The sequence below is a fragment of the Mauremys reevesii genome, linkage group 5 (assembly GCF_016161935.1).
Source record: "Mauremys reevesii isolate NIE-2019 linkage group 5, ASM1616193v1, whole genome shotgun sequence".
Taxonomy (NCBI): domain Eukaryota; kingdom Metazoa; phylum Chordata; order Testudines; family Geoemydidae; genus Mauremys; species Mauremys reevesii.
Window position 1 is genome coordinate 62,590,379 of NC_052627.1, and position 277,014 is coordinate 62,867,392.

General features: G+C 40.8%; 2 long non-coding RNA genes across 6 annotated transcripts; both read right to left on the reverse strand.

Moving 5' to 3' along the window:
* Positions 1-121,413: 121,413 nt before the first annotated feature.
* LOC120405520 lies at positions 121,414-233,966 on the reverse strand. 5 transcript variants are annotated; one of them, XR_005598639.1, is made up of 6 exons: positions 233,414-233,966; positions 222,365-222,507; positions 221,070-221,354; positions 137,651-137,720; positions 137,511-137,553; positions 121,414-122,192 (listed from the first exon to the last, which is right to left on the reverse strand). It is a non-coding gene; the product is annotated as an uncharacterized LOC120405520 (long non-coding RNA). The 5 variants fall into 5 exon arrangements; XR_005598638.1 differs by lacking the exon at positions 222,365-222,507 and adding an exon at positions 224,257-224,476; XR_005598640.1 differs by lacking the exon at positions 222,365-222,507.
* LOC120405521 lies at positions 155,603-157,269 on the reverse strand. Its single transcript, XR_005598643.1, has 3 exons — positions 157,162-157,269; positions 156,068-156,166; positions 155,603-155,712 (listed from the first exon to the last, which is right to left on the reverse strand). It is a non-coding gene; the product is annotated as an uncharacterized LOC120405521 (long non-coding RNA).
* Positions 233,967-277,014: the final 43,048 nt, after the last annotated feature.

Here is a 277,014-nt window from a genome sequence, read left to right on the forward strand (position 1 = left end):
CACCAGGATGTATCCTAGTTGTAACCCACATTTCACAGAAAAAGCTATTCTTGAATGGTTTAGGGCATTAATTTTGGTACAATTTTAAAATGGCTATAACCTGTTTCAACAGTTTCCCCAAATCAATTTATGGGAGAATATAAAGTAATATTACAGTTGGAGCTGGTAATGCTAGTAGTTAAGGTCGCCTGACATGCCCATTATCAAACCCTGTTTTCAGTAGCTTATAATTTTGCCAAATATTAACCCTTTGGACTTCTTTGGGGAAAATGTATTTCATAGTCATATAATTAAATACTATCATAATGCATAAGCACAAGGACGCTGAATTAATGTTGCACAGGCAACCATAATTTTGTCATTTCCTAACTTTTGAGAGCTTGACTTAACAATTTAAACATTATTTTAATGTAACTTTTGTGGGTAATAAATGTATAAAATGTGTGATTATAGTGAGAAATCTATTAAACAGTAGTGGAAACATATCTGTTCCAACCCACACAAGGCCATGAGGGGAGGGATAGCTGAGTGGTTTGAGCACTGGCCTGCTAAACCAGGGCTGTGAGTTCAATCCTTGAGGGGGCCATTTAGGGAACTGGGGTAAAAATCTGTCTGGGGATTGGTCCTGCTTTGAGAAGGTGGTTAGACTAGATGGTCTCCTGAGGTCCCTTCCAATCCTGATAGTCTATGATTCTAAGACCTGGAGAGGTTAAAATGACTAAGTAAGCCAATTAACTAACCAGGCTGCACCTGGAGAATGAGGCAGGTAGCAGGGATTTATTTAGAAGAGGCTCAGCTGGGCAGGAACAGGCAGGGCCTATATAAATAGAGTGCTGCAGGGAAGGAGTCTCAGTCATTTCTTGGGAGGAGACAGGAGGGGTGTCTGGGGCTAAAGACAAGTAGCCTACAGTTATTCCCTTGGAGGGAGGGGTGGGGGAGTTTGGGCTGGCAAACTGAGAGAGGTAGGCAAGGCTCAGGGGAAAAGCAGCAAAGTATGGAGTAGGTCAGATCTTGGCTGCTGATGAGAGGGCCTTCTGAGCCAGGACCTGGAGTAGAGGGTGGGCCCAGGTCCCCCTAGCAGCCATTGAAGGACACAGTTGGGGCAGTAAAGGGAAGAGTGCCATTTTGTATGAAGGGACTCTGATATACCCTCTGCCCTGAAAGGGGAAACACATATGGTGAACTGGCCAGAGGGCCAAGTCACAAAGAGGGAGCCCCTGAGCGGCAGATGGTGAGAGCAGAGGTGACAAGTCAGCCAGTACAAGCTGGCATGGGGTACTGGTCAGCATGTGGCCAAAGCATTCAGTACAAATGGGTAAAATAGGCTAGGTTTAACTGTAGTAATAACAAAAAATCAGATTTATTGCTTGAATTAAATATATTTTACATTCTCTAGAAACAAAATGCTCCCCTTCAGTTCTCAGTTTTTACTTCTTGTCAGGTGGAAGACATTCATGTGATTGCAAATGTTAGCTTTTGAGTGCCATCATGGTAACCACTTGCTTCTTATTGGTCAAGTCTATCTTGTCAGGTGCACAATTTACAGTAGAAAGCACCCAGTGTGACTGTTCCCTCCATTGGAACAATGTAATTAAATGTAGTTGATTGCAGAATCACACACTGCATAATTCAGCCTTCGCTAAGAGGGAGCAACTCACTGGAGCGGAGATGTTGCTGGAAGGAGCCCAGTGTTGGGAAAGGCAGAATGGATTGCTGCAAACATCCCTCTCTGCAAGCAAACTGACCACTCCTAAGCATAGTTGGAAAGGGAATCAGAGTTGACCTCGGAGATTAGGGGAGCTGAAAGGTGGCAGGCAGGAGGGTCTAAGGAGCTCAATGCGAGCAGGAAACAGGAGTGTGATTGTGCAGAAAGCCCCTTCCTCCCCTCCCGGTTCACTCTTGAGCTGGTTCTCCTGTGGACTGCCTGCTCTTCAGTGTGCAGATCCACACACGTGGGCCCGTGGGGGATGAGGCAGCTTGGGGAGCAAGTGTTGTGTGCACGCTGCAGGATGCACTCCATGCCCAGGGCGCTGTGCTCTGCTTCCAGCCCTTGGGTTCATTCATTATTCAGCCACCTGTGGAGGGGAGAGCTCACCTGTCTGCAATCGGGGAGAACCAGAGCCAGGGACCCTCCTTTCTCCTGTGCCTGGGCTCTTTGTGGGAGTCTGTGCAGCAGTCCCTATTGCATGCGGCTGTGGGATGCCAGAGGCAGGAGCCAGCAGCGGGGGTGGGGGGGGAGAAGCAGGGGGCTTGGCAGTGTGGGAGCTGGGTTCTGAAGCAGCTGGTGCTCTGGGTGAAACCTCTCCATCTCATGCCTCTTTCCCACTGTGGGGACTTGCTGATGTTTGCTGGTCTGTGACACCGCCCAGGCCTCTGCCCGTCTTACACACTAACAGGGATGTTTAAATGTTAAAGTGGGGAAATGGGGGATTATCAGTCAAAAAGAACAGCAACAAATGAAGAAGCTGAAAGTCATCCACAAAAGGGTATGTCTACACAGGTGATGTGGCACTTTAACATGGCTGTGTAGTCACAGCTCCAGCATTGGGAAAGCTGTAATAAAAAAACAGAGCTGTAATAAAACCACCTCCATGAGGGGAATAGATACCAGCTGTAGCACTGTCTACACTGCCATTTTACAGTGCTGAAAGTTCCATTGCTTGGGAGTGGAGGGGGGAGAGTGCTACTACCAATACTCCAGAATAAAACTAGTAGACAGCTACTGTATCAAAGTCATGAAACGGGATCCATGAAGTTAAATGGGTAGGAGTGGAGTTGGAAAGGGAGGTTGTGATACAACTATATCGGTAAGAAATTTCAGTTACTTTCACCCCTGGGTGAGAGGATGATGGGGGAGTCACTGCCAGAGAAGGGGGGCAACACCTGACCAGAGCTAATTCCCAGGACGGCCATGAGGAGGCACCACTACCAGTGAGTGCATCCTGTGACAGAGAAAAAAAATACCATTTTTGAATCTCACCAGGGACATTTGTCTATATGGGGGAAAAGCCTACAGTAGCTACTGGCCACTAGGTATTCCACACTCTGTGGACACTCTTACAGTGCACTAAGTGTTTTGTGTGCATTAGGGCACCCTTAGAGCACCATAAGAGTGTCCACACAGGAAGCTAAGATGAAGTAGTTTGTGCACTTTAAATTCACACTAGCTCAATGCGCACTAACTTCCCCACCTATACAAGTTTTGTCCTAGAGAGAAAGAAAGTACATAACAAAGACCAGTCCCAAGGGGAAAACATACAAAATGTGACTCCTAATACATTTTTCAGAGAATAGCCCAAATGACTAAGGCAACAATCAGCCAATAGGTGGTACCTGTGTATTAAAATACTTGTAGTCTAAGTAGATGGATAGTTCTCATTAAAATTTTCAAAGACTGGTTCAGAACATGTGTCACTCTGTCTCTCACTTTACAAACATGGTATGAAAGCAAAAGAGAAAAAACATCTCTTTCAAGGAGTGGGATCATTGCTGCACATTCAAAAGAAACAGCCACCCACACACTGGAGCCCTTCAAGCAGAAAGCACCTGACAGGAATTTCAAAGTGGTTTTTCATTGGGGAAGTCTGCATAAATCTACATAAAAGCCTTTCTCCAAGGAAGGGTATTATGAGATATGAATAGGAGGAACATGTTGCATTCTGATAATTATTTTTATGCTGCTAGCTGCAGAGTCTAACATTTTTATCATGATCAAAAATTGTTCACAAAGCAGTTCATAATTGGATCGGGATATGGGATGATTAAATGGAAAAGAGAACATTGTGCAAATAATAAATATTTTTCAATACAGGAATACCTTCCAGCATTCAAAATGTTGACTTTCAATCATTAATTACCAATATGGTAGTAGCCATTTACTATTCTCTCTTTTTTTTAAAGCATTTATTAAGTGATTAGTAAATATTTTATAAATCTTTATTATTTGTCAGAAGAAACAATCATTAAAAAAGGAATCATTAAAAAGGGGATAGAGAATAAGACTGAGAATATATTATTGCCCTTATATAAATCCATGGTACACCCACATATTGAATACTGTGTACAGATGTGGTCTCCTCACCTCAAAAAAGATATTCTAGCACTACAAAAGGTTCAGAAAAGGGCAACTAAAATGATTAGGGGTTTGGAGAGGGTCCCATACGAGGAAAGTTTAAAGAGGCTAGGACTCTTCAGCTTGGAAAAGAGAAGACTAAGGAGGGATATGATAGAGGTATATAAAATCATGAGTGATGTTGAGAAAGTGGATAAGGAAAAGTTATTTACTTATTCCCATAATACAAGAACTAGGGGTCACCAAATGAAATTAATAGGCAGCAGGTTTAAAACAAATAAAAGGAAGTTCTTCTTCACGCAGCACACAGTCAACTTGTGGAACTCCTTACCTGAGGAGGTTGTGAAGGCTAGGACTATAACAATGTTTAAAAGGGGACTGGATAAATTCATGGTGGCTAAGTCCATAAATGGCTATTAGCTAGGATGGGTAACAATGGTGTCCCTAGCCTCTGTTCGTCAGAGGATGGAGATGGATGGCAGGAGAGAGATCACTTGATCATTGCCTGTTAGGTTCACTCCCTCTGGGGCACCTGGTATTGGCCACTGTCGGTAGACAGATACTGGGCTAGATGGACCTTTGGTCTGACCCGGTACGGCCGTTCTTATGTTCTTATGTAATAAGCAAATATATATATAAGAGATATCTTTAACTTTCTTTTTCAGCTTGCATTCTAAGGAGATGGCACACATTACTATAATAAAAATGTCAAACAAAAAATGTTGTTCTGATAAGAATTTTATTGGTTCTTCCAACAAGTCTTCAGGGTCTTCATATGGAGGTCTGTGGACCAGTGGAATCCTAAATTCCTTGTCCTCCAAACTATATGGACACATTAAAAAGGCTTTAGTTTCTATGATGGTCATCTTCTGAATCTGAGTTTAGAGAGGAACAGGATGTAGACATCTTAAAAATCTTACCATAATTTTGTGTCAGCATTGCATGTCTTATGCAATCTAAATTCAGGGGTGTTATATTTTTTTCCTGCTGTTTGAAAATTGAAGCTGAGCAGTTACCCATGTGTCTATTTTTGTTACCTTTTCATCATAAACAACAAACTACTAAATGCCCTGCTGGCTTGTAATTTATTAGAGACTTAATCTGGTAAGTGATCTCACCCAGGATTGAATCCTGAGCCTGATTCTGATCTCCCATACACCTATTCCACACTAGTGTAATTCCAATGACTGCAGTGCAATCACTCCTGATTTACACTGGTGCAAAAAGAAGAAAAAGAAGGGGCTTCTTAATCACTGTATCAATTACTAAACCTTATTTCAAAGCCTTCAGTTTATTGTAGCATTGTGTGCAATGTCTTAGAACAGCCGAGATTTCTCTTCCTGCCATGTCCAGAATAAATTAGCCCATAAACAACTGGTGTTTATTCTCTGCTCTTTGAAACTCAGATCACTTGTACAGACCTCTTCAGCCCAGCCTCTCCTTTGAATATGTGCAACTGGCTATTCACAAGTGCTGGGCTACACAGGGTATAAATAGCCACTCATTAATAAGGCAAAGATGGATCACTCAACCATGTTAAACCTAGGATTAAATAATAGTCTCTCAAGCTTCAGACATTCATAACAAACTGCAAGTGCCATATTCCATCTTTATTTGCTTATATATATTTCATAGATGTGGAGTACTGTAGAAAGTATCACATATCTCAGTGTATTTTACCTCCAGTGGCTACATATTTCTTGATAGAACAAAATAAAATATGCCTGTCTTAGCTGGGTAAATAACTGGTTTTTTGTTTGTTTGTTTTTTGCTTGATAGCAATTCTGGAAAAAAAAGATCAAGTTTAGGTTGAACCAACTCTGAACTTTTTTTGGAATTTTCTGTTAATTAAAAAAATGTCTGTTGTGAGTCAAATGAAGCAATTTGTTCAATTCAAAACATTTTGTTTCTGGGCATTTGTGAAGCACTACATGCTGATGACCATTCTTTCTCACCGAGATGAATTAGCATTTCTTTTATTTGTCTTCTACATGGTATATTTTAAAGCATGTTGCTTATAGTGACACCATTAGTTTATTCCGCACATTCTTGAACATATTAGCCCAGATCCTTTGCCCTGCCAAACTCAAATTCTGTTTGACTGAGATGAAGGTGAGGTGAAAGTGATGTTAAGGCACAGTTTATAATCTCCAAATTCTTGCATCAACTGAGGGGCTGATCTCAAGGATCATCATAGTACATTACATACTAGGCACTCCCGCTTCTGCCCCCTATGCTGTGGGGGCTTAAACAGAGAAATGTAGATCTTGTCTAGCAACTCTGTGTCACGTAGGGATTGTTTTAAGGCTGCTTTGCATCAGTATGATCAGAGCCCAGAATCTGCCCCATTGTAACAAGTTGCAGACTCAACTCATGTTTTATTTACATCTCATACAGCCCCTTAACATGGTACTTTTATTATTAAGGATTGAAATGGAAATGGGTTGAAAGCTATGAATTTGTAGGACAGAATTTTCATTAAATTCACCTAGATAAATGAACTCGGCCTTTGCTCTTGATTTTCTGTGTTAATACTGTCTTGCTTTCAGTGCTATTGTGCTTCCAGAATAATCATACATTCGTCATTTTGTCAATTTTTATAGATGAAACCTTGGCCAGGCTTTATATTGTAGTCTACTTTCATATGCTCCCAAGGATTTTGTTTATTATCGAGTGGAAGTAGCCACTCCATATTTAACCTACAATCTAACATCCTATTTTAAGCCTTATTTTCAAACCACTCTATGCCTAGCTTCCCAAAAAGAAACCATTCCCTCGTGCCTCATAGAATCATAGAACTGAAAGGGACCTCGAGAGGTCATCTAGTCCAGTCCCCTGCACTCAAGGCAGAACTAAGTATTATCTAGACCATCCCTGACAGGTGTTTGTCCAACCTGCTCTTAAAAATCCCCAATGATGGAGATTCCACAACCTCCCTAGGCAATTTATTCCAGTGCTTAACCACCCTGACAGTTAGGAAGTTTTTCCTAATGTCCAACCTAAACTGCCCTTGCTGCAATTTAAGCCCATTGTGTCTTGTCCTATCCTCAGAGGTTAAGAATAACAATTTTTCTCCCTCCTTGTAACAACCTTTTATATACTTGAAAACCGTTATCATGTCCCCTCTCAGTCTTCTCTTCTCCAGACTAAACAAACCCATTTTTTTCAATCTTCCCTTATAGATCATGTTTTCTAGACCTTTAATAATTTTCTTCTCTGGACTTTCTCCAATTTGTCAACATCTTTCCTGAAATGTGGCACCTGGAACTGGACACAATACTCCAGTACATGCATACAGGACACAATACATACATCCGATGAAGTGGGTATTCACCCATGAAAGCTCATGCTCCAATACGTTTGTTAGTCTATAAGGTGCCACAGAACTCTTTGCCACTTTTACAGATCCAGACTAACACGGCTACCCCTCTGACACAATACTCCAGTTGAGGCCTAATCAGCATGGAGTAGAGCTGAAGAATTACTTCTCATGTCTTCCTTATAATACTCCTGCTAATACATCCCAGAATGATGTTTGCTTTTTTTGCAACAGCGTTACACTGTTGACTCATATTTAGCTTGTGATACACTATGACCCCCAGATCCCTTTCCACAGTACTGAGTCCTTTAGGTTCCCTTTTTAAAAGATAGGCACAATGTTTGCCTTTCTCCAGTCCTTTGGGACTTCACCCATCCTCCTGTGTGTGTGTGTGTGTGTGTGTGTTGGTGTTTTGGTGTTTTTTTATATTTTTTAATGTTTTTTAAAGAACATTCACTAAAAATAGAAGGATTGAGAGACTAGAAATGTAGTGAGGTTGCTAACACTGATTACTTTCTTGAGAAAGGATCTTACCACACTCCTTAAAAGATAGCCAGCATCTTGCCCTTACAGCATCCTGCAATGCTATAGTGACAGTGCCTAGATTCCAGCTGCTTTCCCTTTAACTTAAATCTGTGAACTGCCATTGTTACGGGTGACATCAGGAAGTACTTGGCAATGACAACTGTAGCCCATAGGGTTAGCTTTCCTGCTTGTCTTTGTTATATTCAGTTGTAACGCAAGGAACCTACAGGCTGTATCCTGTAAGATATTTAGCTTAAGTAAGTTACCATAAGTATAGTCAAGTATAGTAGGCCTATAACTTTTTGGCATAGATAAATGGTATGATAATTACCCCATAGATTTTTGGGGAACTTTGGGCTTGCTCATGGCAAGAATTGGAATATAATGGTAAACAGCCACTACAAGGAACAAGATGTGATGGGTATTATAATGAGCTGAAAGTTCATTAACATATATCAATACGTTAGCCCTATAGAATAAGTACATCTCAACATTATGTGGGTGAGGAAGTTATATTTGGGCATGGTGGGTTGGACATTGGCTTCGGCCCTATAATAAAGCAGACCACCATGGAGAGGTAGACTTTTGCTGTGCACTTTCAACTATCTGACCCATCAATTCATGGAGGAACCTGGACCATCGGAATCATTGGCATGCCAGAGAAAGAGAGCTTGTCCTTTATTCTTACCACCAGGTCCTCAAGGAAGTGTGTGAGTATGCAGATCTAAGGCTTATGCAAAGACTGAAACCACAGCTAGTCCCAATGCTATATTACTCTTACATTTTGAGTGGCTTGGATCTTTTCTGTTCATTATTCTAATAAAGATATCTAAGGCTTTCCTTTGCCCTCATTGTGAGTGTCCTTGTCATAGACCCTGATGCTCCCGATAACATATTGAACTAATTGGTTTTAACTCTATGTACTCTGATTCTGGGATAGAACCTTATCACAGTTAGACCAATTGACCATCAATACAAATATTATTAACCTTTAAAAAGGATCAGGCAACACAACACACTTTATCCTCTGTATTATGGTACAGTTATTGCTGCACCATAATTATGATTTTATTACGCAGTTCAATTTTAACAAGCGCTTTAAACTTTTGAATTGTAAAAAATCTCATTGAAATGTGAAATACCAAAACATAGACTATAACTTTGCATGCTATTTGAAATTTTCATGGTGTTTAGATGAAAAATGTATTGAGACAAAAAGACAAAAATCACCCCTTTTGATGATTTTCCCTCTTTTCCCCACTGGTAAGAAATCTAAAGCACTGTGGAACTTTTCTTTTGGGCATTTTATAACTTTTTTGCCATAACAGAAAATATGCGCATGAAGACAAACCTGCTAAATTTTAATTTGAAGATGAATCCACTGCAGTGCAAATGCCACAACTTACTTCTGGTAGAGACTAAAATCCAAGAGAAGGGCTCAGGGCTGTTTCATTTGCCAAGAGTGAACCTGAATGCAAATTGAGTTAAACAAGTGGAATTTTATTAAACCCTGTTCACTGCTGTCCACGTGATTGAGTTGCTTTTAGCCTAACTTGCATTACATCAATATCAGTCCCTTCAGGGAACAGGGGACCTCCAACTTCAGTTCTACTGATCCTTGGTGCAAGGATTTATCTACACACTGAGGTAGAGTACGGCTAGCCAGGGAGTGAATTTATATATAACTCACTAGGCTGCTGGGTACTAACTAGCCATGTGGACCCTGCTGCTGTGCACTAAAAATTCCATCGTGTATTGTGACATGCTTCCATTTGAAATGATATAGAATTGAAACAGCAATATATCAAAGCACACTATGGAACTTTTAGTGCATACCCTGGCTTGCTGCACAATAATTTGCTGTGTAGACAAGCTCTAACACTTCCTATCACCCTCCTTCACCCCACCCGAATAGCTGGAACTTGGTAGTCCAGTCTCTGAGCTGGGGGGAAAAAGATCAGGAGTTCAAATCTCACCTCTTCCAACTGCTGTTTTAAATTCCTATGTGATTCATTACCCTCATGAGTGAGTAAGCTCATGAACCCCCAACCTAGAAGACAGTTAAGGCAGAACCTTCCCCCATTTTTTAGTTAAATTAGCAGAACTTATGCGAAGTCACTGCAGCCCCAAAACCCATAGCATGATGAAACCCAGTCTTAGCCACTGCATTACACTGAACTCAAAACTGTTAAGCCTTTGAGTTGAGTGTAAGTTTGAAGAAGTCGGGTTTGTGTTGCTTTTTGACATCTGTTAGCAATGGAAGTGAAAACATTAAGAGCACTAGAGTGTGTCATCAACAGCACCGTAGGCAATATGAACACGGAAAGTAATGTACAAGTCTGTCCTTTTAATTTTCCTTACTTTTAAGATTTATGGTGGATGAGGTGTGTCATCATACAACTTGAACTGGCACTAAATGCAGTTCTTACTTGCTAATTTATGATGAGATGGCTGGCAGAGATCTGTTGTTTATGCTGTTATTGTAATAAACTGTTATACAAAATTAATTAGTGCTGAGATGAGTTAATAGCAGCTCTTTATTGGCATAGTCATGAATGTGTTTTGCCACTGCAATATGCAAAGTAAGAGATAATTATTGTTGCCCCTTTCCCCAAAAGAACAGGAGTACTTGTGGCACCTTAGAGACTAACAAATTTATTAGAGCATAAGCTTTCATGGGCTACAGCCCACTTCATCGGATGCATAGGATGGAACATATAGTAAGGAGATATATATACTGTGACAAAGCCAAACCAGTGGGGTACAGGAGTCTGATAAATGGCAAATATACTGGTCACTGGATGAGTAGTTTTCTGTTCCCTGAGTGACCAGAGCAGGGGCTGCACTAGAGTAATCAGGAACCTGCTAGAACCAATTAAGACAGACAGGCTGATTAGAACACCTGCAGCCAATCAAGGCAGGCTAATCAGGGCACCTGGGTTTAAAAAGGAGCTCACTCCAGTCAGGTGAGGGGGAGCCAGAGGAAAGGAAGTGCATCTGAGGAGCTGGGAGTAAGAGGCACAAGGAGCTGAGAGTGAGAGGGTGTGCTGCTGGAGGACTAAGGAGTACAAGTGTTATCAGACACCAGGAGGAAGGTCCTGTGGTGAGGATAAAGAAGGTGTTTGGAGGAGGCCATGGGGAAGTAGCCCAGGGAGTTGTAGCTGTCATGCAGCTGTTACAAGAGGCACTATCGACAGCTGCAATCCACAGGGCCCTGGGATGGAACCCGGAGTAGAGGGCAGGCCCGGGTTCCCCCCAAACCTTCCAACTCCTGATCAGACACAGAAGGAGTTGACCCAGACTGTGGGGAAGATCACTGAGGTGAGCAAATCTGCCAGTAAGTGCAGGACCCACCAAGGTAGAGGAGGAACGTTGTCACAATACACATACAGAGGACATGAAAAGGTGGGAGTTGCTTTTGTAGTGATAATCAAGATAGCAAAAAGTATCAGAATTCAGGACTTTCCAGGTCAGTTTCATATCTGCAGCAGAAGTTGGTGACCAAGAGTAAAGTATCTTCTTAATATAAGTTGTTTACAAAATGTTACAAGTCTTGGTCACTGGAACATGGGTGGTCATAGACTGCACACAGTCAACTTCCTGTTGCAGAAACCTTGGGTCAAGCACCACTTTCTTATCCCCATAAATAGCTACAATGTGCCTCAGTCTCAAACTCACTGCTTAACACACAGTGCCATCTTCTGTCCCCAGTCCTTGTATGTTATGTGTGGGAAACCCCTCTGTCAAGGCTGCCCACTTAGACCATCCTGGAAAGATGAACTGGTCATCTAGTCTCCCTTTTTTGCAGCTGCTCTGCAACACAGAGGAACCTCAGAGCTTTAACAGCCAGACAGAAAAGGGTGCATAAACCCAGGCAGTAGCCTTAATGCATTTCTGGGTGCTGTTACTCAATGGCATCTTCAACTCTTTCTAGGAGAAGTTTCATCCTGGGTGCTTATAGATTAGTAGTCCCTAATGTGCGAACCATATTATTATTTCTCCCCCAAATGTTTGCAAACAAACACATAAGTAAAGTGGTTGCAGCATTAGATGAAAGTTGTTCATCAATCCACTGGTGGAATGGGGAGTTAAAAATATATTTTTAAAATTGTCTTTTGTTTTTTTTAATATATGTTTGGGGTATCTTGTAAGAAGCTAAAAGAAAAATAATGGGTTATCCTTCAGAAAATAATCTTTTGTGGTGTTTAATATTTCACAGATTATATGGGAGCAAGAACAAAGATGATTCTAAGTAAGGTCAGCAAAATCAAAGAAGAAAACCACTTCAGGCTGGCAATATTGCTGAGCACTTTATCTTCTGTATAATTAAAGCCTTAATATAACATGCTGCAAGTAGGCCAAGGCTTATAAATAGGCTTGACTATTGTATAACTAATGGATGAATGTGCCTCTGTACTGAGAAAGTTGAAGATTGCATACTACACAACACAAGCAGCAACTCAGTTTCTGTAGGAGTATATAACCTTTTGTAAGCTTCATGTTAATAGTCCCAATTAATATTATATTGTTCAAGATAAGGGTGCAATAAAACCCAACTTAGTTTATAGGTTTGAGCCTCTAGGTTTGTTACAGATAATTTATTTAGTAGAGGGCCACTAGGCAACACTTTGACTGGTACAACCAAACTTTTTGTTAAATGAAAAATATTAGTTAAACAAACAAACATGCAATTACTGTTGACACAAATGTTACTGTTATACTCATCCTCAAAGATGAATGGTGTAGTAATGGGCGATCAGTCCACTGACAACAGTGAAGTACAGCCTTACAATCCTAGGAACTAACGGTGCTCTTTGGATGTTAATTGGAGCTCTTCACCTTTTATAGTCCATTATAATACTAATTAACATTAAACTGGCCTTTACTGTAATGATATTTCTGCCACCTTCTTATTGGCTCTTTACATTATGTATCATTTAAATTAACATCTGCACCAATGTCCGTCCCACACAATCAACATAGATAGTATTTTAATAAAACATTCACAATTTTCAAAAACTTATTAAAAACCTTGCTTAAACCAGTTATAACAAAAACATAACGGTAACATAATGCTGGGTCATGTCCTTGCTAACTCTTACTGTCTCCAACTTATATGTAAGTTTTCGCACACTAGCAACTTCATTTTCCCATACTCCGCTACACTCAGGTTTTGGACCTATGTTGCTTAACATCTACTTATTTCTTAACCTAAACTACCCTATAGGCTACAACTGTGAACTTAGTGTTCCTTTGATACTCAAACTCTAGTAGATTACATAGTAATAAAAGGGAGAGTAATCAACAAAAGTAGACAAGCTGGCTTAGAAGAGCTAATTCAGATGCTGCAGTCCTGAAGCCTTCAAATTGTTCCAGTCCTTCAAGGTGAATTTCATTGAAAAGAACTGAGTTCCAGGCAAAAGGCCAATGCCTGTCTTTTTACAGCTTCCGGATTATAATACCTTGCTGACATACCTAATTCATGTCATCAGCACTGCAGCCAGTAATAAGATTGTTTGCTAGAGTCTGCAACGCTAGCAGATTCATACAGTAGATGAATCTAGGAGAGCCATCTGGATTCCTAAACCATGGGCCTTGTTATGGGCCTTGTTCACTACACACACGCAGAGAGCCTAAGGATCTGGGTTTTACGTGTGCAGAGGCTGGGGAGGTGAAATTCTCCCTTCCATCCAGGACAAGGGTGCTGGGGTACCACACAGTCCTCAGAAGGCCACAATTCCAGCCTACATAATCCCCTGTACTGCACAGCTTGTTGTGTGGTTTGCCAGTGCCACAGGATTGATGTATAATGGACACCACTTAAGGGATGCAGAGTGTCTTATCCAAGCTGTCTACATTGGGATGGATTTTGCTCTATATAAAAACCAAAGCGAGACATGCAACATGGAGACCACAAGGCTTACCCTACCTTGATAAATCCTTTTTTTCTTTATTCAATTTAAGTCAAGGTGTTCAAACACATTAGTCAATATGGCTGATAGAATAATGCCATCAAACATCTATGTAAAACTTGGAATCTTTTGCCTCAAAGTGGTCCATGTGAACTTTTTGTTGTTGTTTTTAAAACCATAAGGACTTGCACCCCTTGATTATCCCTTTGGGTTTCAGGTATGAATAAAACTTCACTGAAACTACTCAGTCTTTGCTCTGAATGTTTACATCACTACACAGAGACAATATAGCTGGAAATAAAGAAGAGGTACACCTTCAAAAAGCAGAAGTTGAGATCCATACATAAAAATAAGGTCTTGATACTTTTCCAATTCTGTTTGTAAATTAGAAGTAACTCCACAGAGGTTCATGGAGCTACACTGGTGTAAAAACAGTGAGGGAGAAAAATCAGGCCCTCTGTTTGCAGAATTGATTTATGTGTTCAAATTCAGGTGTAGCTCTTAGCCTCACTACATTTTTGAGTTTATCCCATAGTACCAATGCCTCCATTCTGCTTCATATAAGTACCTAGAATCACATCCGTATTCATGCAGAATTAAATTATCTTTTTTTAATCTGTGCATTCTATAAAGGAGGCCTGAAGTGTACAGCTTTAGTATTGTGTTTTTAAAAAAAGCAAGGTTTTTTGATAGTCAATCACAATTCTGCTTCAGACATTGGAGACTTTCCCCATTGCTCATTGTAGTTTTATTTACAAAGAAGCCAACAATTTGCAGTCATAGGTGAGCTCCATCTGCTTTTAAATTAGCTCCAGTCAATAATACAATTCCTTAAGGGTCTATTCTATCCTCTTTGTAACATATATTAATGATCTCCTTTTTGTCTGTTACTGATCTTCTGTTTACATGCATACTATGATGACAACCAGCCTTTAGGATTTGGTTAGATTGCTTTTTAATTAACATTGCCAAATAATGAATACTAAGTTAGCAAAATATGCTATCAAACTGGTGATAAAACTGCCTACAGTAATACACATTGATAAAATGTGCAAGACAGTAATAGATCTTATGCATAGATACAGACAGGATAAAACAGACTAATAATAAAGTATCAAATATCTCAGGCTAATCTTAGCCTGTTTATTATTAAACTGCAGATCTATAAAGAGGCTGGTATTCTATTGTGCATGTAGTTATAGCTTTTCCTTCATATTTCATTAACTTAGAAATTGACACAATAGTTAGTCTCATTCTTGCTTATTTTTATTTAATTGTATTGTTTTGCTGTATTCTAACCGTTAAGTTTATCCAGAAAGCCAATGGAATTTTCCCTTGCAGTATCATACCAGGCTTCAAGACTGTCCCAGATTTCCCCTCATACTTCTTTCTATCAACTTGCTAGTTAGCAAAATGTCCCCACTATGGTCTTAACTTCCATCTGGAAGGGAATATTTCAATTTTTTAAATCTGAAAAATCTGCAAATCTGTGGATTAGCCACTAATTGCTGAAGAATGGTGTGGCAGGTATCCTCCCCCAGTTCTATGCACGTAACTTTCAAGATGTTCCTAACCACCCAATAGCCCAAGTTAAGATGCAAAGGTTGCTACTTACCAAGCATCAAGATGGCAGCGTGAGAATGTGTGATGTGATATAAGCATACCACCTTGGGCTAGCCTCTTGTCCGGTCTCAGAAGCCAAATAGTTTAACTTCCAAAGAAAACCAAGGTTACATAGTTGTGTTGGGCTAGTCAATGGCCTCATGATATCTAGACACATTTATCTTGTATCATTTTTAAAACTATATATTGTGGCAGGCATGTTTATACTGGTTACTCAGTACTGAACTAAGCGTGATGCTGAACTACTTTCTTTTGGTTGAGAAATAAAACACAAGCCATTGAGGTGGTTTAAACATTACACAATATATATATTTTTGGAGGTGTAGGGATGGTTTCATTCCATTTACTCCTGTTTTGCCAGCTGGATGGAGTAAGCTTCCTGGACTCCTGAAACACAGTTTACATACTAGAATTAGTGCAGAATGGATACCACGTTTCACCCCAAAGTTGCTGTATTTCTGTGCTGGATGAAGTGATAACTGTGCATACTGTCTGTGGATCCTTGTGAATTAAGATCCTATATATGTGATAGGACACTATACTGCCACGAAGCCATTGGCTTGATCATGCCCACATTTATATTTATTTTAATCATAATCTATGGATTGCTTGCTAAAGGTGAAGTTTAATACTCTTAAAAATGCCAAAACATGTTACCAACAAAGTTATGAATGTCTCAGCATATACAACTCCTAAATATATACATGCACCAGTTATAACTACAGACATACTCCCATCCTCTTAGATAATATTAGGGTCTGATGGCTCTCTCATGGATTGATCATCAGTAAAGGGATGGTTCCTGCTGGAGTTCTCCCATAGGAAGCCCAATTTTTCCATTCTGGGCACCCCCTTTTTATAATGTGATTCTGCCTATATCTACATTCTGTGCATGTACATGAAAGTGTCAACCCTCTTTTCCTTATTGGGCTGATGTCCCCTAGAAACATAAGGGACTCCAATTTCTAAAGGTTGTGTAGGTTCTCTTTATTTTCATTGGTATTGATGCCCAAACTGTAGTATGTAGTTAAAGAAACGTGTTGGAGACAGATGTACCTCTACAGCATTTTTATGATTTAAAATTAATCTTCTAGCTATTTTTTCACAATATTACCACTTGGTACCTCTTTTCCCATAATCTTAGGACATCAGGTTATTCTTTGGCCATTTACTTATGTCAGCATTCCTTATCTCCAATGCCTAAAAAACCTAACCTAAAATCTTGAAGGCCTCAGTCTACAGGTCTTACTCAGATATCCAGTACATGATTCCCTTTAAATGCTGATCAATCTTATACTTTTTTAACCCTACAACTTAACTTTATTTAACATACAGTGCTTATATATGACATATGTTACTTAATCATAACATCACAGAATAAACTGATAATAAACTAAACTCATTGGCTATAAGGTATCTTGTTTGCAATTAAACAAGCCTTTGATATAAATATCAGGCTGTCTGGACTGGCTCATGAGTGAAAATACCAAGCTCAGGGCAGACTTTCTCTTGCTCCCTGGTGCTGTGGGGAGACGTACTCACTGGCTTGGGAAACACTCATTCACCACAAGAGGTGTCATCTCCTGCCCACCAGGAAGAACTATTGAATCCAAATGGGCCCTTCTGGAATAAAGAAGGAGTAATAAATAATAAATAATAAAAAGTAAGCAGCAAAGGAGTAATAAATTTTCCATAACAGGCATTTTTATTCCTTTCCCCCACATTCAAGCTGAGATGGGAGTGAAGGCTTAGGCACATATCTCCTTCAGGGCTGTGGGGGAAGAAATCAACAAAGTCTTTATTCCAGAAGGGCCCATTTGGATTCAATAGTTCTTCCTGGTGGGCAGGAGATGACACCTCTTGTGGTGAATGAGTGTTTGACACTTGATAATGCTCCCCTGACTGTGGGAGATTTACAGACTTAGCAAACATTTTTATAATTACAGAGCAAACATATAATTATTACCTTGTAACATGGGATACAGATATTATAAGTAGGATTAATACATGCAGCATCCTACAAGCATTTCATAAAGTCTAAATGCTAAAACAGTGTTACAAGTCTAATACCTATTTTAACTATACTAACACACAGGTAAGCCAGATCCAGCTATGCATTTATCAGTGTTCAGGGAGACCTGGGGCCTTGGCATGAGCTGGCAACTCATCTGCCAACATCACAATAAGACATTCTGTATATTGGCTTATGTGTTCATATTTATCTGTGAGTATGTGGGAGAAAATGTTACCTGTGATGGATGTTTAATGATTACAAATCTTAACTTTCAGATACAGAAACTGGAGAGAGACAGAGAGGTGCTCAGAAAGATAAATGGATATTTGAGCCTTATTGGTGAAATGCTGTTAGTGGTGGAAGCTGGAAGTAGGAAAAGATAGAGTGAGAATTTATTAAAGTTCCTGTGGAATAAGAAGAAAAGAAAGGTAGTAGTAGGAATATCTTAGATTAAAACTTTCTCGCCCTATTTTGGTACCAGAAATCCTTTCACTTACTGTAAATTCAACTTCAGAAGGAGCAATTTACAAAAATAAGGTTACAGAAAAACCCACTTAAACACAGCAGGATTGTTGGTGAACTTATTTTCCCTTAAATGGTTAATATCCCATAAGTATGTGATATGTCCATAGATATGTGTCCACAAGAAGAGATAATTGAATGTAAAGCAATAGACAGAAGCTGCTTATGTCAAGTAATCTTCCTTTTAAATAGCACTTGAGAAATGGAACTTAGTTTCTGATAGTAATGCTCCAATATTTTCATATGAAATGAAAGAAGTAATGACATAGTTGTAATTTCAAGTTTGTTTCTCAAAGCAAGTATTTCAGCAACGCAGGATTATGGTGAGAGTAAATGAGTTGTAGCATAGCTGATGGAGAGCCAAATACGAAGACAAGTTACATGTGACCTCAAAGAGAATTACAAATTCTATTTGCTAACACTGAATGTTTTATAATCTACATTAGAGACTGAGGGCTAAGGAGGACCATGGAGAATATCTATTCAGAGGTGACATTTCTGACATGCAAGCTAGAGTTATACATAAACATTTTCCCCCGCTTGTGTACAAGCTCCTCTTATATGTACAGATTAGCTGCCATTTGTTTGGTATGTTCCTTGTTTGAGTCCATTGGGCTCATGATGAAGAGTAAGCATGGAAATAAATAGATGCCAGAAAACTAAGCTTTGCAGCCAATATCAACACGATCTTATTGTGAATATGAGTTTTGCTTTGATATTTGTGTGATGAACTTTTGGCTGGACTGATTGACAAATTTGTTCAAACGGATTTCTGTCTCGGGGCTCTGCTAATGTGAGGCAAGGGACACAAAGTCAGGATAAACCAACAGACTGTATTTTTAAACATACCTACTTCTAACATACCCAGTGCAAACAGATTTGATTAATCCCTACTGTGAATGGCAACAGACTGGCCATGTCTACACTTACCTCTGGAGCAATAGATCCAGCAGAGATTGATTTATTGTGTCTAGTGAAGACGCGATAAATCAAACGCTGAGCGCTCTCCTGCAACTCCGGTACTCCAATGGATCGAGAAGCATATGTGGAGTCGATAGGGAAGCATTAGTAGTCAACCTACCACAGTGAAGACACCACAGTAAGTAGATCTAAGTACATCGACTTCAGATACATTATTCATGTAGCTGAAGTTGCATAACTTAAATCGATCCCCTCCTCCCTCCCCCCAGTGTAGACCAGCCCAGAGACTCATAGCAATCAACTGACGGCAGCATTTTTGCACACGGTCTACCAAGATTAATGTCTCTACTCTTCTCAGAGTTTACATCGTGTCTCTGTAGGAAGTGGTCAGGCATACAATTCTGCCATCCTAATTTCCTTTTGTGCAATCAAATTGTGTTTGCTGCTCAATCTTTGGCAGCTATTTAATTTTTATTTATGTTGGACTAAATATTTGAAGTTCTTATTAAGTTATCACAGGCAAAACTGCCATTGATTTTTGATGTAAAGACTTGGGATTTGGTTTGTTCATTTACATTGCACTCAGAAGAAGGAAAATGGGTTTCGGGCCTTGATTATTGTGATCAATAGTCAAACATGCTTCAATTCTTGGACTGTAACATGATTTACATTTTTTGAATAAAAAATAGGAAAGTTTTCCACAACGGTACTGCTGTTCCTGCTATAGCTACGTATAATTATGTATGGATTAATTCTGCCTTAAAATGTGAACATGCTACTGGCTTCATCTGGAAGTTCTGCATGCTTACAGGAGGGAAAAACCTGGGTGACTTCTAATGAGTGGTGTGCAATGTCATTTAAAGATAACATTTAAAAGCTCAAATGGAATCAACTGAACATGAATGGTAACTAGTGTTGGAAAAAACAGCATGCACAATTATCTCAAAGGGACAATAGGTGATGAGGAAATTCTATTAACAAGCACATTTGAAGGCCTACTGGTGAATGAATCTTCATCAATAACATGCCCTGACACATAAAACTACAATACACATTTCAGATTTTATAGGTGTTGTAGCTTATAGAAAGTGTTCTGTCCTGCTGGTAAATTGCCACATCTTGCTGCACAGCTGCAGGCTTGACAATCTAAGAAGGAGAAAATTATTCCAGAGCCCCACCTAATTGTAGCAGGCACCCAAATTATACAACTTAAGCTCATGTAAGTAGGTTTAGTTTAACCACCAACTTAAATAATGACTCTGAAGTAACTAATTTTCAGCATCTGATGTGATGATTGTTCCTTCACAGAGCTGATTTTTTTCTGCTGTCTGGAAATTACAGTACAAGAGTAATGGCTGAAGAGCTCCATTAGGCTTTGCTATTTTTCTTGCCCATTTGGAAAACAGGCTTAATAACTCTATTATTTTCCTCATTTAGTTATGGCTGAATTGTAATAGAAAACAACATTTATGGATGAGTTGGGAGGCGTGGAACGTGTGAGTATCTGTATATGGGTAGGTAAGAAGGGAATGGAGGAGGTGCTGTATTTTCACAGTCCCTTGGGAAAAGACTAAATAAAGCTTACATTACAGTATGTCTATCACTGTGATATTTGTTCTGCTGTTTATAGGACTGATGGGTCCCTGCTTTTCTAAATGTCTAGTTTCACTTCCCACACAACATTCCCAATGCTTAAATATATCTAGGGTGACCAAATAGCAAGTCTGAAAAATTGGGACAGGAGGTATGGGGGGTAATGGGAGCCTATATAAGACAAAGCCCCAAATATTGGGACTGTCCCTTTAATTGGGAACATCTGGTCATCTAAATATATCTCATTCTTCTAATGAGTCCCCATAATTTCTTCTGAAATCATTTTGAACAGGCAATGATGTTTGAGGCCTTTGTGGCTTCTGTTTTATAGACAAATTATTTCTGTATTTTAATTTCTCTGCTTGTTAGGTTGTAATGAACAGGCAACTGAGTGTCTTATTAAACTTGGAAAGGGAGCATTATTAAAGATATTCCCTCTCACTTTCATTATTTTGCCCATGAACTTTCTCCTAGCAATTATCATAATTTATTGTGAGGGAAGATAGAACAGTGTCACAATGTGGTTTCAAAACCAAGCATCAATTTTGTCTGTGTTTGTAACCATGCAGGTGTGTTATGTGTCTCTCCTCCAGTGGCTGGTGAGCATAAGAAGCTAAGAGTTAACTCCATTAGTTGGTAGCAGTGGTAATTTTTTTAGCTCAAGTGACAGAGACCCATGTTTTGGCACTGATGGTTCCAGCTTCAAACCCGGCTGATGATCAGAGGGGGCTGTAACCCATGCACAAACTTTTGTGCTAATATTTTCAAAGTAGAAGTTTTCAATTGCACATGCAGATTTCATTGCATTATACAGGTAAGTACGCATGCACAAAGTTTGAGGTACAAAGCCTTTTATTTGCAAATGAAACCTCCCAACAATCTACATGCTAGTTGGTGTCATTGCATGAAAACAACAGTTAATTGTATACATTAGCACACTGGAACTGAAGATGGGAATATTGCTAAACAAGAGGATCTAAAACCTTTAATTTTGACCCAGCCTTGAATATTTGATCAGTGTGATGTGAGGCAATAGCGAAATGTAAAGATTTGAGCAGAAGGCTGGATGGATCATGTGTTTTTCCCTTTTAGATTTTGGGGAGTGGGAGAGGAGAGGAGAGAGTAAGAAATCAGATTTAGGGATTCAGTTACAAGATCTTGTGCTCATGTTAATGATATTTCCAGATGTAACCCACAACCAAGTATTGTATCAGCTAACTAATCCTTTATTGATAAATTGGAGGGCTCCATGCACTTTGACTAAGATCTTTCATCCGAAGACATTGGGACATGGGGTCTTGTAGTAGGCATTTGTTTGACTTGCTGTGATGCTTTATGATTGAAAATGACCATTTGTATCATTGCTGCTACTGCTATTATATAATCACAACTCCTCTTATACAAAGTATATGATGTCAATGGAAAAGTTACAATCTACCAAATATGATTATCCTAGTTAAATCCATGTATCATCTTTGTACTAAAGTAATGAATATTGGCTTTGTATTTATATCTCAAATGTGCTTGTTCCTGGGTGACACCTTACAAATAGGTTTACAGCAAGGCTGACAGCTATATGTCGATGTATCATTAAGGACTCTTCACTCTAACAACGGGCCATAGAAGAAACTCATCCCACCCATATAGCTCTCCCTGAGAATGTCTCAGATACCTAGGGGCCAATGGCCATGCCCTGTGAGTCAGCAAACCATGTAAGGACATGTGATATGTTAATGAGACCCTGCACTCCATCTTGGGCCAATAACTTTCCACAAATAGGGGCTGTGAGCTTTGTTTGGGACAGTAAAATTCCATGCACATACCAGAGGATATAAAAGACCCCTGAAACATCTCCATTTTGTATTTATTCCTCTGAACAGAATTACTAACAAGTAAGTTCTAAACAAGGACTGATGACCTCCAATCTGCTTGGGTCATTCCAAAGAGACTTTTGCAGACTATCAGTTTATTCCATTACTACTTTGATCCTGATCTATGAAGGCTGAAAATCATGCATATGTATATGATTATTTAACCATTCAATAACTCTATTCTTTTCGTCCTTTTTAAAATATTATTAAACCTTTATATTTTAGTTACAAAAGATTGGCATCAGTGTGATTTGGGGTAAGATCTGAATTATATATTGTCCTGGCTAAGTGGCGGATCCCTTGGGATTGGAAGGACCCTATATCTGATGAAATTGGTTTTCAGTAACCACTCATCATAAAGTCTAGTGGCTGGGTGGTGAACTAAGGGCTGGAATGCCTATGGGGACCGCATTTTTGACCTCTTCTTAACAAGTGTGGTGATACAGAAGTTCACTTTTGTTACTGGATTGGTATAATCTAAAGATAGAATAAGCACCAGTTTGTGGTGAGTCTGTCCCATTTCTCAGCAGTCTGTCCTGAATTTGGCATCTTCATCCGACTCACTGAGGCACAGTGACACTTGCCAAATGTTTTTCCTCCTTTTGCTTCCCTGTTTTCACACAGATTTCTTACTATAACTCTCTCCTATACAGCAAAGTCTATTTTAAGGTTCTATTCTCTCATCAATACACAGGGTGATTAATGGGTGTTCTGCTCAAGAATCCTTTGTGCATTAAAAGGAGAACAGAGAGAAAACTTAGATACTGAACTGCATGAAAGGGAATATTGTAGGTAATTAGGAATAATAGAGAAAACAGAAACTGATGAAAAATGAACATTAGCAGATTGACATTCTTAAGTGTCTGACTGAAAGGCAGTTACATAGAACAAATGCATCATTATAAAAACTTTAGTTTAGGCTTAAGAATGGATTGAAGAAAATTGCTTAGTATGAATTACCATCAAGATGTGTTACAATGGAAAATTTCAAGAGCATTTGAGCAGTCACTTAATAGGGTAGAGTTTTTAAATTAAGATTCCCAATTGCCTAATTATCTTAGAGCACATTTGATGTGATGACAGTTATTGTATGTTACCATTAATGTAATAAAATATAGTTATCTAAGATTAATAACCAAAACTAAACATGTCTAGTAATTGGTTGCAAAACATCTTAACACTGGCTGCTTAAATCCACTAATCAGGCAGGCTACTGTCATGTTTTAGGATTGTTTGGACCTTTATGCACTAAAAGTCATCTCAAGGTTCTTTTCAAGTCCTGGTATTAACTTTTCAGGCCTAGTTCACACTCACATGTTTTCTCTGCATAGATATGTTGGTTAAAGGTGTGGAAAAAAATCACACCTGTAACAGACATAGCTGTGGCAGCAAAAGACCTAATGTAGATGCAGTTATACCATCAAAAAGTCCTTTTGTCAGTATAGTTTATGTTGTTTGGTGAATTGGTACAAGCTATACTGGGAAAAGAATTATCTTGCCAGTATAAGCTGCATACACTAGCAGATTTTACTGGTACAGCTATACTGGTATAGCTATACTGGCAAACCCTGTCTAGTGTAGATTAGGCCTCTGTAATCACACATTAATCATTCTCAAGTCTTCAGCAAAAATAAAAACAAGGTTTGTTTTCCTTTTCCTAACAGCAAAATGTCACAATCAACACACTTAGCTGTGAGTTTTGTCAAGTCAGTTTCCCCAAACATACCAACCAACCAAACAAACAAACACATAGGAAATGGAAGAAAAAGAACAGATGTTCCATTTGTTGTCTGGTGGGAGCTGGAGGATGATAGCTGGCAGGGTGGAATTTTGGGTTTTTCCTTAGGCAAGCAGAGCCTGGTCCATCCAAAGTCAGGTTGGAAATGCTGGTTTGGAGGTGCAGACATGTTGCTCGCTGAAGTGTCTCTCTCTCTCCCAGGAGTAGGAGTCAGTAAAATCCATCAAATGAACAGGTGGAACCAAACCTCAGATGACCCATGGTAGATCGGTAAAATCTGTAAATGCCATGATCTGAGGTGCAGTAGGCTGAGTGCTCACTGGACACATAATTTGGAGTGGAAAATATAGACTTGTTTAGGAGTACATGAAAAAATAATTACAGAAACTGATATTTGCTTTACCAGGAAAAATGCATGTTCCTTTAAAAACTTCTACTGTGTGAAAGGCATTACAATTAAATCCTTTTTACTTTATTCCATTAATACTGATGCAATCAAAATGTGAAATGGCTCTCCCTGTGTAAACAATAATAGCAACAAAATTGTGTGTGTCTATTTTCAGATGGAAAAAGCTGCTGCCTATGTAGCTGGTAAACTCTGCCAATTTCGCCTGTTTGATTTATTTTACACAATAGGCTACAGCTTTCCAAACAATCTATATTAATTCCAATTGATGATAGTGTCAAAAACAGCAATAAAAGTGAACTTGATTTTGCAGCGTTTCACAAATTAAAGATGTCCTGGGTTCAGGGGCAGCTTTTGAGACTGCTGGGGCATCCTGAAAGAAATACTGATAGTGAATGACCCTCCTAGCTGTTTGCACCATTGCAAATAATATAATGAAACACGTTAGGCTGTATTCTGAATAGACATACACCTTGTGCAACCCTGCTAGCTTCAGTGGAATTGTGCAATGTTTGAGTTAACACATAATTTAGCCCACTACTTCCAGTGATGCTGAAAGAATTCATCCCTGCAGACTGACTCATCCACTCACATCAGGGAAATATAATTATTTCTCAGCTTTAGTTTATGCCCGGTGGGGCTAAAGGAGTAAGCTATAGAAACATGAAGAGTGAAGAACAAAGAGAAAATTAAGTGTTGTAACCCCATGCTGATGTCTTTACTTTCCAAAGTGGAATAGTAGCTGTCTCCCAAAAGTAATAATAACAGCCAATGACTTGCCACTAGGTCAGAGTCTAAGTAACAGAAGAATCATAATTCTCTTTAATACTTTTCACTTAATTGGAATTCCAGCAATGATAAAGGATCGGATTTGGCAGGTTTGGGCCCTTGGTCTCTTGTATATTCCTAGTGCCATCTGGAGAAGAGGTGTTCTGCCAAGTGGATGGAGCAGCTGCAGATGTATTTTGGGGAGAGAAATTGATAACGTGGACAAACAGTTTGCAACCAATAGACTTTCCGTAAGTATCAGGAAACTGCTTTCACTCCCTATTGGACAGAGGCTGCTCCATTCCCTACACAGAGAGCTTTTTATTCCAGATGGTGGGGGGGTCACTGAACGTTTTGACTGAATTCATTATTACTGTAGCCAGTATTGCTTGATTCAGGGGTCTCTATAGCTGCCTGGTCATAAGCCCTTAAAACTATTGGAAAGGAAATAGGAAAGAGGACAAAATGAGAGGGGGTGGCAGAATTTAAATGAAGCATTTTCATTTTTTGACAACTAAAATAATGTTATTTGGGGCTTTTTCTGTCAGAAAACTAAATATAACTGTGGACATTTAAAAAAAATAAGTGTTTATGTTGAAGTTCTTTATGAGGAATAACATTTCTCAACCATCTCTGAGTGTTTGCACCAGCAAAACTCAAGTATTCGAAGAGTCATGTAAAGTCACCAGAAAAGGATTAACAAATTTGAATCAAAATTAGTATAGTATTTGAAAAACCCTTGAAGATAAAACTCTACCATTTTCTCATCTCTAATCATAACCTGTGGTTACAGATATTTTTGTTGACATTTCACTTTATTTGAAATTCTTATATTATCTGTTCTTTACAGTTGGGTGACAGATTTGGGAAGCTAAGGTTAGAGGGGCATTGATATGTCCTCCTATTCTGGAATCACCTACAACTACTCTTGATTTTAATCTTTTCATGGTTTATTTAGAGAAAAACAGAAAGGAATAAAGATTCTATGGTCTTCTCTCTTTCATTAGCATTATTCTTTAATATATGCAGCCACAGTGCTGTATGTTACTTAGCATGTACTGCTTACATCTGGTTTCTGAGTTTAGCTGTACCAAGGGGAGTTCCAGGTTTACCACAGCCCACTATTTGAATTGGAGACTTAAAAGAAAACATCCCAAAACCCTCAGGCCTACTTTTCATATAGGCCTATCTCTTATACACTGGAAAGTTTCCATATGCTAAATGATGCCGTTGACATTAGGGGGTATTTGTTGCCATCAGATGCAAGATTATCAAAATTAAAATAGTTTCTGGACATGAAACTGTTTGCAATATATTAATTGATTCTCATATACTTCAAATGGTAAGCAAAGCTAAAAAATAACAAAACCAATGGCTGGAAATTATAGACAGACAAATTCAGATTAGAAATAAGGCACCCAATTTTAACAGTGAGGTGATTAAGAACTGGAACAAACTTCAAAGAGAATTGATGGATTCTCCATGTCTTGTCATCAGATCAAGCCTGGACATTTTTCTGAACGATGTACTTTAGTCAGACAAGTTATAGGGCTCAGTACAGGGGTAACTGGTGAAATTCTATGGGCTGTATTATACAGGAGGTCAGACTATATGATTTAATGGTCCCTTCTGGCCTTAAAAATATAAATATATAAAACTAAGTTATTTATTGATCTGAAAATCCTCCAATTTGTCTAGGTCCCTCTGTATCCTATCCCTACCCTCCAGCATATCTACGACTCCTCCCAGTTTAGTGTCATCTGCAAACTTGCTGAAGGTACAATCCACGCCATCCTCCAGATTATTAATGAAGATATTCCAAAAAACCCGCCCCAGGACCGACACTTGGGGCACTCCACTTGATACCGTCTGCCAACTAGACATGGAGCCATTGATGACTACCCGTTGAGCCTGATGATCTAGCCAGCTTTCTATCCATCTTATAGTCCATTCATCCAGCCCATACTTCTTTAACTTGCTGCAAGAATACTGTGGGAGACCTTATCAAAAGCTTTGCTAAAGTTAAGGAATGACACGTCCACTGCTTTCCCCTCATCTACAGAGCCAGTTATCTCCTCATAGAAGGCAATTAGGTTAGTCAGGCATGACTTGCCCTTGGTGAATCCATGCTAACTGTTCGTGATCACTTTCCTTGCCTCAAAGTGCTTCAAACTTGATTCCTTGAGGACCTGCTCCATGATTTTTCCAGAGACTGAGGTGAGGCTGACTGGCCTGTAGATCCCTGGATCCTTCTTCCCTTTTTTAAAGATGGGCACTACATTAGCTTTTTTCCAGTCATCCAGGACCTCCCCGATCGCCATGAGTTTTATAATGGCCAAGGGCTCAGCAATCACATCCACCAACTTCTTTAGCACCCTCAGATGCAATGCATGGACTTGTGCTTGTCCAGCTTTTCTAAATAGTCCTGAACCTGTTCTTTTTCCAGAGGACTGGTCACCTCCTCCCCATACTGTGCTGCTCAGTGCAGAAGTCTGGGAGCTGACCTTGTTTGTGAAAACAGAGGTAAAAAAAGCATTGAGTACATTAGCTTTTTCCACATCCTCTGTCACTACGTTGCCTCCCTCATTCAGTAAGGGGCCCAACTTCTTCTTGTTGCTAACATACTTGTAGAAACCCTTCTTGTTACCCTTCACATCCCTTGCTAGCTGCAACTCCAAGTGTGATTTGGCCTTCCTGATTTCACTCCTGCACACCAGAGCAATATTTTGAGACTCATTCCTGGTCATTTGTCCAATCTTCCACTTCGTGTAAGCTTTTTTTGTGTGTTTAAGATCAGCAAGGATTTCACTGTTAAGCCAGCCTGGTCCCCTGCCATATTTACTATTCTTTCTATACATCGGGATAGTTTCTTCCTGCAACCTCAATAAGATTATTTAAAATACAGCCTGCTCTCCTGGACTCCTTTCCCCTTCATGTTAATCTCCCAGAGGATCCTGCCCATCAGTTCTGTGAGGGAGTCAAAGTCTGCTTTTCTGAAGTCCAGGGTCTGTATTCTGCCACTCTCGTTTCTTCTTTGTGTCAGGATCCTGAACTCGCAGCAAAGAATCCTGTGGCACCTTATAGACTAACAGATGTTTTGTAGCATGAGCTTTCGTGGGTTCACCATGTCTTGTCATCACCCACGAAAGCTCATGCTACAAAACATCTGTTAGTCTATAAGGTGCCACAGGATTCTTTGCTGCTTCTACAGAACCAGACTAACACGGCTACCCCTCTGATCCTGAACTTGACCATCTCATGGTCACTACCTCCCAGATTCCCATCCACTTTTGCTTCCCCTACTAAATCTTCCCGGTTTGTGAGCAGCAGATCAAGAAGAGTGCTGCCCCTAATTGGTTCCTCCAGCACTTGCACCAGGAAATTGTCCCCTACACTTTCCAAAAACTTCCTGGATTGTCTGTGTACTGCTGTATTGCTCTCTCAGCAGATATTGGGGTGATTGAAGTCCCACATGATAACTAGGGCCTGCGATCTAGTAACTTCTGTTAGTTGCCTGAAAAAAGTCTTGTCCACCTCATTCCCCTGGTCTGGTGGTTGATAGCAGACTCCCACCACGACATCACCCTTGCTCACACTTCTAAACTTAATCCAGGTTTTTCTGCAGTTTCATACTGGAGCTCTGAGAGTCATACTGCTCTCTTACATACAATACAACTCCCCCACCTTTTCTGCCCTGCCTGTCCTTCCTGAACAGCTTCTTCCACAACATCCTTCCTGCAGCACCACTACCAACATAACTAAAACCCTGACTTGGAGGGAGCAACTCGGGTGAGAAGAAAGTTCAGCCTTCATGGACTTTATTTCTTGGTCTTTCCAGTGAGATTGCCAACTAGTGGCACCTGGACAAATATCCACTGATAACACAACTGGGACCAACCCATTTCACGCAAGCTAAACAGCTATCAGATGACAACAGCTTTTGATCACTAACATCTAGAGTTAGATATGAACCAAGAAACTACTTCCTTGACCGCAGCTACTGTATAATGCTGTTTCTGCAACTCCTTGTCTACACTAACACTGTAAATCAATCTAAGTTACACCAGTTAAGTTACATAACTTAAGTCAATATAATTTACATCGACTTAAAGCAATGTTTACATCATGCTGTGTCGACAGGAGAGTGCTTGCCCATCTACTTAACGCGTCTTCACCAGACCCTCTACATCGACACTGCTGCATCAATGGCAGCAGTGCCAATTTAGCATGGTAGTGAAGACAAGCCCAGTTTCTACTCTAAAGTAATGCTGTCTTATTGTTCATTGAGGTACCAGTTCCAGCTCTGTAGTTAAAGTTTGGTTAAGTTTTGCACTTAAATCAGAGATTCAACCTCTGTTATGCATGAAGAATACAGCGTATCTTTCCCAAAATTACACAATTCACTCTGAGAACAGAATGGATTTTATAATTTACACATGAATTGGTTAATTGATTTAGGAGTTAAATTTAAAAATGGGTCCTTTAAGAAATAGAGCACTACCTCAGACATTTTTTCCTCCCAAATGATCAATAGAATATCACAGACTCGTCAAACTTCCATATAGTTAAAATGCACTGAAATCTTGTACAGAGACTACACGTGAAGACTTTTTTAGGTTTAATGGCCATTTTTTGCCATTATTTTTCATAAGTGAAAATTTCTCCTTCAGCAGGGACCAAAGAATTGTTCTGTAGTTCAGAGAAGTCCATGTCGAATTGCCCTCTTTCAAAATGGCTTCCATCTCTTACTGTTCTCATATGGGACTGAGGCCACTGGATACACTTTGCAAAGATAACTGCACAGAGGACTGTCATCTTCCTGGAAGGCAGCTTGGCTTCACTGCCACTGGGAGTGAATTAGGGACCATTTTGAAAGCAGAGTTCCTTTGAAGATTTCAGGTGCTATCCTCTGCTGACAGATATATAGTATCAACCTTAAATCATGTATCTTAGAAATATCACATGGTAACAACATTTTCTGAATTTCTTTACTGTTCATGTATGAACTTTAATTAAACAAACCCAAGGAAAGCCCAGAGAAAAACAACAATAAGATGAAGATGGAGAGAACATATCAGCTATTTAGTGCAAAATACATGACAGGGTTGTTGTAATTATCCCAAAACCAAAAATGGTAAAACCAGAAAACAGAGAGCTACAGTTACATTTAAAAGAAGTCCAAACATGTTAAGGTATGGTATAGAATGGTTACTTATCTTGTAGTAAGTACATTAGTGATTCTTCCAGAGGTGTTGCCCACATTGATTCCACTTATGGTCCCATTTTTGATGCACATGCACCCCATGCAGGCAAGATCAGATTCTTTTGGCCAGCAAGTCTGTTGGAGCTATGACTGTGCCCTAGATATCCTTGCACCCTCAAACCTGAGGGCATAAAGGGCAGAGTGGGCCCAACTGTCCCTCAGTTCTGGCAATACAGAACCTCAAAGGAGTAGGATTCAGTAGTAGCAGGGAAGGAGGACGGGTTGTGGAATCCATGGAGACAACACATCCGAAAGATCCAGAGTTACTGTAGGATAAGAAACCATTCTCTCAGAGATTATCCACACAGATTCCACTCTTGGTGTCTAACAAGCACTGACCAGCTTGGAAGTGGGTGGTAGGAGTCCTACTTAGGACACACCTACCAAAGTGGGTATCGAATCTGGAAGCTTCTACCAAAGAGTATGGGTCTTGTAAAGGTGGATTGAGCTCCATGTAAACCTTCTTCAAGGGATGAGGGAGGTTTGGAGATCTCTGGGAGATGAATAAACTGGTTCACATGGCATTCTGAAACAACTGTGAGCAGGAACTTGGGATGAGGCTTGAGAGAGTGACCCTGTCCTTATGAAACACTGTAAAACAGGGACCACCCACAATAAGGGCCTGAATCTCCTCTACTCTTTGAGCTGCTCATGTAATGATCGTTAAAGAGACGGTCTTCATCAATAGGTGGTAAAGGGAACAGGTTGCTAAGGGCTCAAAGATTGGGCCCCATCAACTTTGCTAGTACTATACTGTGGCTCCAAGAGGGAGGGGTCTCCTGAACTGAGGGCAGGAGGGGGACAGGAATAAGGAACCTTATCACTGCAGGGTGGGAACATACAGCATGGACCTGGATAGGAGAGTGATATCTAATGACAAACAATTAGACATTTCAGTCTGGTCCAGTTTCTATCTCTGACAATGACCCCTTTGCATCACTCCTCACTCTTGTTACCATTAAAAAGTTAACAGATTGCATCAAATTTTTAATTCCCTTCTTAGTTTTGTGATTTAAAACCTTTAGCAAAATACCGTTTTTCTTTTTCAGACCACCAATCTCTTTCAAAGTAAGCTCTAGCCCTAGTGTAAACCTATACCTACTTGCAAAGACTTTAACATTATATTACAGTAGTGTCTAAGAGCCAACCAAGAATGGGACCCCTTTGTGCTAGACACTGTATAGACAGAGTAGTAGATGGCTCCTGCCCTGAAGAATTTACAATCTAAATAGACAAGACAGACACAGGGTGGGTGAAGGGGTATAATACACAAGCAAAGTGAGGATGGGAAACATCATGTTAGTGTCACAATTTGATGTGGGGGGGAGGAGTGTAACTTTAGCCAGGAGGGGATCAATTAAATTGAAAGACAAAGGAAGAGAAGAGGGTGAGGGGCACAGAGCAAGAGAGAAGAGGTTAAGAGGTGCTGGTGTGGAGTGAAGTGAGGTGAAGAGACTGTAAGGGAGAGGGTGAGAGAGGGCTGGCACAACCAGCCAATCTGCACAAGAGAGAAAAAGTCCAGTCAAAACTCTAGATAGTTGTCTGAGATGTCCAAAGATTCCTGCTTTGGTGGCTTGTGCAGCTGCCCCTATCTCTGTCTGACTCCTCTGTGCAGTTTTTTCCCCAACCTCCTTAGAGGTTACTCCTAAGCAACAAGGCATTAATTTTGCTCTTGTCTGGTGCCTTTAGTGCGGTTGTACTTCAGCCATTGCACCTCATTTTATAATGTTTGTGTTGTCATATCCTTAGGATAGCTATTAAAAGTTCCATTAATTTTTTTAAAACTAATAATTTATTGTATTTTCTTTGATTTCAGGTATATCTTATGCTGCTATTTGCCCAAAACTAGAGGTGCTCATCAGTATTTGATGTTTCCTGACTATGTACACAGTGCCCACTCTTTAAGTTATACTGTTTCAAATGCTTAACAGTTGCAGCAAAATTACCTATTTATATAATGGAGAATTCCTCTACAAACAATTTTTTCACCATGATATGAATTTTAATGTTATCTACTACATTTGCATTTTAGGCATGATTTTCACTGCAACCTATATTCATAATTCTGGTATTGTTTCCCTATTCTCATATGAAGTTTGATTAAAAAAGAGTCAGCATAATAGTATTGTGAAGAAAGTCTAAACAGGAGGGTCTTCACTGCTCTGGTGTGCCATTGGGTAGACGTGGACATTCATTGTTGATTTGTTGGTACTGGATATTTCATTATAGCCTGAACAGGAGCATTTAAAGGGAAGGTCATGAGAAGTTAAAACCATTGAACAGTTTTGGGGGATTAATAATGGGATAACACAATTTTTAATTTCTCCTCTAGGTTGCTGGTTTGAATCCAGCCTTTTGTTGGCAGAGACTGAAATGTGTTATCATCTGATGGCTGTTTGGTATCCGCTGTGGAAAAACAGAGTTAGTGGTGTCAGTCCAATTCCTCCTGGAAATGTGTCTACATGACAAAACTCACAGCTGTAATTGGTACTAATTGGCATCCTTCCTAGTTAACCTAAGCAATATTTGTTAGTTTGTTTGAGCAGTGTAAACAAAAAAAGTTTGCAGCACTGAAGATTGGCCAAAAAATTTTGTATCCAGGAAGAAAAAAAATAAAAAGAGTATCACTTAATGAAGCATTATCTATCTGAAATTCTTTATAATAATGACTTAGTGCTTACATAATTTCAGATAGATAATGTTTCATTAAATCATACTCAGTATTTTTTTTTCTTCTTGGGTACAAGAATTTTTGGCTCATCTTCAGTGCAACATGCATATATCATGGCACTGAAAATGTACTTGCATTAATTTGAAAACACCGTAGATCCATTAAAATTAACCTTGCACCCAGAAATTGTTTAGCAATGATGTTTTCCCCCAAGTTAAATAAATTGATATAAAACAAGGAATTCTAAGAACCTCTATGCTCACTTAAATGTGCCTATTATATGAATGGGGCAGCTTTTGTTTAATGTCTTGTTTATATTTGACCTTCTGTTTTAAAGTACATCTTCTTCACAAAGGTAGACATTCTAAATTTTTGCCTTCATTTCTGCACATTTGTTTTGCTTAGAGTGTATAAGCAAATTAACAAATGCTGGTTGGGTTAAAATGGGAGATGTTACTTCTTATAGGACAGTAATGTGGTGGATTTGAGTTTATTCTTGATAGCATGAGTGCAGGGACAAAAGAATTAATCCCAGTAGCTAACTACATAAATTAGTGATAGCAATGGGGGAAGTGTCAAGAGCTTTGATTCTGTTCCAAAAGTGCAGCATTTATCCATATCTTTTTAATGTCCACGCTGAACAGACAGTTCTTTAAAAATCTCATATAAATAACCCCCCCCCACAGTTAATTGCTTGAACCATCACTTCAGTATTATTTAGAGAGTAATCCCTTCAAAAAAGCACTACACTTCCTTATTTGTCGGTAGCATAACTTCAGTACCATATAAATAATTACTGGAAAGTTTTTAGCTAGGGATTTTGGAAATCAGGGTGGGTATCTTATGAAATTAGGTTTTCACTTGCAATTTCAGTACTTTGCTTCCTGGCCATGCCAGAAATATCCAAAGAATCTCTGATTCCTAATAACAGCACACAGCATTCCTCATGATATTTCAGAATTGTCACTTCTAAACCTTGCCTAAGCAAGGAAGTATAGGAGTCCATGTGTTAGAAAGCTAAATAAAAATAGCTAAACTTCAGAAAAAAAATAGTTTGGATCATTTTGAACTCTGGGTGAAACTCTAGACCCATTTTTATTTTATTTTCTGATAAAATGCACCCAATTCTAGCTAATAATATAGTTGTGCTGCTAAGACAATAGGATGAAAAGGAAAAAATGAAAGCAAAGCCATAGTAATGATGTATATCAAAAACACTTTTTATTTACAGTCTACTTCTTGTGACTGATGTTCAAATACCAAAGCAATTAAAAATCATAATTTATATCACATGTAAATGTTATAGCATTATGCATGAAAATTGTTCACTGGATTAGTCTGTAAACCTTTGCCCTCTGCCACCAACCTTATGCACTATTACATTTTTCCTTTGAATGTTAGTCTGAAATTCCCCATCTGCCACAAAGTAGGTAAAGCAAGTTAAGCAGCAGTTCAAGCTTCCTTTGCACTCTTCCACCAATGTGCCTCAATATGGAGGCATCACCGGCAAAGCAAGAAGGTAGGTGAGTCAACATGTCCATTAAATCATAATCTTGTCTCATTAGACTGCCCACAAGATGCCAGGCAATATGTGTTATGTTGACAATAAGAACTGGATTGAAACCATCAGATTTATTTCACCTATGTAGCCAAACCGCAACCGGATGGCAACAACAGATGGCTACTCATCTGAGCTGGGTTCAAGCATAGTGCCTTGGAGGTACAAGAGTCTGTAGGCATCTATGGATGTCCTAAGTCATCCATTGCTGTATATTTTATATACATTTGGAAACTGTTAATACCTGCTAGTAAATATTCATCCTTTATTCCTCTTTTTTGTGTATATTAAATTCATTTGCATATTAACTATTCCCCCAGAATCTTTTACAATATTAGAAAAGAGTGTGTCTGAATTCTAAGGCTCAGAGTGTTGGTTCTTAACCTGTAAGTGCTCAATACTCAGGAACGTCATGTGATCAAGTACTTCATTATTGCTGGTGCTGCCAAGTTTGTGGGAATATAGATGTCTAGGGAAAAGACCCCTCAAACTGATAAGTGTCTACAGAAGTGTATAAACAAGACAGGGAGACTAATAAGGGTTTCTATGATTGATAAGAGATACTTATTATTGCATGTTTTCTGTAATGGATGAAATAAGGATCCACTGAAAGATGTTTATAACTCAATAAAACTGCTGGTTGTCACAGCTATCAGTAATAATGACTGTATGAGAATTACCTTTAGTTTACAGTCATGTAACCTAAAGATATCATAAAAGAAATTCCATAAGTAATTAGGTAAAACAAAAATGTCAAAACCAGAACACATCGTGAAATTAATCACAGGAAAGCAATTTTCCCTCCAAAAATGAATTTCTTTGTCTTACACCCTATAAAAGACAGAAGGCTTGAAAGTTAGGGACTGCAAACTGCCAGCATCCCACCAGAAACAGAGCAGAGAGACACAGAGGCCAGCTCTTTACCTTACACCAAGGGTAGTAATGTCTCTCTTCTTTCTGTATTCGGTATAGTGCTGTACTAATCTCAAATTGTCAAATAACAGGCTCATATGGAATTATTTAATCAAAGATTAACAATCTCATATCGTTATTAACTTCAAGCATGCAATGAAAACAACCTTATATTTTCTTCAGAACCATTTTAGATTCTAGGTAGGATTTTCAAAAGTGCTCAGCATTAGCCTAACTTTAACTCCTTTTGAAGTAAATGAGAATTTTGTAAAATCATCTTTGTGTGGAAATTATGGTGTACATAGTGCACAACATACTGGGCTTTCTTTGGATTCACCATGCATATTAAAGTTACCCATGGTTAAGGATTCAGAAGGATAGTAATGTCCTTGCATTACTCAAGGAAGTAATCTTTTAAATAAGTGATGTCTCAGAGTGATGATTGGCACTAGCCAATCATCATTTGGTTAATGCTGTGAAGTAACTTCTGGATGACAGCAGCCAATTCTTTAGAGGTAATTCAAAAGGGTAAATAGTAAGATACTGTGAGGTACCCACTAGTCTTTGTCAGTACTTGAATCGAACTACAGATCAGAAGCTTTGTTTGGATTCTCATTACTTATAGGATAAAATTATATAAAAATTGAGGTCACTACATAAACAAGTTTTAAGATGGGAAAGTATATCTAAGAAGGCAGTTTTTTTCATTGCTATTTTGCTGTACACTATAGTCACTGTACTGATTGAAAGGAGCTTTTGATACTGGTACAATTTTTTGCAGGCAAAGTAGAGGTTAATATAGTGGGCAAATAAATATCTAGTGTGCTATTGTGAACTAAAGAATTTACAAATAATATTCTCCAACCTACAGAAGTGTCTGAAATGTATCTGTTTTGAATATGTTTGCTCTCTTTTAAAGTGTGCTTTTCATAGTGTTTATAATAGGAAAACAGAAAAATGCTGTCAGCTATAAAAATATTGTTTACTCACTCTATGGAATGCTGCTGGAAGAAGAGGAAATGTAATAAGGCAGGTGATTTAGAGGTTACGTGAAAAAAATAAATGGATTTTAATGTACCCTTTCAATGATCATAACTGTCATACAATAGAGATGGATATACACATTTGTCAATGACAGAACATAGTCAATAACATGGCCATCAGTGACAAGATTTGAGACCACCCAAGGACCAATACTGCTGACTGAAATTTGTGGATGCTACTAGGGTAGGGAATCTTTCTTCAACCTTATGCACAGCCACATCGTAACATTTCAAAGAATTCTTTCTTCTATGATCAATTTGGCACAGAACAAGACTTCCATCACCATTATTCTAGCCATCTTCCCATTTGTGTTGTGAGTATACTATTAGTTAAGGACATTGAGGTCAATGGTAATTGGGACAAAATACAACATGGTTTTACAAAAGGTAGATCGTGCCAAACCAACCTGATCTCCTTCTTTGAGAAGGTAACAGATTTTTTAGACAAAGGAAATGCAGTGGATCTAATTTACCTCGATTTCAGTAAGGCATTTGACATGGTTCCACATGGGGAATTATTAGTTAAATTGGAAAAGATGAGGATCAATATGAAAATTGAAAGGTGGATAAGGAACTGGTTAAAGGGGAGACTACAACAGATCATACTGAAAGGTGAACTGTCAGGCTGGAAGGAGGTTACTAGTGGAGTTCCTTAGGGATCAGTTTTGGGATCAATCTTATTTAACCTTTTTATTACTGACCTTGGCACAAAAAGCGGGAATGTGCTAATAAAGTTTGCAGATGACACAAATCTGGGAGGTATTGCTAACACAGAGAAGGACTGGGATATCATACAGGAAGATCTGGATGACCTTGTAAACTGGAGTAATAGTAATAGGATGAAATTTAATAGTGAAAAGTGCAAGGTCATGCATTTAGGGATTAATAACAAGAATTTTAGTTATAAATTGGGGACACATCAGTTGGAAGTAACAGAGGAGGAGAAGGACCTTGGAGTATTGGTTGATCACAGGATGACTATGAGCCGCCAATGTGATATGGCCATTAAAAAAGCAGTTTTAGGATGCATCAGGAGAGGTATTTCCAGCAAAGATAAGGAGGTGTTAGTACCGTTATATAAGGCACTGGTGAGACCTCATCTGGAATACTGTGTGCAGTTCTGGTTTAAGAAGGATGAATTCAAACTGGAACAGGTTCAGAGATGGGCTACTAGGATGATCTGAGGAATGGAATATCTGTCTTATGAAAGGAGACTGAAAGAGCTTGGCTTGTTTAGCCTAACCAAAAGAAGTTGAGGGGGGATATGATGGCTCTTTATAAATATATCAGAGGGATTAATATTAGGGAGGGAGAGGAATTATTTAAGCTTAGTACCAATGTGGACACAAGAACAAATGGATATAAACTGGACACTAGGAAGTTTAGACTTGAAATTAGACAAAGGTTTCTAACCATTAGAGGAGTGAAGTTCTGGAACAGCCTTCCTCCAGGGCAGATTGGCAGAGGTCCTGGAGGTTTTTCGCCTTCCTCTGCAGCATGGGGCCTGGGTCACTTGCTGGAGGATTCTCTGCAGCTTGAGGTCTTCAAACCACAATTTGAGGACTTCAATAACTCAGACATAGGTTAGGGGTTTGTTATAGAAGTGGATGGGTGAGATTGTATGGCCTGCATTGTGCAGGAGGTCAGACTAGATGATCATAATGGTCCCTTCTGACCTTAAAGTCTATGAGTCTGAGTCTATGAGTCTATGAACTGTGTAGATAAAGCCAAGGAGGGAGAACATTTAGATAGTGGAGAACAACAGATCACTATGATGTCCCTAAACACCATTGGTAGTTCAGTAAGAGAATATTCAGCCACGAAACCCTCTGAAACTCAATAGTATCCATTCACTTCTGAGGATGGATCACCAAATTAGGTCATTTTCCAGACGTACAGGAACTATATCTATAGAGATATTGAGTCAAATTCTGCACTCCGTTATGTGGTGCTACCCCACTAGAATTCAACTAAACTGGAGTAAATAGAAGAGAAATATTCAGTTCATTACTTTTAAATCATCTGTTTCATATAAGGCTGGTACTTTAATGCTGTTACACCTTGCAAAGCAAGATACTGGATATTTATGTATTATTTAAACATTAACACAGACATTTGATCTTCCCAAATGTAATTGACTCTAGTACATCATATTACTTTCTGTTGAATTTGAAAAATATAGGATAGTGGTAGATTTTATAGAATTCATTATTCATGAAATCGCTGAATATCCTTTTTTTCATTCACTGCGGTCTTTTGTACTTCTCATTTTAGACTCTTTTAAGAAGGATGCTAAATAATATTTTTAATATAATTCTTATTCCAAGAAAAAGTGGACTATGTATTCTGAAAAGCATTCTTTTTTAATTATATACAGTACATATTTGTTTCTTATTTTATAACTAAGTAGCTAAAGTGTTACTGGATAATCTGTCTTTTATATAGATACTACTGAAATTAGTCTTCGCAGTAGTTTCATTTGGTTATTCTAAAACACGTACACATATTCACAAAGGTTGGTGCTGCAGTATTAGAATCTATCATCCTTTCTCAAACACATCTAACTGAAGGTTGTAGTATTAGTGTTATGGCAAATCAATAGACATAGAGTGACAGCAGTGGTGCTTGGAAGTGGTAGTAGTAGTATTCTGGTCTGGGCATGTAGAGAGCATAAAAGAAATGTGAAGAGGAAACCAAGAGCAAAAACTAGAACTGAAATAAAGGAAACTGCATAATAAAAGTTTAAATTCTATATTTAACCTATAAAAACTCTTCAGCCAAAGACCGTAAAGTGGTTACATATAATTTTCTCCATAACAGAAAAGGGGAAACTGAAGCACATAGCCATTAAATGACTTCCTCATACGCATATAGTTAGCCGGTCAAGATGTAGAATACAGTCCTGACGTCCAGACGCTTGTGCTAACTACTGAGCCATAATGCTCTTTTACTGTATATATACAGAACAATCTACTTATGCAATGCATCAGTAGATGATCTTTCCTCCCCTACCTTTGTGCAGTTAGGCATCTCAGTGTGCATTGCACTATGTTTTCCTGGTGACATTTCTTAGGCATTTTCTCTCAGTGATCTTTGCCTTGATGAACTATTATGAGACAGCTGCCAGATTTTCCTAGAATACACTGGTTCAAGCATGATTAGGTAGCAGATTGATGTGGATATGAAATTACTGTTCACACCTGGTTGTGATGGTGAAAAAAAGTTACTCTGGGGACCTGACTCAATCATATATTGTTTTATATCCAATCAGTTGAGATTGTCATGACTTGATTTAAAAATTCCACTTCCACTTGCAGTCCAGCCTTGCCTACTCCATGTTAGTTCACATTCTATTCTTCAGATGCAGGAAGAAAGAATATTTTTTATAATCATCAAAATAATATGAGTAAGGAAACTCAATTCAGGAAAGGAGATCTTGGGCCAAGGCACGGGGGAGCGAGGGAGAAAAAACGGGAAAAAGAACCTGGGGTAATAATGTACAGCTTGGGGAGAAATAAGAAGTGAAAAAAACTGATGGAGAGAGAAAGAGACCTCCTAAAAAGGAATTAAGTTGGAATGGAAAAACAGTTGGCAAGGTAAAGAAAAAATGAGAAATGAATGGAGCAGGAGACTATAGGTGTGGCAGAGAATGGAGTAGTATTAACCATCATGAAAAAAATTATTAATGTGTCTAGACTAGCAAAAAACAGTACTTGGTGTTCAGAGGAAATTTTTGGAGGCTGACAGGCCCTTTAAGAGGAGATGGATCCAGCCCCACCTGTGACATATTTAGCTCACCTCCTCAAAGGGAGAAAGTGACCAACAGAAATTTATGGAGAACCAAGGGAGAATCCAGATAAGAAGCCCTAGGAGACTTTGCTCTGAGGAGTGTCAAAGGAGTCTAGGTAGGCCTGAGGAAAGAAGACAGACTTGCAGAAAAGAAGGCCTGGCTCAGTTGAAGACTGGACAATTATATGTTTGTTTTGGATTTTGATATCCCAGCAGAGGTGGACATTTTTTTTAAATGACTTAGCTGGAAGGCCAAGTTACTGCAGTGACCAATCTAGGCTAGAGGGTCAGGAGATCTAACCTGAATGAGGAGAAACTGAGGCAATGGCTAGCCCAAAGCCAGAATGGGTAGGCACCACTGCAAAAGAAGACCAGCATAACTGTTCATTACTGAACAAGTAGCACCTTTATTTTTCACACTTCTACAGCCACCTGTAAAAACTTGTAAGTTTCATACTTTTAATGCAAATAGAAATATTAGCTTACAAAGTAAATTCAAATACATGGTTGCACTGGATATTCATTTTATGATTCAGACACTATAGTGTAGGTGTATTGGTATAACATACCCAGTTTGTTGATGTCACTATGGGGAAAAAAGTTTCTTTCAGGAGGGATTTAAATAAAGAGATGGAAGCAGTTTTGTGGACTAGCTCAGGAACAATGTTTGTGTAGGAAGCAGCCTGGAAGAATGCATGGGAAAGAAGGTAATTAAAACTCTGAGAAATATAACTTCACACTAATTATTTCTTGAAAAAAGAGCCTATTCAAATATTTAAGTTGTTTCAGTGCATAATTACTGCTAACAAAAACTGAAAGTAAGAGGAGAATTTACAAGAATAGGTAATAGACATTACAGAGCATATTCAGGACCACAGGGATTTAAAAAAATATATATATCCAAAAACCAAGGTTTTAGCAGAAACTAATCCATACAACCTAACAAATACGTAGGGAGAGTTTAAAAACAACGAAAAATCTAACAAGGATTTTTATAATACATTTTGAATATTTCTGTAAAATTATAAAACAAAACATTAATTTGTAATACAGACCATCTTATCAGAGATTAGAAGAGAGTCAAAGATGAATACGTGTATGTCAATGAGGATTTGATTGCTCAAAAGTTATTGAGTTTCTCTCACTATATAATGTGCTGGAAGATGCTTTGAGAGTTCTCTCTCTATCTGAAAGAAGTCATGACTATCTGTCATTCTTGGGTTATTACTAAGAAAACACTATTTTCTGTTTTTCTGGGTCCCTGCTCTGTATAAACCAGTGTCAGACCTGCCTGGATCTTGTCACTAGAGAGAAGAGAATAAAATGAAATGGAATAAAACAAAATAAAGTAAGGGAAACTCTTCTGCAGTGTTGTGGGGCGGGGGGGAGAGATTTTTGTTTACTTCAGCCCAAGAATGAACACCTTGCACCTTTAAGCAAAGTGGGGTGGAGCTATTTGGCTGGCTGGCCTAATGGAGGGAACTGTGCTTTATGGCTTGGGTGAGGGGGAGGGAGATGAAAACTGCTGCAAAAGGGTCAGTCTGGTTACTGGTTCATCCCCTGGGAATGAGGGGTTTTAAAGGGGCAGCCTTATGCTTTAACCCTCCATTTTGCACAGAGGAGGCTGAAGCAGCACCATCCTCCCTCCTGGTTAGGTGGTAAAATACCAGTTTGGTCTAGACCTGCTGCGGGCATTATGCTAGCTGCCCCTTTGTGGAGGGGGGCTGGGAAGGAATTTTTCCCTTGCCATCATATGGCTTAGGTGGAGTTGGGATTTTTTGGCTTTCCCCACTGTGGGTTCAAATGGGCTCTGTTCATGCATGCCATGAAGGGTGGTAGGCCATATGTGGCAACTTATTATATAAGTGTGTGGCAGATGTCCAGTGAAGGTACTCCTTAGGAAATATCTATAGTGATGAGATAAATGGCTTGCAAAAGAAGGACTTAAAAAGAGGTGTAGGAGCGAACGGGGGGTGGTTGGGGACTCCTATGATTGGTATGACAGGGAGCCAACCCCCTATTCTTATAGCCCAACTTAACCCTCCTATGGAGGGAGTGGATAGTAAGGTCCCAGCAATGGATTTACTGGAGGGATCTGAATGGAAAAAGAGCAGGATCTGGTAAAAGTCCCCTGGGTAATTATGGAATAAACATGGCACCCGGGGAGGGGGAGGGGAAAGAACCCACCACACCCACCTGGAACTGGTGTACCATTGAGCCCCCCCGACCCACCACCCTGGGCTCCCTGTACATGCTACTGCTGTGACCAGCCTGCCAGGCCCTCTCCCAGGCTCCAGTATAAATACAGGTAAGAACAGACCCAGCTGCAGTTATATACACACAGGTTATTTAACCAACCCCTGCATGGGAAGGTCTAGCTAAGGCACCTCCCAGTTCCTAAGGCATGCACCCCCCCACCTTTGGCCCAAAATTATACCGTTTTGCACTGCACAGAGTTCTGTACAGTGTAAGCTCATGAAATTCACCCCCTCCCTCAATGTGGAGAAGGATCTGCAACAGCTTTCTGCCCCAAGTTATGACTACCACACATTGGTTTTATACAAGGCAAAAATAAGTTTATTAACAACAAAAGGTAGATTTTAAGTGATTATAAGAGACAGCAAACAGCTCAAAGCAGATTGTCTAGCAAACAAACAAAACATGCAAATAAAACATGCAAACTTAGTAGCAAATTCTCACTCTAAAGGATGATTCAAGCAGGCTACAGAGATTCTTAAGGGGCCAGCTGCACTTGCTGAGAGCTTAAAAACCCCAGGTGTTCCTTTCACAAGCTAAAAATCCCTACATCCTGGGTCCACACTTCCCCCTACCCCCCAGTTCAGCCTGTGTTCCTCAGGTGTCACCAGGAGTCTTTTTGGGTGGGGAGTCAGTTGAGAACTAAGATGATGTCACTCCCTTGCCTTAAATAGGCTTTGCATATGGGGGGAAATGTTTGTTTCCAAGCTTAGTTCTCATGCCAGTCAGTGGGCGAATTTGATACCTGGTTTCAACTACCTGAAAGGGGGTTCAAGAGGATGGATCTAGACTGTTCTCAGTGGTGGCAGATGACAGAACAAGGAGTAATAGTCTCAAGTTGAAGTGGGGAGGTTTAGGTTGGATATTAGGAAAAAAATTCACTAAGAGGGTGGTGAAGCACTGGAATGGGTTACCTAGGGAGGTGGTGGAATCTTCTTCCTTCGAGGTTTTTAAGGTCAGGCTTGACAAAAGCCCTGGCTGAGATGATTTATTTGAGGACGGGTCCTGCTTTGAGCAGGGGATTGGACTAGATGACTTCCTGAGGTCCCTTCCAACCCTGCTATTATATGAGTCTAAGATCTGAAAACACCTTTGTAATAGATGTATAACCAATATTCCTAACTTCAGATACAATGATGATACATGCATACAAATAGGATAATCATATTCAGTAAATCGTAACCTTTTCAATGATATCTTACATGTCCTATCTTGCATAAAACATTATAGTTATACCAGTCATATCATAATAATATCTCTATGAAGAATATGGGGTGTGGTGTCACAATGGGGTTACCTGAACTGTACACTTTTATCTGCTAGGTAGTCCCAGATATCCAATAATAAAGTTGTGGTCTGATTAAACCCATGTCAAGTATCTCCTGTCCTTCTTTCGGTATAGCCAGACAACAGAGAGCAGCTAAGATTCTGAAAAGACTGAGGGCAAGCAAGGTTCCAGCCTGGAGAGAGGCAAAGGGAAAATCAGGCAGGGCAGAAAAATACTAAACAAAACAAAACACTCCATTAGGAAAGGGGTCTACAGAGAAACTGAGCTGCAGGCCAAAACCAAAGCACCTGTAGCAAGGTGGCCCAATTTCCACAAAAAAAGAAAGGGAAGGGGCCATCTCCACTGGAGCACGAAGAGAGAAAAATGAATTTTTCTAAAGGCATAGAGGCAGCAGGTGGGTGGGTAAGGAATAAAGCAAGTGCTTGTAAATATTTAACTAAAATATTTCCCATTAGATCTCCAAAAAGAATAGGCAGTTGTGTGTTGCATCAGGGCCTGTCAATAAGTCTTTATTACCAACTGAATTTCTTCCTGAACCTCATAGATTATAAAGACCGAAAGACCTATTGTGTTCATCTAATCTGACCTCCTGCATAATACAGGTCATAGGACTTCCCTGAATTAATTCCTGTTAGAACTAGAGTATCTCTTTTAGAAAAACATCTCATCTTGATTAAAACATTTCCAGTATGGAGAATCCACCACAAAGCTTCGTAAATTGTTCCAGTGGTTAAATCCCTTCACTGTAAAACACTGCCCCTTATTTCTAGTCTGAATTTATCTAGGCCCAATTTCCAGCCATTGAATCTTGTTACATCTTTGTTTGATTTGAATATCCCTCTGCTATCAAATTTCTTTCCCCATGTAGGTATTTATAGGCTATGTATAGACTTCTGGAATAGATGACAGACTGATGACATCAGGCCTCACTCCAGATTTGAAACAAATGTATGAAAAAGTTTGCTCAGATTTGTTACCCTGTCAAATGAAAAGCAATGCCCTCAGAATATCAAAAGGGAACATGAGGATACTAATTTCAATGTTAACTTCAACAGAAAAGCTCAGAAATAAATCCCCCACACAAATCCTGAGCAACTCTGACAGATTGAAACTGAAAGATTGCTTCAGAAAGTATCAGTAGATAAGAGCTCATAATTCTTTCAGTAGAAGGCAATAAAAATTGAGATATCTTGCAATGTACAGTGTACAAACTAAAACAGTGTAAATACCAACATTGGACAGAAATTGTTTAGGGAGCTACATTAAAGAAACTTTAGGTTGACTATCAAAAAAATTAAATAGAATAGGGTCCAAAGTAAAACACCTCTGACTGGGAATTTTAAAACTAGACTGCATAAACCTCTAGAAAATGGAAATGAAGTGAATGATCTAGTAGGTGTATTCCACCACTAATTCAATGATTCCTTATAACACCTGCTGACAGAAAAGCTTTATCCCAAAGCCTCAGATTGTGGCAGAAAACCAATTTTCAGGTACAGAGGATTTATCTTTGCTGTAATACAATCTATGCATAAAACATGCATATCACTCAATTTCAAACTTGTCATCCAAGTTTCACTCAACATACCTGTTATCATGAAATTATAAAAATTCTGAAAATACAGTAGAAACATACTGTACTTGCAAATTATAAACCAAGTGCCCCACTATCATAATATGCACAAAGATGAAAGCAATCTGTGTAAAATATATCTTAGTTTTCAGCCTCCAACAAAGACTGATTATAAAGTCAGGTTGTGAAACTGAATTAATTTTTGGGACAAAGTATACGTTTGTTACCTATTTTATTTTTCAGATTAATCTTTATTTTAAAACAGTTTAAAATGTTAGTAAGAAAAATTAATTGGGTTAATCTATTCATTTATTCTTTAACTGCATTTATTTTGAAAAAAAAGTCACAAAATAATCAAATATTTGAAAAATAACTTTAAAATAATACAAACAGTAACTTTAAAAAAATCATCCATTAAACATAAAAGCTTTTTAAGGATTTATAGGACAAACAAACAGACAATTGTCCTAACCTTATGGGAAAGTGGCACTAAAAATTCAAAGATTTAGTATAGTGTCCTGACTTCACAGGGTAGCTTACATCACAGTAGACTGAATGCCTTCAAACTATGTCCACATCAGCTTCAGGCCGCTTTTTTTCTGAGCATAAACCTTGAAGTGAAATTCTTTTCTCATTCTCCCCTGCCTCCCCCGCCCCCCCCCGGAGCAGTTCCCTACAAATTCCAACTATGAGCACACAGGTTGCCTTGAATAAACTTTTCTTCTATACCATCTCACTTTCATAATTTAATGTGACATGTTATTCAGTCAGAATAAATCAGCTTTTTTATTTGCATATATTCACTAGTCAAACACAGTTCACAAACTCCTCTTAGAAAGTAACTAAGTGCTAGGTGAGAACCAAGAGGATTTTAGAAATACTCATAGAGGAAAAAACCCAGCTAATTAAAGCACGGAATGAGGCTTTTATTTGTGTACTTATGTAAGGATAACATTACATAATTAACATCATTGTAACTAGCTCTTAAAATGTGAAATGTGCACGTCTATGCTATTACTAAAATGAAAGGGGAAAAGAAGTAGTATCAGTATAGATTAATTATCCTTACCCTTACTGCATCTGTGGATCTGGTTCAATGCTTCTTTATATGCCTGAAGAAGAGTTATTGTGAAACAACTTCAGGAAGTATAACATTCATGCATTAGGATTACCTGATGATTTGGAATTAGTTTCTTCTGATAAATCAATTATGTTTTAGCATTAATATTACAAACTGAATGTATTCCTCCTCTTCAGATTGATAAATATTTGCAAATCCCATTAAAGAAAAACACAATTCACGTCATGCCTACTTCTTTTGTTTTAAAGTGTCCCTTTTATATTCATTGCTTGATAGATGCTGTGGAAGTGCAAATATGTTACGCAGTAAAAGTAGATGTGGCCAGGGTTACTCAGTCATGCTGGAAAATATTTTTCAGTCAGAGTTTATTTTACTGAGTATCAATTCTTCAAATATTTTTTCTGGCCAAATTCTATGTTACTGTTGAAATGCAAGGATGTTGTGTATTTTTTTCCAAATGGATTTCAGAAGAAGAAGAAGAATGAGTTTGGGCTCATTTCTCAGCTGTGTGAGAGCACAGCTCATTGCATCTGAATGAGGGTGGTGGTAAAAATGTCAGTAAACACTTTGGGCCTCCCCTGATCCTGGAACTGGGTCATTCAGGCTGCTCTAAATTCTTTCACCTTTTGCCTGCCCCAGTGCTTCCCTCTGTATTGGTAATACATGGCCAGCGGAGAGGGTCACTTCTTAGTGTGAAAGAGGTATATAGGCTCCCCTATGCAGCCACTGCACTGGCTCCTTTTCTTACCAGTCTCACAATGGAGTTTACATGTTTTGGAGGAGAGGGATAAATAATAATATGATAGAAAATATCATAATGCCACTATCTAAATCCATGTTATGTCCTCATCTTGAATACTGTATGCAGTTTTGTTTGCCCCATCTCAATTAAGATGTATTAGAATTGGAAAGGTTACAGAGAAGGGCAACAAAAATGATTATTGGTGTGGAACAGCTTCCATATGAGAGATTAAAAATACTGAAACTGGGTCAGCTTGGAAAAGAGACGACTAAAGGGGAATATGATAGTAGTCTATAAAATCATACTGGTGTGGAGAAAGTGAATAAGGAAGTGTTATTTACTCCTAACACAAGAATCAGGGGTCACCTAATGAAATTAATAGGCAGACAGTTTAAAATAAACAAAAGGAAGTACTACTTCACACAATACCATCAGCCTGTGGAACTCATTACCATGGGGTGCTGTGAAGGCCAAAAATATAACTGGGTTCAAAAAAGAATTAGGTAAGTTTATGGTCCATCAAAGGCTGTTAGATGACCTGGTATGCAACCCCATGCTCCGGGTGTCCTAAGCCTCTAACTGCCAGAAGCTGGGGGTGGATGACTCAATAATTGCCCTGTTTTGTTCATTCCCTCAGAAGCACCTGACATTGGCCACTGTTGGAAGACAGGATACTTCATTGTCATTGGTCTGATCCAGTAGGGCCATTCTTATGTTGTTATGAGGGCCTAGGATATTTTTCATCTTGTCAGAACTAAGAAGTACTCGAATAAAAATGTTCTTGTGCCTATTTTCCTATTGAAGCAGAAGATGTACAGAGGTAACTTCCATTAACAGTAATGGAATTACATACATAAATTTCTAGTACTTCAGTGTGAGAACACATATATCAATATTGTTCAGTGAGTCATGTAATTTTTACACTCAAATATGATATCTGCCAGGATATGAAAGCATTGGTAGAGTATTAAATGGGAGTACAGATATCTTAAATATGTAAATCTTATCTTGTATATATGTGAAAACTTTCAGGTTTGTTTGGTCTGAAGTGTTTTCAGATGATTTCTGTGATGATTTGCCTTGTGCAGAGCTCCTTAATGTGTGATGCCATGTATACTTTTAAGATAATACCACAAATCCTCATGGTTTTCTTATTTGCAATGTACTTGTGAAAGTTACTTGTCCTGTTTCTACATAACCTCCAAATATAATTTTATTTACTATAAAGGATATAATCAGTCTAGAACTCATATAACTAATATCAGTAATATACTAATATGATATTAATTTTAATTCTTTTGTCATTATTATTATCCAGCTCTCCCTTCTTATTTCTGTCTTCTCACTGCTCTCTAAGAAAAGGGTTGCTTAATAGGATAGCCTGGACAGTGCCAGCAATGATTAATCACTTTGTCACCTCTGTCGAGGAATAAAGAGAAGGAATGGGAACAGGAAAGGAATAAATTGTCAAAAGTATTTTGTTTCCAGCATGTCCTTTTACATCATCTCTTTAGTTTAACCTTTTGCATGCACCTGTGGGCCAAATGGCATATGCCCTAAACACTTTCCTTTTTTTACATTTAATCATACTTTAACACCAGGTTAGTATTTGTCTACAGTCTTTTCTAGGAGTGTCTATAGTAGAGAATAGATGCATTGCTCATTGAGTTGGGATGATTGCAGCAATGCAAATAAAAGTACAGTGCATTCAAACTAGTCGTCCTGTTTTGTGTGCAATTCTGCCCTAACTCCACACAAACATTCCGCTAAAGCAGTGCAGTTGCAATGCCTCTTGCGTACCATACCACAATTCCCAGCACATCTCCCTGAAGCAGTGACTTTTCAGAAATCTGGAAAGCCTAAGGGAATTGTGGGAGAAAGCAAGCTTACATAACTTCCTGAGAAGCACAACCATTTGTTGTGTTTTGGCACATCAGAAAAGGGCAGACAAATAAACAGGGACAAGTTTTTAAAGTGCTTGTACACAAATGCTAGAAGTCTAAATAATAAGATGGGTGAACTAGAGTGCCTTGTGATAAAGGAGGATATTGATATAATAGGCATCACAGAAACCTGGTGGACTGAGAGCAATCAATGGGACACAATCATTCCGGGGTACAAAATATATTGGAAGGACAGAACAGGTCGTGCAGGGGGAGAAGTGGCACTATATGTGAAAGAAAATGTAGATTCAAATGAAGTAAAAATCTTAAGCGAATCCACATGTTCCATAGAATCTCTATGGATAGAAATTTCATGCTCTAATAAAAATATAACATTAGGGATCTATTATCGACCACCTGACCAGGACAGTAATAGTGATGATGAAATGCTAAGGGAAATTAGAGAGGCTATCAAAATTAAGAACCCAATAATAGTGGAGGATTTCAATTATCCCCATATTGACTGGGAACATTTCACTTCAGGACGAAATGCAGAGATAAAATTTCTCGACACTGTAAATGACTGCTTCATGGAGCAGCTGGTACGGGAACCCACAAGGGGAGAGGCAACTCTAGATTTATTCCTGAGTGGTGCGCAGGAGCTGGTCCAAGAGGTAAATATAGCAGGACCGCTTGGAAATAGTGACCATAATACAATAGCATTCAACATCCCTGTGGTGGGAAGAACACCTCAACAGCCCAATACTGTAGCATTTAATTTCAAAAGGGGGAACTATACAAAAATGAGGGGGTTAGTTAAACAAAAGTTAAAAGGTACAGTGACTAAAGTGAAATCCCTGCAAGCTGCATGGGCCCTTTTTAAAGACACCATAATAGAGGCCCAACTTCAATGTATACCCCAAATTAAGAAACACAGTAAAAGAACTAAAAAAGAGCCACCGTGGCTTAACAACCATGTAAAAGAAGCAGTGAGAGATAAAAAGACTTCCTTTAAAAAGTGGAAGTCAAATCCTAGTGAGGCAAATAGAAAGGAGCACAAACACTGCCAACTTAAGCAAGAGTGTAATAAGAAAAGCCAAAGAGGAGTTTGAAGAACGGCTAGCCAAAAACTCCAAAGGTAATAACAAAATGTTTTTTAAGTACATCAGAAGCAGGAAGCCTGCTAAATAACCAGTGGGGCCCCTTGACAATCAAAATACAAAAGGAGCGCTTAAAGACGATAAAGTCACTGCGGAGAAACTAAATGGATTCTTTGCTACAGTCTTCACAGCTGAGGATGTTAGGGAGATTCCCAAACCTGAGCTGGCTTTTGTAGGTGACAATTCTGAGGAACTGTCACAGATTGAAGTGTCACTAGAAGAGGTTTTGGAATTAATTGATAAACTCAACATTAACAAGTCACCGGGACCAGATGGCATTCACCCAAGAGTTCTGAAAGAACTCAAATGTGAAGTTGTGGAACTATTAACTAAGGTTTGTAACCTGTCCTTTAAATCGGCTTCGGTACCCAATGACTGGAAGTTAGCTAATGTAACGCCAATATTTAAAAAGGGCTCTAGAGGTGATCCTGGCAATTACAGACCAGTAAGTCTAACGTCGTTACCAGGTAAATTAGTTGAAACAATAGTTAAGAATAAAATTGTCAGACACATAGAAAAACATAAACTGTTGAGCAATAGTCAACATGGTTTCTGTAAAGGGAAATCATGTCTTACTAATCTATTAGAGTTCTTTGAAGGGGTCAACAAACATGTGGACAAGGGGGATCCAGTGGACATAGTGTACTTAGATTTCCAGAAAGCCTTTGACAAGGTCCCTCACCAAAGGCTCTTACGTAAATTAAGCTGTCATGGGATAAAAGGGAAGGCCCTTTCATGGATTGAGAACTGCTTAAAAGACAGGGAACAAAGGGTAGGAATTAATGGTAAATTCTCAGAATGGAGAGGGGTAACTAGTGGTGTTCCTCAAGGGTCAGTCTTAGGACCAATCCTATTCAATTTATTCATAAATGATCTGGAGAAAGGGGTAAACAGTGAGGTGGCAAAGTTTGCAGATGATACTAAACTACTCAAGATAGTTAAGACCAAAACAGATTGTGAAGAACTTCAAAAAGATCTCACAAAACTAAGTGATTGGGCAACAAAATGGCAAATGAAATTTAATGTGGATAAATGTAAAGTTATGCACATTGGAAAAAATAACCCCAACTATACATACAATAAGATGGGGGCTAATTTAGCTACAACGAGTCAGGAAAAAGATCTTGGAGTCATCGTGGATAGTTCTCTGAAGATGTCCACGCAGTGTGCAGAGGCGGTCAAAAAAGCAAACAGGATGTTAGGAATCATTAAAAAGGGGATAGAGAATAAGACTGAGAATATATTATTGCCCTTATATAAATCCATGGTATGCCCACATCTCGAATACTGTGTACAGATGTGGTCTCCTCACCTCAAAAAAGATATTCTAGCACTAGAAAAGGTTCAGAAAAGGACAACTAAAATGATTAGAGGTTTGGAGAGGGTCCCATATGAGGAAAGATTAAAGAGGCTAGGACTCTTCAGCTTGGAAAAGAGAAGACTAAGGGGGGATATGCTAGAGGTATATAAAATCATGAGTGATGTTGAGAAAGTGGATAAGGAAAAGTTATTTACTTATTCCCATAATACAAGAACTAGGGGTCACCAAATGAAATTAATAGGCAGCAGGTTTAAAACAAATAAAAGGAAGTTCTTCTTCACGCAGCGCACAGTCAACTTGTGGAACTCCTTACCTGAGGAGGTTGTGAAGGCTAGGACTATAACAATGTTTAAAAGGGAACTGGATAAATTCATGGTGGCTAAGTCCATAAATGGCTATTAGCCAGGATGGGTAAAAATGGTGTCCCTAGCCTCTGTTCGTCAGAGGATGGAGATGGATGGCAGGAGAGAGATCACTTGATCATTGCCTATTAGGTTCACTCCCTCTGGGGCACCTGGCATTGGCCACTGTCGGTAGACAGATAATGGGCTAGATGGACCCTTGGTCTGACCCGGTACCGCCGTTCTTATGTTCTTATTCTTATGTTCATTTATTTCTGCTTCATTGTCTCAGAAGGGAGATTAAGTCCAATGAGCAGAGATGAATGTTTGCTCAGAGAGCCAGTTCCCTACTGCTGTTTTTGAAAAGCTATCATGAACCATCTTAAGAGTGTCAGGCATGGAAGAGGAAGGTGCTCTGGCAGTATGCAGTGGTTCTCAAACTTTTGTACTGGTGACCCCTTTCACACAGCAAACCTCTGAGTGTGACCCCCCCTCCCATAAATTAAAAACACTTTAAAATATATTTAACACCATTATAAGTGATGGATGAAAAGTGGGGTTTGGAGTGGAGGCTAACAACTCACAACCCCCCATGTAATAACCTTGTGATCCCCTGAGGGGTCCCAACCCTGAGTTTGAGAACCCCTGATATAGAAAGCTAGAGACTGAGACCCTATGAAGTTATTTACAGTATGTGTATTATTCACATTGGGGTCAATTCTGCTCTCAGTTATATGGGTCTGTCACAAGGTAGCTAGTTCCTGTGAGCAGACCAGGCCCAGCACCTCTGTGTCAGAACAGATGGGCCCAGGTAAGCCCATTAAAAGGGGCAGGGCAACACCTGGGGCTATGATGGCTTGCCAAAGGAAAGGAAGAAGAGGCATAATTGGGACTGGCTGTGGAATCACATAGCTAACAATGGGTCCCTAGAACAAGGGGCCAGCTGTTCAGTGAGGCTGGTGTTCTAGAAGGGGAGTAGAGCTGGCTAGGACTGGGAAGCTGTAAGAAGCAGGATTACCTGGGACCACTGAGAGGGGAGGTTGTGAAACCTTAGGACAAATGGTGAGCTGAGGAACTGTATTTTGTTTATGTGCTCATGTTTGGACAAGTAAACCTACTTAAAGAAGACTGACAATAGCAGTGAATGCTTGTTAAGCTGGGGAAAAGGACTGCTGCATTACAATTTCCACTGAAACCCAAGGGATTTGCACCAGTGCAAGTGAGGTCAGGCTTGACTCTAATCACCTGCTGTAGTTAAATACAACACTTAAAATAGCATTGGTCCTGATTGCTCCCTCCCATAGCAACAACATTTCACAGAGTATGGGCTCCCAGAAAGGGAGGGTGTACAGTGTTCTGGAGCTACTGGCCACCTGCAACATGCACAAACTTCTCCCTTCATTTAAGGGTCTGCTTGGAAAGATCTGATCCTCTACTGTATAGATTTGTAGCATGCTTACATGCAAACCAAGTCAAGTTATATGAGGTGTGGGTCATTCCATCACTCTGCTATATAGACTACCAGGAAAATTTAATTGAAGTAAATGCATGATTTGAATTTTGCTCTGCTTTCCTGTGGTGTTAACTGGATTGTCAAGAATTGTCATTATTTTTACATGATAGTACAGTAAACAGGTTAAATGTATCATCTGTATTAAAGAACACTTAATACAGCCACTGAGCAGGAATGACCCAGACTTTAATATTCAGAATGGTAGCTGTGTTAGTCTGTATCAGCAAAAAGAACAAGTAGTACTTGTGGCACCTTAGAGACTAACAAATTTATGTGAGCATAAGCTTTTATGGGCTAATACCCACTTCATCGGATGCATGCAGTGGAAAATAGAGTAGGAAGATACATATGCAAAGAGGACATGGAAAAAATGGGTGTTGCCATACTAACTATAATGAGGGTAATCAGTTACGTTGGGCTATTATCAGCAGGAGGGAAAAAATCTTTGTAGTGATAATCAGGATGGCCCATTTTCAGCAACAGTAGGGGGGGAAATTAGCATGGGGAAACGGTTTTTACTTTATGTAATGACCTATCCACTCCCAGTCTTTATTCAAGCCAGTGGTGTCAAGTTTGCAAATTAATTCCAATTCTGCAGTTTCTCACTGCAGTCTGTTTTTGAAGTTGTTTTTGGTTTTGGGGGTTTTTTTTGGAGTATTGCGACTTTGAGATCTGTAATCAAGTGACTAGAGAGGTTGAAGTGTTCTCTGACTGGTTTTTGAATGTTATAATTCTTGACGTCTGATTTGTGTTCATTTATTCTTTTGCATAGAGACTGTCCAGTTTGGCCAATGTACATGGCAGAGGGGCATTGCTGGCACATGATGGCATATTTCACATTGGTAGATGTGCAGGTGAATGAGCCTTTGATAGTGTGGCTGATGTGATTAGGTCCTATGATGGTGTCCTCTGAATAGATATGTGGACAGAGTTGGCAATGGGCTTTGTTGCAAGGATACGTTGTTGTGTGGTTGCTGGTGAGTCTTTGCTTCAGGTTGGGGGCTGTCTGTAAGCAAGGACTGGCCTGTCTCCCAGACTTTAATGGTAACCACTGTCTGTGTTATGCCCCTGTTTTTTTTTTTTATGTGCTCTCTGGCTTTAGTAATTCTACTTTATAATGCTAGCACTGCAACCATGACACTGTGGAATGAGCCAGGAGCCTAGCTCATTCTCACAAATAAAGACTTAGCTGCCTGACTGGTTCCAGGAGAGTGATTCCCAGCTGTAGATACAAATCAGAAATATGTGCCTCCCTGCAGCCTGGACATATGCACTGAACTCCATGAGGGGGCAGGCCTTAAGACATATCTCTCTTGCCCTTTTGGATGCAGGCAGAAAAGCTTAAAATGTAAAGATTAGATCTTGCACTGAAAAGAGGGAAACAGTCTTGTTGAAAAGCACCTTAATCTGCATGCAGCACTATTGATTTCAATGCATCTTTTTCTGGAGTATTGTACTCACTTATGGAAGTAAGCATTTCAGAATCTAACCCTAAACGACTGTATTTTTTTTCACTTCTACAGTAAGTGGGAACAGAACATGGCCTAGTATTTAACTGTGAAACTCACTAATGTTTCTGAAGAGTCAAGCCCTGGCTACTGTTTCCCTGTAAGCCCATAAGAGATGTGTATTTTGGCTTCATGCCAGCCTGAACAATCCAGAGAACACTTAGGGCGACTGAAGAAGGGAACAGCAGATGGGCTTTGACCCAGATCCACAAAAGTATTTAGGCTCCTAGCTTCCATTATTTCATTGTTTGTTTGTTCTGGTTTCTTTTAATTATGCATTTTGATCTAAGGCTGCGCTCAGGCAGGGTAATATCACACATGTACACCGAGGGATACATTTTATTTAAAAAAAAAAATTCTACTTCTCCACATGGTGTTCCAAAAGGCATCAGTTCTTCTCCTTAGCTGACACTTATAGTCCACTCTAGTCAGCCAGGAAATGTGATTGTTGGGGGCAGAACCCATGTAAGGGTTCCTGGCTGGAAGGCAGCACCTTTTTCCTCCGTTCCCTCACCTATATTCTTGGAGCCTCCCAGCTACAGCTCTTGGTGCCTGAGAGGCAGGCTGACTCCATCCCCTGTGGTCAGAGGTAAGTCTGGGCTGCTGTGTAACTACTGTGTACAGTGGTGCTGGAACAGTCTTAATGGTGGGGGTGCTGAAGGCAGAAATGATGTACTTGGGTTGTTGTCACTACTTCAAGCCAGGGGGTGCAGCAGCTATGCCTGTATAGCTGCCAGTGAGGTAGGGAGCCCTAGCTCACAACTCAGGCAGGCCTTTATGTTAGTACGTGGAAGATTCTCCAAACTTGAATGCTTTTCCAAAAGATCTGCTCTGGCTAATTCAACCACAGCTATTGGACTTGAAGCAGGAATTAATTCAAGGATGGCCTGTGGAGATCTGTGGAGATTATGGAGGAGATCTGTCCCTAAAAATCTATGAATCCATAAAATGTCCTATTTTTCCAAAAGCTACTTACTCAGCAGTGTTTTTCTGTTTTTCTCCCTGCTGTCACTTCCCTATGACTTGATGAAAATCACCATTCGATGGTAGACAACTTACTGTCATTTTAGACACACAGCAATTTCCCTTGTGGTGGAAGGAAACTTCTTTTCCCTCTAAAACATGTCCAGTAAAGGAAAACATTCTCTGGTGTTTATGCTTATCTTCCTGTGATGGCGTGTCCACCCCAAACAAAGCATGAAGGAGTTAAGGTGGGTAGGTGGGCCAATTAACTTCCTGGGCTGCACCAGGAGCAGGGATTAATTAAGCAAGGCTCAGCTGGGTGGGAACACAAAGGGACTGTATAAAGCCCAGGATGTGAGCACAGAAAGGGGTTCAGGGAAATAGTCTGCAGTCGCTTCTTGGGCAAAGGTGGGCATGTTTGGGACTCTAGTGTGTAGTCTACAGTCCCTCCTTGTGAGGAGGGAGATTAGGCTGGCAAACCCAGAGAGGGGGAGCCAGAAAAGGTTCAGGGGAAAAGCAGCCAGTTATGGGATTGTGCAGACCCGGATTAGAGGGTCCCCAAGCTGGAACCTGGAGTAGAGGGTGGGTCTGATTTTCCCCCAACCAGCCACTGGGGAAGTGGCACGGGCCAGGCAGTCGAGAGCAGACTGCCTGAGACAGTTTGCCCTGGAAGGGGAGAACCATAGTGACCAGGCTGGAGGGCTAAGTCCTACAGAGGAAGCTAGAGCTAAAGGGGCTGCAGGCTGAGAGAAGATGATAGATGAAGAGACTGCCAGAGGAGGGTTAACTCCCTTGAAGGAGGGTTAAGTCCCAGAGTGGCCAGGAAGAGGGGTCTGTAGTGGTGAGCGCTCCTGTGTCACTCCTCTTTTTTGTATTGTTAGTGTAAGCTTTGTGAAAGTTATCTTGATGTCACCCATTATGGCTTTCATAGCTTATTAGGCATCTGTGAGCTAAGAGCATGAATTCACTCAGTCACAAACATATCCGATGATAGACTAATTTCTGCTCTTCTCTTACACCAGTGTAAATACAGAGAAAATCCCTCATTGTCTATAGAGTTGCTCTTAGTTTCTTTGGTGGAAAAACCTGAGCCAAATATAGCCCACTGTAGTCTGCAAAACACCACCATTCAGGTGTGCGTTTTCTCTCTCTACTCTTTGGGGATTATTTTCTACAGTTTGATTTCCAATTTATTCTATTTTTCTACAAAAGAGAAAATAAATATACATTTGACAGGAATTTTAGGACTCAGTACACAGTAGCTTTTAGAATGTCAAAGTGAACCCATAATGACACTCTGATTATAGTTCTGATTATAATCCTCCCTTTTTTAATCCTGCTAACATTAACTGCTTTACAAATAACTGTCTGCACCTATGGAAACACTACACCAAGAACGTCTGCAATATGTTCAGAGTAGCTGTGCTGCACGTTTCCCAGAAATGGAAATACTGTTGGGTGTTGCAGATTTTACATAAGCTTCCAAGCCTAGATGGGAACTGTTTGTTTTATTCTATTTTTTTTTTCAAACCACTCAGCTTTATTAGCAAATCTAGTTCTGGATTTGTGATGCATTTTATGTTTTAAAAATATTGGCTTTGAGTGTTCATCTATATTGATTTTCAAAGAAATAGACTGAAACTTTATTATAAGCAGCAAAGAATCCTGTGGCCACTATAGACTAACACAGATTTTTTGCAGCATGGCTTTCATGGGTGAATATCCACTTCACCCACAAAAGCTCATGCTCCAAAACGTCTGTTAGTCTATAAGGTGCCACAGGATTCTTTGCTGCACTTACAGACAGCTACTCACGGCTACCTTGTGATATATGTTGCTTTATATGTGTGAATGTTTTGGATGCTTTGCTTTGCTCATGCTTTGCTGTACTGAAATGGAGTAATGTGGAAGGAGCAAAAAAACAGCTGACCAAGGCCAGACAACAAGACACACCAGACAGAAGCACTGACTTGTTCTTGTTCACCCCAGCCCCAGGGAGCCCCAGGTGCCTGGTCTGCAGAGCACATTTCCATACAGCTAGCTAGCTGCATAGCATGAAGTAGGTGGTAGTAGGCTCAAGGGTACCTCCTGTGGTGTGTGGCTGACTCACACAGACTCAGACTCTTCTGACAGATTTAAATACTTTTTTTTGAGACAACACAGCCATCTACCACACAGCACTACCCCCCAGTTCTTGCTCCACACAACAGATTTATTTAATGTGAAATTTGCTGGCAGAGAGACTAGACTGGTAGTGTGTGTGTGTTTTTTTTAAAGGCAGGATGCTATCTTTTCATCTGACTCTCTCAAATTCCATCTAGCAGTCTCTTGATACTTTTTTTTTTTTTATATACTCAAGACCTTTCTGTTTTCATGTTTTGTTGTTTGTTTCTTTTTAGTGAGAGCATGAGAGGACTTTTTCATTATTCAGTTATTAAGTAACCAACATTTTGTTAAATCTCCATAATAATACAATATCCCTCTCCTCCCCTCTCTCCAAGATATAATTATACTATCTTGACAAAAGCAAGCCCTCTAAAGATGCATTTAGATTTAATCTCATTGTAAATTATAAGGGAAAATAGAAAATTGTTTTCTGAAGAATCTGTTTACAAAGGTATCTTACAGTGATACATAAAACTATCAGCTATCTAGAATAACTGAATAGTAAATATTCAGAATTACTGCTACTAATATCATTACTATGTTGATGGAACAGGTATTGTGACAGTAACCCAGACGTCCTACAACTCGATAGGCTACAGGAATACTTGGTTGTTTTAGTTTGTTTTTTTTGTTTTTTTTACAAAAACTTTATGGCATTGAAACTTAGGCAGTGAGCCATTATTTGACTAATACATAAATTTACTGATGAACTAGTATGGATCAGATACCAAACTTCTGCCAGTTGTGAGGGTGGTGGTGTGGGGGGATGTTTTCCAGACTTTGGGTATTTCAGTTTTCTTTCTTCTCAATTTTTTTAATCTTTCTTGTTAATCCTCTTTAATGTGAGTATAATATGTGTGTGATGCCATTGATGAAATGATTGATTTTTTCTTGTTCAGGTTTTTTTTTTCAGGTTCCTTAGATTCCCCCAAAGGAAGGGACCAATCCTCCTCTAGTTTGACCTATGGCCAGTGTTTTACACAGGAGGACCCCAAAATAATTTTTTAAAAAAAAAAAAAAAAAAAAAAAAAAAAAATTTTTTTTTTATTAGTGATGTAGAATCCATCATGATGCTTGGTAAGTAGTGGTTGAGTTTGTTGGTTGGTGTACTTCTTTAATGTGTCCATATTTTCTGATTTCTTCTGGTCTGGCTTTTGTGTTCTTGAGTGTTTCTTGCCCTTTTTTTTAAATATATATAAAATTTATCTTGAAGATAATCTGATTTCTCTTTTTATGGCTAATTTCATCACTGGCCATATGGTTGGTTTTTCTATCAAAAACCCCAGAAAAAAAAAAAATCCCTAATATATATAAAATAATTTGAATTGACATGACACTTGGTCACCATGATGTATGGACCCAAGGGGGACCAGTGAAGCAGTGGTGACACAATGAATGAATGGACAATTTAGGTTTGAAGTGTTTGAAGTCCTTGTGAATACTCTCTTTCTAAGATCTCTAGAACATAAGCTGCATTCAATTATCCTCCTTTTTCTTCTACAAAGAAATTCCATATGAAAACATAGTGCCTAGACCCAGGGGCGGCTCTAGCAATTTCACCACCCCAAGCATGGCGGCACACCGCGGGGGGTGCTCTGGCGGTCGCCGGTCCCGCGGCTCCAGTGGACCTCCTGCAGACGTGCCTGCGGAGGGTCCGCTGGTCCCGCGGCTCCAGTGGACCTCCCGCAGGCATACCTGCGGATGCTCCACCGGAGCCGCGGGATCAGCGGCCCCTCCACAGGCACGCCTGCGGGAGGTCTGCCGGAGCTGCCTGCCGCCCTCCCGCTGGGACACTGCCCCAAGCTCATGCTCCAAAGATATAAACAATAACTTACAATGTTGATGGAAAAGGTATTGTGACAGCTGGGGTCTGGAGCCAGCCCTGAGACAGAGAAAACACTGGTCACTGGATGAATAGTTTTGTTTCCTGAGTAACCAGGGCAGGGACCAGAACAGTCAGGAAGGTGCTAGAAGCAATTAAGTCAGGCAGATGCCTTAAGACACCTGGAGACAATTAAGAACTGATTAGAAGCAATCAAGGGAAACAGACTAATCAGATCACCTGAAGCCCATTCAGAACTGGCTGGGACTAGTTTAAAAGGAAGCCCCTTGAGAGAGGCTGGCTGGTAGGAGCAGGGAGTAGGAAGGTGTGCAGTAAAAGAGCCAGGAGAACAAGTGTGGTCCAGTACCAAGGAGGCTGTTAGGAGGGGCCATTTGGGGAAGTAGCTCAGAGAAGGGCTATAGCATGGGAAGTATAGGAAAACTACCTGTTGCTGCTGCCAATTAAGGTTCTTGGCCTGGAACCCATAGAAGAGTGGGCCTGGGTTCCCCCCAAACTCCCACATTCGTATTCAAATATGCCCTGAGAAGGAAGACAGGGACTAAAGAGTGTCCTTACACTGAACTCATTGACTGGCCCATGATGAAGGTGGCTCAGTAAGGAGGGGAGAGAGGCAGGGCCGGCACCAGACCCCAGCGTGCCAAGCGTGCGCTTGGGGCGGCATCCCGCGGGAGGGCGGCAGGTGGCTCCGGCAGACCTCCTGCAGGTATGCCTGTGGAGGGTCCGCTGGTCCCGCGGCTCCGGTGGAGTATCCGCAGGCGCAGCCGTGGGACCAGCGGACCCTCCGCAGGCACGTCTGCGGGAGGTCCACGGGAGCCACGGGACTGGCGACCGCCAGAGCGCTCCCCCCGGTGTGCCGCCCTGCTTGGGGCGGCGCAAATCCTAGAGCCGCCCCTGAAGAGAGGCTACACTGAGGGTCACAGAAAACCTCTGAGGCAAACCCTAACCACCTAGAAGCGCAGGATACCTCTTCTCTCCCCCCCTCCCTTTTTGGCAAAGCCAATGCTCTGCCACAATATGAAAAGGTGACAGACTAAATTAATCCAAACTAAAAGGCCTACTAATATGACTTCAAAGACCATGTTAACATCATGCTTGATAAACAAGAAAATGTGGGTCTAGAAACTAATGAACCACAATTGGTGTGAAATATTAAGCCTAATTGGTGGAAAAAATGAGGGAATGGACTACCCCCCCCATCACTGCCGCCTGGGGTCCTTAAAGACACACACACACACACCCTTAAAAATAGGCTACTGGAGCAAGCTTCACCATCATGGCTGCCACCCCCACAGTCTCCTAGACCTTCCTTGCCCTAATCATGAGGGATTGCCGTATTTAGACTGGGCCAGAGAGAGGGTTCTGGATCACCATCCTTAACAGTTCTTGCTGAATCCCAAACACCACCTGAGATTAAACAGGATCAGACTTTAACAACAATGGCTCAAGTCCATCTCAACTAACTACTTCTCTCTTCCCCAGAAGAACAGTTACTACCATCTTTAACATCACTTAAGAGACTGTCAAACAAGGGAGCTTTCTCTTCTACAAGTCTCTCCAGCTAACAGGAACAAAATATGCTGTTAAAATGAAAACTGTACTTAATACTTCCAATACTTTAACTGTTTTTTTCCTTTTTCTGTATCTTTTAATAAAAGTTAAAATAACTTTTAATGTTGTGTCAGCTATAGTACTAAGCAGGCTGAAGTCTTTGTATAGTGAACTCCAGACCTTGTTGAACGCTGTTTTAATGTTGGACAGTGGCTGATCTATGTTAACAGTTTTTGGCCTATTTATTTCATCTAAATTAATATAACAGACTTGGCTACATACTTCAGCCTAAGTACAAGATCTAGGAAGAAGAAATATTTGCAAAATTTACATAATTAGCTGCTTTTTGAGGCTGGGTCAATATATAACATACTTTATGGGAGACCTGAAATTTATAAATCCTTCAGAGAAATGCTATTTCCTTGCCTTATTCTCCCTCCATCTTAAATATGATTTTTATTAGCGTTGTTTTGTCATACACCTCAGCTGCAGCTCTACTGAAGTTAAAAATTCTGCTCTATGTGATATTCCACTTGTTATACTTTAGTGGCTGCACTGAATGGGGGAGAGTCTCTTTATCAAATGGATTAAAAATGATCTTGGTCTCTGAATGCCATAGTCAGTAAAAGGTGATATTTCTGTATCTTCTCCAGTGATTCATTTATCAGAAGTACTGTAGATGGTTTATAATAGAAAATCCTGGTGTCTGTTAAAACTTTTTATAGAAAGCAGATAGATTTGTAATTCCTCGAGGCTGCTTTCCTTCTCTCTCATATGGAAGAGTAATGATTGCATTAATGCAGTACTTCTGAATTCTCTTCCTTCTAAAGCATTCTGGGGAAAAATGTATTCCAACTGTGAGACTGCATTTCAAAAACAGCAATTAAATGCTCACTCCCTCTTGTCCTTGCTAATGGTTTTTAACAAGCAATTCCAGCAGTCACAATAAGAATGCTTCCCTTCTGCGGTTTACTCTTTTTATCCTTGAAATAGATGTTTTCAACAAACAGTATGAGCCTGCATCCTCACTGCTTTACACTTTTCATCTCTGCAAGGTGGTGTAAACCACTGGCCAATCATCACCTTGACCACTCTGCTTTATTTGTACAGGTTTCCTCAACACACACGTTCCATTTTGTTTGACCTGTTCACGCTGGCCTCTTTAAAATTTATTATCATTGCTACAACCAGTATACTCCAGTGGTGGAAGAAACTATGGGAACAGATTGCTAGTGTTGGTACCTTGTGCTCCACTGGAGCTTCACTTTTGTTACAATCATGAGAGGCTTTTTAAGAAAAAAAGGCTAAAATTGACTGTCTTTGTCTGCCATTAGATTGTCAGCTCCTTGAGGATGGAGCTGTGTTCTTCTCTGTTTGGAAAGCTCCAAGCATGTTATTTCCAAGAGCACCCATAATCTTAACAGTATCTCGGCATTCAATTCAGATTATTTTACAGAGGTGATTTCAATTTTTAAATTCACTCTTCTGCATAAATTCACAACTTGTTGTCCCTGTTCCCCAAAATCAAACATGATCTGAACCAGTTTTGTACTGTCCATCTGAAAACAGAATGTGAAATGACAAATCATTAACAATAAATTTTAATCCCTTCAGTTTTCTATGCTGCAGGCTGTTGTTTTTTTTTAATGGACTAAGGTAACCTCAAAACAATCTAGCAATGTTGAATCATGTATGAAATACTTACTTTGGTTTGCATAGTCCTATAATGGAGTTGTTCAAATGATAGTTACGGGTTAGATGTTAGAATATGAAACTTGTGTATTAAGTGCACAAAATCAACAGAGATGCTATAATTTTGATCTTTTAATTTTCCCTGGCCTCTCAATCTTAACCTGACTCCAAGTTGTCACTGATAGCAGTACATGGATAGCTTCTCACACTCCCCATTTCAACCTGCCTGTTTAATGCAAACTTCAGTTTTCATTGTGCCTAGAGTGCAAATATGAAGTGGAGAAGGTTTAAAGTCACTTTTCCAGACACTAAGCACCTCAGCTTTGCATTGCACTTTTCCATTGAATATTCTTCCCCAAATGCTATGATACTGCCACAAGGTACTGTGCTAGTTAGCAGTTTTTCTTGAGTTTGGAACAGTCTGGAGATCACTTGGAATATTTATTTGAAACTGACAAGTCTAAACACTGTTTCCCTTTGCTTTTTTCCCCCCAGATGTTCTTCAAAAGTTTTGTGTTCCTTATGGAGCCACCTTCCCTAAAGATTAAACATTGCCATCAAGCAGACATCCTATCCATATGCTTACTTCTAGTTCCAATGTGCTGCACACTGTTTCTTCTCTTCAAACATGTATAAACCCCAGTGATATTTGTATGATCAGCAACAAATCCCTTAAAATAGCCAAATTTCTTTAGCTTTGCTTTCTCCAGCAGAGTTTTAGCTCACATTTGCACTCTTTATTTTTCAGATCCCAATCATAACAGAGCTTGTCACTTTACCTTTCTGTACCTTGGTACAGTTCCATGTAAAACTGAAATAATAAACAGACATTCACTTTTGTAGAAGTGAGTATTAAAACTTCTCCAAAGAGTTAAATATTGAACAATAAGAAAGTCAGCATTAACTGAAATATTATGATGCTGACCCTGCAGTAGATCCATATAATAAGAAATGTAATGTGGTTCTCTGAACTTCCATTTGAAAGTGATGAAATTAGATGTCTGGAAAAAGTTCAAGTTTCAAAAGCCAATCAGGAAGCAAAGGCTTGTATATGCTATGTGATTTGGGCCATCCCTATTAAATAATAATTTTCGCTTGACTCAATTACTGCCAGTCAGGATGTGATCTAACTGGCTTTTTGTGCTTAGTGTTGCCTGCTGAGGATTTTTTGAGGTAGAAACAGGTTGAAAGCTGTTGACGAGATTTCTGAATGCAGTACAGTCATAGCCATGTCAGTTCCAGGATATTAGAGACACAAGGTGGGTGAGATAATATCTTTTATTGGACCAACTTCTGTTGGTGAGAGAGACAAGCTTTCAAGCCACATAGAACTCTTCAGTTCTGGGAAAGGTTCTCCCAGCATCACAGCAAAATGCAAGTGCGAGGAGATTGATTGTTTAGCATAAGGATTCTGTTCCAGTTTGCATTTTGCTGTTATACTAGGAGAATCTTTCCTGGACCTAAGGAAGAGCTCTGTGTGGCTTGACAGCTTGTCTCTTTCACCAACAGAAGTTGGCCCAATAAAAGATATTGCCTCACCCAATTTCTCTCTGAAAACATTGCTTTTTTTCTCAAATGCCAAAATCAGTATACTACAGTTATTTTTATGTAAATAAAGACTATTTCAGAAAAAGATTTCAAACAAGCCTGTACTGTGATATTTTTGTTTTTGTTAGGATAGTGAAAGAAAAGAATCATGGATATGTGATTAAGAAATCTGACAGCTTGCAACTTCTAAACAATAACAATCTTCTCAAATCTGGAATGTTGCAGTCTAGCAGCTATTTATAATGCTCTTATGAATGACAGGTTGCAAGATCAAGTCAATTATTTTCAGCTGAGAAGCAATATCTGTGGTAAAGAACAGGCTTGGCTATTTTTTTTGTCTCACTTCAATAGCAGTTTCTCAAATACATATAGTAAATATTTGTGAACATCATTTCTCTATTTAGCTGAAATAAACAAAAATGAGCAGCATTATTGCATATCTTTCCCTGATTTGCATATTAATTTATTCCTAGTCACTTATTCCTAGTCACTTATTTTCCTAAGTTTGGGGTTCTCCTCTTTAGTCAGAAGTTGTACTCTCTTCATAGTCTTTCCTCCCAGCTGAAGGAAAACCTAAGTAGCAGTTACTTATGCCCTTGCCATGTCAAGATAATACTACTACTTTTCTGGAGACAATACCTACAAACCACACTGGCAACTTCAGCTAATGAAGTATGTAACTACACATTTACTCAATGAAACATTATCAGAGGCAGCCTATGATAACTAAGCTCCATAGGTTGTGTTGGCTTCTAATTTATTTCCAGGTTCAGCTACTGGGCATGACTCTCTGCTCACAGTTACTCCAACTTTCATTGGTGTAAGAGGAAAATGGAGTCAAAGGTGGCTTCATAAATGAAGCCTTATGTGCCTTCGGTCTTGGCTGATATATCATTCTATACTCTGTACAAGATGATTATAGTAGTGTCTAGGGTGGGAATACAGGTGTACGTTCTGTCATGGGATACGTGAGATGAAGTAAATGGGAGGAAGAACTGTAGACACTCAGCACAAGCTCAGGGAAAGTGTAATACACATGTCGTTTTACAGTAGCCATGTCAAATTAGCCTTTTGGAACCACCAGAGTTACACAGGGAGACACTAATCCTAAACATTAATTTGTGGGATCTGAAAATTGCTTTATTAAGTGTTTGTTTCAAGAGTAATCTAGAAGACAGGTGAAGACCTGCAACCCCTAAAACAAATATAGACTTTTCAGTCAAATCGTCAAAAACAATTTTACAAATAATTCTATGGAAATAGACCAACATATCACATCATAGAGGAAGGGGATGTGATTGAAAGGGTACGGTGGTAAAAATTGATGTGAAGAGTGAAATAATTAATCTTTCTGAATTAAATAGTGAGTGCAGGCTAAGCTTGAATATGAATGAGTGGTAAGCTGGCAGTTTTCCAAAGCTGAAAAATACCAGTAATCTTGTCTTTTAGAAATGATGATCAATCAACTCTTCTGTTAAGAATATACTGATGTGCAAAGAAGGTGTGATATAATTAAAATGTAATTTTGATTTGTGTGATATGACAGTGTCCACTGAGGTCAAAAGCATAAATGTTAGGCTTGTTACTTATCACCAATGAGCTGTTAAATCAGTTAATATTAAAACCACTGCATATCTTTTCCTCAAAGATATGCTAGCACTACAGTGCCTGCAAATGGTTGGCATTGTGCATTTGGGTAAAGGTAGTGTGTCCTTCCCCTTCTCTTTAGAAATTAATAGCTTATTCCTATTAAACATTAATGAAATGCCTTGCACAACACCATAAAGGAGGTAAAGCAAGTCTGGTTATTGTTAATCACAGTGCATGTTCTCTTTTCTGTCGTTTGTTTGTTTGTTTGATGCTCTCAATAAGGAAAAAGCTTTGGCCTGAATAAAGAGTCCTCTAAACCAAATTAGAGAGGTTAAGTAAGGAAAGAATATGAAAGTACCACTTTTACTCATTTCTTGTCTTCAAGATACTTTTAAATGAAAAGAGATCAAACTGATTTTTTTTAATCAACTGTTGGCTTTGTTCTAAGCAGTCACATTAGTTCTCAACATCTCTTCAAAGATTTTAGCTATCTTGGCTGTTTTTCCTAAACATCTTATTCCTTTTGAGAGCCATGTTGTGACAGAAAATTCCCTTTACCTAATTCGCTGTGCAAAGATAGTTTTTAGTAGAAGTGAATTGACAAGGAAACAAATCTTCCCTCTGACTGGACAAATATGCAACATGATAGCAATCAAATCAAGCAGCTATCAGTTTCAATAACAGGGATGGATGAACTCAAATGGTGCTCAAACTGAGTCTAGGGCTTGGATACATAAAGGCGTTAGGTGTTGCATCACTTAGCAATTCGATGCCTAAACTTCTAGGCATCTTGAAAGAAAATTATTGGACTCCGCCCGCAAGGCCTGGACTAGGCACCTAAGCTCCTCCTATAATACTTGGGAAGCAGTAGGTGCCAGACATTTGATGGCATTGTCATGAGCCAAGGGAGAGCTGATAGCCTGCTGTCAAAATAGGTCAGTGGGTACTTGTCAAGGATCTGCAACATAGTCTGAAGTTGACTGCAGCTGCATCATGGGTCATTAGAAAAACCCCATTTACAGAGATTGCTCGCACAGTTGCCCTACCCTGTTTGAAACTGGTTCCGAGATGACTACAAGTGCCTTCCTGAGAAAAGGATCTACAAAAGAGAGCACATTAGGCATGCAACCATCTAATTTAGCCAATGCTGATGTGAAGGGTGTTTCCTAAACCACCACCACCCCCACCTTTACAGGAAGTTAGAGGCCTAACTACAAGGTTGCAGGGAGTTGCTGATCTCTGCTTATGATCCACAGGGGTCATGGCTTAGGCCTTTTCTTGTAAGAGGTGTATGCTGCTGCTGCCATTAACTCCACACTAAATATAAGTGGGGAGAGGTAACCTCCCTTACAAACTTTACCCCAGTGGTTAGGGTACTCATCTGGCCCAATTACCATTACCTAGTTCATACGAAGTGGAACAGCTTCAAAAAGAGACCTCTGACCACCATAGTGCCGTGGTTAGGGCACCTCTCTTGGGAGATCCCTATTCAAATCCTCTCCTCATATCAAGTGGAGGCAGGAATTGTTCCCCACATCCCAGGTGAGTGCTCTAACCACTGGGATAAAGGTTGTAAGAGAGGCCCCTTCCTCTTGCTCTTCTCCACACCCACAACTGTTTTGTGTAGTTAGGTATCATCAGAGTGCTCCTCCTGCATCAGGCCCCATAGGTGAGTGAATGAACATCTGTGTTCACCTGCTTGGAGGATTGTGCTGGGTCTTAAGCATAATGGAGGCAGGCATCCAGGCCTGAGGCACCAGTGTGTGTGCCCAAGGGCAGAAACCTAGGCAGTATGGGGACTTTTAAAGCAGAAATTTAGATGCCAAATGAGTTTTGCTGCTAACAGGGTTAGGCAGCACCTATTGAGTTATGGGAGGCAGGTGGTTGCAAGCCCACTCACATGTGAAGGCACCTGCCCTGGTCTAAGGGGAGGGGGAAACTAAACCCTGGGCTCAAATGATTTTGGGGAGCAATTAAGAAGGAAACAAGGACAGGAGTGAGGCCATAAGTAGGAAACTGTGGACAGCACACACTGCTCCTCAAAAGTGTCTAGGGAGCCAACGGATGTAGCCCAGAGGCACTCTGCCTGGATGCATGATTGAAGAGAGGAGTGGAAATAGGTTCCACATTATCTTCCCATCCAGCATCTACCTCCCCATCCAGCATCCTCCTCCCAGTTTTATAGAGGGCCAGTGCCAGGAGGAGACTGAGGAGGAGGTCTCTCAACTTTCGGGGCCACGGACAGGGTGTGCATAGATCAGGAGGTGCAGGGGGAAAGTGCAGCCAGAACCTAAGGGGAAGGTCCTGGAGGAGCTGGAAAAGGGGCTGCAACCTTACATGTCTATCTGGAATGTGCACTGGGGTCTCCCTGATGTCACAGAAGGGGCAGGTGTCAAGGAAAGAGGTGAACCCTGAGAAGTAGACGCCTCTGTTTGTGGCTCCACAAAGGAGCCGCCAGCTGATATCCCTAGTGGGCCATGGAACCAAGGTGGAATATAGACTTGCCCACCAGGTTTCCTCACCCTAACAGATGGCAGGAGGTCCCAACACTTTCTATCAGGGCAGGACATGAGGGTGAGGAAATGGACTGTATGGAGCATGAGTATGTGCCCTTGCAGCCAGATGTGCCCTTGCAGCCAGTTCATTTCTGAATTGCAGCCAAATTATGCAACTGGCTCAGGTGTGCAGAAAGGTGGCCAGTAGGTGGGGGTTCATTCATGAGGCAGGGCCCTTTGAAAAGGCCCAGAGGGCTGGGGTAAAGGGCAGGTAGGGAGCACCCTCTTGCAGGACCTGTTCAATATAGCCCTGAGAGGTGGGCAATAAGACTTCCCTCACCTCCTGGAATACATGATGGCGGTATAAGGGGTGGAGAGCCCCATGCACTGAACAAGCACCAGGGGATCCACCCAGTCCCCCTGGTCATAGTCCAGGAGGTCTCATATGGACCAACCTCTGGTGCACTGAGGAGGACTCCACCACCTGCACACCAAGCTGGGGGTTGTGTATCAGGGGCCCTGCAAGGAGGTATACCCACTCTGTGGCTGCCACAGACCTAGTCACCGAAACCAGCTTCCAGGTCCAGAGGAGGTCCCAGTAGGAGACTGGCAGCTCAGAGGGGTCTCAAGGAAGACCCCTCGGATGAAGATAAGAGCTGATGGCTCCATCAGAAGCAGCAGAGGAAGGTGTACTCCAACATGCTCCATGGTGGACTACCTGCATCATAAAGGAGTATCTGTAGGGCCTGGAGGTGGAAGATATGGACCTGACTGTGAAGGCAGACCAGGTCCTGTCCTCCCTCCTCCAGGAGAAGACTCAGAACCTCCACAGAGATCCAGTGCAGTCCTGGCCAAAAGAACTCCAAAGCTAACCTCTGGAGCTGGGCCCGGATACCCAGGGCCAGGCTCAGGGTGTTGAGCCAGTGCCAGAGCATGGACAGGGCCAGCTGGTTGAGCACCAGTGCCCTCCCCTGCAGGGAAAGGCACCACAGCAGTTCTGGACCCTATACAGCCACTTAGCTACCCGGCCCTCTAAATCTTGCCAGTTCTCTGGCGGGGAAGGATGGGTGTTGGAAAGGTAAATACCCAGATAAAGTAGTGAACCCACACTCCACTGGATGGCCTGAAGTGTGGGTGGGAGGGAGTTCACCTGCCACCCTTCCCCAGCCATCAGGCAAGAGCTCTTGACCCAGTTGACGTGGGCATAGGAGGCTGCCAAGTAGATAGACTGGCAGGCCTTTACCTGCACCAGGTCACCCAGGTCCTGGACCACAAGGAGTATGTTGTCGGTGTACACAGACATGACCACCTGCAACTCTGGCTCATGGAGCACCAACCCTGTCAACCTCATACGAGGAGCCGGAGGAAGAGCTCAGTGTACAGCTGGCCTGACAGCAGACAGCCTTGATACACCCCTCGACCAAAGCTGACAGGTTCAGGCGGGGTCCATTTGAGCTTGACCAAACACTGTGTGGAGGGATATAGCACTTGGAGAAAACCTGCAAACCTGGGCCTAAAACTGACAGCCCACATCCCACCACCACTTTGATGATGAAAAGGCGCGCCTCTGCCTTCACCAGGCCAGCCAGAACTCCTGGAAGGATGCCATGAAGCCCACGTTCTCCAGCAAGCTGGCCCCGTCCAGCCCCTCCATGCTGAGAGAGGCCATCACCACCACTAAGTGGTGGTCCGAGAATGGGGCTAGCCAATTGTTGGAGTGGGGCTGTGAAAGGTAGAAACAAGATAAACGCAGTCCAACCGTGGGAGTGGCACAACTGATCAACCTCGTCCCAAACATAAGTAACCACCCAAATAATGAATCCACCTTTATAGTTGTGGGGTGTGTGTGTTTTTGTTTGTTTGTTTACTTGTCTTGGTTTTGTTTCCTTGCCAGTACTTCGCACTTGTCTTCTTTGAATTTCATCTTATTTATTTCAGATCAATGCTCCAATTTGTCAAGGTTATTTTGAATTCTAATCCTGTCCTCTAAAATGCTAGTGCAAACATCCCAGCATGGTGTCATCCACAAGCATTATCAGCATACTATCCACTCTACTCTTATCCAAGTCATTAGTGAAAATATTAAATAATGATAGACCCCTGTCAAAGAAGGAAATTAGGTTTCTTTGGAATTACTTGTTCTTGACAAATCCATTTTGGCTGTTTCTTATAACCCTATTATCCTCTAGGTGCTTACAAATTGACTTTTTAATAATTTTGTTCCAGTATCTTTCCAGGTATCAAGGTTAGGCTCCTTGATCTTCCATGCCTAATTATAGACAGAAAAACTGCTAAGGATTTCTATAAATTTCCCTGCTAAAATTTGGTTAATTTTATAAACACATGAATGTTCATCCATTTAACTTTAAAGAAAACTTGTACAGTTGGGCAATGTGCTGGTTATGTCTAATCTCATGTTTCCTTAAATGCTTAAGATGCCTTAAGATTCTTTTGAGATGAACATTTGCAAATATTTTGTATCTAACTGCAAGTCTCATAACATCAGGAAGTTATTATAAATAGTGAAATGTCATCAATATAGCAAGGTCATTTGATGTTATAACTGACTATTAATGTAAGAAGCCATTTGAATATAGAAGTATGGATATTGGGAAATTAGGAAGTTATCTAGCAATGATTAAACGATTAAAAGACAAAAAGAGGCTTTCCAAAGATTGACACAATGCCTTATTTGATTATTTAAATGTAAAAACTTTTTAATTTTTAAGTGTAAAAATTGACACAAAACCAAAGCTGAGCACTCAAAATAGTTCTCCTGCTTCCCAAACCACAGAAGCCCCTCTACTGGATTTGAGATCCATGGATGGGGAGGTTGTCTGTCTGGGCAGCCAACCTCCACAACATAATTCCCCCCCCCCCCAACCATAAAAGTAATTCCTTGTACAAATCAACATTGACTCGCATATTGTTAGCGCAGGCATTTTGGAACCTGAAGTGGGTCAGGAGTCCCAGCTAGTAGGGAACTCCCTGTAGTGTGGCTCCTATATAAAGCATGCCACAAAGGTGCTGGAGGGAGGGATGTGCAAGACCTGATCATTTGGTCTTGGCTTAAGCAGTTCCTTCTAAATTATCAGACTATTTCTGTTAGGTGCTTTCCAAACATGTATATGAAAACACCATTCCTCCTCCAAAGCTCTTACAGCCTAATAGAACCCAAGGGAGATATTTTGGGTTGGGGGCCTAAGTCAGTGGTCATCCTGGATGTTCCAGGCAAAGAATTCTCCATTAAGGAAACAATTAAATGGCAACTCTGTGTTTCTGATGAATCTCAGAGAACTTGCTGTCTTCCTATACCAGTTTTATCCACATAGGAAATGATTACTCCAAAGAATTTAATGGTATCAGGAAATACAGTCCATTCTGAATAGCTACAAGACTGACTGTAATACTCTGGATTTCCTTAACATCAGTCTGTGCTCCAAGGTACTGGTTAGAGCTCCAGGTTTGGGGGAATGGACCTCATTAAATCCAGTTCCAACCATAACTGAATGTAATGCATGATACAGCAGCTTGTCACACACTAATTAAATTACCAAAGTGGTATTTTTTAACCATTTGAACAAATTATTTCACAGATGGTAGAAAGATATTTCATTGTCTCAATATGCTGCACAGTAAATTTCATTTTTCTACTAATCTTCATATATGTAGCTTGCTTACACAGCCAGTCAACTGATGACAAAAGGCATAACAGTATAAACTAAGTGACCTGAATCTGCCAACATAAATTGGAAACATCACTGTAACAACTTGCATGATCCCTCTCCTCTCTATTGCTTTTTAATAGGAAAAAAGTGGGAAGGGGGAAATAGTCTTTCAAAACCTTCTGATGGAGACTATTAATGTACTTTATCTGTTTCATTTTTAATTAATTTATCTTTACTCTGAAGTTTTTAGTTCTTCGCTGTCTGTAAGAGAAGATGGTTCTTTAGCCCTGCCATGCTATTTGCTATGTAACCACAGTGTTCACTTTGAAGCTCCACATCAGTTGGTCACAAGCCATAATTGCTCATTGATGCTATCTCTGGGGTTATATGTAAGACATAAGCAGTTAGTTAAGTTTAACAATAACTGTTTATGAACATAAATTTAGGACCCGAACCTGCACTCTTTGTTCAAACCAAACTCTGTGGTAGTTATGCCTGAGCAGGGGATGACAGGTCAGGTCTTAATATATTTAAGTGCCCATAATGAGCTAAGTACTGTACAAACATAAAGGTCTATATCTGGATGACTGTACAACTTAAGGCAAAGGGTAGGGGAAAGCAGTGTGATGTATAAGTAAAGTTCTCAAGATGGTATAAATGGTCGCATCTTGATAACACAAAGGCTTATTTGACTCTGGCTTCAGATTAGGCAGTGACAGACACAGGAGCTGTGTTAGGCATTAGTGTGGCTTGTGTGGTCACGGCGTAGTGCTGGGAGAGAGCTCTCCCAGCACTCTAAAAAAACCACCTCCACGAGGGGCGTAGCTCCCGGCACTGGTGCACTGTCTACACTGGCACTTTACAGCGCTGAAACTTGCAGCGCTTGGGGGTGTGGTTTGTTGTTGTTTTTTTTTCACATCCCTGAGTGAGAAAGTTGCAGCACTGTGACGTGCCAGTGTAGACAAGCCTTTAATTGGTACAAAGAAATCTGGTAGTGGGTTAGCTAGTGGGAGAGATCTCAGGATTTTTGTCTGCTCTGTGTAAGCAGATATGGCTCAAAGTCAGGAAATCCTGAGTTTTAATCCTATCTCTACCATGGGACAAGTCATGTGCATGTCTCTGTCTCTGTCTCTCTCTCCACTGATAAAATGGGAATAATAATAGTTACCCCATATCCACCACAGAGGAGTGTTATGATAAATAGGTAATAAAAGAAAGCATTTTGAAAATGTCAATGCTACATAAGTTGTAAGCATTACTACTGTAGGATTCTGTAATATACCAATGAATACCTTGCTAACAACCTATAAACCATTTAATCCACTAAACATTTTTCCAGCTGGCCCAGAAGGCAATTAACTTATTCAAAGCTTGCTCTCTGATGCAAAGCAAATCCATTTGTTGTGTACACTCTGTGACTTTCCAGCCCTATTAGCAGCCCTTATAGTTTGCTTTGAACTATAAGAAAAGCAAAATTGCATCAATGTCACTAGCTGGAGAAGAAACGAACCCAAAACATCTAAAAATATACTGTCTGCTTTAATGAAAACTACAGCTTACATTTAAATATTTTATGGTATTTTAAAGTACAATACCACTTGTAACAATTTGTCTCTCAGAGGATCCTTCTACCAAGATCTGAGGCCTTGGTTAAAGGATATAAGAAGAGAGTTGAAGACTGTGCGTTAGAAAGGCTATAAGGAAAAATATTAAGTAGACTATATTAATTGGCAGTGAACGTAATTTGAGTCTTGGAGGTTCTTTCTGAGCGAACCAACATGTTCTCTCCTGCTCTTGATCACAGGATGACTATTAGCCACCAATGTGATGTGGCTGTGGAAAAAGGCAAATGTGATCCTACGATGTATCAGGCGAGGCATTTTCAGTAAAGACAGAGATGTATTAATGCCAAGGTACCGGTCAGACCTCATTTGGAATATTGTGTATGGTTCTGGTCCCCCATTTTTGAAGAAAGATGAGTTCAAACTGGAACAAGTGCAAAGAAGAGCTACTGAGATGATCAGGGGAAACTTTTACATAAGGAGACTAGAAGATCTTGACTTGTTTAATTTATCAAAAAGAAGGCTGAGAGAGGATATGATTGTTCCCTAAATACATTAGGGGAATAAATATCAGGAAGGGTGAAGAGCTATTTAAGCTGAAGGATAATGGTGGCACAACAACAAATGGGTATAAATTGGCCATGAACAAGTTCAGGCTGGAAATTAGGAGAAGGTTTCTAACAGTCAGAGGAGTGAGGTTCTGGAGCAGCCTCCCAATAGGAGTTGTGGGGCAAACAGCTTTATTAGTTTTAAGAGAAAGATGAACAAATTTGAGTGTGATTGTATGATGAGGTTGCTTGGTGATGGTAGGGGGGCAGGGCTCAGCAGTCTTTAGGCTTGCTTCTGGTTGGTCTTGTGTTCCTAAAAGCTCATGCTTCAGGGTTTCAGCCAGCCACTTGAGGGACCAGGATGAGATTTTCCCCTCCCCTCTGTGTTGTGTGTGTTCACATACACTTTGTGCCCATCTTCTTCCCCTGAAGCATCAAAGATGGTCATGGCTGGAGATGGGTCAGTGCTCTGAAGTGGCGCTCAGTTGGTTCTTGTGCGTATGTTCAGGGTCCAACTAATCACCACATGTGGGTTTGGGAAGGAATTTTCCCCTGGGTCACATCGGGAGTTACCTGAGGGGGATTTGCCTTCCTCTGCAACATGCAGGTGACTTGCCAGGGTTATCTGGATATGTTTCACTTAACCATTTCCCTGGGCATTGGTCTCCTTCATTCTCTGCCTGTTGGCACATAAGTCTAGCCTTCTCTGGGCTATAATACTTGGCCTGGGCAGCGGGTATCATAGGCAAGGGTAGGCTCTGCCTTCCCAATAGCCTAGCACGGCCCCACCCATGCTCCACCCCTAGGCCAGGCCCCCTCCTGCAGTTCCCAGAGTGCTCTTCCTTGGCTGGCCCAGGCTGGCTTGCCTGCCTCCCTCCCACAGGGACTCAGGGCGGCTGGTGCTGGGGCCTTGCTGCCTGGTGCATGGGGCTGGCCGGCAGCGCTGGGGGCCACGGTGGAGGTGCTCTGGGATTCTGTGGGGGACGGGGCAAAAGGGGGAAGCAGATGGGCGCAGGGCTTTGGGCACAAGGGGAGGAGCCAGGGGCTAGTCTTCCCCAACAGCCGAGTTACTAGCCACCCATGATACTTGGTCTAATTTTGGTTGTTGGGTTTAGGGTGTATGTGGTGATCTGATGATCGCTTCTGACTAAAATCTCCACTGCTATGCCACCAGCAAGAAGTTCACTTAATACATGGAACAGACCCATCAATATGTACACCTGCTTAAATCTGAATAACAGGTGATACTATTGTAAACCATGTCCTATTTCCCTGCATGTTTTGCTCCCTTCATGTGTTAGGTCATGTGTAAAGGCCAGAAGGCAAGCTTCTTATGGCAAAGATGTGTCATTTGTGTTCTGTAGACAGGCCAGGACACTTGAGTACAGTAAAATAATGTAATTGATGTCATTGTGAATTTTGCCAACGTGAAAACTGAGGAAGAACCTCCATGTTTGTCTCCAGGGCAAATACATGTATAGCTTCTGAAGCCCTTAGGTTGAAAGATGGCATATAAAGTAAAATATTCCTGTTCTTGTTGTTAGCCAGCAGATAAGAGTATAGGAAGGTCCATTAGTGGAAATGAATAGTGAAACCCTGTTGCTAACATCCAGGTTTCACTTCAAATGTAAATCCATCCCCCTTTTCTTTTTAAAGGGAAGAGGGGAACCTTGTCTGTGCAGGCTGGCATGAAATTGCTCTTTTTCATTGCTAACATCATTTGCATCCCATTGCACACTAACCCTCTTTTTTTTTTCCTCTCCAATGCCCTCTAGTGCTAATTGAAGATTTTGTTGTTAGCTGTGAATGTGCAGGAAATGCCTACTAGGAACCCAGACGTTTTGAAATGAATGAAATTTCTGGCTAGCTTATTAACTTAGTGCCAACATTGGGCTTCATTAGTAAGCAGAAGCCCCCTCAAAGTTAGCTTAAATTAACACCAGTTAGACTTGAAGCTACCATGTCTGATTCATCATTAATTCACACTTCTAGACTCAAATGTCCTGTTGAAGCAAAACTGAATGCCTTTGAAATAAAACTGGTGTAAACCAGGAAGAAAGGAGAACAAAAGTTCTACAAAGAGATGAAATGGAGTGTTCAAAGTCTCCTGTTTGCAAGTTCCCTGCTTTTATATATTTTTTGCAAATTAGATTTTCAGCATTTTTTTACACTTAAAAAATAGGTCTCTAATAGCTGGAAAAATCTTGCATCATATTGAAGAAAGAATTAAATAAAATGTCTACATTTTTAGACACACAGTGTAGCTTTTCATGCATTGATAAGCTGATACTCAGACCCATCTTCTATAGCATTAAAAGCAAATATAATGCATTCTTCTATTAGAGTTTGAAAACAAGGGTTTCACTATTATCATGAAAGAACTGTTCAGCAAAAGCACCAGGAAGCTGGGTGTCTAGTCTAGCAAAGAACATAGCTAGGAATAGGCTTATTTTAATTTCAAAAGTTATTTCTCATTCAAGTGTTGCTTAAGGCTCATGGTTTCAAAATGTCTCTGAAATAGGCAATACCTCAGACAGAAATTATGTGAGTAAAATTGGACAAAACAAATCCAAGGCATTGTATACATGCAGCAGAATATACTACTGGGTGAAAGAGATTCTTAGTGGTTTGTTCAATAAATACTATGGTCAACACTGTAGGTTGGAGGTGTGGCAGGAGAACAATAATGGTATCTTGTATTTCCTATAGCACTTGCCATCCAAATGATCTCCAGCTGTGTGGCAATAGACTGATTAAACTAAGCCTCACAACACTCCTAGAACAAGCATTGTTATGCCAATATTTTTGGATGGGGAAACCAAGGAACAGAAAAGCTAAGTGACTTGCCCCATTGAGTCTATGGCTGGGAACAGAATCCATATCTCCCAATCCTCTGATTTAGTTACCAGATCACTATATTCAGAACTGTAACCCCTTTTAAAAAACAAGAACTTTTTATTAAAGCTTTTTAGGTACCTCTGGACCTCCATTACCTTAGTATCTGAGCACCTCCCTGTCTCTAATGTAGCTATTCTCTGCAGAAGGGAGATAAATTTCCCCTATTTTACAGATGGGGAACTGAGGCACAGAAATTGACTTTTTCTAAGTGACCTTGGACATCCGTGGAAGGGCAAGGACTTGAACCCAAATCCCTAAGCACTGAACCATCTTTCCTCCCTATGTCTGTTTCTCAACTCTCATAAGCTTCATGGTAGTTTTTTTCCCGTGTAAAAACATCAGATCTGGGTGTGAGTGTTTGTAATAGAACTTAAATTATGGTGTTTTAAAAATGCAATTTTTTTATAGTGATGTTGATTGCAAGACTATGCTTGCAACATATATGTGTTATATATTTTCTGGCCTTTCCTAATGTAAAAGAGCCAGTTTTACTACTATCACTTGTGCAATTGCAAGTTAAATTAACTTTCATAATTTAGCTTGTATTACATTAGCAGTTAGAGACCCCAATCAGATTTGGAGCACTAGTATACTGAGTACTCTTCAAATAAATAGTAAAAGATAGTCCCTACCCTGAAATGTTTCCAATCTAAAATGATTACATCCAAAAAGCTACATTAAAAGAAGGTAAAAGTTGCAAAGTCAAGCACTCTGAATTTAGGAAATGCCAGAATTCAAGTTGCCTGTGCATTTTATCTTGTCAACTTTGTGCATATAGATTATGATATAGTCTTTTTTTAATTACATCATGTTAATCTTTCTTCAAAACCCCTGCTTCCTTCATAGCACAGGACGAATAGCGCTCGTTGAATCGGTAGCTGTTCTCTCTCTCTCTCTCTCTCTTGCCTTATTTAAATATATTCTCAAATGCATACACCCAACCCTATGCACAAGCATTGAAGCATTTATTTTCATAATACCCCTGTGAGGTATAATATTATCCCCATTTTACAGAGGAGGATATGAGGCACTGAGAGGTCAAGGTCAATACTGCCCACTATTACTAGGGGTCTTAAATTGGATATACAATGACTGGTTATTCTGTGTGTGAGAATATATATAATGTATGTATTTTATAGCATTTGATGTGTTTAGAGTAGACCTCCCATTGAGTTCGCTTGCAATTTCCAGTGCTAAGCACTTCTTCAAATCAGAGACTCCAGTCAGACATCCAGAAAATGAGAAACATGCAATTAGTGGCCATCTGTGTAAAGCTGGAGTGACTTGCACAGCACTACACATTAACTCTGTGTCAAAGGCAGGAATAGAATCCAATTTTCTATTTAGAATAGAATCCAACTGAATACCAGCGTGGCATTCAACTTTCTTAATTCTAAAATCCATCCTTTCTCTTCCTGCTGTCCCCGGCCTCATTTATTACACACCTTCCAACTTCTGCAGCAACTGAGGCAAAGATCCTAATGACAACAGCTTCCTTCACTACATGTTCCTGACTTCCTCTCCAGAACAGCTTCCTCCTCTGCACTGAATGGCAACCTTGCCTATCTCTTCTCTTGCATATCTTGAGTAGGTCCTGCAGGTGATTGCTCCCTACCCACCCCCAGCCCTCTGGAGCTTGTCATTAGGCCCCTACCTCATGAGTCCCTCTTCTTCCCCCATCTAGCCACCTCCAATGTACCACCTAAGCAGGGTGTCTGCCATCCAACTGGTCTGTCTCCAGCCCATGTTCCACACCACCCTCATGAAAAACTTCAGCCCAAATTGTTAGTCTGCCAAATTATAAGGCCATGTTTACAGTTGTTTATACTGGAAAGTATTAGATAATCTTCACCATCAGTGTTGCAATAAGGTACCAAACGTTTCTGTAAAAACAAACTGATGGTGTGAAAGAAGGAGAACAAGGGTAACAGGAACATATAGTCATGGTATCCTAGTCATGGTATCTTGTTTAATGCACAATATCTTGCGTAGTCATAATCGCCACCTGATAAGCATAGCCATCACATCAAAAGATGCTCTTGAGAAGAATTTGAAGGAGGGCAGGATTGCTGCTTTACAGATTAGTTCTGGGATTTTCCATGAAGAGGGAGCAACATGTAAGCATGTACAAAGGTATGTTTGTTCTGATTTGTTCCTGTTGCATCTATCTGGACAGTAAGCACATATTGGCTCTGACTCAAAAGATTAATTTCAAACATCACATTCATTGGTCTTGATTGCAGTTTATGAAGAGATTATGCTCATGACCTATTCTGTGTTAGTAATATGCACAGAAAAAACTGGCTGGAATGCAGTGTAGCACTTCTGGGAGGCACAACACAGAAAAAGACATTCTAGGAGGAGGTAGGGGTAAGGTTGTTTTTTAAAGCCACCCCAGGGATTCTAGACTCATCCAAGGCCTAGTGCACAGTCCAAAGCAGCTCAGACACTATATAGCAGCTTGCCCCACTATAGGGACTCCTTTCCCACACCTTGCCCTGCTTTCAGGCACCTATGCAGTGTATGTGCTGGAGAAATCTCCCTTGGCTAGCTGCAGGGCTCTTGTGGATCTGTAAGCAGATGCAGTGGGGCACAGGGCCTGCAGTGGAGAGAAGAATCCCTCCCGGTGAATTTTTGTTCTCTGACATGAGTGCTATTTGAAAACACCAGATAGGGCTGGTCCTGGTGTGTTGTCACCCAGGGTTGAAAAAGCTTTTGATGTGCCCCACCCCACCCCACCCAAAAGCAAAAATACCCACAGGGATTTGGCACTCCCAAATGAGACAATTTGATGCCCCAAATCTTGGCACCTAGAGTGGCTGTCCTGGTGGCTTTGCGCTAGCTAGAGCATCCACTCTTCCAGTCTTTTGGCATCTGCTGAGCAGAGTCAGCCAATCATGTCTATTCTATATAGTATCATGCTCCTCATTGTAGTATCTGAGTGCCTTGCGGTAGTGCATTAAGCAACGTGTCTAACATCTGTCCTGTACATGTTATCCCCTCCTGACTTCTGTGGGAGAATAATGTGTGGTCGTGTGTGTCGGGGGGGGGGGGGGTCATGGTTGTTTGGATTTATTTATACTACATATATATTGAGATGTGAGACCTTGGAAAGTGTGGAAACTTCAAAGACTATTATATTGAGACATGTCTGATATGAGTGCACTGACTATTAGGTCAATAAGTGGTATATGTATCTTTGTTTCTGACTTCCTGTGTGTTTCCTGTGGAATCTGGAATCATTAGTGGGTAACTAATGCAAACCCCTAGATAGATAAACAAGACTGTAAAAATCCCACCCTCCAGGGAAAACTGCTTATACTGGTTCAAACAGTATTCAAGGGGCTCAGCAGACAAAGAACAAGAAATGGTATAAAGAATGAGCCTGAGCTGAAATGCTGTGGAACAAAGAACTGACAAACTTGTGTACAGATCTACCAGGATCACATGTGAATGATGGGCAACACAGTATGTGTTTTAGATTGCTTATTCTGCTTTCTCTGTAATGCATCCAAGAAAGCTCTGTCTTTCACAGAGACCAGCTTTACGCTATGATAGAGAGCTCTGTTGTGCCAGAGGAACAAAGCTGTTAACCACAGTTGTCATCCTGGAGTTTTAGGTAATCTTTTACATACCTTTGGCCCAGGCCATTGAGCACCTTGAAGGTAAGGACTGAGATATTGAACTTGATTCAATATTCTGTGTGACATGAGTATAGAGAGCAGAGGACAGGTCTGATGTGTTCACAGTATCCTGTGTTGCTTAGGAGATGCACTGCAGCATACGGCACTAGTTGGAATTTCCTAAGAGCTAAAGGCTTCATGCCTAGGCACATTGCATTGCAGTATCGATGGGAGGTGACCCAAAAGTGACCTGGCCACAGTGGTACTATCAACTGGGATGGGACAGAGTCCCCTCATAACCAGAGATATGAGAAAGCATTACACAGAGGTTGCTATGTGAGTGCTTAGCAACAGTGAGGAATCCAGGAGCACTCTTAAGCTACAGACTGAATTGACCAATGGTGGGTGTGTAGCTCCATCCAAAGGAGACTGTATCATGGCTGAAAACTCCCCAGAATGATCTCCTCTTGCCCAGCTGCATCACCTCTGTCAAGCTCGGCATCAGCATTGATTGACTATTCATCAATGAGTAGATTTTGCCCAAGCAATGGACCATCTATGGGTAGTGGAGTGGTTGTATGTGCTGATAGGATAGGATAGGATAGGTAGAGCTTTCTCTCCTCAAAAAAAACAGGGAAAGCTCCTAACTATGCAAATCTATGGGTGACTATTTTTGTGCTACCTGATAATTAGACTAATGCTTTGACTATTTAGGGTTTGTTTTTTTTCAGTGCAAGTTCATTCATGCACTTTGTTCTAGATTTTTGTGACCTGTGTTATCCCACAGGTGTATGACTATTAAGGATTGGCAGTGGACTGGAACACAGGCTTAATGTGTAAGTTTATTGATGCAGTTGTGCCCTTAACATCCATTAAAGTAGGATGTGGTGGAATGTGTAAAATGTATTTTATTTTGCTGTTTGAAAGTTCCTTTTTGAAAAGATATACCTCTGTGCCCTAATTTTTGGAATTAGTCCATTTTACAGTTTAGCAAAAAGCTTTTAGTGTAGCATCCTAGCAATTTAACTCAACAGTTCTTTTGACCAAACTACCTTTCTTCTCATTTTACATGTTTGCACATTTTTGTCTTGAACTGATTCTATATCTTCTATACTTAACATTTGACAGGGTGGTTGATTATTTTTTAAATGTGCTGCTGACATGTAACACAGCTCCATTTTTATCTCAAATTTTGAGAAACATGGGGTTTATTCTTCTAGGTTCTGGGTTAGAGGGTCATACAATTTATCTGCTATTTATGGATGGTGACTCTAGTCTCTTAATGCCCATAAAAACTGCATCTCTGGAAGGACCTCATTGCTAACAATGGACTGATATAACTGAAGAATTCTCTCGTTTTCTCCTCTGAATGACTTAAAAAAACCCTACAACTAACTTCTATAAAGAAATCTGAACATCTGACAGAGGTCAAACTCTTAACCAATTTCTGATCCATGACAGTACAGTTAGGTGGCCTTGTGGCCTCCTTGGTAGTTAGCACAGTAGGCTGGGGCCTGGGAATGATGACACGGGCACGAGCTCAGTAACAAAACATGTATTTATTATTGTACAAGAAGACAAAGGCAGCTCCCCTCTGCTGCTTCCTACTCCACAAACATGAAGGCAGGAAGCACACATCCCGCCCCAACCTTCCTCTCAGGATTATTTCCTTTAGGGTGGGACACTGATGTGACACACACAGACCCAGCCAGCACAGCAACTTGGTTACGGTACTTTACCCGTCACCTTTTAGTGACTTAGGTCCAGATCTTGCATTGTGAGCTGCAATGTACCTGCACACTCCTACCCCAGCACAGACCTACAGAAGTCATTCGGGCTCCACACACACAGCCACCCAGACAGTTCTCCTTGTAGAGTTGGGGCTATAGTTTCCTTTACAAGCCTCTTGTGGGGTTTATGAAAGTCCTCTCCCCTCTGCACCAAAAAACAAATAAACAAACAAAATTGTCAAACCTGCTCTAAACATTTTTAATAATCTTCTAGGAAAGAAGGCAAGACTCTTCAGGTGTGATTTGTGTAGGTGATAAACCTGTCATTGCAGACCAAGAGAGACAATCCTGTGGAGGGGGCGGGGGGAAACCTATAAACTCTGGTTAGTTCAGAGTTAAAAGAGTAGAAGTTAAGCCTCAGCTTACTGAGCTGCTGCTAGGCAACAAAGAACCCTTGCTGCATTCAGAACTTTATGGCAGTGTGACTAATTGATTCTTGACACAAGTCCCTGTTGGTTTGCGGAAATTGAGAACTGTTGCTGGAAGTACAGAGAAGCCTCAACATGAATATCTGCTTCAAGATCATACTTGTTGAGGGATATTTGCTGTGCATCACTTTTTATAGCGAATGGAATTAACTTCTATAGACAATTAAATCTATTAAAAATAATACTTGATAAATTTATACAATTTTTAAATAAATCTCATATCAGACATTGAAATACGGTGATATTTTGGTGCTTGGAACATATATCCATTAAGTAAATCTCTTTTGTGCTCCAACTTATTTTGAGGTAACATATAAAACCGAATAAACCAAGGAAAAAAATCAACCTTCCTTTCAAGAGTAATATATGGCACACTAGCATACACAGCATTAAGTGCGATATTGAAGTGGCCTCCACTGCATGTAAGGTTTAAAAGCACACAAAGGGGAGTGCTTCAGCTATAAACAGAATGGGATTTATTTGGGCTTTGATATCCTGGGAGAGTCAGGCAAGGAAGAAAAAGGAGGATCTCCTGCAGGAGAAAAAGAAAAGCTAGCAAGTGCCTGAGCATCAAAATCCTCTCTTATAAAAGGTTCACTTCTTAGATAAAGAGAGGATGCATTATGGTGTTGAATGTATGCCAAATCCTGATAGGATCTTACTCTCAGTACTAACTACAAGAATTGTCTAGGGACTGGGCACTATAAGAACTGCCTTATGAATTAAGCTATTGTTCCTCATAAATAAACTCTGATTCCTGTTTCCTCATACATAATTTATTTCCTTCCTCTTTCTTGGACTGCCAAGGAATGTAAAGGCAGGGAGGGGAAAAGCTGAATATTTTGAAGATATTATGTGAAACCTATGTAAGCAGTTTGGTGGAAACTGTGGAGACTGCCTATCATGACACTGGCACATGTTGTTACATGTATAGAAATCATGTGCTAAATATTACATGACATTTTTTGCTTCCCTTTCTTTGTCATGTAAGGGAAACCAGTAAAGTGTGCCCACACTCCTGCAGATGTTTTCTTTTCCGCATCACAGTATTCTCCTTCACTTCTATTCTCTTGATTGTTGTAATGCAGCAACTCCAGTATTCTCTTGGATAGGAACTAAGTTTCTGCTCAGGTCAGGTATTGTTTCTGTAAGCAGGTCAGAGATTTAGACTCTTTTATTTATTATTATTATTTTTATTTTTATTTAAAAAAATAATTCAACCATTTCAGAAGCAAGATAAGATCATATGCAGCTGCTCGAGTAAATCCTTTGGAAAATGTCTTCCATTTTATGTTGCTTTATGCATAGCTGCAACTAAATCTTTATTATGCTGGTGTGTCTGTCCACCTGTATTTTGATTTATTAAAAGATACATCTGCCCATCACATAAGTCACAATGGTATACCAGAAGCCAGGTGGAAATATTTTTGGGTCTTTTCTATACCGTAGTCTGTTACATCTGTATGTCTACTACAGCCATATGAGCAGGGGTGAGTGTAAACTAGTATCCTTCTTGTAATGTCCTGGATTTTCACTTTTTTTTTTTTTAATCTACCTCTTGGTACTTTCCCTCCCCTACACACACTAAAACAGGTCTATTAAAAACAGTCCTTAGCAATAGAATATCAGCTTGTATTCATGAGCCACAGGACATACATAATAGAATTAGAGGGTACCCTGGGTACATTATCTCACTTTAAAACAAAAAAAGTGTCCCAGAAATTAAGCAGAATTGGAGTCTGACCTTTTGCTATCTAGAATTCCTAATGGAAAAGCTAAAGTGGGAATGTACTACCTAAGAGAGTACAAAAACAAACTGATATACTTATTCATTTTTTATTTTAAAATTATGCCCAGCTCTCTCTTGATGAGTCTTGCAAAGTGATTATGCTAGTTTCACAAAGATTCCAGAGGATAAATGTCCAAACATCTCCTGGTGAACTGTACTTCCTCCCCCACACCCAAGATTTGACCCCTCTTTCTTTTTACAAATTATCTGCAAACAGATTGTAATGGTTAGTTAATCATAAATGTATCTGAGCTATAGATTCAGGGGCGTCTCCAGACCCCAGCACGCCCTGGGGCGGCATGCCGCGGGGTGCGCTCTGCCGGTCGCCAGGAGGGCAGCAAGTGGCTCCGGTGGACCTTCCGCAGGCGTCCCTGCGGAGGGTCTGGTGGAGCCGCGGGACCAGCGGACCCTCCGCAGGCACGCCTGCGAGAGGTCCACCAGAGCCGCGGGACCAGTGACCGGCAGAGCGCCTCCCGCGGCGTGCCGCCCTGCTTGGGGCGGCGAAATGTCTAGAGCCGCCCCTGTATAGATTACTCAAAGGCTGTGAAAAGTTCATGAACATTCAGAATTCATTTTATGATCCTTGAGATTGCTCACCTAAATTGCATGGTAAGGTTTCCCTTGCCTTACTGCATGGCTTACCTTTTTAAATAAGAGTATCTGGCAAAATCAGTGGGGTGTTGAATGCCTTGGGGAGAAATTGGGGAGCACTTTAGGGGGAGAGACAAAAATGGAGATGAGCAAATTTATCCCTCCTGAAATTACACTGATTTCAGAGGGCTCACATCAAGGATCGATTAGGCCTACTGTGTTTACTTTTTGTTAGATTTTTCTCTCTTGCTCATTCTCTTCCCACCACTTCTCCTCTTCTTTTTTTTTGTTACTTTTTTCCACAATTTCTCCTGAATACATTGTTTCAAAAAGGAAAGTATGGGTCCATGTTGTGGCTTTCAAAGTTCAAAATTTGGCAGAACAGGTTTATCTTTGCCTGCTCTAGAAGCACGAAGACCCACAGTCAAACCCTAAAGTGCAGTAGCACCATTAGACACAATCACTGACTCCAAATTAACAACCAGAAAAAGAATAGACACAGAAATTAACTGAGCAGGAAACAGTCACCCTTTTCAATTAATTTATTCCTGGATTTAACAGGATAATTACCATACACATTTTCTTGAGTCATTCTGTATTAAATGTTGTTTTTAAAAAATGTATCATTTTTACATTCTATTGGTGGTTTTTTTTTTAAATACTGATGCATTGGCAATACAATGTAAAATGCAGACTTAAATGTGTGAAGAAAATTTTGTTTCACATTGTCTTTATTACAGAATCTTAAATAGGAAATAATTGTGGTGATGAATTGAGATAACTTCAGCCTAACGAAGGAATTGTAATTGTCTGTGTTTTGAATTCTAACAAGGCAATAATATCTGCTGCATTTTAACATCAGTGTGTAAGCACTTGTGATGCTTTATTTATGACTGCTTCTGGCAAGGTTGTTATATTATTCTCCAAGGCAACTCTTAATGAAAATTCTGTCAGCAATCAGATGAAAATCTAAAAATATTTAAGTGGGGGAAGGTTTTTCACCTTCTAGACTTTATCAGCAAGAAAAGATGACTGGAGTTTCATACTGTCTTTTTATTAAGCGTTTTACATTATTGTGTGCTCCGTGAATTGTTGCCACTGTGCAAAAATATACAAGCTCTCTATATTTTAGATTCACAAATATTTTCCATTGTCTGTTTTTTCCATATTTGTCTTTTTAGGTGAACATTTTCAAAAAATGATCTCACCTAAACCATTTTAATTAGTTAGTTTAAAAAGCCAAGTTAGGAAAAGAGTTGGTTCAGTCTATAAAAATGTTTAAGCTACAGCATAAAAACAACTATGATCTAGCTGATTATTTTGAATGTCATGCCAAATTTTCAAAAGTGTCCATTAATTTTGGAGGCATTCACTTTTTGTGTGCTCAGTTGTCAAGATCTAGGTGTCACTCAGAAAGGCTGAACAACCACAACATTGAATTAATTTGCAGCTGGGAATGCTCAGCACATTCAGAAAATCTGGCCCCAGATGTCTCAAGCTGGGCCACCAAAAGTAGAGAGAGCCAAAATGAATGGACGTTTTATGACCTTTAATTTCTGTGATGTTCTGGTGCTTTATATATAATGTTTATAAAACACTTTAAGATCCTCAGATTGAAGGCACTATAGAAAGGGAAAAATATTAGTATAATCTACCCAAAGATCACACTTATTGTATATTTTGCTGCTTCAATAAAATATGCAAAAAAGAATTTTCCTTCACGTTTGACAATGAAGCGCTCCTTTAAAACCAAACCAATAAGATCATTTTTTATTGGATGTTACAGTGAATGATCTTACTGTAATAAAACACAAAGAATCTAATTCCAATGCTCGTTACACTGTTGTATATATTATAATCTGATATGTTTTTGGGTCACTCAGTGGTTTCTTTAACCATTTATTTGTCTAGGGAATTACTATGTTAAACTAATGAACTTTCAAGCTTCAGAGATCTCCTCTTCTTCAGGGATGGAGAAGGAAAACTGAGGCCTGGTCTACACTGGGGGGGGGGGTTGAACTAAGGTACGCAAGTTCAGCTACGCAAATAGCTCCCCCGTTGACTCCGCCACTGCCGTTCGCGGTGGTGGAGTTCCGGAGTCGACGGGAGCGCGTTCGGAGTTCGATATATTGCATCTAGATGAGACGCGATATATCGAACTCCGAGAAGTCAATCACTACCCGCTGACCCGGGCGGGTAGTATGGACGTACCCTGAGTGTCCAAGCTAAAAACAAGGTGGGACAGATGGTTAAGCATAAGGGGTTCATATATGTTGTACGAGACCACTTAATCCCCCCCTCATTTTAACACCCCTGCAGTCATAGGACAATGGAGGGGTAATAGGCAGCAGGGTGTGTTACAAATTGTTGTAATGGGACACAAAACCAGTGCCTCTGTTAAGTCCATGGCTTTTAGTGTCCTGCAGAGTTACGAATTTAAGTTCCGGGCTCGTCTTTTGAAAGTGTTGTGCAGGTTTCCTTTGATATCGAGGACTGAGGGATCAGATTATAGAAGGATCACTTTTTGAAAATTGTTCACCCATTGATAAAAGGGTAGTCTTTGTTTTTTATCACTTTTTCTGTGCAAGTTCATTCGAGAATGTAGCAGTTGTCTGGTTTTACCTACATAGTTGTTGGGGCATTTGATGCACTGGATGAGGTACACCACATGTTGTGATAGGCGATCTTGAAATATGTGTGGTGGGGAGGAAAGTAGAGAATACAGGCTGAATTTTAAGGCCTCTGCCTCAACCAAAAAAGTCAATCTTGCACGTGCTAATCCTACGTTTGTGTACACAAAGTTAGAAACCCAGCTGAAAATATGACTTTATGTCCTTAAGGCAGGAAGGAAGTTCCAAACACATGAGGCTGCATAAGTGAAAGTGACCCCTAAATGTAGAGTAATGGGAAAGAGAGAGAAGACCAAAAGCAGGAACAGCAACGTAGACAGAGATATAAGTAGATATTAGGGATGGGTGAATCCATGAATGACATGTATTTGATGTTAGATTTAGAAAACTTTCTAGTCTAAGTATTGTAAATGTGGTGTTCATAAGTGTGTTTATTATACATTTTAAATTGCAGTTTTATTCTAATCTGGGTTAGGATCAGCTAGCTTTAAGTGTGAATATCTGTATCATGAAAATTTATTTTCAACTCCGTAAGAAAGAATGCTGAGTTTTGTACACTAACAATGTACAGGAGGTGAAATATCTTTGCCTGAAATCTACCCATGTAAAGAAAAAATGCTTTCTCCTTACAAATATCTTTCCCATGAATCATCTGCCAAAAATGATTTGCTGTATTGCAAAAATTCAGTTTTCTTGTGGTAGTGCTACTTCTGATATTTTAGCCATTTGGACTGGATTCTACAAATTTGAGCAACCTCCTGAGTGCCCTCAACTCCCATTGAAGTATACTAGAATTTAGGGTGCTTAGCAGTTAGGGTGGGTTGGAAGAATGCAGTAAAGTACTAGTATTAAGTCATCAGAAGCATTAACTTTATAAAATACTTCTATAAAATATAGCCAAAAGTCCTTGTAAATTGTAGAAAGTAAATAGAAAAAATGAAGTTGCAAACAAAATCAGAGATGGTAGAGGCATTTCCATAAAGGTGTAGCATTGTAATTATAGCTGGTCCCAAAAAAGTGTGGGGGGAAATCACATGGGGGGGGGGGGAGAAAATTCTGGCAGTTTTAAAAATATCAAAGTTCAAAATTTTAGATGTTTTGAGACGATCATTCATTGAAAAGCAAGGGGGGAAATGTGAAATTTAATCAAATTTTCCTTTTATTTTTCAATGTCTAGTTTTCAAAATTAGAAATATAATCAATATTGTGTTTTTGTTTTTTGTTTTGTTTTCTTTCCAAATGTCAACCAACCAACTAGTTCTATTGGTAACCATTGACATACCTCTCACCTCTGACATCTTGACACTTGCATCTCTGTAATTATAACTGGTGATTAGGGGTTAGGTTAGAAGGTGCTAAAAGGACTTTTGGAGGTTCTTAAGTGGGAGGGGATTGGGTTGAGGTGATAGGTAAGAATGAAGGGGTATGAAGGAAATGGTGATGTATATGGTTTGTGGGAGAGATGGTGGGGTAAGAGTTTCATTGGAGGGGACAGATTGTAGTTAGGGGAGAACACTGAAAGGATCAGAAATAAAGACTGTCTTTTTACCATTATGAATCTTACCCTAAAGTGTCCCAGTTTTTTCATTCAGAAAGGCAGAGAACTGGATAAAGCATGAGGGCACTTCTTTTTCTTCTCACTTCCCCACCAACATTAATTATCCCTCAACAAAAGCTTCCCAGTGACACTCTTGACCTCTGAATCACAGCTTTTCACTTTGAAAAGTTTGCCACATGCAGCTTCACCACTTATTTGGGACACCAACCACTGCTGTATTTAGTACTTCAAGTAAATGATATCTGACATGGTGAGGAGAGAAATAGATACATTGTTAGTTCTTTAAAGGCTCCAAATCTACTGGTAAATCGCTTTAAGTAGGGAAGTGCACACATTAACTCACTGCCATATCCCATGATAAATTACATTTATACCTTATGGGGCAGAACAAGCAAGTCTACTGGGATTTAGGAAACTTGTAAAAATATCATCAGTGATGTGATGAGAAGAAGAGGGGAAATTCTAGAATGACCTTCTCAAACTGAAGCTGAGGGCCATTGGTTAAAAGAGCTGCTCAGCTACCAGTGTGTTTCAAAAGCTGAACTTTATTTCAGGGGTAATACAATAGAAATCATTAGAATTGTACTAGAGATTTTTTCCTGAATGGTTTCCTGTGAGTCATAAAGTGAGATTAAGCTAACATATACCTCTATTTACCAAATACCAGCTGTGCTTCTTAAAATGCATACAACAGCATTTTAAAAAGCAGGTTACCTTTTAGCAATAGCTGACAACTTAATATAATTCACAGGCTCTCATCCTGGGAGTGAGAACTACCCTCCATTTCTTTATGACTAAATGGGATTGGAGTCCTGCTTTCTTCTGCTTGTAAAATGGGGCCACAGCATAGAAAAGGCTGAGAACCCTTGTTCCATATAACAGCTGTAAATGGTTTTTGTACAAGTAATTATTCCACATATCACAGATATCTGCCTTCCATGCATCTTGATGGATTATAATCTGATATTGTACAAACAGGGCCACGCAAGAGTGCAATGAGTAGCTGTAGGATATGCTGAGTAGAATGCACTTCTGATACCAACATAGCAGATCCCATCTATTGGTCTGCATCCTGCATTTTGGGGTTACACCTGGGTTGCAAAAGTGGAGGGGGGAATAGTTGCCATGCACCTGCAGGTCATGCTTGTGTCACATTTCTTGGATTCACTTACAGCCATGTTCATGCAATGCTGCACATCTTGGCCTATATGTAGAGCCTCTTAGAAACCGGGCCGCGAACCGACCCAGTGGAGCTTCCGCAGGCGTGCCTGCGGGAGGTCTACCCGAGCCGCGGGACGAGCGCTCCCTCCGCAGTCGTGCCTGCGTGAGGTCCGCTGGTCGCGCTGCTCAGCTGGACCTCCCGCAGGCATGACTGCGGAGGGTCCGGCAAATGCCGCCCTGGGGGGCAGGACGAAACCGGTCCCTGGTCCTAAAAAGGTTGGGGATCCCTAGACTCTAGGGAACCCAGCTCCACATTCTGTAGATGGCTCCTCACTAAGTGGAAACCCTGTTTATGAAGGTTCACTGAGATAATTCTACACCATGATCTCAATTACTCTATTGTGTGCTGGATGTGGCTTATGGGCTAGAAGGCAGACTTTTAGATCAAGTCCCCACTCTTCTTCTTTTTGTAAGTTTGAATGTAATTATGTAAATTTGTATAAACTATTTTTTTTAAAAATCTGTTCCTTATGATGTCCCTATAACAAGGTGCTCTATACTGCACAATGCTGTGGACCCTCTGCATGGGCTCCCCAAATCTTGTTCCTCTCTCTGTAACAAAACATTGCTATGGTATCATTTCTATCCTACCCACTCACACTATTTTTCAAACTTTGAAACAAATGTCTGCATTTGGGCAGGCTGCATTAGCCCCCACAAGATGAATGTTTTGGAAAATTGAGTGTGTGGAAGTTGAAATTTTGTTTTGAAATATTTGTAACCATTCACTTTAATATATTGATAGTGAGGTAATTACAATTAGAAATCTAGTTAAAAAGATGCTAAATTGTTCTTTGAATTCTTAAGATCAACAAACCGAAACAAAAGCAGTGAGTTTTTTCCAAACATGCATAATCTTCAGGAACAACCCATTTCGCACCCCCAACCCAAAAAAATAAAAAAAAACCAAAACCACAACAATTCTACATTTCAGTATCAATTATTTATTGTAAATGTTGCTCAATTTCTTGTTTTGTCTTTTATGTTCTACATTTCTTCCTTTTGAACATTTCCTCTAACCATCTTCTGCTGAAATACAGAAAGAACAGGCAAAATGAAAATTTGGCAAAAGGTATCCAGTCTCTTCATATGCTGGAACAGAATTTGAATCTATTGGCAAAAAGAATCAATTTTAATGAGATCATATAAATTAATATTTGGGAGAAATGAGATGATGATATAGCGGTTCCTATTTAAGTTTGTTTAATATTTCTCATCTGAGCTATTCATTTTCAAACATATTAATTATTTTTTAAAGAATCTAATTAACCAGATTAATTATTACTACACTATCTTCAGGGATATTTACTAACCTAGGCGATTCTCAAAAACCCAACATTCATTCTTTTCTCTTGGCAAAGTACCATGTTTAATATGAATTTTAGATTGAAGGACATCCTCCCAGTATGAAAATTAATCTCAAACGATTAAAAAAACATATTGAGAGAATATAACATAGTAATCATGGGTACTTTGGAGACTACAGACCCAGCTTTGAGAGCTTTATTAATACTCAGTTAAGCATAATATGATCTTGGTCCTAGAATAAGAACAAGAAGATTTAGGGGCAATTAGTACTCAGGGAATATGAAGATGTGTTAGTTCTGCACCCATCATAACAACACATCACCTATATGTGTATATATATTTTTATATATATAAAAAATGCGCGCATGCACACTCTCTCTCTCTCTCTCTCTCTCTCACACACACACACACACACACACACACACACACACACACACACACACACACACACACACACACACACACGTTCCACTGTACCTTTCTCTAGAATAATCTTCTTTATTCAAAAATCTACTGCCTCTTTGAATGCATAAATGAAGAGTTCCTACTACATAGTCTTAGGTCTAATGAGCTATACACTGACAGAGTGAAACTGGGGAAGTGATGTTCCTTCCCATTATCCTGACTATTCACAGCATCAGTTGCAGGGAAAGAGGAAACACTGCATGATTTATGTTTAAATAGGCATGAGTTATCAGGGTTCAATGCAGTACTGTATGAAGAATGCTGATGCCTTATGAGGGAGTCAGTAGGACTAGGATCGTTTGGCAAAAGTGATTTCAGATGTTTGTCATGGAGCGTTTGGATTTTGACAGGTCAGGCGCCCAGGGAAATAATTAGCATTATTTCTTTATGACCATACTCAGAATGAGAGATGGAGGATAGGTATATTTATCCCATGTATCTTCCAGGAAACACTCAAATGTGTGTGTATGTAGCACTCTGGGGGGTGACTAGATAAAATACTGAATAGGTGTATGTCTTCTGTAAAACATGGGGGGAGTTGGCCGGGCATGCCCTTATGCACGTACGTGTGTGTATGTGTGTGTGTGTGGGGGGTAAGTAGCTGCTCAAATAGTATGAGCAACAATTGTAGAAAACGTCTTTCTCTTGCAGAGCTGTTGAATAGACAGCTGATCAAAACATGTCAGCTCCATGCAAAAATCTTCACTTCCCACTACATAAAAAATTCAAACCACAGCAAACCATAGGAGGCTGATCTATAGGAGTACATGCTGCATCTGACTAAGTGCTTTGATAAGCTAGCTGTGGGAGGTACATTTGTGAGCCTCTATTGCATGGTTGCTAAGAGCCTAAATGAAGACAGCTGTGATGACTTAGTGCTAGCATCAGCAGGAGCTAAAATTCTGTCTGCTACATCAAAGCTGTTGTTGACATCTGAAACTGAAATATCACCAAGATACCTAAGGTAGATCTGCATTCCTTTTTCATTTTCACCAAGACAAAAAATGTTGTTTTCCAAGACACTGTGTGTGGGGGCAGGAGGTGGGTATATATATATATAATAATAATAATAATTAATAATAATATCTCTCTCTCTCTCTCAGAAAATAACACCTAGAATATAGAAAAAGCAAGTGAGATCAAGACTATAACAGGGTTCATGAACTTATCTAGTTCTTTTTTGGAGGATAGGTCCATCAATGGCTATTAGCCAGGATGGACAGGGATGGTGTCCCTAGCCTCTGTTTGCCAGAAGCTGGGAATGAACGACAGGGAAGGATCACTAGATTACCTGTTCTGTTCATTCGTTCTGGGGCACCTGGCACTGGCCACTGTTGCAAGACACAGGATATTGGGCTAGATGGACCTTTGGTCTGACCCAGTATGGCCGTTCTTATGTTCTTATGAGATAATGAGAATGTACTGGAATCAGAAATACAGTAAAATGGGGGTTGCGGGGAGCATACTATTGAATTGGCATAGCATATGTGCAGTTATCAAAATTCCATGGGATGCAATAATCTGACTTTTTCCTAATATGATATATGGGGCCAAATCTTCAAAAAATCTCTCATTTTGTGTGTGCAATGAGTGAGTGTGCAAATGTATCAATAAGGTACTTCTCTACAAAGTAGTTGGTGTACAGCCTTCTGGGAGTGGATAAGGGCTTATTCAGTCTTTACTGTAGCTTATAGAAGCTCTGACAGATGCTCTGAATTGCCCCCCAGCTGCAACAGACCCCAATAGACCATTCACTAACCAGGGATTGCTAGAGCACAATATGCTCTGTCCAAACTTCTCATATCTGGCATGTTCCCCGTGCCAGGGCCTGAGTAGGAAGCTGAATAGGGGTTGTGACTGGAGTTGCCAGCTAGCTTTTTAGCTAGTCAGTTATATACAGGAGCTATGATGGGGGGCCAAGGATATATATCTAAATAATGGATGACTATCTGAGTGCATGTGAATACCTATTATAAACCATGCATCCTGGGTGTTAGGGGTATGTCTATGCTGCAGTTGGGAGGTGTGATTCCCAAACAGGTAGATAGACTGATCCTAGCTCTGCTCACACTTACATGCTAAAAATATCAGGGTAGCTCTTGCAGCACAGGGTAGCCTCTTGATCTTGGACCAGGAGGGAGGCAGGATCATACTAAGGCAGCAAGCCTGAGCTCTCCTCCCTGCAGCAGTGTCCGCACTACTATTTTTCATGTACAGACTCTCACTAGCTCTGCTCATGTGATCTACCTGCTCTGGGAATGCCACCTCCCAGCTGCAGTGTATTAGGCTCTGTTTACCCTACAAACTAGGGATGAGATTCCCCGTGCTCATATACACATTCGCACTCTAGCTCTCATTGAGTTAGAGCAAATATAAATAGCAGTGTCGCTGCAGTAACACTAGTAGCAGCAGTGGAAACACGGCTCAGCTATGCCTCCACTGGCACTATCTTTGCTACTGCAACTGTGCTGCTATTTATACTCTCAAGTATGTGCACATGAGCTGGGAAATCATTAATCCCTTTATTTATAATGTAGCCCTAGTCTTAGAGGCAAACTGTACTATGACTGGTTATATAACAAAGCCTTCAGAATAGTGGAAAGAGAAAATCCTGGCCTATAACAAATACCCTGAGTCTCTTCGATGCATAGTTCAGTAATTAGGCCCCATACTTCTGATGGGTTTTTTGGGTATTGCATCCAAAGTATAGCAGAGCAATACAGAATACATAAAAAGCATACACTTGAACAATGTAAATGTCCCACCTGTTAAAATGATTAGTTGAAATTATTATATACAAATGTTTTATGGGTTTTTAATCAGTCATAAGCCAAATGAAAGCCCAAATTATTTTAGTTAATGTATCATTCATGAAAGAGTCAGAAATTTAATGAAATCCTTTCTAGCTACATGAGAGAGGCCCATCACAGGCATACGACCACCAATTCATTTAATGAGTTAATAAACCATTTATGTTCACTTCCACTATGAGCAGGATTCAAATCTGCATTCTAAGGATGAAATCCCTTTTATAGTTCCTGAGCCATTTAGGATGCATATAGAGGCAGAATCTTACTAATCACTGATTTGTCAGAATTCTCTGTTATTGCTGTAAAATGCCCTTTTAGGTTAGGAATTCAATAAGTAAAGTTAACATTCCAGTGTCTCTTCCCTTCCCCACTCTCCATCTTTATATGAAACTCAGATTATAATCACAGTCCTGAAGAAGGAATATAAATCTTAATTGTGATACTATGATAGGAATATTGTATTTATACAGTTTTTATTATACTGTTCTTACTCTGGTCTTTGGGCATTAATATAGTACATGTTCAAATTAACAGAACTTTGTCTATAAAGTGGCACAAATCCAATGAAAATATGAGCCCCATTTCTGTCCAAATCCTCTGAAATAACTTTTAAATCCAACTTCATTAATTAATTACTCCCATTTAGGCTTCAAGATGTCCTCAGGAAAGGCACTAGTTTATCACTGTAAAACTATAAGGAAAGATTTTATTGTAGCATTTATGTAATAACGATCAAGGGAATATGCTTTTCACAGTATCTGGTTTCAATGATATTTTGAATGGGATTATCTTGAGGGGGAACAATGTTTTTAGTATTTTCAAGGGGATAAAAGGAATAAACATGGCTTAGTGGCAAAAAGAGAGAGAGATCCCTCCAGTGAATTCTTCGGGTCACAGCCTGCTGGTAATTTCACTTCGTTACATATCACTTTAATCATAGCCTTATCACAGTCACTATATAGTTCCTTATTGTAACAACAAGGAGACCGTGAAAGATTCTCCAGATCCGGAGAAAACATTTTCTTTTTACAAGAAGTGGCATTTTTTGTTTGTTTGTTTTTGAAAATGGCTTCAGGAAAGCACTTTCCAACTGACATTTTATGAAATTACAAATCCTGGTGACAATGGGAAAGGAATGCAGTGCCAAAGATGAGAATATTGCTGGAAACGCAAGCACTGACAGTGGCAATGTCGAAGATAAAGCCAGTAGTAATTTTCTCAAATCAAATATAAACATTTGGAGACACAAGCTCTAAATCAAGACCAGCAGGATGTAGTCTCATTTTCTGTCTGCCTAATCTAATATTAATCTTATATAAAACATGTTCATCACTTTAGTATCTGAGAGCCTCAGAAAAATGATCCCAATAACAAAATTAGTCCCACAAAGGGTATAGTTTAATCTAGTTTCCTCCCTACTTCACTTATCTGCTTCCTCCTTCCCATTGAAGAGACTCGGGGATAATAATGTTATGGGCTAATACAAGCAATTCTAGATTTTTATTCCAAAAAGAGGGTTTTCTGTTCCCATTGTTATCCAGGATAAATATTGAAATATATACCCTTAACTGAAATTGCTCTGTTTCATTTAGCAGTGAAGTAGTGCATACACTTTCATATGCAGAGCTTCGAACCTTCAGATCCATATTTTTCACAGTTCTGCCTGAATTTCCCTTCCTCTTGCAGTCAACGGTAAAAACCCATTTATTTGCCTGGTACAGGATGAGGCTATAAAGCCTAGTATTCTATGTTGTGATATTATACCAGTGGGTGTATAAATGTTGTAAATAGAGCTGTCAATTAATTGTAGCTAACTCATGCAATTAACTGCGATTAAAAAAATTAACCGCGATTAATCACACTGTTAATAAATTTCAATTGGTATTCTATTGTTTAACTATTTTGGATGTTTTTTGTACACTTTCAAATATACTGATTTCTATTGAAACACAAAATATAAAGTGTACAGTGCTCACTTTGTAATAAAAATAATATAAATATTTGCACTGTAAAAATAAAGACAGTATTTTTCAATTGACATCATACAAGAACTGTTGTGCAATCTTTGTCGTGAAAACATAACTTTAGCGCCTACAAGTCCACTCAGTTCAGCCAATTGCAAAGACAAACAAGTTTGTTTACATTTACGGGAGATACTGCTGACTGCTTCTTATTTATGTCACCTGAAAGTGAGATGAGGCATTCATGTGGCACTTTTGTAGCCGGCATTGCAAAGAATTTATGTGCCAGATATGCTAAACATTAATATGCCCCTTCATACTTCAGCCACCATTCCAGAAGACATACTTCCATGCTGATGATGCAAGTTTTTTTTTAAATCCTTAAATTTGTGATTGAACTCCTTGCGAGAGAATTGTATGTCTCCTGTTCTGTTTTACCCACATTCTGCCATATATATTTCATGTTATAGCAGTCTCAGATGATGACCCAGCTCATATTTGTTTTAAGAACACTTTCACAGCAGATTTGACAAAATGCAAAGGAGGTACTAAGGTGAGATGTCTAAGGATAGATTCAGCACTCGACACAAGGTTTAAGACTCTAGAGTGCCTTCCAAAATCTGAGAGGGATGCGGTGTGGAGCATGCTTTCAGATGTCTTAAAAGAGCCACACTCTGATGTGGAAACTACAGAACCCAAACCACCAAAAAAGAAAATCAACCTTCTACTGGTGGCATCTGACTCAGATGATGAAAATGAACATATGTTGGTCAGCTCTGCTTTGGATCGTTATCGAGCAGAACCTGTCATCAGCATGGACGCATATCTTCTGGAATGGTGGCTGAAGCATGAAGGGGTATATGAATCTTTAGTGCATCTGGCACATAAATATCTTATAATGCTAGCTACAATAGTGCCATGTGAATGCCTGTTTTCACTTTGAGTTGACACTGTAAACAAGACGTGGGCAGCATTATCTGCTGCAAATTGTATCCAAACTTGTTTGTCTGAGCAATTGGCTGAAGTAAGACTGAGTGGATTTATAGGTTCTAAAGTTTTTTACATTGTTTTATTTTCAATGCAGTTATTTTTTGTACACGATTCTACATTTATAAGTTCAACTTTCATGATAAAGAGATTGCACTACAGTACTATTTCTTTTGTTTTTTACAGTGCAAATATTTGTAATAAAAATAAATATAAAGTGAGCAGTGTACACTTTGTATTCTGTGTTGTAATTGAAATCAATATATTTGAAAATGTAGAAAACATCCAAAAATATTTAAATAAATGGTATTCTATTATTTAACAGTGCGATTAATTGCAATTAATGTTTTTAATCGCATGACAGCCCTAGCTTTAAATCAACCTAACTGATGCATAGTTTAAGTTTTTAAGATGGTTTGAAAGGATCTCCTCTCAAAATGATTGGTTAAATCCTGGAGACAATTCTGTTGATAATTTAAGATAACTATAATACTGAGTAAAACTTCTTTACTCTATAGTGGGTCAGAGAGTCATAACTGCCTTGCCTTATGTGATTTATAATTTTAATTCATTAATGACCTTGAGAATAATAAAATTAAATAATGTAAACATACAGAAGTTAAACTGAGATGCTCCATATAAGAATATTCAACACTTTTTAACTTTAGAAACTGTAATATAATTCTTCCTAGTATAGTAGTACTATAAAGGTATCAGGCATTTATAGAAAAACATACTTAGGGAATTGTATATAAATGCCATCAGTTTACAAGCAGATGTTTATGGCTCACAGAGCTGATCCTATAAGTTGATGAGTCAGAAGTAGGCAGGCAGTTAAGACTCAGGCTGAGCACCAGGAATTCTTAAACTCTAAACCTGGCTCTAACACCTATTCCCTTTGTAGCCTGCTGCAAGTTGCCTAACATCTCTGCCTACATTTTCCCTTTCTAATATGGAGATAATAATACTTAACAACTCCCAAAAAGTAGGAGAGGTAGCTTATGTAGGTAACTAGTGTGTGTAAGAGCTCTGAAAATGCAAATGTCTATACAAATGCTGACTAGTATCATTATGGCGGCTCCATAGGTAAAGCTTGTAAATATATTTGAATTATCTAAACATGTTGTGTATCTAATATTAAAAACAGAGACCAAATTGCTTTTGGGAATAGTTGCTCTTTTAAGATTCTACAAATATTATTGTGGAAAATAATTTAATTTCAATTTAAAATAATTTAAATCATCTTTGTAGAGATTAAAGAGCAATGTTGGCCATCAGAATTTTTCAATGTTTGATGGCTTATTACAGCACTGAGTGTCTACTTTCCCAGGCAGAGATCATACAGGTACATGCTTGTTAGTTTGTTGGTGAACTAAATAAAATAATTAAGACTGAAAAAGTACTTTTAAAAGTATTAGATACAACTTCTACAGTAATTTAATGTTGTTGCATTCAACCATAACTTCTGTATTTGCCTGTTTGTATGCTTAATTTCTAAATTTAAGAAAGCAGTGATGTGTTTTTGGTTTTTTTCCATCTGACTATACTTAGTGGAAATGCAACATTAGAATATCCAATAGTGCAGCAACATTTAAAAATACATTATAATGTAAATTTGTTAATCCTCAATTTTCTGGGTTAGATTATTAGTGGATTTTAAGATACAAATCACCCAGATGTGGAGGAGTCATGTTGCATAAAGAGCCCCAGGAGAAATTCCAGCTGACTCAGTCCAGTGTGTCCACATAATGAAATAGCCATAATATTGCACACCCACGTAAACTTACTTTTAGCCCATTTCCATGGTTTAAAACAAATAAATACTCAGCATGCAAATGATCATGCAGACTTGTGATGTGCCACGAAGTCTCATGGTGATTCCACTGTGCTCAGTTTACTTAATGGAACAAAATAGTATTCTAATGAGATTTCACAGTTAAACTTGCATGGTAATTATGAAGTCTATTTACTTCATCATGGCATGTTTGAAATTGTATTTATAGGTTCATGAGGCATTTATTGGGTTCCAGCAACAATCCAAAAATCAATCTTCTATAGACAGCAATACTGTCTTATCTTACTGATATTTACCAATACTTACCAGTGATACTGGTAAAGTAATACCCCTTGTGGACCATTCCCAGTCCATCAGCAAAGCATGTGAAAGTTTGGATGGTTACCTGAATCTCTGATTTCTGCTTGTTTCAACAAGCAAACTGGAAAGTGCATTTAATAAAATAACTAAGTTTTTTATTTTATTTCTTGTGCAACGTTTACAATACTACCACTGCATTTTGTTCAGATTGAACGCATTTGTTGGCAACATCAGGTAAGGAATATTGGTAGTGATATAATTCAAGCTGTGGCAGGAATATAGGTATTTGGCTTGTAAGTAATAGGATAGATTTGTACTCTGGGACATGAAACATTGACAAGCATAGGAAGCCCACCAGGTATGTGGATTTGAGCAGGCTGATTTCTGTTGGCTGTGTAGAAGTTTTAGGGAAATGTGCTGTGTGTGGCAGGTCTGATGTAATAGTTGTTTAGGGTTTAGGTTTACACTGGGAAATAAAGCAAGTTTATTTTTCTGTATTAACTTTCCTGCTATACATAAAATGAGGAAATTGCAAGCTTCTGTATCATTATTAGCTATTGATAATGGCTAATCTATAAAATATGGGATGGTGGAAAGTCTCTCTGGTGCATATTAGTTAACTTACATTGGTTGGGGTTAGATTCTACAAGGGATTCATTACGTGTATGCACCACTTACATAGAACACTCTTGTATTCACTATTGAATAAAATGTCAACCATTAAATGCAAATGAACAAGATTTTTAAGCCCCTTTTCCATTCATTTAAACTTAACTCCACTTATTTCTTCTGAAAAATCTTTGCATCATTGGTGACAAAAGAATATACCATGCTGTCAAAAGATGGGTTTTTACTAATGTTTGTGCACTTATACTTTCCTTGCTACTAGTAATAGTATAGAAGGTTTCTTTGGCCATAAGGCTAGAACCATTGTGAGTACATGCCTGAACCAGAGCCCATTGACATGTACTGCACTCTTTCCATTGAAAGCAGCAAAGAGTCCTGTGGCACCTTATAGACTAACAGACGTATTGGAGCATGAGCTTTTGTGGGTGAATACCCACTTCGTCCCATGCATCCGATGAAGTGGGCATTCACCCACGAAAGCACATGCTCCAAAACGTCTGTTAGTCTATAAGGTGCCACAGGACTCTTTCCTGCTTTTACAGATCCAGACTAACATGGCTACCCCTCTGATACTCTTTCCATTGAATATCTCTGAACATAATATCTGCCCTCCCAAAGTTAGAGCAGATAAGTGACTGCAACCCTCATTGCACTGAGTCTGCCAGTCAAGATTTACCACACTGATTCATGGCATCCCTTTTTTATGAGAAGTGATCTCTATAGATAAGAAAGGTTCATCATGGATGTAAGGTGAATGAATACATTATTTCAGCAATATGAGTGGCAGTTATTAAATTCCCTTATATCTCTATCCTGGGCCACTCTGCTATAGTATGGTTACCTTCAGACAGTTTACTCTTATTCAAGAAGAATTTACCTAAATGAAATATTCAGTAATAACTGGTAATTATGTAAACATTTTGCACTTACACTTTTCTTGTATGTAACCTGTAAACATTGCTATGAATTAACCTGTTCTCCTATTTACAATTAAAGTATTTGGTTTACTGAATTACCCCGGATGACATTATCTTCCTTTTGAGGAATGTTAAATTTAGAGTTAACAGAAGAGCAAGAAGTAATAAGACACACAATTGCAGTTGGTGGTTGTTATAATACATTATTTGTATTACAATAATGCCAAAGATACCAATCCAGATTCAGGCCCTGCTTGCTAGGATTCGTATAAACATGTAGTTAAAAATCAGTCCTTGCCTCAAGGAATTTAAATCTTGGTTAATAGCAAGCTATAAGTAGATGAAACAAGCATGTGATGGGAATTGGTGAGAGGGAAGATGAGGTAACAAGAATATGAATGTGTTTTCTCCTTTATACACCAGCTTTGCACATAATATTAGTTTAAAAGAAATAATCCCTCATCATGGGAGCAAGTTGTGGATATCAGATTAGAAGTTGTAGAGAAGAACATAATCGTAGATATTTGTGGTCTAGATATTCATTATATGTGACTTTTACCTCTATCTTCATCTTTAATTTAGCCAGTTGACTGGACTAACTATATTCAGCTTCATATTATCTCAGTGCAAACCCTAATGGTAAATGCTGCTGGCAAGGTGATAACCCAATGACACACACTTTCATACAGGCATTGGCCACTCTCATTAATGACCCAATAATGCATGGCAAGGGTAAATTCTTTTTTAGTATTTACTATTACAGCAGATGAAGACTGGTATGGGGAATCAGAAATAAGAGTGTATCTAATGGCTCAATGCTGCTCCCATTTAAGTTAACAGCAAAACTTCCATTGTCTTCAACTTGAAGGGATCTGGCTCTGAGAGCAGTGATGAGAGGAATATTTCTTAATTTTATTGTAAATGTTCTCTCTCGGTGTTCTGGTCACCATTCCAGCTGATTCTAGGCAAAGCAAATGATGTACTACAGATAGGCCTGTAGTATACTCCTATTCCTACAACACTACTACCTAAAGAAGTTATAGGACTCATGGGTTCTGAGAGACCTCTGATTGCAAGAATTTGGATTCTCCATGGACATGTAGATGCCTTAAAATCTTCTTCATTTCTGTTTTAAAAAAAATATTATTTTAAACACAATCCTGAATTATTTCAGGCCATTCCCAGACCTAGATCCCCTCGTCGTAGTTTGCAATGCTGTTCTTAAGCCACTTGACTTGACCTCTCTGCATTTTTAAGGAAACATTATTCTTGAGATACCTGTGGGTTCTTCAAGTTTAAAAATTAAATAAAAATGTAATCTTTCAAGTTTTAACTCAATAAAACTTTAACAGTGCTCAAGTGAAAAGCAGATTTCAATGTCTAAGGGGAAGATCTAAATTACTGAAATATGGTTATATTGGATTTACATTTTTGTCAGTGGATGTAGGTTGATGTGAAAAATGTTACCAGCATGAGTAAGAGATCAATCACAGCATGTAGAATTTTATCACCTAAAGAGGGAGAAAAAATTGGCATTGTAAATGATTTATACTTCAAATCATGAAGTGGATTTCATGAAGTCACGCCTAAGCTTACCAGTGACTTGGAAATCATCCTATTGTTAAATTCAGGAGATGACATTACAAAATAATATGTTGTAGTAATTTTTTTTCTCTAAATCAATTTACATTCATGTTTTCGATGGCAAGCCTTTTATTTACGAAAACCAAACACTCAGCTCTCTCATGATTAACAAACTCATTATTTGAACTGGGAAATCACTTGTGTGTAACATGTTGTCCATTTCTTTACAAGACTAACAGGGTTGTAAGATGTTGTTCCGCTATGTGGCTTAAGTAGGTCTCCCATCCTGGTAGACACAAGCAATTCTGTTTTGCTGGTCTGAATAAGAATGTTGTGGCAAGTATGGAATTCTAGCACAATGGGTTAGATCCACAAAGGGATTTATGCACCTAACTGACCCTTTTGTGCCTAAATAAAAAATTTAGATTTTTTTTAAACTCCTGCTCAACTGCCACCTAACCCTGTAGGCACCTAAAACCTAGCCACCTATATTTCAGCTGCAAAAGTCTCTTAGGTGCCTAAACATCTACTGCTCGGCATGTGCACAGCCACCTCAGTCCTGATACCTTAGCCCTGGTCTTCTCCCATGTATTGGGCTGCAGGGCCCAATCCAGCAGGGGGTCTCAGGGCCTGCCTAATGAATTGGAAACTGCACAAAGGGAGAGTGATGGTGCTGCCACTCTTATAACCTTTATTCAAGTGGTTAGAGCACTCACCCAGAATATGGGAAACCCACATGCAGTTAGAATCATAGACTTTTAGGTCAGAAGGGACCATTATGATCATCTAGTTTGACCTCCTGCACAATGCAGGCTACAGAATCTCACCCACCCACTCCTGTATCAAACCTGTGTCTGAGCCATTGAAGTCCTCAAATCATGATTTAAAGACTTTAAGGTGCAGAGAGTCTTCCAGTAACTGACCCGTGCCCCGCGCTGCAGAGGAAGGCGAAAACCCCCCAGGGCCTCTGCCAATCTGCCCTGGAGGAGAATTCCTTCCTGACCCCAAATATGGCAATCAGCTAAACCCTGAGCAAGACTCACCAGCCAGACACCCAGGAAAGAATTCTCTCTAGTAATTCAGATCACACCCCATCTAACATCCTGTCACAAGCCATTGAGCATATTTACTGCTAATAGTCAAAGACCAATCTCATTATACCATCCCCTCCATAAGCTTATCAAGCTTAGGCCTGGTCTACACTGGGGGCGAGGAGGGGGGGAAGAAACGATCTAAGATATGCGACTTCAGCTACGAGAATAACGTAGATGAAGTTGACATATCTTAGATCAACTTAGACTGACTGACTTCGCGTCCTCGCAGCGTGGGATCAACGGCCGCCACTCCCAGATTGACTCTGCTTCCGCCTCTCACCCTAGTGTAGGAGTTCTGGAGTCATCGGAGCGCGCGTTTGGGGATCAATGTATCACGTCTTGTCTAGATCGATTACTACCCACTGATCCAGCAGGTAGTGTAGACATACCCTAGTCTTGAAGCCAGATATGTCTTTTGCCCTCACTATTCCCCATGGAAGTCTGTTCCAGAACTTCACTCCTCTAATGGTTAGAAATCTTCGTCTAATTTCAAGTCTAAACTTCCTGATGGCCAGTTTTATATCCATTTGTTCTTGTGTCCACATTGTTACTGAGCTTAAATAATTCCTCTCCTTCACTGGTATTTATTCCTCTGATATATTTGTAGAGAGCAATCATATCTCCCCTCAGCTGCCTTTTGGTTAGTCTAAACAAGCCAAGCTCTTTCAGTCTCCTTTCATAAGACAGGTTTTCCATTCCTCAGATCATCCTAGTAGCCCTTCTCTGCACTTATTCCAGTTTGAATTCATCCTTCTTAAACATGGGAGACTAGAACTGCACACAGTATTCCAGATGAGGTCTCACTAGCGCCTTGTATAATGGTACTAACACCTCCTTATCTCTACTGGAAATACCTCACCTGATGCATCCCAAAACCACATTCGCTTTTTTCATGGCCATATCACATTGGTGGCTCATAGTCATTCTGTGATCAACCAATACTCCAAGGTCCTTCTCCTCCTCTGTTACTTTCAACTGATTCGTCCCTATCTTATAACAATAATTCTTATTAATCCCTAAATGCATGACTTTGCACTTTTCACTATTAAATTTCATCCTATTAGTATTACTCCAGTTTACGAGGTCATCCAGATCTTCCTGTATGATATCCCAGTCCTTCTCTGTATTGGCAATACCTCCTAGTTTTGTGTCATCCATAAACTTTATTAGCACATTCCCACTTTTTGTGCCAATAAAAAGATTGGTCCCAAAACAGATCTCTGAGGAACTCCACTAGTAACCTTACCCCAGCCTGACAGTTCACCTTTCAGTATGATCCGTTGTAGTCTCCCCTTTACCCAGTTCCTTATTCACCTTTCAATTTTCATTTTGATGGCCATCTTTTCCAATTTGGCTAATTCCCCATGGGGAACCGTCTCGAATGCCTTAATGAAATTGAAGTAAACTAGATCCACTGTGTTTCCTTTGTCTAAAAAATCTGTTACCGTCTCAGAAAAGGAGATCAGGTTGGTTTGGCACGATCTACCTTTTGTAAAGCCATGTTGTAATTTGTCCCAATTACCATTGACCTCAATGTCCTTAACTGCTTTCTCCTTCAAAATTTTTTCCAAGACCTTGCATACTATAGATGTCAAACTAACAGGCTTGTAGTTACCCGGATCACTTTTTTCCAGTAATTTGGTACAACCCCTGAGTTTACAGTGTCATTAAATTCTTGCTAATGGGCTTGCAATTTCATGTGACAGTTCCTTTAATATTTTTGGATGAAGATTACCTGGGCCCCCCGATTTAGTCCCATTAAGCTGTTCGAGTTAGAAGCCAATCTCAGATGTGGTAATATCTACCTCCATATCCTCATTCCCATTTGTCATCCTACCATTATCCCTAAGCTCCTCATTAGCCTCATTAAAGACTGAGGCAAAGTATTTGTTTAGTTCCCTGGTCCAATGAATATTTAATTATTCATACAAAATGGGACATCTTCAACAGTAGAAATTGGAAAGCCCCACCCTTATATATACTGCAATAGCCCATAGCCTGGTGGTTAGGGTATGCTCCCAAGAGGTGGTTGACATGGGTCTGAATCCCTGCTCCAAATCAAGCAGAGGGGCTACTGGAAATCTCTCACTCTGCATAAGTGTTCTAACCACTACGCTAAAGGTCATGGCAGGAGGGGCAGTGTTCTCCTTTTTTGAGAGAAAGGGATTAGGCACATAACTGCAGGAGAAGGTGAATCCTGAGCAGAAAGAGACATCTAAGTCCCCTTGAGGGGCTGAGCTTAATGAGGGGCCATCCTTCAGCATTTCCTACTGGCTAGCTCAGGCAGCTGCCTGTTCAGCTTGCTGACTTTTGTGGATCACATTCTTAGGCATCTATCTTTCCCCATGCATTATGTACAGATCCTGTGTTAGGCAGCAGGGCACCTAAAGTTATGCATTGCAACACAGAACTTAAATCCACGTTATGGACCTAGTCCAGTGACTTCTTTCATCTGGGAAGAGAGAACTGTATAAAACTCTTCAAGTGACTGTCTAATGCTTTTTGTGGCATCCAAGTGGAAAAACTTCTAATTTTAATTACAGGTTGATATGCAAAGCACTTGTGGCTTATTCTTTCCCCACTGTGGTCTTTGGCAAGAAGCAGCTCTGACTTAAGGTGAATTGCCCTGACCATGTTGGGATGTTTGCATGGTTCTTGTCTACAAACAGGAGTAATATGAATGATGCCTCACTCTCATGACCACTAAACGTTTCACAAATTCACCTTTTATATTCCAGCACCTTGCCAGTTTTTTAGGCCAGCAAGGAAAAAGGGAAAACAAAAAATAACTCCTGTAGCCCAGTGGGCTAGCTTGCCTTTATTATATTCTGCTTTGCATTATATTCAGCAGCAATGCAAGAAACCTACGGGCCCATATCCTGTAAGACATTAGTTTCAGCAAGTTAGCATAAGGCTTGAGGCCTATGAACTTCGCACAGATAAATGGTCCAAAAGAAAACCCCAGATATTTGGGGAGATGAAAATAGAGTTTAAGGGGAAGTTCTGATCGCAGGTACATGATTCAACTACAGAAGTGCCTGCCAAAAAACTGATGTATATAACAGGTACATGAGATACATCTAAGGCTAACCTGCTTGCTTGCATATATGTATTATTTTCCTTATCGGTTTACTTGTTTTATTATATTAGGTTTATATTAGAGTATATGGCTGTAACGCAAGGGACCTACAGGACACATCCTGTATGTTGAGCTAAGGCAAAGTTAGCATACATATGTTTGACCTTTCACCTGGATAGATGGTGATGAGCTAAAGCATAAGATCCATAATATGGCTTCAACCTTTAACATAGAGGATGTGTTGAAGTAGGTTGGCATAGGGGCCTTCCTAGGTTCATACCCTTCTAAACTTAATAGGTACACCACACTTACACCACAACTGGGAACTTGGAAAGAACCAAAATAACCAGTTAGGACAGAAATAACAAATGTGATACCTCATCACAAAAGGGCTATGGTAATGAATGGACATTATGATAATAAGTTCAGATCATTGATATACTAACGTATAGAAAAAAAGACAGTCCAGCATTAGTAAGGTGAGGAAATACAAATAAGGAAAAGAGGAAAATCCTCTACTGAATATGCATCGAACATAGTGGCATCAGCGTAACATATTATAGAAGTGGCATCCCAGCCTACCGGTGGTAGGAGAGAGAGATGTAGCCCTTGGGAGGTGCCAGAATGATGGCCACTGGTGATGATGGTGATGAGGAAAATGATAGCTAACATTTCAGGTTGTTCTACAAGGGAGGTGAGTGTATACGGATGTGGAGATGTACGTTCTGTAGTATCTCTACCTACCTTACGGAATTGGGGTGTTTGTGATTGTGCTAAATGTATTCATAAACTATATTTGAAAATATAAGAGTTCCTATAGTGTGAGTGTTGCAACTATGCACATTGGGGTCAGGGCTGGCTCCAGGTTTTTTGCAGCCCCAAGCAAAAAAAATAAAATAAAATAAAAAATAAATTAAAAAAGGGGGACTGGAGTGCTGCTGCCAAAGCAAACAAACAAAAAAGCCGGAGTGCCGCCCCTTGAAAAGTGCCGCCCCAAGCACACGCTTGGAACACTGGTGCCTAGAGCTGGCCCTGATTGGGGTTCCCAACTATATGATAATTTAAATGACACTGGGCCTGATCTTGGGACAAGACCCTGTCAACCCTCTAAGTAATAACTGGAGATTCTTAAGTAATCAATCTAAAGATCAGGCAACACTTCTCCAGGGCTGGAAGGAGAAAAAGCATGATTTATGTAAATGTTTCTTTCCTCAGCTGCTTAGAAACATGACTCAGCCTTCCCAGAATAGCAATACATTCTTTCTTGGAACTGAAGAATAACTGGCAGCATATAAAACAGTCAGCAAAAACTGCACACCATGTCAAAAACATCAGAGATGGAACTTTTTGTTATCATCAGAGGAAAAAAAAAGTATTTATCTCATCTGGAAACTATCGTGTTTATTCCCATACCAGTTTTGATACAGCTAAAATGATAATCACAGCTTATTTTATTAGTTTGCAATTATACATTTTAGGTTTTCCTTTGTAAATAGACACTATATTCCAAAAGAACCCTAAAAATAATTTTGAAAAGTTGCAAGATGGCTATGAGGATGTTGCCTACAACTTGTAAATGCTTCTGAAAATAATTTATATTCCAAACTGCTTAAAAATCAGCAACATTTTAGCCTTAAAGTTGAACTTTTGGGGCAGGGAACTACTCTCAACACTAAAAATGCTGTTTTGTATATTAATCAGACAATAATATTTCCCTGTCTAAAGTATTTCCACAGATCATATTTACAGCAATGTATGGCATGGGCCATAATCTTCTAATTACTCAGCCAATACAACTTTTTCACTTTACCCCCTTCTGTATTAAAACTTTCAGGAGCTTATTAAACTGGTAGAAATCTCAGCATGGTTCACCTTGAGGAGTTGCTCCCTGGTCATTCTTGCAGATGCAAGATTTTCCCCCACCCCTACTTTCTTCATGGACTGAGTTGCAGGGCCTTCCCCCAAACATGTTGAATCCCCAGGGATCTACATGGATTCTATGTGATCAACAGTAAACTGAAGCCATCCACATAGAGACCCACGCCAGCCTGTGCCTCTGATGGCTCCTACCCTGCTCTTTGGCTGTGCAACTCCAATGGTACCCAGGATCCCACTGGCAATGGCTATTAGGAAGCCCCCTTAAAAGGGATCTTTGCTGGGATGGGGACTTTGTGAGAAAGACAACACAGACCACTTTGCTTCCTCCCAGTGGGTCTGAGGAAGGGGTGTCTCCTCATGACATGGAGTCAGCTAGTTTCCCATTCTGCATGGGAGGGGTGAGATCCACCTATGCTGAGTCTTCTCCAAGCATGGATAGAAGCAGGCATGCTTTAGCTCTTTTCCTGTAATCTCTTCAGGAAGAAACAGAACAGATTCTTATTTAAATGAAGCACAATGATGCTGGAACAAAAACACAAAATACAGTTATAAGAACAGCCATAGTGGGTCAGACCTATGATCCATCTAGTATCCTGTCTTCTGACAGTGGCCAATGCCAAGTGCTTTGGAGGGAATGAACAGAACAGGACAAGATCCATCCCCTGACATCCACTCCCAGCTTTTGTCAGTCAGAGGCCAGTGACACCCAGAGCATAGATGTTGCATCCCTGACCATTTAGGCTAATAGCCATTGATGGACCTATCCCCCATGAATTATCTAATTCTATTTTGCACCTCATTATAGTTTTACGCATCATAAGATCCCTGAAAATATATTGCACAGGTTGACTCTGCATTGTGTGAGGAAATGCTTTCTTTTGCTTGTGTTAAACCTGCTGCTTATTAATTTCGTTGGGTGATCTCTAGTTCATGTTATGTGAAAGAATAGCCACAGAATTTGCTATTTTATAGACTTCTATCGTATCCCCTCTTAGTTGTCTTTTCCAAGGTGAAAGGCCCCAGTCGTTTTAATCTCTGCTCATATGGAAGCTGTTCCCTACCCTTAATCATCTTTGTTCCCTTCTCTGTACTTTTTTCAATTCTAAAATCTTTTTTGAGATGTGGTGACCAGAACTTCACACAGTATTCAAGTGTGGGTTACTATAGATATCTATAATGGTGGTATGATATTTTCTGTTTTATACATATCCCCTCCCTAATGTTTCCTAACATTGTCCGGGTTTTTGTCTGTCACCAAACATTGAGCACATGTTTTCAGAGAATTATCCATAATGACTCAAGATCTTTGAGTGTTAACAGCTCATTTAGATCCCATTTCTATGTTTAGGCAGGATTATGTTTTCCAGTGTTCATTACTTTATATTTAACATTGAATTTAATCTGCTATTTTGTTGCTCAGTCACCCAGTTTTGTGAAATCCTTCTGTAACTCTTCACAGTCTGCTTTGTTCTTAACTATCTTAAGGAATTTTGTATCACCTGCAAATTTTGCCACCTCACTATTTCCAGATCATTTATGATTTTGTGATTCTCATTAATACACAATTGCTTTTTTTTTTTTCAGATTAGTGTGAGTAAATTCCAGAAGCTGTGGTTCCCTGCAACTGCAGTTCCCAGCTAGACTGCATCCTTACTTGGGACACCACACTTAAATAATAATTATTCATTTATTGAAGAGTAAGGGGGTTAAACAATAGCTATTATAGGTAGAATATGCTTGAAGACAAGGTTGCTTGATAGCATAAATGTTATGCTACCGTTAGTGGGTTATTAATCATTGCATTGTACCAGAGCTATGTTATTACCCAAGAACCACTCAATACCCACTGGTAGGGGGGTTCCAGAAATATGTTGATTCTGGTATGTACATTCTGGTTCACCAAAGAATGTTATGAGGTCTGTGGCAGAGTTCTGACCTTGCTCCTGTGGGTCCTGCGCTTCTAGGCAGTTTATGTTTAGCCTCAGTGGCTCACTGTGACCCTCCACGTAGCCCTTCTCTCTCTAGGGTCAGGGTTACAGTCTACTGAGCCCTTTTCATCATAGGCTGCAAGGAGGTTGGTGAGAGAACTCCCACAGTCTCTGTTCAGCCTCCTGTCCTAACAGGGACCTGACTTCCCCTTCCAGGAGCTGTTCCTGTAGTGGTGGGTTGGGAGGAACCCGGGCCCACCCTCTACTCCGGGTTCCAGCCCAGGGACCCTAATGGTAGCAGTTGTTGAGAGCCGACCTTTCACTGCCAGAGTTGCTACATTTCCCTGGGCCACTTCCCCACAGCTCTCCTGCTTCTCCCTTCTTCACCCTTACCTTAGGGCTTCTTTAACGATGTTTTAGGGTGTCTTCAGTAACCAGCCCTTCAGCCGCACTTCCTCTCCTCTGGCTCCCTGGCTCCCCTGCCTGACTGGAGTGAGCCCTTTTTATAGTAACAGCAGGGCCTTAGAGTCAGGTGGTCACATTAACTGAATGGCTTCACCTGACTCTTTACAGGTTAATTAGAGTCAGGTGTTCTCATTAGCCTGGAGCAGCCCCTGCTCTGGTCAGTCAGGGAACAGAAAACTGTTAATCCAGTGGCCAGTATATCTGCCTTCAGCTATTCTGCTGTACCCAACTGGCCTGAGTCTATCACAGGTCTTAAATGGAAGCTGAAGGGATACTGATCATCAATAGCATTGTGAAATGTAGTCACAGGGTACGTCTACACTACGAGATTATTCCGATTTTACATAAACCGGTTTAGCAAAACAGATTGTATAAAATCGGGTGTGCGCGGCCACACTAAACACATTAAATCGGTGGTGTGCGTCCACGGTCCGAGGCTAGCGTCGATTTCTGGAGCGTTGCACTGTGGGTAGCTATTCCGTAGCTATCCCATAGTTCCCGCAGCCTCCCCCGCTCCTTGGAATTTCCCGTTGAGATCCCAGTGCCTGATGGGGCAAAAATCATTGTCGCGGGTGGTTCTGGGTAAATGTCGTCAGTCACTCCTTCCTCTGGGAAAGCAATGGCAGACAAGCATTTCACGCCTTTTTTCCCTGGATTGCCCTGGCAGATGCCATAGCATGGCAACCATGGAGCCTGTTTTGCCTTTTGTGCCTGTCACCGTATGTGTACTAGATGCCACTGACAGAGGCGATTCAGCAGCGCTACACAGCAGCATGCTTTTGCTTTTGCATGACAGCAGAGATGGTTACCAGCCATACTGTACCATCTACCATACCCATAAATTGGTAATAAGATGATCATGGTTACCAGTCCTTTTGCACTGCACCATTTGCTGCTGTCATAAGTGCCCCAGGCTGAGATCAGCCAGGGGCGCAAAAGCCAAAATTGGGAATAACTCCCTGAGTCAATCCCTCCTTTTTGGTATCTAAAAATAGAATCAGTCCTGCCTAGAATATGGGCAAGTGTACTAGAGAACCACTGTATCAGAGAGCACAGCTGCTCTGTGTCAGATCCAGCAGAAATTATGAGCTGTATGCTATTCACAGGGGGTGCTCCTGCAACAACCCCACCTGTTGATTTCATTTTTCCCCCAGCCTTCCTGGGATACCATAGCATTGTCCCCCCACTTGTGTGATGAAGTAATAAAGAATGCAGGCATAAGACACAGTGACTTGTTAGTGAGAAATGAGTGGAAGGCAGCCTCCAGCTGCTATGATAGTCCAGACAGGACATTAAGCAGTGTGGAGGAGAGGAGCCCAGCATCCCTCTGCTAGTCCAGGGGCAATTGAATCTTTTCTTTACACATGAAGGGTGGGGGCTGATGGAGCTCAGACCCCTGTTGCTATGATGAGGACGGTTACCAGCCATACTGCACCATCTACCAGGAAAAATTAGGGCCAGGCGCCCTTGATCGACCTCACGGATGCTAGTCAGCATGGTTACCAGTCCTTTTGCACTGCCCCATGTGCCAATAGGCTGATGATGACGATGGATATCAGTCTTACTGCACCATCAGCCACCCATGGCGGGGGAGGAGCAAGGATGTTGGTGTTGAGTGCTGCAGCATCGCGTCTATCTGCAGCATTCAGTAAAGATAGGGTGACATGTAAAAGAGTCAAGAGAGGATTGTTTTCCCTTTCACTTCTGGGGGTGGGTGGGGAGGTGCGTAAATTGCCGAGCTATGCCCTGACCCACCGCGGACACTGTGTTTGACCCTAGAAGCATTTGGAGCTCAGCCAAGAATGCAAATACTTTTCGGAGACTGCAGGAACTGTGGGATAGCTTGAGTCCTCCAGTCCATGAGCGTCCGTTTGATTCTTTGGCTTTCCGTTACGCTTGTCACACAGCAGTGCGCTGAGCCCCTGCTATGGCGTCTGTCTGGAGATTTTTTAAAAATGATTTTGAATTTCGTCTTCTGTAACGGAGCGCTGATAGAACAGATTTGCCTGCCCTCACAGCGATCACATCCGCATGGTCCATGCGGGAGCTCTTTCTTTATTTTGATTTTTAACTGCATCGCCACACGTGCTGATCGGAGCTCCACGCTGGGCAAACAGGAAATATTCAAAAGTTTGCGGGGCTTTTCCTGTCTACCTGGCCACTGCATCCGAGTTCAGATTGCTGTCCAGAGCGGTCAGTGGTGCACTGTGGGATACCGCCCGGAGGCCAATACCGTTGATCTGCGGCCACACTAACCCTAATCCGATATGGTAATACCAATATTAGCGCTACTCCTCTCGTTAGGGAGGAGTACAGAAACCGGTTTAAAGAGCCCTTTATACCGATATAAAGGGCCTTTCAGTGTGGACGGGTGTGGCGTTAAATCGGTTTTACGCTCCTAAAACCGGTTTAAACGCCTAGTGTAGACCAGGCCACAGATGCTGTAGAAGGAGCTATTTACTCATACTAAAAATGTTTTTTTAAAGTCTGAATCAAGACAGTCACCAGTAGAGGTGGAAAAACAGGTTTTTCTTCCAGACAGGAGGTCTGAAATGTGTATCTCACTGCTGGAGACTCAAATTAAGCATTGTAAGTAAACATAGTGCATGCTCATTTACATATGAAATCTAAACATTAACAAAGATGTGAAGTCAATACAGAAGCAGCATACAGGAAAAACAAGCCACAGGTGGTAATCCTGTCTCTGAGGACCAACAAACTATGAAGATATATGCAGAAGTCAAAGATAACACCCCCTCATCCTGCACCTGTGTATTTACCTTCATGAAAACCGGATCTCAACCAACCTTGGCTGAAAATGCCATAGAAGACTTTGGTTGAAAAACTTTACATAGGAGGTTAAGATTACATATAAAACAAAATCATAACAGGCTTTTCAGAGACTAAACTTATGTTTCCAGTATTCTTACTCATTATCTCCAAATCTCTAGTCTTTGCTAATAAATTCATTTATAGTGGTGGTGGGTGTGGGGGGTTTGATGTTAAACCAAGTTCTGGTCCTGAGCTAAATCTAACAGTCTGGTGTGCACACTGTTCCTTTGGAGACCAGAGACCTGGTATTTCTGTGAGTAGCTAGTGTCGGATTCACGGGTGAATGTTTCAAAGGACTGGAGTGAATCTATTGTTAATCTACAAGGGAAGGGCTAGTAAAGCCCAGAGGAGAGTGCTTGAGTGGCTAACAAGCTTGTGGCATTAAGGAGCTCACATCCATCTAAACCAGGGGTCGGCAACCTCTGGCACGCAGCTCACCAGGATAAGCACCCTGGCGGGCCGGGCGAGTTTGTTTACCTGCCGCATCGGCAGGTTCGGCCAATCGCGGATCCTACTGGCTGCAGTTCACTGTCCCAGGCCAATGGGGGTGGCGGGATGCTGCGGCCAGCACATCCTTCGCCTGCGCCACTTCTCTGATCTAAACCCAAGCAAGATTCTCATGCTGGAGGCAGGGGTAACAAGGTGGCTCATAGTCCTGGATATCCTGAGAACTATCATATATGTAGCTGGCATTTTTTTTACTAAGAATGTTTATGAACTTGATGATATACTTTCCACCATTTATACTGGCTTTGTTTTTTGCATTTTACTTATGTTGGGTTATGAAACTGGTAATGTTCCTATTCTTTTTATATTTAGTTTCACTCTTTGGTTTCTGTCACACTTTAGGGCAGCTGCATGCCCATCCTACACCTTTCTTGAGTGCTAAATTCAACTAAAATGTATCCAATTAAGGACATCTTAATAATTGGAGCCCATGGAAACACTTTGTTTCCCTAAAGATGCTCTGTTAGAAGCGTCTAGGAATCGCTGATATAAGAACTGTTATGAATTCCCTGGCTGGTGAGGTATCCCAAACACATACTCCTCTCAGAGAGCTTGTGTGTTGAAGAGTTCAACATGAGAGCTCTCCAGGACATTTGCTGTTCATCCTGACCTGAATTCAACTATTTGGCCCGCAGTGAAGCCTAAACTTGAAGGAAGTGCTTATATTCAACTAGCGATGCAAGTAAATCAGAATAAAATTGCTGTGCAATGGTATCCTCCTCAAGGGGACCTTATTTGTGGGTGGGTGGGGATGTGATATTGAATTTTGAGTGGTGACAGCAGCTCTGTGTTTTGCAGCTGCCCATCTTGAACCCATTATTGCTTGGCACTTTATCATAGTGTGATTGATTTGTGCTTATTCAATAGCTAGCCAGATACTCCAAGCAAGCATGGATGTAGGTGTTTCCATGACTCTTGGGGAATGGTAGGCTATGTAGCTAGCAATATCCAAAAGGCTATATGTCTTGACTCTTGCACCTGTTACATGCTGTTTCTATTTAGCTCTGAGTTTAAGTCATTATTTTTAGGGGTTTCTGTGACTGCACCTGGAGCTGTGTGGTCTTATCTGAATCACTTGATGTGCAGGTGCAGATGGAGGCATTCAAAGGGCTGATGGCTCATTTTGCTCCCACACAGGAAAACTCTAATAAGTGCAAATGAGGGTTTAATGGATTGGCAGGATGCGAAAAACTGCTCTGAAGCAGTTACACAGGCAAGTGTGTCATGACAGGAAGAACTATATTCACTCCCACTGACATTGCAGTTTTTGCCACCAGGGCACACAATCCTGGTGTGCCTTCTTCTCCTTCGGTGAATTTAGCCTTATTCTGGAGAGAACTTTAGTCACTGAACTACTTTAGGTGTGTTCAGGGCTCTGTTTTTGGCAGAACAGCCAATTACTGGCCCTGTCTACTTTTTCAGGATTATGAAAATGAAGAGAGAAATAAATAGCTGAAAGTGCATTAAAACACATCCTGCCAGGTGCATTGTTTACATAAGCAAGATATTTTTCTGCTTACTAGTATAATCCTAGCAGTAGCATCTTTAAAACCTACTTCACTTGTTAAATATAGATATGTGGTAGTAACCTAAATAAATAGAGATGCATAGACAGTATAAGAAAGCATTTTAGCAAAGTGTAAGCAGGTCACTATTCCTACTTGTTGATAATATAGTCATGGATTGTAATGTACTTGAGCCAGAGCACTGTAAGTGCCTCATAATTCTGTCTTTACTTTTTGCATGGCTTTATCGCTTACTAAACATGAACATTGTGCAGTGAGTGGGTGAAGAGTAAAGGAAATTAATGTGCTAAATACAAGTTTGGCTTTAAACTTGATATTTTATTAAGGAATAACACTTTGTAGGGCTTCCTTTTGAGGTGATGCATCTTTCTACTACCTTTGGGCCACTAGTTCAGGTTTTATCTTGATGAGAAAAATTGGTCCCTTTCTCTAGTGTTGAGTCAGGATAACATCTCTAGCTTGAGTTCCATATTTTATAGTTTCCATATCCTATCACCAACCCTCTCACCATCTACACTCATGGTTCAGGAAGCTAGGCTAAAATATAACCCTTTTTTTAAAAAAAAAAAAAAAAAAAAAAAAAGCTAAAGGTGTTATCCTGCGTCTATGCCAGGAAAAATCTATTAAAGAAACCCAACTTTTTGTATTCAAAACACATCTTTAAAGACATACCATTAGATACTATACTAATGACTAATCTTAGTTTTTCACTGATGTAAATAAGTCTTCATTGACTTTAGTGGATTTCAGCTAGATTTACATCAGCATATGAGAGCAGAATTTTTCTTCATCAGATATGGAAGCAGATGATGTGCTTCACTTGAAAACAAGCTGGTGTTTAGTATCATGCCAAGTCAGTACAACCACCATGTGCGCTTTATTTCTGAATATACACCACATCCAATGGAGGGAGGAACCCCAAATCCATACTTTAGTCACTATCTGTAGAATTAACTCTTCATAGATGTACCAAGACATTTAAAACACTTTCTACAGGTTCTCTTCTTGCTGTTTAGTTCAAATTAATTCTGGGTAAACTACTCACAACAAATATTTTTACTAGCACATTTAGCTTTTTTTTTTAGGATTTGTTCATATTTACATAGTTGCTTTTAAAAATTAACTAATGGTTTATTGAAATATTTCACTGGATAGATTGCTTCAATATCTGCTATTGTTTTGAGCATTCGCTATTCATATTTTGGTATGTGACTGGTAACCTAATTTGCACAGAATTCTTCTGCTCCCAAGATTGACACACAGATTTCTGGTATAAATACTATTTCACAGGAATATATAGTATGCTGCCATGAACAGGGGCATAAATGCATGCAGAAAGTGAACACTGGTGAAAGAAATTGTTTAATTTAAAAAGTTTCTTTTTTTCAGCAAGCCTTGCCCACTATTGCCCAAGTTTGATGTTAATAGGTGTTGCCCACTCTGCGCATAGCCAGCTTTTCTCATACACACATGCAGGGCTGGGCAACAATAAACCTATCCATTCTCATTTGTGCTCAAGTGATTTACATGCAGTCACAAAAGACAGTTCAGCTGAGGCCCTGTAAAAATTTAATCTGAGAACTCAGCATTTCTGTAATAGGGATTTTCCCCAATTCTCTTGCCCAAAACTTCCCCTCCCACAAAGGATTGTTCAGTGTGCTGTGTGCCAGACTGCTACCCTTCACCCTAGAGATTATTATAAATGAGCTTCTCTTAATAGAAAGTAAATTGCAGTGCTAAAATAGATACTGTGTGCATTTTAATTAAACATGGGACAGGTCTAGAATAAAATTATAAGAGGTTTTGAAAGTGCAGCAGTGTTCAGGAGCAGAAGCAAACTATCTAGATATTTATAGATACAGGTGCAAACTATTTCAGACATGAGAGATCCATGCCCTGCTTCTGATCCTAAATAATACTGACAAATCCTGGTTGCTGGCAGGCAGACTCAAACTAGGGACCTCTGGAGCTTAGGGCATGAGCATCTACAGCATGAGCTAAAATCAACTTGCTGTTTAGCTAAGGCTGTAGAGCAGACTCACTTTATTTTTCTCTCTAAATGGTCTCCGTGCTACTAGGTGGGACAGAACACCACACCCAGAAGGTGGGTGGGTTTCATACACACACATGTAATTTCAGAGTGCTGAGTTCTGCTCTTGCAGAGCTTGATCTTTTGCTTTTAATTCCCGCCCTTATTCTTTTCTGTCCTGTTACTGATACTAAACACTGTAGCTGAAGTCCTACTCCATGGAACAACCTTTGCTTGAACACCTCTACCCCGATATAACATGAATTCAGATATAACACAGTAAAGCAGTGCTCCGGGGGGGGGGGGGGCGGCACACTGGCGTATCAAAGCAAGTTCGATACAATGCGGTTTCACCTATAATGTGGTAAGATTTTTTTGGCTTCTGAGGACAGCATAGAGGTGTATTTTATTATTTTCCCTTTAGTAGCCCTTTGGGCTGGATCACTACCTTTCCATGGTAAAACCAAGCAAGGGAGTTTAAGTGGGAGGTAATTGTCACAAGAGCTCCCTTAGAGGGTTCCTCCCTGATTAATCTGTTGAGAAGCAGTTTTGTGATCCCTATGCCCCAAAAAACACAATATAAAAGGACAGCATCCTCCCTCAAACCTGGAAGATCCTCAGAGAGCCATGTGGCTCTTGAAAGATCTGCAGGAACCCACTATGATCCAGAGAGGACCAAAACCTCTGTGTAGGCTCTGTGACCCACTGGTCGCTCTTATTTTCTGGTAATGGAGCTGCAATACAAGGGATTTCTCTTGGACAGTTACTTTAGAAAGCCCCTTAAGGAGCCCTTTCCATGTATTAGCTTTTCCGGGTAAGCTCTACAGCAGTGCATCTCTGTTCTCTCGCCCAACACAGTCCTTGACATTAGAGCTGTTTGTAGCATCTTAAGAAAAAGCATGGTGTCAGAAATAAGGCTGCACTCCCCTTCCCTGGGGATACTTGTGGGTACAATCTAGCCTTTGGTTCCTTAAGGAAAGCAACTCTGGAAAAATAGGAATATTGCAATGAGAATTCTGTTCAACCATGATTGCTTAAACCCATGCTTTTTTGGCACTTCAGCTACCACTTTTCCAACAGACTTAGGAGTTGAATGTTTTACTATTACTGAGATGTGGCATTTAGAAACATCAGAAAACCATTCTAAAAAGACCATAAACCTTGTTCATAGCTGCATGAAGTACTGTAAATTCAAGCTTTTAAATGGTTTTTTTGCAACATACCTTAAACTCCTTTTGAAATTTCTTTTCATGTTAGAAGTACGTAGCATCCAAAGTTTTTTTATGAAAGCAAACAGTGAGGCTCAAGATATGTTTTCTGTACTATACACTAACCTCTGGAGGAAGTGGACATAAACATTGTGTGATCTATTGATAGGCTTTGTTGTGTATATTTTAACATTCAAATACACAAGTGAAGTTGCAATAGCATACAGCGTCTCACACTTAACAAAAATAGTATTTTTGCCCTAATTAGTCCAATATTTTATTAAACTAATAAAATAATTTGCAAAATCAGCTTTGTTTGAGGTTATTATGAATGGGCCTAACTGCACTCTTGGAATCTGCAATGGGGATTTATCTACCCCCAGTAGCATCCACTGTTTTCAATGGTACTTAGATTAAGTGCCTGAGTCACTTTTGAGAATGGGAATTAGGTGCTTTTTAAAAATTTTATCCTAATTTAAATAAGCAGGGTGCTTGTATCAGGTCATGTCATCAGTTAATTTTGTGCCCACAGGCATACTTGAACAAATAGTAAAGCTGATTGAGAATACAAGAGTTTTTTCATTGAATGGTTTCCACCTTTTTTTTTTTGTACAAACTTTTCAAGGAGCTCTACCAGTTTGGATAAGGTCCATGTCCAACATTGATCAGCATCTACAACTTAGACTTGATCAATCAAATGAAAGTAAGAACAAAACATGAGGAGCATGCATTGCTGCCCACTTATATAAACACAATGATTCAGTTAGTATGCCAGTCTCAGTGAACAATTTATTTTTTTTAATTGTGCTCAAGAGGTATCAAAAAGGATTCAAACACTTGTATAGATAATGAGAATATCTGCTGTTTTATATTAAGTGGATATCAAGGCATAATTCAACCACTAAGGGCCCACTCCAACTCCTAAAGGAGCCAATGAGTTTTTTTCCTATAGGAATTGGATTGGGCCCTAGTTGCCAGGTTTAGGAATAAACTTCCCCCTCTAGGCAACTTATTCTGTAATTGTACACTCTGGGGTTTCATGCACCTTCCTCTGAAGCAGTGGGTACTGATACAAGTGCAGTCAGACAGGATACTGAACTAGACAGAAACAATGGAAGTATCAAACCCATTGTCTTTCTATACAAGACAGTAAAAGTAAATAAATTTGTGGGCCTAAAATGTGCCTCTTTACATAGATCTAAGTCCATTGAATTCAGTAGAATTTTGCCCATTTAAGACTTGATCCAATTTTCATTAAAGTCAATGGAAAATCCAAGCCTTTCAGTACAATTAAAGTTGCCTTCATTGTCTCATAACATATGGAGGCAAACTTGGTTTGTTATGATGTTTTGTTTTATGTATATTATAAACAAATCTCCCCTAAATCATCCCTAAAGAAAACAGACTAGCTTTATTTCCATCTTGGTTAAGAGAGTGCCATCAATTTCCAAAACGATTTTCTTTTTCATCCTGTTCAGCATGGTGCCTGGTATATCCAATTTCAGCAATGTGATCAGATTCAGTAGTGCTGTTACCACTTATTCCAGGGGCAAACCTACAAAAAAGTAATAGCTAGTGAGGATATTGTTGTAATTGGAACCCTGAGGCTATGGGCTCAGAGTCAGAGCCAGACCCATAAGTTTTTGGCCATGAATCTAGAGTGAGTGGATGAGATGCTACTATTACTGCCATTTAATGTTTTGCACTTGCCAATACTGCTTTTACACACAATTTGGTTCTAAACATGTCCTCAGATATGACCACATAGTCCTGCTGACTTAAATTGGAGCAGCACATGTCTGAGGGAAGGACTGTGTCCTTTCTCATTACTGCCTCTCCTTCCAGTGCCCTGTCTGTCCCCTTCATCTGGACTTTGATTTTTTTTTCCCTTATGCTTTGAATAGCAGTTGCTTCTCAGTGCTGCCAAAATCAGCTTTTTACAAATCCTCTTCTGCTCTTACACCTATTGGTTTGCTTTTGATTATTACCTGTTTGACATACGAGTTTAACAGAGACCAGACAGGGCCCTTTCCCACCCTATTGAATTCAAATTTACCTCTATTTACTAGGCATTGTGCTATCTGCACACAAATTACACGGAGCTCACCATCAGCCATGGCTACTGTGCAGTATTGAGGAAAGGTCAGTTTACGATGTAACTAGAATATTTCAAAATCTGCCAAATTTTAAAATTTTGAAGATTTTTGATTGGAAAGGCACCTAAACTGTGTTCAAGCATCTATAAAATTGAGGAGAGTTTAGCTCAGTGGTTTGAGCATTGGCCTGCTAAACCCAGTCAAAGCTGCAGAAACTTTCAGAAGCCTGCATCCCAAGAAAGGGGAAAAAAATCATAGGCAGGAGTTGTAGACCAAGCTGGATGAGCAAGCATCTCAGAGGTAATTAAGAAAAAGCAGAAAGCCTACAAGGAGTGGAAGATGAGCAGGCTTAGCAAGGAAAGCTACCTTATTGAGGTCAGAACATGTAGGGATGAAGTGAGAAAGGCTAAAAGCCATGTAGAGTTGGACCTTGCAAAGGGAATTAAAACCAATAGTAAAAGGTTCTATAGCCATATAAATAAGAAGAAAACAAAGAAAGAAGAAGTGGGACCGCTAAACACTGAGGATGGAATGGAGGTTAAGAATAATCGAGGCATGGCCCAATATCTAAATAAATATTTTGCCTCAGTCTTTAATAAGGCTAATGAGGAGCTTAGGGATAATGGTAGGATGACAAATGGGAATGAGGATATGGAGGTAGATATTACCACATCCGAGGTAGAAGCCAAACTCGAACAGCTTAATGGGACAAAATCGGAGGACCCAGATAATCTTCATCCAAGAATATTAAAGGAACTGTCACATGAAATTGCAAGCCCATTAGCAAGAATTTTTAATGAATCAGTAAACTCAGGGGTTGTACCGTACGACTGGAGAATTGCTAATATAGTTCCTATTTTTAAGAAAGGGAAAAAAAGTGATCCGAGTAACTATAGGCCTGCTAGTTTGACATCTGTAGTATGTAAGGTCTTGGAAAAAATTTTGAAGGAGAAAATAGTTAAGGACATTGAGGTCAATGGTAATTAGGACAAAATACAACATGGTTTTACAAAAGGTAGATAGTGCCAAACCAACCTGATCTCCTTCTTTGAGAAGGTAACAGACTTTTTAGACAAAGGAAACGCAGTGGATCTAATTTACCTCGATTTCAGCAAGGCATTTGACACGGTTCCACATGGGGAATTATTAGTTAAATTGGAAAAGATGAGGATCAATATGAAAATTGAAAGGTGGATAAGGAACTGGTTAAAGGGGAGACTACAACAGATCGTACTGAAAGGTGAACTGTCAGGCTGGAAGGAGGTTACTAGTGGAGTTCCTCAGGGATCAGTTTTGGGACCAATCTTATTTAACCTTTTTATTACTGACCTTGGCACAAAAAGCGGGAATGTGCTAATAAAGTTTGCAGATGACACAAATCTGGGAGGTATTGCTAACACAGAGAAGGACTGGGATATCATACAAGAAGATCTGGATGACCTTGTAAACTGGAGTAATAGTAAATAGGATGAAATTTAATAGTGAAAAGTGCAAGGTCATGCATTTAGGGATTAATAACAAGAATTTTAGTTATAAATTGGGGACACATCAGTTGGAAGTAACAGAGGAGGAGAAGGACCTTGGAGTATTGGTTGATCACAGGATGACTATGAGCCGCCAATGTGATATGGCCGTTAAAAAAGCAGTTTTAGGATGCATCAGGAGAGGTATTTCCAGCAAAGATAAGGAGGTGTTAGTACCGTTATACAAGGCACTGGTGAGGCCTCATCTGGAATACCGTGTGCAGTTCTGGTCTCCCATGTTTAAGAAGGATGAATTCAAACTGGAACTGGTTCAGAGACTGCCTACTAGGATGATCCGAGGAATGGAAAATCTGTCTTATGAAAGGAGACAAAGAGCTTGGCTTGTTTAGCCTACCCAAAAGAAGGTTGAGGGGGGATATGATGGCTCTTTATAAATATATCAGAGGGATTAATATTAGGGAGGGAGAGGAATTATTTAAGCTTAGTACCAATGTGGACACATGAACAAAATTGATATAAACTGGACACTAGGAAGTTTAGACTTGAAATTAGACGAAGGTTTCTAACCATTAGAGGAGTGAAGTTCTGGAAAAGCCTTCCAAGGGGAGTAGTGGGGGCAAAAGACATATTTGGCTTTAAGACTAAGCTTGATAAGTTTATGGAGGGGATGGTATGATGGGATAGCCTAATTTTGGTAATTAATCAAAGATCAGTTGCCAAATTATCAGCAGGTAAGTATGCCCAGTGGTCTGGGATGGGATGTTAGATGGGATGGGATCTGAGTTACTACAGAGAATTCTTTCCTGGGTGCTGGCTGGTGAGTCTTGCCCACCTGCTCAGGGTTTAACTGATCGCCATATTTGGGGTCGGGAAGGAATTTTCCTCCAGGGCAGATTGGCAGAGGCCCTGGAGGTTTTTTGCCTTCCTCTGCAGCATGGGGCATGGGTCACTTGCTGCAGGATTCTCTGTAGCTTGAGGTCTTCAAACCACAATTTGAGGACTTCAATAACTCAGACATAGGTTAGGAGTTTGTTATAGAAGTGGATGGGTGAGATTGTATGGCTTGCATTGTGCAGGAGGTCAGACTAGCTGATCATAATGGTTCCTTTTGACATTAAAGTCTATGAGTCTATGAGTCCAATCCTTGAGGGGGCCACTTAGGAATCTAGGACAAAAATCAGTACTTGGTTCTGCTAGTGAAAGTGGGGGGCAGGACTCCATGACCTTTCAAGGTCCCTTCCAGTTCTAGGAGATAGGTATATCTCCAATTACTATTTATTAGTTTTATTTTTAGTTTTAGTTTTTCAACTTTTAAATATGACTTTTTGCTCAAACTGTTTAACACCCACATGTCCCCCCAACCTCACCCCAAATTTCAGGAAATGCTATTCAATAAATAATGTTGACTGAACAATCTGGCCAGTCACACTGCATTTTTTTTTAAGTGTTTTTACTATAAAGTAGCCACTGGAAATAGAGATTGGAAACTACTATAGAGATACCACTTTGTAAAGCTCACCTGTATCATATGACTGCGCCCAAAATACAAAGAGCAATCACAGAATATCAGGTGTGGAAGGGACCTCAGGAAGTCATCTAGTCCAACTCCCTGCTCAAAGCAGGACCAACCCCGAGACAGATTTTTGACCAATCTTTGACCATCACCCTTATTACCACTACACTTCGATTATTCCAGATTACTATCCTGTGCACTGATTCTGCCAACAAACCAAGGTATGGAGCTACAAGAACTGTGGTAGGGTGACCAGCTAGCAAGTGTGAAAAATCAGGATGGGGTGGGGGGTGATGGGGCTTTCTTATATAAGCGCCTGAATATCAGGACTGTCCTTATAAAACTGGGACATCTGGTCACTCTAAACTGTGGGGACTCTGTGCTTCCTCCATGGATAAGTCCTGGTACATGCCATCTGGCAGCGTTCAAAAGACTTGCAATTGGCAGTACTATCAGCTGGTGTGGGGATAGAGATGAGAGCTGGCTGGAAAAAGGGAATCCTTTTCCATGGGATTTGTTTTTAATTAATCCCAAATCAGGATGAAATGCTGAAGCCACAAACCTCACAGAATGGATTTAAAATCCATTTTTGGAGAACTGAGATCAGCTCCCTGGCTAGCTCCTCCCTGCCTTGCCCCCACAAGGTTCCTATCAGTTTCACTTATGTAATTCACATGAGCCTTCCAGCTTTGCTGCTGGAGAGGCAGAGATTCTGGGCACTCAGTCTGATCTTGCAACTCCAGGAGGTAGGGAGCCAAGACTCTCTGTCCCCAGAGCTAACCCTGCAGGCAAACTTTTGTCAGTTTCACTGAGAACACACTGTATAAGTAAAATAATTTAGGCCAGGGGCAGCACAGCAAACTTATTTTTACAAACAGTTGCATGGGCTCTTTAATGTGCAGTGAAGGCCACTTCAATGGAATCTTGGGCCTCCAGTGAAACCATTAGATTGGATAACGCTAACACTACCCTTCTCCCAAACTCGCCAGCCATGCCAAGGTGGAGGTACAGCAGAAAACAATACATACACAACTGGCATGTACATAGGTGAAAATACATTTACAATAGTGAATGGAGTTTCCCTATTAAACAGGATTGGGGAATCTGTGATATACACCAGCCAGAAAGACAATAAAATGGATGAGCTGATTCTCCAGGGGCTCAAATTTGTCACCATGGAGCTCTCAGCTAGCATGAAATAGCTTATGCTCCTCATCACACGGCACTGGAAAACAGCCAGCAGACATCACTCCATAACCTGGTGAGCCGCTATGGCTTGATACCACTGTCTGACCAGTGCACTATCCATACAGCTCTGACAAAACCTAATAAGTGTAAAGTCTCTGATTTACTGCAGAGCCTATCAGACCCCTTTGCTATGAGAGAGCTCACTCATGCGCGCCTTCATCAATGCCCATTACTAATCATGATCCACTTTGTTAGCTAATCGTTAAAATCAAAAAAAGCATTAGGAAGGTATTACTAGTGAATCCTCATAGTGAAGCAGAAATCTCCTCATTATCCTATTATTTCCACAATTAAGTATTCATTCTGTGACTGGACATTTTACTACCTGCTCTTCTAAAAGTTCAAGATGTTTTAAGTGTCATGAATAGAAAAGCAAAACTATTTTTCTGCATAAAAGGAAGAGCATTCCCACTACAACTACAGACTTCACCTAGTGCTAGGGGACCATTATTATGATGTTGAACCAGTAAATCACAATGGTAAATCAAAATATTTGAATAGCCTGAACATCATGTAAAGATTGCTTCCTTCCTTTGCAAGAAGTACATAAACTCCATAGCATACTTTTAGTTGCCTATGGTCTCTGAACAGTAGCCAATAAAAATAGTTATATTTTTAAAAAAAATCTATTTTCTTTTCATAGGTAATCTTCAATCTTATTTCATAAAAATGATAGTCTTTATGGACTAATGAGGCAGGTTATATATTGCAAGGAATCTGTTAAGATTTCTTAAGTACTAAATGTGACTTTCAATCATGTTCAGGTATTGTAATGTATCCTACCAAGTTAAAAATGAAGCCATCATAAACCATTTATATCAATAATGCACATATAAATTTACCCCAGTGCTTAAAGCATAGCATAGTTGTCCAGAATAACTGTGCATTGAAAAGTTGTGCAAAATTAATTAATACAAGTTTCCACTTGAATTATTTTTATTATGTTCCGTTATCCTTTGGATAAAGCCATCAAAGGGAGCGGATAATGATGGTCCTTCTCCCCTCTCTCCTGCCTCTTCCCAAAGGCCAGATTCTGCCATCCTTATTCACTTTGGCCCTGATCCAACAGAGACAACCCCATGGGCAGACTCGTGCCTCCACATGGGGCAAAATCTGACCCTAAAACATTATTTTGCTTTTTTAATTGAGTGTAGGTTTTCAACAGGTTATGATCATAATACTTTTTATGTTCACTTCAGCAAAACCTTATTTCTCAGAAGTTAGTAATGCAGAGTTTTGCTGAGCTACTGAAAAAAGTCTATTTTTATTTTAAAAAATGCAAACAGCCAGTATTAGAGCTGAAATATGTGGCAATGCTTAAGCAAACAAAGCCAGAATATTTTCCCAGGCTACAACAATTTTATTCTCTTAATTTAGGCTTTTACTCCAGAAAAACAAAACCATTTGTTGATAGCATTGTGATGGTGGACCTTTTCCCCTAGACCCCTATCCCAAAATCTATATTTTATTAATGTGCTCAGAGACACTGTTAGAAAAGCAGGAAACAGTAGTAGAGTGGTAATGGGTGGTAACTCTGTTTCATAATCACAGTTTGGAGCATCATCATCAATACTTTTCAGTGCCTCTATTTTCCGCACTCTGGCACCTTTAGAAAGTGAGGCATAGGTGTTTATAAAACCTTCAATCACATATGATAGCTAATATGTACCAAGCAACACTTACGTGTTGGGAATCCTCATGTCAGTGTTGCCTTCGGCACTTGACAGCAGAAGTAGCGTCATCAGTTTCAGAATGTTGCCTAAAGATCTTAAGTGTGTTTCTCAGGAGACACAGGAGTGAAATATTTGGTCCATACCTGTTTTGTCGCCTGAAATTGCACATCACCTTCCAAAGGTGGCAAAATCTGATGTAAAACACTATTAGCAGAAAGTTGAGAAATTCATTCTCTTGTGTCCATTGTAACAAGTTCCCCTCTGTACTCTATAGGTGAGTGGAAATTTGTATTATCAGCTTTGTTAATATAAAAACAGAGTTTAAGGTGCAGTTTTGATCTAGTTTCCCCACTCATAACTTTTGATCATCTTTAGCTGGTCTTCTTTCATCTCTCCATGTCAGAATCCCCTCTCCTGTCAACCTAACTTTTTTGGCCATAACTGATTTTTTCCTCTTAATCTATTACTCATGCATTCTGTGACTAGCCAGTGAAATCAATAAGCTATACCTGAATAAGGAGTAAAGAGGGCTAGCCAGCAGCCCACACATACACACCATCATTGCTGTATTACCATTTGTTTGCTTTTTTATCTTTGGGATTTAGATGTTCACTTGTTCATTAAGATAAGGGAAAACTTGTGTCACAATGTGGGAAGTGTCTGTACAGTTTATGAATTCTGGTTTATATTATGAGTTCTTGCTAGATCACTGAATGGCCCTATGTAAATGTGGAATCCACCATTGCTGGCAGGACCTACAACAAGGCTGCACCACACTAAGGACAATGGGTAATACTTAACTTCAATGACTGTGCTTTGACTGGACTATAGATATATTTGGAGGGTGAAAAATTGTTCTTAATGTCAGCGGATAGTACAAGAAGCAATGGGCTTAAATTGCACCAAGAGAGGTTTAAGTTGGACATTAGGGAAAAACTTCCTGTCAGGGAAGTAAAGCACTGAAACAAATTGTTAAAGGAAGTTGTGAAATCTCAGTTACTGGAGGTTTAAGAACAGGTTATACAAACACCTGTCAGGCAGGGTCTAGTTTATTGTTTAGTCCTACTGTGAGTAAAGTAGGCTAGATTAGATAACCTCTTGAGGTGCCTTCCAGTCCTACACTTCTGACTGTATGTGCTAAGGGTGTTAGCTTCTCCAAGCTGGAACAACTTCTTTCTCTTGTCTGGAAAGATTAAGTGGACAGAGTGAATATTCCCTGACCAGGACAGAAGGTTATAGAAGGACTCCTGGGAAAGATGGGTGGGGGGATACAGGAAGTTTGGGCAGGAGAGGAGAAGGGGACAGACCAGCCAAGCTGGGGAAGAGGGATCCACATGTTAGCACAGAAGTTGGACACTACTGCACCTGAAGGATGTCGGATAGCTGCAGACAACCATGGCCCCAGCCCAAAGAATGCTCTGGAGTGGTGAGGAAAGAAGCAGGGAAATGCATGTAGGGTTTAAAATTTGTAGTAGGTTTGTATTTCTCCTGTGACTAAGTAATAAGCAATAGTGTGTTTGTGTTACACCTCATCACATGCCCCTTGCAGAGGTAACCCAGAAGGCTCATGCCTTTGGGTGGATTTCTAGAAGTGGGTGGGGTTGAGTCAAAGGAATCAGCAGTGCTACTAGGGACTGGGCAGTTGGACCGCATGGCTGAAAAATCACAGGATGGGGAGATAGAAGGGGCATGTGTGCTTAGAGGCCCTAAAAGTAGGGAACATGTCTGTGCTCTGTTCAGCCTCTGGAGGCTTAAAACATTTGGGATCCAGTAGCTGGTTCCCCTCACATCAGTCAGGTGCGTGGCCCAGAGAGGTGATGGTCATGCCTTTGGCTCACACATCAACACTATGTTTAGGTAAGTGTTATAATTATGGATGGGAAAGAGCACTTCCATTCTCCAGTCCTGATCCTGGAAACATGCCGATGCTTCACTTTATACCTCTGAGTATTCCCATTGGAAGTGTTTCAACCCCATTTTTGAACCCCAATAAGTTTTTCTGACTGAGTGAGCTCATTGTCATTACTCCTGTGATATTGTTCCCTCAGCTTCGATATACTTTTATATTTGGAGCAGCTTGAACTTTCAGTGAAGCTTCATTAGTATGATTTGTAAAAGTTTATCCAATTTCTGACAATCAGCAGTTTACATTAAGGGCTTAATCCTGCTCCCACTAAAGTCAATGATAAATTCCTTTGGGGCTTCATTATAAACTACTGTCCACGTAAAGCAAGATTGGGCTCTAGGGACTAGATTCACAAAAGGACAAAGGTGCCTGAATCCCAGACCCCAACAACCCCCCCTGCTCAGCTGCCGCCATGTCCTGTAGGTGCTCCACACCTAAATTTTTGAAGTAAAAATTCCCTAGGTGCCCACACTTGTCTCTGAGTATGTACACTGCTGCCTCACTCAAAGTATCTGGATACCTCAGCCCCAGCTCATTTGTCCACCCAAATTGCCTATGAGTCCCAATCCATTGAGCATACTCAGACCTTACCATGCAGATTGGGCCAGTGGAAGGCAGGAAGAGGACTTCCCTTATAACTTTTAGCCTGGTAGGGATGGGGGAGGGAAAGAGAGAACAAGACCTTTAGTGTTTAGGGCACTCATCTGGGATATCAGAACCCTGGTCATTGGGTGAGAGAGAGAAAGGGTGTATGCATGTAAGCATGAGGAGCAGTCTGCAGCCTGGTGGTTAGAGCACTCACCTGGGAGGTAGGCAACCCAGGATCATCGACTCCTGTTCTAATGACTTTAAAATTATTTATCCACAGTGGAACGGTGTCAGCAGGACAGATTGAGGGAGTGACATCAGGATAGCCCAGTGGGCAGGGCACTCAGCTGAGAAGTGCCAGATCACTATTCAACTCCCTTCTCCTCAGGTGGAAGAGGAATTGGAACCAGGGGGAGTCTCACATTCCAGGTAAGTACCTAGGTCAGGGCCGGTGCAACCATTTAGGCAACCTAGGTGGTCGCCTAGGGCACTAGGATTTGGGAGGGTGGCATTTTCTTCAGCAGCGACCGCAGTGGCCAGATCTTTGCCCACTCGTTTCGCCGCCGGCATTTAGGCAGAGGAAGCTGGGGCAGGGGAGCGCAGGGATGGCTGCCTGCAGCAAGTAAGGGGGTGGGGCAGCACGCAGGGGAACTCCCCGCCCCTAAGCTGATTGGCGCCATAAGCCTGGGAGGTGGGAGAAGTGAAGCAGCGACGGCGTGTTCGGGGAGGAGGCGGAGCAGGGGTGAGCTGCTTCACTTCTCCCACCTCCCAGGCTTGCGGCACCAATCAGCTTAGGCACCACAAGCCTGGGAGGCAGGAGAAGTGAAGTAGTGACGGCGTGCTCGGGGAGGAGGCGGAGCAGGGGTGACCTGGGGTTGGGGGGGGGCACAGGGCAGAGGGATAGCTCAGAGGAGGGAGGGATAGCTCAGTTGTTTCAGCATTGGCCTGCTAAACCCAGGGTTGTGAGTTCAATCCTTGAGGAAGCCACTTAGGGATCTGGGGCAAAAATTGGTCCTGCTAGTGAAGGCAAGGGGCTGGACTCAATGACCTTTCGAGGTCCCTTCCAGTTCTAGGAGATTGGTATATCTCCAATTATTACCTTTAGGGTGGGGGGTGGGGAGCTGCCACGAGGGGGCACCTCAGGGCAGAGCTGCCATGGGGGGTGCTTCAGGGCAGAGGCTCGGGGACGGGGGAGGGCACAAGGTGGAAGTTTCGCCTAGGGCGCAAAACATCCTTGCACCAGCCCTGACCTGGGTTAAGAGTTTGAGGACAGAGGGTTGTTGGTTTTGTCCTCTTGGCATTATGTGCCTATACCATTTTGCTACAGGCCAAAGGAAAGGTTTGCACAGGGCCGCCCAGAGGATTCAGGGGGCCTGTGGCAAAGTGGGGGAGCTGCGGCGCTTGTACTCAGCTGGCGGTGGTCCGGGTCTTCAGTGGCATTTCAGCAGCGGGGGGCCCTTCAGTCACTCCGCGTCTTCGGCAGCACTGAAGGGCCCCCTGCCGCCAAAGACCCGGAAATTGCTCCACTTGCCCCCACCTCTGGACGGCCCTGGGTTTGCAGCAGAGAATCACAAGCTGAGGATTCACCTAGTTGCAGCATGAACTTAAGTGCTGAATTCTCCGAGAGAAGCGGAGCTTAGGTTATACTTATTACCATGGGATATCCCACTAGTTAGCTTAGGCAGGGAGATGCCAACATACTGGGTTTTCTAAACAACATTCTGAGGTGTCTCTCTCTCCCCACCCCATTCATTGTACTGGGAGCATATGTGACTAACTCAGGCTTCATGAATCCCAGTGATTTTCTAGGACTCTACAAGAAAGGTGTAGTGACACTCAGCATTGCCATGCTTAAGATCCTTTGTGAATCTAACCCTCTATTTCTCACCTTGCTTTTATTTTGCTTAAGATAATGGTATGAGAAATGACAGGATAAGAGATTTACATACACTTGTTCAGTAACTACTATTTATATTCTGGAATACATTTATCTACTGGTGTGGCTAGACAAAGTTGTCAGCAGAATATTTTGAACTGTGAGACTGTCTTAAAAATATTATGGAACACCTTAAAGCAAATGTAATTTATCCAGAATATGGAGACTACATTTTTTTTTTAAAAGTCCTCTTTTAAAAACAAGAGATTTCCTGGATTTGTGGCTATTAATTTTTTTCGCAAAAGTTGGGGATTTTTCACACCCCTAACCCACATCAGTATGTCAATTACTCTAACTTAAGTATTTACTGAGAGTCCAAATTCCTACCGGACGAGGAGGTAGAAGAACATTATAACTAATGTATTAAACTCTAAAATTATTTTTTTCTACATCAACATGTTGTACCTTGAAAAGTTGAATATGCTACCATCTTCTGGGCCTAGACAAGCAAGTTGTGTGTCCCAATATCCAGTAAGATAAATCTTGCATTGCTAGCCCTGAAGGAACATGACTATTTTTTTTATTATTAAACCTGATATTAGAAATGGGATAGCTCCTATTCTAGGCCTCAGACAGTTGCACACCACCTGTGTGTATAACACAGGCCCCGAAAGCCCTGAATATGACTTCCTGTCTGACTTTGCCTACCAGATGATTTTGTCCGGCCCTTAAATGCCCAAAGGATGGCATTTTTTTCCCCAAAATGTATCCTCCACACACTATGTGTGCAAGGCATGATCTTGTATACAAATATAGAATTGCATGACTTACCACAAATGTCGTGGCACACTACTGGCCTCAGACCAGTGTAATTTATTTTATGTATTTTTTTATTTTGAAGGGATGGGATTTCACAATTGGTGGAAAAATATTTTATTGATATACATTTTAATCCATGTAAATTGTGGCTGTTTGAAGTTGCTCCATCAGATTTTGAATGTTAAAACTAATCATGGGGTGATGGATTGGCAGGCAGAAAGCAAGTGAAGCAATCAAAGGTGCAGGAGGAATGCAATCACATGGCTCTAATTTATCACATACAAGCTGACAGATAAATAGATTTTTTTTTAAAAAAAGGTACCTTTTGCTATTTTTGAAGATTCCTCCATTTCTAGCTGCATTCTCCATTAGAGAGAGAAAGAAGAATGCTGGAAATAGTAAACTCTTTCAAAGTCATACTGATTTTTAAGTGTGTCTATCATGACAGTTGTGTTCTTTAAAACTTTCCTTTTACCATGTTACTGGTATTCATGGTAATATCAATTTTCTATAGTTAAAGTGAGGCATTAGCATAGCTATTGGTACATGGCAGTTTTTAAAGGGAGCACAATGCTTAGAGTATGGAATGGGAACTCAGAACTGTGTTCTGTTCCCCACTTTGTCATAAATTTGCTGGGGAACACTGAACTAATTATTTAACCTTTCTGTGTCTCTTTATATCTTTTATACCTCTAAAATAAAGTAAGATAATACTTGCTTACCTTCTAGAGTTACACTGTACTAATGATCTATTTGAGATCCTTGAATGTAAGTGGAAAAAGTAAAGGAAAAATAAGTTGTAGCCATTTTTATACTCATTTACAGTCATAATTAATTTCCTGTGTTTGACACTTTCAAATTTTATGGTTGACTTTATATTATTCAGATATGCAGGTACTAAAGTGATAAACATTTTGAATTTAATCATATTTCACAACTGTCTTTTAATAATCCTCACTTTACAGAGCATACAATTTCTGCACAATCTATCAGGCATAAACTGTGTAATACAGGAGGTCATTAAGGCTTATGTGCTCCATGAGATGCCCTATACCAGTGGTTCCCAAACTGGGGTTCGTGAAATGTTACAGAGGGTTCTCGGGGAAAAAATTCCCTAATGGCGGCCAGAGCTGTCCCTAGGGACTCCAGGCAGCATGGGGCCTGCAGCCCAGCGCCCCTGGACTTCCAAAAGCTAAGCAGATCAAAGCAAGCATATCTATCACACTGAGGAGATTTAAACTTCAAGACTCCTTATAAGAAATGGAAAGGGAGGTGGATATTTTTTGCTGTTTTTAAAATTAAATAAGCAGCTAGAACTGTTTTTAAAATTATTATGAACAACAAGTTTAAGCTTTGTTATAACGTGCGTTGTTTGCTTGGACTGAATGCTTGTGTAGGAGGAATTCTTTGAGTTGGCTTCTTAAATACCTTCATGCTGTTTCACATATGATACTCCTTGGTGAAACATAGGAGCCTTGATACAAGCTATGAAAGTGAGATCTTGGAAGAGTATTGCCATTTTCATAATGTAATAAAAATACTGCAATGACAGTGTATAATAAGCATGTCATAAAAACTTTTCTATTTCCACAATCACTGCTTTTATAATTTATACTCAGGTAAAGGATAAAATCTCTGGAAATATTAACTTTTAGGAGGGGGTTCATGAGACTTGACATTTTAGCGAAAGGGATTCACAGGTTGTTAAAATTTGGGAACCACTGTCCTATACCAACAGTGACTGCTTACTCAAGAATTCACTGCAGTATTCCATACCTTTGTGCAATCCTCCATTTCTTGACAAGAATTACAAAAGGAGGAAAGTAATATTGAAGAGATCAAAGAGAAGCTGCCTTTAATGAGCACACATGGAGGTCTGTCATAACAAATTACCCTGTGATGCTTATGATTAATTGTGCTGCCACTTGTTGCATGGCAGTACAGTAATAAGCCAAGCAAGTATAATACAAGACTTTCTGTAAAATTTAGTAAATTTCTTTAATTTTATATTTATCACTGTTTGCCAGATGTGACAACACTTCATCATATATGCTCTTGTCCTGAATTATAATGGATCCTATATAGCCTTGGTTCAGTTCAGGGCTAATGAACCTATACAAGATGACAAGCCATAAGGTGTACAAATTAGAATGAATTTGTGCCAATCTGCAACATAATGATCTTGCAACCAGCTTTAAAGAGTTTCTCTTTTTTGGATATAAAACTTATCAATGAATTACACCAGTGTGTTTTTCATTATGCCCATGTTGAGGACCTGTACTCTTTTTTGAGGTATTTTGCCCTTGTTGTATAGGAGTATTTCAATTATGTCCCTATTTACCATTAGTGAGGAATGATATCAGACTCCTAAAGATTGGATTATAATTGAGATAGGCCTGACCAGCAAAGTTCAGATCTCACTCCAAACTTTAAGGTTCAGGGAATGTTGAAGATGGACCCAGGATTTTGGGTCAGGTTAATTTAGGAATTATAGTATTTAAACCAGGATTAAAACTCAGGAATCCCTGCTCCCTGCTCTTATCAAATGAAAGAATTATTTATGATAGTATATAGTTTATAATATTTATAATATATAGTATCAAATATTTACTAAAAAATTTAAACAAAAAAGAAAAAAAAAAAAAAAAACATTTTTTTGATTGTGATGTTTTGATGGGATGACTACACTGCTCTGATGGATGACACTGCATCTCTCTTCAAGTGAAATAAATAAAGGTAACCAGTCAAATGATCAAATGATAGAATTAGCAATTCTTAAATGTATCTCCATAATGATTATATTTCTAGGATGGGATTTTCAAAAGCACTCAGAGGTTACCTACCTCCGACTTCAGCGAGAGTTTTACCATTGCTGAAGGGGAGAAGTGCGAGGTCAAGAAAGTGCTTTGGAAAATCCTACACCCAGGGGCTAATGAGCCTGAATACATTGGTTTTGTAAGCTGGCAGTTTCTCTCCCCTCCATGATTTTGCAGTTAATCAGAACAATGAATACTAGAGATCCTAAGGGGCCTATTCTGATCCCTAGAAGAAGAAAGGCAATAATAAAGAGAGAAGAGAGTATCTCTGCACATGCACATAACAACACACAAACACTCTTTCTTTTTTTGCATACCTGCATTTTTTTTTTTTTTTTTTTCTTGTTTTCATTTTTTTATTTTTTTGTTTTTTTTTATTTCATACTGTTATACCTGGGTCTCCACTGATGGGTTTGTGTGAGAGACTTAAATCTACCCTACGCTAATCAGTGTGGAGTGAGATTTGAGATTATTTATATTTATTGGAAAAAAATAATAGAGAGGGGTAAAAAGCAAGCAGCAGCCCTGTGGCACCTTATAGGCTAACAGAAATATTGGAGCATGAGCTTTCATGTGTCTGATGAAGTGGGTATTCACCCATGAAAGCTTATGCTTCAATACTTCTGTTAGTCTACAAGGTGCCACAGGACTCTGTCGCTTTTTAGGGTAATAAAATAATCCCTATTGTGTCTATTACAAAGCTATAGTAAATCAAAGTCTATATTGTATGTTACTTCATCCATATGTAACTTTTTCAGAGTAGTTTGCAGCCTTATGGGATATAGCATGTTTGTTTGGAATGGGGTATATGAACCCCAGTCTATATCTGGCTAAGAGAGGATTAACACACTCACCTTGGACAGGGTGGTGAAAATGGATCTCCCCTCATTGCAGAGACTGTTTAAGAAATAGCCATGAGAGAGGGAGGTTAGTTCCCATCTGAGCCTATTTTTCCCTTCAAGAGTATGGAGAAGGAGAGGGTTATAAGACTTACTCTGGCTTTGGGAGTTTCTCTAAAAAGGGTCAGATGCTCCTTGGGAAAACAGACTGCAGGAATCTTGCTTCTAGAAGAAAATGCACCATTAAGATGCATAAGAGGGTATAACTAAGCACAGTGGTTAAAATTAAGAAAAAAGAAAACTCAGGATGAATATCCTGGAAAAACAGAACATAATCTCCATATGCATTTAAAAAGCAAATTGTAGCAAACACTAGTAAGCATTAGGGGACAATCCTGCATTAGCAGATGGATACACTAGGTTTTTAATAGTCTTTTCATGCTTCCATTACTCTTGGCTTCTTTGATACTTTGCATGGAAAGACTCCACCCCAGGAAGTAGTCATTTTAGTGTTTATTTGATTTCTTGGTTCAAGAAGCTCTTTAAAGTGTGAGCTTAGCCCCAAGAAGTTTGGTTTACATCTAGACAGTGTCACTTAGCTAGAAACTGTAATCTCTGTGCCTCAGTTCCCCATGGGTAATCGGTAGATAATGAGAATAAATCCAGTAATGTTACATGGTTTAGATATTACGGTAATGAGCACCAGAGAAAAGTCCATAAACAAACAATAGCTATCCTAGCATAACTCCAAGTGAATATAGAAGCTGCTGCTAAAAGGGCTGGCTCCAGCTTTTTTGCCGCCCCAAGTGGTGAAAAGAGAAAAAAAAAAGCCGCGATCGGCGGCTGCTTTACCGCGCTGCTTCATTCTTCGGTGGCAGTTCAGTGGCTGGTCCTTCCCTTTGCTGCGCTGGTTCCTGGAGCTGGCCCTGGCTGCTAAGCCCTCAAATGAATATGGTCCTTTTTTGGGTACTATTTGTACATAGATCAGTGTCAATCCTGATTCTGCTGTCATCACCATATTCCACTGAATTGAATGGATTCGCTCCATTTTTATATCAGTGAGAGCAAGAAGTTCTGAGACCAAATTTTTTATGCTTATAGTTAGTAGAAATCCATATTTAGATGCCTAAACTAGGACCTGATTTTCAGTGAGCAATCTTGATTCCCATGAAGTCAAGGGGATCTGTGAGTGCTCTGCACCTCCAGAAGCCAGGCCATTTTTATTTAGATATGGCTTTAGTTGCCTACCAAATTTGACTAAAATATATAAATTCTGCTATAGAAAAGATACAAGTGTTTAGTTTATAATCAAAGAGAAGCTAAATGCCACGTAAAATAAAAATGTAAAGAAAAAAGGTTTGACTACTGTGTTTAACAATATCATGCCTCATACCTGATCTGCTGCAATGAGAAATTAAGGGTGTGTACTTCCTTCCTTCCCTGATTTATTTAACCCCCATTTCTTCTGAGTATATGGATTTCTTACCTGTAGCTGAAGTGTATTTGTTTATGAGGTTTAACTTTACCTGGTTATTTCACTGTGCAGTTGGCATGTTTGGTTACAAGGAAGAAAGAGTAAGTTCTATTACAACAGACAATTATCTAAAGAGATAGGATAAAACTTCTCCTCAGTATGGTCCTGACACCATTGTCTGCTATCTCTCTGCAGGCATGAAATAGAGTTGTATTTTGTGAATGAAGTTTGATTATTTTTCAAGAAAAGCTACAGCTGTGTGTGTGTGTGTGTGTGTACACAAAAATTTATTTTATGGGAAGGTTTGATTTGAATGGAGCAAATGGTTGCCTATAGTATCCTTACCATGATGATTTAATCACATATTAGATGAGTATAGATCAACTAGGGGAAGAGATGGCACAGGGACCCCTTTCCCTATGGAACTGTTATGCAAGAGGCAGCCATGATTTGGCTACTTTCAGCTTGGGAGCACAACAAAGGGAAGTCAGCCTTTGCCTGTAGCCATAGTGACAATGTACCAGGGTTTTTCCATGGCTTTCTGGTAAGCATGAGCTGAACTGAGAAACTGAAGACAATGCACATTTCACAAGTATCCTGGGGCTTCTAGCACAAGAGCTTCTGGAAGAGCCTTTACAGGCATTACACCCGTTCCTGGCCGCCACAGGCCTAATGGCTGCTGAAAGCTCCCTTCATGAACTCCAGTAAAGCTACATTCTGTTTGGCCAGTCAGACCTCACTTTTAAGCCTTAGCCACACCTGTCAAATATTTTGTTCCATTTACTAACATTAAATCCAAATCAAATAAATATAGTAAATTTTAGTAATTCTAGCTCTTTGTTTAGTCCTTTCGGTTGTTGACCTAGATACAATATCTCATGGGTTCACAACCTCTGAGATGGATTATTGCAGATCTCTCTAGCTCAGCCTAAGCAAGAGACTCACAAAAAAGCTGCAACTGATACACAAGCCTGCAGTCCACCTCATTAGTGGAAAAGAACACAACAGACTGCACTGGCTCCTCAAGCACTAGTGCATCCAGTTTAAGGTCCTAGTACTTCTTTACAGAGCCCTCAGTAGGCTAGGTCCAAATTGTTTCTCAGACTACCTCTTCCCCAGAAACTCCACAACAGCCATAATCCAGCATGCTACATTTAACAGAACTCAGTGACAAACTCATGAGAGCAATAAGTTGAGTGTTCTAGGAGGAACCCTACAGAAGCTGTGACCAAAAGGAGTCTCTGGAGACTGCCAGAGTATCAGAGCAATTTAAAAAAACAAAACAAAAAAAGGAACAGGGCCTCCTGCTGATTCCCAGGATTTTTATGGAAGAGTTCCTTGACCTCTAAAATGGAAGGCAAACACTGCCTCCCAATCAATGATCAGGTAATGACTGTGAGGGGGCCTTCATGAAGATTTCATAAACTGTGCCTCCTCCTATGAGTTTTACAAAGGGTGTAATTGGGCTCAGGCGTCCAAGAAAAAGGCCCGTACAATTCTCTCTAAACTTTAAAGCTTAATCCTGGCTATTAATCATTTCCATACCTTCTTCCTCATTTCCTCAGAAATAGAGGAAAAGGAAGGGAACTGAAATAGCTAGAAAAACTATTTGTAAAATTTCAACACCCACTTTAAACCATAAATTGAGATGGGGGGAAAGCTTTGAAACAATGTACATCCTCTTTTCATTGTTATTTCTTGGTCTGCATGTAGGACTTAATAGAAACCAACAGAAGTTACATGCGTGGAACAAGTGCAGAATATGCACTGGAGATATGCATTGAAGTAGAGAACTTCAGTGTTGGTCAGAATGGAGACTAGTGCCTATAGACTGGAAGTGCCATTTGATGGCAAAGATTTATACAGTGGTGAAGTTTCTGCTTAACTCAAAGCCTACTTTTTGCCTTTGAAGCACTTCTTGATTTTATTTTATTTTGTGTCCTGCCTGTAGCTATGTTGTTTTTTCTTTGACTGACACCAGATAAATCACATCTGTGTTATCAAGTCAAATAGTAAACAGAAAAAAGGCAACAAGCACTTTGGAAATGTTAAAAACAGGGTTTTTTTTCAATTCTCCTAAGAAAAACAGGAATACTTGTGGCACCTTAGACTAATAAATTTATTTGAGCATGAGCTTTCGTGTTCTAGAGCCCACTTAATCGGATGCATAGCATGGAACATAAAATAAGGAGATATATATATACACATATACAGAGAACATGAAAAGGGGTGTGTGTGTGTGTATTATTTATATATATAAAAATCAGAGGGGTAGCCATGTTAGTCTGGATCTGTAAAAGCAGCAAAGAGTCCTGTTCTTTGCCTTATTCAGGTTTTAGATACTGAGGTTTTGGGGTTTTTTTTAAATTACATATAAGGAATGTTTACAAAGGAGAGGGAAGGAGGACATACTTTCTATAGACTAGATTCAGACCCCTTTACTTATATTGCATCCTCTTTCCAGAAACAATCTCATCACTTTTCTTCTATTTGTTGTGAGCAGCAGAATACAGATTTTTGTTTGGTTTTTAAACTTTAGTACAATACAAATTGGAATATCAGATTCCTTTCCCACTCCACACCCATTATCCTCCAATCTTGCTGCTGACCTGTCACCCATCTATGTGCTCTGTTTTCCTCTGACATTCTTACAGCTTCCTGACTTAGTACAGGACAAAGTTATGTACAGGTGAGATATGGTTCCATTGTTCATAGTAGAAGTGGTACGGTGTAAAATGAAGTGTTGGAGTCTTATCACTGGTCAGTCATTTCAGGTTCAGCCTTCTCAGATTACATAGGTTACATTTATAACTTTGAAATTAGAACTCCTATTATTAAAGAACTAGAAACTAATTCCCTGTAAAAATACACTAAAATGTACTCTCTACATTCTCTTTTTCAGTTAAACTCATTTTCTACTGGCATATTTGTATTAACTTCAATAGAATTATTCCTGATTTACATCAGTGAAAGAGGTTATATTGTATTAAATCTGGGCTATCAGTATCATTTTGGCCAAAGGGCAGTCAGTGAGAATATTGTACCGAGGCTATTTTTAGATAGGTCTTGTACCTTATTTTTGGGCAAACTTAGTCTTTTACTGAGATTGGTGCCAGAAAAATGTTGTCTGTTTTAATAATGCAAAGTTCCATACATTAAAATAACCTGGATATTGATTTTACTAAGAAGGTAATGTTCTGCTTTGCTCAGGTCAATAGGGCTCAGCATTGAATTTTTGGCAATGTTTGATAATTTTTTATACTTTCATTGGGCCCCCCTTCCACTCTAAGCTGCTGTGCAATGACTGAATTAACATTGGTTTCATTTTAGGATAACATATCAAATGAGTGGTGTATTATCTCCTCAACCACCTGTACCATGCCATTTTAATAGGCTACTGTGATTTATTGTTGCCTTTCTGCACCAAAAAAGGCTCTTGTTCATCAATGGCAGCAAATGTACAGCACTAAACTCATGAGTAAAATGACACACTGCTGCTCCAAGAAAGAAACCAAAGATCATATGAACTATGGCATAACAGAGAGGGTTATAGTCTCTGTAAGTCAGAAGCCTCTTCCAACATCATAGGTATGTTGATAACTGCCATTGTTTTATAGCAAAGATCATTCTCATGGAGATGCAGCACATTTTGTTAGGAAAAACAGAACCCTAAGAAAGATGGCACTCTGTTATGGTAAATATTTAACTTGGCTGCTATAATGGAATTTGTGAAATCAGGCTTTACAAACTTTGGGCCAACTTGAGCTCAATAGGCACTAGTTTAAGTAGGAACTGCACTCAGGTATGCTCCAGCAGGGAATGCGCTCAAGAAGGTCCAGTGTATCTGAGTTCCACAGTGCATGGAGAATAGGGGAAACTGCATTCTTTCATTCTAAGGGATAGTGCACAGGGAGGCAACATTATGTTCTTCTCTATGGCATTTTGCTCCCCAATGGGCAAATATAGGGAATAGCAGAGACTGCAATTGTACCTGACAGTGGTATAGCCTGTACAAGCAGGGAGGGAGGGAGGGAAAGATTTTTGCACCAACTTACAACTTGCCTCCTGTCCACACACCCACCTATGAGCGAGGCATAATCTGGCTCTGTATGCATAACCTGTAACTTTAATCACTACAACTCAGACTTTAGATAAAGCTGCAGATTATTATTTTATAAGTGGAAAGGAGACAAACTAGCTTAAAACTTCAGCCATTCCTTTGAACATACAGCGATTGCCACTAATTACTGACAGTTACCATTTGAAAGTGATGTAGTGATATTGTGGTAGGATTCCCTATACTATTACAATTAAGATGTTAAAATTATTTGAAAGTAATTAGCATAACCTGGATACTTCACGTATTCCCAATATAATTACCATTAAAATATTGACATTTACCTATTAAAAGCAATTGATGTCACTGTAGAGTTAACAAATAGTAACTACTGAAGCTATGTATTTTGGAGCTAAAAAAATTTATTTGTAAGTAAGGCTATATCTTAACCCTAAATATTCCATTTTAGGCCTACATGCCCATATTTCAGATTCTGCTATCTTCATGATAGCTAAAATCAATACATTCAAGCTTAAAGGTTAGTCTACCTTTGTGAGGGAATAAAAGAAGCGCATCACCTTCCTGATATGTAACATTGTGGGATGGACATATATCCCACCCATATCTTCCAACGTAAAAGGTCACAAAGAAAACATTAGCATTCAGAAGGGTGGCTTTGGATGTTCCCTGAGGGATATGTTTGGCAGCTTGTGACTTAAAATCCTTTCTCCATCTGTCTTCCAAAGCACAAGAAAATGTACTGGTATTCCTCATAAGCAGCGAGAGTACTTCCCAGCATGAATAAATGCAGAACCACTGTGGAAAACAAACTGACTTCCTGGAATAATTTTCTGGTTTATTTTTTGTGACCAAAATCTTGCACCTCTAGCATAAATATGGATTAGATTAAGCTAGACATTTTAGAGAATAAACTAAAGAGACTGTTTGGCAGTCTGTACAAGAGGCTTGATCAGCAACATGCACTTAACTCTAGCTCCCCATACCGTCTTGGTTGAAAACTAATCGTTTGCTTTAGTGCTATACACCTTCCAAAGTGTACCTAGGTTGCCTGATGTTCTCAGACAGTGTATCAGGGGCTGAATACTTTTCTGATTGTTGCAAGAGTAACTGGATTCTAGGAAGCCTCTGAATGCCTGAAGGACACTTTTCCCATCTCTGATTGGCCAAGAGACATACAGGGGGAAAAGGCAGTGTAGACAGAGGAGCAGAATAGACACAGATGTTGCTGAGTCACAAAGCTAAGGACACTAATGGAGAGTGGGAACTGGACTTTAAGTCACCTGTACATTTTCAGCATAGGCCTGTGATGGCCAGCTTCTCCCACGTCCTTTGCTTTTGTAGAACCTATCAGCATGTAACTGTAGCCACTGGAATCAACCCCCTACAATGTGATATTTTATAACCCTGACCCAAGTCACCAGTGTAGTACCAGAGTTCTCATGTGCTACAATAATCTTCCCTGTAGTGTGAAGAGACCGCTACCAGGACAGAGACAGCCATGCATAGGGTAAAATGTACCTCTTTCTATTTCAAGGGCTGGAAAGTTTGGCAGATATGGAAAACCCTGCCATAGTCACTTGTGCACAGAAAGGTATATTCTATTCTGAATGAGTTAAGCAAGCAGGAAGAAGGGTTGCACCAAATCCTTTTTTTCAAGCAGACATACTTAACAGTGACTGTAACCATTTTACTCCCTTCTTTTCTGACTGTTCTTCTCTCTATATAACCTCTTGTGCCCCAAACCATATACTGATATTTACACTTGGATTAACATTAGATACGGTATGTCTATTTTGAAAATGGGGAAATAGATTGGAGATCTCTAAATCAGTGCAAATCAATCTGAAGTTCTGTCCATTAATCTGCTCACCATAGAATTTCTCTCTTATATGGGATGCATGTAGGTAATTACCACATACTCACATGTGGAATCTGTAGTAAAATACCCAGATGGAGACAAATGTGCTAGCATTGTTCCTGCCTTGTCATCAAATCAACCTCAGTTATGCATGCAGAATCAGGAGTCTCATCCTTAAGAAGACACTGATAAATTTATTAGCCACTAGTCTTGCATTAAACAGTATGAAGAAAAGAACTGATCATAGACAGACATTTTCAAAAGAAAAAAATCAATGCAAATGAGACTAAATATCTCAGTCTTGGTTTATGCCAAGTAATGTGCACTTTTGCTTTGCCCCATCTCCTCCTGCCCACTACTTCAAGGACGGAGCACTCAAGCCCCAACAACCAGTCCTTTGCAGGTCCTCCGTATCTCCATTATATAGCCAGCAGCATTTTCAACCGCTTTGCATACCTTAAGGTAATAAAATATTGAAGCTAGCTTCCCAAATAAGAACCTTCCCTAGGTCAAGCCAGAGACCACCTGAAAAAAAAAATACTTCTATTCTCCAAAGGACTACCAAATTCCCTTCTACAAACCTTTCCTATGACCCCCTGGATCTCACAATACCACAGATAATTTGTAACATCAAAGGATGTTAATTAACACCCCAGCCCTCCTAACTATTAATATTAATTTGTATTAGAGTAGAGGGTAGAGCCCCTACCCAGGGATCAAGGTTCCACTATCCTAGATACTGTACAACATTGTAACAATATGATCCCTGCCTCAAAAAGCATCCAGCTAAACAACAGGTCTCTTGTCTCATGTGGGTGAGCTAATGCTACCCCTCTCTAGCCCATCTGCCACTTGGATCAGAATTATAGCCAAGAAGTAGAGAGAACCATAACAACCGGACTTCTTCCATCCAAGAAGAGATAATATAATCTGACCATATTCAGTACGTCAATGAATATGAAAAATAGTCTCTTGCCTGCTCTCACTTAAATACTTGACCTGAATGATTGATTGCAGGTCATCAGTTTGAAAGCTGGTGCAACTGAAACTTGGTTAATATATAGCCTAAGCACACAGTAACTTTTTTTGGACAGTATCTTTTTAACAAGTACACATATGCCCCAATCAGTTATAGTTTTGATTTAGTACAAAGACGATGTACATTTAAAGACCCTCCTTCTCTAACATATTCATCACTGTATCTTAACTCCTAGCAACAATATTATATTATACACTGAACAGCCAATAAGATGTGTGTATTTCAACATACCCGTATTTGTTTCCATTGTCCTCTCAATGAAGATGCAGTGACAATATTTTGCTTGAGCTTCTCAAATAAGTCACCATGAGACTGATGCTGAGCCTGGAAAAATTCAGCTCAAAGGTCTTCCAGAAAGTTATGAACATATGAAAACTGGAGAGAAAAAGTGACTGAGGTAATAGCTTTTATTGGACCAACTTCTATTGGTGAGAGAGACAAGCTTTCAAGCTACACAGAGCTGATTACGGAAACTATTTTGCAATCTTATAGCAGTTCTCAGTAGGGGGCCATGCTAAAAAATGGATTTTATGCTATCTGGCTGAGGGAAGACATGGGAAATAATTGTGTACACAAGCAATATTGTACAGTAGGACATATAAAAGTATGTCTTAATCAGTCTCAATGATTTAGAAAAAGAATTGATCCCAGCCAAGTCTTCCTTCTTGTCTTTTAAACTGTAGAAAACCTTTTTCAGAGGCCAATTGGGCATTCTGCTTAAAATATAAGGACTCAATATAGCATGCTTACCTCCTCAGCCTCTAGGTAGCATGCTGCTCTATCACCATTATTTTTTAATTCAGTGGGTGAAATCCTACTCCTATGGCAAAAAACTCCTATTGTCATTGGGGGTAGAATTTCACAAATATTGTTTGTTTGTTTTTTAATTGTTTCCTCTTTATCGCCCTCTCTTCTTGAGCTATCCAGAAGTTCTGACTGCTGGATGCTGTATTGTCATTCTCAGAAGGAAAGCCTAGGGCAGGGTTTAGACAGGACTGTTCTACACTACAAATTTAGGTCAACTTAACTACATCACGCAGGTCTGAGAAGTTTCATGCCCTGTATGATGTAAGCAAGCTGACCTAAACCCTGGGACAGACAACACTAGGTCAATGGAAGAATAATTCTTCCTAGCCTACAGCGATGAAAAAAACACTTTTGTCTGTAATAAGTGTCTGCATTGCAGTGGCACAGTTGCCATGTTGCAGTTGTGCCCTGTTGTGTTTCTACTGGAGATACCCACACTAGCTTCAGGAATAATGGCAACTTGTCAGGTACTAGTAATAAAATGCCTCATCTTTAATTCATTTTGTCTCTCTTATATTCCTTGCATAACATAACACCAATGGGATGAGGGAAAGAGGAATGAGAAGAGGCAGGTAGCTACCGGCATCAAGAATGACTATTGAGTGATTTCTTTAATCCTATTGTCCCACCCCCTCCTCATTTCACACTGTATACAATATATTGCTAGATTAAGTGCCCACTAAAACCACTTTCATGTTTAGAAACCTATTGTCTTATTCCATTGTTATCTGTGCACAAAAGTATGTGCATTCATCATAATGACAGCTGAATATTTTATTAACATCCAGCAGAAAGCTATGCTTTTGTCAAAATATTAGTTCACCTAATTAGTGTGTGTGTGTACTGTGACACAGTCCCTCCTCTGCCTTGGTGGGTCCTGTGCTTATAGGCGGGTTTGCTTGCCTCAGAGATTCACAGCAGCCCTCAGTTTGACCACTTTTGCTAGTGGCTCAAGCCTACCATTCACTCAGCTAACCTCATCACTGGCCAGCATGGGGAAAAGGAAGGAGAACAACCCCCTCAGTCTCTGCTGATCCATCTAGTGGGTTGGGAGATGGGCCAGGGACCTTCCCCTCTAGTGGGACCCACAGCCCAGGTCAATTCCTCTTATATCCAATAGGGGGGGAAGAGGTATGGGGGGGAAGGTATGGGGGGGAACCCAGGCCCGCCCTCTACTCTAGGCCTAGGTTCCTGTGGATCACAGCTGTCTACAGTGTTTCTTGTGACAGCTACAACTCCCTGGCCTCCTCCCAACACCCTCTTTAACCTCACCGCAGGATCTTCCTCCTGATGCAAGATAGTGTGTATACTCCGCAGTCCTCCAACAGCACACTTCTCACTCCTTGCATGCCCCTCACTGACTGAAGTGAGGTCCTTTTTAAACCAGGTGCTCTGATTATCCTTTCTGCCTTAATTGGTTCCAGTAAGTTCCTGATTGTTCTGGAACCGCCCCTGCTACCATACCCAGGGAAAAGGTACCTGCTTAATCTGGGGCTAATGTATCTGCCTTCTATCACTCTCCTGTAGCCATCTGGCCTGACCCTGTCACAGTATATATGGGCTCTTAAGCCCCCCATGGGGAAGGGTACTCATCTCTGCAAAAGCTTGACATGGAAGACTAACAAAAACTATTTTTGCTTCTGGCTTTCTGAAACTAGAGATATCTAAATAAGAACATTAGAGAGATGGCTGAAAATGCTGGGTTTTCTGTTTTACATGGAGTCTGATCGCATCCTCATCACCATGCCTTCCAGACTTGCTCTAAAATGGCCTCTGAGCATGCTTAACCGATCAGGCCCCACAGGCAAGATAAGCAGAGGAGCACCTATTTTGAGAGTCCCACTGGGTAAGGGCAGGAATTAGATGGCAAACAACTCAGTGGTGTCTGAGGTGAGGTGGCTTTGAGCAGTGCCTACTGGCAGAAATTTAGGCAGCAGCTGAGCTGCTGCTTTGAGAATATAAAGTTAGGGTTTAGGTACCTAAAGTGGTGGTTAGGCACCTGAGTCATCCTTGTAAATCCCACCCTGGTTTTCCCAAGAGTCACACAACTGAAATTTCAGAATAGCAATCTGGATAAAAATAAGTTAAGTGGCTAATGTCACAGAGCACTCCATTCACTGCAAAGGGCCACAATCCTTATGGCCATATCTGCAGATTACCTTTACTCAGGTCTGATGCCCCCTTCTGCTGCTTGCTGCACATGCTGCCATCTCTCTCACTCCCAGTGTACTCAGTCAGAGGGCCAACTCTGGAAGACCAGCCAGGTCACTGTAGTCTTCTCCTTCCAGGGTATCAAACTCTTTTCATACCGGCGGCATCAGGTGGTCTTCTAATGCACTGCCCTGATGATGCTACTTTCCAAGTGGCTGGTAGGGGGACCCAGGCCTGCCCCCTAATCTGGGTTCCAGTCCAGGGATCCTCTGCCTAGCAACTGTGGTCTGCTTTCCCTCAGACTGTTAACCTTTCCTTGGACTCCTTCCTTCAGCTTCTGGTTCCCCAATCTGGGTGTACTAACTCAAATTCCCTCCTCAACTATAGACTTCTGAGCTCCATTGCCTCAAAACACACCTCCCTACTCCCAAGGAGTGACTGTGGATTATTTCCTTGCAGCCCCTTGCTGTTGCCAGCTTCCTGGCTTTATCCCAGCCCCACCTGTTCTTTCTCAGCTGGGCTCCATCATCATTCAGGGGATTGCTTAGGCCACCTAAATCCCATCAGCTATGGCCTATCTGGTTAATTGGCTTGTTCTCAGCCCTTACAGTCTGATGTATTTTGAACACCTCATCACAGATAGATAAATAAAAGGAACTTCAGAACCATCAAACCCAAGATCCCTTGATATTGATACATTGGAGAACTGGGCTATAGACAGCAAACTGAAATTCAACAAAGACAAAGCAAGATGCTACACTTAGGGAAGAAAAACCAAATGGTGAGAATACAGCACTGCTGAGGAGTATTTGGGAGCTTTGGTTGATCACAACCTCAGAAAGTCAATGTGATGCTGTTGCAAAAAAAGCAATTGCCATTTTAAGTTGCATTAACAGAAGCATTGCTTAGTACTGCACTAATAGTACCGCACTACTCTGCACTGGTTAGGCCTCAGCTGGAAGACCATGTCCAATTTTGGTCACCAATTTATAGAAAGGATCCAGAAAAACTGGAAAGGATCCAGAGGTGAGTGACAAAGATGATCAAAAGGGATGGAATGCAAGCCATAGAGGAATGACTGAAGGAACTGGGTATGTTTAGTTTGGAAAAGAGGATATTGAGGGAGGGACATGATAGCAGTCTTCAAATACTTGAAAGGTTACCATAAAAAAGATGGAGAAAAATTGCTGTCTTGCCACCGAGGACAGGACAAGCGTGTTGTATCAAGCAGGCAAGGTACTAACAAGCTTCAACAGGACTTTATTTTTACAGTGGAAACCTCTTTACCAAGCTGCAGCTGCACCCTCTGTAACTCTCACTCAGCCTCCTCAACTCCACCCTTCCTGTTTCCTGTCCTTTCAGACTCCCAACAGCCACTGCTCCCAGTTCTAATAATCACAAACAGCATCTAAACACCACATTCCCTCCTCTCTTAAGAAACTTTCCCAATTAAAACAAACATTGTTGTTCTAACCACAGGAACAAATATGAAACAAGACACTATACTGTTGGCAGAAATATTACACTGAAAACACTGTAGATACTACATCAGAGGGGTTGCCGTAGATACTACATAACATATAGATATGTAGATACTACATAACAGTCTCTAGTCCAGGCAGGTGGTCATGTGGGTCTGACAGGCTGTCTTTCAAGCCCCAGTTCCAGTGCAATGTCTTGTTGTGTTGGTCAGGGCTGGCTCTACTGTTTTCGCCACCCTAAGCAGCGCGCCGAATTGCCGCCAGGACAGTCAGGGCAGTCGGTGTGCCGTTAGGGCAGCATGCGCGTTTCCGTGGGGGCAGCAGTTCGGCAACAGCTTCTGTCTTCAGCTGGAAGACAGAAGCTGCGCCGCCACAGACAGCTAAACCTAGAAGCTGCTGCCGAATTGCCGCCGCCGCGGAAACATGCATGCTGCCCTAACAGCGCACGGAGTGCCCCCGCCGTCCAGTGGCAATTTGGTGCACTGCTTGGGTACAAAAACACAGGGACTGCCACCCCTCGTAGATTGCTGCCCCAAGCACCTGCTTGGGATGCTGGTGCCTGGAGCTGGCTCTGGTGTTGGTTCTACGGTGAAGTCATCCAATGCAGACTGGGTGTTGGCATAATCTCCTCTTGGTGCATAAGCAGGTGCAAGATAAGAAGCATTCCATACCTACCCATCAGAAAGATGATAGGTGTAAGGTCCCTTCTTCTCTATAATTTTAAGAGGAGCTGTGAATGTATGGTCCCCTTTGTGTAAAATTCCAGGTTTTCGTATTCTAACGAAGGAACCATACTCAAATTTTGGTTCCTTAGCACCCCGCCGCTTGTCTGTGAAAGCCTTAGACTTTGCTTGGTTCTGTTCAACTGTTTTTCTCACATCATCCTCGTTTGGGGCATCAGGTCGTGCCTTTAACAATCCAGCAATGTTCAGTTTAGTATTCATCTGTTTCCCATGCAGTAACTCCGTGGGTGATCTTTGCGTTGTGGCATGTCGTGTAGCCCAGTATGCTTGCAAGAAATCAGTAGTGAAGGGTATCTATAAATCGCCCTTCCAGTTTAGCTGTTTGCAAACTCTCTTTCAAACTTCTGTTAAACCGTTTGATTTCCCCATTAGCTTGAGGGTAATATAAGGATGACCTTCTCTGCTAGAAAGGTTTCAAACTCCAGGGAAGTACATTGACTACCATTATCAGAAACCAGTTCTTTGGGGTTACCTTCCCTGATAAAAACTGAAGAGAGGAACTTAATTACTGTAGCAGAAGAGATTTGCAATATAAACACTACCTCAGGCCATTTACTGAAATAGTCTATTAAAGTGATGGCATAATGACAGTCAATTGGAGCAGTATCCAAGGGTCGTACAACGTCAGTCACCACTTTTTCCCATGCAGATTCAGAAAGAGGAACAGGCTGTAATGGAGGGGTATATGTCACTGCTGTCTTATCATGCATTTGGCAAGTGACACAGGATTTTATGAGTGCTTCAGTTTGAGAATCCATCCCTGGCCACCAATACAGATCCCGTAGTTGTCGTTTGGTTCTGACAATTCCTTGATGGGTATTGTGTGCCAAGTGTATGAATTTTGACTGAAATTCTTCTGAAACAAGTAGCCGGTGTGTACCTTGTAGCACACAGCCATCGAGCAAAGAAAGTTCATCCCGACCTGTAAAATAAGGCAGCAAAACTGGGACAAGGCTTTTAGGGTTACTAGGCCATCTGTTTGTCAGAAATTCCCATAGTTTTTGTTGAATTGGACATGCTGAACAAGCAGCTTGAAATTGTTCTCTTGTAACTGCAGTAAGAGTGTTTGTAATAAGCGCAACTACTACATCCTCATCCTCCGGTGGACCATCTGGTGAAGGCAAAGGCAGGTGAGAAAGGCAATCAGCTACCACATTTTTGTTTCTAGGCTTATATTCCAGTTCATAATTAAAAGAGAGTAGTCTTGCAGACCATCTAGCAATACGATATCCTGCTCTTCCAGTCTTTTTGTGGTGAGCAACATCAAAGGGCTGTGATCTGTGTGCAACTTAAACGTGCAGCCCCACAGGTAAGTTCTCCATTTTTCAGTAGCCCAGACACAAGCAAGTGTCTTTTTCAACTGTAGAATAATTTTCTCTCAGCATTACTCAATGTCCCTGAAGCAAATGCAACAGTCCTCTCTGTGTTGTCCTCATGAAGTTGTGTGAGGACAGCCTCAAGTCCATAATCAGAAGCATCAGTAGTCACAATTGTGGACAACACGGTACTGAATAGTGCAAGCACTGGACTATGTACAATCAAGTCTTTCACCATTTTGAAACTAGCTTGTACATCCGTTGTCCACACTAAGGTTGAACTTCTCCGTAGTAATTCTCATAATGGTTCAATGACAGAAGCATAATTGGGAATGAATTTTGCATACCAGGAGGTAAGACTCAAGAAGGAATGTAAGGTTTGCAACTCTGTAGGAGGAGGAGCATTTGAAATTGCCAGGATATGATCTGGATCAGGTTTTACTCCAGCCTGTGAAATTCTATGCCCCAGAAAGGAGAGTTCAGTTTGTCTAAATTTGCATTTGGACCTATTGAGCTTGAGTCCAGTGCTCCCAATTCTAATAATCACAAGCAGCATCTAAACACCACAAAAAATCAATGAGTTCAAACTACAGCATAGTAGATTTAGATTAAATCTCAAGAAAAACGTTTTAACTGTAACAATGGAACAGACTGCCTAGGGAGGTTGTGGAAGTGCCTTCACTGGAGGTTTTCAAAAGGAGGCTGGATAGTCATCTGTCTTTGATGACTTAGACACAACAAAGCCTGCATCTTCACAAGGGGGTTTAGAGTAGATGACCCTTGTGGTCCCTTCTAACCCTATGGTTCTCTGGTCCCCTCCCTTCCTTATCCATTAATCCCTGAAGCAGAGAACATGGGTGATGGCAGTTAAAACTCAAAGATTCTGCAGTAGAAAATAAAGATATTTTATATCTAATGTTATGCTTTTACATATCAAGACTCCTAAATAAAATGGACTACATTTCAGAGCTTTTGAAGCTGAGTGTGGTCACCACTTACAAAAATAATGTTGCTTTTATTTAGATTTTTAGTTACAAATTTTTTTCATCCAGTTTTCTATTCTGCAATTTGTAGGTGCCTGTCTCAACCCACTTTTTAGTTCTTGAGACCAAGGATGGTTGAGGCAAGACTCAGTTCAAGACTTCCAATTATGCCATTGCTTCAAAACTTATGCACATGCTTAGCTGTATGTACATAAGCAGTACCTGGGAAGTAAAGAAAGCAATTCAGACACACAAAATTAAACAGATGCATAAGCAGTTGCAAGATTAGATGGATACAAAAAGTGACTCCAATAAGAAAAATGCACATTATCACACAAAATATTTGACCTAGAAGCAAGTTCCTTCAACTGGAGTAAAATGTTCATTTTAAAACTGCTGACATTTACAAAATATTTATTTAGTTTCTGATTTACACACATAATTGATGACCTAGAACTTGATTGAACTGAATAAATAAGTAATGAACGTTATATTTTTATAGTTTAAGTATTTTTAATTAGGACAGACCGTAAGAAATGAAATATGATTTAAATGATCATAGTTTGCTCTTTTAGATTACTTATGGGTGCCATTATAAACAGAGCTATCCCTAGTGGGGTGCAGGGGCTGCGACAAATCAGCCTCCCCACTCTCCTCCTCCCCGTCCACTCACCTGCCACTCACCTCCTCACTCACCCACCTGCCACTCACCTCCCCACTAGTCTCCTCACCGTCCATCCGGTGCACGCCCACCCCACCCCCCACCACTCTCCTCCTCACCACCCACCCGCCTGCCTGCCTCCTCCTTGCCTACCTCTTGCCTCCCCGTTCACCTCCTCACTCACTTGTCCACTGCCCGCTTCCCTGCTAGTCTCCCCGCCATCCATCCGGTGCATGCCCCCCTGCCACTCTCTTCCTCACCATCTGCCCGCCTGCCTCTTGTCTCCCCGTTCACCACCTCACCTGAATATCAGGATAAATGGTGTCCTGGTTGTACATTGGTTGGGATGCGGGAGAAAGGACTAACTATTGGGACAGTCTCAGTTTTATTGACGCGCAGGGTCCCCCAAAGCACAGGCCCAACGTGGTCACCCCATTTGCCCTACCCAAGGGACAGCTCTGATTATAAATGTAGTTTATGCAGCCAGTGTAAAGATGAAGACAGGACAGTAGGTCAGTAAAAAGTAGGTAAATCCACTATAAAGTGTTTTCTTAAAATAATAAACTGTTCCTTAAAGATACTGCAGATAGACTACACTGTTGCTCTAATATCTCTTCAATAATTATTTCAGTAATATCAATGATAGGTGTTGGCAGGGGTCCAGCTCCCTCCTCCCTCTCAGTTCCCAGACACAGTTTACCGGAAAATAACAGTCCAGAGTCTAGCCTATAGGCAATTTGAGTGGTTTATTGGGGCTAAACAAGCAAGCATATTCCAAAGCCCTTCACACCAGTCGGGCTCTCTCTATATGCCAATAGAACCCCCTTCTTCTGACCCCTAGCTCCACATGCCGATGGAGCTCCCTCTTCCCCCTCCCTCTTCTTGGAAAACTTAATTATACTTGTAGTGCCCCTCCCCTGGTACCACCCCTTCCCATATATGGTCATGTTCCATTCTGTGGGGTCTTGAGTCTGGGGTCGATAAGATCACTTCTTTTGTACTTGATGGGAGGGATAGGGAGCGGGGTTACTTGTGACCATGGACACTTTCTTGCAGACTTTGTCTCCCCTCCTTACACCTACCCGGTGCTCGATTAGCCCCTTATCTTGTTACTAAACAGCAAGGCTACCAGCTGGAGAGGTGGGGAGAAGAGGCCTTGTACTTTCACTTACATTCTCTTGCTTGCTTAAACTAAAAGCAAGGCCAGAAGCAAGATTATTATTATTTAGTCTCTACCCTATTTACTTCATATTCTCCTAACAATAGATATTAATACATGCCCAGAGGTTGGCCTATTTGAGTGCTGGGTATTCGACAATTTGGTTGAAGCACTGTGATATTAAACAGAACTGTATTCTTGAATGAATGATCACAAGATGTCAGCAGATAGAACCCAAACAGAAGGTCAGCACCCAAAATACTCAGCACTCATAATAGAAAGCCCTCAGCAATTCCAGGATACTGATAGGCTCTGCAGTCAAGGATTCAGCTGTAGATGTGGACAGCAATCTAGTCCCTCCTTCCAAGACATCCACATAACATTGTGACTCCCAAACTCCTCCTCCTCCTCACCAGATACAAAGCCTATAACTGCCCAGGATGACTACTGTATGTGGCAATCAGGCACTGAAAATAAAAAGGTCAATGTTTCCCCAGCTTCCATCTGAGAACATTGGTTTCTTCCCCAACTGATTGACAGCCAGGGAAACTGAATTGGACTGTGGTTTAGGCTGACAACTCTGAAATAGCTCCCTGTTATTATGCAGCAACTTGGACATGTTTGTCACATGAATTCAGAAAGGACAGAAAATTCTCAAAGCAATCGTTGGAGAATTTTTAAAGTGGTGTTCTACTTTGAAAAGTGGCTTTGTCAAAATGGCATCCCCTTAGTCAGAGTTTGAACTCAGAGGAAAAAAAATAAGCTGAGCTGCTTTTTACTCCTACTAGCTCTGAAGAGGCAATGCAGCTAAGAGAGACTGACCTGCATTTTTGTTCTTTCTTGTATATCAGAGGAGTTGTTTGCAAAGTTCCAATCAGTTACCTCCGTCACTGAGAGCATAACAGAGTTGCACACCTGCTACTGAGGAACAAATTCACAAGATGGAGAGAATCCAGCTTGACTCTGAGCCCTGATGTATTAGTAAGGATGCAAGTTAGAAGATGTGCCTCTAAAGGCCCAGATCCAGCAAAGTGATTAAGCACATGCTTATTTTTAAGCATGTAAGAAACCCCAGTCACTACAAGCTGGGAATCAATGTATATTTGATATACAAATCATTCAGAATGAAAAAAACAGAGGCCTCCCACACACCCCAAATACTATTCCACAGTTCCATTTTTCAAAACAGAAAAAGAGCATTTTAAATAAATTAGCCAACTGATATGTTAAGTTGTCTCCTTTAAGATCATCTCACTGTTCAAATACAGGCTTTGAGTTTTGACTTTAAATTAAATATAAACAGTAGTATGAAAAGTAGATCTTCTTTAAGACCATCATATTAATTAAGCATAGACACAAGTTCATGGTGGAGCACACGCTAACCATTATTTTACATTTCCCACAATCATAACTGTGTTTCAGGAATCTAAAATTGAATAAGGTAAAACAATTGCAATTTTACTGCCGTTGAGAACTTCACTTGTGTATAACATATGCATTCGTCATATAAAAATGTCATTGATAAATTGTGTAAGAAACATTAATTCTTTAAAGCCAGAGCTATGACGACAGCTTAAATTATAACAGCTCTCAAGCTACATTTTAAATGAAGACTTTCATCTAATAAGAAAAAGTATACTTTCACATTTGTGGAGAGCAAAGTATGTAAACATGCTGAGTATGTTGATTTCACTAGGGCGTTGTGATTAAAAATCAACCAGACAATATGGCCTATCATTATCCCAGCAATATTCATATTGTGGGTTTTGGCATATGGTTCTCTTATTTGAGCCAAGGAAGATCAATGTATATGAGTAAAATCCTGATTTTAACACATTTTTTTGTTTCCTCTCATGCCTGAGTTTCAATGAAAATTTTAAGAAACAAATTTCAGTTCCAAAACAAAAAAAACTTACATTTTGGATGATTTTATGGGTATTGTAATAGGGTTGCCATTGCGGGGCATTGATGCCCTCATCTGGGGTGAAAATCCGAATAGAAAGAGCTGAAATGCCATATAGCAGTGATATTCAGACTGAAGCTCGCTGGACACAGGTGGCTCTTTAATATGTCTCCTGTGGCTCTTTGCAGCACTTGGTATCAAAACACTGTCATTTAATTATTAACCAGTCAGGATGCTTTTACTATGTTGTTAACCAATTGTAGACGATAAAATAATAATATTTGGTCTGTCATTCTGTTGTGAGAAAAGTAGAGAGAGAGTGTGTGTAAATGAAACAATGAATTCACACTATGGCTTTTTTGGGTAATGTTGTTCACTAATTTAGCTCTTGACCACTGAGGTCTCTGTATCACTGCCACACAATAACCTCAACCAGAGAGTCATTAGGAGGTTGATTAAGTTAACTCATTCTCCTGCGGTCGCGCACTTAAAGCATGGAGAAAAACAGATGCACAAAGGGAGGGCTGACTTCAGGTTCATCATTCCAGACTTTGTGCTCTGAAGGGAGCTTGGGGTTAGAGAGGTTACTCAGCTGTAAAACTCAAGGACTGGGTCAGGAAAAGGGAAACTCTTTTATTAAGAGCAACAGAGTCCTATGGCACCTTATAGACTAACGGACGTGTTGGAGTATAAGCTTTCATGGGTAAATGCCCACTTCCTCAGATGCATGTCAGGTTTGGCTGTCAGTCATATGCAAGTCCCTGAAGGGAGGCAGAGGCAAGAGAGTTACTGTTTTGGGACATGGCAGAGATGCTTTCATCAAGGTTTCTGCCAAAGGGAGTTTCCTGTGTGATGTTCACTACTAACCCTGCTTCAGAATACAGGACTATGTACATATTATAATAAAAAAAAAGCTATACTAGGAAAATACTTGACGTCACCAATTTCTTCTCCAAATAATACCACCTAGCTCTTAGATAGGATTGTTCCTCTTTAGAACTCATATCACTTTACAAAGGAGGTCAGTATCATCACCTTCATTTTACAGATGGGCAAAGAGACACAGGGAGGGAAGTGACGTGCCCGAGGTCATTCAGCAGACTAGTAGCAGAGCCAGGAATAGAACCAGTTCTTTGGAGTCCTAGTCTGATGAGCTACCTACTAGGCTACATGGCCTTCAAGGCAACTGATCTGCTTGGCAGAGGGGTGACTTTCTCCCCCCCCCCCCCACCCCACCAGGATCATAAGTATCGTTTTCAAAGAAAAAATGAACTTTTAATCAAACTACTGCCATATAACTGATATAAATCCTTTGCTAAACAAAAAGCTTTACAACTGAAAATGCATCAGATAACCAATAACCATTACCTGCTTCTACCTGCAGGCAGCAACAGTATGCCCACTCCTAAAAATAGTCAGAATGACAAATATATTGCTATTCAGCCCACATACAGTATGATTGGAGCCATCCATTTGTGGCCATGCAGATGAGGGAAACGGATCCAAGGGAGGTTGGTTAGGGCTGGTTAGGAGTGATTGACCCTGATTAGGGGAGGAAGTATTTTTTTGGTGGGGGGAGAAGAATGTTTTTTTTTCAAATTTTGTAGTTACTTTATCTTCCGTTTTCTTCACACACATGTGCAATTTTACTTGTGCTAAGATGTTAGACTTATCAGAGCAGGCTCTGTCTGGTTTGAATATGCCTTCACTCCCAACAGTAAATAGAACAGCCAAAAGATAATGTATAAAGCCCTAATTCAAGAAAGCACTTAAGCAAATGTATTGAAGTCAATCTGTCAAAGATACTTAAGAACATATTTAAAGTGAAACATGTACTAAAACGTTCTTCCTGAATAGGGATGCAGTCCTGAAACAGGACCTAGTAACACAAACTTTTGGAGTTTCTCTCTGTATGTTTTGACAAGTCTTCTCACTAGTTACTTTGCATGCAATTTCATTTATGTTTTGAAAAAAGTACACGAGGGCAGAAAGAAAAATCAGTTGAAAATGGGTCAGCTATTTTATTACAGGGCCTTTCGCCCTGTTTCAATCCATGTGTGACAGGATCCAAAGGGAGGCACACTGACTTTTTGGTTACTTAATTAAGGTTACTTAATTAAGGTAAACTGCAAAGAATGGGACAGACAATCCCCAAAGCTGATGGTCATTCCAGTACTTAGATGCACCAAGCTAGCCTCAAAACAGCTTCTGTAATACCTGACTGGTAACCCAGAAGACAAAACACAGTTCCCTTATAGCAACCCAGCCTTGGGCATCCACCCAGACACCCAAGTCAAATATGAAAGTTCTACCAATCTCAAAGGATTGGACATATCACCTCCCAAGTTAATAAATATTTCAGATCTTACCCAAATACATGCTTACAGCCAATCCTTATTAACTAAACTAAAATCTATTAAAGAAAAGAGTATTGGTTAAAAGATCAGTATACATACAGACGTGTATAGTTTGAGATCTGTTTCATAGTAGAGACAGTAAGCTTTATAGTTGCAAAGAGTTCTCTCAGAATTAGTCTATAGGTTATAGTCCAATGTTCATATCCAGGGTAATCCAGGTGGGACTGGTGAGGTCAATTTTACAACTCAAGCTTCCCCTGCATAAAGCACCAAACAGATCTGAGATGAAAAGGAGACCCAAGAGATCTTTATACAGTTTCAGGCCTTCTCTTTACAGCACAGAGTTCTTAGGAGAACAATCGGCAATCATGGAAACTTTGAAGCAGACCTATTTCCTAAGCCTCACTGGTAGTTAGCTACATGGATTAAAATAAGGCAATTGCCTGTTTTCTACCATTCATGGGTGATTTGCTATATACTTCAAAGAGAGATCAATACAGTGACATCACTATATATTCAGTTTATTTAAATAAGATCTCCTTTTGATCTCTGAATTAACAGAATACAGAGTAGACAGGAACTGTTTGATTACATTGTTAACCTCTAACAATACATATGAAAACACACAGAAACTCAAACATTATCAATATGTCTCTAAAGGTTGAATTTGGCTAATTTATTCTGCAGGATGCTTAACCCTTTCTGGCCCCTTTTCACCCCATAATTCTTTTTTCCTCTTTAAAATTTTGCCAGTGACATTGAATGGACCTCAGACAAACTTAAATATCATTGACAGATTTTGATGAAAATTTAGTTTGTGCATTTTAAACAAGTGAACAATAATTGTCACATTTTTATAACTATAGTCCTCTCCCATCCCCCACATTTATTACAGTAACCTTTAGTACCAGAGGGAAAAAAGGGGGTTTGCAGCTTAATTAAATCCAAACCTTGCATGCTAACACTGCCCCCACGCCCCCACCATTAAGTTAAAAGTTAATATGTAAACTTTACTGACCGTCTCAGAACAAGCAGAACAGACAATGTAACTATGTGCAGTGATCCCTACTGGGTGGCTTATATAAGCTTGGCTGCTGGTGGTGTCGGGTGAGAGGAGAGCTAATAGTAACAGCACATCTCTGGAGCCAGTCATGCTTGCAGTTCTGGGAGAGGAAAGGAGAGCTTCGAGAGAGCATGGGTGAAATCCTGGCCCAATTGAAGTTAATGGGAGTTTTGCCATTGACTTCAACACAATCAGGATTTAACTCCATATTAGCAATATGCACAAGGCAAGATGTCTGCCTGGTTCAGACAATCTAAACCCACACATCCTCAGCCTATATGTATTTTGCTATCTATGTCTTCCCCTCTTTTCCATTGCAACTAGCCTCATATCAGCAAGGGATACTGCTGCACAGCTTTGGGAGGTCAAAAGCAAGGGATATTTTCTTCTAAGCATTCCTCTTCTCTGCTTTTTTTGCTGGAAGGGATATGCCTGACCTTTAGATTTCATATTCGTTTGCAGGGTTGTTGTAGCTGTGTTGGCCAGGATATTAGAGAGACAATGTGGGTGAGGTAATATTGTTTACTGGACCAGAAGTTGGTCCAATAAAAGCTATTGCATTACCCACCGTCTCTTTAGTTTTCATAGGCATTTGTATTTTAAGTCTGACTTTTTCCATCTAGTTACTCTTTCCAAAAGGTGTTCTGTGCGAAGGTTTGTGGGGAAAGAGAAACAGAATAAACTGAAGTAGAATTTTTTTTTCAGATTTTCAACTCTGTGACCCGCAGTCTCATCAACTATGTATTCTCTGCTTTATGTAGGATGTGTAGTAATCACAATGAGAAAACAATGTGCGCTGATTTACTGTCTGTTATTCATACTCTCCAATGTCACTTGGTAAAAATCATTTGCTTCCTGAAAAATACCAATAGAAATCTATAACCAGTTGCATTTTTTGCTATGTTTTGGTCCTCAGAGGTAGATCACAGTCTCTTGTGTTTGCAAATGACATGCAAGTTAAGTGACCGTTGGTGCACATTTTTGTCCACTTTATTGCAAAAAGAGCTCTAACCTTTCAAACATTTGGCTCAGAATCTGAACTTCAAGGCTGATGTTAGCCAAATCTAGTGGAAATGGACTTGAGGAGGAAGAAATGACTGAAGAGAAGAATCAGTTGCTCTGCAGCCTGCTCCAGTCTTCCGCTATTCACAGAGAAGCCACATTCAGGCTCTGCATGACTGCAGTGGCCATGCTAGGGGCAGGACAGATGGGGATGCGAAAGCCACTCTTCTGTTTCACATGGGGGAAATTTCCTTCTAGAGGATAATGATCTGACCATCTCAGCATTATGGTTCCAAGCTGCTCCCCCTCCCTACACTAGATGCCCTCTAAGGGAAGGGTCTCAGGCATGACCAGGGACATGGTAGTGGGGCAGCAGTAAGCAGTGCAGTGGCATTAACTTCCACACCACAACTCTGGTCCTTCCATAGTTATGTTGAAATCCACAGGATTTCACAACAGAACTTTGGTCAGTTTGATGCCTTTTGACCCTTCCCCTTCCCATGAGAGGAGGAAAGTCACATACCCCTCTCCTTGAAGGACTTGATGGAAATGCTACAAGTTGAAACTCAATTTTCTCATCTTTATGTAGCTTTTACCAAATAGGGAATAATCTTGTACTAAATGGACATATGGACTTTTCTCAGAGGTCTTCCTACTTTGTTGTTGCATGGCAAAATACTAGCCTATCCAAATTGATTGGATACTGCTTTTCATTTTGAAAGAAAACTTTTGGAAGATATATTTTAATAATCAATCTGCATTTGCTTGGAATTGTAATACTGCCCCAAAGTCTAAAAGTAACTCCAAGAGCATAACAAAATCTTTCAAAGTAATAAAAAAGTTACCAATATATAGCTTTATAAGTGCAATTAGAAATGAGCTCTCCCCACCTCCAAAAAGTATTATTTTTAATCACAACATAAAATCCTACATATAAGTGCCATAAATACATGGCACCCTGTGCATGAGTGCAACAAACAGTGAAAGCCTGTGCAGTCTACTTGCTTATTAAACAACATATAATAAATATTGGAAAGAACAATCTGCCCTCTCTTCCATTATCTAGTGTTAACAGCAGCACACCTAGTTGATGGCAAACCAAACCTTTTGCATCCTTTTTATGAGCACATTTTTAAACAGACTGCATGGACAGGTGGTGCTCTGCAGCCTCCTCCTTTACTGAATTTTCACTAAGTGCTCACTAACATCCTTTGCATTTAAATGACATAACTGTGGGTCTCTCTCCCTCATGACTGAATACTTAACCTACTTTCCTCCTCAACCTTTTCAGCAGTCCATGCACTGGCAGCATAAAAAGAAAATCAGAAATCTCAGAGACCATTTTGTTTCTTCATTTACATAATTCCTGTTTATTCAGTGTAATCAATGTGCTGCAGTTTAAGTGGATGGATAAACAAGAATGGCCCATAGCGACACATAATAAAACACGGAGCTACAAATAAAAACCAAGATATTTTTCATTATTTCTGATTTGATACCACTAGCATGGTAAAGATATGAAAGGTTATTTTATCTGCTCAGTACTGTGTATTCTGTATTGCATTTTTTCATTGAAGTATTTGATATTCAGCTTCAGCAACTTTATGCATTTATCACTGACAGATTTTTTTTTGGAGAGGTGACTTATTGATCTGTTAAAGAGTGAGCAATGATTGCTCAATTATCTCACGTGCTCTGCTATTACAACTGCTTTTCCTTTGTCACCTGAAATTCTGGTTGGGAGATTTCAGACTGTGAATGAAAACCTGAGTCTGTAAAAGCCTGTGGTTAAAGCAAGCATAAATCAAATGCCTGAATACCCTTAAACAGAAGATTCACTCATTATATAAGCAGACTATGCTCAAACTACAGGCAAACTAGGCAGCTGCCTAGGGCAGCAGATTCCTGGGAGAAGCAATGAAACTGAGAGGAGAAGGAAATGATAGTTGATAGTGAGTGCTGGGAAATGTAGTCTCAGAAATCAGTGGATGCACCGCTACAGCTGTTCCCTGTCCCTACACACTGCAATCTGTGCATGTCCAACATGGAGCACAGGGTGCCCAATAAAGTTTTGCCTCAGGTAGAAGATTGTCTTGAGTTGCATCTGCCTAGAAGTGTTACCCAAGCAAGTTCTTGAAGGATGAAATTCACCCCACTGCAGAAGGCCAATTTGGGGACTTAAGTGATTGCTAGTCTTCTGTACAAGGTCAAAATTAAGGGCTAGTCCAGACAATTTCCAGTTTTCAATTCAGCTTCCCTCTTTTGCCCATTTGAGAGCATGTGACTAAGATGACTAATCACAAATAACTACAGGCCTGATCCAAAGTCCACTAAGTTAATGGAAAGATTATCAGAGTTCACAGAGAGAAAAAATGGGTTAATTTTGTCAAATATATTGTTCAAAGTAAATCACTGGAGCAGCTCCTATCTTCATACTCAGTCAGACAGACTGACAACAAGGTTTTCAAATGTGATATGTTCTACACATCTGTCTAGTAATAGCATGATTACCAGCTTATTTAATGCAAACCACTAAAGAGCACTCAGGACTTTTGATAACTACCAACTTGACTGTACTTAAGCAGAGATATACTGTTGCAATAAATCATCTAGCGCCTCTTGTAATGAAAATACGTTCCTTCCACAAAAATCAACCAATCTGCTATTCTTCTGACAAATTCTTCTCCCTTTGATGTGTGCTGCTGAATTTTATGTCAAGTAGGAGTTTCATGATATGTGGAGAAAAGGTTTTGGTTTTTTTATAATGATTGAAAATAAAGAATAATGCAGTAAGTGGCTCTCTTTTTTCCTTTGTAAATCCCAGAATCGTAGATGTTTTTGTTTTATTAATAAGGTCCTTTATTTTGGGTATCCTTCATGCTAACACCTAATAAGAGTATAGATTTATATTTCTTGACAAGAGTCTGAATGATAACATTATGTAGAGTGTTCAGGGCATACGTGTAGTCTCAGATACAATAGCGGCACATACTCAGTCCTAATCTTCTAAAAATCAGGTAGGGAGAGTGTACCCACATCCAGGGGAACTGGTTTTACAAGACAAGCGGCAAAGTGATCCCAACTGTCTAGAGCTAGGATCAAGCCTATAGAATTTTACCAGTTATAGAAATCACTTCATTACGGCTTTGGAGATGACAAGCACAATATGTTCCAGGAGTAAGTTTTGATTAGAAATCTACAACAGACAATTCAAAAGTGAAATAGGCAATGGCCAGAATGTAACTAAAACCAGTTATTTAAAAAAATCCAATATCGTCTGTTTATTTCAGGGAAATATTTTTTCTGGAGCACCACAGAAGACTTGCAGTAATGAGTCACTCCAGATGGCAAATATTACATTCCTAATTAAAGAGCACAACCAGTACTTCATGTTTTTAGTGCTTTTAAACAACCTCAATAGTCATAAAAATTATGCTAATGTGTCTGTTAAGGAGGTGAAGAAAGAAGGACTCCTGACAGCTACAGTATGCATGTGGGTGAACAGCAGAAGCACCACTACATGTAAATTTGCTTTCCCAGCTATAGCAGTCCTTGTTTCTAGAGAAATCCAAAAACTCTGACATTACAGTAACCTAAAAGTAACAGAGATAGTGAAATGGAGAATGCAATTCACAAACAATTAGTGTAGTGAAATTTGAGTATTATTTCATTAATTCAAAATTTGAATTTTATATATTAGTATTTATGGAGAACTGCTACCCTGTTCCTTGGTTGTAGTTAAGAGAATCTTTGTACCTCAATGTCTGTGTAAAGTTGGGGCTCGTTGAGCCTATGTCCTTTTAATTGAGTCTGGAAGGTAGATTTTGAACAGACTGAAATGCAACTTGCTATTTACTACCATTTTCTATCTGAGTCACTACAGCACAATCACTTCTGTTGGTGCACCTATATTTATATTAAGTGGAAGGTCTGTGTCAAGTTGTCCCAAAAAAAGAGCAGATCTAGGTGGATTTGTTCCACTTGTGTCCTTTTGAGGCACTATTAGGCTTTCAAGTGCCTATTAGCTACCATTACTGCAATCAGAGCTAACGCAGCCACAAACCTATAATAGCTTAGAAGTAGCAAGAAGGCATCTGTGTATACAATTCTTTGTAAATCAGGCCTTTTTTAATAGCCTTCGCCTTATACATAGAAGTCCAGATCCTGCAAACCCTCTGATGCCCCGATACAGCAAAGCACACAAGCATGTACTTGACTTTGAGCTCATGAGTTGTTCCACTTACTTCAGTGGAATTACCCATGTGCTTAAAGTGAAGCGAAGCACATGCACATTTCAATGGGTCTTCCCCACTTAGGGGAAGTTAGATCTGCCAGACATACACGTCAGGATTTGTCAAACACTTCAAGCCCAGAAATTATACTTTTCCTACCTACACAGGCTTTTACTTAGCATAAGGACTGCTACTTTTTATTCTACATAAAGAATCTAGATTCTAAGCCAAGTTTTTAGAAAATAGGACCCTAAAATAATCCCTATTTAGGCCAGGGCCAGGTCCAGGCATCTGCGAAGGAAAGGGAAAGGGGCCAATGGAAAGGGGCGGCACATCCGGGTCTTCGGTGGCAGGTCCCTCAGTCCCTCTCTTCCTTTTTTGAGCTGCCACCAAGGTGCCGCCAAAAAGGAAGAGAGGGGGCAAAAGACCCGCCACTGAATTGCTGCTGGAGAATGAACCGGCATTTTTCCTCACTTCGCCGGTTGGGGTGGCAAAAAAGCTGGAGCCGGCCCTGATTTAGGCACATGTATAAGTAACCTGATTTTCAAAGTGCTGTTTGTGACCAATTGGTCACAATCTGTCTGTACCACTTCTGAATTGTGGTTAATTATGAAATTATTATATAATGGAAAACCTGTATGGATCTGCCCTGAGTTAGCAGAGCTAGGTCATGTCTCTGCCAGGTTAAAAACAATGGGAAGTGATCAACACTCAATTATCTATTCAAAGTAAAACACCTTGGGACAATGGCTTTGTTGAAGCTGGGAGAAGACCCCACTTCTACTTGTCTGAAGGGAAGGAGGTTTGAGAGCAGTGAAAAAACACCAAAAGGCAGAACAATAGAAGCAGGTTACCCCATCAGGAGTCTATAAAGAGAGACTCACAGGGGTGAGGAGGGGGATCTAGGAGAGAAAACATTAACATAAAAAAACCTATACACATGCTAAAAAGTTTACCAGGGGTCATGCTGAATTCCAACCTAGGGCTCTGGTAGGTTTTAGTCCCTCAAAACCCACAACTTGGTTTTCCCCATAGTTACAAGTTCATCCATCTTAGATCCAGAACTAGAACAAAGGTTGTACAGATCAGCTATTGCTTTATACAGCTTGGACCTTTGTCTGCTGACTCCCTGTTACAAAAGGTGAGGCTTCAAAAGGCTGGGGTTTTGCATAGTTGGAGATGGGGAATTTGCATTTTCTTCCTAGAAGTTCCCCAGGAAATCCATTTAACATTTATTGTCCCCAAGTCCATTCTTGCCTAGCACATTTTCAATACAGTCTTTTGAACTACCAGGCCTTACATCTGTCACATCTCCTGCCACTTCCCTAGAGAGACAAGATGAGTGAGGTAATATCTTATTTGGTGAGAGAGAAGTGTTTGAGCCACACAGAGCTTGTCTTCAGGTCTGGGAAAGGTACTCCTAGTATCACAGCAAAATGCAAGGTGGAACAGGTTGTTTTGCTGTGATGCTGGGAGTACCTTTCCCAGACCTGAAGAAGAGCTCTGTGTGGCTCAAAAGCTCATCTCTCTCACTTTCTTCTTAGCATATGTGCAACGTGCCTCAAGTGGCACGTGACCAGGATTCATCACCAAATTTGGTCAGCAGGTAGGATTGGGCTGGGTACTGACGTGGAGCGCAATATGAACACTGAAATTGGTCCAAAAAAAGATATTACCTCATCCACTTTGTGTGTCTACCATCCTGGGACCAACACAGCTACACCTACACTGCATACGTCTTCCCCCTAGAAAGGTTACATACAATCACGGTTCACAATAATACATAAAATAAAGTTTTTTAAGGATATTGCAAAAACATGCCATCTATCTATCTCACTTGCAGCATCTCAAATAGACCTCAATGGGAGCTGATGGGTGCTCTGAATTTTGGAAAAATCAGACCACTCATTTATTGCCCCAGTTCAGGAAAACATTTATAATCATGCTTGACTTTAAATTGTCTGATTTTAAATCAATGGGATTTAGACATCCATGTACTTTTGACAATCCCGCTAGGTGCCTACCAGTATCCTTAAATGCCTAAATAACTTTAAAAGTCTGGCTATAGGAACCTAATGTTAAGCACCCATGTTTTTAAAAATGGACCTAAAGTTAAGTGATGCTGCAGTGCTCACCATGTTTTTTGACTGTTTTACTGTATGCTGTTTTCATATGCACTCATCAAATGTAAGAAAGAATACATCATGCCTTAAATTCATAAAAGTAATGAGCATTTTTTTAAGTTTTAGAGACATTTAGAAAGACAGGCTCATTTCTGAATACTATTTCTGGAATATCGTTTTTGTCATGCAAATCTGAAAATAAGCAGACTTAAGGTCAGGTTTGAATAATTTTGTTCAGTATAAATAAGTCATGAAGAACAATCTGAGGCAATGGATGCCCATTTTCAGATTTATATTTAGCATTCTCAATGAACCACAGTCTATAAAAATCCATCTTTCATGTCAGGAAAGAATTTGATAAAAAAAATCACTTATTAAAAAAAATTAGAAAGTTGCTCCTTCATCCCCCCCTTCTTTCTTCCTACTGTTCCATTTCCTTCTTATTTTTAAATTATTTTATCTTTTCTGATCTCAATACCTTCTTATGTGTTTAATCATCAAAAGAAAGGCACATAAAGTTCCAATAAGTTGTCATTAGAAAAACTATATCATGTGATTTGAGAGACTAGACAACACACATTTCAAACATTAATTACTAAATGCTCACAGTGAACTTCTGGCAATGTATGGCATTGAAAATCTCCCACAAAAATTATTGAATAAATCTGAAGAAACTGCAATCAGCCTACAGATAATCCACATGCAAAAGAAAAGGATAAACTCAGTCAATTCATTACAAATTATTCATTCAACTCTGAATTTAATCAAACTCTTCAGCTAAAATGCATTTTAGAAATTCTCAGTGGTCTTTCACACTTCAAAATCTAACAGGCAACAAGCAGTTATCTAATAAATGAACCTTTGAAATAGATGGAGAGTGGGGAAATACAGAATACATGGATCAAGGCACTTCTGAATCCAAAACCAAAAGTATATCATACTGTAGATAATTTATGTGCAATATAACACATGCTATTGGATTGTGTTTTTTAGTATGGTTTGTATATTTATACCAGCCTCTGTTACAGCTGCATCTTTGCCAAGAATGCCTCAAGTGCTACTGGCTACAAACCATGCCACATCCCACCTCAGCAGGTCCCCATGCTACAGTTTGTGAGGCCCAGCATGAGATGAAAGAATTTTCCCTCCACTTGATTAGGGTTACCAGAGAGCAACTGTGAAAAAACAGGACAGGGGGTGGATAGGTGCCTGTATAAAAAAAAGTCCCAAAAAGCAGGACTGTCAGTTTAAAAATGGGACATCTGGTCACCCTACATTTGATGCATCTTTTGGGCTAGAATCTCATTGCAGGCAGTGAGTAGTGCAAGATTATCTATATAAGAAGATTCCAGGTTTGTCACTCTGAAACCTAGAAGGTCTGTTGAGTCATTGTTAAGCGATGGAAACAGCTACAAGCGACAAGCATGGCCGAGAGCTCTTTTTGTTTAGAATATCACCAGGTTCAGTCATCACTGGGATCTGTGGTCTGTTATTGTCCAGTTTTTATGTGCCCAAGCAATTTTGACTTTACAAATTACAACTGACTGACAACACCGGCTTCCAGCTACAGTAAGGCATGCACACATGCCATGCAAGAGTCCTAGACCATTTAGATTTTAGTGGTAATTCAACCAACTCCCACACTTACTCTCCAGCTAATTTGCATGCAGTAATTTTGTTGATTGTATGAAAAAGACTGCACAGATTATTTGACCCAACTGCCACAGTTCTTACAGTAAAAAGAACAGGAGTACTTGTGGCACCTTAGAGACTTACACATTTATTTGAGCATAAGCTTTCGTGGCTACAGTCCACTTCTTCAGTACAAGCTTTCACCCAGTAGTTTCATAAAGGACAGAGATAAAACTATATCTTATTTTTTTCTTCACCTTGTGTGTAATACAAGGTCGAAAAACAGCTACCCTGACTACCCTCAAAGCCATCCACCAACCATCATAAATATAAATTCCTACAAAAAAAGTTAACATACCAAAATCTCCTTAGAACACTTGATTTTGCTGCTTGAAATAGAACTCCCAATAGAATTTGTTTGGCAGATGTGTTCTTTTACAGAATCTCTCAAGGTCCAAAGGGAACCACAGTGTGGGAAAGAAATGAAGTGTATCAAGGACCTATGGAAACATTAATCTGAGGAAGTCAGAGGTAGTACACTGGAAGGAGCATATGGACTAGCAGCCCTCTTCTCAGGAGTAGCACATACTCCCCTGTAGAGCTCTACATCTGCTAGATGGCATGTAGGGCAATGGCCGGGCCCTGGCCTATGCCTACCTCTGTGGGCAGTGTGTGCCTTCAGCATCATTGGACAGCTGCACCCGTGCTCCACAGCCCAAGCACCCAAGTTATGGTTGCATCCTGCATGGGTGCATTAAACAGGGAAAGGAACTATCATCTTTCCTCACAGTGCACCTCTGTTAGAGTTGCCACAAATGGTCTTAAATCTAACCACGAAGACTTGAATACATAAAATTCTGTTATCCATGAATTCACCACTTCTGAAGAGCTCTGACATTCCCTGTATCTACTCAGAGGAGCAAAGCACAGTTAGAATTTTCAACTAAGTTACAAGGGAATGGGATGTATTCATGAAACAGAAAGGTGGAACAAGTGGTTAAGTAACTAGACCAGCACAGACCCTCCTGGAATTTCCCTGGTCAACTGGACTCCTGGGTGGAAAGCCTTGTGCTATGTATTTTACATTATCTCAAGATTGCATGCTGGAATTATCCATGACTCTAACCTGTCAGCACAGATTGCTCCAAGAAACCAAAACTATAATGCAAAACTGAGAGCACTGAGCTTTATACCTACTCCTAGAATTGACAGGGACCCCAAAGGGTCATCGAGTCCAGCCCCCTGCCTTCACTAGCAGGTTGAAGAGAACAAAAGCAGTAATTAGTTCTACCTTTTCAGGGTTCCCTAGTATTTGTTGAATTAAGAAGCATAGGGGAAAAAAATCCTACTCTCACTATTTAATTCTTCTCAGTATCCTAGAATAGATCACAAGAGACATTTTATGCCAACTTTCTGACAATCACTTGTTAACACCGTTGGTTTCTGAATAAACCACAAGACCATACTGTAGCTGTTAAGCTTTCCACATTATGCAGCGTGCTTCAAATTTAATGTAAAAATTTTAAATGCGCTCTACTGCTTTGCTAAGGCTTTAGTTAGTTCAGCATTAGCAATTTAAAAAAAAAATCTGTCAGAGCTGGCACCAAGCTAAGTTCCTTCTCCCCCCATTCTTAAGAGGCCTGTTGGAAAACCCTTTTCACAAATAAATCACTGTGAAGAGCCAAATCAGGCCTTGGAAAGCAGGGTGGGTGCCCCTGTGGTGACGTTACAGAACAAGAGCAATGTGAGAGGAGAAGGAAAGAGCAGCAGATAGGAAAGGATGAGGTGGAAGGAACGAGCAGCACTGGGCAGAGATGGAAGATGGGAAGAAAACTAAGAAGAGGGATTGAAAGAAAAAAATTATTATATTTTACATGTGTCCATAGAGACTATGAACAGTATCCAAATATCCAGCCACAACATTCAAGTTTTAGAAGAGACTCACAAGCTCAGCTTTATAATAAAAACAATTTATTTGTTTGACATTTATGCTAACTATATAACAGGGCATCCATCCCAGGCTCTAGACACCCCTGACAACCACACAGAAATACAATTAATATATAACAGATCTTAACAATGGGCCCACTGAGAAGGCTACCCTATCAGCAACATGGATGTAACAAACACTACCAACCAAACCATCAGAGTCGCCTATTCACCCATCTACTAATTCCCAATAGTCCAGGAAGAAAAGATTGGATTTGTAATGTGCCCTGAAACTCATGCTGCTCCAGATCCAGGGGGAAGTTCCAAAAGCTTAGATCCCTAATGGAGAATACCCTGGTAGGTACCTTTTCTCATTCACAGATGGAACTTCATCTCAGAGGCCTCTACTGACTGCAAATGTGGCAGCATCTCATGAAGAGAGAAATGGTCTCTGAGACAGGTATGTCTCAAGCTATTGAGAGCTTTATGGCCCAAAACCATCATTTAAAAAAAAGCAATAAAATGAAGAAAAACAGTGATCTCTTGGTGACTGATGAAAATCAGATATCCACACGGATATTGTGATGGGTTGGATCACAGAAAACCCCTTGGGAACTGCCAACTGATGTGCTGAGACTACTTCTAACTCATTTTCCCTGCCAGTTTAGGACTTCAGTGCCCTGCCTGGTTTGAGCCAGACATGCTTGCCTGCTGCAAACCCAGACCCAGGTCTGAACCACATCCCCCAACAGCTGCAGGCTAAACTGAAAACAGCTTAAGAAGTGTTCCTGTCTCTAACATTCAGATGCCCAGCTCCCAATGGGGTCTAAACCCCAAATAAATCCATTTTACCCTGTATAAAGCTTATACAGGATAAACTCAAATTGTTCACCCTCTATAACACTGATAGACAGAGATGCACAGCTGTTTCCCCCCATCCCGCCAAAGTATTAATACATACTCTGGGTTAATTAATAAGTAAAAAGTGATTTTATTAAATATAAAAAGTAGGATTTAAGTGGTTCCAGGTGATAACAGACAGAACAAAGTGAATTACCAAGCAAAATAAAACAAAACATGCAAGTCTAAACCTAATCGCTTTCTTACTGTATTACAGATGAAATCTCACCCTCAGAGATGTTCCAGTAAGCTTCTATCACAGAATGGACGCCTTCCTAGTCTGGTCACAGTCCTTTCCCTGGTACAGCCCTTGTTCCAGCTCAGATGGTAGCTAGGGGAGTTCTCATGATTGCAGCCCCCTTTGTTCTGTTCCACCCACTTATATATCTTTTGCATAGGGCGGGAATCCTGTGTCCCTCTCTAGGTTCCCACCCCTCCTTCTAAATAGAAAAGCACCAGGTTAAAGATGGATTCCAGTTCAGGTGACATGATCACATCATTGTAAGACTCCAAGCCCTTATTCCTCCAGCCTGACTCACAGGAAGGCCTGCAAGCAAACAGAGCCATCCACAGTTAATTGTCCTGGTTGATGGGAGCCATCAAGATTCCAAACCACCATTAATGGCCCACACTTTGCATAATTACAGTAAGCTCTCAGAGTTATATTTCATATTTCTAGTTTCAGATACAAGAGTGATACATTTACACAAATAGGATGACCACACTCAGTAGATTATAAGCTTTGTAATGATACCTTACAAGAGACCTTTTGCATGAAGTATATTCCAGTTACATTATACTCACACTCATTAGCATATTTTCATAAAATCATATAGAGTGCAACATCACAGATATTATTAGCTCTGATTTCTACCTTTGATACCATTGGCCATGAGGTGTTGACGACTCATTTGGGAACCACTGTGGGCAACATTGGGGTTACTTGAGTTACTTTCGTGCACTTTGCAGGGTGTTCTTTTTTTAATGCTTTTCATCAAAGGATCCAAACCCACTTCAAACATTAATGAATGAAGCTTCACAAGACTCACACGAGGTAGACAACTTGTATTTCCATTTTACTGAAGGGAAAACTGGGATATAAGTTCAAATGGCTTGTCTGGCTCACATAGCAAAGCTCTGGAAGAGCCAGAAGCAGACCCCAAAATTCCTGGCTCCCATCCCTGCACTTAAATCATTAGCCCATGTATCCTTTCAACCTGGCACTATCATCTTGTATAATAGTATTAGTATTCATGAAAAAGAACTGTGGTTATAATTTTTACTACAAGTTTGAGGTTACAAATACATTGCTCTTGGCTGGAAAATTCATAGCCTTGGGTTCTTCAATTCAACATAAATTCTAATGATTCAACCCCATGAGAAGTGAAAAGATTCCAAGCATGATCAATATTGCATTTCAGTTCTATTTTTTGTTTTAATAAGAAAATCCCAAGGGATCTTATATAGTCTGGTCTCTCCTGCTTTTCAGACAAATACACAGGAAGAACAAATACACTCCTACTTTGATCTGAACTTCTCTGTAACTGGATGCCACTAATGGAACTAGTGAAAATTATAGAGTGGATTGACATCTTAGGTAAATTCATCCTATGCTGACTCAAAGCATGGAGCAAACAGGATGCACCACATTGAATACATTCTAAAATAGGATTTTTTTTAAACACTCAGGTGCTGGACTCCAGCTAGCCAATCTCAAGCGTCTTTCTACCTCCCTCCTTAAATTGAAATGCCTCCATGATAAGCTTCTTGTTCATATTTGGTTTTAACAAAGCCATAATTGGTCATATTTTAGGTAAGTATATCATAGTGCAATATGAGGTGATCCAACCCAATCTAAAGTGTAAAAACTAAGGCCTCCTCAGGGGAAGGGGGAAATCTTACTTTATGCCTCTACTTTTATTTCCCATAGAATACAATGACTATCAAAATACTTTGAGACATTTTCAAGTTATAGGACCCAATTCTCATTTACACTAAGATCCCTTTAAACCATTCTGTCAATGTAAAACAGATGTAATGTATATCCACTTTAGGACCCTTTTACGATACCAGGGTGGTGTAAATAACCCTTAGTGTAAATGTGAATTAGATACATCATAGCATTTGTGTATAATAGTCTTGAAGTGGCCAGTTAAAACCATATTTGGAACGAGGACAAAATAAATAAGCTGTCATACAGGTATCTGACAGGAATGCATCTTAAGTGACTTTGACATGTTCAATATTTAGCTCTCTCATGAGAATTTAAAAATCATACCCTCTTTCCTCCATCAGGTTAGGAGTTATAAAAATGACTGACAATGATCGGTCTCTAAATAAGATCCTTTCTTTCAAGGGGCATGGACCTCTAAAACTCATGAGGGATGTTAGTAATATGTTTGCTTTTCCCTCAGGTGAAATTCCCAAGGAGGAACTTTAATCCTGTTTATGGGAGGGTGGAGTGAACGAACAACACTTGTTAGAACAAGAGCATACAAAAGGCACCTAGACATTGGCAATAACAGAATGGAAAGGACAGAAGCTGGGAAATGTCTCTTGGAAGGAATGTAATGAAGGTACAGACAGACAGCACCATCCTTCTTACCAGCATGCTGGCCCCTGCAGACAACACAACAGTCCATTTCAGAAGCCCAAAGCAACACAAAATGACCTAATTAGAACCAAGGTGACAGCCCTGAAAGACTCGCAACAAAATTAAGAGAGAGAGAGAAGTACAACAGTTTTTAAATAGTATATAAAACCTATATTCAGCTGTATATGCAGACCCAGTGGAATGGTTTGAATATTAGCTATGGGAAAAGTTAATTCCCCTCACTCCTGTCCTCCACAACTCATTAACTAGAACAGCAGCAGCTGCCATTCTGTATCTTTGTTTTCTGCAGGATCTCTGCAGCATCACCCTCTATCCCTCAAGCCTGCTCTCAAATCCCCCTTATGCACTGGCCTGTTTGAGGCCAGCAGGTAGACTTCCTCTGCAGTGTACAGAAAGTGCAGAACCTTCTTCCCATGCCTGTGCTTCCACAGTTACTGCACGACCCAGTGCAAGATCACTGCATGGTTTGAATGCACCAGAAATCCCATGTAAGGCCCTCCAAGGCCCTGGTGAATTTCACCCTCTGTTAGTTAGCATCTTGTGGAATCAAAAGTCTTCTCAGAATTATGGAAGTCTGTGTTGTTAACATAGGAAAGCAAAGGTTCCAGTACTAAGAAAGCAGCATTAGTTCAGTCACAGTGCACATAGTGAGCTAGATTCTTTTCCCACTTTCTTCTGGTCTATGTTTGAAGCAAGTGAAATGAAGCCAATGGAATTACACTAGTGTAAAACAAGCTTAAATGAGAGGAGATCAAGCCCAGTGTATATAATCCTTTGTACTTCTATATCACCTCAATTAAGTATATAACTATCTAACCTGGAAATTAAACACTGCATACGTACAACATAGCTGAGTTCATATTGCTAAGCTGCTGCACCCATAGTCATTAATGGCCCTTGCCAACAATACCAGGTTCCTAGCTGTGGATAGTTTTGTTATAGTCATCCAAACCTATAAAATAAACCGGGGAAGAAGGAAGTAATAAGCAACCCAAATGCAGGCAACCTCCTTAAATACTTCCTACCCTGTTATGCTGTGATTGCAAGAATTTATAACTAGAGCTGGGCAAAAGTTTTTGTGCAATTTTTTTTTTCTTTCAGATAAAAATGCAGATTCAGCAACACCGAAACATTTGTAAGTTTGTATCTATTTCACCAAACTGTTCTTTAAAAAAAAACAAAAAAAACCCCAGTCTTTCAATTCGGCATATTCAAAATGAAGTGTTTTGAATTTTATTTGAAGTGTTTTTGGTTGTGTCAAAGTTTCCTTTCATTAAGAACCAATAAAAGGCTGGTTTTAACTTGTCAAAATCAAAACTGAATATTTCAATTTTATCAAAAAACAAAAATGTTTTGCTGTACCTGAAATGTATTATTTTGTTTTTTGGAATTGCCAGTGAACTGAAACTCATTCACCAAGCTCTGTGTATAATGCTGTTAATATCACAGTACTTTAATATAGTTATATCAGATTTGACACTATTAACGTCGAAAGTGTTATATTATGATAACCCCAATAATCTCAATCTTGCTCCCACTCATTTAAATATAAGTTCTCATTGACTTCACTGAAAGCTGGACCAGGCCTAATGTTAATTTGCTTATATAAGCCCTCCTGTTGACCCTGAACTTCTATGAAGGAGCTTTTAGAGCTGAAATGCAATGAAAGAAACACTGTCACATGAGGTAATTTAGTGACAATAAAGGCAGAAATAATTTTAAGTAAAAAGAAACTTGTCAATAATGAAATGGGCCTGAAGAAAAGAAACAGATAAAGTAAAATGGGTTAAAAAAATTCCAGACATGAACAAAATAGACTTATGATGAAGAAATAGGTAATTACTGGCAGTGACTCAGATGCTAATGATAGAGACTGGTAGACATCTAGGACAGAAAGTAACTTTCAACTCCCTCTAAACACATCAAGTTAGCAGTAAAATCTGTACCCTAGTGATTATTTTGTTTTTTGTTTGTTTGTTTTTAAACTAAAGGAGCAAGAGAGTTGCCTGTGAATTTTAGATTAAAATAAGACCTTCTTAAATGGAGCAAAGTGGAGCTTGGGCAGGATGTATAAACAGGGTCAAACTCAAAACAAGCTTTTTAAAAAAGAAACACGCGCACACACACACACACACACAAAAAACTCGGAATATTGCAAAAGAAGATAAAAGTCAAAACGTTACTGGTTTCAGACTTCAGATGCATTCTTTGGATGGGGTTCTTTATTGTCTTGGTAGACTTGGGTGTGGAGGGAAAAATATATGTTCTAAATTTCCTTGAATCATCCTGTGTTTTTCAAAGTGTATCTGATTAAAAACCATTTTTTAAAAAGCAAAAACAATTGAAAAATCTACCTAGGTAGCCAGATGGTCAGGATCAGGATAAAACAAAATTGTTTCTGCCTTGTTCTTGATAGCAAATATGAACAAACGTTCAACACCCTGTATGAAATGACTCCAGATAGTTCTGCCTGACAATCAGAAAGCTGAAACCATCACTCTCCCACAAAACGTGTACCCAATGTCTTGTAGCTGATTAGATAATGGGATACCTTACAAGTGTTTGCAGATGGCTTGAGATAAACAATTAGTTCAGCTGCTAGGTATCGCAGGTTGATCTGAGCTGAACAAGTTCCCTCTATTTGCTTTCAAAAGCAACTACTTTGCCTTCATTTTGTTTTTTGCAAGAAGGACTAGGGACCCAGAGCAACTGGTTTACTTTCATCCATGTCTTCCCTGAGGCACTGAGTCAGGATTGTCAATTTGTCTAAGCAGAAATTGTAGAACATTCGTTCCCCATGTCATAATGTGATGCTGTTTTTTCCTCTTATGATTCTAAAGTCTCTTATCAGCAGCATTGACCCTAAGATCTGGAGAGCAGCTATAATATCAGAGGCTGTCACTCTCAGTAGCTGTCAATATCAGCAGGCTGTAACTCATTATCACTCTGTAGATCATTAATATGAACATCAAAGCTGCAAAGACAGTGCAATCTGCTTGACTCTTTTTTCTAAAGAGATATGAAATGGATTTTAAAAAAGTAGGATCTTACAAACAATATTCAATCTTTGCCAGACCTTGCATCACCTTGCATCAGTCATGGAGGCTCAGCCTTTTAGAAGGATTTAGGTGGTGTTCAGCTGAGTGCAGCAATGCCTAACCCATTGGCCACCCACTGCCTAGTGGAATTTTCAGTCCTAAATTGGGCATCTCCATGACCTTCAGCTCCCTATGAAATGCATGGGGAGTGTTAATCACCTAAGAAAGATTTTCAGAAACTGGCCAGCTGAGTGAAGAGCCACCTAAGCAAACCAGGAGTGAGGTGCCAAGGAGAGGAGCTTAGGTGTTCAAACATCTGATCTGGCCAATCTGTTTGAGGAGCCAGGGACAGAAAACTGCTATGCATAATGCAAGAGCACCTCATGACTGGAAAGCTTCCAAGGGCTTTTAATTGATGCCAATTTATAGAGCTCAAGGATAACATCATAATTACAGTCTTTGGAGCGCAATGAGATTTAGTTAAATATTGTAACAATTGTAATACAGAGATGGATTTTTGACATGCCGTTTTCTTTTTTCATTATACACTTTGTTAGAAGAATGAGCTGCCAGAATTTCTTGCACTTGATAGAACACTTCATATGGGTGATAAAAAAAATGGTAAAGAGCACTATATATTAATTTGATCAGTTAACCAGTCAGTTCTTCCTGGTTACAGTTTTTCTTTTCTATATGGTGATTGTGAACTCTCTTTCCAATCATGTTTCAGAAGTTATGGACATACTATTGTGGTACTATATATGTTTTAACAGACTAGAAAAAAGATTTAGAATTTGGTCTTCTCATTTTCAAAAGACTGAAGAAAAAAATCTTAGAGCCCATATTCTTTCTTCAGACTCATGGACACATCCCAGCTTGCAAAGATCCAAATACAGACTGAAGATCCAAGATGAAGGACAAAAGAAAACTAATGAATGAAGATTATTTTTAAGAATAAAACAAGTAATAAAATCATACATTCATGATTTTGCATTTTAATGTAAATACTTTATAAAAGCAGAAAATATTTCAATCAGATGTAAATTTGATTCTAAAATGGACATTAGAAAGGGCTAACCCATGAATATTTTTACTTAGTTTAAACGAAGATTTTTATGCAGTCATCTCATCAACAACACATGTGAAAGCAGTATGTTGCTATACTGAAAAGGATCCACATCTTCGCAATTAGAAGCTCGCTGTGAATTGTTCAACTCAAGCCACAAAAGTACTACCAAGAGTCTGGGTTCAATACTTAGCTCTGGCATGGATTTCCTGAAGGACCTTGGGCAAATCATCTAATATCTCTGTACTTCTATTTCCCATCTGTAAAAATGAGATACCTCCTTTATCTGTTTTGTATATGTAGTTTATAGGTTCTTATTTAGATTACAAGATCCTTGAGTTGGGACCATGTTTTGTTGTGTGAGCGTACAATGAGGCCCTGATCTTTCTTGATGCCTCTAGACACTATTGAAATACAAATACTGGGGAGGTGGGGAAATCTCCTTGGTTTGATTAATATAGTCACAGGGTGAAATTATGGCCCATTATCAATAGGAATTCTGTCATTGACTTCAATGGAGCAGGATTTCACCCTTTTGACCTTAAAATCCATAGAGATCACTGATCATCTAGTCTGACTTCCTGCATTGCACCAAGAATTGCACCAAGTGATTTCTGCATGAAGGTTATGTCTGTCTGAAAGAGATGTTCAATCTCAGTAAGAGCCTGAACTGCATCCAACCATGTTTACTGATAAAATTGTATATACCCCAAACTGACTTATGCTTTGTACTAACTGGATAGCAACAAGATTTTTCAAGGTCACCTGGTAAGACACATGGTGGGAAGCCTACCCCCAAGTGATTGGAGGGGTATCATGTGATCAAGAGTTTTAGCTTACCTGAAAAATCTATTTCTGTGAGGTTATTTCCATCTCTTTCCTTGAGAAATTAAGGCTCCACTTTAGCTGAGATCACTGATGCAGCTGGAAATTTTTTTTCCAGAAAAACCGTTTTTTTAATTATAAGCAACAGTTCTACAAATACCTGAATCTATCCATTTCTGTGGGCTGCTTTGCCTCCAGTTCCTTACCTGTCCTCCTCCCTCTTCCTAACATATTCTTCAAATTAAAAATTATTAGGGGGCTGGGCTTATGAGACTGGTAATGGAAGCCTTCATCACGATCTAATCGTTCCTTGATGGCTGAGAGCATGTGAAATATGATTTGGTGGTCCCAGTTCAGTCCCTGAGTGTTAGTTGTAATGGTTGTCCATTAATTGGTCCTGTAAGCCACCACCATAATTGACACTAATTGGCCTTTATTGCCAGCAAAAATGCTAATTTACATGCAGATTGAGCTATCCTCTCATTTTATGGAATTATTTCTTCCAAGTCAGGGATGAGGCCAGTTTCAGGCATCATGGAGAAACTTACCATGCAGTGCCCTCTGCTGTACCTGTTAAGTGGTTAAATAGAAGACTGTAGTCTGCAGAGCAATAAATCCAGCACATTCACAAGCATTAAATTCATTTTTTAAACAATTAAACTAAGTTATTTTCAAATTGTATGCTTTAAAAAGAATTCAATGCTGGCCTGAGACCTTGCAAACCAAGGTTTAGCTCCAAACACATTTTATGGTTGAGCTGTTATAAACCCTTGATATTAAGGATTTATAATGCAAATGCTGACACAACCTTAACTCTGGCCATCTGAGTGGCACCACTATAATTAGATTTAATGATTTCAGCTGCAGCTGAATTGAGCAAGTAGTGTAAGAAAACAGAAACTGCAGCATTTATATAAGCTATGGGTGAGACAAACTAGTAGCAAACCAAGGTGCATGTACGTATAAAACCTGATAGAAATTGTGTTAGGAGGAAAAAAAATCTATTCAATAATCATTGACTCAAGAAGAACTTAAGAAATAAATATATGGCACCCAGCTTTGCTTTTGGTATGGAATAGAATAAAACAAAGTCATAATGCAGTTAGCTAGTTCTTTTATTCTTCTTCATATGAGAAGGATTTGAGGCGATTCTGAGCAACACAGGATGTGTTAAACTAGAGACCAGTGACTGACTCATCATTAGATAAAAATAGATTTAAACTGAGAAACAAAAGCTGAGAAAAATGGGTTTGGTAGTGGGTAGCAGATAAAAGATAAATCAAGCCACGCGAGGAAAGTTAAAGAAAGTCATGACAGAAGGAGCTGTTTCAGAACATGCCTCTCCTTCCAATGTATTCTACACCCAAAGTTAAATAGAATATTATATATAATGCGACTAATTATGTATAACAGGGGTAGGCAACCTATGGCACAGGTGCCGAAGGCGGCACATGAGCCAATTTTCAGTGACACTCACACTGCCTGAGTCCTGGCCACCGGTCTGGAGGGCTCTGCATTTTAAATGTTGAAGCTTTATTTAAAATTAAGTTTAGCTTCAACATTTTGAAACCTTATTTACTTTACATACAACAGTTTAGTTATATATTATAGACTTCTAGAAAGAGACTTTCTAAAAAAGGTTAAAATGTATTACTGGCATGCGAAACCTTAAGTTAGAATAAATGAAGACTCTACTTCTGAAAGGTTGCCGATCCCTGATGTATAATATTGTTCATCAGCACTTGAATTGGAGGGAGGATATTTATTATGAAATAATTAGAAGCCCAAATCTTATATTGTTTCCTAGACCATCTCTATGCAATAATATCTATGCAAAACTACCACGGGCCACCCTGACGGAGATTAAGTTGAAGCTGCCTTAAAAACCATCAATGGGACTATAGGCATGAGCATGACAGATTAAATTGATGATGAACAATAAATTGAAAGGGTAAAAACATATATTGCTGTAAGTGGCAAATCATCACCATCAAGTTATGATCACTTCAAGGCTAACAGGTACATAATTGGAGAGAGCAGTCAGTCAGCATGGATTCACCAGTAGCAGAATGAACAGCAAGCCAGAGGGGAAAAAAACGTTTGTGTGGAGTACTGAATAAGCTGTCAGAAAAGCCAGCAGTACACGTTGTACAGTTCAACCTGCTCCTCAAGTCAGAAAGGAAAAAAGAAAAGAGGAACAAATATACAATGGCACAACATGAGCACTCAAGTGTTATTTTCAGCGCACACTTTCCCATCCCTCCTTCCATTACTCTTCGAACCTCTCTGACACCCAGGCTCAAACCTAACGTCTCTTGCATCTATGCTGCAATTGCGATAATCCAGGACTCTGAAACAGTATCCCAGGACCTTGCAGGGCAGAGCATCCAAGCGCAAGTCAAGCCAAAACCCAGAGTCTGAGCCCTATGGTTTTGCACTGTAGGCACAGCTCTGCTTGACTCAGGTCCCAGGAGTCAGCCAGAAGTACCCCAAATTCCATAGGACAGCTTCCTTAGTCCTCTCTATTCCAACAATTTGCACTCCATTTGGCGAATGGCAGCAGCTCAGGTCAGCATTAACCCATTCTCTTCCAATCACCAATCTGCAAGCACGCTATCAGAGAGCCTCACATGGGTCTACCACGTAGAGTAAACTGATCAAGCCTGTGACGAAGTGGGACTGGTCTTACTGGGGGCTGGGTACAGACCCCAAGTATCTAGCAGCAAAAGTCCATGCAGCAAATGCCTGACACTCTGTCTCCTAGCAACTGATGGCCCGAGCACCTTCCCTGCAAAGGTGCTGGCTAAAGGTGTTGGAGACAAAGGGGTCAGGTGACCTCCTGGCCCGGGAAAGAAGCTGAGCAGAGAGGAGGGGCCGGAGGGGGTTGGGCAGACTGGAGTTGGCTGGGGAAAAGAGGGGAAGCAGAGAGAGAGGGCTCTGATCCCCGATGGGGGTTATGGGGCCCCAAGATGGACCTAACAGGGGGGGATCCTGTTATCGGTGCCTGCAAGACCTGTGTTGGACTGTGTTCCTGGCGTCTAAATAAACCTTCTACTTTACTGGCTGGCTGAGAGTCCTGGTGAATCGGCAGGGAGCCCGGGGGTGCAGGGCCTGACTCCCCTACACTCCGTGACAAAGCCTTTTTGCAAAGTGACCTGCTTCATGGTCATGGAAGCACAGCCAGATTTTTATGCTTTTTTTGCAACAGTATCATACTGTTGACTCATATTTAGCTTGTGGTCCACTATAACCCCTAGATCCCTTTCTGCCATACTCCTTCCTAAACAGTCTCTTCCCATTCTGTATGTGTGAAATTGATTGTTCCTTCCTAAGTGGAACACTTTGCACTTGTCTTTGTTAAACTATCAGATTGGTTTGACATGATTTGTTCTTTACAAATCCATGCTGGCTATTCCCTATCACCTTACCACTTTCCAAGTGATGGCACATGATTTCCTTAATTACTTGCTCCATTATCTTCCCTGGCACAGAAGCTAAATTAATTGGTCTGTAGTTTCCTGAGTTGTTTTTATTTCCCTTTTTATAGATGGGCACTATATTTGCTCCTTTCCACTCTTCTGGAATCTCTCCTGTCTCCCATGATTTTCCAAAGATTATAGCTAGAGGCACAGATACCTCCTCTGTTAGCTCCTTGAGTATTCTAGGATGCATTTCATCAGGCTCTGGTGACTTGCAGGCATCTAACTTTTCTAAGTGATTTTTAACTTGTTTTTTTTTATTTTATTTCTAAACCTACCCCCTTCCCATAAGCATTCACTATGTTAAGCATTCCTTCCGACTTCTCGGTGAAGACTGAAACAAAGAAGTCATTGAGCATCTCTGCCATTTCCAAGTTTCCTGTTACTGTTTCTCCCTCCTCACTGAGAAGTGGGCCTACCCTGTCCTTGGTCTTCCTCTTGCTTGTAATGTATTGATAAAAAGTCTTCTTGTTTCCATTTATTCCTGTAGCTAGTTTGAGCTCATTTTGTGCCTTTGCCTTTCTAATCTTGCCTCTGCATTCCTGTGTTGTTTGCCTATATTCATCTTTTGCAATTTGTCCTAGTTTCCATTTTTTATGACTCCTTTTTATTTTTTAGATCATGCAAGATCTTGCGGTTAAGCCTAGGTGGTCTTTTGCCACATTTTCTATCTTTCCTATAAGGGGCATCACCAGCTACGCTGATTATTCTGAGAAACATCTCCCAGTGAGAGTCTGCAATACCAGGGTACTTTTTCTCCTCCTCTAGTTCACCTCCTCCTGCTGCTTCATCATGAAATCCATCAGGTAGGACAGAAAAGCCACCAAAAATGTCCACCAGATCCTTGCAAATGCTCTGCCAGTTTCCTGACACAGGAGTGAAAGCGAAAGCAAGAGAAGTTTGTCAAAAGGCACCTCCTCCATGTTGCTGGCTCCAGCCGCTGGGAGGGCACAGACCAAAGTGACTGCTCAGCAGGCTGTTTTGGTGGGCTGCTCAAATTTCCTGTAACATGCAGGGTGGGCAGTAAAGTTTTTCCACAATGCACCATGGTCCTACGGATAGAGTGGCCATCATTCGTGAGGGGCCACTAGGGACTCTGGGATATGGTTACTTTGACTCAGGTCTGTGCACTGCAGTGTGGACATTAGAGCTATAGGTTTGAACACGCATTAGAAAAGTCTTAACGTAGTGTTAAGATACAACGTAGACTCAAGCTCAAGGTTCCCTAACACAAGCCAGCTGCTTCCCTGGGTTTACATTGTAGTGTAGACATATCCACCGCCATCAGTGCTGCCCGAGGTTCATCTAACATACAACAAAACCAAACCCCTTTCAGGGTGGCATTATCTTGCAATGGTTTACATATGCAAGTTCTGTTTTAAGAGTTCCATTAGTCCTCTGTTTAAAAATGTGTTTCCTTTTTCTCTCAAACTGATTTTCCAAGGATTCTCTTAGACTGAATCAGACAAATAAAAAAAAAAGTAAGCACAATCTAACCGCTAAAAACAGAGGACTGAGATCTAGGACTCTTGGGTTTGATTCCTGGCTCTATATTTAACTTGCTGTGTTATTTTAAGTAAGTCCCTATTTCAGTTTACCTATCTACAATGAGAACACTACTACTTACTTATCTCAAAAGCATGTCATAAAGCTTAACTAAAAGTTTGTCAAATGCTTTGAGATTTCTCACATAAAAGATGCTATATAGATGTAAAATATAACAGCAGGCTTTGAGTGACTTGATCTCAAGTTAAGAATCCAGAGAAAAGTATTTCACCTACAGAAATTAATACCTCGATATATAATTTGCACTCATAGTATATTATATTCTGAAATTTCTAATGATTCTTTTCCTCAGTGCAAACTCACAGAGTTATTAGAGCTAAAATTAATAGCCACATACTTATCTTCTTGCTTTTAGCTTGATCTTATGGTTGTGTATGCAAATCTCCTAGGGACTCTCATGGGAATTTTGAGTGGACTTTGGACCAGGATGGGGTTCATAGTGCAAAATGTAGCAATAATTATCTAGTTAATATTTTGTCAAAACCCAGAAGCTACTCACATAGATTTCATAATAAAAGTGACATTTTCTTATCAATCTTGTAAGTCCACCAATTTTGTCCATAGTATAAACTGCACAAATTCATAAAACAAATATACACAAGGAGATTGATTTTCAGAGAGACAACTGGCACTTAACTCACCTAAGTGCCATTTGTACCTTTTAAACAGTGGGAGAATTTCAATTTAATAGGCATAGTCAAGGATTTGCTTTGTATATATTTCCATTCACAGATATGATCATTTAGTCCCTTGTTTAAACATTTTTTCAACTCAAACTCTACAATGACTATCTACTTAAATGCATTTTTAATTAGTAATACCAATTTACAATAGTTTATTATTTCTTACTGGTGGAAATGAAAAAAAATACCTCATTTCATTTGATAAAAAGTATAACTAGGATATTAAATTTCTTGCAATAATTTGATAGGCTTGAGCTGACATGGTTTTCTTAATAGCCTTCCTAATTATCCCTTCTTAATGTAAATGAAGATGAATCCCACTGTTTTTTACCCTGGTATTGGTAATATTGAGAACATGAATTTTTCATTCTTCTATGATTGCTACTGATACGCTGCAGATCTTCCTAATTAAAATGCACATATCTTAATATCTTAGGTTAGCATCTTTGTCAAAATTGTCAATTGGCAGACTTAAGACTAAGTTTTAAGTTTATACGTTCTCGCATTTTAAGGAAGAAAATACCATGAAGAATTAAAAAGTCGTATGATTGAGCTGGTAATTTATTTTTTTTTAAATATCATGAAATGACATGGATAAACATTTTCTGAACAGCTCTACTTGATCTTAGCGGCAACAATTTCATTCACCATTTTCTTTTACTAGTCTAAGACCCAGACCTTCAGCCAGATTCTGTTATTCCATCCCTGTACTTGTACTTAGGGACCAAATATTTAAGCCCCCTTTCAGTTCTTCATATTCTAGAACCCCCTACTTCGTGTGGCCCCTAGGAAGTGGAGACTAGCCATAGTGTAGTATACTGTGGTCACACCCAAAATACATCTCCACACAAGAGGCCTTTCGCTGCTTTTACAGTAGGTAGGGAGGCTATACATGAGGGGTGTCCATAGAGAGCCACTTCCATCCACCTTGAGACCCTTTCGTGCTGCCAAAATAGTGTACAAAGGACTTCTGCATAAATGAAAGTAAGACCCACTGTCCACAAAAGGATTTATAAGCTAAAGTTTCCCAACCACTGCTTAGCCCTCATGCAATTCAGTCAGTGCCACCCACCTGCCTCAACAGGTAGAAAACTCAATGAGGCCCACGGCAATTGGGACAACTCCAATTGAACACATGCTGAGGGGTCCCCCTCCCCTTCAGAGTCTCTAGCAACTCATTGGCAAGCTTGAGGAGGAAGGTAGCTGATTGTTCCCTTGCCCTCTGCCTTCATTAACTTAAATCCTGCCCAGGCCATGTGGAGGCTCCCACCCCCTCCTCCATTACAGCAGCAGCAAGATTTGGCTTTGGTTGGATTCTTTTCAGATTTCCAGATCCAGGATATCAGGACAAAGAAGTTGAGGTGTGTTCTGCCCCTAGGAGAAGCAATGCCAAGAGAGTACACAGGAGCTCTGGGACTCCCCCTCCCATGTGTGTGGGGTGCATTCCAGTGAAGGAGTCTCTGGCCTACTGAAGTCTCAGCCAAGCTAACTTTGGTAAACATCCTTTTAGGATTGAGGCAGTGACATTGGCAGAAGCAGAGGGTTTTGACTCTTGAAAGGTTTAGGCGATAAGGCACTGGCAATCTAATTGTTACAGGGTTTATGTCTGTCCCAAGGGAAAGGTTACTGGAAATGAAAATAAGTAACTAATCCAGTCTGTTTCTGACTCCAGGGGATGTCCAAAGCATACACAAAGTTTGTATTACCAGATGCTCCATAGTGCACTGGGCTCCCAAGAAGGTGGCCAGTCTGCAGATGGATCACAACTGAGCTTCAGTGTATGTGTTCAGTGGCTTGGCAGAAGAGGCATGCTGTGGGATCAGCTCTGCGGCTCCTGCACTCTTGATGAGCAGCTCACTAAAGTCCTGGTTATTCATCCTGGGAAGACCTGCATGGGAGTCAAGTTGAGGTACGAAACTCAGGGGTATGTTGGACTGATTAAGCAACCGTGGCCAGAAATGTTCACAATGCATGTTTGTCTGGGAGTTGCAAAGTCAGCCTGTGTGGATAAGACTCAGAAGAGGCTCCACAATCTTTTCAGCTAATTCCTTCAGTCATTGAGAGAATTTACTAGTTTTGACCAGACTTTCTCTGCCCTCTGCTGATTGGCTGTTTGCTCAAACCCTGCTCTACCTTCAGTCTCCTCACTTCAGATTCTCTCCACACATACCTCATGTCCCCCCACTCTCAACCCACTTCCCTTTCCATTTAGCTGTTCCCCTCTTAACTAAACCAACCCCTAAATAAGTAAAGCCATGGAACTAATATGATATTTGCTGCCATCACAGTGTTCACTCTACTTGTGTGTTCTACCCCTTCTACCACCCTGTGTCCTTTTTTAGGCTGTGAGCTCTTCAGGTTAAGGACTGTCTGCTATTCTGTGTCTGCCCAGTGCTTTGCATAATGGGGCCCCATTCTTGGTTGGTCCTGAAGCACTTCTATAATAAAAATGATTAGCAAACTAAGTTTTACTTTAAATCTATGGGCCAGATTCATCCCTCATATAACTGACTTCTGTGGCATAACATCCGGAATGAATTTGTCTCAATAACTTTTTGCTGCTTGGTTTACTGAATAACACAAGACTACTCAGTTGGCAAAAAATTCAATCAATAAGAAAACCCTAAACCCAATTTAATTATGAAAAAGCTGACATATAAATGGAAGATGAACAATGAAGGTTAAACGGTTTGGCAAAGTCCCAACAGCCTGAAATGCACCATGAAAATGCTTCACAGGTTCTATTTAGATAGATAATTGGGCTACGGCTAAGCCAAAGTTCCTATTAATATTTTTAAACACGGGTAACACTTCTGGCAGAGAAGCAGGGCTAGCTTTCTGCTTTACATCTTTTTTAAAGCCATTTTGAACTACTGTTAAGATATTTCTTATTTTAGAGTTAGCTACTGGTATATACACATGCACCTATATCCTATCCTCCATTACTGAAAAATAAAATAGCCTTTATGGAGGCCAACAATTTTCTATTTTATTTAAGTATGCACAAGAAATACTCAATACATACCCACTCAAAGCATTATTGGTCAAGATAATAAACATGACTCTAATTGGTCTGGTTTTTACAAGGTACAACCTGTGAAAGTTTCTTGCATTTGGAACTCACTTCCCTTCCTATGTTTGTTAACCTGCTGGACATGTTGCTAACAACGTGATGGTAACATACTATATGTAAAGAAGAGACTCTCTTATTCTTATTGGGAGCAGGATTGTGGCTGAAGATTCTATTAATATATTACAAGGTAACCTAAGACAGTTGAAAGGCCTCCATTGTAGCAAACAAGCAATTGCAGATTCTGAAAACTACAATACAATTAGCATACTTCATTTAATGTCATGTTATGAACAGCCATTCTCCTTCTACTATATGCAGAGTCCTCTCTGAAACTACTCCTCTCCATTATGTTTTAAGGCCAAGTATATCTCTGTGTTGATTTTAATCAACACAACTGAACCTTTCAAGGATGGTCACCATTTTTTCCCTTTTTTGCTACTAATCCATTCATTATGAAAATGTCTTGAGTCAATCACCTGAGCAGAGTTGGTAAATAAGATTCCTGGTGAATGTAGCCATTTTTCCTGTTCACAAATAGCTCCTGTTTTCTCAGAGCATATTGTGTGTGTGTAAATATTTGCCAAATACAGCATGTAACATTTCATTCTATGGGCAGATCACAAACTATTCCTTTGGAGTATCTGCTATTTAGTGGTATCTGACTGGTCACTTAAAATCACATGATATAGTTTCTGCATACTCATTGGATGACCAAAACAACAGAAAACAAATAGTAAATGATGCACTTCCCATCTACATTTTTAAAAATAGTTAATTCATAAATTAAGTTCAGGCCATTTAATAGTCAGTCATTCTACCTAAATCAACTCATTACCTCTATCAGACAGTCCATCCCCTTAGAGAAAGCTTAAGAAGCTAGGTATATAGACTGCTATAATAGGGCAAAAAAGCGTCCAACTATCAGTGACCAAGACATGGGTGGTTGTGCCTATGGGTCAAAACCAGAGTTAATACACAGAAATTGGAACTCAGGGTCACAGCTGGAGTCAGAGTGCAGGTAACAGAGCCAAGGGTCAGAGCCAGGTTACCTGGAGTGCAACAAGGTAGGGGCAGGACTCGGTCCAAGACTGGGAACAACCAGGAGCTATCACAGCAATGGATGACTGCTTTGAGCAGCTGCTAGACTACTGCTGCAGGGCTTAAGAGCCAGTCTGATGATTCTTCCAACCAATCAGGCAGTCTAGCCAACCAGGCAGCCTACTACAGGCCAGCTGTGCTCATTAGATTGCCTGGACACTAGCTTTTCTGCAGGCTCTGAGTCCTGACACTGCACAAGGCAGGAAGGGATTGATGGGCTACTGAACGTCCAATTAGCCCAAAGTAAGACACAGGAGGCTTCCATGGGGGGTTTAAAAAGAAGAGCCCTGCTCAGAAAGCAGACCAAAAAAAAAGGCTACATGCCTCACTGTAGGAGATCAGTCTTGTGCCCACCCACTTCCTGGAACCCCATACAAGATCTCATGGAGCAGAGAGAAGAGTTATGTTGATTCAGACTTGTTTGGGACTTTGAGTACCTTGAAAAGGGTAGAACTGTAGGTGGCCCAGCTGGAGGGATAAGTCTCTGCAACCCAGAAGGAATTGGAGACTGGGTGGAGCAGTGGAAGAGCAGCTGAGAAACTGATGCTGAATAGCTGCAGAACCCCCACAATGCCACAAGGGGGTACTCTGATAAGGATGCTGTATTAGAACTAGGCTTGTTACTAGAGCTTTCCAGAAGACAACCCCATTTCACAACAACTTTTGAGGTTTTGATATTTCAATTTGTTTTGAAGGGCAATGAAAACAAAACCCTTTGAATATTTTCATGGAACAGAAGGGTGTTGAAACATACACAAAAACCTGGGCTCTTCAGTTCAGCTCTCTCTCATATATCAGATGTAACCAGAGAGCCCTAGACCAAAAACTCCTTCCTAGCAAAAAATGCATTGAAATAAATACATCTCTGTGAAACATTTTGGCTTTGATAAAATGACATACTTTGATGGAAATTCATTTAGTCAAAAATGTGCTGACTTGTTACCATATTAGTTAGTTTCAGTTAACTGATTTAACAGCATGTTCTGGAGATCAACAAATCTGGGCTCCATTTGACTAAAATGGGGAGTAAATTCTAGAGTCAAGGATGCTTCATCCATGCTTCAACCTGCTACAGGTTAGTTTCTGTGAAGATTGTGTTGCTCTTTACAGTAAACTGGACTCAAATCATTTAGGGCCCTGAAGATCAAAACCAAGACCTCAAACTTAATCCACCAGGTAACTGGAAACCAGTGTGCATTACAAAGCTTGAGTGTTCTCACTTGATTTCAACACAGTTTAACAATTAACTTCTACTTTTAAAAAGGTGAAATTTTCTATTCATCTTTTGATACATCGTCATGTTGAACACATTTTTGTAATCCATTTTTGAGCTGACAAAAACATAAGTAGTTGTGATATGATTCACATCATAGACAACATTGCAATCTTATTGCCAAATGCAAATGAAAAATAAAGTTATTGGTTACTGCTACAATTTGGATATTCAGAAATCACTGAGGATCCAACATGATCAATAGATTGCAAAGCTGAGTAACAAACAGAGGGTATGCGCCTTCAGTTGAAATATTTGTGGTTGCTTCCCTAAATCTCAGTGTTATCCAGAATGAGTCCCATCCAATTAGATCTCATCCAAGCTCCAACCTCAGATAGACACCTACTAAAGTATTGAATGTACTTTCTGTGTCAGATGTCATAGAAATAAAGAGATTTATAATTGCTGGGCATTGTGCTAAAAAAAAAAAAGAATGGACATGAATGTACTTGAAGACCTAACTTGGCTTTTCAATACTTTTGAGAACTAGAGACTTGCCTTCCTCTGAAGCAATGAACAGGGAACACTGTTACCTAGGATTGGGTGATTATTTTTCCATTAAATCCTTTTCCTCCGATTGCTGAGGTTGGATTCTAGAAGGCGCTATTCTTTTCTGACTTCATCTACTCTCTTAATAATGTTATAGATTCTTCTACTAAAGTTCTGAAGACAACTGCTACTTCAAATTAGCATTGACATTTTATATCTGCTTCTGTGTTTTTCTTAGGTATTCAGTCTGTATGACATTATTTCACTGCCTAGGGTAAAAACATATATATTTCACTGATCTTTCTACTGTTGCACTAAAACAATAATATGTCTGTTTTCTACTGCCAGTTTCCAAAGTGAGATTGCAATAAGACACTATTTTCCAGCTAAGCATATTTAAATATTGCATGAACCTGGCTCCTTTCCACTGCACATTTTATTAAAACCAGCTGTGAGGTAATTATTGAACATGCTAAAAATGGCTTTTGAGAGCACAATGATGAGTTTTGTCCATTTTCAATTCACAGGCTGAGCTTTGACTACATTTCATATTCCAGGAATTCACTTGCCGCTCACAGCAGATCAGCTTTATAGACCGAAGTCTCCGAACGACTTCAGAAACATCATTTCTGAGAACTGCAGGAAATCTAGGTCAAGGTCTGATTGTAACAGAATTTACTTACATGAGGAGTATGCTCTTTGTGAAATAATAAATAATATGAATACAAGTCTCAGTGAAGTCAGATAGCGGAATAAAAGCTACATAATGTAATTATGTTTGAAAATAAAATTAGACAAATAGGAAAACTAATTTATATACATAAATTGTCTGATGTTCTGAAAGTAAAACATCTGTTGGGATTTGTAGCCTAGTCATATACTCAAATGGATTTCCTCCATTCCTGATGGATTGACCACCTGTTATATTTTACGAAGAAATTTTAATTCCTCTCCCTACATCATATAAAGTTCTAGGAGGCAATTTCATCAGCATCTCCAAAATATTTAATTTTATGTATATCAAATAAAGTATTTTCTCTGGCGACAATTTTGACTTCTTTATGATTAGTCATTTGCAAAAAAAATAATATGAATATTCTAACAAGGTTATATTCGGGTCCACATTTGCATACTAATAGAGTAAAAATTTAAATACTGATGTCCATCTTACTGGTTGGATACAGCCACCTCTTCAATGTCAAATATGTTGTTTAAAAATAAATATTACTATTTTATGCATTCGCAGCCTGAGAACAGTAATATATGGATAAACATCATTCCTAAAAGAAGCATGTTTGTGAATATTGTATTTAATTAGTGCTCACAGGGGACAAAGAAAAAAATACTGCAGCTGAACTCACTTTGCAGTTTTGCTGATGTTAAATACTGAAAGATCTAATATGTATTCTTCTAGCCAGCAGAATCTGTGACCTGGCAATAATGGTTCACAGAGAAGACCTGGGATCTGTAATAAACTTGAGATCCTCTGACAGGGTTCTGTTCAGTTCTATCTATTGTCTTATGCTTTGCCTATCACCATAATATCTTAGCCCCTTCAAATATTTAGATAATCTTTGTACTATATAGTGGCCTTTCCCCACAGTAGTAATGCATCTAATCCCAAAGAGAGGCTTGAGCCAGCATTCCCACAGAGAAACCATATTGGGTAACTTTATGTTGACGTTGGTATTCCTCTGTGTTCCGAACTAATATAAAATTTGGAGCTAGAGATTACATACCAAAGCTAGAAGAACAAATGTGTGATACAGATTTAAATAAAAAGGATGAACCTCTAAATGCAAAGCTATTATCTAAATTCTCTAAATTCAAAACTATTATCTCATCTGTATTCCATTGCTCCTGGGCATCTGCAGGGAGAAGACTTGTTGGTGACAAAGGGGTCATATCTAGAGCATCGTGTGTTTCAGGCACCCCTGGCCTCAGTAAAGGCACCCCAAAGAATCAGGGGAGTATAGAGCATCTTAGAGATACCTTTGTCCCCTTCTTTAATGACACCAAGCAAAGCTCTGATTTGGGTCCAGACATCTTTAAAAAACTTCAGTCTATAGCTCTGAACAACTGGTCATCCATGAGCATAAATGTCATCTATTGAACGAGATCTCATGGGGACACTAATCAGAAAGGTCATTTTTGTCTTCTCTGAATTCCTGAGAGGAGGACTTATTTTTCCCTGAAAATGCAAATTACAATTCTGCAAAAATATCAGAGAGGATTCAGCACAACTCTACAGCTCATTCTTTCCCTCTCTCCTCTTCCGCTCCCCCACCCCATGAAGTCAGCATGAGTTTTGAGTGAAGAGTATAGGTCCTATATTAGTGAATACAGAAATAGTTTCTCAATATTTAAAAACTAAAGAGACATATGATAACACAAACTGAACAAAAAATGAACAATGGACAAAAAAAATGTTTAGGCTGCCATTTAGAGAGAAGGAGTGGATAGTTAGGTCCAAAGTCATGGTGGCAGGGATAATAAGTACAGGAAAGACCCTTTTGTGGTCACATTAATCTTGTGCTGTATTAGTTTACTAATATAAAACTAGTAACTTTCTCAGCAGAAAAACAAGTCTTTAAAAATGTAGAAGAATGAAGAAGGGAGTGGGTTTTTTTCTATACACAAATATCTTCCCCATTGCTTACTCAGATATGTACCATCCTTATCTGGAACATTCTAAATCCACTAATGGGAACTTTTTAAGTTCAGTCATTTTCTGTTCTTCACCCCCTCACCAGAAAAGAGAAGTAAAAAGTGCTTTGTCCAAAAAGGAAAAGAAAATTGTCAATAAAATAATTTTCTACTATAAATTTGTTAGAAAAAAAAGGCATCTGCATTATAATAATTTGGATTGAAAATTTCATCCATTTCTAATGGTTAAGAGATAAGAACACTCAGGCAAAATGGAGTCTCTTTGGCCTGAGGAACCTGTCTATTTTTAATCTGCCAGTCACCGTGCTCTCGAGGCACCAATGGAAACAAGAAAATTGACTAACACTGATAGACTGTGAGCAAGGAGGAAAGCCACTTTAGCTCTCTGTCTCAATACCCTTATTAGTAAAGCTAAGCTAATAATATTTACTTATAGGGGAGCTGTGAGAATTAATTAGGTCATGTTTGTACAGTGCTTTGTACATTACTCCGGTGGGAATTCTGTGCCACTGCATGTGCACAGAATTCATGTCCTCCAGAGATTTCTTTGCTTCCCTGCAGAAAAATGACTTTCTGACAGGGAAGCTGCAAGAGCAGTCACATACCACTCCCTAGCAGCACAGGTACATCATTTCAGGCACCCAGAGCAGCTAGTGGAGAGGTAAATAACAGCAGGGCTCAGCCAGTGGGCTCCTACCCTGAGCCATCAGCTGCTAGTCCTGGCTGGGCTGGAGGCAGGAGAGGATGGGATTTCCTCTTCCCCTGTAAGGAATGGCTGGGGCTGTGTCAGACCCACCCCTGGAAACCTCTCCCAGCTGCAAGAAGCTCAGCATCCTCCCCTGCTTCCTGCCCACATCATTCCTCAGCTGCAGGGGGGAGATGACACTGTGCAGGAAGCAGCTCCTCTGTCTGCCCAACCCCCATGCATCTGGACCTTCCATACCCAGACACCCCTTCCAACCCTCACCCTGTACACCCAGAAGACCCCTAACCCTCCATACCCAAACCCCACCCCACTGAACCTCAATCCCTGCATCTGGAGCCCCCTGCACCCAGACCCCCTACCTCCAGACCCTCACCTCTGCACCCAGACCACCCTCCACTGAGATCCCTACACTCAAACCACCACCCTGATGAGCTCCAACCCCTGGCATCACCCTGATCCCCCACATCCAGATCCCCACATCACTGACCCACAACTAGATGCACCCAAACTCCCGCCCCACCAAACCCCTTTCCTCCCCCAGCATCCAGGCCCCTGTGCTGAGCCCCAACCACCTTCACCTGGAAATCCCCACAGGAACCCTCCCAATGAGCCTCCACACTGAGCTGCCTGCACCCAGAATCCACACAGAATCCACACAGAATCCTCTCAGCCCACATCTGGATTCCCCCCCCCCACACACACACACACGCGGCTCTTGCCTGGTTGAGCCTGCCTGCCCCACACCTGGTGCAGCTAGTGCAGAGGGGCAGAGCCCCAGGGTGTTTCTAGGGCAGGCCCAAGCCTTCCGCTGTGTCAGGGTTGGGTGCAACCTCACTGCTGAGTCCATGGCCCAGGGGTGAGGGGGACTGCATGGTGATCTCTCACCTTCATGCAGCCACTGGCCTGTGCTCCCCAACGCCATGCTGGAGCCTCTGCATTTTATTTATTGACAAATAAAATGTGCACAGTATTTTAAAGTTCTGCACAACATTTTTAATTTTTTGGTGCAGAATGCCCTCAGGAGTAGTGCACGTAAGAGTAGTGCACGTAAAGTGCCATCTAAATATTAAGTACTATAAATCATCATCATGTTTAGAAATGACTTTATAATGATTGTCAGTCATATGTATAGTTCTTTTTCCTTTCCTTGGATTGTTTTGAGGATGTAATGTTTCTTGATTGGTCAGAGACTTTCAGGACAAAATGGATAGTAATCTGACACGCAATTAGTCCCACGGTACTACTCTTTTTTTTTTTTGCTCCACCAGCAAACCCCCCCGCCCCTCAAAATGTGTCCCGATATTTTCTTCCTCTCACCTGGTTACCGTAGGTTTGAATGCTACAGATAATACATTAAGATGCAAAAACACAATCAATTTATAAGTAAAAGTAACTAAATATTTACCTTAAATAATAAAAGGGCTTTTCCTGCCCTCATATTCACTTTTAATTAGACAGCACTGTCTCTTGTCACAACTAATTGCTGAGCTTCTCAAATAAGAGGTGGCAGGTATTGATTTAACTGGCAGTTGAGTTCATCTGCAACCAAGAAACATGCCATTTTTGTTAGAAGTCATCCCAAAATGGGGAGGTTAACATGCACTACTGAGACTAAACACATTTCATGAACCGTGGCAGTACCAACTACATGCCTAGACTTTCATATCTTATTAAGATCTGTTTTGGGAGAAGCATATCATAAACCCTTTTTTTAATTTTTGGCCCATAGCCAGCCCAAAAGGGTTGTTTAAGGCAGTGAGCAAAACAAAACCAAGTTTCCATATTTTTGGACACACTACATTAGAAAATAGAATAGGAAGTGTCCTTTGCAAACCAGAAGCTCACAGTTTGGGAAAGACAATTTAACAGAGTTGTGGCTGGTTTTTATTAAGCTTTTCTTTTCTCTTGCTCTTTTTAAACACAAAAATGGCTATGTGGCTGGGGGGTTTTTTTTTTGTTTGTTTTGTTTAACAAGGGGCAATTTGACTGATTAAACTAGGCTGCTGCACATATAATATGCAGCAAGTTACTATGGCAACAGCTTTACTTTGACACACAGCTTAGCTTGTTTTAAAGAGTGTACCCTGTTATGTCAATTTGGAACACCAGCATTTCCCCACCCCCAAGATAAGAACAAAAACTAAGCTGGATCCAGTATGATATTGAATCACAGAAATTAGAGCTGGGAAAGCCAACTAGGCCATCTATTTAATCGCCTTGCCTGCCCAATAGCACAATTCCATTATAATTTTATTTCTTAAATGCAACTCCATCAGTATCAATACCATGTAATGGATGTACATAGTAAGTCAGGTAGCTCAAAGTTAGGATTCCCTCAACAATTGTAACTCAGCCCCTTGCATATTTAAAGGGTTTTGTATTACTGTTCCTTGCCAAAATATGTACAATATGACACAGGTACATTTGTCTGGAAATCAGAAGTTTTTGAATTTCTTGATGCGTGTCTCATCTATAGCTTACATTAATGTAGTTCACTACATTCAACAAATAAAACTTGATTGAGACAGATATCAGAACCCAGGTTCACGCTAAAACAAGAATGAAAGATTGATTTTGATTCCACTCAAAAGGCAAAAGATAAATTTGCTTTCTAACAGATAAAGTTTCAATATTTAATCCAGGTTTTTTAGAACTATGAAGAAACACATTACTGAATAAGCAATTGGGGCGGTGGGGAAGCAAAGCTTATGGTGATAGAGGAAGCAATTAATCCTTAAATCTAAAAATTATTACCACACAGATGAACATTCTAACTAGTTTTATGTTGAGCAATGGAGAACCATCAGCCTTGATCTCTGAAATACACCAGATTGGAAAGGAAATGTAGCTGTACTAGCTATTTTAGAATCCTGAAATTTATATTTTAGTCTTCTCCATGTTAATATTCACAAAATCACTTATACATGGCCTCAGGAGGGATGAACAAGCCAGCGTGCATGAAATAAGAATTGATGCTAATCTCTCTGTTGCAGACAAACTGAACCAAACCCCAAACTCTGAGCTTTGAAAAAGTTCATAAGACATTTGTTCCACAGTGAAGCTGGGGCAGCAGTAGTTAATAAAGACTCTGGATGTACCCACTTCTGAGATTTCTCCTAGCCCTATTCTCCAGCCATGCTCTCCACTCATGAATTCCTGACTTTGAGGATGGCCTTCTGCAGGGTCTGGGGGAGGGGATACTCAGTGCTAAGGAGATGGTTGACTATTTTAGTGCAGGATGGGAGATATCTGTAAGTAAAGAGTTAATACCATTGCTGCATGGATGTCACCCAACTGAGGCCTGGTCTATACTATGAGTTTAGGTCGAATTTAGCAGTGTTAAATCAAATTAACCCTGCACCCATCCACACAACGAAGCCATTTTTGTCGACATAAAGGGCTCTTAAAATCGCTTTCTGTACTCCTTTCCAAAGAGGGGCTTAGAGCTGAAATCGACAGTGCCGGTTCGCATTAGGGTTAGCGTGGACGCAATTCAACAGTATTGGCCTCTGGGAGCTATCCCACAGTGCATCATTGTGACCGCTCTGGACAGCAATCTGAACTCGGATGCACTGGCCAGGTAGACAGGAAAAGCCCCGCAAACTTTTGAATTTAATTTCCTGTTTGCCCAGCGTGGAGAGGTGATCAGCACAGGTGACCATGCAGTCCCAGAATCGAAAAAGAGCTCCAGCATGGACCGTACGACAGGCACTGGATCTGATCTCTGTATGGGGAGACTAATCCATGCTATCAGAACTCTGTTCCAAAAGACTGAATGCCAAAACATTTGAAAAAAAATCTCCAAGACCATGATGGACAGAGGCCACAAACAGGGACTCAACACAGTGCTGCGTGAAACTTAAGGAGCTGAGACAAGTGTACCAGAAAGTCAAAAAAAAATCAAACGGATGCTCCAGGACAGAGCCGCAGACATGCTGATTCTAGCTGAGCTGCAGGCAATTCTAGGGGGAGCCACCACCACTACCCCACCCCTGTCCATGGACTCTGATGATGGGGTACTCTCAGTTGCCATGCCTGAGGATTTTGCAGACGGGGAAGATGATGATGAGGAGGAGGAGGACAAGGTTGAGGAGAGCACACATCACACCGTTCTCCCCGACAGCCAGGATCTTTTTCTCACACTGACTGAAATACCCTCCCAACCCGGTATCCAAGACCATGAAACCATGGAAGGGACATCTGGTGAGTGTACCTTTGTAAATATAAAACATGGTTTAAAAGCAAGTGTTTTTAAATGTTTTAATTTGCCCTGAGGACTTGGGATACATTTGTGGCCAGTACAGCTACTGGAAAGGTCTGTTAACGTGTCTGGGGATGGAGTGGAAATCCTCCAGGGACATCTCCATGAAGCTCTCCTGGAGGTACTCTAAAAGCCTTTGCAGAAGGTTTCTGGGGAGAGCAGCCTTAATCCATCCTCCATGGTAGGACATTTTACCACACTATGCTAGTAGCAAGTAATCTGGTAGTATTGCATAAGAAAGCCTGGCAACGTATGGTCCCGGTGTTTGCTGGCATTCAAGAAACATCCGTTCTTTATCTCCTCAGAAAAATTGATATCGTTCATGGTAACCTGGTTGAAATATGGGAATTTAATTAAGGGGACATCCATAGGTGGCCGTTCCTACTGGGCGGTTTGCCTGTGGCTGAAAAGAAATCCTCCCCGCAGTTAGCCAAGTGGTGGGGGGCAGTGGTGCTGAGCTGTTCGAGTTTGGCTAGCAGGGATCTTCCCTGATACCAGCCGTGATGTGCGGTGGGGGGAGGGTTAAAGCAGTCATCCCAGAGAAAAGGATGGGGTGGGGGGGTTAGTTTGGTTGCTGCTGCTGCACATTAACACAAAAACCGCAGCCCTAAATGGACAACTCAATGGGCTTTGCTTGGTATGGGAAAAGGAGCACGCTGCTGTTATGAAGGTTGCAGAAGCCGAAAGACTATGGCTTACCATGGCCACCTGCAAACCGAATTCTGTTGCCCAGAGTGTTTGATCTCTAACACCAAAGCCACAGGCACTCAATATAAGATGCAAAAAATGACCTTGTACCGAAATCACGTGCCATGTAATGTGAATAGTGTTGTTCACCGTGAAAGAGTATACCCATTGCTCTGTAAAATGTATTTTTAAATATGTCTCTCCCTTTTTTTCCTCCCGCAGCTGCAAATCTTTCAAGCCTCCCTCCTTCATCCCAAACTCTCTCTCAGATAAGGCGGCGAAAAAAACGCACACGTGATGAAATGCTCTCTGAGCTCATGCAGACATCCCGCACTGAAAGAGCTCAGCAGAAAGTGTGGAGGGACACAATAGCACAGGACAGGAAAGCAGCTAGTGAACGTGAGGAGAGGTGGTGGCAGAAAGATCAGAGGAGGCAGGATGCAACGCTGGGGCTACTGCGGAAACAAATGGACATGATCCCGTGTCTGGTGGAGGTTCAGGAATGTCAGCTGGAGAGACTGCCACTGCAGTCCCAGTTTAACCGCCCACCCTCCTCCCCAAGTTCCATAACCACCGCCTCACCCAGATGCCCAAGAATGTGGGGCGGGGGGGGGGAAGAGAGGCTCCGGGCACCCAACCACTCCACCCCAGTGGACAGAAGGCTGTCATTCAACAAGTATTGAAGTGGCCTTTTCCTTCCCTCCTCCCCTCCTTCCACATCCCACGCAGGCTACCTTGTGAGTTATCCATTAATAAAGAATACATGGTTTTTAAACGATAGTGACTTTATTTCCAAGCTGTGATCGAGGGGGGGGGGGCGGGGAAGGCAGTTGGCTTACAGATAATTAGAGTCAACCAAGGGGTAGGTTTTCATCAAGGAGAAACAAATAGAACTGTCACACAGTAGCCTGGCCAGTCATGAAACTGATTTTCAAAGCTTCTCTGATGCGCTCTTCTAAATTGCCCTCATGTCTGGCTCAGGGCCAGTGCAAGGATGTTTCACACCCTAGGCGAAACTTCCACCTTGCGCCCCCCCCCGTGCCCGCACCGTGAGGTGCCCCTCCCATGGCAGCTCCCCTCTTTCTCCCTGAGGTGCCCCCCTTGCAGCAGCTCCCCACCCCCCAGCCTGAGGCACCGCCACAAGCCTGGGAGGAGGGAGAAGTGAAGCAGCTCACCCCTGCCCCGCCTCCTCCCCGAGCACGCCGTGGCTGCTTCACTTCTCCTGCCTCCCAGGCTTGCAGTGCCAATCAGCTTAGGCGCCTCAAGCCTGGGAGGTGGGAGAAGTGAAGCAGCCACGGCATGCTTGGGGAGGAGGCAGGGCAGGGCAGGGCAGGGCAGGGCAGGAGGTGGGGCGGGGAGTTCCCCTGCGTGTCGCCCCCCCTCTACTTGCTGCAGGTGGCCCTCCCCGGACTCCCCTGCTCCAGCTCCCCCCACATAAATGCCAGCAGCGACCAGGGCGGCCGAAGATCCGGCCGCCGCTGTCGCTTCCGAAGAAAATGGCACCCCCCAAATCCCAGCGCCCTAGGCGACTTCCTAGGTTGCCTAAATGGTTGCACTGGCCCTGTTCTGGCTGCACGTAATCAGTGGCCAGGCGATTTGCCTCAACCTCCCACCCCGCCATAAATGTCTCCCCCTTACTCTCACAGAGATTGTGGAGCACACAGCAAGCTGCAATAACAATGGTATATTGGTTTGGCTGAGGTCTGAGTGAGTCAGTAATGTGCGCCAGCGTCCCTTCAAACATCCAAATGCACATTCTACCACCATTCTGCACTTGCTCAGCCTATAGTTGAACAGCTCCTTACTACTGTCCAGGGTGCCTGTGTATGGCTTCATGAGCCAGGGCATTAAGGGGTAGGCTGAGTCCCCGGGGATAACTTTAGGCATTTCAACATCCCCAACAGTTATTTTCTGGTCTGGGAAGTAAATCCCTTCCTGCAGCCATTTAAACAGACCACAAAACTGTTCATGACGTACATGATGAGATCACTTGCTGTCCAGTGTACTACCCAAAGAACTGTGGAACCATCACGGACTCTGCCGGCGACTTCTTGTGAAATCTGTTTAGCTGAGACTTCTGTGTGCAGCTGCTTCTTTAGGTTAAACTTAGCCTTCACAATCTTCATGTCACCAGAGTCAGTGAGCAGTGATGTTGGTACAGGAGCCAACTCATGTAACAAAATGTTCTTAATGTCAGCTTCTTGTGAACTTGTGTGTAGGCCCATCGCTCTTGAATAGGATGAGCTTAGCATCAGATACCTTTGATGGACCAGCCAGTACATGTGTCTTTATCATAGAACCCTGTGGGCCAGCTACATCCAAATTCTTGGATTTTGCAAATTCAAATTGTAAGTATATTGTCTACATTGCCTGATTGTGGTGTCCTTGTTTATTGGCTGTTGCTTCTGGGTGCTTAGTGTTGTCTAAGGGATCAATACACAGTTCTAGCTTCCAACTAATGGCTCCTCTCTGCCTTTCATTTACAGCAATTCGTAACTTCATTTCTTCTTTGTGGATCTCTTGTATTTGTGCTTCATGGGTGTAATTTATGTTTGCAATGTCTTCCACCTACCAGCTGCATATGTGGAGGCTATGATGCTACCATAGCCTTAGCCATACCTCATGATGGTGGTTTCAATATACACGTCACTCCAGAAGCATAAAAGAAAACAAAAAGTGAACGAAGAAAACAGCTGACCATGTGTTAAGTTTACAATCTGTTAATGTCTATAATTGTCCAATATTTGAAAATTAATTTGCATGAGTGAATGTGAGAATTAGCTGAGTGAATATGCTCAGAGTACAAGAAGAATGTGTCTGGGTTGTGGGAGCAGGAGAAAGAAAGTAGTACATAAAACATATGTACTTCCTTGCTAATTATGTTCCATAATATTATTGTGAAGTTTTAATTAAAAATAATTAAAATTCAACTAAATAAGTTCACTGTCACTTGGCTTGTGAATCAGGAGTTATAAGTGCTCATAATTATAGACATTAACAGCCCCATGACACAGGAAACCATCGACCCAATTTTCTGATCGAGAAATTGAACACAGAAGCTAAGTCAAAAAAATTTCAGTTTAAGTAAGAGAGAGATGTCCCTCCTCTCTCGCCGAGAGTCATCCTCACAAATGGGCTCTCTTCTTTCCTGACCAGGCCTTCTCTTTTGGTGTAGCAGAAGCCATTATAAATCTATCCTAGGTCAAATGAACTCATCTCTTTAAAAATTTAAAAACTTTTCACCTTCCCACCATTTAGTGCCTCACAAAATATCCATTATACATCCATTATGATGAAAATCACTAATCTTGAGGGAAAGGAGAGAGATAGGACCTGGTCTTGAGTACTGCAGGATGTAACTATCTTGTGATATACTTTGGGGCAAAAAAAATATGCAGAAGTACCACAGCATCTTACATTTTAAATATTCATTCAATAGGCTCAAGAGAGGGAGTTCTGGGATCTATCATCTCTGGTCACTGCCTGAAGAGGGGACACAATTCTGTGACAGCAGTGATTTAGGCCATGTGACCATCTTTATTATTTTGTCCTTTGGGAGATGAGAGAGCCAGGACTTCTGTTGGGATTGGGGAAGGACCTGAAGTGGGAGGAGTGAACTGGAAGTAGCATGGGGCTCCCAAAAGGCTTTGATTCAGAAAAGTATCTTGATTCAAGAAAGCATTTAAATCATAATCATAATCACATGGTGCATAAATGTAACCATGTGATTAAGTGCTTTCCTGAATAGCAGCCTCGATACTTATAAGGAAGCAAATGTTTGAGGTTCTACCAAGATGTTTAATTTATGCTAAACATCACTTCCCTTTTCTGTCTAAGTATGTGAAAATTTGAGACAACATTGCAAGTCAGAACTATCACAGGATAATGTTAATAATTCATTATAGAAGTTTAGCCACTCTGACAATGAATTTGAGGCCTGTATGTATTTTCTACACAGTAAAAAACAAAACCCACAATGTACATAGCCCTCATGGTCTAATGGAACTGTAAAGTTCTAATCCTGCCTCTGCCACTTCTTCTCTCTACAGCCTTGGACAGAGCTACCTCAAAATATACAACTGTTGCATATGAGTATTCTAACCCTACCGCATTCCTTAACTGGAAGGTTTTGGCTGTATGCATTTTCTTACTGAATATAAAACTGCTTGTTACTTAACAATCAAAAGAGATTAATTATGATGCTGGTAAACCAGGTACCAGCTCTTGCCAAGTCTGTAGCCATCAGCTGAGCACGGACAAATTCATAGCTGTAAAACAGACCAGCTCACCTATATGTTAATATTGTTCAAGATAGGTGTTAGACTTGAAAGAATGTTTTGTGTACAGATTTGATAAAATGCTTGTAAATTGCTGCATGCATTAATCTTACCTGTAATGTCTGCCTTCCATGCTACAAGATAATTTATCTTTGTTTTATAATAGTAAAAATGCCTGTTTTGAACTCAGACAGAAAAAGAGTGCCCTCCATCCAGGAGGACTATTAAAATTAAGCATGCCTTTAAGACAAAAGCTTTGTTGATTGCCCCATTCATCCATGCAGAAGTACGTGCAGAAGGCCTTGTCACATTGGTTTGTCTTTATCTCCCTCTTCCAGCATTCAGTTGACATGAATACCTCTTTGCTGTTTGGACTCTTACAAGAGCTAGTGTGAAGAATCAAAAAGCAGTGATCCCCAGGGTCAACCGGGCGTAGCCCTTAAAAGACATTCAGCTCTGACTGATTACTACATCTCTGTCATCTTTTGGAATCATAGATTTAACTAATTTGTGCATATGTGCTGCCTGCTTTAACCTGTAAATAAATAAATTTTCCTAGTTAATAAATCCTTAATTAGTTTACTGTAGGATTGGCTACCAACATTGTCTTTGGTATGAGATCTAAGGTACAAATTGATCTGGAGTAAGTGACTAGTCAATTGGGACTGGGAGCAACCTGAATATTTTGTGATTTTTGGTGTAAGTGATCGTTTATCACTAAGTCCAGCTTGCCTGGGTGGCAAGACAGACTGGAGAGCCTAAGCGGATGGTCTATGGTTGTATGTAAAGACTGTTACAGTAGCCCAGGAGTTCACATTCATTGGGGAAATCTAGTTATAGAACATACCACGACCATGCATTTGTCAGTCTGCCCTGAGGTAGGCATGCATGGTCGTGAACCACTCCAGACAGTGTAACAATTATCATTGCCTTTTCACTCTCCTTTTGATTCCTATGCTTTCAGCTCCCATTTTCTTTTCCTGATTGCCCATCCTTTGCGCTGCTCTTTTCTTGGTGTCCCTTGCATTTTTTCAGCAACAAATTTAGGAATTTAGCGCTTAACATCCTTCGCTGCAGCATGTTAAAATGACATCAAGTGAAAGAACACTGAAAGATCAACAAGTTATAGCAGATGGGATGCACATTTGACAGACTGGTTCAAGAGGTAGCAGGAGCGGCGCCAGAGTATCTGGCGTCCTAGGCAGAATTCGGGGGGGCGGCATTTTGTGCGCTTCCCACGGGGCGTGCGGGAGCTTCCGGTTCCACTCCCATCGTGCTGCCGAAGAAGGACCCTCCGCCGAAATGCCGCAGGCGACAGTGGCAGTCATTGAGCTGCTCAATTGCCTGATGCTGTTTTCTGCGGCACGTCGGCAGAAGGTCCTTCTTCCGCGGCGCGATGGGAGTGGAACCAGAAGCTCCCGTGCGCCTCATGGGGAGCACACAAAATGCTGCCTCACGAATCCTGGCGCCCTAGGCAACCATCTAGGGTCGCCTAATGGAAGCGCCAGCCCTGAGAGGTAGGCCAACTCTACTAGCCAAATTCAAGCACAGTCTTTACCAAACCAAAATGTGTATCAAGTTGGGTAGAAGATCGTAAGATGTGTGAAACATCTCCTAGACTATGTGTTTTCAAAATTAAAATTTCTCACAGCATTCTGGAGTCCAATAATATCGGTTCTATATTCTCAAACAAAATGAGGTGGTAAAGGCTTTCTTTAAAGGAAGAAAAGGATCAGAACTGGTGTCTTATTTTTACTTATGCCTAGCTTTTAAGATATCCATAATTGATGTCCAAGTTTCCATTTGTAGCTGATCATTATCACATTCTCAAGCATTTCTGACAGCACTAATCTCTCTGGTAGGGCTGGATATCCCATAGCAATTACACTGAATAAAATCCAATTGCAAGAGAAGAAAAATGGTTCAGATGTTGGTGAGTATGATGTAAAGTTACAGCAAATTGAAATGCCATTTAGAATTTTTTCAGGATTCCTCCTGCTCAGGCCAGCAAAATCATTTAGCTTGTTCTCATTACCTCCTTTGATGCTCAGATTTGATAGTTAACCACTGTGCATATCACCCCACTGCATTGGCAATACTTTGCAGTTGTTTTTATTGAGGAATCATTTAAAAGTATTTTATAACATTTCATAAGAAAATAAAATAATCTGTGAAAGCTAAAAAGGGACACAGCAGGAGCTCTGTCTCCAATCTCACTTTTGCAATTCAATTTATGAGCAAGGAAAAGCAAAACTGTCAAAATTATAAAACTATTAGGTTTCTGTGTCACTGAGTACAGTTATTACTGTTACTGCAAATGTACTATGCTCCAGTGGCAATTCATTGGTAGCAAACAATGAGACAAGAGCTCAACTTTGATTAATATTCATGACCAGACTACATTTCATATGTTGATTAAGCACACTGCTGAGTCTTAGCAGAGGATATTAAACCATGAGCTATTGGAACCGCCACATAATATATGGGATGGAGCAAGCAAGTAAATAAAACTGGAGCTACTTTGAACTACAGCAAAGCTCAGCAGCATCACCTACATGTGATGCAGAATTCCTTGGCACAACAAACGTACATCAACCTGTCTGCTCCTACGTACTGTGAAACAGATGGATTCTCTAGTGGCACCAAGCCTGGTTCAGCCTTAAGCACATTGGTACCCCAGGCCAAGATGGGATTCAATGCCCCTTTCTGCGTGATTACTTCACCCACTGTTATGAGGGGATAGTATAGTTGCACTACAATCACACATTTTCTATACATATACATGCAAACATTCATAACCATCATCTATATACATATCTCCTACTGATCATTATGTTTATAATGTTACAAGATTTCATAAGAGACCTTGACATATTTATACTATTACAGCAACGAAAAGACTGTATACAACTAGTTGATTCAATTGCTTATTCTCTAGGGTTCTATTCTGTTCTCCCCTGGGGGCTGTTTGGATGATGATTATCACACCTAGTATTGGTACTGGTGGAGGAGGTGAACAGGTCCTGTGAAGGAAACAGTTTTCCATGTAACATTTCAAAAGAGATACATGAAACATCGGATGAATCTGTAGAGAGTGGGGCTGCTGAAATTCAAAAGTGACTGGATTAACCTGTTGCAGGATCTTAAGAGGGCCAAGGAACTGAAAGTCCAACTTGTAAGCCAGTCTGTCTGTGCAGAGATGGCTCCCTGGAAAACTATATCTTTTGCCCCACTGAATATGTGTGGCCTTGCTGTTGAGGCTGGTCCGTATACTGTTTATAATCTGCTCTTGTTTTTTCCATGTGATCCTTCACTTCCTTCTGTGACTGATGAATCTGCTCCACTAGGTCTGAGGTGGCTAGTTTGGGAGATGATGCAGGTAATTGCGAGTGGAATCAGGAGTGGTACTCAGTTGGTTAAAAAAAGGTGCTTTGACCCCACCCCCACCCCTGACTGACACACACACACACACACACACTCTGTCCTTTCTCAGGAGGTACTTGACCCCTGCTCTGCCCCAGGCCTCACCCTCACTCCACCTCCACCCCAATCCTTCCAATCCCCTCCCCTGAGCGTGCTCCACCCTCGCTCCTCCCCCTCACTCCCAGCACCTCCTGCATGCTGCTAAATGGCTGATCTGCACCAGGTGGGAGGCTCTGGGGGGGGGAAATGGGGAGACACTGATGTGGGGAGCTGCTGGTGGGTTCTCAGCACCCACCATTTTTTCCCCATAGGTGCTCCAGCCCTAGAGCACCCACAGAGTTGGCGACTATACACACACAGTCTGTATCATATACAAACTCGGTAAGAGAGAAGTGAGGACCAATCATCCTTGTAATCACTGATATAACATCGCAGATATTCCTCGAAAATTTGGTTGGCAATTTTCCATTAGGCCATTGGACTTGGGATGGGAAGCAGAGGAGAGATACACACAAACCCCCAAGCAGGAGCAGGGCCTTACAACCAGAATTGTGCTGTGAACTGAGACCCCCGCCACACAAAATCAGAGGTGATGTGCTCAGGAAGGCTGTGAAGGTGGACTACATGGCTAAGCCATAGCTGGGCAATCCCTAGCTGAGCTCTCTCTTAAGAGGAGGGGAGATCTGTGCAGGGGATGAAGTGAGCCATTTTTGCAAAGTTGTCCACTACATCAAAACTGTGGTAAATTTGTTGGACTCCAGTAAGTCTACAGAAAAAAGTATATGGTGATGGCTGACCAGGGGTCAGATGGGGTGTCCATGGACTGGAGGAGGAGATCACATGGCTTTTGGCATCATGTCTTTTTGCAGGCACAGACATTGCAGGAGGCAATGAAGGATTATCATGGGGCATATCCAGGACCACCAAAAAGAGTGGCATATTAATATTGGATCTTAAAGGACCCCAGGTGTCTTGCTCGAGGAAAATTAGGTCATAGTTGCAGCCCTGCAACTCTTGCAGGTCCAGTATTTCATAGTTTAGCTCTGCAAGGTGAGCTTCCTTGAGTAATAAATACATGGGTGTAACACTTGTTGGGAATCAAGTCATTGGGAGGGAACAGCCACAATCAATGAATTGGAGGAGTCAGCATCTACAGTGAAGGCATGCATAACATCTAGATGAGCCAATATGGGTGTGGTAGTGAAGGCAAGTTTGGGTGGTTTTAATGCATTCTGGGCCTTGGGAGACCAATGGAACTAGGCATTTTCTGGAGGAGACTAGTGAGGGGCTTCACTTGTTTTGAAAAATTCAGGATAAAATAGTTGATAAAAAAAACTAGTGAACCCCAGGTAGCTTTACAGGTTGCATACCAAATGGTGAGTCAGACGATCTTGCATGGCTTGGACCTTGCAGGTGCCCATCTAGATCCCTTCTCAGAAAAAGATTAAGCCCAAGAACTCCACATAGAAGTGATCACAGGCACACTGAGGTTGGTGTAAAAGACCATGCTGCTCTAACCATTCCAGAATCATTCGGATGTGAACAGTATGCTGTTCAGGGTAGTTGGAGAACAATTCATCCAGGTAGACTACTACATACTGGTCCAATAGGTCTTATAACATCATTTATAAAATACTGGAAGGTAGCCAGGGCATTGGTCAACCCAAAGGGCATAATGAGCTATCCATTGTGGTCATTTCAGGTTTGGAAGGAAGTCTTCCACTTTTTTTCCCCTCCCTGATTCACATGGGGTTGTACGCCCCATGGAAGTCCAACTTAGTGAACATAGGGGCAGCCCCACACATCATCCAGCAATTTAGGAATCAGGGTAGTGGATAATGATTCCCAGTAGTTACTCAGTTCAGGTAGCAGATTCAGAGACTGCTGTCTTTTTTCTCAACAAAAAAGGACTATTGTGCCACCTCAAGAGATTGACCCTTGGGTCTGGTTCTCCTGGAAGTATTCTCAGAGCATTGTCAGCTCGGGTTCTGACATGGCATAAATTTATCCAAAATGGTATTTTTGCTCCTGGCTGCAGTTCTAGTGGGCAGTCATAATCCTGGTGTGGAGGCAGGCTTTCTGCATTCCTTGTCTCAGAAACATTGGTGTAGACTTGGTATTTTGAGGGGAATTCAGGTGTAGCTTCAAGAGAAGGTTCTGCCTGGATAGCCACCCCCACCTGCATCTTTGAGGTTTGGATGCTAGACCAGGATATACCAGTTTCCAACAGTGCTGCCAACAAAACTCCAATGGAAAACAAAAAATCTTGTGCTTTCCACCAAATGAGTGGATTGTGGAGGGCGAGCCAGGAGGTACTGAGGATCAGGGGAAATGGAAAATTGTAACATTTCTTCGGTGCCCATGAATCACAACCTCCAAGGCAGTTGTTTCCTCTATTACTGGACCAGAAAACAAAAAGGAACCATCAGTAGTCTCTATGATGTTAGGAGTGGCCTTGCATTGCATGGGAATCTGCAAAATCTGGGCTCTCACTATGTCTATGAAGCAGTCAACTGTGCCTGAAATCAAGGACAGCCAGTAGGATGGCAGTTTGCAGAAGAACCCCAGGTATATGCAGCGGGCCTGGCATGCAAGTGGGAAGCCTTCAGTTGGAGCTCAAGATGTGTTCCAGTCAAGACCAAAGTGCGGGGGGAGTTCTTTTCCCTGGTTCCTTGGCATTCATACAGGGCAGGCAGAGATGGACTGACCTGATTCTCTGCAGTAGAAGCAGAGATGGTGCTGGCATTGTCACTTCTTTTCTCTGGGGATGAGCCATTGACAGCCCACATCCACCTGCATCAGCTTGGCAGGAGGCATGGATACAGAGGTAACAGTACATGGTTAGAGTTGCAAGACTTCCCCTTTTTCCTCTCTTCATTCTTGTCTACACAGATGGTGAGACACATGAGGGCATCCAGGCTCACAAGCACCTTTAATTTCTTCTCACAGGCCCCATCAGAACTGGTACAGCTGCGCTCCTCATTCCAATTCAAATCAGCCACGAGGTGATAGAATTGTGCTCTAGGAGACTAGGCGTGCTCTGTCCCGTCGCAACTTTGTTCAGGCAGCCTCCGCTGTTTGAACTTGGTGCGGATCAAATAGCACCAACATGGCTCCCAGTTCGATTGTATCAAGCTGTCACACTCCAAGAAGAGGGAGGCCCAGTCTAGTGCTTCCCAAGACAGCAGGCTAATAATCAGGCTCACCTTTGCATGATCAGTAGCACTCAGTCCTACGCCTCTTGACCAGAGGCAGCATTGGTTTATAAAACCCCAGAATCACTTGCAATCAAACCATTCCAGCAGATGTATTGGAGAACAGGGCTCCAAGAGGTGTGTCTGGACTGCAGCATTTTTGGCAAGCAATTGTCTGACTTGCTTGTGCAATAGCTGGTTCCCCAAGGTTAGCTGGATGACCTGGGCCTGCAGGGCTTGGTTGTACTCCTAAAGATGGGCAGCCAACTCAAGTGTGTCCAATGCTCCCAAAAGGTTAGACAGCTCCATTCTGCCAGCATCAGGCCCAGTCCTGTGGTCTAGGTGGTCCATGCAAGCTGCCATGACTGGGATGTGAGCGATATGTCCTACTGGTTGGAGCAGGAGTTGGGAGCAGGGCCAGATCAGATACCAGGTCAGAGTAGGAGACAGACCAGAAGGCAAAGCAGGAGTCAGGAAGCAGGCAAGGTCAGGTTACCAGGCGGTCAGAGTCAGGCACTAGAAGCAAGGAACTGCAAGGGAATCTGTCCTAAGCAGGGGAAACCCAGTTGCATAGACAACTTCCTGTTCCTTTGCTCAGTTGTAATACAAGCAGGGAACCAATCACTACCCCCAGCATTCTGCCAGTCAGATCCCAGGATGAATCTTCTGTCAGAGTTCAGCTTCTAGTTCTAGCAACTGTTGGCAACTCAGAATTTAATGGCTCCTAAAAGAGTGCTGTAGACCAGGGATTGAGACCCATAGTCCCTGAAACCACCTTAGTATCCAGTTTAACATATGAAAAAAGTTAAGATTTTTATAAAGCAATTATTTAAATAGGAAAAAAAACACCTCTGCCCTGTCTTAACCTCTGTTCACCACCTTGCTAATCCCCATCAGTAAAATGCTGTCACCCATTTCCTTGGTTTCATTTCTCCTCGTCTCCTTTGAAACGGAGCTTTGCCTCCACAATACCTTTATCTAACAAGAAGCTGAAGGGTCCAAAGATCTGATGTCACTTCTGTACCTAGATCAATGTATCTCACTTTTTACTATTCATTAGGCTATTGAATCAGTCTGGACATATTAGCATGAAATATGACTTGATTTTTAGCATGAAAGCAATGCCTCTATCAAAATGAAAGGTTCCCACCCCCCAGACATTCGAGAGTTGAAATGACAGTAGAACACATTGTTGTGGGATGTTCTTAAATCTTAACAGAGAACAGTAACAGCCTCATACAATAATAATAACCAAAAAAAGTTAACGTATCCAGGATTAAAAACCGCTTAGTAATTATTCCATTTATTCCCCATGTACTCCCTGTTCATCAAGTGGTATAAGATTACAGCTCTTACAGTCTGAGCCCACAGACAGGACATGAATATCAGAACAGAGAAAAAGCCTCTTCCTTGCAAAAGGGCATCAATTCCCAACAATTTTGCTGGCACATGTTCCAAATGCTGAGTAATGAGGAGCCCCACTGGAGTCTAGAGAATACCTTTTAAACATATTTTAGCTTCCTTTTAATGGTCAACACAGTAACCACAATACAGAAAGCAACCCAGAAGGAAACTAGAAATTAACACACAAGCAGTGATTCAAAGATGTTGCATCTCCTATCTTTTGCCTACACTTTTAAAAGAATGTTTTAAGTTAATTTCTGTATAACCAGTACTTTTTTGGGGGGGGGAGGGGGGGGAAGAGATCAACACTTCCCATAACACTCCTTTCAAGATCCATGGATCCTATACACGCCTATTACATTACCCAGTGCACTAAATGCACCAACAGCAACTATGTGGGTGAAACCAGACAATCTCTATGCTCTGGAATGAATTCACACAGGAAAATGATAAGACAGAAAACACCACATCACCTGTGAGTGAACACTTTTCACAAAGCAATCACTCTGTATTTGACCTATCAGTACTCATCCTCAAAGAAAACCTGCACATATCTTCAAAAGACAAGCCTTGGAGCTTAAATTCATAACTATGCTAGACACTAAGGCCTGGGCTACATTGGCGGTAGTGAAGACATACCCTAAAAGCCATGGACTGACCAGAGATGCCGGATTTATGGCTTATTACAACAATCTATAATCCACTAACTGCCCCCATCCCAACCCCAACCCCAGATTTTTCTCATCTTCCCCCCCCCCATGTGATTGGAGATATGTTAATGGGCCATTTCACCTTGAATGGTCTCTTGAAATGTGTTAACTACTTAGGCTAAACAATCTGCTGCACCTTGTATTTAGCTGTGACAAGGAGTACATTTCCCAGACCTGAAGAAGAGTTCTGTATAGCTCGAAAGCTTGTCTCTCTCACTGACAGAAGTTGGTCCAATAAAAGGTATTAGCTCACCCACCTTGTCTCTCTAATATCCTGGGACCATCATGGCTCTGACACTGCATACAATCTGAGAAATGTCAGTTCTACAGTAGGTTTATATTTAAAGCAACTCTATGTAGAAATTCTGATGCTCATTTTTACAATTATTAGAAATACCTGTTTTAGTAAGACAATGTCCAGAACATGGACATACTGGTTGCATGTTGTAAAGGTTATGTAAGAGCAGAAAAAACAAGAGAGTTTTCAAACACTGCAGTATCCTCCTCAGTAGAGACCACTCAGTATTTGATAGTAATGAATATACAGTAAAGGGTCTTTACTCAGGCTGCTGGTTTCAAACAGACAGTAGTTCTTCATGGCTCGCTAGCTCTCATTATAATGATATACAGCCTATTCTGCCAACTATCACCACATGGGATCTTCCTAAATTCTCCCCCACTCTGCCTTCTCCCCCGCAAACTACAGAGAAGTAGAAAAAGCAGCAGCCTGTATCTTCTGATCTAAAAAGCACAGAGAAAAGACAAGAGGAGGTTTTGTGCTTCAATATCATTTACTGCCTTGGGACAGGGAGGACAAAGGTGGCTCTAAGCTACCCTTACACCTTTCCAATTCCAGCATAAACAAGTTCAGGAGGCTGTTCTAGATACTGCTTCCACCTTCAATTTCCTAGGGGGTGGCAGTTCTGCTCAGAATGCCCGTAGCTTTCTGGGCCCACTTCTGACATGCCCCCTCCCACTCACCCCTGGGGGCACGAGGACTTGAAAGGGGATCTGTGTTGGGCTACTTAAAGTGGCCTTACACAATGCCTGTGGCAGAGGAAACCCCCACTGAGTGTTTTTACAGCTCCTATACATGGGTTGTAGCAACGTGACATCCACAGTATGCAGTTTACCCTACTACAATTAGATTGGAAATCTCTGAAGTGTAAGTAGATGACTTGATTCTGGTGAGATCAGAATCAGGTACAGAGTTTGTTACTATAGATATAACTGTTTCTATATGTAAACTCTGTCTGTCTGTGTCTGTGTGTGTGTATGTACACTGTGGATAACCAAAAGTGGGACAATAAAATAAATCAAAACCTGAAGATAAGATTTGGCCTAACCTAATCATTAGCTATGGCTAATGAACTAGTCTGGCTGGGAACAATGATTGTATAGCATTAGTAGCATGAATGAACAAAGTGTATGTATTAGTAGAAAAAAAATAGAATTATTTAAGCCAGCCCACTAATTGAAATACTGTTACTATTAAAAGCAGATTAATTATTCCTATTCTTTAATATATTATTTATATGCCAAATGTCCCAGGAAAACCCAATTACTTGGCAGGGGAGGGGTTTTGCCCCTTTTTGGATGCATGGCCAGTCTCAAGAAAATGAAGTGAAATCAGATTCTGTATTCTCAAGATAAAACAGATCTGTCCAGCATGTGCAGCATACAGACAACAGATCAATATGCTTTCAGATTCAGAGCTGACAACACTTAATGGCTGGTAGAAGATAATATCAATGCTTTGAAGCAATTCTATGGCAGTTTGAAGGAGTCCCTGTCAAGTCTCTATTTTAGAATAAAATTCCCTACCTTTTGAGAAATACCGGCAATCAGATAGTCCTCAGATATAATCTTTTATTAGCCCCAGAATCCAAATACCTTAAATGCATTTGTCAGGCTATTCTTTCAGAAACAACCAGAGAGAATGAAATGGATTGCTAATGAACTATAGACCTACATTTTTTAAATGATCTTAATAAAAGTCACAATACGGTATTTTAAAAGTACAAATGATAAAATTCTGTAGATAACAAGAAGAGATAGTGGGTAACATTTTCTAAAGGAATATAAGTCATTTGGTTGCTAAGTCTTAAGGGCACAATTTTAAAGTTATTTAGGACCTAAAGATGCAGCAAGGCAACTGGTGGAATTTTCAAAAGGCCCTAAAATTGATGGGAGGTAGGGACCTATGTACTTTTGAAAAGCCAACCTGGTGCCGATCTATAACTTTTAAAATCTGGCACTACTCACACTGAAAGTCATGTCAATGGGATTTGGGACAGGTCTACACAACAAACAGCACAGCTACAGTGCTGCAGCTGTAGCACCATAGTGTAGCATGTCCTACATAGACTGAAGGATTTTTTCCCTTCAGTGTAGTTAATCCAGTTCTCTGAGAGGTGATAGCTAGGTTCTTTTCCCATCAACCTAGCTGCATCTATACTGGGATTAGGTCAACCTAACTGGTGTTCAGGGTGTAAAATTTTACATAGTCCTAAGCAACACAGACCAGGTTTGAGACTCCTCATCACTCAGGGCTGTCTATGCAGCAGCTGGGAGCATGCCTCCCCACCCAGTTAGACTGACTTATGCTAGCTCTGCTCAAGTTAGCATGGATAAAAATAGCAGTGTGGATATTATGGCAAGAGTGGCAGCCTGGGTTACCCACCCAGGCTTGGACCCAGGGAGTCAAGCAGACTTGAATTTGGGCAACTGGCCCAAGGTGCAATGTTTAGTGCAGTGATTCTTAACCTTTGCAGATGACTGTACCTCTTTCAGAATTCTGATTTGCTTGCATACCCCAAGTTTCATCTCACTTAAAAACTACTTGCTTACAAATCAGTCACAGAAATACAGAAGTGTCAAAGCACACTATTACTGAAAAATTGCTTACCTTCTCATTTTGTCTGCATGAAATTTTAGTTTGTAATGACTTTGCTAATGCTATTTGTGTAGCCTATTATAAAATTAGCCAAATATTTAGAGGAATTGGTGTACCCCCAGGGATGTGTGTACCCCTAGTTGAGAACCACTTTAGCGCACTGGCTCGAGTAGAGCTAGAATGAGTCTGTTTATGGCATTTTACTCATTATATTAGACACAAGAACTTTCAGACCTATACTATTGGAATGCAAAGCAGTCCTTATTTTCCTTCCACTACACTGAGGAACTATACTGTGGCCCCCTACCCTCTGGCTTAGGAAAAATAAATGGGACTCTCTTTAAAGTCTATTAGTGCTGTTTGGTAGCCATACATGTTTTTCCTCAAGCAATGCAAGGAATACCCTACCTTCCTGGAGGAAGGGGTCTAGGCCTCAGATATTTCCATGCAAAACACTTCCATTAGGTCTCCATAAATAATACTTTATAAATGAAGTGCAAATACTTAAACACCTCCAATGTGACCAGATCATTAATGATGTTGGTCATTATTGGGCTTTCATTTATATTGATGTTTTTCCTGTCTTACAGATTTAAAGCTGGTTGTTTTATTAGCTTTTTTTGACATTCAGCCTGGCATTACTAAAACATCTTAAGTGCCTTTTGCCACCGATTTCTTTTGAAATATATCTAAAATGATTTAAAACCGTGTTACTCAAAATGTGTTACTGATCTCCCTGGGATGGCTCCATCTTGCAGGAAAACCATAAAAGCCCAGTCATGCTTCCATCAAAATCAATAGGAATTTTGTTGTTAGTTTTAATAGGAGCAGGAACAAGCCCTAGGCTAGACAAGCTCCACACCTACACAAACTTATAAGGAAAATAAGCAGCATTTATGTCCAGGGTTTTGATGTACAAAATTCAAATGCATTCTTCATATGGACCGTCTGATATCTAAGAAATGAAATAAACATTGCTGCATTTATTTCTATATTTACCATTCCAAATACATGCACATATATCCAGAGCTCTGCAGTTAAGAATGTATTGGAGTGACACGTGCAGGGGCGGCTCTATGTTTTTTGCCGCCCCAAGCACGGCAGTCAGGCAGCCTTCGATGGCATTTCTGCGGATGATCTACTGGTCCCGCCCCTTCAGCGTACCCGCTGCCAAATTGCTGCTGAAGCTGCGGGACCGGCGGACCTCCCGCAGAAGCGCTGCTGAAGGCTCCCTGACTGCCACCCTCACGACAACCGGCAGGCCGCCCCCCGCCCTGGCTTGCCGCCCCAGGCATGCGCTTGCTGCGCTGGTGCCTGGAGCCGCCCCTGAGTCACAGACGCTATATGTCCATGTGCTAACCTGCTTTACAGAAGTTTTAAACTTTGGTTTACAAAGAATATATCTTTCAGCCGCTCCTGCTGCATTGTATTATTTGAAGCACCCAATGTGAAAAACATCATAACTTAAACGTAATTTTACCAAGACATTTACCTTAAACTTAACAAGCAGAAAACATTTCAACCCAAAGTGTAATTTGTTTAAGTGCCTGAAGTCAGGGCATGAAAGAAAGTGCCGGTTCAACTATAACTATTGCACTGATGTAATTAGTGCATCTTATAGTACATGTAAGGGGTTTTCAAAGGCAATTCGATTCCATATAAAATGAAAGTGATTCTTGTGACTTGTTTCCCTCAGTTTTGAACAGTTTGCCAGCTGTTTAATTCTAACATTCTGTATTGCATTTAAAATGGATCCAATTAGGTTAGATTATTAACATTTTTATATACACAACACAAAGCAACTTGTTATTACAGGGGGGAGGGATAGCTCAGTGGTTTGAGCATTGGCCCGCTAAACCCAGGATTGTGAGTTCAATCCCTGAGGGGGCCATTTAGGGATTTGGGGATTGGTCCTGCTTTGAGCAGGGGATTGGACTAGATCTCCTGAGGTCCCTTCCAACCCTAATAATCTATGATTCTAAAAAGGCATGTTATTAAATATGTACCAGTTTCTGCATTGTTTTTATAAGAAACAGGAAAGAGATGGATACAGACAGCAAGAGACAAAATACTATAGCTAATGCAAAATCATATATGAAAAAGGTGGGTGTATATGATATAGATATATATAGTAACCATAAAAGAATAAAGTGAAAATGCTTAAATGGAAGCACTGAAAATGAAGGATTCTTATAAACATATAATAAGGTTATTGTGTGATCTCCTTTTGGAATTTGTATGACAGACTGAATTTCCTGAACAAACCTTAAGGAATTAAGATAAAGGTTACTGAATTAAATTAAACCTTATTGAATTAGCGTTGATACCTTTGGTGTCCATTGTATTAATTGTGCAACTATGTGTGTGTTACCGTATGTATTTTCATGGGAAGATTAAATCAGAGAGCAGCAGGGAGTGATTAGGTGATTGTGACATCTCCAGAGAAGCCAACCCCCTGGAAAGGTATGCATATACTTGTTCCAATGGGATTCTTGAAGGATCACTGACAGAAAACAAAAAGAAACTCAAACAAAAAAAAAAGGATTTTGGGATAAATAGCTTGGTTTTCAATTTCCTCAAGGCCTTATCCTGATCTAGCAAATGGACAGGACCCTTGGTCCTTGGAGGGCCCCAATCCTTAGAGAAGGGTTGGAAGGACTGGGCCTTCTGAGATCTCATAAGTCTGGATGCTTGTTCTGAGCTGAACCTGTGATGAGCTTGTAGCCATAGGGACTTCCCCTTGGGTGGGGCATTGAAGAACTGCTCCTGCCAGAATCCATGTTAGGGTTGGGTGGTATCTAGTAGTGTCTAGGTTCTTTTAATGTTTTTAATATGTTTTCTCTGTAATGCTTTTTTACTTTAAGAATAAAGCAGGCTTGCATAGGAAGTGCTGCGTGGTACCTTATAACTAGCAATTACACCTGTTTACCAGCTCTGAAGAGAAAGCAAGCAGGGGGCCTTGGGCAGCCTATCTGTGCTGGGAATTAAACTGAAGGCAGGGAACTGTACAGCCTGGAAAATCAGAAGGGAGAGAAATGCAAGTCCCCACCCAGAAAAGCAATGGCTGGGCAACTGGAAGCCTGACTGTGGGTATCCTTTGTGGATACTGAAGGGAAACCTAGGTGAAGTTGCCTTGAACTATGACAAACAGAACAAATGAAATCCCATGGTTTTAAAATTCTGAAGCGTCTACTACAGCTGGCATTGGCAGGATACTGAGCAGACCAGCCATTTGCCCTTTACTGGACTCTAAAACAAGAAATTAATAATCAAGAAACAGTTGTTCCAGCTACCAGGATGACATGCCAGCTTAATCAAATCTTGTTTCAAGGGCTCAATCTTGTAAACATTTATGCCCATGAGTAACTTTACTCAAATAAGTAGTCTCATGTGCATCTTTGCATGATTGGGTCCTTGGTCTTTGCAAATAAGCTTTTTTTGGGGGGTGGGGGGAGATTTTATTTTTATAATCATAGAATATCAGGGTTGGAAGGGACCTCAGGAGGTCATCTAGTCCAACCCCCTGCTCAAAGCAGGGCCAATTCCCAACTAAATTATCCCAGCCAGGGCTTTGTCAAGCCTGATCATAAAAACCGCTAAGGAAGGAGATTCCACCACTTCCCTAGGTAACACATTCCAGTGCTTCACCACCTGCCTAGTGAAAAAGTTTTTCCTAATATCCAACCTAAGCCTCCCCCACTGCAACTTGAGACCATTGCTCCTTATTCTGTCATCTGGTACCACTGAGAACAGTCTAGATCCATCCTCTTTGGAACCCCCTTTCAGGTAGTTGAAAGCAGCTATCAAATCCCCCCTCATTCTTCTCTTCTGCAGACTACACAATCCCAGTTCCCTCAGCTGCTCCTCATAAGTCATGTGCTTCAGTCCTCTAATCATTTTTGTTGTCCTCCACTGGACTCTTTCCAATTTTTCCACATCCTTCTTGTAGTGTGGGGCCCAAAACTGGACACAATACTCCAGATGAGGCCTCACCAAGGTCGAATAGAGGAGAATGATCGTGTCCCTCGTTCTGCTGGCAATGCCCCTACTTATACAGCCCAAAATGCCGGTATCCTTCTTGGCAACAAGGGCACACTGTTGACTCATACCCAGCTTCTCATCCACTATAACCCCTAGGTCCTTTTCTCAGAACTGCTGCCTAGCTTTTTGGTCCCTACTCTACAGCAGTGCCTTTTAAAAGGTACAGTTTGAAAAGCACAAATAGATGGCATAAGACTAGGAAGTTATTGAACATAAAAATACAGAAAGTAAGTTCTCACAACGGGGCGGGGGGGGGGGGGAACCAAGGTAACTGGCAGCATGCTGAAGCATTTATTATTGTTATTTATTTATTATACAGCAGCACCTAGTGACCCAAAACAGAACAAGGGTCACATTGTGATGAGCTGTGCAAAAACAGAGGATGAGATTATGCACCAAAGAATCTATAGTTACCAGCCACAAACACTTATGTATATGTTTAAATTTCAAGCAGAAACATTGATCTCAACCTAATTGACCTAACCTAGTTTCTCAGCCTTATATTACACCATTTATCAAAATCAGTTTTGTAACCTGTAGTTTCTGGCCTAAATATCTCCAGAGAGTATCACCATGTTCCTTTTCTTATTCTGTTTCTATAATATTAATCAGAACTAAATTAATTTGAAGTAATACAGATATCAGACTACATCTCCTATCATAATTCCACTATAATCCATCATTAATTAATGCACTATTATAGTGCTATCTGATCACATCTCTAGTCTTGTATAAGTGACATTTTTTACCTTTGATGAAGATGGTATAGTGATAATGTTGTGCCTCAGAGAAAAACATTTTTCTACTTCCGAATGTACTGTATTATGACAGCACTTAGTATTTTGAAAAAAAAAATCAAGAAGATCTGTGTAATTTCAAAAGCTTGTCTGCTTCACCCAGGGGCAGCTCCAGGCCCCAGCACGCCAAGCGTGTGCTTGGGGCGGCATGCCATGGGGGGCGCTCTGCCGGTCGCTGGGAGGGCGGCAGGCGGCTCCGGTGGACCTCCCACAGGTGTGTCGAGGGTCCGCTGGTCCCGCGGCTTCATTGGAGCATCCGCAGGCACCCCTGTGGGAGATCCACCGGAGCCGCGGGACCAGCGACCGGCAGAGCGCCCCCTGCGGCGTGCTGCCGTGCTTGGGGCGGCGAAATTGCTAGAGCCGTCCCTGGCTTCACCCACAGAAATTGGTCTAATAAAAGATATTACTTCACTCACCTTGTCTCTCTAAGATCATCAAAAGAAATTGTATAGCAGCTTTCATTCCACAGCAAGACTTGAGTGATAGTGCAAGATCCTGAGGATTAGCATGGTGTCAAGCTTTCTTCCTGCTTGAAGTGCAGACAACTAACATCTGTATTGCAGCAAAGGATACTGCTGAGCAAAGTCTCCAGTTGCTTCTAACTCAATCAAATGCATTTGTCACTAGATGTTGTGAAATAAGTTCAATAATCATGCTGTAGATGCATCCTAGAATGAATGGGTCAAAGTGCTTCTAGGTTACTAGAGAAAGAGAGAGAGAGACACACACACATAATACAGCTGTAATTACAAGTAGAGGTAGATGGGGATTCAAGCATAAAAGACCTGGAAACTTTTCTGAAGCTTAGTCAATTTGTCTACCCATAATATAGCATACATTTTCACATGCATACACCTCTTGAAATCACCACCCTCAGCAAACCACCTCCTTAACTGACTCTCTATTTCATATGTTATTCTGTCTCAGTAATGTTGCTGCTGCTGTTTAGGAAATTAGTTTAAATAACTCTATTCCTCCTTCTCTCCTTGTTTTCTGTTAATTTGATAAGTGCTTTCAACTATGAACATTTCAATCCCTCTTTACCTAGACCTGAGGCACACTTTAAAACATGAAGTATATTTATCCATGACAACTACTTTGCAGTCACACTGAAGGTACAGAATAGGTAGAAAAATGACATTGTATACATAATACAATATATTATTGAGAGTCCTAATAAGGGTTCATTTTAACTGTGCTCCTTCTCTGGCTTTTATGCTACACTGCAGTCTGTCTCCAGGATGTAGGAGGATACTTTACATATATTACTACTGCTTATTGTTATTGCAGCTTTTTGCTAGGACTGGGTTGCTATAATTAGTTGCAGCATTTCATTTTCTCTGCTTGATGATGGTTAGAGTATGCATAATTTTGTTGTGAGCAAAGGAAGTTTCAGGCTGAATATTGAAGGGGTAAGGGGTGGAAGTTTCTTATGATTAAGACTGTTAAGCCTCCCTGGGGAGCAAAGAAAATCCCATCACTTGAGTCATTTAACATTAAAATGGGGAGAGTATTCAAGAATATACTGTAGAGAGCAATTCTGCATTGGCAGTGTGGCAGCATCCAAAAGGCAGTATGAAAATAAACCAGGTTGCATAAAAGAATTTGCTCACATTCTTCCTGTGAGTGCATCTCACCTTCTATTCTGTGTCCTAAGACACCTAGCACCTCTTTCTATCGTTTTATCTTGAGAGAGAAAAGAAACACTTACGTCAAAGGCTGGGAGACGGGTATTATCATACAGACAGCAATTGGGGAGTGAAACTTGTTTTAAATTTTTCCAGTCACACTAAATCACCAGGTAAACCTCATGGAGCTGGTCTGCTGCCTGGGGCTGTGAGAAGTGGGAACAAGCTGTTGGGAGTGGAAGAAGAGGTAAGCTGGATCAGCTCATTAGATGGGATATGGCAAAATGCTTCTCCTTTTATTAGCTCAGATTTATTTTCTTGTATGGCAAGGCCTGAATTTTAAAAACAAGCCATATACAGTTGTACTGAAACCTCTCACTGTGAATTCAGTACATTTGTAAAGGTTTGGGGGACAATCACTGAAGAGAAGTGATAGCCCTTTAAAAGAAGGTGCACAACCTTCTGGCCTCAGCCCTGTAATGAGATCCAGGAGCCTGCAGGTGGCTGAAACAAAACAAGCCACCAGGCTTGGGGTCTGATTGCTGAATTCGAGAATTTGTGGGGCTAGAGCCAGTAATAACTACTATTTTTAAAGTACCAAGAGTGTGTGCTAGGCACTAGTAGAAACCCTGCAACAAGTATAAGAGCTGAAATATCCTGGGGTAGTATCAACAGCCTGGACTAAGCAACTTTCTGGAATCTCGAAGGTGCTGTTCTGGGAGAGTGACAGAGAGCTCTCTATTTAAAGGGTCATTTAACTTAAAGCATACATAAATCATACAAATAGAATATTTTGTGTTATTGGGATGAAAAGAAAGGAGGGGTTAATTCACTCTATAAGCACATTAAACCTTTTATTTCTACCTGGGGGGAAAAAAATAAATAAATCAGTGACTGACTTTATGTCTCATGCCTACAGTACAACTTCAGTCCTTGGGAGGTAAATGTTATATTATAGATTATCCCCTTTAATTTTGTTTTATTCAAAGCATAAATTAGATATGATCTGAATGTCTACAGACTTGCTAATTTATTGATTGTACCCAAACTATATATTACTGTATTTTGCATATAAGCTAATGGAAAATATTAAGGAAATACCCAGTTGGCTGACCTTGGACACAAGCTGATATGGTTCATGCATGAACAAAAAATCCACTCTAATCCTCAAATCAGAAGCATTACCACCATGGGATCTGGTTGCATTTTACATAGCTTAATTTAGGCCAATAATATTCCATATGGACAAAGCAAAAGTCCTGTAGTCTACAACTATAAAAACTAAGACCACAGAGAAAGACCTGGCCAGTTAGTCCAACATCTAGTATTCATAGTCCCTCAGAGATCCTAAATAAGGAGATGTGAATATATACAAGAAAATGATTTATGGATACAAAAAACATTAAAATGCAGTTCTACTCTAGAAAGTGACTGTCAGTGGCACCAGATGCCCTTACTGCTGTGCATTGAGAGCCATATATGCTCAATTCAGTGTAAAGTTTTATACTGCCTGCTAACTTTGCAAAACCAACACAGCAAAGACTGAATGAGCTGCAAATTCTATTCCATCTCCTATATTAAGATAATTTTGCAGTTGGTTTAATCACACCTATGCCAAATCCATTGAAGGCAACAGAGCTCCACAGGTCTAACAAAAGGGTATCATTTGCCTTGCAGAGCTTTTTATTACTGGTGTTAATGTGCAAGATGGAAAGAACCCAAACTGGTTCTTGGAGTCCAGACTGAATTTGCTGAGCTGCATTTTTTGTGGGAGCAAGAGATCTGTACTTGTAAATTGAATACATGTTGGTACATTGAGAAATAAACAAGCAGCCTGTGATGTCTTGGTGGTTCCCCCTGACCAATAAAGGGTTCTGTAATTGCCTACCCTATAACCATGGGTGCCTCTGTGCTATGCAACTTTGGATCAGAGCCCTGACAGCCCAGAAACATGCTCACAACACAGTGGTCTCACCTTGGTTTCCACCAGTCCAATTGCTCCTTGCAGGGTGATCCCCAACAACCCAGCCCTGAGTTTCCCCAAAACCATATACCCTGCAGCATCCTGATCCTCTGACTGGGCATTGACAGAGGTAACAGCAGGTTCGGTCTCCAAAGAGCCAGTACACACAACAGCTTGTTGGCTTGGAGAGTGTATAACCCCACGTGAGCTCTCTCAGTACTGCACAGTACAACTAAGAACAAACATAAAATTAAGTGATTTTTAAGCCCAAGTGAAAGAGATATGAAAGGGTTGCAAACAAAAAAATTACATGCTTTCTAGTGTCCAAAACTTAATTATAGCAAGATATGGTTTTGCCTAACACAGCCACCAAGTCTAAACAAAACAATTAGGATTTTGCCAGCTAGCAGACAGGGCACAACTAAAACAGTTAGAGACCAAGGCCCAGATCCCCAGCTCATATAAGTTAGTACAGCCCTAATTAAGGCAATAAAGCTATTGTAGTTTACACCACCTGAGGATGTGGACCCAACTTTCCTAAATATGTCTTGCTTGGTGAAACCATGCACAAAATGTCCACAGTGCCAACACTTGTCCCTTTAATTCAGGTCTTCAAAATGTATCTCCTACCCCCACTGGAAAGAGACAGAGGATCAAATGCTCCAAAAAGCCTATCACATTTGTAAGTAGTACAAGATGCAAAAGCCCTCATCAAGAGTATCTCACTTGACTTTAATGAGCATTGATTCAATCCCTAAATATACTTCCCCAGCCCATGCATTCTAAGGGCACCCTGGGTTCAAGGCTGAAAACCAGCTGCATCAACTAATTCACTTTTGCAATGTGGAATTACGTCACACAGGATTCCCAGCTGAGGCTTTTATAGCTTGCTCCTGGTTATAGGGCAGGACTAAACCTTCACACAAAGGAATCAGCCTTGTCAGTCTGCCCAGCCCTTCACTTAGAAGTGACAGGGGACATGCACTAAACACCTGTCTCAATGGAATTATGCAGCCACTGGAGAATCATATACTGTCTCCTCTACCCCTTTAACTTGAGAATGGCTACTCAGTAACTTCCTTATGTAAAACATTTGACTAATTGTTTACAGATTACATTGATTTCTTACGTACATCTTCAATTGTCAGCAAACTCTTCTGCTGTTCAGAATATTGAAAAAGACTTTTCAAACACCCACACCTCTTTCCCATTCTGAAATTTAGGGTAATTCATTATTCTTAACACAGCATCTTTGACTAACAAAATGATTGATCTAACTGTTCTGTTCAGATAATGCAATGCCCTTTTACTAAATTCCCTTATCAGCTAAATTAATCTATTGTGTTCAACAATGTGCATAGATTTTACAGTCATTTGCAAGATAGCAGGAGATAAGATATGAAAAGGCAGTCTGAATGGTTGATTTAACAACTTATCTTTGATAAACCTTGACAATATTCTGAGTTAAGATCCCCTTCAAGGCTGCTTTTTTAAATTACTTAAAAATAGTACCTTGGATTTTTTTTTTAATGTGGCTTCAAAAAAGGAGTAATGGTGGCATTCAAGTTTTCAAAGAGAAGGGAAATCATCATCACCAGTGGCCTGAAGCATAGATGTAGTCTATAGTCTTCATTTGTGTCTGCTTTTGCTAGTTACATTACCATAATGATCCAGTGTATCTTTCCTGATTTGTAGCCAATTGTGGTCCCCAGGGTAGGGTTTGGGCTGTGGTTGGTACTGCTCACCAGGCTAGGCTTACAGTTACAAAGGGAAGTGATCCCAGGACTATGGGTGGGGCTGAGTTCAATAAGGTTCCCCAGCTGATAGTCAGTATTACAAAAGGTAGTGTTGCCCGTGCTAAGGTTGTGGCTGGGGTCATTCAGATTCCCTGATCTAGGGTTAGAGTAACAAAGGGTAGGACTCCCTGTGCTAGGCATTGTTCAGTTTGCTGGCAGAGAGTTAGGGCTGATAGGGCTCCCCTGGGCTGGGGCCAGTATGGCTACACAGGTTAGGATTACAAAAAGTGTAATTTTCTTCAGTCTATGGGTTAGTGCTGGCACCAGTTGAGCTTCCCAAGCTATGTTTTGGATTGAAAAGGATAGAGATAGAACCAGGTGGGCTCTTCTGACTAACATTACAAAGGCTGAGGTTCCCCTTGTGACAGTTAGAGTTACAAATGAGAAGGTCAGTAGGTTGGGTTAAGGCTGGGACCTATGTGGCTACTTGGGCTAAGGTTAGGACTTGGTCCAGACAGGCTCCCTTGGTTAGGGTTAAAAGAGGAGAGCTCTCCAGGCTAGGGCTAGGATTACAAAAAGGAGAACATCAGGCTAGAGGTAAAGCTGGGAATGGTTGGTCTCCTCAGGCTCAGGTTACAATTGGAGCTGGTTGGCTTAGGTAAGGGCTACAAAAGGGAGAGCTCCCTAAGCTAGCTTTAGGGCCAGGATTTGCTGGTCTCCCCCAGCTAGTGTGAAGCCCGGGGCTGGTTGAGCTCTACAGGCAAAAGTTTGATTTATAAAGGGGAGAGCTCCCTGGGCTAGGATTGGTTTCAGAGTAGCAGCCGCATTAGTCTGTATCCGTAAAAAAAAAAAAAAAACCAGGAGTACTTGTGGCACCTCAGAGACTAACAAATGTATTTGAGCATAAGCTTTTGTGGGCTACAGCCCACTTCATCAGATGCATAGAATGGAACATATAAGAAGTGTGTGTGTACACACACACACACACACACACACACACACAGAGAAGATGCCATACCAGCTCTAAGAGGCTAATTAATTAAGATGACCTGTTAGCAGGAAAAAAAAATTGTAGTGATAATCAAGATGGTCAATTACAGACAGTTGACAAGAGGTGTAAGCATAGTTATCATATGGAAAAAAATTCAAGTAGTGCTTCCTCAGGCTAGGGTTAGTGTTAGAAAGGGTAGTGCTTGGGTGGTTAAAGCTTCTCCATGCTAGTGCCAACACTGCAACAGGTAAGGCTTCCAGGCTATGGTTAAGGATGAGACCAGTTGGGCTCCCTAGTCTAGGGCTAACGTTATAAGGGAAAGGGCTCCCCAGTATAGGGTTAGGGTTACAAAAGGAAGAGTTCCCTTGGTTCAGACCTGTTGGGCTTCCCAAGTGGTGCTAGAGTTACAAAGAGTTAATGTTACAAGTTGTACAGGTCCCTGGATTAGGGCTGAGGATGGTCATTGTTCCCAGGCTAAGGTGAGGTTTAGAAAGGGTGGGGTTACCAGGACTAGGGATGGAGGCCATTTGGACTCTCCAGTGTAGAGTTGGAATTGGTTCTCCCCCAGGTAGGGATAGGGCTGCAATGAGCTAGGGTTAGGGCTGGTGCTGGCTCAACACCTCAGTTTAGGTTAAGTGTTATACATGGTCTATGTCCCCAGGTAAGGCTGGGGCAGGTAGTTTAGGCTGGGCTAGTCCTACCCTTTCCAAGGGTAAGAATCCTGGCTCAAGGGCTAGTATTACACAGGGTAACAGTCTTGCTCAGGGTAAGGACAGGGCTAGGGCCAGATGGGCTTTTGTTAGGGTTGGAACCAGTATGGCTCCAGTGTCTGGTGATAGTAGTACAAAGGGAAGTTTTGAAGTAAGATGCACCTTAACAGTCACTATTTAAAAACAAAACAAAAAATGCATTAGCTAACTAGTTTCAGGTCATATTTACATAAAGACATTTAAGTTTATGGTCTTCATTTACAGAAGACATTTGCTCAGTAGAGTGCACTCCACTTGAAGTAGATGCAAGGGTGGCTCTAGACATTTCGCCACCCCAAGCACAGCGGCATGCCACGGGGGGCGCTCTGCCGGTCGCCGGGAGGGCAGCAGGCGGCTCCGGTGAACCTCCCATAGGCGTGCCTGCAGAGGGTCCGCTGGTCCCGGGACCAGCGGACCCTCCGCAGGCACGCCTACAGGAGGTTCACCGGAGCCGCCTCCCGGCGACCGGCAGAGCGCCCCCCGCGGCATGCCGCCCCAAGCACACGCTTGGCGTGCTGGGGCCTGGAGCCGCCCCTGAGTAGATGCATATCCAGACAGTCGGTTTCGAAAACAAACTATTTTCTGTGCCTCTTGTGTAGTTCATCTGCAAGTCATAAAGTGTAAATATTTTTATAACTCCTTTGGCTTCCCTAATGACTCCCATATCCATTCAGTACTTTCACTGCTGTTGTGTCGGACTGAAACTCCCTGATGTTTAACTCTTTGGAATAAGTAGGGATAATTGACTGACTAGTACAGTCAGCCCATTTTCGCTATGTGGAGACTTCAAGCCGGAGCTGTAAATCCAGCTGAAGACATACCCTGTACTAGCTCTGAAAAAGAGCAGCGCTGTGGTGACAAGTGGCAGTGGGGGCTAACCCATACATACCCATCTAAGACCACAAGTCTGTTCTTGGGGTGGCGAGTCCTGCCCCATGTTCACTGGCTACACTGTTTTTAGCATGCTAGCCTGATCAGAGCTACATCTCCAGCCTGAAGCGCAGACATACCCTCAGTCTGTTCTAAGCAACTTAAACATCACTCAGAATACAAAAAAGAATGGCTTTCCTGATACAATGTCAGCACTATCAGTCTCCATTACAGAGACAGTTATTTTAAGTTTTGGAATCTATGAACTAATCAACTATCATTAGACAATAGATTATATAGTGGTTCCTAACATTAGCACTCGAGTACTACATTTTCAGCATGAGGCTTCCAGTAGCATACTTTCTGTTAAAATTAATGGAAATCCGAGCACAATGAAAATTTACCTGGGAAATTATTTTAAAACATTGACATAGAGCCCAGGGTTGCAGAAGGCTGAGCACCCTCAACTTCTGCTAACTTCAGCAGGAACTGAGGGTGCTTGGCAACTACTAGAAGGAACCCAGTGCCTCTAATTCAGTATATTTCTCCTTTAGAAACTTCACTTGCATATAGGAGCAAATACCTAGAAAGTGTGGCAGAGTTTAGCTACTGCAAAATATTTAGTGTGAGATGGGTAACTTGAAAGGGATGGAAATTTTAGTCTAATAAAAGTACAATTCAGTTAAAAACATTTAAGTGTAAACACTTGTTATCGAGGCGGTTTCATAAAAAGCTTGCCCTGAAGTGCAATTTAAATGTAAAACTCTGTTTAGCAGTCTCTTGACTTTGGAACTCAGCCAGACTCACTGGAGGTGAAAATGTTAATTTGCTGTTATTTCTTCAGTAATTTCACAGTTCTGGACTACCACTAGTTTAGTGTAGGTGCAGATTATCAAATATTAAATAATAGTGCCATTGTTTGTCTTAATGTAATGTGCCAAAACATTTCAAGAACAGAAATGCCAATGATATTACTCGCTAGGCAACATTTTGACTGTAATTAGTTCTTAATGTAAAGTCTTTGGATAAGATTTGGTCCTTTGTCTGTGTAATTTGTAATAGAGACCTTGTTTGGCAAAGTGTTAAGTGCCCACAATTTCCACTGAGTTCTATCTAGGTATTTATACTGGGTTCATCACTGCTTCATTAGCAATAGGAGATACGGAAGGCAAATTTATACAAAAGATCTTAATTGAGCGTATTACATGCTGAGAGGACAATGTTGTCCCATTGCAGCCTGGCCAGAAGCTGGCAATCCTGATATCACCCCAAACCAGTTTCTTCCTGAAACCTCACCCTCTTTCTCCAGTTCTACTCATAATTATGCTATCTGAGCAATTTACCAGATTATTTTATAAAATACTTAAAAATTTAAACAAACAGTGAGTTTGAAGAAATTTAGCAAGGGCCACCAGTGGTGTTCAGTGACCATTCAGTACTTATGGTGCTTGCAAGAGCTCCACCTTATTGTCTAGTTCCACATGGCTGTCCATAAAACAACAAGAGCCTCACAATCCCCTACCTATAGGGTCTGTCTGGGAAGCTCAGGTCTTAAAGGCCTAGATGCCCAATACCATACTACCTAGGGTGCATAAATTTTAGAGGCAGCTCTTATTCAACCACCCACCCCAATCAGGTAGGGCAGCTTTAGGGTTCTCCTCCCACCCTGCACCACCAGGAACTGTTGTACCAGCACAATTCCAACCTCTCCCAAATCAGGACTCTCTTTTAAAGGTGACCCTGATCAGTTCCCTGAGCTCTTGACCAGCAGCAGTCTAGTGCACAAGGGTCTAGGTGCTAAGCACTAATGAGATCAGGCCCAAATTTAAGGCCAAGTCCCTCCTGACACCCCCCCCCCAAAAAGACTGCCACTTTCCAAACCCCAGAGGCTCCCATTGAGTTCAGCAGGAGGGGCACCACCATTCAGGATTTGGCCCTTTGTCATTAAATATTTGTAATGTTTTTACACAGCATGTACACTCCCTGAAATACCAGCTGTTCGGACCTTGCCATTCCTGCCCTGTGCAGTTTCCCCAGGAAAGAACCACTGCATCTTGGTTAGGGGAAAGACAGACAAGTTATTTTTGTCTTGCTTTGTACAAGGGAGTTGCATTTAACACACACTTTTTTGACCCACATAAAAAAAAATAAGAGTCATTAACTGAGTTTGTCAGACTTTATGACCACCAAAATTCTGTACTCATTTGCTCCAGGGGTTATTATTAACAGCTATTAAGATATTAACAGCTGTCTTGCAATATCCTTTTCAGAGTTTCAGGAAGTTGAAACCGTTCTCAGCATCCATTGTTTGTTATTATCAGGTAAAACTTAAATGACTCAAAAGGGGTATTTGGTGCAACTCACAAGCTTGTCTGAAAATCCCCAAAGAGGCACCAAGCCTCCATGGGAGCCTGTAACAGACCACTTGTATCAGACACTTTTCAAAAGCTTGTGCAGCAATAACAAGCAAGGCCTACCCCTGCTCCTTTGAAGTCAATGGGAGCAGGACTGGAATATCATTTAGCACAGAGATGCCCCCTTCTTGTCCAAACCATATTATGAGAAAATTTTCCCATAAAGGGGTATCCCTGAAGCTTTGCATTTCCTTTCAAGTAAGGATATTCTCTAAAGCAGTGATTCCCAAAGCACGTGCTGGGGAACCATGGACAGCTGGTTGGTCACAATATTATTTGTACTACAGTAGCTTTTAGGAGACCTTGTCATCAATTAGGACCCCATTGTACTAGGCATTATACAAACACTTTCTTCTTGTTTCCAAGCTAAAAGGCATTAAGAGAAGCTAAATATACATAAGCTATCATATAGAAGAAAGGATCAGGAGGGAAGTAAGCAATTGCTGAAAGTTCCTACAGGGATGTTATGTGACCATGAATGGATAGGAAAGCCACTTCAAAAACAAACCAAGGTTTGTGCTATGCTAGGTAAGCATTTGAGAATCACTGCTACCGATCCAGCACAGGCTAAACACCCTATTATTCACTTGCACATAATTGTGAAAAAGATAATCAAGTCCCCACCCAAATTGTCCATAGTCTCTAAAAAGTCACAAGTGAATAAAATACAATACAAGAAGCAAAAGAGAATTGGGCAATATAGCAGGACAGCTTTGAATGGAGATTTGGTTTTGGATATGGAAAAAAAAAAATTTGTTACACTTTTCTCCTCCAGTTTCTCCACTGGTGTTGCCACCTGTGCCCTCCCACTAGCAAGGCCCCAGATGGGAACTCCATTGCTGACAGTGTTAACACGATAGTTTTATCTAATCCCATTGTAATGGCCTGGTGGAGAACACTCATTCCCACTGTTGCTGTGACCTTTTTGCCAGGTATTGTCAGCAGCAAGAAGGGCCAGGTTCAATTATCTAGGGGTTCATTCAGGAAACTTTACAGACACCACTGGCTCAAGCCCCTACCCAGAAAGTCTGCCAACCTAAGTACCCTTCACGGGCAATACTTGCCCCATCACAGCCACTAAGTCTGCTGTACAAACAAATAAGATTTGGGAAAACCAATAACCAACCAACAGCACCTCCGCTCTGTGCAACAGCCTTAAACTGAGTCCTGCATTCTCATATTTAAGCATACAACAAAGCAATCTATTCCTACAATAGCTGCTTCCCTCCTCCACTCTGCCCACCCCCATTTGTTGTCCAGGTTTCAGACATGTCTATCTCCAGCCCATGAGGGAAGAGCTGCCTGTTCAGCTCTGGGCGCTCCTCTACTTAGCACAGTGGAAGTGATTATAGCTCTGATTGCTGGCCCCGGGGAGGGTGGGGGGACTGGAGTTCCTGAAATAAGCTGTTGCCCTGTGGCTTCAGCAAAAGCTGCCTCAGAACCACCTCTGCACTGTCCATATGCCTCAAAGCTACCGAAGTGCCATGGCCCATCTCTAGGCCACATGCAACACCAGCTCTTGTTTGCAGAAGCTGCCTTTGCATCACTTGTTGCAAAGTCTTTAGAAAAAGACTGGTGCTGTTAGACCCTGAACAGAATCACCGACAGGGACACATTCCCTTCAAAAATATAGGAACCCCTTTCCTTTTTAGTTTTGTCCAGGCTCTGCTACCCAGCCATGCTAGACTACAGTTTTGGTCAGTGACCCCTTCCCCCAGGCACATTTGGTGCTGTTCTCTTTACCTTTGTTATCCATCGGGGTAATAGCATTTGATTACACAAAACTCAACAACTAATCAAAATGCCCTAAGCAGTCTCATAACTGAAATGCAAATGAGGCTATTTGGTTATTTTCCCTTGCTCACCAACACATGCTGGCAAGAAGCTCTCTCCCGCCATGCAGCCTCTGCCAGCTGGAATTATCAAGCAGCTTCGAGCTACTCTTTTCCCTGTGCACCTACAGCTCTCTGTGGAAAGCTCCCTACTCTCTAGGCCATAGGGCTAATCCACAAAAGGTTTTAGGCATCTCATAGCAACTTTAGGCACTTAAGTGCCACTGAGATCCTCAAAACCCCTGCTCATCTGCCAGCTAACCATGACAATGCCTAAATTCCTTTATTAAAGTCCCATAAGTGCTTAAGCTTCTGCTAGTGAGCATGCACAGTGCCACCTATTTTATATTGAAGCCCCAACAGGATCCTCAAACTAGGCATTCCCTGGTCTACCATGCCTGTGGGGCTTGATCCAGTAAGTATGGTCTCAGCATGCCAAATCCCTCACAACAGCAGTGGTGGGTGAGGGGCAAAGGTGACAGCTCTCTCTCCCTTCAACTAGTGGCTAGGGCACTCTTCCAGAACATCATGGCAGAGAGAGAGGCTGATTTTATATCCTAGTGGTCAGAGCACTCACCTATTAGGTAGGGAAACCCAATTTCAAATCCCTTCTTTACAGAATACTGAGGCGGGAACTGAATGCAGATCCTTGTGATGGGACACTTCACTTACTACAAGTATAACACCTCCTCCTGGACCTGATGAGCTATTCCCCAGAGTGACAACACACCTTCCTGCAGTTGCACACCATCTCTTTACCTCTCTTGCCACATTTGCAGCCCCTCTCTTGCTCCACAAGCTGCTTTTGCCTCTTCATGACTCTATCCTCCAGTCATGTCACTATCTGGATTGTCCCCTTCCAGGGACTAAAGTCTTCCTTCAGCAATCCTGGGTAGTATTCCCATTCACTACCACATAGTTCAACTCCCTCAGTGACTAGCAGGAGACCCTAGGCCTGCTCTCTACTCCAGTTTCTGGCTCAGGGACCCCCTAGCCAGCAGTCAAGACCTGTTTTCTCTGAGACCTTACACCTATCCCTGTCCTACCTTCCTCCCCACTCTGTGTTTGCAAGCCCAAATATACCTCCCTTCTCCCAGTAAGGGACTGCAAAATTTTCCCATAGCCCCCTTTCAGCTTCCAATTTTATGTCTTTGTAAATCCCAACCAGGCTTATTCTTCCCCAGCTGCACTCCCTCACTAAATCTTGGGAACACTTAGCCCCTTGATTCATCTCACCTCTGGCTTGTTGTGTTAATTGGCCCCCTTCTTAGCCTTCATTAACCCTTCACCAAGCATGGGGTGGGCAGCATACCACAGTCCCCTATGTACTAAGAGAATGCTCTAACAACTGAACTAGAAATATAAGGAAGGCTGATAGTGGAAACAGCTAATTCCAGGAGAGGATTCACAGCTGAGACTCCTGAGCAAAGACTCATGCATAATTCCTTTCGAGGGATGGTGCTTAGGACTCATCCCTCTCCTCTGCATTTTCAACTGGTTAACTTAAGTGGCTCAGTTTGCTGGTTTCTTTGGATTTCAGCCTAGATTCACAAAGGAACTTAGGCACCTAGAACCTCAGATTTAAGTGCTATGGAGCTCCACAAAAACCCAATTCAGTTGCTACCTGAACCTGTAGACAGGCTAAACTCATTTGGCACCTAAATTTTTACTGTACATGTTCTCTATGTGCCTAAGTTTCTGCTTCTAGGCATGCATACAGCTACATCAGGCAGTTACCTCAGATGCCTCTCTGACATCTAAGCCCCTGCTTGATCCTCAGATCAAAGAGAGGTGCATCTCCTCTATCTTACCTGCAGGGCCTGATCAGATGAGCATGCTCAAAGCATACACAACTCCACACAGAATAGCTGGTGGGTGAGAAAGAATTGCCCTTGCAGTGGAGTTTTCCAATATAAACCTGAAGGTACCAAACTGCCTTTTCCTCCTCATTTATGCTGGTCTGAGAATTTTCTTAGAACAATTTTATTCAAACAGGTTCAGAAGAAGGCTCTGATGGATACAAACATACATTTCAAAAGGTATGTTGCCTTTCCAAGAGCTTGAAGATTATAATCACTTGTGCTACCATTATGAGAAAAGCCCTGACTATTTTATTGATCGTAAAGGGCAAAAGATTTATAAGACTGGCTCCTAAAATAGGGGCTGTACAAGAATTAGGAGGTAGGTAGCTTTCTGAAGTCAAACCTTTCCATGATTTTTCTAGGTTCTGGTTTTAATATTTATTATATAGCAGAATAATCCATTTAAAAAAATACATTTAATCCCTAGAGAATCTAAATAATATTTGAATATATAAACCATCTTTAGAAAAATATTTATAAACAAACCCTATTTGATTGAGAGTAGCCAATTTCCATATTTTAGATTATATTCATCTAAAATATAATTGGGATTAGATTTAAATCAACTCAGATTAAGTGAAAAGAAACAAAGTGATAGAAAGCATTTAGCAATTAGCACCTTCTCACTGACACAGGCTGTCTTGTGAATCAAGGCAATGTATTCTGCATACCAAAAAAATAGCATGCTAGTTTCTGCTGAGACATTGGAGTGTAGAGCTGTGCAAGTAGCTAATTTTTTTTTCTTCAGTTTCAGGTTTACGCAACTGTAGGTTTAAAAAAAAATCTTAAATTTAAACAAACAAATGAACAGACACCACACACATTTGGGTTAAATGAAATGTTTTTGTTCAATTCAGAACTGTATTTTAAAAAAAATTAACATTAAAGGAAGTTCCAAAACAAAGCATCTTGAAGAAATGAAAAGTAAAGTGTTTCTTTTCCTTCCTCCTCTCCCCAACCAAAAGATTCATTGAAGTCAATCCAAATCTGCACTTCTCAGCAAAACTAAATAAATAAATAGGAAAAAAAAAAGTATTCTCATGACAAGTGTTACCCAGCTCCACTGGGAAGTTCCTCACCATGGGAACCCAAGACACAAAGGCCCAAATTTGTAAGGTGGTGATCACCTCCTGAAGGTAGTGAGCACCTTAACCATGTGAAGTCAGTTTCACAATGTTATCCTGTTTTTTCTTGTCCAGTGACCCCAATGGGAGGTGGTGCTGAGTGGAATTTGGCCCTGATTAGGAATTTAATTAACATCAATTAAGGCAGTCAGCCAAATATACTTCTTGTAGTAGTAGTAGTAGTAGTAGTAGTATCTCAAGGCTCCAACCTGGATTAGGGTTTCATTGGGCTAACCATGCTAAAGACAGATCTGGCCTTGTCTACACATTAAATTGCTACAATTTTTATGATACGGGTATAGTTAAAGTAGGACAGTCCACCCCCTTGCATGGATGCAGTTATATCAGTATAGAGGTGCCTGATACTGGTATTAGCTATTCCTGGCTGGAAAAAAGAATAAATTATAGTGGTTTTACGTACTTGTGTGACCCCCCACCCCCCACATGTCACTCCATCTCAAGCTATTTTTGTTTTAGGCAGTTTCCCAAGATTAGTCAGCACTATTTATAGCATTATAGAAAGCTAAACAGTAAAATGCTTCCTTATCATTGTTAGCTGTAGACTCTCAAACCACAGATAACTCAGAGAAATGCAGATCCCTAGAAACAGAAAAGTTGCCAGACCAGAGACTGTCATTTTCCTTCACTTGAAAGTATCCTTGTTAGCCCAAGGGTATTTTCAGTAAGCAACTGATAAATTAGATTACCCACTTGAGTGCATCATTACAGTAGAAGTATCCTTTCAGTTTAAACACAACAACATTTTTCATTATTCAGTATTGTCCTGTAAAGGCAATAAATATACACTTGCAGCTTTTACTAAAGAGAGAGACACTCAGTCACTGACTAGACTATAGTACATACAGGTAAATGATTGTTGGTATCACATAACATAGCAGCACTCAATTTAGTTTGCCATTAGAGAAAATAAGACGTATTCTAAAGTAATCATCCAAAGCATTGTGAACTGTGGGGCCAGAACCTTGGCTATCACAAAGGAGCACCCGTAAATAGGATGGGGGATGCAAGCATAGTGCACTGCAAAGCTTTCCTTTGCTCTCCCTTCCCCAATCCTGGGGCTGCTGTGTGCAAGGTTGATCTCTGGCATGATTTTAGCATCCTGGAGTCTACTCAGCCCCGAAACAGCAGCTGGGAATTGCTGGGGCATAGGAAAGTTTAGGCCATGTCCCCTTATGCTCAAACCATAGGTGGGGTGGATAGCACAGGACTTTCTATGCCTGCTGTTTGCCTCCAGAGTAATACTCTACTCTATGGGATCTTCCCATGATACACAAGCACCATGTTCAGTGAATTAGCCTTCTGGTTCAGAAGGAACCACACTAGGATTTAAATCTGGGTTCAGTTCTTGGCTCTGCCATAATGACCCTGAGTGTGCTACTTAAGGGAAAAAACACAACTGGTGGGGTGACTGATAAAAAGGCATGTGATATGATATGATACGATATGTGATCTTGTTCCTCTGAAGTCAAAGGGAAAAGGAGCAGAACATCATTTAACATACTTTTTTCTGTTCTTTTTCAAACAAGAAAGTGAAAAGTTTTAGTACAGATGTCTGTATTAAGGCTTCAGGTATCTAATCAAGGAGGACAGATGTTTTGTCTTATATCAGTAATACTGGTATAGTTATTAAGATAAAGGGGTTCCCCATGTAAACAAGCCCTTAATCGATTCAGTTTATAGAAATACAAAGCCATTTCTCAAAATAACTTCACTTGGGGTTTTTGATCTGTTCTTAGCACCCCTAATTATTTCCTGGTTTCTGATATTATGACAGTTTTTGGCAAGTGTCCCACTGCCGCATATTCAGATACTTCCACCAAGTACTCCCTCCATTGATCTTTCCCATATTGTATTTCTTGCCCTCATGGCATTTTATATGATATATGCAATCTACATGCCAAATCACTTATGATGCCAATTTAACCTTAGGTTTTTTTCTGCTAAAGCTGCCACAAAAAGATGTCATTTGCGATGATGCTCATTGCAATGGGCATACCTATCCTGAGAAACTCATTTCATCTCAGGTCACAAATCAAAGAAAATACATACCAGAAAGAAACAGATTTTGTATTTCAATTTCAGATTAATGAGGTACCCAACCATTCTAGTGTAAGCCTGCTTCCCTCCCTAGGCTTCAGAGCCTGAGCTGCAACTTCAAAGCCCTGTCTACCCAGCTGTTTTTAGAGTACTAGCACAAGTCCTGCTAGCCCAAGTCTGTCAGACTTGAATGGGAGGCTCGCTGTGTAGACATACCTCCTGCCTCTACATTTACACTCTAATTGCTTGTACAGTGCTGAACAAGGAAAAAGCTCCAGGAAACGCAAAGGTGACAGTATTTTCTCTCTCTACCAATGGCCAGTAGCAAATGCTTCAGAGAAGATGAAAAAATAAATAAAAAATATTTCAGCACTAGGCAGTTATAGAATAATCTACCCAAACAGCAAATTTTCTTCCTGGTGCCTGCCATGCTCCCCACCCCCTCCCATTAGTTTAAATCATGATGCATGAGAGTTTTTGGAAGAGCATTTAGAGTTGCATCCAAATTTTGTTTTTTGTGGATTTACTGGTAATTTATTTTTAAACCTTAATACTACAGTTGACAGTGTTTTCCTTATCATTAAATGTTCAGTTCTTTTTTAAGCTCAATACTTGGACTCAGTGATATCCTCTGGAACTCACTGTCCCAAGGTAAAAGGAAATAACTGTACAACATGTGAAAAAGTATCAGTTTTAAATGTGCTACCTTGCAATTTTATTTAGTGTCCCCTTTATTCTTGAATTATGAGCCAGGGTGAATAAAAATGCTCAATCTGTCTTCTCTATCCAATTCACTACTTATTACAATTACTATCGTCATCATCTTTATTTTTCTCCTCTCTAAACAACCCTGTCTCTTCATTTTTAAACATGAATTAATCAATCAATCTTCATTACATCCTGTGAAAAAATGAAGCATTTTTCCTCTTTTACTGAAGGATAAGCACAGAGGTTAAATGACTTGCCCAAGGTACATACAGAGTCAGTGGCAGAACCAGGAACAGACCCAAGGAATCCTAGCTCTTTGACTTCCATTCTGATGACTTTTGAACAATCTCTTTCCTTGGAAAAGTACAAGTTTAGATGAGGTGAAAAATAATTAATCTGTTCAGTAACATAAAACAGCTGTCATGTCATGATCTAATTTCTATATTAAAAAGCGGGTCATAGTGTTGCTTCTAAAAAGGGCATAATTCAGGGCATGATGGCGACTGAAACTGTGTGTTCATGTTTCCATTACTGCCATAAGCAGGTTACAGTTTTATAACAAGATTAATTCATTTTAGACACCAGTTCTGAATTCCTTACTACCCAGTCCCGTCTCCCCAATTTCACTAGTTGTTTTGTCCATAATACTGCATAATAGGAGTTTCCTATTTTCACTAAGGACACCAAGCACCTTCACATATATGGCCAGATTGCTATAAAACAGGGTCAAGTTTTCCACACTATGTGATAACTATACAAACAAATGCCAGGCTAGATAGACCATTTGTGTGTGCAATTACATGACTACACATATGATAACACTAACTGTATGTTCACACACTTTTCTAAACAATCTGGCCCATGGCATTGGAAAATTAAACACAGTTTATCACAAAAAGTTTGATTTATCCAAATAATTCCAAGAGCCAAATCAAATGTATGAACACAAATAAGCAATACAACAAACAACAACATCAGGAGGGGAAGAGACACCAAAACTAAAAGGCCTTGAGTTTTCACCTGCAGGATGCTATTGTCAATTGAGTACTCTAGTGAAAACTGTATGGAAGAAAATTCCAGCATTATGAGCCACATGCATTTAGTGCCAGATTGTGAAAAGCTGTTACCCATGAGTGGTGGAAGCTACAAACAAAGGCCTAGATTCCCAAGAAGGACTTAAGCTGCCTAGTAGAATTCACAAGCCCAGGGTAGGCACTCAGGCTCCCTATACAATGCATGGAGGAGTTAAGCACCTAACACAGAGACAGCTCCTTGCTAAGTTAGCCAATATGAAATGACTATGGGAGCAGAGTGGCCTAACCCCCATCCTGCTGAGCCAGTTAGGTGCCTAACTCTAGGTTGTAGGGAGATGCCTATCTCCACTTGGGATTCACAGCTGTGAACCCTCTTCTGGAGTTGGGTACCTAAGCCAGGCTCACACTTTCTCAAGTTAAAAGATTGGGGGCTGCTGCCCCACTAATTAATAGCCCAGTGGCTAGAACACTCACCCAGTATATGGGGAATGCAAGTTCACGTGTGATTCAGAGCAGGAACATTAAACCCAAGTTTCCCAGGTGAAGTCCCCTAACCGCTGGACTAGAGGAGGGCATTGTGTGTTGGGTCTTTCAATATCTCCTGTTGAAGCTATTCAGTTTTGTACAAAATACTTAAATCATTGAACCAGAGAGACTAGCACTTACAGTACTCACCCAAGAGAGTAGGGTTCAAATCCATACTCCAAATCAACCATGAAGATTTGAACTTGGGTCTTTTACCTCCTGGGCAACTATGCTAACCATTAAGCTATTGGGAATATTGTCACCTATTTCTCCTGGCTCTGTCTTGTGCAGGTTTAGGGGTGCTTCAAGCATACTTTCTGGATCAGGCCCCACAAATAAGATAGGCTGGGGAATGCCTACTTTCTGCATCCTGCTGGGGCTGAGGCAGGATTTAAGCGCCATGCTCCTTGGCAGTGTCATGACTTAGGTGGCTTTGTGCATGCCCACTAGTAGAAATGCAGGGGACATTAGCGGCAGAAACATAGGAGCCTAGGGACTTTGGGCATCCACAGGGCTAAATGGCAGCTGAGAGGTGATTGGTGCATACCAGTAGCACCTAAATGTTGGACTTGGGAACCTAAGGCACACTTGTGAAACTAGCCCAGAGAGCCTTTCCCTTGGGCAACCTTCATAAGAGCCTGTCACAATTGCAGTGCCCTTTGCTTAAGGGAGCAGTGAAATCCAAGAGGGGACAGGAAGAATGGGTAGTTCTTACCACTGGGAGCAGGCTGTACCAACTGTGCAGTCCCATTGCTCACCAGGCTACTCAGTAAGGAATCATGCCGGAAGATCATAGGGTGTCCTATTCCACAAATCCCCTCTATATGAGCAAGGGCTGAATGCCATGATTTAGCCTTTAATATACTTATAATATTCTGACAACATTCTGCTTTTCCCAATCCCATTACAAGCAATATAACTCTTCCTTCACAAGTGTTACATTATGTTATACAATAAATAGGTTTGTTGCCCTACAGGACAGTTTGCTTTCATCCATCCAATATGTACATTGCGTGTCTGATCCTCAGGGGCGGCTCTAGCTTTTTGGCCGCCCCAAGCACAGCAGGCAGGCTGACTGCCGCCCTCCCAGCGACCGGCAGGGTGCCCCCCCGCAGCTTGCTGCCCCAGATACGTGCTTGAGTGCTGGTGCTGGAGCCACCACTGCTGATCCTGTCTTCATTTTAATCAATATATTTTAAAAAACTGTCAGGAGGACTTTAGTTAAGCCTTCAATAGTCTAGACAGACTACTGTGCAAACTGAATGAAATGTGAATACAAAGTTACAAAAGTACTTATTTTGTAAGTATATTGGGTCCTAAAAGTCATCCATCGACACAATTACCATGTTACATACCCTAGGCAATGTAACGTTCAATCACCTTTTATATCCTAAACTTCCCATACTGAACAGTATTTTTTTTTATTAAGCAAGATGACCGACCACATCTTTAACCTGAAAAATAAGGAATTATATGGGCCAACTGATTACTAATTGATGAATCTTCCACATAGGGCAGCAGTTTAACTGAGAGACTGTTGATATTATGAGCTATGAGAACTTGAACTCCAACATACCATCAAGATTGACTAACAGCCTTGCTATTTAGTGGAGTGCTCTATATTAGCATTTATAATGTGCAAGATGCTTTTCAGGTCATGAAAAATGAAAACAAGCAAACTGAGGCAACTATCCAACTGGTTTTTAAAAACTATTTAGGATGACAGATGTTCTTGTGAAACTAAACAGGGAAAACTGAGAAGGGCTGGTGAAGAAAGGGTGGAGGGACACTGTTAGTGTGGTGTTTTTCCAAAAAATAAAATAAAATCAGAGCAAAACAAAACATTTTCATGTGCAATATATTAGCAGTTGTTTCAGGGTAAAATTTTCAAAAGCACTTGTGGCTCAGGAGCATATGATCCATGTTCAAAAGCAATGAGATTTTGGCTCCTAAGTCGTTGGAGCTTTTGAAAAAAATTATCCTTAGCCTTTCATGGTACATTTTGCCCCTGTCTATGCCACAAAGTGAAGGTGAGCAAATACATACAATTCCTAGCCCAGTTTTGTAATGTGTCATTTTCTGTGAATGGAAACACAGCTTTTATTTTAGTTCTCCCATTTCTCTACACAGAATATGATAACATGGCATTTAACAATTTGTTGGTGTTTGCACCATACACTGGTTATAAAAAACACACCTCACTAACTGTGGTAGGGTGACCAGATGTCCTGATTTTATAGGGACAGTCCCAAGATTTGGGGCTGTCTTATATAGGCACCTATTACCCCCCATCCTCTGTCCCGATTTTTCACACTTGCTATCTGGTCACCCTAAAAAGTGGGTACAAGGGGATTCAGATGTGTAAGTCTCATTAACTTTAATGGGAACGGTCTGCAGAATCCCCTCTACACTGTGCTATAAACTTACCCTAGTTCTTGCCTCTCACTTGTAATGACCTCAATGTTGACTTTCTATGACCTGGATATGATCATTTTCTGAAAACGCTATCTCTGCACCACATTATGCACTTTGATGTCTACTCACTACATGCCTTTTTAAAAAAAAAAATCTAAGTGAATTACAAATTGGTATCTAGTTAAAGCCAGGTCTGACTATTACATGGGCTTTGAACATCTGAATCAAATTAGCACCACATTTAACCACATCTGACTATAATATAATATCAAAACATTACAGTGCACATCAGAGTGATGTAACTGCCACAGAGCATCCTGCAATCTTGGGATATACATTTAGTTCATTTCCTTCTTTCTCCAAATTGACACGTCCTCAGTTTCAAGTTCTATAACTGAAAGAGTTTAATCTACGGGTAGCCTCTCATAAATGAGGACACTGTTTAAGAGAATATGTCTGCTGCTTCCCACAAGGGGGAAGCCTGCTTCAATTATTATAGGGCACAATTTTGTCTGAGCTTTTCAAGGTCTGTATTTAAACATGCTAGGCACAAATGTAAACTTCTGTTTCTATGAGAACCAACCACACTTAAGGTGTATGCACTTAAGAAGAATTCTTGCCAACAAGTAGATATTCACCCATGGAAATTTCTTACAGATTCATTAGATCAAGAAAATGGCTGGATTCTTGTTTCAGCATGGCTGAATTCAGAAACCACTTCTTTTTTCTAGAATTTTTTCCTCTCCCCAACCCCAGCTATAGTTAACTCGAATGGCAGAGTCGGGGGGGGGGAGTAATTTTGGGGGTTTATTTGCCTTAGGTTTATGCAGAGTTAAGAGTATCTTTAGGTCATGTTTTCCAGTTTCTCTTTGCAACCATAGGGGCTAAAAATGGACTTTTGTTTTTTAATGAAAGCTGGGATTTGTCATGCCATCCCATGACTCCAGGAGCTGGAGCTTTGAGGAAAACTCCAAATATCACAGAACTCAGCCATCCTGGATATGCTGAAATGAATTCTCCTTGACTCCCTAGAATAGGCAATTGGGTACAGTGAGGGTGAGAGCTCAGGAAGGCACTGGTAGACCCACAGTTCTCTCTGGAATCTCAGTTTTTGTTATTTAAAAAAGCATGTCTCTAGCTGATATGACTGGAGGCTGGAAGGAGGAGAATATTTGAAATGTGAAGCAAGTGTAACTGATACAGAAATCTCTACCTGAGTTTGCAGAGAGTTTGGAACAATGGCTTTGAGGTGTGAATAAAGGTCTGTCTACATTTGAACTGGGAGGTGTGGTTCCCAGTTTGTGTAGATAAATGCATGCTAGCTTTGTTCAAGCTTGTGCACTGAAAATAGTATTGTAGCTGGGGTAGCATGGGTGGTGTCTCAGGCTAGCTTAGCAAGTACATACCAACCCAGAACATACCAACCCAGACCCCTGCTATTTCTAGTATGTACCTCCCCAGACCTACATATGAATGCAAGCAAAGCTATTGTGGGTATGCCTACAGAAGCTGGGAATCACACCTCCCTGCTCAAATGTAAATGTACCCTTTAGTTGCTAACTCAGGTGCCAACAAGGTCAACATTGTTAATTATTTCAATACTCCTCAAAGCAGGTATGAAAGGAGAGGATGAATCATGTTACTAAGAGCTACATCAGTGTTTGGCATGAAGGGTTAGCTGAGGCAAGAAAGCATGCAGATTTTATAAATGAAGATGTATAGGCCTTTAACACATGGCAGGGTTGGGAAAGGGGCATGATTGGTTTCATTTTCCTGAAGGAGGCTTGATTTTGTGAAAAACACTGCCCAAGAGAATTCTTGAATTTTGCTTTTCATCTTCAACCCACTGCCTTCCTTGGATATGGAGAGGAAGTCATAAGATCAGTCAGAACATAGCAAAAGAATAGAGCTATTGTAACCAGCTTTGATTTGTAAATGTTTGTGAAGCAAAATAAAGCAATTATTGAGTGTCACGGTTTCCAAGGTAACTGTATCTTGGACCCCTTTGTAGTCTCCTTTAGGGTACTCCACTTAGGTGATGGTGAGAAGCCTGAGAGCTCTCTCAAGGAGAGATCACATTGGGGGTGGGATTCACCCTGCAGACTCCTGCAGTTCACTGTGACTATCTCGGGTCTGACTTTAGTTCAGCAACTTCCATCCTGTGCTCTCAGGGCAATAAGAGGGTCAACCAGTGAGCAACAAGCCTTCACAAAGCAAAGTATTACTTATTCAGAACAAAAGCATTACAGAGAAAATATATCTTAAAAAAAAACAAAAAAACATGTTTCTATGCATGCCTAGCTTACAAAGGGTCACCATTTTCCACATGAAAACCCTGGCAGATTTCAAAGTACATCAGACCCTTTCCACAGGGTCTGTCACTCTTGGTCACAAGTTCATATCTGTTGTTTCTTGGAAAGTGTGGGTGACCCTTTTCTCAGATCAAGGTGATCACTATATACTTTACTGTTCTTTGTTTTCCAGGCCTCCTAAACTAAGTGAAACCCATATATGCTATTTCCCCCAGGGAGTGAACCTTCCACAGACTTGTTACCTGCACTAGTGATTTGCATTAATTAGCCCTTAGTGACCTTAGTCAGTAATACAACCACTAGCCAGCCCATAAAGATAAATAAAACACCTAAAAAGTTGATATAATAGGCTTAAACTATTCCATGTGTCCAAGCATCACATCTGTCACACTGACTACAACATTCCACTTTAGCAACAAAAGAGTAAATAACAGTTCTTATGGGAAGTATTTTAGTTTCCCTTTCATCTTTGATATTTGGAGACTAACATTTGGCAGGCAAAGTGTAAACACTGTGATACAGTATAACTGTGAAAGAACACCAGAAACCTGTATTCATTTTTAAAAGTCCACCTATTTAAGCCAAAAAAGTCAATGAGTGATGCTGATCACAATTATGGTGTAGCTCATACTGATTTTACTGCTGGGACCAGATTCACCATGAAGGAGCAACTGAAGCTTTGGCAGGGGCAGCTACAGTAAGAGAAAGAATCCTGAAGAGTAAAGAAAGAAATTAAAATATATACAAACACATGTGGTTCTTTTTGTATGTGTGTATATATACACACACACACACACACAGAGTTAGTAGGTTGAAGACCAAAAGAGTAATGGGAGAGTGAGAATGGAAAGGATACCTAATGAATTTCCCCTTCTACACCTGTACTCTTGCAGAGTCTGCATTTGCTCTGTTGCTCCCATAGGAGAAGAGAAGGAATGGATCCTGCTTGGACACATTTATAAATGTCCTTTTTTGGTTGCTCTTTTCCGTTCTTGATACTGGGCCACTTACTCTCTGTTGCTCCAAATATGAGCTAGATGCAGCACAGAGTAAGATGCTGTCATGAGGCCAGTTGCAGATCACTGATTCTCAGCCACGCTGCAGTTTAGAGCAACATGAATGCTGCTCTGAACTGTGCCAGCTGGCTATGGTCACCTAGGGCTGCTCTAAACCACACCCAGGCTGAGACTCTGGCTCTATGACAGCCTGTAAAACCTTAAGCTTATGCCAATAGGGGAAGATGGAGTAAGCCTCTTGCTGCTTGCCTAACTTCTGCTAGGGATAGGAGTGAAGGACAAGAAAGCCAGAACTGGCTCCCTGGGCCTGTCACTGTTCACTGCACTTGAGCTCAAGGCTTGGTCCAATTATGTTTTTTATCTCATGCGTCTCCAATCCTGATGGTTTGAAGCAGATGCTTACTGTTTCTTTACCTTTCATTCCTTATCATTACCCAAAGAATCACACTTCATTCTCAGATAGTCTGTCACTGGTACTACACGTACTTTTGAAAAACAGCATCAGCCTGACACCTCTTCCTCCCCTTCTATACAGAAGGATGTTATATTTATTTATAACTGTCAATTGCTTAAAATGTGGTTTTCTAAAAGAAGTGTCGACATCTTCCTTTCTGTAGATTAGTGCTTCATCAGCATTGATTGTGTTTAAATGGCTAATGTGTTTTAAAGCTAATGCACTATTAAGATGTTACTTCACTTTCTCTTTCTTAGACTACAGGAAGAAACAGACATTTTAACCTTGCATAACAAATTCATTACAGTAAGTTGCTTCCATCTGACTAAAAAATTTATGAAACATAAGGGATGAACTGAAAGGCTATCTGGCTCTTTAGGTTTAGAGTTGGATTTTGGATGGGGTGATGCAAAAATGCAGTCTATTCCATATTCTTATTAGAATGATCTGCAAGCATCTGTGTATCAAGTTTTTCTTAGAATGAAAGCTCATGTATTCACTTAGAAATCTCATTTTCAATTTTAGCTACTGTGTATTAAGGTGTTTTTGTTGTCTCTAGGATTTTAACAGAGAGTATTACTTTCTAAAAATCTATTATTTCAGAGAAATAATCTCCAGCCATCAGTCCATATTTGCCAGATACAATTAGTTACTATTAAAAATATTAAAGACATCAGTGACAATCACAATAGCAGGACATTCAAAAATTTTACTTTTAGATCAAGATTCAGGTCTGTTTAAAAAAAATAGGTCAGTCTCTCCTCATTAATAAGCATGAGGCACATTAGTGCTAGAAAATGTTGCAAGTCCTGCTAGGAGCCTACATGGCTCATTAGCTTCTCATAAGTCATTTTATTTTAAGGGGAGTATATAAGACAACTCTAGCAAGACAATGTTCTGCTAAAAAATCTGCATAGAAAGACATTTAATATATTTTTAAATATTGCATTTCATTTGTTTAGCTGAGTAGATGGTTGTCAAAAATCTCACAAGATTAAACATGAGCCATGTATTCTATTGTCTTTTGAAGCTCACTCATGCCTGCAGCTGTAACAAGGTGGGTGAGGAAATGTCTTCATTGGACCAACTTCTGTTGACGAGAAAGAGACAGAAGAAGAGCTCTGTTATGTCAAAAGCTTGTCTCTTTCACCATCAAAAGATGGTCCAATAAGAGATATTACCTTACCCACCTTCTCTCTCTAATATCCTGGGACAAACATGGCTACAACACTACTGCATGCAGTATGTATAGTCAGTGAGGCATATGAAAGATGGCTTGTGCATCTCATTAGGATCAACTTTACATGTCTTCAGAATTAAATACTAGTCTTGTCACATCGGCCAGTTTGCAACCTCCCATAAATGCAATTGCCTGTACTGCTTCCTAAACAGTTCTTGTATGGCACATTCTCAGTTGGGTACATTTCAAACAGAGTAATATGATTGCTGAGAGTTAGATTAATAAAACTAATGTTTAGAGACTTGCTGAAATAAAAAGAACTCAATGATTTCAGCTCTTTGAACATTAATATTTCAGATAAATGTACCTCAACGATAGGGGAAAGGGTATTGAGACAGCATGGGGATCCATCTATGTCAAACTGTGAACTCCATGTTTGATGAAGCTCATTTTGTTTCAGGGGCTCTACTTTGTACTGTAACCTTCATTTTGGAGTGTGTCCTTTGTGCTGTATTGCAACCTCCTTTGTGGATTCTTTAGAGCATCCATTTTGTAGCAGGGGCTTGCCACCTACTAGAAACACTATGTCTGAGAAGCTGACAGAGCCATCAATGTTGAATGACTCCCGTTCTGGAAAATGAGTTTTCTATGGGGAGGGCTATAAGATCATATGGACGGCCATCTTGGGTCAGACCAATGGTCCATCTAGCCCAGTATCCTGTCTTCTGACAGTGACCAGTGTCAGGTGCTTCAGAGGGAATGAACAGAAAATCATCCAGTATGCCATCCCCTGTCATCCACTCTCAGCTTATGGCAATCAGAGGCGAGAGATACCCAGAGCATGGAGTTGCATCCCTGACCATCTTGACTAATAGCCATTGATTGACCTATCCTCTATAAACCGATCTAATTCTTTCTTGGACCACGTTATAGTTTTGCCCTTCATAACATTCCCTGGCAACGAGTTCCACACACTGTGTGTTGTGTGAAGAAGTACTTCATTTTGTTTGTTTTAAGCCTGCTGCCTATTAATTTCATTGTGTGATCCCTTGTTCTTGTATTATGTGAAGCGGTATTCACTTTCTCCACACCAATCACAACATGATAGAGGTCTATAAAAATCACCTTTTAGTCATCTCTTTTCCAAGCTGAAAAGTCCCAGCCTCTTTAATCTCTCCTTACACAGCAGCTATTCACTGACTTTGAATAACTCTTTACACAGAAACAGATTCAGATAGGGAGACTAGAACCTGAAACTCCTCCAGCTGAAGCACATGGGCACAAAGAGGCCAAATACTGTTTTTAAAAGAGAGGTTTTCTAAGCAAGGAGCCAGACCATTAACACAGGCAAAAAGACCAGGCTACAGAAGGCTGCCTAGCCTAAGGATACTGACCAAATGCAGGACTCCTAGGAGGGGTGAAATCAGATTTGAGGCATTGAGGAAAAGACTGTTTGTTATTTTCCTAATAACTGTAGCTCTCGAGAGTGCTTTAAACACAGAGTGTCTATAGTTAACAAAATACCTTTGCTAAGCCTTTGTTTATTGTTTGCCTTCCATATTGTCCCTGAAGGTGTTAACTGAGAAGCTCAAAGAGCCCGCAGTGAGGGTGATGGTGTCTGCATAAGCAACTGGGGCCTTGGAGGGGCTGGGGCACTGGTTTTGAAGTCTAAGGAGCCTAGACTGGAAGTCCCGCTGCCCAAGAAAGGGGCATCAGACAGGGTCCACATCTAGGAGTATGCTTGAGAGACTCAGAGCTAGAACCAGTAATGTCTAGTCACCACCCAGACCCAGTAGAACTTAGAAGCACATGATCCAGAGATGAAGTCCACTCGCAGACAGGGGCCTATCCAGAGGGTAGATTGGGCCAGGCTCTGACAAATATTACTTCAGACTTTGTTGGAGAATTAACAAGTGTCTCAGCTAAATGAAAGCTTACAATACTTTTTCTGCTTTCCTTCTGGGTTAAAAATCCAGCTGCTCTCTACCAATGTTTCCATGGGATAAAATGGATAAACTTTCATTATGGATGTTGTTCCCTATAGTGTTACAGTGCTGGCTCTGAAGGGCATATTGTGAAATGGCAGTGGTAGATTGCTGAGCTGTGCGAAAGTACAACTCCAGTGGAGTTAGTGAGCATGCACCACACCCAAACAGCTCCGGTGGAAGTTTTGGCTTGAGGGAGGGATAAGACAAGTAAAGAGATGGAATTACTTTCATATGTAGAAAAAATAGCCTGCTTTCAGGTCACCGACTTGGCAGCATAGGAAAAGCTACATACACACACACTCACTCGCTCTCATTGAGCTAGCACACTAAAAATGGCAGTGTAGCTACAGTCATTTGTAGTGGTGGCACAGGCTAGGCACCCCAAGTACAAACTGACTGGACCCCATGAGTAGGTTTTTAGGGCAGCTAGCCTGTGCCACCAAGAACTGCTGCCCATGTCACTGTGTCTACACTATTATTTTTAGCATGCTAGTTCCATAACAGATAGCATGAGCATGTCTATGAGTGCTGGGAATTTACACCCCTAGCTCCAAGTGTAGATATAACCTTAATATCCCTTCTAATACCCTCTGTGGAGGAAAAAACAAACACCACCACTCATTACAAAAAAACAGATGGGTCATTTCTAGTACTGATGTCTACACTGCAATTAAAACCCCATAGCTGACCCATATCAGCTGACATGGGCTCTAGAGCTCTTTAATTGCAATGTAGATGTTCAGGCTCTGTCTAGACCCCACACTCTGAGACCCCACAAAGGGAGGGTCCCAGATCTCAGGCTCCAGCCAGAACCCAAACATCTGCACAGCAATTAAACAGCTCCTTAGCCCAAGTCAGCTGACAGGGACCAGCTGTGGGTTTTTAATTACAATGTAGATATACCCCGAGAATCTCACCATCAGAGATACACTACCTTCTCTCTGGATATCAAGCATAAGGGGGATGGCGGGATAACTGCTGGAGGATTCTAAAGGACAACATCTGCATATGAAATAGGTCTGAGCTGCAACGTTCAGATCTAGATCTGGGCCTACACTTCAAGGGTCTGAGTTCAGTTTATTATAAATATCAGCTGTAAAAGTCATTCTAACTTCAGAAGAGTTTGGATCCAGGTATTTTGGTCCAACTATTCTGTGCTGCGAGGCGGGAGGGAAGAAGCAGGGCACAGTTTTTCTCCTTCATGTTCCCATTCAGTAATTTGTATGCTCATACCTTGGTTTTACTATGCCTAAAACAGGACAGTGTCCGCCTTGTATTATATTTTGTTGTTGATCTTTGATTTTCCTCTGCAGAGGAAAATAAACAGGAGATATTTTAAATTACATTTGGCTGAACTCATTTACATGAAATAAGACTCAAATTTTCGTCCAAAACTTTAAACAAGTTATTTCTGAGATTCAGAAAGTTGAAGTAGTTCCCCCACTCCCTATGTATATGCATGTACAAATCTACAAAGCCAAGAGGTTCAGACAAACAACTAGTGCTGAACAGAAAATAATCAAACCATGGAGTCTTTTGAAGTTTATTAATTTAAAATCAGATTATGAAAAAAACACTTGAAAACATGCCTCTTCTTTAGAATTGTGGTTAAACTTAGTAGTATATCATGTATAATATAACACAAACCATCAGGATTACTTTGCATGAAATTTAAGGATCCTTTCTTTTTTCTGAGATTGTGTTGAAAGCCAAGTTTCAGAAGTTGCCCTACTTAAATCCACTTCACATAAGGGTAGCCTACTTGCATCTGATTACTTCTCCAAACTAGCACACACAACACAAGAATCTTAAAGGAAAAAGCACTGAATAGGAAAATGGAGAATCATTTGCTTGGAAAATTATACCCGTGGCTTGCACAGTATTAGGGCAGCAATTTTACCATTTGACATTGAACACAAAATGAGTGTAAAAGCCTTCGTTACTATATTATATGTATATTAAAGGGACTTTCTGTCGATTTTTGGAGAGGCGCAGCTCTCTTTTCTTCTTCACTCCCATCACTGCAATTTAACTGTGCTGGGTTCCTGGAGAAAAAAGAAACATGAAGGTCCAGATCCTCAGTCAGTGTAAATTGGAACTTAGGAAAGTTCAACTAGATACAATACACTGTCACAAGAACACACTTCATTATTACAAACTTTTGCCTATAATGAACCCTGCGGAAGTTGGAAAAAGAGCAGACATCTTAGTCTTTCAGGAAGAGCAAGAGTCAGGCTAACTCTAACAGCTAATAATGCAAGACTTCCAAGCCAGGCCTGGGCAAGTGGAAACGAACTGTAAGAGATGCTGGGTTTTGACCTTGTGTTAGATAAGAATAGTATGCAGACTCTAGCAGAAATTGCTGCAAAAAGTAAGATATCAGAAAGGAATATGTATAAACAAAATGCAGTTGTTGATCATTACTGTATGTCACAAAAGGTATAAATCAGGCCTGCACAACATGCGGCCCCCAGCCCGCATGGGCTCATAGTGCAGCCTGCGGGCAAGCAGCAGGGTGGGGCTGCTGGGTTCACCCCCTGCCGGGGGGCGGTGAAAAAGTGCCTCACAGCCCCACGTGCTGCGCTCCAAATGCCCTAATGGCCAGAACCACACGTGTCTCCATCTCCCGCTCCCCCCGCCTGGCATACAGCAGGTGCGTCACTTCCGGGGCCCGCTGAGGCGGGAAGCGCTGGGCACGAGGCAGAGCTGGTAAGTGCCGAGCGAGGGGAGGGGTACCTGATCTGGGTTGGAGCCGCAGCTCGGGGGGCGGGGGGAGGAGACCTGGCTTCAGTTGGGGGCAGGGCGACTACTGCACTGGTTAGTCCCAGGGCGGCCTCCATAGTGATGGGGGTGGGGGGGTTGAACTGTCTGTGAGCAGTCAGGAAATCCCCAGGGGAGACGTCTGTGTCTGTGTGTCTGTGTCTGTGTTGCACCTGCCCTGCCCGGACTGCTGCCCCTTCCCTGGTCCAGGACCTTCCCCCGCCCGGGCCCCTATCACACTGCCGCCCCCCCCCCCCCACCGGGCTCCCTGCGGCCCCTGCATTTGTGTGTTGGACAGTCACATCCAATCCATTCACACTGCCCCCCTTTCCCCTCCCCTTAGTTCATAGCCCCAGAAAATCCCTTCAAACTGTTCCCCTTTTCCCCTCCACTTATTTCATGGGGGGATGATTCATAAAAAAAATTAAAATAATTAAAAAAAATATTGTTTGCTTTAATTGAAAAATTCTTAATAAAGTATCACCCTTCCCCGCTCACACCTTTCTTTTCGGCCCACAGCTGTTTTGGCAGGGCGGCGCTGGGGAAGGAGGGTTTGTTTCCACGGGGCAGGCAGCGCTGGGGCAGAGGATGTGTTTTGGGGGGGCTGGGTTGCATTGGGGAGGGGTTTGGTGGGGCCGGGAGGTTTCAGCCCTCAGCTGTTTTCTTTGGAGTAATATGGCCCTCGCCGTTTACGAATTGTGCAGGCCTGGTATAAATGCTTGCTTTGATTGCTTATCTAGCAGAGACCTACCTCGGGAGGGGAAACTCTGCCCGTGTGTACTCTCCCAACTAACTGCAGTTGCTTGAAATAAACTGCCTCTGGCTTGTTGCTTTAACCCCAGAGAGTGAGAACTTGTTTTCCTCCCACAACCCAGTCCCTGGATCCCAACAACAGTTAAAAAGGGGGGGGGGAAAGGATGTTGCACATGTGTGCACACATTTTATCCACTGAAGCTGGAAGCCTGCCACTGTGGGGGCTGACAGTGCAGAGGTCACCTAAAATCACCCTCTGTGATCAACTTGTAGCCTTAGTTAATATTAATAATTATTAATTAAGTTAACACCTTTATCCAAAGCCACCTCATTAACTTACTTCAGCAGTTTATGGTCCATTTTGATTGCCCTTTTGCTATAACAAACCTCTGGCAATAAAAGAAAAATGGCTTGGATCCCAACAGGTTCATTATAGCAAAGGTGTACTGTACAAAGAAACTTGCAGAGGCAGAAACTCTAAAAATTAGCCCATGCTTTATGAAACACTTCACCCTGATGGGGTTTGCCCCATCACAGCCATTGCAACTCAAGAAGCCCTTAAAAATATTGAAATAATCTCCTGTAAAAGAGATCTTCACTTTCTGGACTAGTGAAAGTACAAATAGGAGGCCTCCACATTCTGCAGATTGGTGCAAAGACTCAGGGTCCTATGCACTTCATCATTAACCTCATAATGATCAGGTAGCATTACTGGCAAAGATGGTTTCATCTGCAGCTAATGAAATTTTGCCCTTTCCTCGTGGATGAAGATTTGCCCACAGCGATCTACTCATTTGTCACCACCACTGTCATAGGTTTATTCCCCACTTTGAACTTTAGCATTCACAAGATGGGGACCTGCATGGAGTCCTCTAAACTAAATCCTAGTTTAGATCTGGTACGCTGCCACCAGCTAGAAATTTCAGTGTCTAGCTCACTCCCTGTTCCCCCAAACTTTCCCTGGGGAACACAGATCCAATCTCCTTGAATCTCAACACAAAGGGAAATAACCTATTTCCCCCACCTTCTTCCCCCTCCCTTCCCCTAGTCCTGGGGAGAGATACCTGGATTCAAATTCCTTGAACCAAACAAAGAGGGATTCACTTTTCCCCCCTCCCCTTCCCCTGAAAATCCAAACAAGGGAAGAAATCAATCAAGTTCTAAAAAGAAAAGATTTTATTAAAAGAAAGAAAAAGTACACTATCTCTGTATTACCAGGATGAAAAAATACAGGGTCTAACTTAGAAGCCTGGAGAGGCTTTTCCCCACCTCCTCCTTCCTCAGAATAATCAAAGTAACAGCAAACAGAAATAAAGATATTTCTTCAGCAAACACACAATTGCAAATGTAGAAATCAATTATAAGACTAAACCGCCTTCTAATACTCACTATACTGAATAGAAGAAAATACTTCAGGAAACCTTGGAGAACTTGAAGAATATGTCTGGCCTCTCTTAGATCCAAAGAGAGAACGGCAATCCAAACAAAGGACACAGACAAAGCCTTCCATCCACAGAGATTTGAAATTATCTTGTCCCTTGATTGGTCCTCTGGTCAGGTGTTCATCAGGTTACTGAGCTTGTTAACCCTTTACAGGTAAAAGAGACCTTAACCCTTCTGGCAAAGATGGTTTCATCTGCAGCTAATGAAATTTTGCCCTTTCCTCGTGGATGAAGATTTGCCCACAGCAATCTACTCATTTGTCACCACCACGCTATTTTATTGCGATTCACTGCACCTAGGACTGGAGCTAAATGCAATGCAAAGGCTCCAGCTGGTGCAGCGTGAAGTTGTTTGCTTTCTCAATGGGACAAGCCATGAACATGTCATCCATATGCTCTAATTCCTCCATTGGCTCTCAGCCCACTTCCAGTATCAGTTCAAGGTCTGAGTCCTCTTCACCTAAGCTACCAATGAATCAGGACCAAGCAAAATCAATGCCCATGGCTCCAACCATGACCCAGCAAGGTCAGAAAATACTGGGGGGGGATGGTTAAACCAAATAACCACAAACTTTTCAGCTCAAAGCCAAAACAAAGAGTTCAATATTTTACTTACCACAAAAAAAAAAAAAAACATCCAACCTACCAAAATGTTGCTTCCTAACAAAAAGAAAGCAATTGTTTCCCTAGGAAAGCAGATACTTAACATGAACATTTTTACATATTTGCTTAGTTTTGTTGAAAAATTTTCTACCAGCACTAATAAATACAGCTTGCAAAGCCCATGGGGGAAAATATTCCTGGACAAGGCATTCAGAGGAACATCCAGAGACCAACAGACTAGGCCAGAATCTGACCACCTTCAAAATAACCTGGAAGTTCCTTCTCTTTTACAAAGCATTTTCACCATAATAGAATGGTGGGTTTAAAAACAAAATTAAATGTATTCCTCAAGAAGTCTCTTGTAAAGAGGGATGAGAGAGAAGGAGAGGACATTCTGTGAAGTCTTCTAGGCCCTCACCATGAAGATTTAATTTACCTGTTAAAAGAGACCCCCAAAAATTCAATACCACAGTGATGATTGATATAGAAAACTTTTAGATAGATTTCCTATCAGTATTTCTGACCATTACAAGTGCCTTTCTATTTCTTATGAGTCCTTGATGTTCAGGAAAAAGCCCTATTCCCAAAATCTCTTACAAAGCTGATAATAAATTAATAAAATTATTGTGGTGTATTTCTGTTTCAGACTACATAGGAGGCCAGATTTGGTCCCCATTTAGTAAAGTGTCAACCCAGAGTAACTGGACCCAAATCTGATCTCATTTATACCAGTGTAATTCCTCCATGGCTGTATCCTGATTAGCACCCAGATTCTGATCTCATGTGTAAATGTATAATAGTATGATATATCCAGGCTTTCCAAAGAAAGAATAAAGGAACAAAGAAAGGAGTAGATAGTAGTATTCCAAAAGGGATTTTGTTGTTGTTGACTGATAAAGCAAGGTGTATTCTTGTTAGGTAATTGGCTGCAGTGAGTATAGACCCAACTAAATTGTAGTGCTTGACAGAGCGCCTGTAATAAATAGGATATAACAAACACCATAGACCAGTGCACAGGAACAAGAGCTTTTGTCCAAAGCAAAAGTACATTATAGCAAGCATTCAACTTTAGAGAAGAGACCAAATATCTTATACAAACATCCATATTCAGTCACTGGGCTGCTGTGTGATTAATCACATCAAACTAAAAACTAGAGAAATGCACCTCAGTATTAACACAGTTTAGCCAAATCAATCTCCACTGTCACTGAAAACTCTGACCAAGTCACTTAGGGCCAGATTTTTTAAAGCTTGTTAGGTACATAGGTTTCCAGTGGGACTTTGAAAAGCACCTATTTGTATCTTTAGGTACCTAATGAGCTTTGAAAAAGGTGGCACCCTTATCTGGTTCCCATGTATAATTATGGTTCTTTAGTGTAAATATCTGACTAAAAAGTAAAGGATTGTTCCGATTTCCCTGCAGGGGGTGTTCTGAGGGGCAAGGCCACAAGATGTGCCTTCACCAGGTAGAGCACCTTGCAAAATGAAGCCTTATCTCCAGACCAGTAAGACACAGAAGCACATGCTCAACTTTAAGCACTTGAATATTTCCACTGAAGTGGAATGAGACAGATCCTTCGAGTTAACCAGGTGGTTCATGACCAGAATGCTGAGCACCTTGCAAGATCAAGCCCCAGTACACTTCTGCAGGAGGCAACCAAGATTTGGTGGCTTGAGTCCCCAGAATGCTATTGCCTTTACTACTCTAGACACCCCAAAGGGGGGGGGTTCTAGATGAAAGCTCAGACTTAAAGACCAGAAGGCCATAACACAGACTTAAAGGCCATAATACAGGTCATAAAATTTCACCCAATGATTCCTTCACTAAATTCAGTCTGGTGCTGGCCCTTGCTCACATTGCACACCAGCTGGCCTTAAGATGAAGCACCAGCTCTGCCTGTTAAAAATTGTTCCCACTCCTCTGTGCTTCGGAATAAACTAAGCCAAACTCTGTTCTCAGTTATATATCTCAGCATGCACCAGGGGAACTCTAGTGAAGTCAGGAAGTTATTTCAGATGGAACTGCAGAATTAACAGAGCAGAATTTGGTCCGATTCCTATAGCTACTACCACTTCCCAGCACAACTCAAGCTTCTTGAGCAACAGAGTCTAAAATGTTTACATGACGGACGTTAGGTCATGCCAGCTACAAATCAGCAAAATAGGCTATTCACACATTTATTTGTTTCTTTCTTTTTTTTTTTAAACTTGCTCTCTCTCTCTCATTCTCCAGCACTGTATCACATTGAAATTGAATGGTTCCAGCCAATCAGATTGCAGAGGCATAGTCCAATATCTGACTCACAATATGTGAGATGTTTTGGTAACCAGGCAGTATTCAGATTCCTACACTCTAATTGGTTTTAGCACTCTGATTTCAGCATTTGTGCTATTCCCAACTGCCTCAGTTTAGCCCCCAGTTAGAACAAGCAAACACTTTAGAGTCAATTATAGTAGGGCTGATGAAGTAATTGAGACTGACTGTATGCAACTGCTGTATTGTAAAAGATTATACTATTGTTCTTTTCTCAAAGTATGTTTACATATGCATTTGGAAAAAAAATATTAAAAAAGCAAAGAAAACCCTATTTCTCACATATTTAGGTATTAAGGCTGCCATTTTCAAAACTGCCTAAAGGATAAAAGAAGAATGAGGTGTCCAAGTCTTGTATGTGGCTTTGAAAATCTGATTCTAGGAGCTTTAATCATCAGTGTTGTCCTGGTAGGACTATATTTTCTGATCTGTGTTTGGTGGAGTCATATTCCATAAATTGAGACAAATTTTGTTTCACCCAAGCCGTTTCACTAGCCCAGGACACAATTTTTACAAAGTGGCCTATTGCCCAGCCTGCAGAGTCAGCTGGCCTGACTAGGGGTTATAAGTGGCACCTCACAAACTTGTGTGGCTTTGTGTGGGGAGAGGAGTCTGTCCACTGTACCCCCGGAACAATCATGTCCAAATATGAGCAGATAAAGATGTAACTTCTTTATCTGAAAAAAGAGTTGTTTAAGATGAATCAAGAGAAAAATAAATCTGGAAGCCATTTTTTAAGCAGAAAGCAAATATGTATGAAGCTGGCATAGCTCCAATATGGCCAGGTGGATTTTTTTCACATATTCCACATAAACACTACATTCAATTTTAAGGTTAAGACCAAGCAAGAGAAGTGTCAGCCAACAAGCCTCATCGAGAAGTTCATCCCAGTGTCTCACAGCACACACATCCCAAATGTGGATCCTTCTAGTCTGCCCGCTACTTTCTCTATGGTAGGAGCAAATGGCTGTGGTAATTCACTTCATCAATCCTTTCTGGGTCAGCTTTGTCAGTTCTCTAGGCCCCTTTCTAAAACAGGCTTCAACTCATATTTTCTGATCCTACATCATCACTCTGGGAAAAAGCTTGATCATAGTCTCTATCCCTCATTCTCTGCAGATTTCACTTCCCTCTTGCACTTGCCAGGCAAAAGACAAAGGGCCCAATCTTCAATTGAGGTAAATTGGCTTAATTTCATTGATTATAATGACCAGTTTACACCAGTTTACACACTGCCTTTAGCAGGCATATTTGTGTAGTGTTCTTGTGCTTCATCTCTACAATTCTCCTTTTCTGGCTGCTGAATCTTGCTAAAGCTGGTTACATGTTTTAATCTTTTACTAATCAATTAAAGCAATATACAGTATTGACACTATGTTTGCCTCACTCCCAAACCCTGTCTCTCTCTCATTATCTAACAATGTCTTCTGAAGTCTGAACTGCTTGGAACGTGACACTTCTACTTCTGTGTTGCACTGCTTCTCACTGTCTTCACCATTCTTTCACACTAGGCCTCACTGTGTAATGTAGTTTTTTTGGGTTTTTTTAAATCTACCTTAGGCTGTTCCCCCCTCCCTTCTTACTTCTGCTCACAAAGCTTCTCAAATGTCTCTGCTCTAGAAACTTCAAACTATCTGTAAATAAGGCTGGTAACCTAGCAACATCAAGTGAACATATTTTCCCTGTTGAATTACACTGGGCACAATCAGTTCAGCTTGTTCTATTTTCTGAAGCTTTAAACACTGTCTCCCTGGTACAGGTACATATGTTTCACATATGTTAGCTTCACTCTTAATTTGAAACACTTTTAGCTCCTTGGGGGTGAAGTGGGGCTGTCCCATGAGCCCACAGCAAAAATGTAAAGAGCAGCCCAGGATGCAGATTTTTACTCCTGGGTTCCCCTTGCTCCAAGGGGAAGTGCACTGAGCCACATCTATATGTAGTGTAGCATAAATGCCCTGGAACATTGATGCGACTATGTGGCCAGTGCATTTCGACGGTGGATAAAAACAAGGCTCCACCCATTTCCTGCCCCATCCCACCCACAGGCATGAAGCAGGTATGGCAGCTCTGAGAAGACTACATCTCCCCCAGGGTGCCACCCACATTTTTAGGTAGCCTATGGAGGGATGCAAGGGCGTGTGTGAAAGGGTCCACTCCCCACCTCTGCCATCTAGAGGTCAGGCAAGGGAGCAGATGGCACTCTTCTATCTTGGCACCACCTGTTGACAAATTGTCCCTGCCCTACAGTGGTCTGCCCCATTCTGTGACTCAACCCTCCAGATGGGTCACAAGTTGTTTCCACCCTTTCTGGAATTTGAGAGCAAGCCTCCCAGCCTGAGTGGACAGATTCAGGCTAGCAGGGCTTACACTAGTCCTCCTTGGTCTTCAGAACCTGAGCTCCAGCTCAAGCCATGACTTCAAAGTGCTGCATAGATAGCTATATTTAGAGCTCTGGCATGAGCCCTGCTAGCCTGACTCTGTTGGTCCAGGCTGGGAGACTCAAGCCAAAATATTGCATAGACATATCCAAAGCATTGCACAAAGGCTAGTTAAACTTCACCAAGCCAAATTCTCAGAATCAGGACCCCCTGATCAGGGTCTTGCTACTCCTCGCTGTCTAGTAGCAAGTATAGGCTTTTCACCACCATCCTGGGGGGGGGGGGTGGATACCTAGCACATCCTCTCCAGCAGATTCTAATCCACATCCCAGTGGTACATAGCTGAGTCCTGCACCCTGGGTCACTTCCTACCAGCCTCTCCACACAACAGGAAACAGCAAAGACATAATGAAATAAATCAAATAATAAGTCTCAACCTTTCAAATTCCTAGCATCCTTTGCCCTCAGCAGGTTGGGTAGACCAACAAGAGGCCGAAGTCCCAGTAATTAGACCTCTCATAGTACTCTTTTTGAAGAGCTTCAGAGTATAGATCCGTTCACCTCCACTAGCTAATTGCAAGTGAGCTACTCTGGTCACCTTAAAGCTCCTCCTCCAGCTTGTGCATGCATTTCAGGTGTGCTGGGGTGGAGCTACCTAGACCCAGAGGCTCCTTAGCCCCTTCCTCTCCAGTGTGGGGGTTTGTACACCTCATCCCAGGGTGCCTTATATCTATTCATTCCTCTGTGTAGCAATCCAAACTGAGCCACAGACATTTTTTTTGCAGATCACCTCTTTCATACCAGAATGATATCTAAGCAAAGTTCTCCATCTGTACCATACTATATGCAGCCTATTGGCTTGCCATCCTTTGAATGGTTTTATTTTGTGTGGGAACAGAAACTTTACTAAACTTTCCAGCTGCCGAATCACTACCTCACAAAGGGAACTCTTTGTCCTGCATTTTTAATTAACCTTTTTAGACTGAACAAGTTTAACTGGGTGATAAATGAGTTATTCCCAGCATGACGTTTTCACAAGACAGAGTCTGAGATTCCAAACACAAAAATAGCTCTAGCATCTTTCTCCCCTCTCACTGACTAGTCAGTACGCAGCAAGAAATCAGCTTTTGTTTAGTCTTTGCAAGCCTGAGCAATTTTTATTTAGGGAAGTGGTATGTCTTTTTTTCAGTTTAATCCAGCAACAAAAATTAAGAGATTAGTCAGGAGGGTGAACCTGGGAAAACCCTCTTGATATCCAGTAAGATTTAAATGAATGGAGAAGTTGACTGTAGACATTTTGAAACAGCTCTGTCTTTAGTTGTATATTAATATAACTTTTTTTACACAATTTTAAGAAAGCCCAAATTCTACTGTCAGTTTTCACCGCTAGAAACACTGATCCATAACCGGAGTCAAAGAACTGTGTTTAAACTTGTACACTCAATTCTGGCTGACCAATTTGGACAGGTCAGACCTAGGACAGAGAATGATTTATAGTCCAACTATACCATTTTTTTGCCTTGTCTGCACTGTTTAAAGCAAATCTGAGTCAGCTTCCTTAACCTGGTGCACAGACTGGTATGGATGAGAAGCGCGACCATAGATTATAGAAATGAAAGATGAATGCTTTCATTCTCTAGGTTCTAATTCCCAGGTTCTGGGAACTAAAAATGTTTGTGTCATAAATAATTGTATTTGTTTGTCACTCTTTGCTGTCCAAAGCTAGCAAAGCTTTCTGTTCAGTTAAATCATTGCTTGCCACGCTGGAACAAAGACCTGAGCAATAGAATGATGGGACATCCCTGTTTACTGGGGTTGTTCCAATTTGGAGTCACTGTGGTGTCCTTCTTGGTTTTGTGGATACCAAGGTTTTGATCTAGTTTCAGTGAAACCATAGGATAGCTGGCCACCCATCCACCTCTTTCCTCCCTCAGTTTTGCAAAGCATTATTACCATTGGCCAGCTCTCCTCCCAGCAGCTACCTTTCATGCTGTCAGCCACCATCCAGCTGCTAACTGGAAGTCATGCCTGCTTCCAGCTACAGCTGAGAGAAGCTAAGATGAGAGCTATGATAGGATGGCTATAGTAATGGTAGCTCCTTGCCCAGGGGGAAGGGGATTTGGGGGCCTGTGAAAAGCTTCATGCCAAGGGAAGACAAGGGAAGGGAGAGTGGAGAGGTGGAATAGGATGAATGCTGAAGCCTAGAGAGGGTTAATGAGGGGAAAATACAAGACCTGGCAAGGGATTGGGGTGGAAGGAGGTCTCTGGTGGGAAGTGAAGCACAGGAGACTAGACCTTAGGAAGCAACTGTAAAGACAGACGAAAGGACTGGAAATACAAGCAGGCAGAGACAGAGAACACAGATGGAAAGAGAGGGACGAGAAATAATTTGCAGCTAGGCAAGAGTGGGAAATGGAGATAGATAAAGCACAAAAATGGAGCAGGGCCTGTAGGCATGGGCGGCACATGAACTGCCATCTGGGGGAGGCTAGCCCTGAAGCCCTCCCCTTCTGTTCACACACACACCCCACTGAAGCCCAGAGCCCCCCCACCATGGCCACCAGCTCCCACCCTAGGCTAGCGCACCCAGCCCAGGAGCACAGGGAGGGTGGGTGGTGCAGCCTCAGCCCTGCCCCCAGCCCTGAAGCACCAAGAGGTTGGGGTGGCGCAGCCCCACATCCGCAGCCCCAGAACGCCAGGAGGATGGGTGGCGTGGCCCCAGCATCAGTCTCAGCCTGAGCCCTTTCTAGGACCACAACACAGGGACAGGGGAACTGGCAAGAGAGAGTCTGGGGGCAGAGCATGGTTAGGGCCACGCCTGGCTGTTTAGGGAGGCACAGCCTCCCCCAGCCTATGATACCCATCGCCCAGGCCTGTAGGTCAGCAGAGTAAAAATATATTAAAAAGTGGAAGAAAAGCAGCGGCAGGGAGGAAGTGGACGTGAAAGAAACTAAAATGTAATGAACGGTGTGGTGCGGGGGAAGGAAAACAGGACCAGGAGAAAGTGATAACATAGCCAGTTGTTCTGCCTCTGCAAATGCAGGGAACTGCAATCATATCTGTTGCCCTCTCCTTTTAAAATCAGCCTTTCCAATTCCAAACATTGAATATGTTCACTGCCCTGAAGTCATGGGGGAGCTGTATCTTCTAAAATCCACTGAGCATCCTCCTTAAAACCAGCCTCCTTAAGAGCTATCTGTTCTGCAGAGGAGTAATTCCTTTAAAAACAGGGAAGTGTCACGACATCTAATGAGGGCTGTTATTTTCTTTCGGTAACTGCAGAGAGCTGGCTATCATTTCCATATAAACTCAGAAAGATATGGTTGGGAATATAGAGTGGGGAAGGCATAAAGACAATGAAACCTGTTTGCGCTTTTACAAAAAATTCCATGTGCTAAACAAAGAATGACCTAAATTAGGTTCACATTGTGGATGCAGAGGCTAAGTGATGTGCTGAGGCTGAAAATCCAAGTTCCATAGGATTCCAGTTTTAGGAGTGGGTGTAACTCAGTGGGTGTTTTGTTCAATAGTATGTTAAGCCTACCCTATTAATAGTTATAATGAAAAGTATTCAAGGAAAATGCAAACATCTGACAAGGAAAAATCACATAGATTCAGTTTGGGGACTAAAGAGCATGCCTAAACATATGTTTATTCAGATGTTCTCAGGGCTATATAAACTTTAATGCTCAAGATAAAGGAGGATTCAGAAGCACGATAATGAATTGCCATTGTTCTGCCATCTTCTGCTCCCCCGCATCCCCTTTTCATACCAGGAAACATTCATTATTTTCTGGAATGTCGGTTACAAAGCACCTTCCTTCTTCAATACTCCAGTGCCCTCTAGTGTGCCAAAGGAGATGTTCTGGCTTCCATCATCTGTACTATAATCAAAAGAGAAAGACACCATTTTACATTGCACAGTAAGACAATAGTGTCTGAAATCTTCACAGCACTTCTCTCTCTTTTAAATGAAAGCCCCCCCCCCTCTGTGTTTCAGAGCATTCAAATGAGAATGTTAGCTAGATGTAGGAAATCCCTTACCAATTCCTGCCCAGAACATTGTTACAACCAAAGAGACAGTCCTGAAAGACCAATCCTGGTTGGAGACTTAGCCCAGTGACTCCTGGGACAGGACCCTGAAAGGTCAGTCATTGCAAAGTGAATCCTCATACCCCACACACGACTGATAAAGTTCACAGTTCTGTACCTCACTGACTGTTAACGTCTTGATTTAACAGCTTCCCCACTAACATGGGATAATATCACTGTAGCATTGCCAGTGCCCTGTGCTTGTAACAGCCTCTTTTCTCAGACACCACCTCCTTGTACATACTTTCCACAAGATTAAAAAAAATGTAGTTGGGTCATTCCTCAGTCACGCTCATACTTGCAAAAACAAGTGACAAAACCTGTATCCTATTGCAAATGGTTGCACAGACACTATGGCCAGGGAGAATAGTTTGTCGTGATTCTGGATGATTTTAAGGAGAAATCATGATGAAGGGCCTGCCTCTCTGTCATCTTCTCCAAGCTCAGGTCCCCCTTGTTGTACTTCAAGCTCCCTGAATTCCTGCCTCCACTGTATTTCCAGTACTGGACACCAGCAACCAGCTTTTATTCCATCCTCACAGGAGTTCCATGAGCACTTGCCAGTCAACACAAACGCTGGCCTGAGTACAATGGAAAAAGAAGCTCTCCGCAGGGGGCAGAAACTATAGGAACCCAGGAAGCCTGGTCTACAATTAGATTCAAATGTTATGAGTAGTATTTTTAAAGGAGACTAAGGGAATTAGGTGTCGAACTGCCATTAAAATTCAATAGTAATTGTGCACCTGACTCCCTTAGGATATTATTGTAAATTAATATATAAAACAATAATTCCGCACTTTCACTCTTTATGGTGTCCTCAATATTTCCCCACTGGGGAAGGTGCCAGACAAGTTCAAGGGTGGAGACAAGGGCCAGGGAAAGATAGAAGAGCAGAGGGGACAGAGAAAGCTGCATGAGTCTGGATCCACTCTGACTTCACACTGCAAACATAATGCTGTAGTTAAAGTGTTGGGCAGTTCCTTGAAACCCACCTTGCCACCCTTCTTCTGTGGTTAGGGTGACCAGATGTTAAGGGGAAAATATCGGAACTGCCGCGGGGGGGCTTTTTTTTTTTTTACACTCACCCATCTGGGAGTTCAGCGGCAACTCGGCGGAGAGCCCTTCAGTCGTGGACGGTCAGCGGCGGTATTTCGGTGGCGGGTAATAAACCCTGCCACCAAAGACAGAAGCACCCACCACCGAAATACCACCAAAGACCATCCACAACTGAAGGGCTCTCCACCGAATTGCCGCTGAAGACCTGGAAACAAAATATTGGGACAAATGGCGTCCCGACCATACTTTGGTCGGGACGCGGGACAAACTCCTCAAAATCGGGACAGTCCCAATTTTATTGGGATGTCTGGTCACCCTATCTGTGGTGGCCTCTAATGTAGGTGACCACGGAAACAGCTCATGTGCAGAAGGTTACAGGCTCAGGATGCAACTCCCTGGACAAAGCTTCATACCTCTGCTCTAATAGCAAACAGTTCAGCTATACTCATGCATGCCCTGGCCCCACGAAGCTGACAATGGATGTTCCTCCACACTCTCAGCCTGAGCAGCAGGTCACACTCTGGGGAGCGAGGGAACAATTCAGGCCAGCAAAAACAAGAAAAAGGGGGAAAGGGAAAAGAAAAGAGAAAAGCATAAGATTAGATAGCTAGATAGATATAGATATTAAAAAAAACAAAACACGATACCTGAGGTGTGAAGGGACACAGGAGGAGAAATAGTAAGAAGGGCCCAGCTGCCAATCAATTATCCATTGTAAAATTTTAACATTCAGTATTCCTCCATATACCACTGCCAGACTCATGATAGGTCTAGTGATGGCACAACGGATTACACTGTAAGAAACACAGGAACAGACTGGGGAATTGGAAGAGATTAACATAGAGCTAGGTATTATAACTGCTACTAGTAGGTTGGAAGAAACAACCAGAAGAAATGACAGAAATTATCTCTACCCCCACAATTGAGGGAATTCAGTATTTGTTGGCAACTCAAGTGTTGGGGGTCTGGCTAAACCAAACACTGCATTTAGATCAGGTAGAAGCAGTAGTCAGGAAGGAATATTATTATCCCCCTAGACAGGTGCAGTGCAACCTTATCCTTAGGAGATGGATATTACTTCCATCACTTGCGCCATTGGCACTTTATGGTTAGATACTGCAATGTGCTCTACAAGTGGCTGAATCATACCTAAATTCAGAAGCTGGAAGTGGTGGAGAAAGCATCTGCTTTGGTTAGCAGGGCATCTATAAAGAGCTTCGGACACTGCACTGGGTACCTGTGAGCTTCCAGGTGGATTTTAAGGCATTAACATGGACATATAAAGCCCAAAATGACCTGGGAAGAGCCTATTACTCTCCTCTGGAAAAACAGTGGCAATCAGCAGAAGCACTGATGCGAGAAGCTTCTCTGGATGACAGAGGGAATTGCTAGCAGTGCATTCTCCATCCAGGTAGCCCAGCTTTATTAACTTTCAGGACATGCTGCAGGGCACATTTGGTTCACCTGACCTTTGAAGAAGGTTAGGGGAGAATTGAAGATGAGTGAAGGTTTTACATTTTCATTATAGGCAGCTGGTAGGGAAATGGGGTGAGCTGATTAAACTGTATTTTGTTTGCAATTTTAAACAACTGGCAAGGTGCTCAAAACCTGTGCATTTTTTACTGTTTATAAATCAAAAGCAAATATATAAAATTAAATTAAATTAAATTAAATTAAATACAGCTAAATCTTTGAAATAAACAGATGGAACAGAAACATAATATTCACAATATACATGTGTCAAATAGGAATGCATAATTGTTTAATGTGCTTGGATTCCTATATAATAATTATAACTAAGTTCTACTTCCTCTCAGTATGTTCTAGCTCAATTGGAAGCAAGGATCCAGCACAGAACCAAAACACAGCATTCAAACACTTCTCAATTATGCACTGGATTCAGCTTCAGAATTTTCACAATCCCAATTTTTTCGTTCAAAATTATATTACAGGTACATTTGCAGGTAAAATATCCTGCCTGTGATTAGCCAAGTTTATACATGTTATGTTTATCTTCAAGCTTTTTTAATAATTCAAAAGAATTAACGTTAATAGTCCTTGGATGTTACAAAAGAGAACTTCACTGGTATTCACAAATGGTATTCACAAACTAATATGATCCCTATTTTGTATTTAAATGGTGTATTATTATATATTATTAATCTACAAAAGCTTTATCTGATTTGCAGAAATGAAGATCCATATTAACAGCAATTAATGTCTAACCATAAACAGACAGTGTACTATAACCTTGAATAAAGTGTTAAGTGCATTAATACCACAGTGTAATCAGGATAAATTGGATTTTACTTAAATTACTTTTTACTTAGTGAGATTAGATACCTTAGCGGCAGCCACTCTGCCCTAGCATAACCATCATTTTTTATGATTCCCATTATTTTTCCTCCATCTAGGACATGAGTTACAACATTATTATACAAATTTCACCATCATGCAAAGTTGTTTTGTATTATGGATTCATTGAACACTTAACAGCCAGGGCAGAGCTGCCCTAGTAGGAAGTTGGAACATGCTAGGGCTATGAATTTTCAGGGGTGCAGTATCTTCTGCTAGCTGGTGCAGAGGCAGGGTGTGGGCCAGCCAGCCACTTCATCTTAGGGCCCCAGGGTGCCCTTTGAGGGATCTGTCTTGCTTTCTTAGGAGCAGAGGAATTACAATTGTGCCTAGCTGTTTGCACAGGTACAAGGGTGGGGGATGTCCTTTTTCTGGGAAAAGTCTGACTTTAGGGTATGTCTGCACTGCAAAAAAAAAACCCACCAGTGGCAGTGAGTCTCAGAACCTGAGTCCACAGACTCAGGCTAATAGGACTCCCATAACGGCTCTAAAAATAATAGTGCAGATGTTTCTGCTCAGGCTCTGAAACCTGGGAAGGAGGAGGAACATTTACACTGCTATTTTTAGTGCCGTAGCCCAAACCCACATCTGGGCTCTGAAACTGCCACAGGGCTTTTTTTCTTTGCAATATAGACAAACCCACCATAGACACCCTTAAGAAAACCTTCCCCATGATACTTCTTTTACATTGAGATTAGCAATCATTTCTGAGTGCCCAAAAGTGTGAGTCACTTCACAGGAAGGTTCTTGTCCCAAATTGTTTATGATCTAAACCCACTGATGTGATGTGACATATGTGCTGTCCCAGTATATTTATAAATGACAGTCCTCAGGGCCTAGTCGGAAATTACTCAAAATCAACAGAAGTGTTTTGCAAGGGACTGCTCTGTTAGAAGAATTCTGAAGATCTTGGAAAGGTTAAGGGAATATAGTTTCCATTTCAAAATTAGGGAATGTGGGAGTCTGACTGTACGGCCTTGTTTTCTAGTATTACGCACACCATAGAAATCATTTCTGGGGCTGATGGAAATATTGCATCATTGATTTTTTTTAGCTGCTCCAGCAAAACTGTTTAGCCATAAATATACTGCTTTGCTCATGCTAAAATAATTGCTACAACTATGTAATTGAGCAATGCTAACACCTCTATGCTTTGGAGCAGGGACTTGAAATTTGGCAGGGAATTTTCCCTGGTGTCAAGGATGTTTTTTGCTCTTTCCATGAGAAACTGCCCAAATTTGGTTAAGTTATAAGTCTAGAAAATTTCAGTTTACACATGCTCAATAGAGACAAGTTATAGTATGGCAGCTAAATTCTCCAAAGATTCCTTCTGCACTGAGTATGCTCCATCTCCTCACAGAGTGTATGTATGTTCCCACAGAGTGACTGAGTATACTCCATCCTGGGGATGCAGGAGCTGAGCAGCACTTTCCCTGCAATTCCTACTTCTAGTTGCCAGGATTTACTGTGGCCCCAGAACTGAGAGCGGGGAGACTGTCTCCTGTGCTCTCAGCCCCTGATGGAGCCCAGGCAGCATGGAGGAAAAGGAGCAAATGGTGTGACTGGAATCTGGAGGGGTGATGTATGCAGAAAGGAGGAAAGGGGAAAAGAAGCAGAGCAGGGAGATGGATAGGTGCTTGGGGAGACTAGAAACCAGGGACAGGAGAAGTTAGGAGCAGGAACAGAGCCAGGAAACTGAGGCCAGGGATGGAAGGGGGCAGAAAATGGGAGATAGGAACAAGAGGGGGAGAGGCGCAGAAAGTGAAGATGAGCAGAGGGATGGGTAGGACCTGGGAAGAATGGGGATGGGGTGATGGGCCAGGAGATAGGAAGGGGGAGATAGGAGCAGCAGGGGACACAAAGAGGCTGGCAGAGAGCAGGGGCTGTTAGGTCTATAACCATGAGAGTGCACTCGCTTACAGAACCTGAAACAGAACCCATTTTTGACTTTCAATAAAATTTGAGCTCCTAAGTGCCTATGCCATTTTGAAAGTGGGACTTAGGCATTTTCAAAAATGCTAGTGTAGATCTTATAACTAGATTGTTTTTCACAGCCCAACCTCAGGACAATCGGATATCAGGAACACTAATATTCATGGGATTTACAAAGGAGATGGACAGAAATTTTGAAACATATTCCTTTAAAAAATATAAAGTACCTGAAATTAGGGAAATGAAAGCTGACAAATATGCACTGAGTCAATCAATGGTATTGTTCTGTATTTATTTATATTTATTTAAGCTTTTTAAAGAAGTAGTTAAAAATTGCTGCTGTGTGATTTTCAGGTAAGTTCTTACTTGTGGAGTGAGCATCAATTGTATTTTTAGCACTAAAGTTAGCCATAATTATAAATATTTTTGTGAATTTTAATCTTTTTGTATTTCATATTTTATTTTAGGCAACAGGACTATTTAGATGTTCCCTAATCTTATTTACACTCAGTTATCATTTAAGCCTTTTTCCAGTAATTACATTTGAATTTTGTATTCAGCAAATATCCTGTTTATACCAAAAAAAGTGCTTCTCATTCTTATTGCTTTGCAATAAATCAAAAACACCAGCCAGGATCTGCAGATTTCCTGAGATTTCACTCTATGAAGAACAAAGCAGCCTACCCCTCATCTGGAAACAAGCAAACCCTTGAGTTTACATGGAGATCCATTCAGTTTATTGTCCACCCATGCAGCGTCAGCTGCAGGACTGTGTTCTGATCTGTCCCTAATCATCTTTCACTAGTGATCTAGTTCAGCAAGCTGATGAAACTCACATTTATAAAGATGGAAACAAACAGTAAAACATTTAGACGTTAGATGGCAGCAAACATCTGAAAACTGAGCTCTGCTTGCAGTCTGATCCAAATCTGTTATGGGAACCTACAGAATCCTCCAACTGTGGAGTCTCTTTGGTTCAGCTGTTGGAGAACTATCTTGCCCAAAGAGCTAATATTTTCTCAGACTGTTCCTACAAAGCTTAGAATCTCAGTTTTGCCAACACGGCTAAATAACTCAAAATGACAGCATCCCCTCCTCCAGGGTTCCCCTCTCATAGTTAGTCCCTGTACTAATAACACACAGTAGAATAGAACATAACTTGAAGGATTTTTTTAATCGCTTTTACTTGTAAGTCCATGCAGACATTTTTTATACTATTTGACTATAATTTTAGGAACAGACTTTTACAGTTACTGGTTCAATATCATTATGTTTATTTAGTAATCTCTTTTCCTAATGAGGTATGAGTAAACAACAGGTATATTTTTCACTTGACAAAATGTAAATATTATCTTTAAATATAATTTTCTTAATAATGTTTATTGCTTTATTAACATACAACATTTATTTCAAGCTAACAGATTCTTCTGAAGTCATGCAGAGTGAGTTAACCAAGAGCTTCCTGGAAATTCTGGAAAGCCAGATGTTTCCTGAAGATTTGTATGTCCTTTAATTAGATAAAATGGAGAAGACAAGTTTTGTACTCTAATCTTACAGATTGCTCTTTCACTATTTAGAAGTATTGGGCTCAGTTGTCAAAGGCCACGTTTGGACACATACAGTTGTGAATTAGGTACTCATTGTGTATACACAAGGCATATGGTCAAATGAGCCCAGGGCCTGATCCAAGAGCCAGAGAAATGAATGTGAACCTTTTCATTTGCTTCACTGGGAGTTGAATCAGTGCCTTAGTGTGTAAGCAGTTGCACTGAAAATTGGGCTCAGAGTGCATGCACACAAGCTGCCAAGTTCCCTGGGAAGCTTTTGAGTTCTTTGTGCACACAAATTAACTGCAGGGGAGGGAGTTGCATAGACCTGGTGGACCTTCTGCAGCCTGCTGTAAATTATGTCAAAGTATGTTTGTAGACACAGCTCTGGCCCACCTTGCCCAGATCTCATTGATGAACATGAATGAAGAGAGGAAACTGTCAATTGGTCAGTCAGCAGACCTCTCTCGCGGTAGCCCTCATTAAGTCCACATTATATCCCATCCATTCTAGAGAGGTGAAGAACTTCAAGCATAGATGCAAAGACCTGAAAAATGGCCAGCTGCAGTATCTCTACCATCTCCAGGAACAGTTCATGGAAAGAAAACCTTCAGTGTCCCTTAGCATAACCTTAGATGGTTTTAGGAGGGTGGACAACACACATGCAGCAAACTGAGGCCTTGTGTGCAAATAATAAAATTCAGATATTCACCCAGAACAGTGGTGACAGACTATGGCTGAGTAAAAGTGGCAAGAGTAGTAGCCACCGAGCCAGGAGGCTAGATAAATACAATGGCAAACTTGATTTTCCCTCTGCACAAGAAAAAGCTCACTGTCTGCTGACAACTCCAGTGCATCGGAGTCCAGGCTCAGTGAGCATGTGCTGGGATTGACAGATCAGAATGTGCCTTCCACAGAGCTCAGCATTCAGACAAGCACTCATTTAGTCATCTATAAATAGAAGCAGAGTAACTCTAGCAAATCTATGGAGGGGCTTTACAAAGGCAGCCTTTGTCAGAACATGCAGATAGTCCATGCCTAACATGAGACATCCAGACATTGTACAACAGTAGTAATCATTGTAAGTTTTCTTTTGCAGACCTGCATCCCTCCCCTACCTACTCCATCTTTCAGGAAAGTGTGAGCTTTAGACATTGCAGAAACTTCAGTGGAGACACCTTTAAATGGCAACAGTGACAACCCAGAGAACCATTCCTTACCCTTTACCAGCCAGGACCAGATCTTCCGATTCCATCCTGCTTCATTGCCCAGCCTCTGTTCCTGGATCTGCTCCCCCTTTGTCCCCTTTGGTACTTGCCTTTTCTACTTCAGAATTCCTCTGTCCTTCTAGTATTGCTCTGCCACCACCTGGACTCAGAGAGTAGAGTCTGCTATTTACATGCAGAACACAGGGAAGCAGCAACAATTAACATCAGGGAAGACAGAGAGGGTTTGGGAGTACTCCATAAGGGTCTGTCAGTGTTCTCAAACTTTTGTATTGGTGACCCCTTTCACACAGCAAGCCTCTGAGTGTGACCCCATTTATAAATTAAAACACATGTTTTATATTTAATGCTATTATAAATGCTGGAAGTAAAGTGGGGTTTGGGGTGGAGGCTGACAGCTCGCAACCCCCCATATAATAATCTTGCAACCTCCTTGAGGGGTCATGACCCCCAGTTTGAGAACCCCTGGTCTACATGAAGAACAAACTAGGAAATCAGGTGCTTTTTAAATTAGATTTCTTTCTGGGTTACAATACGACTAGCTAATATGATTGTAACATGTTAACCACATCATTAGATGCTAAGGGGGTTTCAAATCATGTTAGGTAACTTGAGGTAGCTAACTTGATTTTTAAAAGTACCATTTCCCTAGCTTATTCCTTGTGCAGACAGACTTCTACAGGGAATAATGGGTTTAGCAACTGGTAAATAAGTACTTATTTCACAGTCTAAATTCAGAAGTGATATTGATTGGTATGATTATTAGTCTTCCAGATCTTTTTGTTTTTCCAAGGTTTAAGAGTGGTGTTGTGAGTCATTTCTGGAAGAATCACCCACCTTAAGGAGCAATTGGAAGAGTTTTATTTGACAGATTTTTTAATTCAGTTCAAATCCATTGGAGCCCAGCATGTTTCTAGAGTAATGACCATCAATTACTTGTATAATTTCTCCTTGGTCACTATCAAAGTGACAATTTCTCCTGTCACTTCAGCACTGAGCTTTTTTTCTGTGGGGTGAGTTAAGGAAAAAGTTGTATTAAGATGAGTTTGGTTCTTTGTGGAGTTAAATAAATAAAGAATTACATAAAACTTTTTTTAAAAAATGCTATTTCTTCTTTATTGATTCTTTATACCATAGATTTGGTTTTTAGCCAACAGAGAGCTCTGCACGGGAGCAGACTACTCAGTCTGGCCACCATTGCCAAACTCACAAAGAAGCTAGCAATACTGATTTTTGCCATAAGGACAGTGGTAGATTTAAAAAATCTAACCTACTTCATTTTATGTATTTCATAAATACATCTTAAAATCTATCCATGTTCTGAATTTAGTTTATTGGCAAATACTGGTTGGCACAATCGAAAAGAACATTAACCCTATTCCCTTATGAGGAAATAAGGCAAAGGCCACAAAGAGGACTCTAGACTTTTCTCTAGAGTGGTGACAAAAAAATAATTGCAGGCATAATGTGGTCACAAATGAGCAAAATGACCTGAAAGTAACAGGCACTGTCATAGGTTCCCCACATGTCATGAGAGCTATGGCCTGATCGTGTGTTCTGCTAAAATGCCTCCTCCTTCCTCCTATTCAGCAATAGAACAAGAAGAGGAGACAGCCTAATTCCCTCTTTCCAATAATTCAGGTCCAGCAAATTTTAAGGCCAATTTAAGTTCTTCTTTCTGTCATATTGACTTGACATGTTGAAATTGTTCTTAATGGCAAAAAATTATGTTACCGTATATGAAACTGGAAGTGCATACGAAAGTTTTGTTATTCCACTGAAAAACAATTTATTATAGCTGGTTTTCTTTTTTTCCATTAAAACATTTTTTAGTGAAAATGACTTTTCAAACAAAAGAAATTTTTACAGAAAGTTTGCATTTGGTCAAAAAAAGTTCAGTTTTTCAGTTAAAAACGTGGAAGCTAAAAACTAAACATTTTTTTACTGAAAAATGCTATTTAACATTCATTCCACACTTTTCCCCTGACAGCTAAAAAATACTAATGTCTCCTATTTAGAAGGATCATTTATAACTCCATCACCTTGCTGTACCATCTTGATTTACAGTGAGATCTATCTGACATACGATCATGATATAATAATGTTGGGACAGATGGCAAAACTGTACTGGCTTCTGGATATCACTACTATATCATTCAATTTCTTGAACAGCCCTCAAGAGACACTATCATATCTAAAGTGCCTTCTTGTGTATTCAAGACAGAAAATGGAGGATGTCACTTTCAAATGTCCAACTCGCTCTACATGGGAAGAATACTCACTGATGCCAAGGAGAGTTCTATGTGTGGAGGATGAGATGATTTTAGAATCACAGACAAGTTTGCAGAGCTGAGGAGATAACATTGCTTTCCAATATGTCATGTCATGTGGCCAAGCAAAATTATCCTTTCCTAACTAAACATTCTATATGGTGGATCGTTGAATAGTTAACTGTCAAACTCAAAATGCAATGCAGGCTATTATAAATGAGCCACATCATTATCTGTGTACATGACATGGGAACTGTTAACAGATATCTGATCCTTTTAGAATGGGAATTTCATATTAGCCATAAAAAGAGTTTAAAAGCATGAACAGGAAGATTTTTTTTACACTAAATATTTCATAGGAGAAGTGGCTTTTTTACTTATTTCTTACTAGTTCTGCCATAGAGTCCCTACAGATTTTCTTCTCTATTAATCCACATTCAAGTGTAGATGTGAGCTAGCCAAGACAAAAGCTTTGCCAACGGCAAAGAAAACAAGAATAGATGAAAGCTCACTGCACTCCAATGCCAAAGTTTACATTTTAAATGCCTTACTTTATGTGGCAAACACTCAAGGGGAAAAAGTGACACTGATGCAGACTTTAATTGTCCAAGCTATTTTGGGCATAACACTGTTATGACCCACACTGATGGCAAAGTTTCCTTAGGAGGGATGTGACTCAAGATAGCACTGCTTCCTTTTCCTTAGATTTTGCAGGTTCCATACGAGTGTGGTGCAAGCTGTTTACCATGTTAATAGCATAATAATAACTATTTTCATTAGGAAATGGCCTGCTGGATCAGTGCCTAGTCATTGTGTCACTACACTCCTCCCTCTTCTCCCTCCGCAAGCTGGATCAGAACTGCAGACTGAGAGCCTCACATTTCCTCATTGACTCTGGAAAATTCCCATAATGAATTCCATAATTTGGGCCTTTTCTTGTTGTTTAACAATTGCTGGAAGAATTTCAGTTTTTTACAGCATTACAAGGATTTCCAAATTAAGGCACAAATAGTGTTTGTTTTGGAAACCATGCATAAAACTAGATAAACCACAAAGGATAACTATTATCTTGAGAAAAGCATAATATAAAGGACATGGATGTCCACCTTTGATTCTCACTCCGACATTTTAGTTGCACCATAAATCCTCATATTTTGTGACCTTGTGAGTGAACCTCAAAAAAGTGTGGTGTTTCCCTTCAGTTCAGACCTTCAAATACAATTATACCATGAAAAAGAGGCATCATGGGGTCCAAATGGTTTATTTCCTCTCAATTATTTCCACTGTAAATCTGCTTAGTTTACAAGTAAAAAGATGTCCTTTTCTTTATAACTGACACGTCTGCAGACTCAGCTTAGCTTCGGAAGGTGAGATAAAGGTTCTGCAGTCCAAATTATATCCTTATATCCACCTGTGTAACCCCGTTGTCTTCAAATTACATCCTCAATGATACCTCTCTCTCTTAACTATCCAAATAAGCAGACTTGGGCTGGAAATCTTGTGAGAATAGTCCTGCTTAGAAAATAGTGTTTCTGTCTGGGCCAGAAATATCACAAGAACACTCTTCATTAGGGTATATTAAGCATGTCATTCTATACTCTCAGCTGCAACTAGGATATGCAGACATGCAAAAGTCATATTCCAATATGGTAACAACTTTAGAGATGAAGCAAATGTATTATGACAGTCATTCAATGGCTATACCAATCTCCTAGAACTGGAAGGGATCTTGAAAGGTCATCAAGTCCAGCCCTCTGCCTTCACTAGCAGGACCAAGTACTGATTTTTGCCCCAGATCCCTAAGTGGTTCCCTCAAGGATTGAGCTCACAACCCTGGAGTTAGCAGCCCACTGCTCAAACCACCGAGCTAACACTTCAGTCCGTCTTTACTTTAGGCTATATGTACATTTGGTATTACACAGTTACACATTCCAATTGTAATTTAGAGTTCTCCTCAAAGGGTAACAATTTGAAGCAGTCTATTACCATATACACCTCTACCTCGATATAATGTGACCCGACATAACACGAATTCGGATATAAGGTAGTAAAGCAGTGCTCCAGGGGGGCGGGGCTGCGCACTCCACTGGATCAAAGCAAGTTCAATATAACGCGGTTTCACCTATAACGCGGTCAGATATTTTGGCTCCCGAGGACAGCGTTATATCAAGATAGAGGTGTACTCCTAAATCAATCACCTGTCTACAGTATCTTAGACTTTTATGTGGTATCTAACATTGTACTGTGTAAGCATAGGACAAAATGAAGAACCTGAAAATGTTATTAACATACTGAGATATTACTGTTGGAAGGACAGTACTGTATTTTCAACAGCAAATTAACATTTCAAGATCTGTCTGCTTATGGGAGGTACCTTCATCCATTTCCAACAATTAAATAAATGATATGACAACAATACATAGCATTCAGTGAGTAATATAGGCAAATGACAATTTTGAGACATTGCTAACATAAATTTTCTCTCACCTGTGCATGCCTTCAGAAGCTTCCTCAGCCCATTGGGCTAGACAGGTACAGAGGTTGTGCCCCGTGTTATGACTGTGCTTCTCCCCCTGGATTTGGCTGAAAAGAATACCATGCAGCTGGCAGCCATCCTAACCTATCTGTGTCCAAGGGGTGGGGATACATTAAAACACAATAAAACTAACGTGTTGAATTCACAAAAGGAAGATGTTTTTATCTGTTAGTCTTTAATATTTAGATAACTGATAATATTGTTACTCAGTTAAATAGATTAGTATTACACGTAA